The 271,877-nt window shown below is 32.8% G+C and overlaps 23 protein-coding genes, 2 long non-coding RNA genes, 2 other non-coding genes and 4 pseudogenes across 39 annotated transcripts; 9 read left to right on the plus strand and 22 right to left on the minus strand.

The window, feature by feature from the left end:
- Nucleotides 1-18,901: 18,901 nt before the first annotated feature.
- LOC11436745 (uncharacterized) lies at nt 18,902-24,418 on the minus strand. The gene is made up of 11 exons (XM_024769478.2): nt 24,142-24,418; nt 23,131-23,226; nt 21,839-21,923; nt 21,214-21,335; nt 21,075-21,099; nt 20,893-20,976; nt 20,746-20,775; nt 20,542-20,647; nt 19,931-19,995; nt 19,792-19,843; nt 18,902-19,432 (listed from the first exon to the last, which is right to left on the minus strand). Exons 1-9 carry the CDS (start codon nt 24,229-24,231, stop codon nt 19,932-19,934), a joined length of 702 nt encoding a protein of 233 aa, XP_024625246.1. The 5' UTR covers nt 24,232-24,418; the 3' UTR covers nt 18,902-19,432; nt 19,792-19,843; nt 19,931.
- A 1,976-nt stretch (nt 24,419-26,394) lies between these two features.
- LOC11442373 (U11/U12 small nuclear ribonucleoprotein 35 kDa protein) lies at nt 26,395-30,528 on the minus strand. 4 transcript variants are annotated; one of them, XM_039828132.1, is made up of 9 exons: nt 30,325-30,528; nt 30,144-30,241; nt 29,983-30,034; nt 29,306-29,376; nt 28,902-28,992; nt 28,742-28,817; nt 27,957-28,035; nt 27,418-27,755; nt 26,395-27,381 (listed from the first exon to the last, which is right to left on the minus strand). In XM_039828132.1, exons 1-9 carry the CDS (start codon nt 30,467-30,469, stop codon nt 26,667-26,669), a joined length of 1,665 nt encoding a protein of 554 aa, XP_039684066.1. In that variant the 5' UTR covers nt 30,470-30,528; the 3' UTR covers nt 26,395-26,666. The 4 variants fall into 4 exon arrangements, with proteins under 4 accessions (XP_039684066.1, XP_039684067.1, XP_039684065.1 ...); XM_039828133.1 differs by having other exon boundaries at nt 26,395-26,820; nt 27,199-27,755; XM_039828131.1 differs by having other exon boundaries at nt 26,395-26,820; nt 26,857-27,755.
- Nucleotides 30,529-31,618: 1,090 nt separating this feature from the next.
- Nucleotides 31,619-33,676, minus strand: LOC11442374 (pentatricopeptide repeat-containing protein At1g62910). The gene has a single exon (XM_003624291.4). It carries the CDS (start codon nt 33,447-33,449, stop codon nt 31,713-31,715), a length of 1,737 nt encoding a protein of 578 aa, XP_003624339.1. The 5' UTR covers nt 33,450-33,676; the 3' UTR covers nt 31,619-31,712.
- Nucleotides 33,677-41,584: 7,908 nt separating this feature from the next.
- Nucleotides 41,585-43,717, plus strand: LOC11442581 (uncharacterized). Its single transcript, XM_003624293.4, has one exon. The coding sequence runs from the start codon at nt 41,994-41,996 to the stop codon at nt 42,759-42,761; it is 768 nt and encodes a 255-aa protein (XP_003624341.1). The 5' UTR covers nt 41,585-41,993; the 3' UTR covers nt 42,762-43,717.
- Nucleotides 43,718-62,635: 18,918 nt separating this feature from the next.
- On the plus strand, nt 62,636-67,921 carry LOC11438404 (uncharacterized). Its single transcript, XM_003624297.4, has 5 exons — nt 62,636-63,437; nt 63,541-63,596; nt 63,707-65,488; nt 66,839-66,950; nt 67,041-67,921. The coding sequence occupies exons 1-5, from the start codon at nt 63,290-63,292 to the stop codon at nt 67,775-67,777; spliced, it is 2,835 nt and encodes a 944-aa protein (XP_003624345.1). The 5' UTR covers nt 62,636-63,289; the 3' UTR covers nt 67,778-67,921.
- A 458-nt stretch (nt 67,922-68,379) lies between these two features.
- Nucleotides 68,380-69,408, minus strand: LOC11433741 (uncharacterized). The gene has a single exon (XM_003624298.4). The coding sequence runs from the start codon at nt 69,278-69,280 to the stop codon at nt 68,717-68,719; it is 564 nt and encodes a 187-aa protein (XP_003624346.3). The 5' UTR covers nt 69,281-69,408; the 3' UTR covers nt 68,380-68,716.
- A 2,898-nt stretch (nt 69,409-72,306) lies between these two features.
- LOC11433742 (chloroplastic group IIB intron splicing facilitator CRS2-B, chloroplastic) lies at nt 72,307-75,074 on the minus strand. Its single transcript, XM_003624299.4, has 9 exons — nt 74,951-75,074; nt 74,638-74,866; nt 74,320-74,404; nt 74,145-74,212; nt 73,925-73,975; nt 73,760-73,833; nt 73,046-73,104; nt 72,879-72,955; nt 72,307-72,644 (listed from the first exon to the last, which is right to left on the minus strand). Exons 2-9 carry the CDS (start codon nt 74,860-74,862, stop codon nt 72,528-72,530), a joined length of 756 nt encoding a protein of 251 aa, XP_003624347.1. The 5' UTR covers nt 74,863-74,866; nt 74,951-75,074; the 3' UTR covers nt 72,307-72,527.
- A 59-nt stretch (nt 75,075-75,133) lies between these two features.
- TRNAD-GUC (transfer RNA aspartic acid (anticodon GUC)) lies at nt 75,134-75,205 on the plus strand. The gene has a single exon. It is a non-coding gene; the product is annotated as a tRNA-Asp (tRNA).
- A 2,911-nt stretch (nt 75,206-78,116) lies between these two features.
- On the minus strand, nt 78,117-78,927 carry LOC112416772 (zinc finger protein 6). The gene has a single exon (XM_024771371.2). The coding sequence runs from the start codon at nt 78,767-78,769 to the stop codon at nt 78,233-78,235; it is 537 nt and encodes a 178-aa protein (XP_024627139.1). The 5' UTR covers nt 78,770-78,927; the 3' UTR covers nt 78,117-78,232.
- A 5,274-nt stretch (nt 78,928-84,201) lies between these two features.
- LOC11437466 (plastidic glucose transporter 4) lies at nt 84,202-90,408 on the plus strand. 2 transcript variants are annotated; one of them, XM_013593973.3, is made up of 13 exons: nt 84,202-84,635; nt 85,380-85,494; nt 85,902-85,969; nt 86,508-86,640; nt 86,723-86,822; nt 86,922-87,034; nt 87,447-87,540; nt 88,196-88,349; nt 89,123-89,269; nt 89,354-89,427; nt 89,622-89,710; nt 89,808-89,922; nt 90,215-90,408. In XM_013593973.3, the coding sequence occupies exons 1-13, from the start codon at nt 84,500-84,502 to the stop codon at nt 90,287-90,289; spliced, it is 1,413 nt and encodes a 470-aa protein (XP_013449427.1). In that variant the 5' UTR covers nt 84,202-84,499; the 3' UTR covers nt 90,290-90,408. The 2 variants fall into 2 exon arrangements, with proteins under 2 accessions (XP_013449427.1, XP_003624350.1); XM_003624302.4 differs by having other exon boundaries at nt 84,209-84,635; nt 90,088-90,404.
- Nucleotides 90,409-90,648: 240 nt separating this feature from the next.
- Nucleotides 90,649-92,847, minus strand: LOC112416691 (LEAF RUST 10 DISEASE-RESISTANCE LOCUS RECEPTOR-LIKE PROTEIN KINASE-like 2.4; annotated as a pseudogene).
- LOC11427474 (receptor-like kinase TMK4) lies at nt 91,649-94,119 on the minus strand. The gene is made up of 2 exons (XM_024770605.2): nt 92,811-94,119; nt 91,649-91,764 (listed from the first exon to the last, which is right to left on the minus strand). Exon 1 carries the CDS (start codon nt 94,117-94,119, stop codon nt 93,064-93,066), a length of 1,056 nt encoding a protein of 351 aa, XP_024626373.1. The 3' UTR covers nt 91,649-91,764; nt 92,811-93,063.
- A 5,031-nt stretch (nt 94,120-99,150) lies between these two features.
- On the minus strand, nt 99,151-102,906 carry LOC11436746 (receptor-like kinase TMK4). The gene is made up of 2 exons (XM_003624305.4): nt 101,317-102,906; nt 99,151-100,421 (listed from the first exon to the last, which is right to left on the minus strand). The coding sequence occupies exons 1-2, from the start codon at nt 102,758-102,760 to the stop codon at nt 99,277-99,279; spliced, it is 2,589 nt and encodes an 862-aa protein (XP_003624353.1). The 5' UTR covers nt 102,761-102,906; the 3' UTR covers nt 99,151-99,276.
- A 6,136-nt stretch (nt 102,907-109,042) lies between these two features.
- LOC11440006 (LEAF RUST 10 DISEASE-RESISTANCE LOCUS RECEPTOR-LIKE PROTEIN KINASE-like 2.5) lies at nt 109,043-132,078 on the plus strand (annotated as a pseudogene). Its single transcript, XR_003007102.2, has 2 exons — nt 109,043-110,460; nt 130,807-132,078. The product of XR_003007102.2 is annotated as an LEAF RUST 10 DISEASE-RESISTANCE proteinUS RECEPTOR-LIKE PROTEIN KINASE-like 2.5 (transcript).
- Nucleotides 132,079-134,164: 2,086 nt separating this feature from the next.
- On the minus strand, nt 134,165-142,015 carry LOC11429097 (LEAF RUST 10 DISEASE-RESISTANCE LOCUS RECEPTOR-LIKE PROTEIN KINASE-like 2.4). The gene is made up of 3 exons (XM_003624311.4): nt 141,218-142,015; nt 135,523-135,555; nt 134,165-135,402 (listed from the first exon to the last, which is right to left on the minus strand). Exons 1-3 carry the CDS (start codon nt 141,975-141,977, stop codon nt 134,240-134,242), a joined length of 1,956 nt encoding a protein of 651 aa, XP_003624359.3. The 5' UTR covers nt 141,978-142,015; the 3' UTR covers nt 134,165-134,239.
- Nucleotides 141,618-142,605, plus strand: LOC112416526 (uncharacterized). The gene is made up of 2 exons (XR_003007104.2): nt 141,618-141,709; nt 141,902-142,605. It is a non-coding gene; the product is annotated as an uncharacterized lncRNA (long non-coding RNA).
- A 1,010-nt stretch (nt 142,606-143,615) lies between these two features.
- On the minus strand, nt 143,616-144,826 carry LOC11438527 (PR5-like receptor kinase; annotated as a pseudogene).
- Nucleotides 144,827-153,122: 8,296 nt separating this feature from the next.
- On the minus strand, nt 153,123-165,453 carry LOC11438961 (uncharacterized). The gene is made up of 7 exons (XM_039827988.1): nt 164,619-165,453; nt 164,185-164,217; nt 162,907-164,056; nt 158,120-158,516; nt 155,524-156,340; nt 154,581-154,613; nt 153,123-154,454 (listed from the first exon to the last, which is right to left on the minus strand). Exons 1-7 carry the CDS (start codon nt 165,427-165,429, stop codon nt 153,250-153,252), a joined length of 4,446 nt encoding a protein of 1,481 aa, XP_039683922.1. The 5' UTR covers nt 165,430-165,453; the 3' UTR covers nt 153,123-153,249.
- Nucleotides 165,454-166,324: 871 nt separating this feature from the next.
- On the minus strand, nt 166,325-169,285 carry LOC11440978 (LEAF RUST 10 DISEASE-RESISTANCE LOCUS RECEPTOR-LIKE PROTEIN KINASE-like 2.4). The gene is made up of 3 exons (XM_003624319.4): nt 168,440-169,285; nt 167,779-167,811; nt 166,325-167,656 (listed from the first exon to the last, which is right to left on the minus strand). The coding sequence occupies exons 1-3, from the start codon at nt 169,257-169,259 to the stop codon at nt 166,494-166,496; spliced, it is 2,016 nt and encodes a 671-aa protein (XP_003624367.3). The 5' UTR covers nt 169,260-169,285; the 3' UTR covers nt 166,325-166,493.
- Nucleotides 169,286-172,777: 3,492 nt separating this feature from the next.
- Nucleotides 172,778-175,351, minus strand: LOC11436762 (LEAF RUST 10 DISEASE-RESISTANCE LOCUS RECEPTOR-LIKE PROTEIN KINASE-like 2.1; annotated as a pseudogene).
- A 1,113-nt stretch (nt 175,352-176,464) lies between these two features.
- LOC11442395 (LEAF RUST 10 DISEASE-RESISTANCE LOCUS RECEPTOR-LIKE PROTEIN KINASE-like 2.4) lies at nt 176,465-180,138 on the minus strand. Of its 2 annotated transcripts, none has more exons than XM_039827278.1 (3): nt 179,295-180,138; nt 177,850-177,877; nt 176,465-177,710 (listed from the first exon to the last, which is right to left on the minus strand). In XM_039827278.1, exons 1-3 carry the CDS (start codon nt 180,088-180,090, stop codon nt 176,507-176,509), a joined length of 2,028 nt encoding a protein of 675 aa, XP_039683212.1. In that variant the 5' UTR covers nt 180,091-180,138; the 3' UTR covers nt 176,465-176,506. The 2 variants fall into 2 exon arrangements, with proteins under 2 accessions (XP_039683212.1, XP_024627079.2); XM_024771311.2 differs by having other exon boundaries at nt 176,465-177,708; nt 177,845-177,877.
- A 4,734-nt stretch (nt 180,139-184,872) lies between these two features.
- LOC11442396 (uncharacterized) lies at nt 184,873-185,875 on the minus strand. Its single transcript, XM_003624324.4, has one exon. The coding sequence runs from the start codon at nt 185,634-185,636 to the stop codon at nt 185,163-185,165; it is 474 nt and encodes a 157-aa protein (XP_003624372.1). The 5' UTR covers nt 185,637-185,875; the 3' UTR covers nt 184,873-185,162.
- A 1,294-nt stretch (nt 185,876-187,169) lies between these two features.
- LOC11435688 (uncharacterized) lies at nt 187,170-211,494 on the minus strand. Its single transcript, XM_039827989.1, has 13 exons — nt 211,130-211,494; nt 210,256-210,989; nt 209,574-209,774; nt 209,011-209,260; nt 205,916-207,207; nt 205,683-205,791; nt 199,812-200,645; nt 194,290-194,970; nt 192,095-193,015; nt 189,344-190,120; nt 188,929-188,958; nt 188,513-188,848; nt 187,170-188,403 (listed from the first exon to the last, which is right to left on the minus strand). Exons 1-13 carry the CDS (start codon nt 211,215-211,217, stop codon nt 187,472-187,474), a joined length of 7,185 nt encoding a protein of 2,394 aa, XP_039683923.1. The 5' UTR covers nt 211,218-211,494; the 3' UTR covers nt 187,170-187,471.
- LOC11435689 (pentatricopeptide repeat-containing protein At2g37320-like) lies at nt 203,051-207,496 on the minus strand. Of its 2 annotated transcripts, XM_039828219.1 has the most exons (3): nt 205,240-207,496; nt 204,877-204,913; nt 203,052-204,768 (listed from the first exon to the last, which is right to left on the minus strand). In XM_039828219.1, the coding sequence occupies exon 1, from the start codon at nt 207,368-207,370 to the stop codon at nt 205,844-205,846; it is 1,527 nt and encodes a 508-aa protein (XP_039684153.1). In that variant the 5' UTR covers nt 207,371-207,496; the 3' UTR covers nt 203,052-204,768; nt 204,877-204,913; nt 205,240-205,843. The 2 variants fall into 2 exon arrangements, with proteins under 2 accessions (XP_024627078.2, XP_039684153.1); XM_024771310.2 differs by having other exon boundaries at nt 203,051-204,913.
- Nucleotides 211,495-215,387: 3,893 nt separating the features above from the next.
- Nucleotides 215,388-215,461, minus strand: TRNAV-CAC (transfer RNA valine (anticodon CAC)). Its single transcript has one exon. It is a non-coding gene; the product is annotated as a tRNA-Val (tRNA).
- An 18,179-nt stretch (nt 215,462-233,640) lies between these two features.
- On the minus strand, nt 233,641-245,088 carry LOC11436763 (RAB11-binding protein RELCH). 2 transcript variants are annotated; one of them, XM_024769883.2, is made up of 20 exons: nt 244,643-245,085; nt 243,437-243,586; nt 242,091-242,272; nt 240,741-240,848; nt 239,125-239,295; nt 238,507-239,043; nt 238,050-238,124; nt 237,849-237,977; nt 237,699-237,773; nt 237,402-237,611; nt 237,042-237,194; nt 236,735-236,949; nt 236,399-236,516; nt 236,170-236,302; nt 235,905-236,106; nt 235,719-235,824; nt 235,502-235,642; nt 235,282-235,405; nt 235,019-235,135; nt 233,641-234,352 (listed from the first exon to the last, which is right to left on the minus strand). In XM_024769883.2, exons 1-20 carry the CDS (start codon nt 244,839-244,841, stop codon nt 233,976-233,978), a joined length of 3,522 nt encoding a protein of 1,173 aa, XP_024625651.2. In that variant the 5' UTR covers nt 244,842-245,085; the 3' UTR covers nt 233,641-233,975. The 2 variants fall into 2 exon arrangements, with proteins under 2 accessions (XP_024625651.2, XP_039683383.1); XM_039827449.1 differs by lacking the exon at nt 233,641-234,352 and having other exon boundaries at nt 235,096-235,162; nt 235,243-235,405; nt 244,643-245,088.
- A 4,167-nt stretch (nt 245,089-249,255) lies between these two features.
- LOC11437208 (protein PLASTID MOVEMENT IMPAIRED 15) lies at nt 249,256-251,970 on the plus strand. 2 transcript variants are annotated; one of them, XM_003624340.4, is made up of 3 exons: nt 249,256-249,411; nt 249,567-249,719; nt 249,962-251,970. In XM_003624340.4, exons 2-3 carry the CDS (start codon nt 249,579-249,581, stop codon nt 251,711-251,713), a joined length of 1,893 nt encoding a protein of 630 aa, XP_003624388.2. In that variant the 5' UTR covers nt 249,256-249,411; nt 249,567-249,578; the 3' UTR covers nt 251,714-251,970. The 2 variants fall into 2 exon arrangements, with proteins under 2 accessions (XP_003624388.2, XP_024625443.1); XM_024769675.2 differs by lacking the exon at nt 249,256-249,411 and having other exon boundaries at nt 249,435-249,719.
- Nucleotides 251,971-254,490: 2,520 nt separating this feature from the next.
- LOC11436764 (lipid phosphate phosphatase 2) lies at nt 254,491-259,817 on the plus strand. Of its 4 annotated transcripts, none has more exons than XM_024769468.2 (10): nt 254,491-254,577; nt 254,728-254,826; nt 256,020-256,109; nt 257,640-257,864; nt 257,954-258,041; nt 258,148-258,257; nt 258,348-258,438; nt 258,605-258,793; nt 258,909-258,968; nt 259,412-259,817. In XM_024769468.2, exons 2-10 carry the CDS (start codon nt 254,785-254,787, stop codon nt 259,633-259,635), a joined length of 1,119 nt encoding a protein of 372 aa, XP_024625236.1. In that variant the 5' UTR covers nt 254,491-254,577; nt 254,728-254,784; the 3' UTR covers nt 259,636-259,817. The 4 variants fall into 4 exon arrangements, with proteins under 4 accessions (XP_024625236.1, XP_013449431.1, XP_013449432.1 ...); XM_013593977.3 differs by having other exon boundaries at nt 254,525-254,644; XM_013593978.3 differs by lacking the exon at nt 256,020-256,109 and having other exon boundaries at nt 254,525-254,644.
- A 2,939-nt stretch (nt 259,818-262,756) lies between these two features.
- On the minus strand, nt 262,757-264,521 carry LOC112416798 (uncharacterized). Its single transcript, XR_005643216.1, has 2 exons — nt 264,368-264,521; nt 262,757-263,280 (listed from the first exon to the last, which is right to left on the minus strand). It is a non-coding gene; the product is annotated as an uncharacterized lncRNA (long non-coding RNA).
- Nucleotides 264,522-265,511: 990 nt separating this feature from the next.
- On the plus strand, nt 265,512-269,208 carry LOC11435690 (putative pentatricopeptide repeat-containing protein At3g15130). Its single transcript, XM_039827990.1, has 6 exons — nt 265,512-267,101; nt 267,606-267,680; nt 268,034-268,110; nt 268,392-268,426; nt 268,515-268,614; nt 269,067-269,208. Exons 1-6 carry the CDS (start codon nt 265,512-265,514, stop codon nt 269,206-269,208), a joined length of 2,019 nt encoding a protein of 672 aa, XP_039683924.1.
- A 165-nt stretch (nt 269,209-269,373) lies between these two features.
- Nucleotides 269,374-270,074, minus strand: LOC120576794 (uncharacterized). Its single transcript, XM_039827264.1, has one exon. It carries the CDS (start codon nt 269,969-269,971, stop codon nt 269,579-269,581), a length of 393 nt encoding a protein of 130 aa, XP_039683198.1. The 5' UTR covers nt 269,972-270,074; the 3' UTR covers nt 269,374-269,578.
- Nucleotides 270,075-271,877: the final 1,803 nt, after the last annotated feature.

Below are 271,877 nucleotides of genomic sequence, written 5' to 3' on the forward strand. Positions count from 1 at the left end.
AAGACTTGAGAAACCCAAAAAGCACTTCCACGACTTCACATTTACATGTAACTTGGTGCCGTGGAAGCCTTTGAGGGTTACTCAATGCTTACTCCTTTTATTTTAATTTCCTTACACAACACCGCTCACTTACTTACAATTAGAAAGAATGGAACTCTTATTTATAGTATACTAATGTCATATGAATTTATTCTCTAGGATCCTACAATTAATTGAAATATGACAGCTAACAACATATCCAAATCTATTTTCCTTCCAGGAACTGGTCATTGATTCGCAGAATTTCAGATAAAAAATACTTTATTGATTGAAGATAAATTAGTACTTATTCCCAATTATTAACATATAGCAAGATATGAAAATCAAAACTAAAAATAAGTATATTAGTTGGCTAGAAACAATCTACCTATTGAGTCTTGCCAATAAACAGTTTACTTTACCTAGCTAGTTATAATTAACACATACCCTCATTGATCAATTACTGTTACCAACATAGTCATCCTTAATTCTCCTCATACATTTTGGCTTCAATACTTCTAATTATACTCATTACTTATCTTTGTCTATGGTATTGTATAAATGTATACTCTTCCAAGAAATTTCTCCTTTTATATGTAAATTGCAATTAAAAAAAAAATCATTTCGGAGAAAATTATAATTAACAACTAAAAGTAAAGATGAAGAAATAAATTCATCAAGTTCTTTATCGCTAAGGAGCCGTGATAATATTGCTAGGTGATTTGAGGTCAGCGACACAAGGGTTGGAATTATCTATTGAGGAAATCATGAGTTCAACTTTCCTCGGTATCAATAAACATTGGTTGTTAGTAAATTATTTTAGGTAGAAAGGAAGTGGAAGAGAGGTGAATTCTTATTTCGTATTTGAGTTGTTTGGTTTAATTATTTGAAGAAAGTGGAGGGAGAAAAATCTCTTATGCTAAAAGTGAAGGATAGTTATACTAAAATGGAGGGAATAATTATTTCTTGTTTATACTAAAATGTCATTTTACTTAATTTAATATTAAATATTAGAATGATGGAAAATATAGTTTTACATTTTCCCTCCATTAAAATCTAGTTCATCACTTCATCAAATCAAACATAAAACATTTTAAAATTTCTTCCTTTTGATTGGGAGTTTAAGAGAAGAAGGGAGGGAAGAGCTTTGAGAAAAAGTAAGGAGGAGACAAAGATGGGAAGAAAAAGAATGATAGTCCTGTATGAGGAACTTATTTTTCTTCTTCTTTGTACTATTAAATTACGTTAATGTAGAGTAACTCAAAAATAATACTAGATGGGAGCTTTGAAGGGCTTAAAAATATTCAATTTGTTTTCATCTTGTTATAATAATCTTAAAATTAAAATTACGTTAATCATAGACAATTTCATATCATAAATAAGTTGAGGTTTCTATAACTTTGAGTGCGTTTGTTTCAGCTTTAAAAAAAAAAAGATTTTGAGTTAAAAGAATCTAGAGATTTTTTAAAAAAATCTAAAGCTATTTTTGTTTGTTTACTATAATAAAAATCATTATTTTTTTAGAATTGAAGTTCTTACACTTGAGTTCCTTATGTTTAAAAAAAAATCGATTTTGGAAAAGCTACCTAAAATAGCTTTTTATTTTGAGGCTAAAAATGATTTTTTTAACAAAATGGATTTCTTAAAAATCTAAAACAAACACTATAAAAATAAAAAAAATGAATTTTTTAGATAAAAAATAGATTTTTTTTTTTCCAAAACAAACGGGCCCTTTATCTCTCATCTCTTTGATCTCCTCCAAAGCTTTTCCATTCTCTCTGCTCCATACTCTTAAACGGAGTTTTTAATTAGGTGATTTAGAGATGGGTGGGACATAGTTGAGAGGGGATCATGAGTTCAACACGTCTTACTAACTAACAAAATAACAATTACATTTTGACATAATATATTAGGACATGAACTTAAGCTTATGGTTAGAGGTTCAATCATTAACCCTTGCGTATAAAAAAAAAAAACCATTGAGTTGGAAGAATGCATCTTACGTGTCCAAAATGTTTTAAAACCTGTCGAAAGATGACACACGGTCCCATCCCGTTCGTTAAGCAACCTACGAACTCGATGAACGCACAACAACAAAATGCACAACATGTCCTAGGATCTCTGATTTGGTCCTTCTTGTTATAATCAAAACCAGTCGGTATTTGTTTACCAAAAACACCGGTAAACATGCATGTTCTTAGGGAATAAAATATGTGTGTAGATTTTATGGCTAAGGAATGATTACATGCAAGGTATTCTGCTCTCTGGAACTGCCCTCCGCTTAATATGGAATCTCTTATCCTGAGAGTAAAGCTTGAAACTTAATTTCATCTTTCCCTCTTTCTTTCTTTTTCTTTTTGTCTCGTTACATTATAATACTGTAAAAAAAAAAATTATAATCAAAACATCAATACTGAATTCCATTAAGAGAATTTTAACAAATTAAAATCATTATTGTAAAGAAAAAACAATCATTATCTTTTTTTCTTTAACCTTATTTCTTCAGGAAAACAAAAATAAATTATTATAAACATAATTATTCCATCCACCTTGAGCATGTTGCTTTAAAATATAAGTTTCATAAGCTACTAATTAATTAAGATTCGGTGGAGAACAGATTGTGTTTCCATTTTATGTGTTAAAAGGATCTCTCTATTCTATTTTACTAAATTCAGTCCATGGATTCAATATGACTGCCAAAAATGATGTTGGTGCGTTGACATTCTTGCACACAAAACAGCATCATATCGCATATCGACTGCTTTGGAGATGCATGCGACTCTTTCCATGCAGAATAAGCTATCCAATCGTGCCATATGATTGAATAATTGGATCAAATATACATATTGACAGTGTCAATCTCCCACTTAAGAAAGTCTCATATAGTCACGTATTAAGTAATTGTCTTTTCAACTATAAAATAGAGATGAAAAACAAAATTCAAAACCAAAATCAATGAACTTATTTAGTATTGTAACACGTGTTTTTTAGAGCAACTTGGTTTTTTCTTAGTTGCCTATGAAAACTGTGTAATTTATTCATCAATCAATAAAAATTAGTCACATAAGTAAATACATAAATAGGGTAAAAACTAGTTTATGAAGACTACTTGTATTGGTTAATTTTTATCGACGGTTAAATAAATCACCTTCAATTCATCAAGGCAACCTAGACTTCACCTTGTAACTTTTTAAACTACCCAAAATTCTATACTTTATGAATTATGCAAGGTAGGTTAAGATGGTTGGAAATCACAACTCATCCCACCAAAAAAAAGTGGGCTAAATAGGTCAACCCACATGTCCAACTCACTTTGCCAGAAAAATCCCTACATAAAATCATTTTTAAATGGATGCTACATCCACACATCTAAGGACGGAGGTAGAAATTAAGTTTAGGGGACCAAAATTGAGTGTATAACTTAGTAAAGAAAAGGTAACTTTTACTTAGGTAAAATATAACAAATTAAAAAAAAAATCATAAGATATATTCAAAATGAATATTGCCAAACAAAAAGAACTAACTTTTACTTCTGAAGTTATATTTGTCTTTGCTAGGTAGATTTAAAATTATATCAATCATCATATTTTAGGTAAAATTTTCAACAATCACATTTTCAATATACACAATCATGCAATCTTTGAGAAAATCTTCTTCCACCATGTTTCATAGCCTTGTTTTTAAAATTTTCATTGTTGAAAATACACGTTATTTGGTTGTTGTTAACAACGGAAGAGCTAACGCAAGTCGTAATGCTTTGTCAATCAATGGATAAAATTTGATTTTTTGGTCTCAACTAATTTTTGACATAAATCACCATTAGTGGACAACATCTGAAAATCGACATATTTAAATATGATTAAGTTCATTAACACAATGAGAAATAGTATTTGAACAACCATTTTTTGACAACTTTTGTGACAACTTTCTTTTTCATACTCACATTATATTTTTACTTTCTCTCTCTATTGCTTTGATTTTTGTGTCAATCACTCATTTTCTTTGTAAAATTTTGATTGTTGCAAAAATTATCATATAAAATGATGTTCAAATAACACAACTCTATAAACAATACTAAATAGATCTAACTAATAACCTCCAAAAATATTAAGGCAATACATCATGGCTCACATCACAATATTTGTTCCAACCACGAATGCTTTATAAGCTCCAAAGCTTATGATTAAGTTTAGCACCTTTTTTTTTTTTTTTTTTTCTTCTTTTCAATAAATAGTAGATGAGGTGCAATAGAAAGACTTCTCATTATTTTAGTTTCTTCACACACACAAAAAAAAAAAAAAAAAAAGACTTCTCATGAGATCACATATCTACCGGTTTATTTTTTAGATAGTTTTATTAACAACTTTAGGAACTTGTGAAACTTGCATTTTTGGATGGTTTTATGGATGGCTTAAACTTAGAGACTTTAAAACTTATGATTTTGTGCATTAATTTTTGTATTTTGATGCTAGATTGAGCATAATGTATTATTATGGTACTTTGGTATAATTTGTCTTTGTAATTAAGTCATATTGGTACTATTGAACTATTTATAATATTATATTAGCTTATATATGTCATGCATATAATAAATTTTATTTTCCCCTTAAAAATTACTCTATTCCTGGAAGACCGAAGATCCCACACACATGAATGCAATAAATCGTGCTGTAGAAAATGTGAAACAGGCTCGATATTACAAATCTCATTCAAAGGACCGGATATACAATTATTAGAAATGTATATCTATTATCTATGTCTCCGTAAACTTAATTTAATTGACAGAATATTGTATGAAATATGCATGAGTCGGGTTCGAACCTCAAACACTTTAATTATTCACTTTAAAAAAGTGAAATGAATATCTATCATTTACACCCTAAAAGTGTAAGTTGGTCGAATGATTTCGTTTGTAGACCTATGTTAACACGCCCGTTTAATTGATACCTAGAATTAATGTAAGTTGTAGTTATCAAACCAATACTCAACATTTCTTTAATGAATTTTCAATCAATTTACAACACCATACAGAACATTTTACAAAACCATAAAAAACATATAGAGAGTATCCTATAAGGATGCACATTATATATATTTCATATGTTTGTACACTCCATTAATTGATAAAATAAATAGGAACCTTTTGAGCGTACATGTAAGAGCAAGTCTTCTATCCCCAAATCAAAAATATAAGGGCACACTCATATAGAATGGAAATATTTAGAAGAGAATAAAATTAAATGATGTTGATTGATATGAATAAATTATTTTTGTTTTAATATTTTATTTCATTTATGTGAGTGTATCCAAATATTTTTTATTTGAGATTGTGCTCATAGAAGATTTGCTCTACATGTATGCACATGGTATTTTTTAAAAAAATCCAACTTTTCAGTTTTTGTAGAAGTACTTATTATATACAGGGTCGTCCCCGATAATTCAAGAGGTTTCGTTATAATCTTAACAATTTTTTATTTAAAAAATTGAAAAAAAAATATATATATATATATACCACTTATAGTGACAAACAACTAAGTTGTAGTTAAATATATGAATAATGATTCAAATATGACTTTTACTTACACACAAATAGACATTTATTCATGGACAATGCATAATTGACAATAAATTACTCTCTCTTGGATTTTAACCTAAGGAAAAAGGACATTTACCGACGGATTATAACCATAGGTACAAGTATTTTTTTCCTTTTTAAACTTTGAGCCCAGTCTAAGTTTGAGACCTTGTGCCAAGGGCCGTGTTGCATTTGCACAGGGCCGGCTCTGAATATATGAAGTATTGTAATCCTCAAATAGGATCACGTAGAAGACTCAAGAGTCTTAACATCAATTACTGTGATGATTTCAAAATTTAAACTTGTGATCTCATAATAAACCGAAAGAATCTCATGCCATCTTTCAACTCTAAATTACAGGATTATTGCTTGAAAATTCAATGAATTTCAAAAAAAAAATTATTGAGGTGTGGAAAATATACTGACATCTCAATAAATAACATTATTATGATAAATTGTTAATGATGCATGATCCTTTATACAATATAGTTGAAAACATGTGGAGAAGATTGAGTGCATATCAAGCATACTTGGTGTGTGGAGAGGATTCAAACATTAAATTGAACAAAATTAAGATAGGATTAAAGCCTTCGGAAACCCAAGAAGCACTTCCACGACTTCACATTTACATGTAACTTGATGCCGTGGAAGCCTTTGAGGGTTACTGAATGCTTAGTCCTTTTAATTTCCTTACACTCACTTTACAATTACAAACAAAGGAACACCTATTTATAGTATACTCATGACAGATGAATTTATTCTCTAGGATTCTACGATTAATTAAAATATGACAGCTAACATTTATTTTCCTTCTAGCTAGGAACCAGTAATTGATTCGTAAAGTTTTAGATAAAGGCACTTTAATATTGATTAAAGATAAATTAGAATTTATTCCCAATTAACTTGCATGCAGCCTCTAGTGTTGAGTGCTCTATGTGTGCGCACAAAAAAGAAATCTTGACAGTCCTATCGAGATAATGAATTTTATGTATTAGAAGGATCTCTCTATTTTTCTAAATTATGTCCATGGATTCAATGTGACTGCCAAAAATGATGTTATTGTTAGTGCGTTGACATTCTTCTGATACTCAAAAACGTGCCATTTTCTCATAAAAACAGCATCATATTGCATATCAATGTCTTTGGAAATGCATGCGACTCTTTCCATGCAGAATAAGTTATCCATCCAAAGCGCCACATACACATATATTCTACTACCAATCTTGCCATATAATTGAATCAGCTATACATATTGAGAATAATGTCTTGACTTTAATCCTACTTAAAGTCAATCCTAATCAAGCAACAGTGTCCAAAAAGATTTGGCCCTTTGTATTTATTCATTCATTCTACTCATTCCGTCCCTATATGTAAGCACCCTTTGCATCTAATAAAAGGGTGCTTAGATATAGGGACGGAGAGAGTATATACATTCTTACTGTTTCTATATATACAGTGACAAAGATTAGCCGTATCACAATAAAGTATGGAAAAAAAAGTAAACCCAGACAAAGAGAACCGAATAAATAATGTTGGAGCAAATATGATATGACCAAATATTCGTTTTACCTCTATCTCATAGCAAGGGACAACCATGCAAGTGTATAAATATAAGCCTAACTATATATTTCATTGCTAACATATGATGAGAAATACATAAACTAAGATTGTTTGAGGAAAACTTCATGTTCCCTCAAAGGCTTCCAGTATTCATTCATATATAATTTACTTGAATGCTGGAAGGTTTTGAAGGAAACTTGATAGCTTCTTCTATGTGAATATGATTCAATATTCAAAACCATTCTCTCAAAATTTATGCATTCATAGAAGAACCTCTTTGGCTATAATTAGAATGAAGTGTATGAGGAGCTGAATATTGAGCAAGAAACCTATCAATTTTTCATAATAATTTAGATTTTATCTATCAATGTATTGGTACTTTGAGACCAACACTGGTGGCTGTTTCATACAAATTTAGATTTGATCTATCATAGATACTTTTCCATTTCCTCCTCACTCAAAAACAAGTCTTGAAGTAAGTAAAAATATGCATGAATAGTCCGACTCATGAGCCTGTTTCATAACTACTAGAAATCTTTCCCTTCTTGAACGATTTGGCAACCAAAATATTTTGGTCACTTTGGCTACATAATTAGAGACTGGAATGTTGAGCACCGTAACCAAAATATTTTCCGTGGCTAAATCTGTCACAAACTTTTTATTTTGAGACCGATTTGGAGACCGATCGAGTATTAGTGTTCGAAAAGTTTTTAATTCAAATAATCACCTTTTTTTGGGAAAAAAAAATGTTTATTGTGTTTACCTCTTTTTGGTGTGTATGAAATATTTTGAAAGATTAAAATACAATTTACAATTATTTTCACCTCACCTTAGACCGTTAATGAAAAAATAAGTCGTTTTGGCCCACTGCAAATTTGGTCCCCAAAGTATATTGCAACTTTCTGTCGCCATCTTTGATAGCGAATTCAATCACTAAAACCAGACCTCTACCACAGTTGCTAAATAGGTGTCGTTGATTACATCGCTAATAACTAACGACTATCATATTAGCAAGTGAAAAAGTGGTCTCCAATTTGGTCGCTAAATGGATTAGCGACCGATGGTGTTACGGAGACTGTCACTAACGGCAAAATTTCCAATAATATTGACCAGATTCAACACTATGTTACATATGCTATTATTAAAAAAATGTGAGAAATTGTCACTCCACTTCCAACAACTCTGTCCTGGTGATAGAATGGGTAACTTATTTGGCGAAAGGAATTGAGATTGGAGGTTATGGAGAGACTTATAGTCTTTGTATAGTAGGGTCATTCAAAATATGGGAGAACCGTGGTGTAATTACTGTGAGCAATATGGGATGAGTCATTATGTGTTGAGAGATTTCCCCATAGATGTTAAAGTTTGTTACCGCCTTTTAGAAGTAGGGCATCATGCATGCAAGTTTCTTTTTGTATGATTTAGAGCAATGAAACTGGATTCCCTCCAACTACAATGATTCAACCAGCCAGTAGCACGTGTAAGAACTGACTTAGTGAACCATTTCATATCATGGAAAGATACCAAATGTTCTGTTGCACCTTGACAAGCTGTCAAAAGAATATAACAAAATGATTTACTTTGACAATAGTATCAAAGATCATGGATGCATGCCAAAAAGAATTTCTTCAAGCATGGTATACATTTAGAATGTCAAATGCCTAAAATATTAAATCATGATGAAAGAATATTTTAGGCAATTTTATATACAGATCCATAGAATCAACCAAAGTCACATCTTCTGATATATCTTTTTGAGATTAATAGTGTTGGCTCTAGACATGCAGAATAAGTCGTCTTTAGTTTTATGTGCTCGCACAAGTCTTGAAACCTTTCTTCCTTTTTCTTCAAGAATTTGGTTGACATGATGAAACTTTTAGTTTACAACAAATGAATTTATAGAACCAAAGTTGAGTGGTTTGATAACCTACCTTCTCACACTAATTTATATTTTATTATTGATCTATAATTTTTTAACACGTTAAATTTCTTTCCTATCATTTTCTAAATAAAGTAAAATAATGATAACCTCTCTATACTTCTAAGTTGATGAAGTACCGATATCTGATATGTATTCTGCACTAATACATTTTCGATACACCCCAATACGTACCGGGAGAGTATTTGGTGATTAAATTTTATTTTTAAAAATCAATTGCTTGATACATTCCCGATACTTTTGGGACACACGAGCGATACGGCAGAGGAAACCGATATGTGTGTTATGCTAAATTTTTCTATCCAGACACGCGAGGCATACCGTCGACGGCGATACATGTGGGATACTAGATTTTTCTATTATTTTGTTTTCCGTTTTTTCTTTAAAAAAAAAAAAGTAGGAAGCATGATTTTTCTAATTTATTTTTTTTCTTTAAAAAATAAGAAAAATATATTTAATAAGTAATTTAGGTGTTCTTTTTGGATGTAGTTTAACAATAATGATGTTCACTTTTTGGGATATACTCCATTCATAATCAAATATAAGCAAAAGGGGTAGTTGAAAAATCAATGTATCTTGTTGAAAAATTAGTCCACATACATCAACTTTTCACCTATCTTTTTTGTTTTTATTTCATTCTTCACGGAGTATGTAATTGACTGAGTAATGATGTTCTCTTATTAAGATATAAGTAATTGATTAATTGTCACTTTCTTTATCATCAAAATTATTTACATTTATATATTTTGCATTTAGATATTTAATTTTAAATTTAGTTTTTTATTAAAGTATTCAGGTCATATCGTATCTTGAATTTTTAAAAATTTCCGCATCTGTATCGAATCCATGTTTTATCAAGTATTTGGGCTTCATGGATGATAAATCATGTATGCTCTTTTTTCTTAACGTTCACATGAAAGAAAAAAAAAAATGTCAAGTGGCTAGAATTCACTCTTTAAGGGGAATATCTGAAATGTCCAGAATTCGAACTCCGACCCCTGCCAACTGGTATAAATACACCGGTATACATATATCTCTAGAAAAAAAATGTATACATATAGAATTATGCTATTTAATAATTTTTTATCCAATACATATTTCACATAACTCACTATTGGGTGAAAAATTTAAAATTACTCCTACAATCCATCAACATAGTTTTAGATTATTATTTTTTTAAAGAAACAATTAGATTCATTTCAATCAAGGATCAAATACACGACAATACATCAATATAGAGGTGAAAGCTAATATGGGGCTTCTTGAACTAATTCATGAGTTATCCTATTAATTTGCCTCCGACTTAACTTGGCATGAGAGTTTTGAAAATTAATCTGAAACAACCACTTACGGGCTTGCATAATACAACCAAATTCACCATTATTGTCTACGCAAGTCCTAAAAGAATCAACAGCCTTCTTTGAATCTAAGACAAAATCAACATTATCAAACTCAAAGGTTCGCCACCCATATATTCAAGAGTTGTATGCAACTCTTCTGCTTCTCCCACGTCTGACATCATAAAGTGGGGAAAACCAAGCAGTCTTTGCAAGCACAAACCCTCCTACATCATCTCTTAGACACATACGTAGTCCTAAATGCATACTGTAGAGGGAAATTAGATAACTGTAGAGGGAAATTAGGATCTGGGAATACTTGAAAGAGGAAGAAATGCAGCACATTAAATAAAGTAAGCAAAAATTATATTGAAATTAAAACCAACACTTATAAGTGTACAAACAAGAAAACCATGTGTTTAATTATACTCTCACACTGATTTCATTTCTCCAAAATGAATGCTAGACATAATTAAGGATCAAAGCTTTCAGTAACCCATCAACGGATCCCACGATTTTTTCACATCACTGGTCAAAGTTATGATTAATCTAACCATAACATGTGATTCCATGGAAGCCTTTGAGGGTTACTGAAGGCCTTCTCCTACACAAGCCATGCTATGATTTTATTATGAATATGAATGCCTATTTATACACAAAGATTCAATCAATTAGAGAATATTGATTTATTCTCACATGTATCCCACCATTATTATAAAATTTTGACAGCAAACAACATGCATGATTCGCATTCTTTCTATGATATGATGAGAGTTTGATTCACCAAATTTTAGATAAGTTTACTTTATGGATCAGGAGTTAGAATTTATTCCTTCTGAACTTTGCTTGTTTCAGTGCCTCTATGATAGAGCTAGTGCTTTCTATTTTGACAAAAATAAATTGACTATTGAATCGGTGCAACTAGGCAATATTGTTTTACAATAGTTTTGACAAGATATGGAATAATTGATTGCAATAAGATTTGTCAAACTATGGAAGAGCATGGCTTCTTACAAAGTTGATTTAAGATGGACCTCTCAGATATGGTTTAAAGGTGTGTACTCTTATAATTTTAATCAAAAATAAATTTTATTAAAATATGGGGTCTTAATATAGAAAAGGTTAAATTATATTTGGGGTCCTTTAAATTTAGGGTTTGTAGTAGATAAGTCTTTTAAGTTTATAAACGTTTTCTCAAACTTAAAGGACTTATGTGTGACAAAAATAACTTAAATAACTAATCTGTTACAAACCTCAAACTTAAAGGACCTCCGATATAATTTAACCTATAGAAAAATGAAAAATTTAGAGTTCTATTCGCGTCTCTTACATATCAATGTGATGAAGTTTATCAACGGAGGACATTCTACTCATTGATTTAAATGTCATACATATTTGAGAAATTCAATTGTCGAAAATGTGATTTTTTTTTTCTTGATAAACACCAAAAATGCGATTGGTTTGCGGCTTTCATGTTATTTATGACTCTTTGGTCTTTACCCTTTTGTGAAAAGAAAAAAAAAGAGTTATTAATGAAATGCTCAAAGTATGCTCTCTCAAGCACGAATTGTTCATGAGAATTGAGTTCCATCAAAGATGAATTATTCAAAAGAATTTGAGTTTGATTTTTGGGAACCTGGCGCAAATGAATGGTTTGTATTCGTTTTGAGATTAAAAAAAATATATTCTACAATTTCAAACCAACAATAATTATAGATTGTCATAAGAACTACTTTAATGATTGACTCAGAACGGTATACCGTATAACGACATGGCAACTCAGTGCAAAAGTAATATTGTTACTAGTGGGATAGTACTTATAGTATTACAACCGGGCTATCATTTTTTTTAAATCCATACTTTAGGGAGGCCCATCTGCATTGAGCTGTTTGCACCCCAAGGTCCGACCCTGATTATATTTCATATGTTGTACACTCCGTTTGATAAAATAAATAGGAAACTTTTGAGCATTCATGTATGAGCAAATCTTCTATCCCCAAGTCAAAAATATAAGGGCACACTCACTTAAAATGAAAAAAAAATATTTGAATAAAATAAATGATGTTTATTGATATGTATACATTATTTTAATTTTAATTTTTTTCATTTTATGTGGGTGTGCTCAAATGTTTTTTATTTGAGATTGCTAACATGGTATTGGAAAAAAATAACAAACTTTGCCTTTTTTTAAGAGTAGTTTTTTATTAAAATAAAATAAAAATATAGTATATCGAGCATTGTGATCCTCAATCTTCAAGTAGGATCACGTAGAAGGTTCAAGAATCTTAACGCCGATTACATGACAATTTTTAAGATTTAAACTCGTGATCTCATAATAAACCAAAAGAAACTCATGTCATCTTCTAACTCTAAGTTACAAAAATATTGCTTAAAAATTCGATGAATTTCACAAAAAATAATGTTGAGGTGTGGAAAATAAACTGACATCTTAATAAATAACATTATTATGATTAATTGCTAATCATAATCTTTATACATTATAGTTGAAAATATGTGTGAGAAGATTGAGTGTATGTCAAGCATATTTGGTGTGGAGAGGATGCATAGGATTAAAGCCTTCGGAAACCCAAAAACACTTCCACGACTTCACATTTACATGTAACTTGGTGCCGTGGAAGCCTTTGAGGGTTACTGAATGCTTACTCCTTTTAACTTTATTTTCTTACACAAAGCCACTCACTTACAATTACAAACAAAGTAACACCTATTTATAGTATACTCATGACAGATGAATTTATTCTCTAGGATTCTACGATTAATTAAAATATGACAGCTAACATTTATTTTCCTTCTAGCTAGGAACCAGTAATTGATTCGTAAAGTTTTATATAAAGGAACTTTATTATTGGTTAAAGATAAATTAGAATTTATTCCCAAATAACTTGCATGCAGTCTAGTGTTGAGTGCTCTATGTGTGCGCACAATAGGGATGGCAATGGGTATCCAATGAGTAGGGTACTACAATGTCCGTCCCCATATCCGCATTTATAAAAAATACTCGTACTCATGCCCGTATTCTCGTGGGCAACAACTTTAGTCTCCTTTCCCATACCCAATGGGTACTTAAGTGTCCATACCCACACCCATTACCCGCACTTTAACTATGAAAAAACAAAAAAAAAACATCACAAATGAAATAAAACTACGATCTCAATTTTTCAAAATTAACTCATAAAATAATATGAACCGTGGTATTTAGTTAAATAGAAAACATCCGAAATATTCCTAAAAAATTATACACCGGCATGATGAAGTTGTTATTGTATTAAGCAATTGTTTGGTTTAAGTTTAGGTTTAGGCTTAAATAGCTAAATAAATTAATTAATTATACATAAAAAATAAATAAATAATTTATGATATTATATAAATATGTATATGCGGGTCTGGGCAGTATAGTACCCTTACCCGTGCCCATACCCATTTAATTTTGTGGGTATTACCCGTACCCGTGCCCAGATCCATAAAAGCGAGGTTTTACCCTACTCATTGTGGGTATTTTTTGCGGGTATCCATTGGGTCTGGGTCCAATTGTCATCCCTAGCTCACAAAAAAGAAATCTTGATAGTCCTATCGAGATATAGCAAGATATGAAAATCAAAACTAAAAATAAATATATTACTAATTTGCTGGAAACAACCCACCTATTGAGGTAGTGTTTGACCTGACTTAATTTTAACTTATCTTCTTCTTTAAAGAAGAAGTTGGGCCAAACACATTTCATTTTAAACTTCTAATAAAAAGAAGTGACTTAATATTAAAGAAGAAAAACATAAAAAGAAGAAGTCAACAAATTGAACTTTAGGTAAACTTAAGTGCCTTGCCATTTTCCAACTCCTGTTTCGAATTCCACCAGGAACATATTTTCTATCTTTCTTTTGTTATTTCTTTGAGTTTGACATTCAAAGCTTGTTTATTTTTTTTAGAGGACTCTTAAAACTTGTTACAGCTTTTTTTTTTTTTGCTTCACAGTTCCAATTCGTCAACTCTATTTTTATAATGACAGGCAATATAATTATCCTTTTTTTTTTTCTTATTTAAGAGTTGTAGTGTTTATGACATCTCAAACAATAAATTTTTAATTTAAATATATAATTTTGGCATGATATTTGTTTATAAATCATAAAAGAATTTATAATCTAAAATAAAATTTTAATGCATAGATATAAATTATCATAAATACTAATGTTCCTATCACAAATCAATTTCTTGAAATTTTTTAATATATCATTTTGTAAAAAAAAAAAAAAAAAGTACATAAGTTACCAAACAAACTTTAGTTTAAAATAAAAAACTAAAGTTTCCAAACAACTTTTACTTCATTTTTAAAATTCTTAATATTACCTTTGTTTTTAAAGTTGCTTCTAACCATAAAAAGGTTGGGCGAAACATACCCTGAGTCTTGTCAATAAAAAATTTACTTTACACTTTCATAATTAACATCCCCCACTCAACTCTGGGTTATTGTTAGCACTTACCACTCTTGATTCCTCATAGTCTTGCCACTGAAACCCCCACACAAGGGTTGGAATGATACATTGAGAGGAGATCATGAGTTCAACTCCTAACAACTAACAACATTTGTCGTTAACAAGTTATTTATCACTGGTCGAAAGTTATTATTTTATATTTGAGTTGTTTGATTTAATTATATGGAGTGGCTAAACCAATTTTAGCTTCCCCAAAAGTGTAAAGGGAAAAGAATAATTATTTCATATTTATACTCGAATATCATTTTATTTAATGTAATATTAAAAAAAAATAATGGATGTAATTTTTAAATATTTTAAAATTTCTCTCTTGGTCTCCCCTTTCATCCATTAAAATAACTCTCCTCCCGTATGTTTAACCAATAGATTTTATGTCCGTTTTGATTGAAAGTTCAACGGAGACGAGCGGAAAGGTCTTTGGGAAAAAGTAAGGAGAAGAGAGAGGGGAAAAGAAAGAATGGTAGACCCCTAACTTGTATAAAGGATTCATTTTTCTTCATGCTACAAAATTTCTTAAATGTGGAAGAACTCAAAAATTATGTTAGATGAGAGTATTGGAGGGCTTAAAAATATTCAGTTCCTTTTCATTGTATTTTAACATTTTCAAAACTAAAAATATTTTAATCATAGACATTATCATATCATTTCATTGTCTTAAAGGAAGCTAAAGAGTGTTAAGACGGTTGTAAGTGATTTGAGGTGGGGGGATAGAGGTTGTTGGAGTGATGAGGTGATCATAGAGATGTAAATGGATATCTACCGATGTGGATAGTGTGATATTTGTGTCCGTTTTGTTGGATAAATATGAAATATGTACATTATCCATGTTTGCAGGTTTATGCATATATCTATGGATAACATTTATAAAAACAAAAGTTCATCACATGCATTTTCTTTTCTTTTTAGCAAAACATAATATTCATGCATTACAATAACAACAAAAACAAAGATCATTGACTCAACAAAAACATAAATAAAGTTCCTTATATTTAATAAAAATAAAAAGTTCTTTGATTTAACAAAAGTATAAATAAAGTTCATCATATTCAACAAAAACAAAACTTCTTGCTTCAACAATCCCGACTACTTTCACTTTCTTTTAAATAAGAGTTTTAAAAAATTAAAATCACAATTGTAAAAGAAAAAAAATATATTATCTTGTTTTCTTCAGAAAAAAAATACAAAGTAAAAATCAAATAAAATATTATAAATTTATAATCACCACTATTCCATCCACCTTGAGCATGTTGCTTTAAAATATAAGTTTCATAAAGCTACTAATTAATTAAGATTCGGTGGAGAACAGATAGTGTTTGCATTTTATGTGTTAGAAGGATCTCTCTATTTTACTAAATTCTATCCATGGATTCAATGTGACTGCCAAAAATGATGTTATTGTTAGTGCGTTGACATTCTTCTGATACTCAAAAACGTGCCATTTTCTCATAAAAACATCATATTGCATATCAACGTCGACTTTGGAAATGCATGCGACTCTTTCCATGCAGAATAAGTTATCCATCCAAAGCGCCACATACACATATATTCTACTACCAATCTTGCCATATAATTGAATCAACTATACATATTGACTTTAATCCCACTTAAAAAAAATTCTCATATAGTCATATTATATTACTTCCTCCGTCCCTAATTATAAGACCCTTTTGAGAATTTTTTTTGTCCCTTTTTATAAGACCCCTTTGTTATTTCCAACTACATTAATTATTTCTTTACATACATGCCCCTATTTATTATACATCTTTTTCTTCAATCAACAATAAATAACATGTTGAAAACATAAACTAACCTTCTTTCTTAAAGGATAAAATTGTAAAAACAATAGTGATTACAAACAACTTTAATACAGACATCCACTATCTTAATTCCCGTGATTTTGGCAAAAGGGTCTTATATATAGGGACGGAGGGAGTATTATATAGTAATTGACTTTAATCCCATTGAAAAACAAAATTTAAAACCAAAATCGATGAAATTTTATGTTATTGTGATTTGGTTTTTTCTTGGTTGTCTATGAAAAACTGTGGTAAATTTACCCATTGAAAATTAGCCACATTAGTAAATATGCAAGTAGAGTAAAAACTAGCTTGTGGATACAACTTATATATTTACTCAAATGGTTAATTATTCTTGATTATTGAGTAAATTACCTATAACTCTTCAAAGACAACATAGACTTCACTTTATAACTTCTTTTTTTGTCAAAATTTTATAACTTTTTAAATTACACATCCATAATATTATCGTCCCTTTTATAGATTATGTAAGGTAAGGTCAAACCATAAAAAAAAGTGGGATAAATAGGTCAACCCACTTTTTTTATGGGAAATAGGTCAACCGGCATATCCAACCTATTTTGGCAACAATTCGTCAAAGACATTGTAGACTTCACCTACAATTCTTTGATGACAACATGGATTTCATCTTATAACTTTTTAAATTACGTGTCCACAATTCTTGACCTTTTTAAGGAGTATGTAAGGGAGGTCAAGATGGATTGGAGGGTTAGAAATCTCAACTCATCCCACTAAAAAAAGTGGGCTAAATACGTCAAACCACATATCCAACCTATTTTGACAATAATTCATCAAAGACAACATAGACTTCACCTATTATTCTTCGAAAACAGCATAGACTTCGTCTTTTTAACTTTTAAAATTAAATACCCACAATTCTCGACCCGTTCATAGATTATGTAAGCAAGTAGAGATGGATTGGAGGATTGGAAATCTCAACTCATCTCAAAAAAAAAAAAAAAAACGGAGACTACATCCAACCTATTTTCCAAAAAATCCCTACATAAAAAGCATTCTTAAATGGATGCTACATCCACACATCACTCATTTTTACCTTTTCAGCTGGGGCATTCCGCACTACATTCATTAACTTAACACCTATCCAACTGATAATCTCAATCATTTTAGATCAATAAAATATTAATGTCTCACAAAATTTGTTTGAACATTGAATACTTTATAAGCTCCAAAGCTTAGAGTTAAGCCTAGCCTCTTTTATTTTGGCCAATACTTTTCCACCCTATAAGTTTCTCGTGTGTCCTATTCAAATTTTAAAATCCGAAATATTTCAACGTATTTTTGCCATTCGAATTATATAATCCAAACAACATAAGACATGCGAGAAACTTATAGAGCGAAAAAAGAAGCAGTCTTTTATTTTTGTTTCATAGATAGTAAATGAGATGCAACAAAAAGACTTCTCATAAGATCACCCATTATAGCACTATTTTCCACCAAACACTCTTAGCCAAAGTTCTTATAGGATTTGGTGCATTGTAGATGTTAAGGCTGTTTTATTTTATTTTTTGAGGGAATGTTAAGGCTGTTTTATATTGTTAGATTATATCAGTGTACCTATTAATCAGCTGCCTTCGGTATTTTCTATCTCTAAATCAACAGAGCCAAGTTTCAAGCAAAACTACTTTTGATTAATATTCAATCCTAATCAAGCAACAGTGTCCAAAAAGATTTGGCCCTTTGTATTTATTCCTTCATTATATATACATTCTTACTCTTTCTATATATACAGTGACAAAGATTAGCCGTATCGCAATAAAGTATGGAAGAAAGAAAAAAAAAAGTAAACCCAGACAAAGAGAACCGAATAACTAATGTTGGAGCAAATATGATATGACCAAATATTCGTTTTACCCCTATCTTATAGCAAGGGACAACCATGCATGTGTATAAATATAAGCCTAACTATATATTCCTTTGCTAAAATATGATGAGAAATACATAAACTAAGATTGTTTGAGGAACTTTTCATGTTCCCTCAAAGGCTTCCAGTATTCGGTCATATAATTACTTGAATGCTGGAAGGTTTTGTAGGAACTTGATAGCTTCTTCTATGTGAATATGATTCAATATTCAAAACCATTCTATCAAAATTTATGCATTCATAGAAGAACCTTTTTGGCTATATATTGAGCAAGAAACCTATCAATTTTTCATAAAAATTTAGATTTTATCTATCAGTGTATTGGTCCAGAGACCAACTCTGGCGGCTGTCGTTCTTACGTCTCCGACATATCAATACATCATTGCCTGTCGCTGCAACTTTATGAATATTGCATATTACGATTTAGGACGACTCATCCATCCCTTACCTCTCTCTTTTCTTTCAATAACACTCAAACAAGGTCATAGATTCTCTTCCATTTCCTCCTCACTCTGAAACAAGTCTTGAAGTACTCCGTTGTATTTCACTACGTAAAAGTCAGCATCAATAATCTAATTCATGAGCCTGTTTCATATACAAAAGCAATCATATACTGAGCAACCCAAAATATAGGCTGCAAAGAATGATGATATGGGAGTAACATGGAGAGAGCAAACTCCCAGCAATTGAAAAAAAAATGTATGTCTAAAACAAAAAATCAGTATATGAAGCATCCAAAATAGAACAGAGTCGATATCTTGCCAGCAACAAACAGCTTGGATACCAATTTCTCAATCTGTAAATGTAAATCAGAGAAGATATTAAGAATAAATATTTATTTTGCGTTTTTTTCTTATAAAATTATGGTACTTGTATTCAAATTGTTAATATACTGCAACTATTATGAAATGAATATACCAAAAAACGTCAATTTGTCATCAATAATAACTGGACAGTTAAATGCTCTTAGTAAAAGATTAATATGAACATTGTAAAAGAGAAAATTGAGCTCTCGGATTTCATGTAAGAAATTTGATTATTGGAGAAGGCGATTATGATGAGATGTAAAATGAGCTTTGATTCAGTATTGAAATTTTCCAGTGTGCATAATGTGATAATATTTAGATTTAGATAGGAGAAAAAGGAAGCACTCACTTTTCAGACTACAAATGTCAACGCCTTTACATTCTTTAAACTGAATGGTTATCTGTGATCAATCAAGACATTTTCAACCCAAGTGGTTATGGAAAGATTTGTATAAAAATAATGTAATAGAAATTGTATATTTAGTTACCTCATGATAATATGACCAGTCCAAGGTACAAAGATGCGCAAAGAAATGCGAACGATATCATTCCCCTGAAAGTGGAATACATTATAGAAAGGAATGTCAATGATAAATAGTTAAAAACAAAAATAGTGCATGCTAACTATCTCACTTTTCCCCCCTATTGTTATACTATTACTGTTATCGTATTTTCTTTCGTGTCCAATGTTGCACACGACAAGCATCATTAATTACCTCCTTTTTCCTTCTTAATTATCCACTGTCCTGTTTATTTTGTGAATTCGCTTCCTGTAAACCCTCTCTTCCCATCAAATAAGAAAGTGGATAATTCGTAAGAACAAAATTAGCAATTAATGATGCCTACAGTAATTTTGCAGGGGTTAGAAAAACTGTACTATTATAACAATCTCAATAATCTATTTTTGTAAAGAAATTTCAAAATTTTCAGTAAACAACAGGGTGACAAAATTAAAACGAGCATAAAAAATAGTGGGCTTTATTTATTATAGGATAACTTGTATTAAAAAAATTTCAAATTTCAATCCTATAAAACCGGTAACTGTTGGCCCAAAAGGACTTTTCTGTATTGAAGTATGATTCGATAAGGAAAAACTCACCAAATAACTCCCCACCCAAAACCATTACAAGGGCAAGGGCAGACTTCTGCAAACTTCTCAGCATCACTAGAGTTGACTCTTCTAGATATTAAATCATCGTAAATATCTACATCATACAAAATTCAATCATATGATATAAGTGGTGTCAATAGAGTTGTTATCCAAATTGAAAATGAAACATATAAAAAGTGGTTGAAAGCATACCATAAACTGAAAACAAACTGTTCATAACTCCTGAAAATCAAACCATAATTAGTTATCCATACATTTCAAAGAAATGACACAAATACCAACCAGGGACAGGTTCAAAATATTTGAAGGAAACAACACGTGAAGAGGACAGGAACATACCGATGAAGAGAATGACATAGCGAAGGATATGGACTTTCGTTTTCTCTTGCAGAAGCCAAATCGCAGCAATAAAAATAATAAATCCTGAAATTCATTGATCAAGAAGCATAATGTGAGAAACCATAATGGTATCGTCTTTCCTTTTTGACTTTTTTATTTCAGAAGATTGTAAAATTGCTAACCAATACAGAGTCCCCGGAGTGTCCACTTTTTGGATAAAGGTATGTTAGTGATACATAGAAAAAGGGAGAAAAGTCAGGAACAAATATCTTCAAAAGATTTGATACAAACAATTTCATTTCTGCATGTATAATATCTTACATTTTTAGCAACAAAGAGCACAATAACCAGAGCAGCAAGAAAGCAACCAGCAGCAATCCTTGCAGTAAGAATATTTGTAGAAGCAAGAATCAAAGCCATTCCCCAAAATGATGAACCAAGATCTAGAAAAAAACCAATCAGAGAAATGGTAAATACAATTGAAAAGTGCTCTTATCAAACTCAAATCATATGCTTGCTTTTAAGGTTATTCAAGGTTTATAGCATTGACATATATATAAACCTCGTTATTGGCGGGAACTTAGGATGTACGCAATTTGACATCAAAAGACTTATGCATAAAGCCTTGTTTCAAAATTGGCTTCAAGAGATTTAGGCTCTATTTGGTAAAAAGTATCGGATAAGTTAGCAGATAACGGATAAGCTGATAGATTGAATTTTAAGTGTTTGGTAAAATTAACGGGTGAATTGATAAATATAAATATAATGAGATAAACAGTTATTTTTAATTAATACTCAAATCTTACAATTAAGATAATGAGGATAAAAATGAGAGAAATATGATATATTATGAGCTCTAACACTACTTGAAGTGGCATTTGAAAAAATGTTAGTCTAACTTAAAGTTAATATGTCAACTGAAAACTATGGGAGAAAAGTGCATTACATCCCGCAGGCAAGATCAACCAATATACGCCACCACGCGTCTGTGTTACCCCTCCCTCGTTTGCATGAACCTGAATTCCCTCCACCTATTGGCATCAAACTAACAATGATTCAGCATGCATAGGAAAGAAATAAGGACAAAAAAACTTACAGCAGAATCAAACATATGAAACTTTTCAGTTTTAATAAAATAAGGCTGATGAGGCCCGCCCAGCAGCAGAAAACCACATAATGCTAACACGTACCAGAATGTATTGGTAAGAATATATTACACAACTTCACTTTATTGCCATTAAAAATAACTTCACTTAATTGAAACATGCATCACTGATGCATTTGGAATTCAGGATTCAGAAGTATTGGCTTGATATGAATAAGTTATTCAACATCTTGACTTACAACAACTAAAATAACAAAACTTTTCCTTAAATCTATGAATCCATAATTTGTAAGCTGGATAGTGAAATTGATATTTCTGTAATTACCACAAATAAATTAAAAATACAGAGATTATTTTTAAGACACAAGATTCTTGCATTTTTACAAGGCATAGTTCCTAACAGTACGAAGGCAAGACAATCTTAAAAGAACTTGTAGTACTGTCATGGAATAAAAACGGGTTTCTTTTGTGTTTTTTCCCCTTTATGTGTTCATATAATTCATTTTGATCTCAAGGAACAACATTAAGAAAATCAGAAATGTGCTCTCCTGTCCCTAGTTGTCAAATCAAAACTTCCAATAGCTTCAAAAGAGCATAAGTCATTACATCCAAGAATACTTCTATAACCCCTGCCTTTCAAAGTTTGCGTCTTGCTTGACACAAATGTATAGCAGACAATCACTAAGATCATTAAGGCAAAACCCTGGTACTCTCCATCATAAGAAACTCGTCGGTTAGCTAACTTTACAACCTTAAATCAGACCATGCCCTGCTTATAATTATTAGTTCGGGAAGTAAAAATCCGTCACCCATGTATAAAACGCAACAAAATAAAATAGATCAATAGACGAGCTTTGAAAGCTTTTTCCATTCTTACTAAGTTGCTAGTGAACAATGGTTGGTTACATATTTGCTTATAAATAACAGCAATAAGAGCCATTTTGGTCCAAGAAATTCTGAGTTTTTGAAATCTGATTTTGAAAGCCATTACATGTATATATATCAGTATATTCGTGTTCTTCAGGGCATAGAATACTAGATAAAACTTGTAACGTTGTAGAGAAAAAAAATCATCAAAAGTTGTCAACTTGTATTCAGCAAATAGCATTAACCTCCTACATTTACAGTTTTACCTTGCCACAAGTGAGCAAACAGGCGATTGCATGACTCGCTTCGTGAAGAAACACAGTGATGAGCTTAAAAGGTGTAAGCAGAAAAGTCCTCCATAGCTGTAATGACCACAACAAAGTATTAGCATAACAAGATCAGTTGTTACAGCCACTGAGAAACATGACATTGTACCCAAAAACAAAAAACCTACATGACATAAATATCTAAGGTTATTAAGTCTAGATAAATATCTGCAACCTCACTGTTTTAACAACAATCCAAATTCAATGTAGCATATAAACGTATAATATATAATATAATAAAGACTAAGGACCTTGTTTTGAAAAATTCAATTGTCAAATGTGAAGTCAACCCAGTTGTTGAGTTCACACATCCAGGTAGTATTTAGTATTTATTCTGATTAGGTCACCCAATTGATCTATCTACCAAACTTTGATCCAGTCACAACTAATCTGAGATTTAATTCATACAATAATGAAAATTAATTCATAAACCTCTAACTCTAAGCTATTCAATCGCGTGGCACTCTCATGACTGCACACATTCACGCAATTATTGACTGCATGACTATCTGATCAAGATTGACTGCATGACTATCTGATCAAGACGAGACGGTCCAATCTCAAACAAATTTTAATTTTCTTCAAAAACTAAAATTACCAAGTTTAAGATCTGGACCGTCTGATCTTGACCAAACAGCCATGCAATCACTGACTGCACGAATGCGTGCAGTCAATGACTGCATAGAATCTCGGTCCTTGATTCTAATTGCAAATGAGCAATCAAAATTCACAGCAAACCAAAAAAATAACATAGCAACATCAATTTTGACAGTCCAAATTCATAAGCTATTTTCTACTATCATGAAGTTATAAATGAAATAAAAATAAAGTAAAGCATTATAACAGCATAAAATACACCCATCAATTATAAAATCAACAATTAAAGTAACATATAAACTAAATTCTCAACAATTAAGAAAAATGGGTTTAGAGAGAGAGAGAGGGTGGTACCAAGAGGATGACAACGGTGTAGACACCAACAAAAGCAATGAAGAGTTTCTGGTCGTGATCACAACAGTTCTTAAGCTCCCAGTTTGGCATTGTTACTCTCACTTAAACTGAACAAACAAATTCAACCTTTGAAGAACAAATGAAGAATGATGTTTTTTTTTTTGTGTGTTGGTTAAATAAAAGGGAGCGGTTTTTTTGGTTTAGGGTGGGTGGAAAAGGTGAGAGAAAGTTGTAAGAAAAGAAAGAAAAATAAAATTGGTAATAAGAAAAGGAAAATATATTTTGTTTCTGCAACTAGATCCAGTCAAAAAATTTCTTATACTGTATGGATTGGGTAAGGCTTTGTCATCAACGCGTAGTAATAAAGTCAAATCAAACTAGCCAATCAACATGTTTTTCAGTTCCACAAGTATCGATAAAAAGTTAAGAATTTCACACAAAATTAATTGGATGAGAAATGAAATTTGTACAACCATTTATAATACTCCCTCCGTCCCAAATTGTATGTCGCTTTGGAAAAAAAATTTGTCCCAAATTATAAGTCGCTTTACAATACCAATGAAATATTAATGTTACTTTTCCTATTATATCCTTAACTATTAATTACTCCCTCTTCTTTCAATTATTTCATTTATCTTTTCCATACCATTTATTAAGGATAATTTTGTAAAACAACTCATAATTTCTCTTCCCCACACAATATTAATTACATTTCTTAATACGTGTGAAATGACCAAAACGTCATACAATTTGGGACGGAGGGAGTAACTTTTAGACAATTTTAAATCTTATTACTCCCTCCGTCCCTTAATAAATGACCTAGTTGACAATATACATTATTGACTTGACATACTTTGACCATACTTTTCTACTAATTTACAAAGATAAATAATATCATGTAAGATGTTGTTGGATTCGTCTCGATGAATATTTTTAAAATATTAAATTTTTATAATTTTTTTTAGTATAGAATTGAAGATATCAAAGATAAAACATATGCATTGGTACGTGTGTCAGAGTCAACTAGGTCACTTATTTAGGGACGGAGGGAGTAGTACGCATGAGAGTCACAAATGATATTTAATTAAACTAGTCAAATCAAACTAGCCAAATAATTTATGAGCCAGCCAGAGCCACAAATGACGAATCTTTCAGTTTAATCATAAATTTTAACTTTAAATTCAACTATGGTGTTAAAAATATTCGTCATTTATGGCTCTAACTGGCTCAAGGATTAGGTTATGGAGTTGTATATAAAGGATATTCCGTTCACACTAATAAAAGTTATGAAAAGATTTATGTTGATTGAATCGGACAAATGTATTTTGATTAAAAAAATGATATTTTGAGACATTAAATTTGATAATGGCGTAGTTTCAATATATGGTTAGAATGAATATAACAGTATGCATTAGTTTTTTAACCATTTAAGAAACACAATTAATCACAATTTTAAATATCATTAAGTTTTTGCCTATTGAAAGAAAAAGAAAAAACAATATAAAGAGAGTGTCGTTTATAGATTGAATACATTTTTGAGAGTTTTTACATATTGAAAGTTGAAAGGAAAAAAATTCTCAAAGTAGGAAAAATCTCCTGTATATTTATCGATAATTTTTTAGACAACCATAATTTTACAAACATAAAAGGTATTGGCACAAAAACCAAAATAAAAGAGAGAGAAAGTAAAAGCATAATGTAAGTATGAGATAGAAAGTTGTCACAAAAATTGTAAAAAAATTATTATACAAATATCATTTCTCATTTTTTTAACCACATTTATCTTTTACATTAAAAATAAATTATCAATGCTTATTTCTTTAAACATAAGTTTTTTTAATAAATTGTATTAACCTATCAAAATTGTGTCTTATCTTTAAAAATTCTCTATATGCACATATCCATGTCGTATCACACTCATTTTCATAACTTCATTGATAATCTATCCTATGGTCCAAAGTTTACGCCGATTTGGCAAATTGGTCTGACATTTTTTTTCTTCTAACGCTTTTATTCGTCTTTCCTTTCATCCCCTTTACTATTATAAGAAATGATATTTGTACATCAACTTGTGATAACTTTTAGACAACTCTTGTGCTCATGTAATGTTCTTATTCTCTTTTTTCTTTTTTCTCTTTCTATTGTTTTTAACCAATAAGAAAAGAGAAAATGAAAGTTATCACAAAAGTTGTCATCAAACGATTGTACAAATATCATTAATCTACTTTTCATCTAGTGAAAATAATGTAAAAATAGAAAAGAAACAAAAATGATTATGCTTTGCATAATATAGCTCAAGGAACCTGACAATTCAAAATATGGTTACAGTATACTGCTGCCTATGACTTGTCTAACTACAACACAGATGTTTGGTATAAAGATCAGGTGCTCTTCATATAAAACCGCACTCAAATATAAAAACAAAAACCTATGCATAAACTTGCATGCATCGTCATCATGTTCAACTTGAAATCTTTCGGATGGTCAGAAAGGTACAATAGAGGAGTGATAATGTGTTGTAGACCTTAGTCCTCATCAGGAGAATACCGACTAAATTTTTCCCACCTACGAGAGGATTCGTCTCTTTCTTTTCTTTTACGTGAATGTTTATCTGATTTGGTTGAACTCCTATTACTATGTTCTCTCTCAGTTGAGCTCCGGTCTTGGTAACGATCACTCCTCTCTGAAGAGCACTTGACACGGTAATGGTCACTCCTCTCTGAAGGGCTCTTGTCATGGTCATAATCACGATCAGCCTTCTCAGCTGAGCTCCTCTTCTTATAACGATCACTCCTCTCTGAAGTGCTCTTGTCATGGAAACGGTCACTTCTCTCTGAAGAGCTCCTGTCATGGTAACGATCATGATCAGCCTTCTCAACTGAGCTCCTCTCCTGGTAACGACCACTCCTCTCTGAGGAGCTCCTGTCATGGTAACGGTCACTCCTCTCTGAAGAGCTCCTATCATGGTAACGGTTATGATCAGCCTTCTCAGCTGAGCTCCTCTTATGGTAACGGTCACTCCTCTCTGAAGAGCACTTGACACGGTAACGGTCACTCCTCTCTGAAGGGCTCTTGTCATGGTCATAATCACGATCAGCCTTCTCAGCTGAGCTCCTCTTCTCATAACAATCACTCCTCTCTGAAGTGCTCTTGTCATGGTAACGGTCACTTCTCTCTGAAGAGCTCCTGTCATGGTAACGATCATGATCAGCCTTCTCAACTGAGCTCCTCTCCTGGTAACTATCACTCCTCTCTGAGGAGCTCCTGTCATGGTAACGGTCACTCCTCTCTGAAGAGCTCCTGTCATGGTAACGGTTATGATCAGCCTTCTCAGCTGAGCTCCTCTTATGGTAACGGTCACTCCTCTCTGAAGAGCTCCTGTCATGGTAACGGTCACGATCAGTCCTCTTCAACGAGCTCCGGTCATGGTAATGATCACTCCTCTCCGAAGAACTCCTTCCACGTGAGTAGTCTCCTCGGTGACTTGAACTTATTTTGTAGTGCTCTTCCTCCATCTTAGACTTTTTTGTCATGTTCCTTTCACTAGAACCTCTTCTATCAGAGTCTTCATCCTTGTCTGAGAGGTTGGTGTCTCTTCTAGGAGGGGATGGAACCTGTACAATGTATGAAAAAATTTAAATAAAAAAATTACAAGAAAATTGTAAATTCAAATATCATGGTCTAAACACATGCCATTACCAACCGCTAACAATGTTAGACCATATACAAAATCATATATTGTATTGTTATCTTAAATATTCAATCTGGAACTAAAAAAAATGCCTGCTTAATGTCAAAAGGAAAAATAACAATACCTGAAAACGTGACATGTAACTTCCCTCAGGTGGAGGTGGGATACCAAGCTTCTTCAACTCCTCATAAGGAATTGGTTTCCTGGTTAAATAGTAGAGAAAATACATAATCAACAAAACTGTAACACTCTGTAAGTCCATGACTCACAAGTCAAATGGAGATATGGCATTTATTGCAAAGGCGACAATAAAAAAACTAGTTTTAACCCTTTTTCACAGAGTTTAAAGGGTATACGCTGTCAAGGTAAAACTGTTTTCACTGACATTCAATGAGAGACTAGACTACCATTCTTCAATGTCAACAATCAATTTCAAAATAACCATACATGAGTGGAGTGATGTGGCCGTGGATTGTAAAACATGTAAAACTGTTTTTACATTGATAATGCATATCCTTTAAATCCTTTCACAAAACCTCTTCAATAAAGAATTATAATACGAATAAGTTTTTACAGTTCTTAAATTCATAGCTTCCACCATATTGAGACATCAAATCATCCTAGGGCACTGTAACCTTCAATACACTTATTGTAGTTATATAAGCCATTTTTTTCATCAGTTCCTCCATTTCAATATCCACTCATCTTATCATTCTTCCCTTTTACATTTCAGTCACTATTGACCAATTCATTAAAGATCAACTAGGCAAAAATGAGTATTCATTTCAAATTTACCACACTAGAGGGCATCAGAAGTCTTTAAAAATTAGGCTATCGGATAAATAATAAATAAGGGAAGCTATAGAAATAGGGGGTAATATAGTTGCATATGAGACAAAGGAAACATACAAGGGTGCACGAAATGGTTTTTCCCTTCCACCAAAACGAAGTTGTCCTGATTCCTTATTACCACTAAGACCACCACCTGCAATAGAAAACAGAAACTAATCAGGTGACTCAGGCTGAATGGTTATAATTGTAACATCAAGAATGAGTCACTTCAACTAACCTAATCTTCTAGGAATCCATCCAGGCATCAGCTGCTGTCTATTATAATCAACTATGATTTCACAATCATCAACAATCAAATGGTGAGCATCCTACAAACAATAAAGTTCGATAAATATTAGCAACATTACCATTTCATTAAAAAGACATGTATTACAAGCCAACATGAATTAATTTGCCTGTGGCTGTAAATTCATTTGGATTTTGTCAAAAGTGAAGTTGCGGCTGTAAATTCATTTCGATTTTGTCAAAAGTGAAGTATTTGAATGATATAGATGATTGGTGTCTTCAAGTAGAATTGTGTGTTAGCATAAAGGCTTGTTGGTGTTTTAAAATTTCATGTAATTAAGCTTGATTCTTTTATTTAAGATAAAAATTAAACAAAGTTGAAACAAATTGCATCACCATATATGCTCGCCGCATCTCTCTTTCAGTTTCGAATTCAACAAAAGCATAACCACGAGAAGCTCCAGTCACTACAAATAAATAAATCAAACATAAAAAATTGAATCCCATAGCTTCATAAAAACACATATCATTCATAATAACAAACACGCAAAATTTCCAAGCCATTAGCACTTGGCAGATGTTTAACACAAAAACATAGGTATACAGTATGTTGTATTGATAGCAGGAGTGATATATCAGTTGGAAAATAAACACTTGCAAAGAAGATGTCAATAAGGATCCTTTTTCAGTTCATGGATGAACCATTTAATTCTCATACTACATGTACACATTTACAGGCAACATATTATTTCTCTAGCAGGGAAAACAAATTATACGATAGAAACAATAAATAATTCCTAGGAGAAGTACATATTTCATAGTTCTCAAAATGGCTTAAAGATAAGAGATGAAGAAGAGAACATATTCTTCAATGAAATGTTATTTTTCAAAAACACAATCAAGTTCAGAGAATCATGCAAGCACTCAATTGTATCGATCCGCAAGTTCAACCATTAAATGTTTAGCAAAAACACACTGTTTGAAGATGTATAATAGTAAGGGGGGAAATAACTGACAAAATCTGAAATAATAGACTGTTAAAAAATTAAGATAGACCAAAGAAATTTATTTACCAATGTCCCTCACCAAGCGCAAGTTCTTCACCTGACCAAACTCACTCATAACCTGAAAAGATAAAACCCACACATCACAAAAATCAAGATACTAAAGAACATAATGAAGCAAAAAAAGAAGTGGTGAGCATAGCTTAGTTGGTACGGACAATTCATACTACCTTTCGGAGAGTTTCTTCAGTGGTGAGTCGAGAAAGACGACCCACAAAAAGGGTACAATAAGGGTCGCCAGTGGCCTTAGGATCACCAAATGGGTCATCTACAAAATTAAATTTTAGAAATTAAAAATGGATGAAAATTGAAAGAAAAAAAATGGAGAATAGAATAGAATATAATACTGACAGAGGCCAATAGAGGAACAAAGTTGAGCACGAAAAATGGCATTATCGTGAGGAACAATATCGGTGCCATCAATGCTTCCAGCTTGAATGGGATGATAAGCATTCGAATAGAAAACAGAGTTCAAGTTTCTCGACCTTGCATTCATTGTTAGGTTTCTGGTCTAACTTGAATTTGGCCTTTTTGTGTTGGTAAAAGTTTCTACCCAAAAGTTGTTTTATACTTAACGACGATAAATCTGAATACCACCAAACATATTTAAATCATAAATAGTCTCGTCATTGAATACCACAAAATTTTTGTATGATAAAAAAATCTTTTAAACTATCTTATAATTTTAATCCAATACACCCACTAAGATTTGAGATTCGATTGTTATAAGTTTGTTTTAAGATTTCAAATTATCAGAAATTTATGCACTTTATAATATTTAATATTATTTGAGTAGAATACTTTGATTTTAATATAACACCATTCTTATTTTTATGTAGCCGTTCCTTCGGCGTGGTTTGTTTGAGGATTTGTTGGGTGCGGCTCTCCTCCGCTTCGTTCTAGGATCCCATGTAGTGTTTCTGCTAAGTTGGAATCTCGTTCTGTTTCCCTCTTTCTTGTCTTTTGACACGGCGTTCTTCCTCGCTTGGTTTTTCTTTATTGTGTATATTTGTCTTGTATTTTATTTTTCGTTTTTATCTTACTCTGATTTTACAAGCGTATTTCAAAGTGGGAAATAGTCTACCTTCGTTTTACTGGTCACGGAAGTAAACGTCTCGACGTATTATCGTTCGCAGTCTCAGATCGAAGATTTTCTATCTACATCAAAATCTCAATTCCGACAACTTTACTATACATTTCCGTGTATTTCCCATAAATCATTTTTTATGTCAAAAATCAATGTCATTTTTCTAACAAAGGATAAAATACATTTTTTCCTTTTAAAATTTATTATTTACTTACTTTGTTCAAAAAAAAATATTACTATTTACAAAGGATAAAGGACTTGAATAATCAAGTGGATTGGATGTTATTTAATATATGTTATTCCTTCCATCCAGTTTCATTAAAAAATTCATCATATCTACACCTCCAAATTGTCAAACAAGTAACTATGAGAATAGTGTCTTTGCCTGAGTTAATAATGTTTAGGGTGATCCAATCTCAATAGTAGCTCCATATCTATCACAAGAGCTTTGTGACTCTCACATAATTAGTGTTGAGTCTATGTCTAGATATATTAAAGATATTCAAATAGTCTAACAGAAATGGAATTTGCCACAAATTAAAACTGAGACAAGAAGGCTGAGGAAATCATCATGTTAAATATTATAGAAAAAATGTCAACCATAAAACTCAAAATTGTTACAACAAAAAATGAATTTGTATTCCATAATTAGTTAACTTCTGTTAATCTCCTGAGGCTCCTGAACTCTACGAGTCTTTTCCAGTAAGTCGTGTGCTATTTCTAACTTGCCACACTTTTGAAACTCATGCTCAAATGTGTCTCTAGCATAAGCTGATAAACGAACACCCTTTTCGAGCATTGCTTTTACTTTCTCGTACGCATCACCTAGTTGACCTTCCTTACACAACTTCAACAACTTCTGATTCTCCAATTTTCTTTCCAATTTATGACACAAATCCAACTGATCATGTTCTCTCAAAAGACTATCTACCAAATTGTAAGTATGAAAATGTGGAATCCATCCTAAGCCTAACATTTCCATCAACAATTCATAAGCGACTTTCCAATTCTTACACGCACATTGAGCATGGATCAGGGCAATGTAAGTTATACTATCCGGAAAGCATCTATTCTTGTTCATGATTTCAAACACACCATTAGCATTGTCTAAATCTCCCAATTTACACAACATGGATATAACAGAATTGTAAACAACTAACTTAGGCTTTAAGCCGATCTCCAACATTCTCCCAAACAATTTACCGGCTTCCTCTACTCTACGATGATCACACAATGCCTTGATGACAATTGAGTATCCCTCTTGAACGCAAGTTAGTTTCTTTTCCTCAACAATCCTCAACACTTTAACAGCTTCTTCGGTATTACCTAAGCGACAAAGCTCTGACATAAGCCTAAACACAACAAAAGTACTGGGCAACAAACCAGAATTTACAACTGCGGAAAACACTTCAACAGCTGGCTGAATTGCAGCCCTATTTCCTCCCATGTTAGGAACTAAAATGCTATACGGTCTACGAGTCTTCGTCACTTTTACTTTCTCAACGGACCCTTCTTTTGCACTCATCAAACAAAGATCCCCGATAAGAACATTCATAGCAGAACGAGTTGGATGCACACCAACCCTATCCATTTTTCGAAAAATCTCAAGAGCTGCCTCAAATCTACCCAGTCTACACAAACCAACAATCATATTACTACAAGAATAAGTATCAGGAGATTCAATCTTATCGAAAATCGATAGTGCAAGCTCAATCATCTCTTCCGACGACTGTTTCTTACACAACACATAAAGTACATTGTTACAAACAAGATTATCAGGTTTACACCCAAACACACTTTCCATTTCATCAAACAATGACAACACTTCATTTATCCTCCCTTCTCTACCCAAAAACCTAATACAAATCGACAACGCCTTACTCGAAACTTGACCCTTATGAGCAACAATTGTCATCAACAAACACTTAATATCATCAAAAAGTTTCCTTCTACCAAAGAAATCAACCATGTACTCAATCACAGAGTCATCAAATTGAAAATCCATTTTTGTCCCTGCCCATGAGAAAAATTTCAATGTTTTGGTTCTACCCAAGTGATTGTAACTCATCAAGACACGAAGTACAAGGTCAGAGGTTAACTCTGCTTTGTAACAATCCAAAACATTGTCAATGGCAGTGTCTGTGTCAGTGGGGCAAGAAACAAGGTCGGTTAGCAATGTGTAAAGGGTTGTTTTGGGTGAAAGGTTCGAAATTGAAGGTTTTGAGGAAGTGGGTCGAGGTGATTTTGAAGAAGGGGATTTAGGGTTTATGAGATTAGGGTTTGTTTTGTTCTTTTTGGAAGATGAAGAATAATAAAGATGAAGAAGAGAGGAAAGAGAAGGTTTGAAAACATGGGAAAAAACAGCATTTTTTGTTCTACAAAGAATCATTCGAATTTTCCGAAGACAACCTGCGATTCCTTGTCGTGTCTCTGTTCGATTCTTTTCTTAGGAAACTGGAGAAGGTTGAATTTTGTTTTGTTTTTCTTTTGTTTGGGTTAAGAGAAAAACGGTGAAAATGAATTATGGAAAGGAGAATTTGAGAGGTTTTCATTGTTTGGACTTGATGAGAAATAATGAAAGTGGGGAAGGAATGAGAAGGAAGAGAAAGGAAAAAGAAAATTATACTCTTGGGTATTTGTGGATATCCACGATAGACACGGGATGGATAGCTTAATGAATATAGATTACGATAAAATAAATAGGTATTTTAAATATTTGTTAGTTGATTTTTTTGACAAAAAATATTTGTTAGTTGATGAATATGGAGCCTAAGCCCTAAGGTAATGTTCGCATATGTGTTGTACTTGTAAATAAATTAATAAAATTATTAAAATATTATACTGTTTGGACATAAATATTATGTACCACGCTGAAAGAAACTTTAAATCTAATTTTATTATTTGTGCTTATTCCAAGTGAAAGAAGTCCTTATTCACCATAAGTAATTTGAGGTCATTTTATTGGTTGTGTAATGCAAACAATGTGAAATCTATATTTCTCATCGGTTTCTCATAAATCATAATATAAGGTCATTTTATTAGCAGTGTAATGGAACCGACTTGAAATATATATTTATCATTTGTGTACTCAATGTGGAAGATACCAACATACTATAACAATATTAAACACATCATACGTGGAACCCATGTGAAATGTACTTCCTGTGGTAAGAAAGGAGAAACAAATGTATGATTTGGTGAATTTGCTCAAATAAAGAATAGCATTGAAAATCAAATAGGGGTTCAAACTCAAGTCTATATGAACATGACATCACATCTTGTAGAATTCTAACTAGTAATAAATAATTTTGCACAACAATTTCAGTTTTTTTTGTTAGGTAGTCTAGTGGCTAGAAATTCACTTTTAAAGTGAATAAGTGGGGTGTCAGGGGTTCGAACCCCAGCCCCTGCATATAATAATGCAATGTCCCTGCCAACTGAGCTATGCTCACGGGAACACAATTTTAGTTTTTTATTTTTAAAAAAAACAAACACACACGCAACTTTAAATTGAAAAAAAAAAATGCAATGCATATGTATGTATTTGGAATCCTTCAAAAAAAAAGTATGTATTTGGAAAGGAAAAAAACAAGTAAACACGTGTTATTTATGTTCATTCAAATAGGTGGAACATGCTAAAACATAGTAAGAGGAACAATAGAGACATTTTCGTGATTTCTAGAACAAAAATGGGTTAGAGGAAAAATTTCTTAATTGGAATAAGCACTTGCACTACCAATATGAAAATTCCACGAAAAAATAAAATATTAAATAAAAACAACAAAATACTTGGCCAACTTAATTCACCGTGAATTAAGAGCAACCAACAAGACCATTTCAGCCTTCAAGAACTCAATTCGTTCTTAGCTAAATTTTCGAAAGTTTGTTACATTTAATAACTAAAATAGTAGTCACTTATGATCTAATTCAATCAATTACTTTATTATAAATTTTGTTTTGTTAAGAAAAGGAGAGTTGTAAGAAGTGTTATTAGCTTGTTATAGCTTGTTACAAGTTACAACAAACCTATATAATATAGCATTAACATTGATAAAAATCTCATATATATATCTCGTCATGTCTTCTCTAATTGTTTCAAGAAGATTAAAAGAGAGAAAAAGTGTTGCTGTTTAGAGTGAAGCTAGAAAAACAAGTTTGAACCATTATGACAAGAAATAATGGTTCAAACTTGTTTCTTGTCATTATATATATACTAAGTATGCTATTATATAGAGATTTAATGACAGCTATATACCAAGTAAACGAGATTTAACAATATATACTAATTAAGTTGGTTCTACTTCATGTTAGTTGTCAAACATTTGCTTGCTTATGTTCTTGGAGTTGTTGCTTTGAAACTGACATTAAACTTGGTAGTGAATAAGTATGTATTCAGTTCAGTTCTTATCGCAATAATGGAATTACTCTCTTTTGTCTTGTTACATGTATATAGTGGCAAGACAAAAAATGGTAATTTTAAGATTGCAATGAACACTCATCTGAATACCTTCTAATTCACTTCTAAGTTTGTTCGCCAACCAATAACTTCAATAACATAAGCAAGTCAATGACGGTCAACTGATATTAACAAGTGCCCTTGGACACTATTTAAGGATTCTAAAAAAAAGAAATTATTGTATAAAAACGTCAAAAAAATTGATTTTCAATGCATTGATTACACATATTTTCATAAAAAAAATTACCATTAAAATGTCACTCGTTAACGTTTTCCTAAAAACAGAATTAAAAATACGTCAATATATTGTTAAAGTATTATACTGTTTGGACATAATATTACACACGTGAAAGAAACTCTAATCTTTCATTATTTGTGCTTATTCCAAGTGAAAGAAGTCCCCGTTCACCATAAGTAATCTATATTGGTCGTGCAATGGAACCGACGTGAAATATATATTTATCATTTGTGTACTCGGATGTGGAAGATACCAACGTATTATAACAATATTAAACATCATACGTGGAACTGATGTGAAATGTACTTTCTGTAGTAACGAAAGGAGGAACAAATGTATGATTTGGTGAAGTTACCAAAATAAAGAATGTCATTCAAAATCAAGTAGGTGTTCAAACTCAAGTCTGTATGACCAACTTGAGCTTCAAGTTGAGAGCAAGAATTGTCGTGAATGGATGCCATAAAAAATATATTTTTTAACAAAACTGTCTCACTAGTGGTGAAGATGACACCCATTAAAGAAGTCGTTGTTCTAGCTACAAAACTAGACTTGGAGGTTTGTTGGTATTCCCCTCCTTAATAGTTTGTACACTATTGTCAAGTCATCACAAAAAATTTCAATGCATGGAAATGGGAGGCTACAAATTCGACTTAAAATATGTGCAGTGAGAGTTACAAAGTTCTCTTGTAAATCTAACTATTGATTATTCTTTATCTCTCTTAAAGGGTCTAAGTCACATTCTTCTTCTATAAGTGGGAAGATTTGTGAAGAATTTCATTATCTCAACCAATAGTGATAGTGAGAAAGAGAGTTCTAGCAGTCCTCTTTGAGAGAAATATAGTTTTGTTTTCATCATATTTTGGCGAGAGTTAAAGGATATAGTATATAATTCAAGTTGAGTGAGATTGAAAGATATTCTCTTGTATCTCAAGCGGTGACGGATCCACAAATTTTAATTAGTGGGGACAATATCATATATAAATTATTTATACCAAACCAGATAAAGACACGTAGACATTTATAAATTATATTTCTTTACGTGTATTCTTATTTTATAATTGTTGTATGATTTTTCATTTACACTAAAAAATCATTCAACAATTCATTTTTATATGATATCCTCTACACTCTTATTTGCTTATCTAACCCAAACATGATATCTGTACCACTAACTACAACCCTACACACTATTAATATTAGTATCATATGGATGATACATATGCTTTTTCTTTCTGAAATTTCTTTCACATTCTGTAAAGCTTTGATCTTCTTTTCATAGGTATGGACATTTGGGCATGAATAATGTCACATCGCAAAGGCTTTAATCAATTACAGTATCAGTCCCTCCATCCATGTACATGTATTGCTGTTCATTAATCATCCAGCAAAGCAACACAAGCATGAATTGTTGTATTGTCACTTTATATGGCTTACGTGTGATGGAAGCCACTTGCAAAACATTCTAAGGCAGACACCAATCTTTTGTCACATACCTTGTGGGGTAAGGTTTCTTTAATTTATAGTGTAAAATACAATATTGAACAAATAGTAATTGATATAAATAGAGGTGAGAGTAGATTAAGTCGACGTAGATTTTGTAAGGTTTAAGTCTGACATGATATTATAAATGATAACTTGAATATTTGATGGTATGTTTTCTTAACTTATATGAAAATGTTAGGAGAAAGACAAATTTATTTGTTAATCACCATGTACGCCTCATTTTACGGTCATTCTTTGAGTGTAAAAATGTGCTTGTAGAAAAATATGTATGTAGAGTAGCCCATAACATCATAGTCTATTCTAGTTGGTTTATAGTCTATTCATAGAAATGTCATACAAAACCATATGAGTGGCAAACAAAACCAGCCTAAGCTAGATAACCCATTAAAAAAAAGTCAAAGTAATTAAGAAATGCCATATGATAGAAATGCCACTTATAGATACTCTCAACTAATTAAGGATCATGGAATTTTGTTACCATGATTATAATATAACAAGGAGTACCTAATAATCCTTTTATAGTCCTCTCTTTTTAATTTTCAACTACCCCTAATTTATTGTTATTAATGAATCTGGTCGATGATCAAATTTCTTTTATCAAAATGAGAGAAATAAGTGCTAAATAAGTAATGAATTGAAGAAAATATGTCACCCTAAGACATTGATCAAAATTGATATCAGTCAGCTATCAAATTCAATACATTGAAATTGGTATATGAGATTTATTAATAACGTTATACCATTCTCAAAAGCAATTAGTTATGAATGTTTATGAGTGGGATCAATAGGGGAGGTGAAGTGCATTGAGATTACTTGTACCATAGTATTAGCTAGGTAGATGTGAAAAGTCAAGTTTTTGGTGATCACTTGTCTAAACTTGATTGAAATTTGAAAGCACGTACAATTGAAAAAATGGCACCTTAATAAGGACAGACAGAGAAAAAGACTTACCTAAAATAGTAGACTCTATTGGTGAAAATGAAATTACACTATGGGCAAGGACACCAGCCAGAAGAGTAAAGAAAAGCATATGGGTTTAATTTTCACCAATAGAAGTAATGATGAATGATTATAATTTTTTTTTTTTATCAATAATAATGTTGATATTAATTAATTAATATAATTATAGGGTGCAGGGTTTGATCTCCGTCCCATCTTCGCACTATATCGATAAGACTTTCGCCCCAATCCCCACCCGGATGTAGGAAAATTCACCATTAATGAATCTTTAAATGAAACAGTTTCGGAGAGATTCTCATCTACAAATGCAAATTGATGCCTTTATAAAAAAGAATGTATATGTGTGTATACACACATTAATGTAATAGAGGCACAATGAAGTCCACCAAGACCAAACTGCATGAATATAATATAATTACCCAATTTAAATTGGTTGTTGAACAATGTTTTTAGCATTACTCTACGGCAAAAAAAAAAAATATATGTTTTTAACATTATTGAATTAAATGTTGAAGTATATTATTTGAACCACTATTTTGTGAACAATTTATGAAACAGTCAAATATATATAAAGAATGTAGATGCTAACACGAAAATCAAATCAATAAAGAGAAATTAAAAATATAATAAAAGTATAAAAAAGAATTATTACAAAAATTATTATAAAATAGTTATACAAATATATTTCTCTTGAAAATTTGTACCCAAATGTGTGTTTCATAATTCATTCACGAGTTACGTAAAAAACCAAAAATCATTTATTCATGATTCAATATTATTTTTTCTAGGGTTAAATATGTTTTTAGTCCCTATAAATATACCAACTTTTCGTTTTAGTCCCTCTAAAAATTTTCTTCAACTATTAGTCCCTATAAATTTTTCAATCACTACATTTGGTCCCTATTTTAAAGTTAATTTTTGTATTTTTTTTTTAATGATAATGTGCAGAAATGTGTACAATATTGTAAAAAAAATTCCCCAAAAAAATTAGATTTTTTTAAAATAAGATAAATTAATTATGAATTTTTAACCGTCAAAAATATAAAAAAAAATCATATTAAATTCATGTTTTGTTAAAAAAATCTATTTTTTTAGAGAGATTCTTATAATATTATGAATTTTTCTGCAAAATTTTATTCAAAAATATGAATTATACATATGAGTTTACTTTAAAAGAGGGATCAAAAGTGAAGATGGAAAATTTTTAAAGGACTAAAAGTTGAAGGAAAATTTTAGAAGGACTAAAACGAAATATTGGTATATTTATAGGACTAAAAACATATTTAACCTTTTTTTTTATATATCAATTTCTCTTAAGTATTAATGAACCTTAAAAGTTCAATTTTAGATCCATGTACATACGTTTAGTTTGAACATTAGATCAATGTACATACGTTTAGTTTGAACATATTCGATTCCCTCTAGTGGTTGACTTGAGATTTTGGAGTGTGCTCCTCTTAAAGTCTTAAGTTGGATTTCCTCTAATGCCAATTTCGGTGGACAAGTCAATATAGAGCAATCTTTGACTTAGAACGGGACCCCGCAAGTAGATTGTGAAATTGATCCTCTCGAATTAGTCGGTATTTAGATCGGATACCGAGTTTGAAAAAAAGAACAGATTCAACTCAAATTTTATAAGAATCAAAGTTTGAATCATGTCGTAGATGATAATCTTGCTGATAAATATCCGAAGATTTTGTTGATAGATAACATGTAATTTACATTCTCAATGCTCAACTTCTATAATTTATAAAAGATAAACAATTGAACAAAAATTCATCAATTAAAATATAAAAAATGAGAGGAAGAGGGAGTGGTACTGCCGTACTTGTTAACACGACGTAATGGTGTTTTAGTATTCGGATTCGGCATCATATTGTACTCTATTTCTTCTTGTTAGATATCATCACCAAATGGATTGGAGCCAATTTAAGCAACTAATTAATTTGGATTCTTTAACTCTGCCTCCCACAAATAATGCCAATCAGATTTAAACAATGGACTTTGTTTTTTCTTTTTTAAATAAAAGAAGATAAACAATGGACATCTTTTCTTGAAGAAAAAAAAATAGACATTTTGTTACATTTTATAGTTAATTTCTTTTTATTTGCAATAATAATTTTACTTTAAATGAAAATATTACTTTACTTTTAGAGTTTATAATAAGTTTTATTAGGAGACAAATAAACAATATTGTTTACTAGTTAGCTATAGTGTCGTTGTCTTTTATTCTTTTGACAATAGGAAAACGATATTCATTCATTCAAATTGATAGAATACATCATATACAATAACATGATCAACATTGTTAAAAGCGTAAAGAATGAATCTTGCGAACAAACATACAACACCCAAGTTAATAGCATACAACGGCAAAATACTTATAAATAACATGATAAATATAAATCACTCGAATATTCATGTTTCCATATATGCAATGTTGACGCCAAATCATTGATTGAAAGTGATTGAGTGAAGCTGTTTTTTCAATAGAAATCAAACGAACACCGCAATAAGACGTGAAATCAAACAACACAGCACAAAACGAGCGTCATTGTCTTTTATTAGTTGCCAAGAATTTGATTATATCTCATCATTTATGATCAAAACTACATTGATAAATGAAATGAGTTAAATTTGTTTTCGTAAAAAACGCATCATTATAGATTTGCTCCTAATAATACGAATGAATGTGAGATTGTGAGTCACTCAATTTTTTGGTAAATAAAAAAGGTCAATTCTATGGTACACTCAAATATTTGAGTGTATTGGTACACCAAATCATTGAATTAATAGTTAAATGTATTAGTTTTTGAAGAGAAAAATTGCTTTCTATCACCTATAATTATAATAATTAAATCTTATTTACCAAAAACGTCGACGGAATAAAATTTAATTTTTATGAATTTTTAGTACTCGAAATAGAGAATTTTGATTATTTTTTACAATAAAATGTAAAAAAATTAGTATGACTTTTATAAATAATAAAATAATATTTTTTCTTATGAAATGATATTTTCTAAAATACAAATATCATGAAATAGCTCTTTATTTCATAAAAATAATAGTTAATTTATAGATTTTTAAAATAAAAGTGCCGATACACCTTAATTTTACTGGTGCACCGTAGAAGTTCGAAAAAAAAATACATGTTGCCTGCATAATCAAATTAGCAAGTCCATCATTGAGAGAAGTACAAGCTGTATTATATTTGGCATCATTTAGGGTATCTTTGTTTGTACATGCAACTAGCCAAAACTTGCATTATTTATCTACTACTCATTGGAAGTTAATTTCGTATATTATACATATTTTAAAAAGTGGTTAACTTAACCACCTCAACCCAAAGCCGGCATAATCTATCAAACTATATCTCTCCAACACTCTCTCCACGTCTCTTTATAATATCTCTATCAACAAAAACACCTTTTGATTTTCCATCAAACAAACAAACCCAGTAAGGCATATCCTTTTCCCACACCTATTTCTCCACTTTTTGGACCACATAACCCTTCATTTCTTATACCTTTAATAATTCTTTATTTTCTTTTTCTTGTAACATAATTCAAAACCTTATAAGGGACATTGATATATACTTCTTTTATTGCTTTTTATGGTTAGTTAGGTTTGAATCAATCAATTTGACTTGTCTACTACTAACTTTTTGCCTCATTTATAACTTCTTCTGTTCTGTCCTTTTTCTCTCATCAAAAATCCTTTCCTTGTAAGAATTTCCTTTTTCCATTTTCAATTTCCTTGAAATCTTGAATGAAATAATGGCACTTGAACTTTGCTCAGAAAATTGTGGTCCAAGAATTTCATTCTCACATGATTTTTCACAATCTGATTTCATACCTGTTGAGCAACACCCCATTAGATCAAAATCTTCTGGGTTGAATTCAAGTATTGATTTTGATTTCAATGTTAGTGAAAGTCTCAACCTTGAAGAATCATCTTCAGCAGCAGAGCTTTTCTCAGATGGAAGAATTCTTCCAGCTGAAATCAAGAAAAAACAAGTTCCTTTGAAGCAAAGTTTAACTACTCAATCACCATCACCAAACCCTTCATTGAATCCTTCATATTCAACTTGCAACAATGAGTCTAATGGTAAAAACTTGAGAAAAGAAAGCACTAAAGAAAGCAAGTATTTGAATGATGAAGTGTGTGAGAAACAAAGTTCAAATTCCAAGTCATTTTGGAGCTTCAAGAGAAGTAGTAGTTGTGGAAGTGGATATGGAAGAAGTTTGTGTCCTTTACCACTTTTATCTAGAAGCAATTCAACTGGATCTTCTACCTCAAGTGTTAACAACAAGAGGAATTCTTTGTCAAAAGAGGGTATTAGTACTGTTAAATCAAATTCACAGAAACTTTCTTCAACAAGGCTTTCTAACTCATCTGGTTCAAACAGTTATCTTAAACCTCCATTGAATAAGAGTTATGGATCTCATGGTCATTCTGTTAGAGTTAATCCTGTTTTGAATGTTCCTCCTGCTAACCTATTTGGTTTGAGTTCAATCTTCTCCAGCAAGAGCAAGAAAAAGTAGCATTATTTTGCATTACTATATATTTTTGTGAACGGATATCTCTGCATGCAACTGTAGAGACTAATTCATCAAGTCAAATAAGACCGCAACGTATGACAAAACTTATTTTACTTTATTGCATGTGAGTTTGACTTCTCTAGAGTGATTGGTTAGTAGAGTTAAGAAATCAAGGTTGATATGTTAATCATCCATAATTATGTTTGTGCATATAATATATGAACCATTGATTTGTTTATCTATTATTGATATTACTCACTTTAGACTAGCCTTATCCTATATTTGCATATCAATGGGGTGTGTCAATTTTTTTTTCTTTGAACTTGTTGGGTTTAACATGCGGAGTAAACCATCAAATTGGTCTTTAGATCATTCTTAAATTAATCCTGAACTTTATTAATATTTCAAATTAGTTATTATTTTGTCAAAAGTTTTACAATTTGATCTTTTGTTATGTGACAAAAATATAAAGATAGAGACCTAATTGAGAAATTTTTGACAAATTAAAATAGAGACTAATTTAAAATATAAATAGACTTGGGAACTAATTTGAGAATGATTTTAAAGATATAGACCAATTTGATAGTTTACTCTTAACATGTGATTAGGAAAATAGAGATAGAGGTTAAATTTTGGAAAGGTGAGTGGTTTGCATCAAGAAGGTTAAAGTGATAAAGAAGAGATGTGTGTGAAGGTGATACTTGATAGACAAGAATGGCATAATGCAGGATTGGAAGCACATGCTTTGATATGAGGACACAAATTGACAGGTAGATGTTGTTTTCATGGCGGTCCCTTCCTTTCCTTGTGTTTGGTTTTTCTGCTTTTGATATTTGGTCTACGTGTAAATATTTTGATTTTTAATTAGTCTTTTTTTTTTTTTTATCTCTCTTACTCTACACATGTATTATTTTGGATTTCTTTTAAGAGGCTTAATGAAAAAGTTGATTGTGCAATTATATAAGGTTTGGTTTTTTTCATTATTGACATAGATTGATTAACGATATTAAATGTTTATTTTTTATTAAGTAATGCAGAAATTCACCGAAGAATAAGTGAAGAATTATAGGTTCGAACATAAGTTCTTTCATATTGCGCGTCCCTATCAATTGAACCATGTCTGCAGAGATTTGAACGGTGTCCCGTAATTCTTTAACTTTGTGGCTTTATTAGATAGATTAGATAAACTTTTTGAAGCATACCCTTTTCTCCTGGAGGTGTTGGTCCAAATGTACTAATTCTTATAAAATCGTGGTTGGCCTAACACAACCTCACAAAACCAGTTTGTGATGTGAGGATTGCCCCCACTTATAAACACATTGTCAGGCCATCACATATCTTATGTGGGACTCTTAACACACCCCCTCACGAACAACACTATTGGGTTTGATTCGTGGATATAAATGGTGGGTGGCCCGATAGTGAAAACCTGATAGTAGGTGGCCCAATGGATCTTGTAGCGGCTCTTATACCATCTTAGAAATTGTGGTTAGGCCTAACACAACTTCACAAAACCGGCTTGTCAGGTGAGGATTGCCCCCACTTATAAAAACATTGTCAGGCCATCACTTATCCCTCTTAACACTGATGATAGTGGCCGAGGTCTCCGAGTTGCTCAATTTATCGAAACATATCTTTCGATGGTTTTTTCTTTCACAGATAACTAATAGAAAGTTATCTTCCAATTAGTGTTTTGAGGGGTTTTTGCAGCAATGCAATACAAAGGGCATGTAAAACAATCATTCCGCACCACCATAAAGAACTCTTAAAAGTGGATTTCACCTGTAGACACTTGGTTGTAATTTTTGTTTAGTATCAGTAGGAACTAAACTAAGTGTCAATTTTTATACCATAACTTTTGGGAGGATTTTAAATATGAAAATTGAAAAGCTTTGTCAATTTTTGTTTCTGTTAATCGGTGGATGTTGTTGTATGTCAACTTCAGACAACATTGTCAACTTACCAATAACTATGGGAAGTACTGCAACTGAAAAGTCCTTTGAAAATGGAATGGCTGCATATGCATAATATTCTAATTAGGGGTTAGCGCACAAGTTATTGAGCTAGATTTTTGTACAAATAGACTTGATTTGGTCCAAAAATAGGGTTCAAGTCTAGATTATTAGTACATGTTATAAGCAACTTTTGACTTTGGTGGTTTTCACTATAACTTTTTTAACTAAATAAACTTTTAAAACCCTTTAATATTATCTATTTAAAAAAAAAAAATATGACCTAACTTATTAGTCGACTTGATATACTCTCATTTCTAATTCTAATTTTCAACATGAATGGTGACTTACTACGAAGTGTCAAAGCAATAACTAAGGATGTAGCCCAGATAAGGTAAAATGCAAAAGGAGATTATGGAAAGTTTAAGTATGAACTACGAATCATGATGCTAATGTGGGGTAGCTGTTTTTGCAATGAAATTAACCACGAAAACGGAGAGGTTAAATGGAAAAGCATGTTACCAATAAAATCATTTTAATCTTGACCATTATTATTTAACCGTTCTTAAAAAGCAAAAGCAAATCATGAATAATGATAGAGCATTAATACAAGTTTTATGTTGATGCATGTATCTTAGAGTAATCAATTCTACTAAAAAACAACTAAATATGTGAGAATAAATTATACACCTTCAAAATCGTTGATTTTGCTTCCTCTAAATATAGAACCAAACATACATAAAGATAGTTTAGTTTAACACAAAATCGATACACTCGAAAACAATAATTGAAACTTATGTATCGAACATATGGGCTCTTTATACATAAGTACCAAGTCTTGCCCAACAATGATGATAACTTTGTATGGAAATATTGTTCAATTAGAGCATGTTAGAGAATAAATTCCTTGTAATATGAAATCACAATCATACAAAAAGATATAATGAGAATAAAAAGAAGAGAGAGGTGGAGTTTTAGTTGTCTAAATTAAAATTGGAGTGTCAATTGAAATCTCCACTAGAGGAGATTTGTTCCCATGATATAATTACATAATGAGAAATGATATTTCAACAATTATTTTATGATAATTTTTATGATAATTTTCTCTCTTATATTTACATTATGTTTTTATATTTTCTCTCCATTGTTTTTTTTTTTTGTGTCAAGACCTACATTTCTTTGTAAATTTTGGTTGTTCCATAAGTTGTCACATAAAGTGGTTGTTCAAATAACATTCATCTTTCTAAAATTATGAAAAACGCAATTTTTAAATAATAAAAAAAATATATTTATCAAAATTTCCATGGGGTGTCAAATGAATGTATCCAATTAGTGGGTGTTCGTGAAACATTAACGATGTCACAAGGTCGCCTGAGCTCCACCGTATTGGTCATTAGCCGTCCACCATCAACCACCACCATAAAAAAGAATGAGTGTTTGATGGATAAGGTGTCAAATGGTTGTGCCTAATAAACGGATGTTCATATAACACTATTTATAATTATTGTCTTCAAAAATTTTGGAAAAATACAATTTAGTTATGAGTCTTGCTAACTAGTGCTCTCAGGGCATTGGTTAGGTAATTTATTAATAGAAATTTTATCTTGGAAATATAAGATGTTATTTTTTATTAAGTAATAATTACACAATTTTTTCTTAAAAACTTATTTATTTTGGATGTTTAACCAATATCTTTGGGACACTAGTTAGTCTTCTCCTTTATTTATAAGTATAAAAATATGAAATTAAATACTTGATATTTGTTTTGCATAGTTGGTAAAGATATTGGCTTCATATCCTACTTCACCTAAGTTCAAACCTTAAATTTAACAAAACTTGATATTCAAATTTTAATTTTCTGCATTTTTATTTTAAAAGATTTTATTATAAAATTGATTTTAAACCTTTAAATATGTTGGACCGGTCCTACGTGCTATAACAAAAAAAACATTAATTATATTTTTGAGAAGTGACTTAGCTAAAGGGCAAAACAGTAGGACATGATGGCCCTAACAGCAATTTATCTCTATTCCAACTAATAATTTTTGGGTGGACACAAGAATTTGGATCCTTTATTTGGTCACACACACAAAAAAGTGAACATGTTATAATCATTTAAAAATTAATGATTATTTATTTGTTATTTTTTCTAATTTTATCTTTTTATGTGTGTGTGACCAAATAGAAGATGTAAATCTTTATGTCCACCAAGAATTGCTCGTATTCCAACTCCAACCTCTTGAGGCAAACAGTCCACATTTTATGGTTTCCCAACTCCAAGACCAACCATGTGAAGTAATGTCACTAACTACTTTTTCTAAAATGTTTTCATGATTGTACTTCAGAATAACAATATTGTTCTTAAATAAGTGTTTTTTTTATGCATGAATGAACGCGTTAGTTTGCAAAATTTCTACGATTTAGTTGAAAAATTAAAATAATTCGAGACATAATTAGAAGATAAAAATATGTTTTTAGTCCATACAAATATAATAAATTTGGGTTTTGATCTTTGGTAAAAAAAAAAATGAAAAACGTCCTTACACTTTTCTTGCTGATTTGTCCCATTTCAGCCCATGTGGCTTATGCCGACTATGCAAACATATACATATGGCATCTAGGTGGCAACAATTTAATTTTCACTAATTAAAAATCATTTTAAAAAATTCAGAAAATATATTTTTGAAATTAAAAAAACATTTATTTTTAATATAATAAAAACAGGATATCCTTCAATTTCACGCTCTTCTTATTCTTCACAGATCCTCTTCTTCTTCATTGTTTCATTCAATGCTTCATCAATTTCTTCAAATCAAAATTCTGGAAAATTAAATTCATCTTCGAGCAACATCTTCATCTTCATCAATTCATCCAAATCCAAATTGAAATTCTGGTAACTGGTGTGGGTCGAAAATCCAGATCGAAATTCATCCAAATCTTCTATTTTGATATTTGTTTCTGCTTCTCGGTGTGTTTTTCTTGTTTCCTCTTCAATACACTATTTGGTTTTCTAATCAATTTGGATTGTGATGCTTGTTATTGAGTTCGATCTTCAAATTCATCCCCCAATTCATTTCTCAGATATGTAATTACTACCCTTTACACACCATTCATCTTTCGCACAACCACACCTAGATTCAATTCGATCAAATGGTTTATGGAAATTGGGTCTTGAAAAAAGTTACTGCACCAAGATCTGGATCTTTTCTGTATTTTTCCTCAACCATGAAGGTCACTCCGACCTTACTGCTGTTGTGGTGTTGTGTTTTGTTCGCTTTTATTTAGGTTTGTGAAGATAAGTTTATGAGCTTGGTTTCAGCTTGATTCATCTTGATCTTTTATGCTTTGATTATGAATTTAGATTTGGGAGGAAGAAGAATGATACGAAGAAGGAGGATGAATGGGAGGAAAAAGAATGATATGAGTTTGTAAACTAATGTTTCACAACGGCAATGAGAATGATAGGAAGTGATTAATTTCTAAAAAAATTATGTTTGTTTGACTAAGATTATATAGTTTATGAAAATGATGAAGAAAGAGCGGAGGGAAGAAGATGATAGTAAGAGAAGATGAACAGGAGGAAATAATTTTATTAAATTTCAAAAATATAGTTTTTGATTTTTTAAAATGTTTTTTAATTAGGTAAAATTAAATAATTGCCACCCTAATGCCACATGTACAGGTTTGCAGAGTTAGCATATGCCACATAGGCAAAAATGAGACAAATCAGCAAGAAAGTGGGTTTGGGGACTATTTTAAAAAATAAAAAAAATTGCAATAACGATTTTCAATTTTTTTTTTACTAAGGACCAAAACCCAAACTCGTTATATTTGCAGGGACCAAAAACATATTTTAGCTTAATTAGAATGCTACAAAACTTTATAATTTTACTCTATGTATTTTTATAGAGGTGTTCATATAAAAACCAACTCAAAATTCGATTTCTAGATTGAGATTTTCATTGTTTTATTTTTTTGAGTTTTTGCTGTTTTAAAAATTCATAATTGATCTGTCTTTTATCAGAAAATTCTAATTTTATGTTGAAAGTCATATTTTAATGTTCTAAATATCTTGCTAAAAATTATGGAAAAATTCAACATCTATATCATTTTTATGAACTTTATGTCTATATAGAAAACCATGAGGTCAAAAATAGGAAAATCTCAAATTACATGAGCAGGCTCTGTACTTTTTTTATTACAATATTATTTTTTAAACTTCGTATATATTACAAAGTCAAATTTAATAATTAACCCTTACTTTGTATCTCTAAAAAAAATAGAAAAATTATTTGGACATAGTAGAACTTTGGTATTTTTCCCATTGAAACTTCACTGGCCACCTCCCTCGCATCTTCATGTGTTTCCCAACCACTCTCAAATTTACTCATTCGCTCATATTCATGTTATCAATTACGTTGTTGTTTTGTTGATGGTGCTGAATCCATATGAGAAAATAAAAAGGGAAAATAAGTTGTTGGGGATTTTTTTTTTCTTTGGGAGATTAGAGGGAGGATATCAATTTAGCTTCACAAATGAAATCAAGAATATAGATTTAGTGTAGGGCTAGAAATGAGTCGAGTCGAGTCGAACTCATCTGAGCTCTACTCAACTTGATAAGAATTGGTTCAGCTCAAAATTTGACTCGAGTTTGAACCAAACTTTTTTTTTTTAAGTTTAAACTCGGCTCGTTTAATATTCACAAAAGACCAATGCTATATATAGCGAAGAAAAACATAGTGAGCAGACCACGAATGAAATACAACCATTGGTTTATTGGTTGTTTGACTGAATGCATGGATTGATGGAAGTAAAAGGGACCTACTGCAAATGCTTGTTAGGTGTCGTCACGATATATATCATTTTCCTTCGCAAAAAGTTCGGTTCGACTAGTTAGGTTCAATTAATTTCAACCTAATAATTTTTTAGTCTCAAAATTAAAAAAAAAAAGTTTACTAGAGACTCAATTGCCCATATCAACATTTTGATCAACACTATGGCCCAATACTTAAAAACAAACAATTTAAACAAATAAGTTGATAGAGGGACAACACATAAATTCATTGTAGTGAAACTGGGTCTCCACCACTACCTTGAAGAGTGTCATATATGCAATATATATTTATAGGCAAAGCTTGCCCTCTATTGTTTATCCACTTCCGATGTGAGACTTATATGAAAACAAAGGAATGCTACTTTGATACTAGCAAGTTTTGATTTTTTTTTCTTCTTCTCACAAGCCAAGTATAACAAATCTCCACTTTATATATCTAGATAGCATCACGGTTGAAAAGTAAAAACAATTAGAAAACTGAACATAAAATCTTGAACATGGTATGACAATAAGTAAAACAAGTATGAATGGAAGCAACTGTGACAATTTGATATAAGCTGCAAATTTGTGGCATATTAATCAACAATTGGGGGAAAGTAATATGATACTGGATTGCATTTTTCTTATGAATGTAAATATGTAATGAATGACCGAGAATAATGGTCTTGCCTTGTTTATCAATTTTATATTTTTACTAGTTCTTGAAATTTACCATTGATACAGTACGAACAGTATCTTATAATCTCTTAAAATTATAAATATGTAAATGTCAAATGAAGGGAGTGCCAATTGATATATGTATATACATCGAGTTGGTTTATGAACCAAACAAATTGAGCTAAACATAGTTCAAGTTCAACTAATTTATTTAACGAACTTAATATTGAGTTTAAGTTCGACTCATTTGGTTCATGTGTCAAGTTCAACGAATTAATTATCGAATCGAATCTCAAACTATTTTTGAGTTGATTCGGTTCATTGTCAGCTCTAATTTAGTGTATGCGTTTCAAGAATGTTGATGTTGATGCAATGGTGTTTATGATGGAGGAAATTTATTTTTAAGTGTTTTTAATAAATTAATTAAATTAATATTTCAGTAAATCAAGTAGAAACGATGTGGCTAATGGATGAGATGGAACGGGTCTCTTCTAGCTTAACCAAGGTCCTGGGTTCGAATCCAGCCTTGGGCATGCAGCAGTGTTAAAACTCTTAGGGAGAGCCTGCCGCCCATTTAGGTCCCACAATGCTCGAGGGATTAGTCTCCGCAGTTGCGCGCGGAGGATACCCGGTTTACACCAAAAAAAAAAACGATGTGGCTAATGACATTGCCAAGTCTGGAGTGTCAAGCAGGTGCCACGTCACTTATGAGCGAACCACGTCATTTAAAGTGGAGTGGGACCAAAAAAATTTGTTGATTTTTTAAGTGGGGGACCAAACAATTGGTTTCAATTGAAGACTTAATGCACAACAACAACGCTTGCAAAATTTTCAACGTATATGACATTTCTAACAATATACGAAGCATTGACTATGGTTTAAATTTTTCCAAATATCATTCCAAAGTTGTTGTCTGGTTTTGAACTTGTAAATCACATGGGGAAGTTGTGCAGCTTTATTTTTTAACGTGAAAGTAAGAGAGAAGATGAGATTGTGAGAGTAAAGATAGGAGTGTGAGAGTGAAAATGGATAGAGGTTTGATTTGGAGTTCGATGGAGAAACAAGAAGGGGCCTTGTGTTGTCAGGAGTGATTTCCTCTTCTTCTTCTTTTTTTTTTTTTTATATAAAAAATGTTATTTTTACATTGGCGAACGCATGGAGGTGAAGCATTGTTAAAATTAGTCACAACGTGTTCCAAAACTGAGAGGCCTTATATTTAAATCCAAGTCGAGGGTAGAAAAAGTACAATCTAATCACTATGTGCCTTTTGAGTGCCCAAGACGTACATGATGGTCGGATCAGGCAAGTGTATCAAATCGTTTACCAGGTAATAAAGTGATAAGTAGAGTATCGTATCCACATGGATTGTCGTTTTGTCCAAACAATTTGTTTTACTTATTTTGAACAATAAAATAAATAAAAGAGTTGAGGGTTAGAGTGCAATTTTTATCTGTTTGCAACAGAGTCAGTTACTTGTTTTGGTTGTAGAAATGTAAGCAACGGTTAGGATTCTTCGAACCCTCTTATTCATTTGTTGGAATTAAATAACATTTATGTCGTGTTTAGAGTTATTCTAAGTAGACAATATAAGTAATGAGTTCGTTGTGACGTTCTAACCTAACCGGTTCGTCAAGTTGCACCTGTTGATCGCACAATGATCCTTACATGTGGGGCCTTACTCTCTTAGTTGATTTCGGTCTATCCCTCCAATGTTGAGTTGCACCTACTGGTCGCACGGTGATGGGTCTTACTCCCTCAAAGGTAATTGAAACATAGACTTAAGTTGGAGTTTCTAAATTTCCAAAGGTATGATGGCCAGTGTTCCTGAAAGGTTTTCCCATCTATGAATCTTAGGAGTACATAACACACTCTCCCTCTTAGTAGTTCTACAAACAGGCAGCCCTATCAACGTCTACCTTACCAAGGTTTGAGGAGAATGGAGTTGCTGAGCCGATTTAAGTCTTGAAATCACTTGTTTCCTTAATTAATAACTAGTTACAACCTATGTTCAATAAATTTTACTCAATATTAGTAATATTACCTCTTAAGTACTTACTACTAGGGTCAACTCGCTTTCGAGATCTTTCGTCTAGTTACTAACTAATTACTTCCTATATAGACAAATATAAATATCAATATTAGGTCATGTCACTAACTAAGTCCCTAAAGCAGGGTTGCACTCCAGAGCCGACGAATCTTCCGCACACAGTAAAACTGATTAGCGAACAAAAAATAACTAAGTAAATGACATTAAATTAAATAATTATCCAATAAAATAAATAAGGCTAAACTCCACTTTTCGGCCCCTAAGTTTCAAAATGTTACGATTTTGGCCCCCTATTAACAAAAATGGCAAAAGTGACCCCTATGTTTAGGGAAATATGCTCTTTTGACCCTCTAACATAAGGAAAATATGCTTTTTGACCCCTTATCTTTACAAAAAGTTGCGATTATGGCCCCTTTTTTGGAACACGTGGCGTCTTCTCAGCAATTTTAGGATGAAAGGGGCCAAAATTGCCATTTTTTTTAATAGGGGGCCAAAATCGCAACATTTTGAAACATAGAGTGCGAAAAATGCAGTTTAGCCAATAAATAAACGTTCATCTTAGGAGGGTGTATTGGATTGGGATTTGGAAGGATTTTAAAAGACTTTTTGGTTATAGAAAAATCTTGAGGTATTCAATCAAGATTTTAAAAGATTAGAAATAATTCCAGTTGTATTCAATTAGGATTTTAATGATTTTTTAAAGAGTCAAACAAAATCTGGTGGTATTCAATCAAGATTTTTTACAACTTAAAAATTGTCTCTTGGTATTAAAAAATGTATTGATTTTAATGGATTACTTGGTAGAATGGATTTTGTGAAACTTTTTGGTTAAAAATTTTAAAACTAACAATCTCATACAAAAACATGAGATTTCTTGAGACTCTTTTTACTCATATGTTCTTTCATTGTTTCTCCCACTTCACTCATCAACATGTGTTATTGTTGATATCCTCCTTTATTTTTATTTTTGTTTTTCTTTTCTTTTTTCAGAATTTCATTTTTTTTACTCAAGGTCACGTTTACATGTTCATCAGGACATTTCCTTCCTTAAAAAAAAATGTTTATCAATGCGTATTTTTAAAGATCATATTTATATCCTTACACTTTTATACATTTTCAGTACGTTTTTATACATTTTCCTATTCTTACATGTTTATATTATTATCAGTACTTTTTTTTTAAGAATAACTTTTGATCTTATTAAGTAATTATTATTATTATATTAGCAGTCAATCTTAATAATAATAAAAAACGATATATATATCTCGTTAGTTGTTAAAAAAAGTTATTTCAAATTTGAAGTTTTTAATTGCGTTAAAAATATTATCAATTTATTGTTCAAATGGAACAACATGTATAAGAAGAAGATAATTTAGATGTGAAAAAATATTACTTAAGAAGACATGAAACTAGAACCACTTTATTATTGAAAAATTAAAAAATTGTATTGATTTTATTTTTTATCATGCAAACCTTTGATTTTTTTTATTATCTTTAGTCATCCACTCTTGTAATTTTGTATTTTTGTGGTTATTTGATAGAGTCATTTCAAATCTTACGAATTCTCATAAAATACTTTCAAATCTTAAAAAATCTTTGAGTTAAAATCCTTCGAAATCTTAAAAGTCTTTTTATAAAAATCTTGAAAGTTATATATTCCTACACAATCTTTTAAAATCTTCAAAACTTTCTTTGGCCAAAATAGTATTTTAAAATCTCAATCCAATACATCCCCCTTAGAACCCACCCTCACACCTAACATGGGCTTGAGTCCAATTCTCATATTACAATTTTTAACCCAACTCTAATACCATGTAAAATATGTTTGAATCTCATCCCAAAAACTAGTTTAAAAGATGGGCACTCAAACATATTTATATACTCAACAGTCAACGGTCCGAAATAATATCAGATTAAAAATGAACTACAAACCACTTCAAAACCAACTTCAATGATACAAATATAAAATAATCTGCCTAAAAACCAATACAAAATAATCGGTTATTTTCATAATGTATGTTGATAAGTTTTGTATTAATATAACGTCTTATGGAGAAAATCTTTCATGGACACAATCACAAATATCAGGGCACACCCTCACATGAAATGAATTTTTTTTTTATAAGAAAAAAGTATTTAATCATATCAATTGATATGATCTAATTTCAATTTTTTTTTTATGATTTTGTGTATGCTCAAATACATTTATTTGGGCTTGTGCTCAAACAAGTATATTTCTGTCTTATGATACTCAACTACGGCTTCTATTTAGATATGTTATACTATCAACATCTGACCATATATGCTCAACAAATTCCATTCACGTTAGCTAATTATTTCTCTTGGCTTGATGGATTGGTATCTCTAAACACGAAAATAACAAAATCTGATGTCAATTTCCTCTAAGATTTGTTCATAGTTGTGGACAATCTATTTCTAACTAATCACACTGAGTAAAATCTTTAGTAGTATACGCAAGCTAGTAGTTGGGGAAAAATTCTTTGGGTATACGTACTACTCCTATAGAAATGCAACCACGTTAAAGAGCCAACACTGGTCCCTTCACTTTCTCATTCTCACACTGTCACAAACACTCCCCCCTCCTCGGTTCATGTGGGAATATAGTTCTTTTCACTATTTATTGATATTCACATTTTTTTTTTACCTTGGTTACTGTTTTAGTCATTTTCAATCAGGAATATAGGTGATGTCCACCCTCGGTTCATGTGGGCACATAGTTCTTTTGACTCTATATTAAGAAAATTGTATTGTATATATATTCATCTTCTCACAATATTTGATACAGTTGACCTTATTACGCATGTCAATGCATAATTTTGAACTTAAATATCTTGAATAAATATTAGAAAAATTATGAAAATTTGATATTTTGAAAATAGTCATCGAGACGAATCTAACGACATCTTATATGATATTATTTATCTTTGTATATTAATAGAAAAATACGGTCAAAGTAAGTTAGGTCAAAATTGTACATTTTCAAATGAATTATCTATTACGAGACGGAGGGAGTATATATTTTAGAGCATTTATAAGTTAGCATCGCTTTATATTTTTTTTTTAGAAGTTAAATTAGCTCACCTATATTAATGTCGGAGAGAGTCGAAACTGAGACATTGAGGAGAAACACACTCCCAGATCCCAAACCAAAATCACCATGTCAACCAAAGTGTTTTTTTTATTCTCCTTATTAAACTAATCTTATAGATTAGGATCCACTAGGTTGAATTAAATATGAAAAACTAATTTGGAAAATATGAAGAAAAAAGAAGAGAGTTTTGGAATTAAAAATAGAGAAAGCTTCATAGAAATTAGAAAACATTGATCAGATGCTCTTCCCCAATCTTACACATAGTAACATGAATCATTATTCTACAATCAATCAAAAAATTGATAAGAAAACAAGGAAGTGACTGGTTTAACTGAAAAGATGGAGCAAATGGCCCCTCCCATCATGCATGCATTATCAAACTTTTTTCTTGATGCAAACCAAACAAGTAAATTTGGCATGTAATAATAATAACCAGAAAGAAAGGAAAAAGTTTTGCATGATTAATTTCCTTTTGCAAGCATTGTTCCATTCAGTTCTAATCCAACTACACTAGTGAATTTTGCTGTTTTCATGCAATAGAAAAGGTAATTACATAATCAACCCTAGTGGGGCTCACATGCCCTTGAAAGCGCGTGAGTTCAAGGCACCGTCCATTTATTTCTATCGAGTGTTGAATTGAATAGCAGACAAACGTGGACACAACGTTACACAAAAACCCGAACCTCCTTTTCCGTTTCTTGTCTCCATAGTATAAAAGTAAAAGGGTAAAATAGTCATTTTAATTTATGAATGTATAACGAATAATCATGATAGTCATTTATTAAAATTCCATAACATTTTTTTATTATACACCGCTCGTTTGACATCGTCACTAACGTTAAAAAGTTCGGTTAATATTGTCATATATGTAACTCAATGTGTTTATTTAGTGTCATATCAATTCCTATAAATATTTACTAACTACTCTCTTTGTCCCTCAATACATGACTTATTTGACAATATACATTATTGACTTAATATAATTTGACCATATTTTTCTACTAATTCACAAAGATATATCATGTAAGATGTTGTTGGATTGGTCTCGATGAATATTTTTAAAATATTAAATTTTCATAACTTTTTTAGTAGATAATTGAAGATATCAAAGATAAAACATATGTATTAGTATGTGTGTCGGAGTCAACTAGGTTATCTAATATGGGACCGAGGGAGTAACATATAAATCCCTATAAGAAAATGGTTACAATCAACATTAAAAAATTATTTTAACGTCAAAGACTATATTGACTAACAAAGTGTAAAACTAAAAACCATTATTTTAGAACTTGATACATTGAAATATTATTGTAACTACTCGTTACAAATTCTTAACTATTTGCTCAAAAATAAAATGATATTAAAGTAATTTAATACATCTAAAAGTTTTTGGTGAAATTTGGTTCTCGATCGATAAAAAGTAATTTTGAATAAAATATGTTAAATATAAAATTATTTATATTTAAATATATAAAAGTGAGTTGAATAAAAAATGAGGTTAAAAATCAATTATTTGTTCAAAAGTTCCAAATTATAATTTTTTTTTAGGGAAGTTCCAGATTATAATTCAAAGTTGATTATAATCAATTCTCTATTTTCGTAAAAAATAAAATCAATTTTATACTCTTAAAATTAATTTCACCTCCTCCGTAAGTTCAACAAAAACACACTAAGATTGCAGTTAAATCACAATTAAATGTACTCATTCCGATCATATTTATAAGTAAAAATCAAATTTTTAGATTTATTAAATAACTAATGTATCTGAACTATATAATAATAAATGATATACTTCAATTAATATAGTAGTACAAGTTTAGATCAATGTGTGTATAATTACATACTTCAAATAATATAAAACTTATCATAAAAGTTTGTGCAATCAATGTATTGAAAATTGAAAACTTTAACATTTTAAAAAAATATTTACTTAATTTAGAATGTTTAAAGAGTGCAACGGAAGCACTCGTTAACAAGATCCTTACTTATTTTACATCTTTTTCCACGATCAACAATAAATATTATACTGAGAGCGTAAACTAATTATCTCTTTTGAATGACAAATTTATAAAAACAATGTTACTTCTCTGGGTTTTTTTATATGACACTCTAAAAAAAAAATATGTTTTGTTACTTTACAAACTAATGAAATATTAATGTTTTTTTTCTTCAACCATACATACCTTTTATTAAGGGGAGCCAAGGCATGACAGTAAAATTGATACCACATGATTGAAATGTTCGGTCACAAGTTCAAGTTCTAAAGATAGACTTTTGTGTAAACAATATGGTAAGACTACATTTAATACATTAGAAATGGCGGGGCCCTATGGCATTTTTATACATACTGTAACGCCCTACTTCTATTAAAGCGATAAAACACGCGAATAATATAAATATTCAAGAAATAGACGTCATATCATCAATTCAAAATCCAAAATAACATGCATGTATAAAAATTCTTAACAGTCGCAGCGGATATAAATCATACACCTCAAAAGTATGCATGTCATGATATCAAAATATATCAACATAAAAATTCTCAAAATCCCGACAATTGGGTAAATCTCCACAACATAAATAAATCCAAAACGAACAATCTAGAACAGACATCCTAGATCAGAGCCTATCCTACAACTCTAAGAAACCGATATCGGCGATAGCTCCCGATATCCAAACAAGCACCAAGCAACTCACCGAAGCAACTAATCATGCACTTCGTCTACCCATCCATACAGACAGGTAGGCGGTCAAAACTACTGGGGTAAGCTTTACATCGATCGTAATCAATAAAATAAATTTGAGCATATATGAATTAAATCAAATTCTAAGTACTTAACATAAACAGTTAATTCAATATAAACATTCACATAACCATTTCAAATATCACGATCAAGTACTCACCAAGCATACTTATCATCAACATCAACATTCACATGTAATAATTATAACTCATGTCAACTATGCAATGCGCCTATTTCCGACACGTACATGCATGAGGTACCAAACAACAACAAGATGTCAGCCGCACATCTTATGTAAGAGTACACATCCTCTTACAACAACTATGTAAAAGTACACCTCCTTTTACATTACTCATATAACTCGATATGACTATGATGAATGGACATAAGCAAAGACTAAATAATGCAAACTACTCAACATATACAATACACCAACACAATGTAAAAGTACACCTCCAATTACATTGTTCAACTTCAACAACAATTGTATTATCAAGTATTTACCTCCACACAATCAACATGTCAATATTCAATTAAGAGTCATCACCAAAATATCACAATTCATCAGCATGTATTCATTAATCAACTTCAACTATATTCTATAGTTCATCAACTTTGTACAATTTATCACCATCCAAGTAAAAGAGAAAATACAACACCTTGTGATAAACGTCACATCTAACACTTACCATTTACTCACATATCTTCATTCAAACATATAAAACTAATCACAAAGGAATGTAAGGTAATTGGCCTTAAAGAATCATTTTCGACAAAATTCTATCAAGTGGCAAAACGACCAACATTGATAATTTCCAAAATAAGGTAACTTATTCAAGTTTGAAAACTCACAAATCAATCCTAATCAATCATGTAGTCATGAGCTTAAGCCACTTACAAGCTATTAGACATTAGTTCAAGGTATATCTTAAGTTCGTATGAGAAAACCTCAAGTTCACATTTTCCACATTCCAACCCGAAATTCAAGTTTAACATGATTAAGATGTTTGACTAACTTTAAAAGTCATGTCTAAGTCTATATGAATTGTAGACCCAACTTGTAATCTCATTTAGTTCACAAAAGTTCATTTCGACAAAAATCCGAAATTCTCAAAAATTCAAGTTTCAACCCAAAATGGAAAATCTCAAATTTGAATGAGTAAAACATGTTCCAGTAGGTTTAGGAGTTCAGATAGTGGTTAAACAAGTTGAAAGAGGCATTTTACAAAGCTCGGATTGAGCCCCTAAAGCCCGGAACGAAAGTCAAAGGTTGTTGAAACTGGGCAAGTTCGCTTAAGCGAACAAGTTCCAGAAGCTACATCAAAAGTTCGCTTGTTGTTCGCTTCCGGTTCACTTAAGCGACCCAGTCACAGAACCTACTGTGATTGTTCGCTTACGCGTTCGCTTAAGCGGACAGTCATAATTCTGCATAAAAATATTACGGGTTTCAACGCTTTTTCACCCAAAAATCCCAATTTTGATATCTTAATGCCCAAATATGTTTCCAAAGTTTGTTTACATGTCAAAACAACTAAAAGGGTTCTCAAGAACACATCAAACATGAAAACAATTGCCATTTGAACATAATTCACCAAATCAACCCATTTGTACAAAAACAACAACAACAATAACTTATTTCTCATCATCAAATCATGACTCATGAACACCCAAGCCATGAATCATCAACAACAATATCTCATAACAACAACAACATCAATTAAACATGATTCTCATCACAATTCAACAACAACATAGCACAATTCAACAATTTGAGCATCATTCACAATATATCATTTTCACATACTATGAACATGCAATTTCACCAACAACAATTCAATTATCACCAATTTCATGTATTCAAACATATCTTCATAATTAGAGCACGAATTTCAACAACTATGAACAAATAATCACTTATTCAATTAAGCACTTAATCATGCAATTAATGAAAATTACAACTAATTGATTATTGTTGAATTCTAACCCCCTTACCTTAGTTAGCAAAAATCCTAGCCCAAGCTTCAATTTAGCTCTTAGAATGTCCACCACCTCTTAGGTCTTCAAGTCTCCTCTCTTCTAACTCTTTTCCTCTTCTCTTGCACTTTCTCTCTCCATCTCTCTCCAAACATCTTATGAAATGAAAAATGAATGCTATTTTCTCTTAAGACAAGGTTTATATAGGCTATTCTCAAATGGGCTTAACCCTAATGCCTTAGTGGGCTTAACCCACTCAATCACAATTCTAAAATGTTTCTACACACTTAACGGTAAAATACTAACAACGGTCACTTACCGGCTCACAACTATCTACCACACTAGTAACTTAGTAAAAATAATGGTTCTCACTTGAAACACTACATTAATCCTACCAAAAATTACTCATTTACCCTTACTCACAAAATGACCAAAATACCCCTGAGTCTAAAATGACTAAATTACCCTTCTAACACGAAAACCCATTAAAATGCACCCAACGATAAAAAATCACACACAAGCACATAAAACACATATTAAAACAATTAAAAATAAATCTAGCGAAAATCGGGTTGTTACACATACCCCTTACTATTTTTATTATTCTCCTTCCAATTATTTTAATATCGCTTTCTTGTGTAATTAATGAAGGATGATTTTATAAAATAATTCATAATTTACTTTTTCAATAAAAAAAAATTAACAATAAATTACACAATTTGTATTTTAATTTTAATTTTAGGGAACACTTTCGTTTTTTTTATATTTTTCTTCCCAATTTAATCATTTTTTTCTTTTTGATTTAGTCATTTATGTTATAAAATGTCAACGTTGTTGTCTTTTTTTTATCAAAACAAAATAAAAAATTGCATAAAAAACAACTTTTGAAAAATTTATCAAACACGTAAATAAACCCAAATTTCATTGAAAAAATCCTATTAAAAAAATAACAATATTGACATTTTATAATGAGAAATGCTAGCAACACTCTCTTTTAAACACTCTCTTATTGGTTTAAATCATTGTGAGTCTACACTTTGAAAATTGAACGCACACAAAATGGTGGGACATACCTTGATTTCATCCAATAAAAGAGTGAGTGTTAGAGAGACTGTTGAAAAGTGAGTGTTGCTAGCATTCCTCTTTTATACTCCCTCCATTCTTTTCTTTTGATGTTTTAGCTCTTGATGCAAGTTTTAAGGAGTAATTAAAGTATATAAACATTTGTGTGTTTTTTTTACTTAAATGTCCTTATTTATCATTAAATTCACATGTGATAAGCCAAAAGTCACAACTACTTTAATACTCCCTCCGTCCCAAATTGTATGTCGCTTTAGGAAAAATATTTGTCCCAAATTATATGTCGCTTTACAATATCAATGCAACATTAATGTTACTTTTCCTATTATAACCTTAGCTATTTATTACTCTCTTTTCTTTCAATTCTTTAATTTATCTTTCCCATGTTATTTGTTAAGGACAATTTTGTAAAACAACTTATAATATCTCTTTTCTACACAATATTAATTGCATTTCTTAATATGTGTGAAATGTCCAAAACGTCATACAATTTGGGACGGAGGGAGTAGTTTATAGTGTTTTCCAACAAGGGTAAACTTAAGAAAACAATAATAAATTCACTAAAACATCAAAAGTTTTGGAATATAGTTGAAGTTCTAAAACATCAAAAGAAAAGGAACGGAGGGTGTAATATATAGGATTAACTCGAAAAAAGACAAAGATAAAGAACAAAATTGTTACTTAAATATAACCTAAAAAATTAAACCGGGACAAAAAAAGATAAACGATAAAAATGTTACTTAAAGACTAATTGTGTAATTTTGTTTGTTTTTTTTTAATATGTAAAATCAGAAGACAACCAATAATATATATAAAAATATCCTTTAAAAAAAAAGGTTAAAATATGGTTTTGGCCCCTGTAAATATGTCTCTTTTTGGTTTTAGTCCCTGTAATTTTTTTTTGTTGTTTTTGGTCCCTGCAAAATATTTTGTTTTTGAAAATAGTCTCTACAGAATATTTTCAAAAACAAAATATTTTGCAGGGACCTTTTTCAAAATCAAAAGATTTTGCAGGGACTATTTCTCTAATAAATGGGTTCAGTCATCATGTGCCACGTGTACAAATTATCACAAAAGTGGAGCCAGGGACCAAAACTAAAATGAGACATATTTGCAGGGACCAAAAACAACAAATTTCTTTTACAGAGACTAAAATCAAAACGAGACATATTTGCAGGGACTAAAACCATATTTTAAGCTAAAAAAAAATACTAAGGGAATATACATCATGAGAGAATAAGAAATAGTAGTAAAAAATCTGACTAAACAGAATCTCTACGATTTGACTAAGGAAGGACATGTATAATGTATATTTGTCATGAACATCGTAAGTAAGTGTTGATTATTTTAATTTTTTAGTTTTGCTCAATTTTTTTTTTAATAATTCAGCTAGTATGAATGCACAAATGCAACTATAAATCTTTTGAGAGAGTTATGTTTTCTATTATAATCTCAAGATTAATCTTTATGATTACGTGAAGATTATAGTACTACTTATGAACATGAATCTTGATGAAGTATATTATACATCAACACAAAGAATGTACTTATATAAATATTTTGTGTGTTGACCAATAATACATAGATGACCAGATGAGCGAAGTTTATGTACTTTTTGTCTCTTTCATTCATCTTATCCTACTCACTTCTCTGTCACTCTCTACAACCTGCACGCGCCACAAAAAGCAGAAGAAGAAGAAGAAAGAAAGAGTGAAAAAGCTGTCGTGAGAACATTTTTTTGCAGTATCATAAGTTGCTTTCATGCTCAGTGCTGTCGTGAGTAGCACCAGAGGTTTTTGCAGGGTTTGTTTTGGATTACATTATTGTACCTTGTTACCTTAAAGAACTAGTTTTTGGGATTCTTTTCTGTCATTATGGTTTACATTTCTGGAACAAAAAGATGGTTTTTTTAGGAGGTTGGTGAGGTAATGTGAATTGCAAAGTTTTCAGGGAGTAAAAGGGTTATCAAAAAATTGTTTTTTTTTTTTTTTTTTTTTGTTATGGGGTTTAGGGTTTTTTGGTTTTGTACAATGTAGAGTGAAATTCATTGTTAAGGAAGTTATTTTTATCTTTTTGGTTTTTTGGAGAGGTTTTTTGTTTTTGGGGTGTGTTGTTGGAAAGTTTTGTGAAAATGAGTGAATCTTCTTCTGTGAAGAATTTGGCTATTACGGATAAGGTTCAAAAACCTGGTGGTTGTGTTGGTATTTTCTTTCAGCTTATTGATTGGAAGAAGAGACTTGTTAAGAAAAAGCTCTTCTCAAAGAAACTTTTGACACCTGGTTAGTCACTTTGTAATTTTATCTATTTTCATATAATAAGATGATTTGGCATGAAAAATTATACCAAGCATTGTTTTGATCTTTGTTGATGTGTGTATTTCAGGTCGTGCTAAAAAGTTTAGGGGAGATGAAAAAATGCCAAATTCCAAACTTCACTTGGTAAGGCTTTATTATGGTTTTGGTTTATTGTGTTGATTTCTAATTTGGCGTTCTTTGATGTTTAGTACTTAATCTTTTTGTTGGATATTGTGGATGTGTTTCAATTGTAGATTGCTAATGAGAATAGTGGAGGTTTTCCAAAAGGTGGGAGTCATGGTGTGGATGTAGAACGAAAGAGTGAAATGCGAGTTCCGAGTTTGGTAGCTAGGTTGATGGGTTTAGATTCTATACCAGCTGCTCAGCGAGAGAAATCGAAGAAAGCTTTGTGTCCTGATTATAGTTTTAGTGACGGGGAAGAGTGTTTGAGTAATCATTGTGAGTTGGATAGGAAAGGTAAAGATTTGGAAATGAGAGTTGTAAAGCATGATTCAAGACCTCAGAAGCTTCAGAAAACTGGAGTGTGTGAGAGAAAGGCCGTGACTAGGTTTGGAGCCGAGGCCCTTCATATTAAGAGTGTTTTGTCGCGAGCGAAAAAGCATAACCACCAGCATCATCCAAAGCTTGCTTCTCCTTTGAAGAGTCGTCCTAGAATTACTTCTGGAAAAAGTGCTTCTCGAAGCTCTAGGTTAATGGGAGCTGCTGCTAAGATTTTGGAACCCGGACTGCAGGCAAGTAGAGGTAAAGGCACTCTGACGTATCATGCTTCCGCTTGTCCTCTCAAGGGTGGCATTGTAAAAGGTGGTGTAGGAAATGCGATAATGCCAAATCATTCCTGTTACGTTTCCAGCGCATCCAAAACTTCAGTGGGGCAGACTTCTTGCAAGAATTGTGGCAATTTGCTTGGTGTAATTGACTGCAAGGCCGAGGTTAGGGGACCACCTGATGTTCCTCCACCTACTGTTTCAGCTGTGATCACTGCTACTTCGATGTTATCGTCGTGTAAGAAGGGAATGCCGATTACTCCCTTTCATGGACAAGGAAGAGATATTGTACTTCTGAGAAGTCAGGAAAAATTCGCATCTCATGTTACGGATGGGGAGGAGGAAAATTATGCACAACAGTCATGGAATGAACCGACTACCATAAGAATTCCAATGCCCCGCGAAGGTCCGGCTCAACGGAGTTCGAATTCATCATGCCGACCAATAAGGGCCCAAGAGGATGATGCATCTTCTTTTGCCTACAAACGCAAAGCACAAGAATCGAAATTAAGCAGTGAAAGCTCTTCATCTGGATCTACAATGTGTAGTATGCAAGTAAAAAGAGTATCATCGTGTGCAAACACTACAAGTGGGACTAAAGACTTTGTTGCTTTGAATAGAAGCATCAGTGGTCAAACGAGGATGAGGTCGCCTACTAAAGTTGACAGTTCCAAATTTGACTTAGAGAAAAAACCTTGTAATAGACAACGTCTTGAGTCTTTGTCTCATGTAAGGACATTAGAGAGGAAAAGGACACCAAATGTCACACGACTCGAAGGCATGACTGCTGCAAATTCAGTTGGTCTGAAACAGAGAAATGTTCGTCGTGAGGCAACCGGTGGAAAACGGAGCGACTTTAACTCTTCGTCGTTGAACAGTTCCAATATAAAAAATAAAGGTCAAGGAGAACCAGTTAAGGCGAGCCACAATATGAGCAATGATGCAGCTTCATTCACATTTAGTTCCCCTTTGAAGCAAAAGACGGTAATACATGTTGAAGATGAAGAGACAAACAGAAACAATGAGAGGAAGGCATACTTTCAAAGACCTGCACCATTGAAAGTTGATAATTTAGGTGCCTTTCTTGAACAAAAGCTGAAGGAATTAACCTCTCAAGAAAATGAGTTGGCTACAACTGGTGTACCTCAAAAATCAAGTGCCGTGATTCTTCAAGAGCTGATATCTGCTCTAAGTTCGGAGAATTTGATCTGTCATGATGGCCACGTCCATAATGAAGATGCTAGTTTCCTTGTACGTATTCTTCATCACTACCACCTTAGTGTGCCAAAATTTAGAATATTTTCTGCTTTTGTTATTAGTTAGCTGTTTGGCAATTTTCAGTTCCTCGTTTTTGTTGAAAACTTGTAGTGCAGTACTTGAGTCGTCTAAGTTTTATGTTTTAAGTAATGCTGGATATACTGCGATCAGAAATGCTTCTCTGCCTGATTTTTCTGCTCTTCTTTATGTGAACTTTGCTTTTGCTACTGTTTATATTTCACACTTTATACATTTTCATCAAAGTATCATCTGGCATCATGCTATCCCCCTAAATTATATATTATTTAGACTTCATCCTGTTGTTTTACCTAATAGATTTCAATGAAATGTTCAGCTGATTAGAAGACATCCATGTCGCAGTAGGTTATACACACATTGAAAGTTTTATTTCCCTGCATTCTAGTTGAGTTGAAACCACATGTCTATGACTCATAGATGAATATACTACTAAATGCTATGCCTACCCTACCCATAATATAATGGGAGTCAAATATTGGACTATGATGAACTCAAATACTGGTCTAAACAATCATGCACATATATAATTCATAGTTGTTTGGCGATTTTGTTCATTTATAATTTGCCTAAAGAACAAAAAATTGGTCATATCATGGCACATGTCAAACTTTGTTGAAACTCACTGATCCACACTTAATATTGGCCGTACTTTGATTCCGAAAAGAGAGATGTAATTTTGTGATTAATTGCTTAAATATAAAACACCACAATCTGATATTTATATACATCAAGGTAATAATTTCTGAATGCAATTTAATGGAAGAGTAATTAGGCTAATTTGATTCCGTAAGATACATTGAATCTATTCTTCCTCCATTAAATCAATCTAATCCTAGCTCAACTGGCAAAAATGCCGAAATTTCTAGTCCGGACACCGTGACCGGGGCTTGAACCCTGACTTCTCCACTTGTGTGTCTGAATTTCCAATGACTATTGTCATTTCATCTATCTACCAAAAAAAAAAAAATCATTCTACGCTGCTTGGAAAGTGTGATAATTATTACGTAATAAAGAGATTTTATTTCAAGCACTTTGACCGGCTGCTTGGAAAGTGTGATAATTATTACGTAATAAAGAGATTTTATTTCCAGCACTTTGACTGCATAGGAAGAGGCCTATTTGCCTCAATAAACAGAATATTATTTCCTGAAACCAGTGCAGTTATTTAAAGCAACTTGAGCTTTGATAGTTTGAGAATAAATCTGTTAACTAATTGTAGTATTGCATCAAGATTTACAATGATTTGTGGAATGATAGAATGTGACTATTATACCTGACATTATCTTTGGTTTCTTTTCTTATTAGTGTGGAGCAAAACGAGAAAGGTTGTTAGGAACCTCTTGCAATGATAATCATCTCAGTCCTGGATCTGTTTTGGAAGCTTCATTTTCTTCTAGTAGTCTAGATGATAGCTCAGGTAAATTGGAACTTGAAAAATTTGTGATCATGTAAAATTGATTCATAATTTCAATTTATTTAACCCCTGTGATTGTTGATTGAATTCCAGGGCGTGGTTTTCACCCTGATTCCATGAATTTCTCATACAGTCTGCCGGAACCATCAGAACATGATGATGAACTTTTAGATTCTGCTGCATCCTTTAATAAAGGAAGTATAGGCAAAATACTAGCTGTTATCGGCAGCGAAATTCCTATGGCATTACAATGTTTATATTCTTTTGGAACACAATGTACAAGAAGCAAACTCAACAATATGAAGGATACTCTCTTGAATGCTGAATTAGTGCTTCGAATTGCAAATGACCACGTCGAGGAAGAAACACCGCAGCTTCTAATTTATCGGTTTCTTCTTAACGAATTGGACGCTGTGTCAGATGATGCTATGTGGACCGATTTTAATTGTTTTGTGGGTTGTGAGGATTCCAAATCAAGAAAGATGATCAACGGATTTGTCTTTGATTGTGTTATGGAATATCTAGAATCAAATTGTTGGCAATATTTTTACACCGGATTCAAGGCCTGGACGAAGCTGCCATTATGCGTAAAAGCTGAGACATTGGCTCAAGAGGTCAAACGAGAGGTTAATAAGTGGGTGTGTATGGTTGGGATGGTTCCGGACGAAATAATCGAATGGGAGATGAGTCATTCCCTTGGGAAATGGAATGACTTTGACATTGAAGCATTTGAGGCTGGTGGTGATATTGATGGAGACATACTTCATAGTTTGGTTGATGAAGTTGTTCAAGAACTTGTTGGTTTCAAGAATAATTCTTATTGCTTATAAAACAATTGTGTATAAATGGGATTATGGTATCTCTAATGGAGGCTTCTTTAGGCTCTTTGATTTAGTGGACAAATAAAGTCCCTGTGACAATGCTGCTGTTTTGATATATTATTATTAGAATTGTTACTGTTATATATGTTTTTATCTGTGCAAATTAGCCAACAAGTAATCATTAGTATGTTTGTGGTTTCAGAATTTGCTTATTTTTTACAGTTTAAGAAAGAAGATCATTAAAATGAATTCCACCTTGAAATCTCATTCTAAACAATAATTCTTGAACAATGACAAGCATGGTCCATATACTTCACTCATGTCATTCAAATTTTGATAAAACTTAAACTTTCATGCTTAATTGAATTCCACAAAATTGAACAAACTGATTGGAATCAAGTGATTAATGCGCTTCATTAAATAACAAATCAAATGAGAACACTCATTGATTGAAACCAAGTGATTAGACCAAGTGATAAGTGTGGAATGCTGACCAGTGCCTCAATGACAATGAGTGTAATGCCTCAATGACAAAGAGAATTAGACCAAGTGATTAATGCACTTTAATCCAACCTATCCAAAACAACTAAATAAGAGTCTCCACCAATCAATGAAGAAATAAAAAAAAATCATTTATTTTCATTCAAAATACAACAAACAATTTCCTTCCCAATCAACAGAGGAAAATAGTGCTAGTACTAGAATATGAAAATTCTTCATCTTCTTCTTCTTCATTCTTATTACAGTAATGTTGCAGTAACCAACACTCAAATCACACAAAGCTCTACAAATACTACTGCAAATCCAGTAATCCTCCTTTCCCAATTTTTTTTTTTTAATTGCAAACCAAAACCAGAAAAAGATGAAAATATAAAAATAGCTGAAGCCATAAAATCAAAGCCTCTCAAAACTAAATAAATTGAACAAATCAATCAAATTTGAATGAACTCAAAGCTCTCTACATCTTAAAACAGTTTTGCTATTCTTCCCCACAACTCTACTATTCCTACCCTCACCATTGATAGCATTTGCAGTAGCTGAAGAAAAACTTCTAAGCTCATCAAAATTAGCATAACTTTTCCTTGCCATAAGAATTCCACCACCCTTTCTCTTCTCTGCAGCAGCATTTGCTGATCTACTATTCCCTCTAGAACTTGACAAAACACCACCACCACCAACACAACCTTTGTTCTTGTTCTTCAAAGGAGGTGTCAAAGTAGTAGTACTAGGTTGTGGTATATTCGTCGGTTTACGATTCTCTTTTCGTAACATTGAAGAGAAATCTGGAACAGATTGAGCTATTAGAGAAGACCCTTTTCTCCCAGAAGAAACAACACTAGCATGAAATTTGACTTGTTTTGTTGGTGGAGTTGGAATTTTTGTTTCAACTTGTATCTCATTTTCTTGTTGTTGTTGTTGTTGATATTGTTGTAGTCTTAGGTAGTTGTTTTGAAGCTTTGTTTCTCTTAATTTAGCGTATGCGTTGTATCTTGGTCCTCTCTCCATATCCATGATGATGTTGTTGTGAAGATGGAGGTGAGAAGAGAAAATGGGGGGTATGGTTTGGAATAGGATGATGAAAGTGAAGAATAGAGCCGTTACGATATCTTTCTCTTCTACTTTTAACCACTTTTTCAACTAAAATAAAACAAAAATAGATTAGGGTATTTCAGACTGCAACGGTCTAATTAATGAAAGAGAAGATAGAAGATTCTTTTAATTGTGTAGGGTACTGTATTGACATTTACTAACTTTTCTCTATTTTGCACGTCGAATTTTATATTCACTCTGTGATGGATTATCTCATTAACTTTTTTTTACTCAAACTCATTTTTTTTATTTAGGACACTTTCTCATAAACAAAAGTTTTAGAAATTGAAGATATAATTATTTTTATTTATTGAAGTAATAACTTGTGAAAATAGAAAACATAATTAAACTTTGCCTTCCAACCAACAATACTCTATGATGAATTGAAAAATCAGAGTTTATAAAATAATTAATAACAAAGTTTAGAGTATTTAAATAAAATGGGTCAACAAACTTTTCAAGCTAGGCATCTCAATCTTTGTAATTTAAGGGTCTGTTTGGTTAACCTCAAAAAAGAGCTTTTAGCTTATAGCTTATAAGCTCGTTTGACAAAAAAAACTCTGTTTGGTAACACTTTTTCACCATGAGCTTATAGCTTATTTCACGAGCTTATAAGCTATTTTTCAGAAGCTATTCCAAGTAGCGTTTGAGCTTATAGCTTATAGCTTCTCACTTTTTCCTCCAATTTTACCCTTATTATTTCATTTAAATTGTATTTTTATCCATTATAATTTTTATAATAAGCTACGTAATAAAGACTACTATCCCTTTATTCCAATTTTTGTATATATATCAGCTGACCTTTTTTTTTTTGAAAAAATATATACCTTCGTTTTTTTTTTTACGAAACAAAATACTATTATTCTATTAGTGTTACTTTTTTTTTTTTGAGGTAAGTGTTATTTTCTTTATTCTCTATTATTAATATTACTCTATTAGTGCTACCTTTTTTTTTTGTTTTTGAGGTAAATGTTATTTTTTTTTATAAAGTGGAAACAATTAAAAGATAATAAATATAAGATAAAATTTAATTTAATTTATAATACATAGGATATATTAAATTAATAAATTTAAAGTATTTTTTTTAAAGAAAAATTAGTTTACAAAATTACAAATACTTAAATTAATGATATAATTTTTATTATGAATTAAGAATATCATTTATGTCATTTTACATTTATTAGCTAGTTGAACCGCTATTTTTATCAAACACTTCAGTTAACTTATCAGCTAAAAGCTATCAACTAGCTTATCAACTATCTGCTATTTTTACCAAACAGAGCCTAACTAGGCTTCAACACATTTGCTGAAGCTAACATCATAAGTGGGGTATACTACACATCTACTTGACACCACACTTATACGCTCTTTAGACCAAGCACCATACCAAACCAATGCTAACTAATCAACATCAAGAGACACCAAAAACTATGGCATAAAAAATTATAATTTTAAATTACAAAATCAAACTTGTTTGAATTTGAGAATTGCTGTTGACACATTACCTTTGGTTGAGAAACACTAGTAATTTATCCAAATGCTCCTCGGCAGTTAACTACGAATTATGAAATCGACTGCAGTTAACTGCTGAGGAAAACTGAAAACTTCTGCAGTTAACTGTCGAGGAAACCTCAAACCTTTTTTTTTTTTGACAAAAACTATAAATTGTCATTAATAATATTTATTGATTTTGAATGTTTCAATCATTATTTTGGTACGTTTCAAACAATTGCAGTATTATACTTATGTGTATATATCTTATTAAGAATAGCCTTTAAATCAGTGTAAAAATTAAGCATGAATATTGTTTTGCACATTACTTAAATAAAAATAATAATAATAAATCGTTAAAATAATTGTGCACAACAATTTTTTTTTAAGGTATAATATGTTGTTATATTTTCTACATTAAAATAATTGTGCACAAAGATTTTTTTTTATTTAAGTAATTTGCAAAACAATATTCAAATGATTAATTTTTACACTTATTGAAATGTTTTTTGAGGACTTAAATGCTCTTTTTATTTATAATGTTTTTTTGTTGCATTTTTTTATTGAATCATCATTTTAGGTCCATTAATTACCGATTGCAGATATTATTCATCTATCATATTTTTTCATTTATGGCAACAAAATCATATGAATGAAATCATAAAAATAATTATGTTTAATTCCTTAAAAGAATTAAATAATTAAATTTAATTAAGGAAAATTTAGGTGTATTTCCTTATTTAATTTCAAGTTTGAAATTCCTCGGCAGTTAACTGCTGCCGAAGGGCATTTAGATAAAATACTCGTATGGCACAACCTTATCAAATGTGTAAACAACAATTTCCTTTTTAATTTTGATAGGCGGTAAAATGATTATATTTATTTGTACAAAACAAGGATTATATTTATGGGTGCTATCAAATCCAATCTAACTGATGCCCCCATTAACAAACATTGATCAACAACAGAGCTCTATGAAGCTCACGTTGTAAAATGTAAGTTTTAAGTTTGGAAAATGTTACATGAACACTCTTTAATCATACACCCTATTGTATACCCCATGCATTAAGGATATTTTGGTAAATTCATCTCACAACCATACTTTCTCTTTCATCTCCTCTCCCTTTTCCTTGCCACATGTCAGGATTTTGTGTAGATGTAAGAGGTGTATTGCCACATAAGGGTGTACATGTATCACCACTCTTTTAAGTTTTGCTTTAGACAACACAAACGCGATTTGTGCAATTCAACAATAAAGATCACATGTACAATTTATATGAATTTTTAGTTTGTCTGGTATCACAATATTCTGTAGTTACCAAATTGACAGTTAGTATAGACTATCCTCCTCATTCAAGTCAAGAATTTAAATTTAGATTTAAAATAAAGATGTACAAAAGTGATGCGGTAATTGAATTTCTCAAAGAGAAGGATTATGAGATGCAATGAGCAAAAAGTTGCCTTCCAAAGTATGGTACCAATTTCGTAGATTAGTTTTAACTGCTTAATTTTCTCACTATGAAGTAATGATATGCTAGAGCCATGTGAGGGAGAGTGGGCAATTGCACGAATAACATATTAAAGCCATCTTTTTTAGGTGAAAATGCTAACATACACAATGTGGTAACCATGGATTTCATCTATAATAACAAAAAACTATTGGTACATTTGAGAGAAATTAAACTTTATTGTACTTGTATTTTTGCCCTAAATTGAATCTATTGACATGATGGTTAAACCCATTGAGCACTAAGGTCTTAACAGCTTGAACTCCTTGCTCCAATGACTCATCAACCTGCCATTAAAAAAATAAAAACAAAACAGTATTGGCACTTTAGTCAAATTTGTTACTATCTATTAACTGTAATTAAGTTTAAAAAGAAACTAAATCCTAAATTGCTCTTATCTATGGATAACATAACACATGTAGACCGTGAAGCATTTCACAACTAGAATAAGCAGAAAAGTTCTATGCAATGATAGAAGAACTAAACTAATTTACACTTGATAGAAGACTAGAAGGTATAACCTGCTTTCTTTCCACTGAACTGAACTTTTGTAGAAGAAATGCTCTTAAATCCATAGTTCCAGGAGGGTTTCCAATTCCTACAAAGTAAGAATGCAATTTTGAAATATACTCTGATAAACAACTAAGGCTATACCAGCTTATAAAGTGACATTAGACAAAGAACTAACCGATTGCAAGTCGAGGAAAATCACGGGAACCATCCAAATGGCCAATCACATTTTTCAATCTGTAACAATATTAACACCAGTTATAGACTTCATAATTTCCCAGTATAAGAGGAGAGGACTTATATAGCAAAATGTAATGTCAGGTTTTAGATAAGTCAAGAAAACAAGGTTTGCAATATTGAGTTTTAGCTCCTAAATAAGTCAAGAAAAAAAAAGGATTGCAATATAGAGATGCCCGTCTCTGTATTATCCATAAAATCATAGAAGTTGCGACATAATTCAGACAAATCTCCATCACTAAAATGTATAGAAAAATAGTTGAGAGCAAATATTATACATGTTACCCATGGCAAGATTCATGTAACTATCCAGGTTTACAGATTAATGAGCCATGTTTAGAACATAATAAGAGTCAATCAAGTTAAATTCAGACAAGAGAATTCTACTTTGGAGCTGTAGCAACTACTACTAGTGGTAAAGCTATCCCTACATAATACCACCTCCTCATTGTTAAGAGTTAAAAAGAATTTCAATGGCCTTTGTATCCGCCTTATATGACACCACCAACACATCCTAGAAGCCCAACCCTTACTATACATATCTTAATTCAGTGATGTCTTAAATCAATAAGATACTTAAAAAATTCTGAAGTAAAAAGTTCTGATACTTAAAAAATCTTAATAACCATGTTATTAGAAATACAACAAGCATTACCCATTGTGATGCCCATGTCCACCTTTAGGTTGAAGCTTTAAAACACCATTTGGAAGGCTAGTTTCATCATAAACCTACATAAAAATTTCCACAAACTTAAAGCCAAAGAAAAATCCATAAATTTCTAAACTGTAACAAAACAGGATCAAAGTAAGAAATACGTACAACTAGAATATGGCGCAAAGGCACTCGATAATATGCAGCAAGTGGCCCAACCTTTAAGAATATTAAAAATGAGATAATTCAATAACAGAAAGATAACATTCAAAGTGACAAATCACAATAAGCACAAATGGGCATACACAGATAACTATAACAGCACCGAATTCAGTGTGTGTGTATTAATCATGAAAAATCTAGCTATTACATACAACGAAAAACTAACCGATTCCCCACTAAAATTCATGTATGTTTGAGGTTTCGCCAACAAAACTGGTACTTCTCCTATAGAACCTGTACATATCAAATAATTAAATATAAATAAATGCTGCAATTAACCATTGGAAGGTTCAATAGTAAATAAAATAAAATAAAAAAATCAATGGTAGGAGATGATGCACCTATTCCAATCAAGGCTTTTGACTGTATTGTATTCATCAGAATACCTTCTGATTGAGAAAGACTATCAATTATTTCAAATCCAACCTAACAAATACAAAGAGATATGATTAGAATCACTACAAACAGAAGAACATTGATTCAAACACTTCAAATCAACCAAAATTGATTTTACCTCCAGAGTCACTTCTAACTTGAAGCTATAGATTGAAGCTTTTGATTTTAAAATTGATTTTTAACCAGAATCAATTCATTCAAAATCAATATTTATCAGCGCAGAACCAAACAGAACTAAAAAAGTGAATGCTAATAAGAATTACATTGTGTCTGGTGCCATGGTATTTATTTCCAGGGTTACCCAAGCCAACAACAAGCCAAGGAGTGTATTCCATTTTATTATCTCCATTGTTATTTGCCTGTGGAACCGAACAACGAACAGAAAATGATGATGTTTTAACTGCAAATTTTGTTGTGTAACGAATATGTTGAAGGTTCTTGTTGGGATAAGTTAAAGATAAGGTTGGAGAAGATGCAAGATGCAACATTTATCTGTTAAGAAATAAAATATAGAAATGATTAAGAAACACATAAATTCATATAATTGAGAACAAAACATCATTAAGAAACACTTACAGAGCATTAACCAAAAAAGTGAACAAAAACACAATCTTCTGAATAGTAGCCGAGTGTCTGGAGAAGAGAAAGCGAAGAGGTTTATTTTGTTTCAATAAAAAAAGATTGGAGATTTTTCTCTGGTTTTGTGTGTAACGAGCTATTCATGTTTATTAAATTAATTGTTCAAATTGATAACACCAAGTCGTTGTAGTATAGTGGTAAGTATTCCCGCCTGTCACGCGGGTGACCCGGGTTCGATCCTCGGCAGCGGCGTTTTTTTTATTTTTTTTATTTTTTTTTTTATTTCTTGATTTTTTGCACGTGCAGTATTATTCATTCAATAGGCAGCGCAGCGCAGGTCGAGCAAAAACTAAAGTAATTTTGCTATCAAACAAAACCATCTCTTTGTCATCGCAAAAAATAATTAAACCATCAAATTAATCTTAAAAAGCATACAAACCTTAGGGAGACTAGATCGAAATTCAAGGGAGTACAAAGTACAAAAACAATCTTACTTAAAAAACACATATGAAGGAAAAAAGAGTGCAAAGATAAACAAGCAACAAATCAACAAAATATGTACTCAGCTAAACTAAAAATATTAAAATGTTAGATACATGATTGATTTTTATATACTTTAAATTAAACCGACAAATTTCATATATTATGGAGACTACTTAAAATTTTATAGTCATACTTCAAGAATTACATTGACATTTTTAAAGGAAAATCTAACACCAAATCTTGAACACTATCATAGATATGTATACTTTTTTTTTTTATGGGAAATGACTTTAATTTTTTTTGTCAAAAACCAGCAAATATGATCGGATGACTTTAATCCAACCCCTCCATGATTTCCGTCAATAAAAGAGAGGATAATTGACTATTTGTATGACTATCCTCTAATATATTTTACTATACATATGTACTGAAATTTGCGAGTAAAAAAGTTTGTGACATTTACAATCATCAATTTTCATGCAGCAAATTTTATTTTTTGGAAATAATACAACAAATTTTATGTCACGTGAAATATATGTAAATTTAGATGATGATATATGTCACGAGAGTATCACAACTAGCAAATTACATGTATTGATAGTAGAACCCCTTCTACTTTCATCTATTCATGTATTTAGTCAATTAACAAATCCAAAAGCTACAATTATCTTTTGGATTTAGGGGTTTTTGTTTGATCATGTTGGTATCTCGTCTTCAAGAAAGCAGTACAAGAAATTGGAATGTTTAGATTATCTGAGGAGATTTTAGCATCATGTACAGTAACCGAAGATCAAACAAAGAAGAACTAGTCGAAAAATGCATAAATTGTGAACAGAAAATAAATTAAGAATCAATATTGTGTGTATTATATTTTGATCTAATCGTAGCCATTGAATTAATTGAAAGGGTGATATGCTTGCGGTAGAGACAGCGGTAGATAATAAGGCTGCCGAGGATCCAAACACTGAATACCATGAATGACTCTGTAAATTTAGGACCAGGATTTGGTGCTTTAAAAAAAACACACAATTTGGTGCTGTAATCAATCACAGCCTCTGATATAAGAACACTCGGTTCAGATTAGACATCACCTTAACACAGTTAAATGATCTGAACCGTTGATCTAAATCTGATGGCCCTGATCTATTACAGCATCCTGCTGATTCAAGTCGGTAAATTGGACCTAAGAGACAAAATGTACGCAAAATTCTGCCAATATATTATGGACAATTAGGCTATTTAGACGACCTTTTTTTGAGGGATTTATGACTCTATTTTATTTTTTTGAAGAATAGGGGCTTATTTTTAAAATTTTCCCTTTTTACCTTTAAAGTGGTTCGGTTGTAACTTCTCAATGATTTTTTTTTATTTTTTTTTTATAAGCCTTTGGGACAATATCTTTTAAATGTTATTTTATAGATTTAAAGATCAAATAAGAAGGTTAAAAGAACGGTTTTTTTGTTCAACTAATCTAACTGCGAGAATTTATCTATTAAGAAGAATAAGTAAGATGTCTGAGTTTAAACCTCACCATCTTATACAATATATTATGTTGAATCTGACTTCAAATTGTGATGCTGTAAAAGCTCAAAATCATACCGCGATTTTCCTGGTAGAATGGATGGTTTATGCTGAAGGTAAATCGTGGTGCGATTTTGTGCAGGCGTGATGCGATTTCTGGATAAGGTTGTCGTACCTTGGGTCGTATGAAATAATTGTGGCGCGATTTTCTCAGGCGCGGCACAATTTTGTCTTTCATTGTGTACTATATAAACATTTCAGTTCATTTTCTAGAGAGAGCTTCAAGAGAGGAAAACTTTGGAAATCAAAGGAGATAACTTTAGGGTTAAGGGTCTTTGATTATGGTTCTTTTGGGTTGGAAAACATCGTAAACACCTTGGGTGAGTGAAAATCATCGAGTGTCTTGTTCATTGGTGAGATTGGGAAAATAGGTAGAAATTAGGTTTGTTCTTTGTGAGCTTATTGAAGCTAGTTTCTTGTAACTCATTTGTATCTCTTTGTAAGAACTCATTGACAGTGGAGAGAAATTGGGAAAATAGGTAGAAATTAGGTTTGTTCTCTGTGAGCTTATTGAAGCTAGTTCTTGTAACTCATTTGTATCTCTTTGTAAGAACTCATTGACAGTGGATTGGAGAGATCAATCTCTCTCCCCAGAGTAGGTCAAGTTGGACCGAACTGGATAAACATTTCTTGGTGTGTTTGTTTCTCTTCTTTCTTTATCTTTTGCTTGTGCTTTTCACTTTGATTCCTAGATTAGATCTAGGTGTTGTTATTATTGTTGCTGCTTATGATTACATTGATATTAATTACTATTTTTATTTGCTCCACACATCTTATTTTCATTGGCGTGAGTTTTGAGTCCAAATTCACAACATATTATAATACATTATCTTTATCATATGAGTTATGCTCACATGACAACAACCACCTTTATTTTTAACCTTTGTTTTACTTCAAGTTCCTTAAAACAATATAATATACTGCTCAATTTATTTCTACTCCCGCCCAACAAACACACGTCCCTTGAGAATAGATTTCCCTTAAAACTCGTGTTTTCTTGAACGAGAGACAATATGCATCTTTAAACATTTTATTTTTCCCATTTTAATATTTAAAGTCCCTCTAATCTTTTATTTATTTTTTGACTGCACAATTATAATTGAAGTATTTTTTAAAGCAATTGCAATTAAAGTTAAACACTAGGCTAGCACAATAAAATTTACTAGTACATTAAACAAAAAAAAATTACTAGTACATTAATTGTAGTGGTAATTGTTATAGTCCAAGATGCAAATTTAAACCAAACCCTTGTTCACTACAATCACCACCGTTGAATCCACCAAATTTAGAACTATGGCGAGGAGCACTACCATCAAACGCAGCTGTGGGAGCTAAAAAAACTCCCGAACCTGCTGCATGGGTGGTGCATAGCCACGCTGATGAACGTGTCTGAGACGGTGGAGCATTGGCGAGGAAATGATTTTGTTGTGGCAGCCACTGCGGTGATGAGATGAATCTGTTATGGAAATGTGAAGGAACAAAGGCACGAGCTGCTTGCATTTGAGCACGTTTCAAAAGTTGCCTCTCTTTCTTGTGTGCATTTTGGTGTCCTCCTAAGGCTTGTGAATTTGCAAATTCTCTACAACAATATTGACACTCGTATAATTTTCTCCCATTCAAAGGCTCAGATGATTCTGATTGTGTTGGAGATTGGTTCAAACAAGCTTCTTGGATGTTGATGCCAAAAAGCTTTAGGGTATTGGTAGAGGTGGGGGTAGCAATGGAATTTTCATGGTAATCAACATATGCCATGAGTGATATATGTGTGAGATAGAAGCACCAAAATATGTGATGTGTGTGTGTGAGCTACAAAATATGTATGTGAAGGGTTTATATGAGAGAGTAGAAATTTATGCATAAGCTTGGGAAAAGGGATGTAGCATATATAATACTATAATTTGTAACACACATGGATCGAATTAATTAGTAGATGATGCTAAGGGGTAGATTAGTTTGTTTGTTGTGAAAATTTCAACGGAAAAGAGACAACAATCGAATCAAGAGCTAAAAGCATGGTGTGTTTGGTGGGAATATATTATAACTAAGGTGTTATTTAAGGGAGCTTCTATGGTGCAGTTAGGAAACTGACTTTTTTGAAAAAGTTAATTATGATCTTAATGTTTGATTCATTTTTAAATTGTTAATTACGGATTAATGATCAATAGTAATTCATCGAGTAATGCTTGCAACATCTTGGACTTACAGATACTATTTTATCGTTGGCATCTTTAACATGCAAATAGAGTTGATGATATTATGTGATAGTCTTAAGTGTTACACTTAAAACAAGGTATGATAAAATTAGATTAAGTGTAGTCTTGTTAATTTAATGAATTGATGATACTATGGGACTGAACTTTTGATGTCACTGTACAAACAATGGAGTGTTACTCACTATATTTTTGATGGTATAGTATTAACTTCACCAAAAAAGTCATTTTCATGACTTCATCATAAAATTTTCCGTTATTTAAACATCAAAATGGAGACATGCATTTATTTATCTACATTTTCTTTTGTTTTATATTTTTTTTTCAATTTACTCGTATTTTAAAAATAAGCACAAAAATCAAATGACACCGGATTTGACATCATTACTTGTAGAAAATCCATTTCTCTAATTTTAATTCATATGTATAGTAAACAAAAAGTGTGACATTATACGCATGACATGATAAATAATATTTCGCAAGTTATAAATTATATGATTAATTAAGTTTTTAGTTCCTATAAATATTCACAGTCTTATTTTTAGTCCCTACAAAATAAAATTACACTTTTTAGTCCCTGTGATATTTTTCTTAAGCATTTTAGGGACCAAAAATGTTGATGAAAATTTTTGACAGAGACTAAAAATATTAATAGAAAATGTTTATAGGAACAATATTTATAGAGACTAAAAGATATAATTTTATTTTGTAGGGACAAAAACAAAATTCTCTATATTTATAGAGATTATTTACTTAATTAACCCTAAATTATATATTCATATTTCGAAATCGTAGAGGAGCAATGCTTTTCTGGACATCATATCATAAACAGTACAAAACTTTTAAGCGTGAAGAAATATATATTTTTTTTAGAGAAAATTTAGTACAATTTCTTAGATGCTTTTCGTATGGTTCTTAACTAAATTTACCATGATTTTCTCAAATTCATAATTTTTTCAAAGTTTATTATATCCAAAAAATATTCATTTTTAGTTAAGAACGAAAAGTACCTGAGGAATTATACCTAAGTTTTCTCCATTTTTTGTGTTTTTGTTTTCTTGTGTTTTTAGTAGAATGAAGATGCTCAATTATTTGCCGCAAATTTTAATAATTTATAGAAAGCCACAGGAATCCCATAAAATAAAATTTATTTTAAAGCATACGTGTATAGAGTGATGGTGGTTTGGACATAAAAAACAAAAGGGTATATGCTTTTTGGCTTTAAATGCTTGCATATTTGTAATCTAGTGGATCTGACTACTTTTGGCATGGATTTTGGTGTGATTAATTAATTTAAAAATATACAAGAGTTTGTCATTTAAAATCAATTTTTGATTCTTTTTTTATGTGATCTTATCCTATATTGAATCATTTAAAAAAAATTAATAATTATAATAGTTTTTTTCTTCTTAAGTTTCCTTGGGATATTTGTAATCTAGCTTGAACTCAAGTGGGATTATATTGTTGTTGTTACACACAAGCATGTACAAAGTAGATTTTTTAGGAAATATGTACAGAGTATTAGTACTATACAAAAAGGAAATATGTACATACAACTAAGTACTTAGAGAGAAGGGACTAAAGAAATGGTGTGATTAAGTGGAATAAAGGTCCACAATGCTAGTTCTTCAAACATGTTTGCGTGATTGACGTTGTGTTAGTCATTAATTATTTTGACAAATCTATAAGAATCTTACTAACTTCCACTTCTTGGTTCAATGTATGATGATATCATATTAGGACTCCACCTCTTTATATTTTTGGTCAAAGAAAGAGGATCAAATACCCTCACGTTCTTACTCGATCCAATGGTTGATAGAATGATACAAGTGATTAAATGTGTGTTTAGAAGGACGTAGTATTTTTTAAAACTGCAGCAAGAAATCACGTTACCTTAAAAATTATGAGACAAAACTTCTCTATTTTCACGAAAATTGCTCATTTAGACGTAAGTTTGGTTTTCCCACCACGAAACCAATTAGATCATAACTTTTTCTTTGGATTGAAAAAAAGTGCTTTATCAATTTAATTTTGAATGATGCAACTTAGTTACATATACGATGTTTTTGGATTTAATTCTGTTACTTAAGTGTTCCTAGTATACACCTATGTATATTAGCAACAAAACGAAAAAAAGTACACACCTATGTATCAAGTAAATAAATGTTGTCGATAACATGTAATTTTGGAGAAAACAAAAATTGAATATTAAAGAACTTTTTTTCAAATCTCCTAAACATCTCTTAGCCCTCCAAAATTTTCTTTACCCTTAATTTATATGTCTGGTGGATATCTTGCGGAACGTTAGGGAGATAACTCCACGATGGTTAGGGAGATAACTCCCGGATGTTAGAATGATAGAGAGAAAAAGATTAGTAGAAACGAAATGTAAATAAATGTAGTAAGGTTGACCTCATAATTCTCTAAAATCTTGCGTTTAGGCAATGGGTGAAAGTACACATAATCATTAGGTAACAACACATGTATAACATAAAATAGGTAATTTGATTGGGCGATTTTTTTTTTTTATCATAATCATTCCAACAAATAAAGCAAATCTTCACTCTACAACGATTAATTAAGAGTAAGAGATAAAACTTTTTTTTTTTTTTGGTCTAGGAGCCTAGTGGCTGGAGCTCACATAATGAGACCATATGAAACAACACATGTATAACATAAAATTAAAACAATGTTTGTACCAAAAAAAAAATTAAAACAATGTCTTAACAGTTTCCTTCTAGTTCTAGACTTCTAGTAGTATGAAGAGAACATAACAAATTAACTTGAATCGCTTCAAACATTCAAGAAGAAAATTTTGGTAAAAAAGAAAATGATATATCAAGGAGCAATACCTAAATAATTTTCAAAATAGAAAGTGAGAGGAAATCAGCTACTATTTCTACCATTAATGATACCATGGAACCAATAATTTGGACTTGGATAACAAAGCCTTCTCAAATTCAACAATATCTTCCTCAGAAAAATGAACAATGTCAAATAAACTGATCAATCATGTATATATTAATGATCTAATCTAATTAACAACATGATGAAACTATATAAATAAGAAAATCACTGAAAGATTTGAAAATGAACCTGTGAATGACATTGAGCAGGAAATAAAGGTTGCGATCAAGTGGCTCATGGCACATACAAGTATTGAAGACCAAAATTTTACACCACTGACACTACAATATTTAACACCATAATTTTATCAACAGAGGCATAAGTCATAACCATGTGTTTCATAGGTTCATAATCTAAACAAATGACCATATCCTTATCAGAACATCCACTAAATTTTGTACATAATAAGACTGTATAATGGAAACTGTCTCCCCTAGTTCACAACAAACCATAATAACCAATCACTTCAACACTCTCCTCCATTTCACACAACAATTGTTCTCTATGCATAATAAAATAGTTAAGCAGCTACTACAAATCACTTTCATAACCAACAATAAATTAATAAGGACACAATGACTTAAACTTGAATGCTTTTGGTTTGATTGTAACCTTGTTTTAATTTTATGTTACATGTGTGTGCTGAAACTGTTTGAATTATATAATTTGAACTGTTTGTTAAAGATTTGACAAATATAATCCGAAGTGTGTGTTGGTTACCAAAACATTCAAACATTAATTCCGATAAATCACATTAAACGGTACATGTTCAATAGCGAAAGATTAAAATATCAATATACAACAATGTGACATGAAAATATAAAAATATGTAAACGAAACCCTATTTTTTGGAGTGGCAAATGTTAGCCTCAATCGATGTTGCCATGACAATCTCCTGGAGACTTAGAATATAGATTTGTGTATTTCCCACCACTATCGCTGCATTCAAAGCTATGCTTCTAACATTTGCATTATCCTGCTTGATTAGAACCGCTCTTTGTGGGTCTCGGTGGATTGCTCTCTACATAAGGCAATACCATGGGATAGACCCTGTAGAACTGGAAAATATAATCAGGATTGATTTTTCAGTTAATCTCCACATAGAGCATAAAAATAACATTCACATTTCTAATTAGCATTTCAATACCATGTTTTCACTAATTCAAACCGTAAACTACATTCACGTTCAACTTGATCAAAAACTACAAAATTTCTAAACTACATCGACGTTCACATTCTATTTCATCAATAACTTAAAAGCCATGACCTTCAACAACATCATAATGAAAAGAAGGTAAAACTTACACCATACGGTCACTAATATAAGCCAAAAAAATAACTTTTTAGATTAATTGAATAAACAATTAATATATTTAGTCTATAATATTGACCATATATAATTTATTCAAACTTGAAAAGTTTTTTTTTAATAATGTGACTAGAGGTTGTACTTGTTACTAAAATGAAGAAATGTGATAACACATACAATCCTTCTTCTACTCAGGTTAGATGAAAAGAAGCGTGTTTGAATATTTCAAGAATTGAGGTTTTGTGTTTTTTTTTTTCTTCCAACAAATACACATATGAGAGCACTAGCCCATGTTGTTATACTAATCTGAGGCTGATCGGATCGTAACTTATGAAATATAACAAACACAAGTTAGGTTCAGATATGTTTGGTTCGTAACTCCCTAAACAAACATGTTGCATTAATCTATTTTTCATTAGTTTTTATTTTGTTTTAATACTACTTATTAGTTTAATTTAATCCATTTTCTATATTTCATTTATTTATTTAATTTTTTTTTGGTGGCCGAGGTTCGAACCTCGAACCTTGTATATATTATATATTGTTCATACCAATTGAACTAAACTCACAAGAACACTATTTCATTTATTTAAAACATAATCGATCATTATCATTCAATAATATTAATTTTTAATATTTATTTCAATAAAAAACTTCTCAATCTATAATTTAAACATCCAAAAACCAATCTAAATTAAATCACGTTAAATTGATTAGTCATATCAAAGTTTTATCAAAAACACAAATAAACTTACCAACAAGGTTTTAGTTTTTACCGTGGTAAGTACCACCGTGTTATCTTTTTTCTAGCTTACGTTTGTCAAAATTTTGGCAGTGTCAGAGTTTTACCTAGCTAGATTCACTTCCCGATTTGGTCGGTTACTGTGTTTTTTCGTTCTAACAGTCAACCCCAATTGAGAGTATTTCATCCCAATTTTATTTTTTCTTTATCGCAAAAAATTTACGTTCTTTGACTTTTGGGTATTGGAGTTTTAGTTAAGATATGCAATTAGTGTCAACTTTTGACTTTGGTGAAATCAAAACCAGAAGAGAGCAATGAGTAGCTGCTGTGGTTTGAGGTCTGGTTCACCCATCATGGAAACTGAGTTGACTAGTAGTAGTAGAGGAAGGGGTTTTGGTAGCATTTTTGGTTCCACTGTTAAGCCTAGACCAACCAGGTTTCAAACTTCTGGTTTGTGTTCTGTTTCTTTTCTGATATAAATGTCGACTTTGATTTGTTTCGTTTGTTAGTTATATGGTTGATTCGTCGTTTAGTTCATGCCCTGTTGACTTTTTCTCATGGCTAGATTTATTAATGTTTTTTTTCTTCTTGTATTGAGTTTATGAATTATCGATTTTATAGTAAAATGTTGTTACATTACATTTACAGATACGTCCAATTATATTTAATGTCTTAGGCAATGTTTGTACAGCAATGTATGGTGAAATATAATTGAACATTGTGTCAAATTGATTAACATAATGTTTGTGTCTCCTTGTAAAAGTAAATGTGCATTCATTTTTGTGTCTGTTAGGGTTGTTGACATCGGTGTCTGTTAAGATTATGTACTCTTTAAGAAGAGAAGTATCGTTAACACTGTCCCAACATTCACTTGCAATAATTCTTTCTTTTATTTAGTGACTTTGCGTAGGTCAAATCGTGTGGATTTCATTCCCTATTTAGTTGGACCTATTTTCAAAACGGTGGAATCCACGTGAATTTTATGGTACTATTGAGCGAGTGTTAATAAGGGCATTAGAGTGTGTTGTTAAAACTTTTCCTCTAAAAACAATCTACTAGTGTAAATGTTTAAGTCAATTTTATTTATCTTTTACAACTGCCTCTTTTTTAATATACATTGATGATGTTAATTTCATATGTATGTTACACATGTGTTTGTTTCCCTGAAATGATACTGAAAACATTGCATTGCAGATGAAGATGTTGAGGATCTTCTGCCCAATAAATCTCCAGGCAGACCTTCTGGAACTGTTTTTCCCTATGTCGGTGTTGCTTGCCTTGGAGCCTTTTTATTTGGTTATCATCTTGGGTACGGATTTCATCTTCGTTGAGTATGAAGATCAATGGACTTATAATGCAGACATTCAATATTTCTTCTTCTTGAGAAATGTTTCATATTACGAATGACAATATAATGAGACGAAGCAAATAAATCTTGTCTACTGAATTTATCTCCAACCGCACCATGTTTTCTGCCACATCTCAGTTTTATGTTTTTGTTCAATTTTTTTTTGTTTTTGTTTTGGAAGAGTAATTCTTGCATTTCGTGTATATAACCATCATAATAAATAGCACACTTCCTTTTTCTTTAAACTTCCATTGAACTTAATTGAATAACATAAGCCATTTCTTTATGTTTTATGTTGAATTTCATCTATTATACTACTGATTTTCATTCTTAGGTGGGAAACTCTGATAATGCCCTGTTTGGTGTAGGGTGGTAAATGGTGCTCTTGAGTACCTTGCCAAGGATCTCAGAATCGCTCAAAACACAGTGCTACAAGGTTTTTTTCTTCTATTTTATTTTGGTTGTTTTTAGTTGAAAAACTTGCTAATAAGTTTAATCTGCCTGATTGATTTTATCAGCAATGAAATTCTAGATTGTTTTGCAAATACTCCATCTTCTTCTGATTTCATGTTCTGTTCTTTATTTTGTTGCATGCAACGAGTAAATTTTTGGCATACTTGTGAACATATTTTAAACTTGTTATTGTTACTTTTATATCAAGTAAGAACAAACTTTAGTGTCTTAACAGTAAAATCTGTTTGTTTTTTGAATATGCTCATTTTTTTATAGGCGAATATGCTCCATTTGTTATCTTATGATTTTCATGAGTTAAATCCATCAACATGATGTGTTAGAATCCAAAGGATTCGAGGAAAATGAGTGAAAAGAGCTTTGAAAGCTTGAGTGAGAGTAAAATTCATAAGGAACTATTTTGATAGAAGATAGTCAGATGTGTACATAATTGTCCAATTTATAGAGCACAGTTGCATTCCTATCTAACCGACTCAAACTAACAAAACAAGATCCTGTAACAGGATGGATTGTCAGCACGTTACTTGCAGGTGCTACTGTCGGTTCGTTTACTGGTGGAGCATTGGCTGACAAATTTGGTCGAACCAGGACTTTTCAGTTGGATGCAATCCCTCTAGCAATTGGAGGATTTCTTTGGTTTGTCTATTGTCCCTAATACGAGGATTGATCTTTAATGTATATTTGATACCGGATGTTTTAAATTTTAATTCATCTGCAGTGCTACGGCTCAGAGTGTTCAGACAATGATCGTTGGCCGCTCGTTAGCTGGTATAGGAATCGGTATTGCATCTGCTATTGTACCACTATACATATCTGAGGTGGTGCCTTTATAAATTATTTTAACAGTTATGATCGTTTTTACATATGGTATATGGATCTCAGGGTCATGGTGACTTCTGATTTCTTTTAATCGACAGATTTCTCCAACCGAAATTCGTGGTGCACTTGGATCTGTTAATCAGCTTTTTATATGTATTGGGATTCTTGCTGCACTTGTTGCTGGTTTGCCTCTGGAGGGAAATCCTACGTGGTATGTAGTATTGAAATGCTTCATCTCTTGTCACCTGTTTATTTCTTCCTAGGTCAAATGTCAACTAGAGAGCATTTACATTTGAGATGGAAATGACTATATTCAGTGTACAGTTTTAGAAGCTAGAAAACTACTTCTATTATAAGGCATTCCAAGAGAAAGAAAATGAAGATATGTGCCATTCATGAATGACAAATAAATCAAGAGGCAATCAAAAATGTCTAGTCCTTTTTGAAGAGAGTTTTGTACATCAATTCCTTCCTTAATAGAATTCCAATAGAATTTTAATAGACATCCCTATACTTTTCTGAAGTATCAGCTGAATGAATTTTACTCGGAGGATCTAGAATCAATTAGCACTTGTTGTGAATTGTAAGTTAGTCTCATGTCTAATCTTCATTTCGTTTTTCAGGTGGAGGACAATGTTTGGAATTGCAATAGTTCCATCTATTCTATTAGCACTTGGAATGGCAATTTGTCCGGAGAGTCCTCGGTGGCTTTATCAGGTTGTCCTGCAACCCTATTCTGTCATTTGTCAAGGAAAATACAGTTAGATGTCATGCCAAGTAAACCAGCTATTACAAAACAAACAGCGCAAAATTTATCCCCTCGAGAGCTTACTTTCTTATATAAAATACTACTGTTAGACAACCAAGTGATTAGGCTCCGGTAGTTAACTGGCTTCAGTTAAAGTCGAATTAATCAGGAGCACCCAAGTCCGAACCGTGGCTTGAATAATCTTTAATCATACTTTACTTACCTCGCGACTAAACTCCAGACTACTAGGGCTCATTTTCCCTAGGAGCCGGATGGTTAAGACAAAAAGATACTACTTGCAGACTCATAATAACTTTTCTGTACATATTAATTTCACATACCTATCAATTGGATTCTAGTCTCCTATGGTGACAACTTTCCAAATAAACAATTAGATTTTATAAATAAAATTTAAATCTTTAAAGACACTAGTATTGACGTCCTTAAAGATTTTATATGGGTAGAAATTTTAGATTTACAGTTGCCATTTTGTGTAACCTGAATGCAACGAAACATACATTTATGTGTATATGATGCCTTATTTCCTTCGAAGCAAATTGTTATGTTAGAAGTTTATTGCAATTTCATTAGTTTTCTAAGAAAATTACATTGTTTGTTTTACAGCAAGGGAAAATCTCTGAAGCTGAAAAGGCTATTAAAACATTATATGGAAAAGAAATAGTTGCTTCGGTTATGCAGGACTTGACAGCAGCAAGTCAAGGTTCTTCTGAACCTGAAGCAGGATGGTCCGAACTGTTCAGTAGCCGATATCAGAAAGGTAATGCAAAAATTGAAGTTAAGACTGATTTCAGGTTTGATTATCAAATGTTGAAAAGGTTTGTTGTGTATTTAAGTTTAATTTTAGCAACAGATAACTGATACTAATTATATCTTCGTCAGTTAATTTTACAAGTTTGTTACTAACTTACTACAGATGCTAACCTTCAGCTTCTGAAAATTTGGTTATAATTATAGGCTTAATTGCACTTTTGGCCCACCATCTTTCCAAAAGATGCGATTTTGGCCCCCTAACTAATTAAAATACAAAACAGCCCCCTATGTATTGGATCTTTGGCAGTTTTGGCCCCCAATGCCAATTTTGACTCGGTCAACGCACACGTGGACGCCACATCTATTTTTTCATTATTTAAAAATGTTTTTTTTTTTATTTTTGTAATTATTTTTTTTAATCATTTAAAAAAGTATATTTTTAAATTAATTTTTTTTTATTTTTCAAATTAAATTAATTTTTTTTTTTAAAATATTTATTTATTTTAAATTGCCACATCAGCGAAAACCAAGTCAAAATGGGTCTTGGGGGCCAAATTTGCCAAAGATCCAATACATAGGGGGCTGTTTTGTATTTTAATTAGTTAGGGGGTCAAAATCCCAACTTTTGGAAAGATAGGGGGCCAAAAGTGCAATTAAGCCATAATTATATTTACTTAGTTTTCTTATTTTGATTCACTGCTCAACTTCATTTTGTTTGCTGTGAAGTTGATTGATGCCTACTTAACTGATGTAGCACTTCTATACAATATTCTCTCACAGTTGTCAGCATTGGCGCATCACTATTCCTGCTGCAGCAATTTGCTGGAATAAATGCTGTGGTTTATTATTCAACTTCGGTCTTTCGCAGTGCTGGAATTTCTTCAGATGTTGCAGCAAGTGCTCTCGTTGGTGCATCAAATGTTTTTGGTTAGTATTTTTCATTCCAAAACTATACTTATGCCATTTGCAGAAAGATTTCATTTTTCATGACTGTTGTTGATTTTGGTGCAGGCACTGTTATTGCTTCCTCCTTGATGGATAGAAAAGGAAGAAAAAGTCTCCTTATTACAAGCTTTAGTGGGATGGTAACAACAATTCTTAAGTCTTACAAATCATTGATTCGCTCATTCTCAGTTGATGTGGAACTCTAACTAGTCACACTTGAATTCTCGCAATTTCTATTTTACTTTCTGTTTGGCTAAACTAATGCATATATTCATTCCAACAAAATGGCCTAATTTCCTCTCACATGTAATTTAACATTTTCTGTGTTTTCCAGGCTGCTTCTATGTTGCTTCTTTCTGTGTCGTTTAGTTGGAAAGTCCTTGCACCATACTCAGGCTCCCTTGCGGTCCTCGGGACTGTCCTGTAAGTCATTTAGTTTTTGTCAACAAAATTGATTCCATTTTTTATTTTCATTTCACATTTGACTTTGGTGGCCATGGCATATATGAATTTCAAACAGCTATGTATTATCATTCTCTCTTGGTGCCGGTCCTGTGCCTGCCCTTCTTCTACCGGAGATATTTGCATCTAGAATCAGAGCAAAAGCAATTTCTTTGTCATTAGGCACACATTGGGTAAGTGATTTCATTTTGGAATCTAATATTTACACAATATTCTTTCATCTTGCTGTAAATTTTGAAGCTTCTTGGACCCGTTGTGATTATTCATAATTGATTTTGCTGGCTTTCCTGAAAATTATATTAATGATAAAATGTGGAAATTTGTATTTTTGTTATCAGATTTCCAACTTTGTGATAGGGCTCTATTTCTTGAGTGTTGTTAACAAGATTGGTATCAGCAGTGTATACTTGGGGTTCTCAACTGTGTGTCTTCTTGCGGTCTTATACATAGCTGCTAATGTTGTAGAAACGAAGGGTCGCTCGTTGGAAGAAATTGAACGTGCTCTTACTCCTACAACTTAGAACTTTTGTACCACAATAAAAGTACTGTTTTACCTATTTTCCTCTTGAAGAAGTAAGTATCACCAGTATTTTTATCTTTTATACCCATTTATTAAATTTACTTTATAAATTCTCAAAGTCCTTATAGTTTACAAGTTATTAAGTAGACGCCATTAAATTTTGAACTGTTGAATATAAATAAGATCTTCAAAGTCATCAGTAGCTAGAAACTTGCAACTATAAATATATTTTAGAAACTTGCAACTATAAATATATATTTTTTGACAAAATGCAACTATAAATATATATATGGACATGTTTTGAGGTTCAACCAAAGGATATGGAAAATTTTACTCAAATACCAACAATGTAAAATTACATGACAATCACAATTTCACTTTTATCTTTTCTGAATTTGTCTATAACATATTGCTGGAAGACACATATGAAGTTTGTACTGATGGAATTTTAGGAGAATATAAGAAAGGCTTTGGAGGATATGGCACTGACTGAAGTGGTCCTTGTAGCATTTCTGTTACTTTACTCATTGATGGTCTATCGGATGGGTTTGTTTGAATGCACCATAAACTCACCATAGTAATCTTTCTCACCATATCATTTTCTTCCTCTGAATTTTCTAAATAATTCACAAGGTTATTATTACCTTGTTCAAGATCCTTATAAATCCAGTCAGGAAAGTACATTTCAGAAGTACATGACCCTCCAGTGTCATAATTCTTTCTTCCTCCAATCATTTCTAGAATTAACATCCCATAACTGTATACATCAGACTTGTGAGAAACTCCACCATATGTTCGACTAAACACTTCTGGTGCTATGTATCCTATGGTTCCTCTTGTGCCAAGTATAGACACAATACTGTCATTCTTTTGGCATATTTTAGCAAAAATCCTTGAATGTTTTGTGGTTTGATATCAAGATGCAAAATCCTTGAATTACATCCTTGATGCAAGTATTCTAGTCCTTGAGCAATGCCGATTGCAATTTGGTACAATGCGTTCCAATCTAAACTACAAATAGCATCAGGCAACCCACTTTTGAGGATGAATTTATCTAATGATCCTCTGGACATGAATTCATATATTAGTGCTCTTTTGTTCTCATAGCAAAAACCCAAAAGTGAAACGATGTTCACATGTGATGTTCTACTAATGCTTGCAACTTCATTTGTGAATTCTTCTCTATTTCCCTTTGACTCGTTTATTACTTTCACCGCCACTTCACGACCATCAGGTAAGTTTGCTTTGTAAACCATACCATATCCTCCTTGACCCAATCTGTCTCGAAATGAGTTTGTCATTCTTTTCACTTCTGAATACCCATACTGCTTAATTGGCACTGACAAGTTATAACTTTATATAAAATCCTCTACACTGTGGTCAGTAGATTTTATTGTTTTCTTGAAGATCCACCTATATACTAAAATATGATACCTCTTATGTTTACAAATAATCAGCACAAGTATGACAAATCCAACACTTAACACCGATGCCCCTGCATGTTTGTAGAAGATTGAAGGATAATTATAAACAATAGTTATGTGCTTTATTATCACAAAAGTAAAAGGAGTACTTAAATTGTCAAATCTAAATATAACATTATTTATCTATTTCATCGAGTAATTTTTTAAATATATGGTTCAATCTAAAAAAGTTAATTTTTTATCGAAAACCTTTGTTTGGGTGGTGGACAGGGTTCGAACCCCAAACCTTGCATATATTATGTATATTGTCCTTATCAACTGAGCCATGCTCAGACTTATCAAAACCTTATAATTCATAGGAAAAATGACTCAAAATAATACTTTCTAAAGATTATTTTAGTTGAGGTTCAAACTCTTTATTTATCGATTTCACCTTAATTGAAACTCATTAGTCTCTTTTATCTTTATTTAATTTTCTCAAATTAAAAACGAAATTGTATACTTTTTCTTTTGAAAAGGGTGACCTTGACGCAACTCGTAAAATTGTTATCATATGACTAAATGGTCACATGTTCAAGTCTTGGAAAATGATGGGACCCTTCCTGGGTCCCGCATATATATGAAACTAATGATAATATTCTTACATTTTAAATTAAGTTTACTTGTTTATATTCAAGATGAGAAGGTGAATTAAAAAATATAACTTTTTTTTATATTCAAAATAAGATGGAATAGATAACAAGATTTGTACATGGCCAAAATTCACAAAACAAAACAATTATTTTAAAACAAAATTTGAAGGGTTAATGATGCTTTACCCCCTGTAATATAGGCCATTTCCAGGTTTATTCCCTGTAAAATATATTTTTTGATTTACCCCCTTTAAAAGTTTTTTTCTTTCCAGAATACCCCTTTAATAGGCCATAGAAAAACCAAAATTTTTGTAAAAAAAAAAAAAAAATTCGTTTTTGTATGGCTTATTAGGGGGGTATTCTGGAAAAAGAATATTTTACAGGGGTAAATAAAAAAAATATTTTACAAGGGGTAAATCCGGAAATGACTTATATTACAGGGTGTAAAACACTATTAACCCAAATTTGAAATATATAATACATACCTGCAATCCAAACAGGTCTATGTGTTGGTCTAGACATATTTAAGCCAAGCAAAGCATTGTCTGTGGTATTTAACTTGACCTTGGATGGAAATTTGGGAACTTGTTCAGTCAGATTATTATCAGAAACGTCAAGAAGCTGAAGTTGAGGCAAAGTTGTAAAGACTGTGTGGTATTGAATGTGTCAAATTATTACCAGCAAGAGTCAATTTGACTAAACTTGTTAAATTGGAAAATGCAGGAGAAATAATTCCCCCTAAACCAAGATACCCGCCGGTACAAGCATTGTTCCCTTTAATTGACAAAAAATAAGGATACTCAAAAGCTTCAAAAATTTCAAATAAATTCGTAACCTGTGGATCACATGGTCCTGCATCGCTTCTACAAAAATTATTTCCATCCCAAGTTGCCTTAACACCTTTGTGAAACTCAGGTATTGGTCCTTCAAGCTAGATAGAGAGAGCAATGAAGGTGGCACCAAACCAATTAAGGAATTTGACTCAAGTTGTAAATCAAACAAATGAGTGCAATTGGACATGTTGGGTATTGAACCTGTGAATGTGTTGTTCTGAAGCCACGCCTGAGACAAATTACTCATGGATGATATAACGTCAATTCTACCCGAAAACCCACTGTATTCCCCTTGGTCATTGAACCGCAAATACTTTACTTTAGATTTCCCAAGAGACACTGGCAGAGTTCCGGTGAGGTTGTTGTGAGAAACAACAAAGGTATGCAAATCTGGAAATGAACCGAACTCTACCAACTGGATGTCACCTTCCATATTTGTGGCTTCTAGATCGAGGTATTGCAGATACTCACACCCCTCAAAATGAGGCCTAGGAAACATCCAGGATCGGATATTCAAGTTATTGCTAAGGTTGAAGGTTTGTATATTTGAGCTTGTAAGGCAACCGGTAGTGATTTCGGTGAAGTTATTGTGACCAAGGTGCACGGTTTCAAGTGAGTCGAGGTGACACAAATCAGGCAAAGTACCGGTGAGTGAGTTGTTGTGGAGGTCGATGTGGGTTAGATAAGAGAGAGAGTTGAGGTTGGAAGGGAGTGTACCAGTGAGTGAACTTGATGGAAGCGTGATGTTTCGAATTCGATGAGACTGATCACAAACAATGCCGTTCCATCTGCAGTAGTGAGTGTTGTTAGACCAGTTAGAGGGAGTTGGGGTTAGTGCTTTCAAAAGTTTGGACATGTAATTGTAATCTGCATTTTCGTCTCCATTAATATCAATAGCAGTAATGGAAATGATTAACAAAAGGATGGATAACAAAACATATCCATGGGTTGATATCTTCATGCTTAATGTAATTTATAAGTATTAGTTACCAGCAGCAGAGGAAGTAATGTATATTTTATAGCATAAAGAAAGAAGTGTTAAATATGTGTTTTTTGTCCCTCGAAAATATATCAACTTTTTGTTTTAGTCTCTATAAAATTTTCAATCACTACTTTTGGTCCATATTTTTAAGTTAATTTTTGTATTTTTTAATGAAATTGTGCAGAAATATGTAAAATATTGTAAAAAAATTTAGAATTTTTTAACAAAACTCAAATTAAATATGAATTTTAAACCGTAAAAAATATAAAAATTCATATATTGGTAAAAAATTCTAATTATTTTTGGGAGATTATTATAATATTATGAACTTTTCTGAATTTTTTTATTCAAAAATAAGAATTTTACATATGAGTTTACTTTAAAGGAGGGACCAAAAGTGAAGATGAAATTTTTTTGAAGGACTAAAGTTGAAATTTTTTAGAGGGGCTAAAACTAAAAATTTACATATTTATAGGGACAAAAACATATCTAACCCAAAAACGAAAGAGTAAGTGATGATATATGGATAAATGATGATGCATGAGTCCTTAGACTAGATAGGGGAAATAAGAATACTTTCCCAAAGTTGAATTGAATTCATTCATTCAACGAAGAATTTTTTTTTTTTAAGAAGCTAAAATAACCCCTCAAATTGACATCAAAGAGAATTAAACCTGAGATCTTGAGGAGTTGAATTGAATGTTTTCTGAGATCTTGAGGATGTCAAATTGAAAGGAAACATTATGGCTTTCTTTCTCCACTGTAATTACAACTAAAAATGATATTAAATAAAAACTCAAATTTATATAATTACAAGAAAGAAAGCCATAATGTTTCCTTTCAAAAGAAAGCCGCCATGTTTTAATTGGATTTTTTTAAAAATAATGTTTTAATTGTAATTGTTTACAAAAAAGCGATCATCATATGAATCACGTTACAAAAGTGCCCTTCATCAATCCTTGTTAGTCTTTTTTTTTATAAATAAAGATTCAATTCAATTCAAGTCGGTCTTTCACAATTTTCTACTTCAATTTAGTCTCAAACAAAAAAATATTACTGAAATTAGTTTCTGACATTTTCATATTAGAAACAAGTTAGTATTATATTTTAACAAGTTAAAGATTAATTTCTCTTTCGTATAAAATCCTATAGATTAATTTACATATTCTTTTTTTGTCAGGGATTGATTAAAATAAAAATTGCGAAGGGCAAAATGAGTTTGCCACTCTGTGTTTTAGGATTCTTAATCTTACTTTTGTTTAGACACTACCAGAAAATATGTGATATGCTACCCCAAATTTGTAGCTAATTTCCCACTTTAACTAGGAATATGCTACGAAATAACTATTGAATCACCCGTAGCATGGATTTAGAGACAAATTTGCTAGGAATTATTCCTAACAAATTCGTAGCGAATAGAAAACATTACATATAGTTAATGAGGACTAAAGTAGTACATTTGAAATATAAATTCCGAAGCAACATAGCTATGACTTATCATAGCAATATCGCAACAAATCTGTAGCAGGACCACTGAGGACTTTACACAGCAATTTTGTACCGAATCTGCATTAAAATAGCTAAAATTTGACTTCAAATTTTGATTAGATCCTAGCAATTAGAAGGTTTTTGCCTAATTTTTTTAAAGGAATTAATATATTTAAACATATATTGACCACGATCTAAGAAACCAAAGCTTACAATACATAGTTTCAATAATAAGTATAACAAACCAAAATCTCATATTCTGCGGCAATAACAATAACATGTGCCTAATTAAACTTCATATTTAACTAAAAAAAAAACAAGATAACAATATAAATTATACTGCTAACATCAAATTAAGTTCATAGCAATATTAATCTATGTGTCCAATTAAGTTCATTAAATAAGCACAAAAGCTAAGAACAACATCTTCATTCAACAGAAGGTAAATAAAGGTTACCTTCTGCCTCTAATTCTACATATACCAAGATATTGTCAGAATTTTTAATGATTTACACTCAAGTATAAAATCATTCTTTCTAATAGAGAGATAGAATATTCACCTTATAACCAAGCTTATTATTGTCAATACTCCAGAGCAGTAGGTTTGATTCAACCTATATGCTCTGCAAAAATAAAACATAAACAACACAACAAACTGTCGGGTTCGATTATAGCATAACAATACACCAGAACAGCAGTACATCAACAACTTAACATTAGAATATGCAACTAAATTACATCAGAATTCAGAACAGAGGGATTTACAACTTAAACAACAGCACAACTGTTATACCTTTAACCATTACCCAAGCACAACGGATGATCATTCCATTCCAAGATACCGAAGGTAAATCGTCCAATCTGCCACTAAAAAACCATTTCCGAGTTGCCAATAATTAACCTCTGCAATGTATTGGGAAAATTCTGTACTTTCAAAACAAGTCCATCTCATTCCCTAACCTTGAATCAAACACTGCTATAGTATTAAAAATAATGGATTGAATTGGACTTTAAAAGAGCTCAGCTACATGCAAATGTTCTTCAAAAATCAAATTTGGTTAGATAGAAGTACCTGTGAACTTGCATAACTTCCATAAGTGTCGCCAGGTCCTAAATCACTTGAGCCTCCATAGCCACTTGAATATGAATGTCCGCGTCCATGTCTTTTTCCATCCCTACTGTCATAGTTAAGAACATCTGGACCATCTACTGGAGCAGGAATATATGGTAGAACTGGAAGGAATCCAGGGACAGAACCCTCTCTATCAAAAAGGTTTGCTCTCATCGTGTAAGAACTTGCACAAGTTCATCTTTATTACACAAAGGCAACATTCCAAACAAAGTGAGAAAAAAAATACCCTTACCTGCACCATTTCATCATCATCAGAAGCAATTTTAGGAAGATTTTCCTTTGACAGTATGCGAATATTGGATCTTGTAAGCCTTCTCATCTCAGTAATAATAGATCCTCCTTTACCAATAAGGCAGCCAATCATATTTGCTGCCACAATAACGGCTTTTCCCATGCTATGGCCTATCTTCGTTAACTCTTCCTACATTAGCAGACATTATGGAAGTTAAGATAAGCACAAATTAATGTCCAATTATGGAAGAAACTCCAACAGATTTTATTTACCATTAATTAATCTCAAACTTGTTTAAAAACAATTGTACCTGCAAAAGCTGAACCACCTCAATAGAAAGGCCTGCAACAAGATCTCTTGGTGAAACCATAGCCTAACCATGATGTAAAGAAGACAGGTCAGTGTCCACATTCAAATCATGAAGGAAATATCACCATTAAGGTTATCAAAATAGCTTATACATAAGCACTCATATCTAAGGATCGGGTTTGGGTCACATACATCCCAGTCTAACCTTAGAATACTCAGGTCTGAAAACCGAGTAATAGATCCAAAACAGAGTAATTGCAGAAAAATCAAACAACAGCTAAGAATACTACACATGTTAAATTGAAAAATTCAAAACCATAAATTGAGTTGATTAATCACAAAAGAGTCTAAACCATGACATCATGTTCATATCACATTATGCAATTAAATCATCACAACATATTCAACAAAGTAGAAATCAGTTACTACCATCATATCATATCATATCATATTATGCAATTAAATCATGGACCGATAGTTTCAGATGCATATCAAAAATGTTAACAAAACTTAACTAATTTCAATGAAATAATTTCCTGTACAATATTAAATTAATAGAAATGATGGCTTGAATAAAGTGATTATTTTTTTATAACATCAAAATTATCAAACATGGTTAATAGGATGTTAATATCGATGTTTTTATTTTACAGTATCAATGTTTTTCTTTTAGGGTAGAATCAATGTTCTTTTATGCACAACGAAGAAAATGAGATGTGAAAACATCATTATAGTTGAAAATGTTTTACTTTCTTTTGAGTTAAAGGTTATCTTATTAGATCAACTAAATCTCAACTTAGAATACATCTTCTACAATTAATCATTCAGCCTATTTTTCTATCTACCTTCTTTTTTCAATGTGTGTAAGGAAGAATAAACATTATTATCTCCAAGAATGTGATCCACCATTCTAAATTCAATCATGACTACAAAACATTATTGAGTCAAAAGAAAAGGCCGTGTTATCATTGTTATCCTCTTTCCACAAATGAAGGTTGTCACCTGATTAGTTATTATAGGAGCACCAAAATATAATATAAAAATAAGACATTTTTTTATATTATATTTATAATGGAAGGAATCTTATAATGCACTAGTATTTTTCATTCCTAAAATTCATTATAATGCAATTTGTACAAACATTACGTTTTTCTTGACTCATGTTTGATTCTAGTGCAGATATTGTTGTTGCTTCCTTACATAAAAGGCTTAAATCAAGGTGTTTGAGTCTTTTATTATGATTCTTTATGTAAAAAATCACTACCTTATTTTTATGAAACTCATTTCACATTTGATTTAGGTAGCGCATGAGTTTGAAGCTGTTAGGTTTTAACCTTCTGTTAACTTTTTCCTTGTTTTTAGCTAGTTGGTTAGACAGTTAGCAGTTACTTGTGATGCAAGTTATAGCTGAAACAATTGTGTATATATACTTGGTTCCTCAATCAATAAAGCCAATGCATTCACTTTCTTAAATTCTCTTAATCACTTTTCTCTCTTTCTTATTCTCTAAAACTGTTTCTTATTCTTCAAGTCACACAAAACACATAAACCCTAGATCAATTTGTTCACCAACAACACCAGTCATGTGTCTGCCCTTCTTCTACCAAATATCTATGAAAAATTATTGTTACCATCCCACTAAAGTTTTGATAAGGAGACTTTTCCTTCCTTTATGTCCATCAAGGAGAAGAAGGGACAGTCATATGAGAATATATTATGAAGACTGAAAAATTTGGGGTGTTGCATGCCACTTAAAACAAATCGAAGAAAAATATACCACATTAAGTTTTGGATATATTGAATCAAAGTCATTAATAGCTAGAATTTACCAACTAAATATAGAAACAGGTTTTGAAGTTCAACCAAAGGATATGCAAAGTTGTATTTAAAAACCAACAATATATAGTTACATTACAATCACATTTTCACTTTTGTCTTTGCTGAACTTATCTGGTTTTATGGAACCATTCTTCAATTAGGATGCTGAGTTTGTCTCTAACAAATTGCTGGAAGACAAATATGAAGTTTGCAATGATGACAATGCAGGAGAATATAAGAAAGGCTTTGGAGGATATGGCACCGACTGAAGTGGTCCTTGTAGCATTTCTAATACTTTACTCATTGATGGTCTATCGGCTGGATTTGTTTGAATGCACCATAGACTCACCATAGTAATCATTCTTACCATATCATTTTCTTCCTTTGAGTTTGCTAAACAATTAGCAAGGTTATTAGCTTGCTCAAGATCCTTATAAATCCAATCTGGAAAACACATTTCAGAAGTACATGACCCTCCAGTGTCATAATTCTTTCTTCCCCCAACCATTTCTAGAATTAACATACCATAACTATATACATCAGACTTATGAGAAACTCCACCATATGTTCGGCTGAATACTTCTGGTGCTATATATCCTATAGTTCCTCTTGTGCCAAGTAAAGACACAATACTATCATTCCTTTGGCATACTTTAGCTAGTCCAAAATCAGAGATTTTGGGGCAAAAATTTTCATCCAAAAGAATGTTTTGTGGTTTGATATCAAGATGCAAAATTCTTGAAATACATCCTTGATGCAAGTATTCTAGTCCTCGAGCAATTCCGATTGCAATTTGGTACAATGTCTTCCAATCCAAACTACAAATAGCATCATGAAATCCACTTTTAAGAATGAACTTATCCAATGATCCTTTGGGCAAGAACTCATATATTAGTGCTCTTTTGTTCTCATAACAAAATCCCAAAAGTGAGACAATGTTCACATGTGATGTTCTACTAATGCTAGCAACTTCATTTATGAAATCTTCTCCATTTCCCTTAGACTCATTTATAATTTTCACTGCTACTTGACGACCATCAGGTAAGTTTGCTTTGTAAACAACACCATATCCTCCTTGACCTAATTTATCTCGAAACGAGTTTGTCATTTTTTTCACTTCTGCATATCTATATTGCTTTATTGGCACAGACAAATTATAACTCTGTATAAAATCCTCCACATTGTTGTCAATAGATTTTGTTGTTTTCCTCAAGATCCATCTTTTTACTAAAATAAGATATCTCTCTCGTTTACAAAGAATCACAATTAGTATTACGAACCCAGCGCTAAGCAAGGATGCCCCTGCACCACAAGAAAAAGCGAAGGATAATTATGAACAATAATTTTTTTTTTTTTTATCACAAACGGAAAAACAGTAAGTTAGTAAAGATAAAATAACTAACTTAAATTTTCTAATCTAAATATAACATTATTTATATCTATTTATGTGGTAATTTGAAGTTCGGGTGCTAAAATTGTTCTAGCCAGTGATAGAACTCGAGTACTCCTAATTGACTCGACCGTAAGTCTAATCACTTAGTTAAGTAAGGATGAAAAACAAATAAGCTTATATTTTCTATAGGATGAATATAGTTCGGGATGGTAGGGGAATGGATTCTCTGCGGTGACTGCAGAGTCCAGTGAAATCTCAGCCTTTGAAAAAAAAATTAATGCTTAAAAATATAAATGTTGAAAACTTGAAATGATCTGGAGAGATAATACATTTGATGGTGTAGATTTCCACACTGGAGAAAACTGGAGAAAAACACACAGGAGGAGATCCACTCCCGGATAGTAGAACTCGAGTACTCCTAATTGACTCGACCGTAAGTCTAACCACTTAGTTAAGTAAGGATGAGAAACAAATGAGCTTAGTTAAGTCTATTATATTTTAACTATTTATTACTCTTCCTTCTTTTAAATTATCTTTCCTATATCATTTATTAAGGAAAATTTTATAAAACAATTCATAATATCTCTTTCCCACACAAAATTAATTATATTTCTTAATAGATATGAAATGCCTAAAATATCATATAATTTGGGATGGATAGAGTAAATTTTAATGGAATATTTTGATCCAACCGTTACCATCTAAATCTAAATCCAAATCTACCAAGTAGATTCATCTTTGCCACCCTAATATGAAAGAAGACAATATATTAAAATATATATAATAATCGGTATGTATACATACCAACAATCCAAGCAGGTGCAATTGTTGTCTTAGATGAGCCTCCATCACGAGAAGCAGTTGTGTTTTCTCCTCCACCTAATTGTTGGGAAATATTTTTCCCAAGCAAAGGATTGCCAGTTGTAATTAAGTTAACATTTGAAGAAAATTTGGGAACTTGTCCAGTCAAATTATTATCAGAAACATCAAGAAGTTGAAGTTGTGACAAAGTTGTAAGACTATGTGGTATTGAACCCGTTAAATTATTGCTACGAAGAGTCAAGTTCACTAAACTTGATAAACCAGAAAACGCTGGAGAGATTGTTCCGCCTGCTTGGATACCGTCCAAATAAAAGGCCACAATCTTCCCTTTTGAACACTTTAAATATTCGTCTCCTGAACAAGCATCGTTTTTGTTCCCTTCAGAATTTGACACAAAAGCAGGATACCCAACAGCTCCAAGAATCTCCAGCAAAATTGTAACTTGGGGATCACAAGGTCCAACATCATTTCGACAAAACTTATTTCCTTCCCAACTTGCATTAACACCCTCGTGAAACACAGGTATCGGTCCTTGAAGAAAATTGATGTCCAAAGAGATGTTCTTCAAGCTAGAGAGAGTGCATAGCGAATGTGGAACCAAACCAACTAATTGATTGGAATGAAGCTGAAGATCAAACAAATTAGTGGAACTAGACATGTTAGGAATTGGACCTGCGAACATGTTGTTGTTAAGCCACGCCTGAGACAAGAACCTCATAGATGATATAACATCAATTGTACCGGTAAACCCACTAAACGCCCCTTGGTTATTGAGTCGCAAATACCTTATTGAAGATTCCCCAAGAGAAGGGGGAAGAGTTCCACTTAAGTTGTTGTGAGAAAGAAAAACAGTATGCAAACGCGGAAACCATTTGAACATATCTGATGGTAATGAAGCTATGAGATTTGTTGCTTCGAGATCGAGGGTATGTATCAACGAGGACACGGATAATTCTTCAGGAAATAACCATGGCTTGAGATTCAAGTTATTGCTAAGGTTGAGGGTTGTTAGATCTAGTAGGGTTCCAAAGCAAAAATCTGGGATTGAAGTAAAGTTATTGTAACCAAGGTTCACGGTTTGGAGCACGTTTAGGAAAGCCAAATCAGGCAAAGGACCGTTGAGTGAGTTGTTATGAAGATCGATGTCCGTGAGATTATTGAGAGAGTTGAAATTCTCAGGGATTATCCCTGTGAGAGAACTTGATGGAAGCTTGATGGCGGTGACAACTTGATTAGATTGGTCACACCTGATGCCATTCCATTTGCAGTAGTGAATGTTGCCAGACCAGCCTTTGGGAGTTGGGGTCAGTGCTTTCATAAGTTGGGACATGTAATCTGCATCTTTCTCTCCATTAGTTATAGTAACCGTTACAATGATGAGGATGGAAAAATAGTACAAAACTGATTGTTGGGGCAATGTTTTCATGCTTATTTAGTCACTAACAGTGCACTAAATTTTGTATATTGATCGAGTCTCCTCAGGCTAGAAGAAGGAATAACACTCCCTATCACAGTTGAATTCAATTACTATACACGTTTTCATTAAAAAACATTGTGCACTCATGAGTCATGTCAGCCTAATTGTCGTCAAACATGGTGAGCCATCCGTGTTTTTTCATTAGAAAATGAATTGAAAAATATAAAGAACGTGTTCGCGGTCTTCTAATTACAAAGTGGACAAAGAAAGCGACACTTGTTTTAGCTTTAACATTATTAACTACAAAAAATAAGATAATCCGTTAAAAAGGAATACAATAAAATAAACATTGATTAAAAGTACTCTCCATGATCAACGGATCGGGTCTAGTGAATCTCTCCCATTAGGATCCTCACAATTTCTCCAATTTAGAGAGATAAAAATAGATGAATATACCTTTTCGTTCTTGAATTTATATAAATCGATCAATTTGTTCTCTAAATTAACTGAGATAGTTAGAACGTCTTTGAATTTTATAATGTTCAATCAATTTAGTTATTCTGTCAAGTCTCGCTGTTAACGATGCTGATGTGGAGTTCCAAGTCAGCTTTCATGTGCATGGACGAATTTGATAAAACTTTTGATTTTTTTGAAAAATGAAAGACATTACAAATTGTTACACTGTCAAATTGATCTCTGCATTATTTTTAAAGTCAACCTGACCCCTGAATTATGTCACTCATTATCAAATCGATCCTTGAATTATTCCAAGAACGAATCTGGATTAAACCATTAATCACAAAGCAAACAACACTTTGAAAGAGATTCATGTGTTTACCGTCAAAGAGAACAACATCAAGAATAGATCACGAGTCACTCGAATGACAATGCCTCTAGATGAATAGAGCTTCACCTAGAGAGCTAGCTGATTTAAATGAAGGCTTTGGAGCGATAGAGAGGGTGCAATTTTAGGTTTAAAAAAACTAGGGTTTGTAAAAATGTGAATTAGGTTAACAAATGAAAATGCTTTTTGGCCTCCTTGCCTCTGCATGAGCCTTTTCGCTAATATGCTCAGGAAGTCAGGGTTCCTTGCTTGCGGAGATCCTTTTTAGATTGAGGGAGTATGAAACCAAGCCCGATGTCATCTCCCATTAAGTTAAGCAATTTCGAAATTCATTCAAGTATTGCTTTTAGAGTAATGAAGCTGAATGATAAATTGAGAAGATCTAGGAAGAACTAATGTATTGTTTCCCAATATTTTCACAACAATCAACGACGTGTGTTGGTTCTTGCATGATGCGAAGTGTGATGAGGCTGAACATGACATATTTCCTTTAGGTTGGGAGATGCAAAGTGTGATGAGGCTAGGCATACCATATTCCCTTCGGGTTGCACGACGCGCATCTTAAAGTGCACATTGCAAGTTGGTCCGCAACTGATCATGCATTTTTTAACTTTTTGTTTAATTTCTTCTCATCAAAACGTTTGTAAGGACTATACACCAAGAATTAACACATGATAAAACTTGTAAAAAAAAATATAGTACGGTCAGAATGTTGTCTAATATGAGTGGTTTATTATTATTACTATTTTTTTTTTTTATGGTTTCACTGCTCTTTTTCCAATATTGTTATTTGATGACTTTCTATGAATCATATACAAAACTCTACAAAAATACAAATAAACTTCATAGTTAAACTCTAAAACGATGATAAAAACTATGTGGGATTTCCTGTCATAAAAAATACCAAAGGAGTTTTCTAAAGAAAAAAAAATCTCAAAAGATTGTTATTTTAAGAACTCTATTTTTCATAACTTTGAAAAGAAAAAATAAAATTAAAGGATACTAACTAATTTTGTTAAAGAGTTAAGAGAATTATTTTGTTAAAGAGTGTAAATGTTTTTTGTCGCTAATACATGAGATCAGAGGAAGAAATGTATTGTAAGTCTGTATCTAAACTGCTTCACATGCCGATCATTTATTTATTTGAATAGTTAAAGTTGAAATATTATGTACTACTTGCTTTGTTTGTCGTCTGTAATTAGATCGAGATTATCAACTATACTTTTTTAAATAATTAATTAAAGTTGAAACATCATGTGTTACTTAGTTGACGGCAATTAGATCGCGTTCACAAGCAATTTTATAAACAAGTCCGTGACATGTGGTCAAATATTCCTTCCTCTAGTAGTTTAGGGAATTCATGCATCATTAATCAAAATCATATACACAACTTACTCTGCATCGCATCATTAAGCATGAAGAAGAAGATATCAATATCATTTCAACTATGTCTTTTGTTTTCCATTCTCTTTCTTGTCACTACTATGAATGGAATGGCATCGTGGGTCTTTGCATGAACTGAGCAAGATTATTAACAAAGAATGCAATGTCAGATTGTGTCATGGACAAGTATTGGAGATTGCCTATAGTGTTGTGATAAATTTGTAGCGCCAGTGCTTTGAAAACCATCATCTTTGGTTAATGAAATGGTCATTGATAATGGAGTGATCGAGGACTGTTTTAGCATCCGTGTTTTCTGTTCTTTCAAGCATCTTAAAAGTATGCATCTCATTGTTTTACTTAATCTTACTTCCTTCATGACAATTTTGTTTCCTCTATCCACACATGCATCCTCACCTTAGATTGTGTTTATAGATCTACCGTTATATATATTTTTTTTTACAAATCCCATCTTGCTCACTCTCATGCCTTAATATGCAATCAACCAACTCACCACAAAAAAAAAAAAAAAATGCATCCATCAACGTGTGCCGCATAACTATTTTATAGTTAAGCTTCAAGATTTTTTTTTTTTAACAAAATGAAGTCAAGCTTTTTATGCAAGACCTGTTTTGCACCAATAAATAATTTTAGAGTTATCCTAACGTTTATCCTAAGAGCTCATGTTAAAGAATCCAGAAGATAAATATTCTTTTATGTTTTGTGCATTCGATTTAGGAGAAATTGCATCTACCTCCCTTAAAGTCTTTTCAAATGACACAACATCCCTTCTAATCTTAAAATTGGCACCAACCTCCCCTTAGTTCTATTTAAATAATCAAAAACCTCCCTCTTCGTCTAACACTGTTTGTTTTCTCTGTTAAGGTAAAAAAAAAAGATATTTCATTGTTGAAGCCATTCTTATGTGACATTGACAACACCTATTAGTAAAATCGCAATAGCCAAATTAGTCATTCTAAATTTCAGTATAGATCAATTATGTTAAGTCCTCCATTGAGTGACCTAGTTTCTTGTTCTACACATTGTCACCTCCATTTGTGATCCCTCATTTAAAACATATTTACCAAACAAATTAATTGGAACATAAAATATGTTTTCAACTTTAAACTTGCAAATGGAGAAAATGATAAGGGATATTGAACAAAAAGAAGTACCCTAGTGTCAAGAATGAAAAACATCTTTAAAGAGATTTCAAGTTTGGTGAGTTTATTTTCTCGTAGAAAGTTGATGTAAGTGTAAAAAATAGTTAGTATAAAGTCCCAAACAAGTTGAAGGCAAATTACACACTCACTTGCGGCAAAATTTATTATTGGTCATCATTGAAGAATTTGATCGAATACTTTAATTGGCTGCAATAATTAGGTTGCTATGAAAATATATAAGATTTCTAGAAGGATTTGTTTGGAACTAAACATAATAGTTAACCGAGTTAACTTAAGGAGAGGTTATTGATTATTTGAAACTAGAGGCGAGGTGTGTGACATTTAACTAAAACTTAGGGGAGGTGATTGCAATTTTCTCTTCAATTTATTACAATTTTAAAAATTAAATTTATTACACTAATTCCAATATTTTGACTGATCATCTCGGGCACAAAGTTACAGCTTTTCATAATTTTATTAAATGTAGTATATTTAAGAAACATTGTTTAATTCCATTATTCCCACGTGCAACTACTTTTAAACGCGCAACTTATTCAATTATATTTAATGTTTTTTTTGCTTAAATAGTTTAGTGGCTAGAAATTCACATAGATAGTAAAGCAATACCTTCAATGTCATCTTCCTTTGTAACAACGAACTCAAGATTGACAATTCATTTAAACTTTACCTTCTAGATTGTTGAGTATAATGCACAATTTTGGATTAGAATACAAAGAATTATGGATTTTGAAGTAGAATACGAAGAACAAGAGTGAATTTGGGGAACATTGAGGGATTTCAATTTCAAATGAGAGAGAGATGATTTAGAACGAGAGTTATCGATGAATTTTAACTTTGTGAAATAATGATACGTGTAAAATACAAAAATAAAAAGTAGAAAGAAAAAAAACAAATCATTTAAACTTTCCATCAGCAGAGTGTCATGTTATTTTTCTTACAAAAAATTTCAACACACACCTTTAGTCTCTGCTAAAACTATTTTTTTTTTTTGTACAGGCCAAATTTGTTGAAGTAACTTTAAACTTTTAAATGATTCTTTTAGATATATTATAGCATTATAAAAAACTCTTTTAATTTTTTTTAAGGAATGCTTGGAATGATGTCTCTAACCAATGCGAATAAGGATGGCTGTTGAGAATAAGTAATATGTAATTCATTTTTTTTAAGAAGAGAAACTAACCCATATCGAAATTGGATGTGTAATATAGACTTACGTAGAGTCAGTTAGAAGCTATAATAGTTTTTTGAGAGAGAAGCTATAATAGTTTGTTGAGCGTACAAACTTATTCTATAAAATGATTGTGTGTAATCAAGTGAGTAAGTCGATCAATAAAAGTTTTTGATTTCTAATTCTCTCTTTGTTTTTTTAATTAGTTACATTGGGAAAACTCAAATCCCATTCCTTTATCATTTGTTCCAACAATTTCCAAATTAAAACCAATTATAATCCTATCATTAGAATTAATTAATTTATTGTTTGACAAAATGCAACAAATATACAAGGGATCATTAGCAAATGATACCAAAAACATGAAACCATTAGATAACGAAATTAACTGCGCTTTAGGTGAATCTACAAACAACTGAACAAGGGTGAACCGCTAATTATATAGGAATTTTTTTTATAGGCACCCTTTCGGTGGTACTTGGGACATGTCATATAAGTCATTTAAATTTAGCAGTAAAACTAATTCCTTTTTTTATTTTCATTTCACATTTGATTATGGTATATGCATATCAAGCAATCTTGCTGTAACTTTTTTAAACTTCATAGTTCACAATACATTAGCTTTGTAGCTATATTATATTGAGTTTGTTGGTTTGCTAGAAAGTTATGCAAATGATGAAATGTAGAAATTTGGATCTTTGTAGCTATATTTTTTGTTGGTTAACATGACTTTTTTTATTAATAATTAAAGTTGAAACATGTGCTACTCCGCTTATCAACTACTCTTTTCGTTCCAATTTAACTGAGTCTTTTGCTCATTTTACACTTATTAAGAAAAAAATATTAGTGAAGGAGAAAGAAAAACGGTTTTAAACACTCTTGTCAAGTATTAGTGCATTTACCATTATCATTAATGCAAAGTAGAATATATTGAGTCTGAGTGATGAAAGTAGTACTTCTTCCGTCCCAAATTGTAAGCAAAATTAAAATCGCACTTATTAAGAAAACTAAAACATAAAAAATTGGAGTATACTCCCTCCATTTTTTAATATAAGCAAATTTTGACTTTTAGGTTCATTCAATCAATGATGTATGTGGTTTATATTATAAACCACATACATCATTGATTGAATGAACCTAAAAGTTAAAATTTGCTTATATTAAAAAACGGAGGGAGTAGTTTTTTGCGTTTTCTTTAGAATAAATTTTATAGGAAGATGTAAAAACAACTTTCATTGACAATTGGTTATGGGAAAAAGGGGAGAAAAAGAAAATTGAATGTAAGTTTTTTTTGAAAAAGATGATTTTCTTAAAAAAAGACAAGATTAAATATAGGAAATTTTTTTTGTCTTTTTTACTTACATTTTGGGACAAAGAAATTGAGTTTTTTTGTTTACATTTTAGGAGAGAGGGAGTATTAATAAGAGGTATAATTGAAAAAAAAAATTAATATTATATTAAAAAATAAAATGAGTTATTTTAGAACAATATTTTTTTTACAAAAGATTCACGATGCAAGAAGTATAACCTTTAAATAATTAAAGTTGAAACATGTGTTACTTGCTTTTTTTATTTAATTTTAATTTGAATATTTGTTTAATAAAAACTCGGTGGCGCGCACTACTTCGTTGACGGCTGAGATTATCACGCGTACACGCAATTTTGTTATAAACAAGTCGATTACATTATTACATTCATTCAATTCCATTATTCAACTGTGGTCAAATATTCCTTCCTCATGAAGATATTAGTATCACTCCAACTATGTCTTTTGTTTTCCCTTCTCTTTGTTGTGACTATTAATGCACAAGACGAGGCAAATTATATGTCCCAACTTTTGAAAGCATTGACCCCAACTCCTTCTGGCTGGTCTAACAACACTCATCACTGCAATTGGACTGGCATCGTCTGCCAATCTAGTCAAGTTGTGGCCATCAAGCTCACTCAGTGGTACACTCCCTAATCTCACCTATATTGATCTCCACAACAACTCACTCACCGGTTCTTTACCTTCTATGTTTGCTCTCTTTTCGCTCGAAACCATTTACCTTGGTCACAATAACTTCACCTCCATTCCAGGTCATTGCTTTCAATTGTTACTAGGGATGCAAACTCTCAACCTTAGTAATAACTTGAATCTCAAGCCATGGTTATTTCCTGAGGCTGAGGATTTAGGTTATTCTGAGTTGATGCACACCCTTGATCTTGAAGCTACAAATATCTTAGGTCCATTGCCATCAGACGTGTTCGATTGGTTTCCAAGATTGCATACTGTTTCTCTCTCTCACAACAACATCCGTGGAACACTTCCCCTGTCTCTTGGAAAATCTGTAGTAAGGTATTTACGACTCAACAAACCAAGACAGATTGAATGGGTTTACGGGTACAATTGAAGTGATATCGTCTATGAGATTTTTGTCTCAAGCGTGGCTTAACAACAACGCGTTCACTGGTACAATTCCTAACATGTCAAATTCCACTCATTTGTTTGATCTCCAACTTCACTCAAATGGTTTAATAGGTTTGGTTCCATCTTCGTTGTTCTCTCTCCCTAGCTTGACCAACATCTCTTTGGACAACAATAATCTTGAAGGACCAATACCTATGTTTCACAAGCGTGTTAAGGCAACTTGGGAATCAAATAACTTTTGTCGTAGCAATGTTGGACCTTGTGATCCCCAGGTTATGGTTATGCTTGAAATTTTTGCAGCTCTTGGGCATCCTGAATTTTCCAGAATTAAAGGGAATGATGTTTGTACCGACGGGGTATTCCTTAGGTGTCGAAGAGGGAAGATTGTGAGCGTTGATTTTAGGGGTCAATATTTAAATGGAGCTATCTCTCCAGCATTTTCTAATTTAACAAGTTTAGTGAACTTGACTTTAACTAACAATAATTTTACGGGTTCCATACCAAAGAGTCTTACGACTTTACCTCAACTTCAGTTACTTGACGTTTCTCGTAATAATCTATCTGGACAAATTCCTAAATTTTCATCCAAGGTCAAGTTGATTACCAGAGGAAATGCTTTTCTTGGGCTAAATGTTTCTCGACAAGGTGAAGGAGAAAAAGCAGCTGCTTCTCGTAATGGAGGACCATCTAAAACAAAAGTACTTATACCTCTTTGGATTGTAGGTATGTATGTTTACCCATTATATATTTCAATTTCAATATTGTTTTGTTTTTATTGTGATGTTGCTCATTAATTAATTCGGTCATGTGCAAATATATATAAGTTAGGATCCATTGATACCAAGTGTAAGTAAAAAAACTTACATCAAATCTCAACTGTTTAATTTATTTGATCGTATGGTTTAAATAATATCAACATAAGAAACAAATAAAATATAATACAGTTGATCTCGTTTGAGAACTCCTTCTGTCAACAAGGATTGCGCAGAGATAACCAACACTGATCATCAAGCAATCCTCAATTTTGATTTTCTATTGTAATATCATGAGTGTCCAATTCATTATTCTTTGAGATTTAGACCAACACCCATTTATATATATGAGTTAGGATTCTGTTAAACTTTAACAAGCTAATCATTTTTGTAGATAATTACGACTTTCACAATGTGCATGTTTTAAAATGATGTTAGAATTGCTGGTTGAAGCCATTCTTCTATGAATAAGATTAACATAACACATTAAGAATCAACTTTGGTTGGTACGATGATTTTGGGCCTCAGAGTGTGCTCCTTCTCATGGTCTATGCTTCGATTCTCCCTGATGCAATTTGAATGAGTTAATTTCGTTTCTTAAAAACAAAAACATAACACATTAAGCTTCACAATTTAGTGCTTAAACATTTAATTGTTGTCGAATTTTGTAGATTTAAAGTCGAACAAAAAATTAACACAAACTTGTAGATTTAGGCTATGTTTGGTTTCAGAGAAACTATAAGGAAAGAAAGAGGAAGGAGAGAAAGGTTGAAGAATATTCTCTTTTCCATGGTTTGGTTTGCCAACAATAAAGTAAGGAAAGAAAGTTTTATGCTGGGACCCACTCAAAATGCAATAACCCCTAAACTGGACCGAAGAATGGAGGAAGGTTTGCTTTTTGGATGAAATGACATAAATGCCCAACCAATTTCAGAAAATAACAACAACTTGACGGTTTTTTTTCAATTTAAATCGGGACACTAAACTCTTATTTAAACCTATGATACTCTTTTTTAAACAAAAATAAAATGTGATACTCTTTTATGCTTAACTTACATTATAATTGAATGTGTATTTTAATATTAATCAAATTATTATTTTAATATTTTTCTCTAATCGCATTTTATTTTTGTTTGAGGTAGCTTTGTCATTTTCTTGTTACATAACTTTCTTTCCTCTCACTTTCTCACCACTTTCGCTCCTAACAAACAACTAAAAAAATCATCTCACTCTCCATTCACTTTCTCTTCACTTTCATTCCTTTAGGGTGTGTTTGGATGGAGGTTTAGGAGGGGAAGGGAGGAGAGGGTCACTTTTAATTTTAAATAACGGACATTATGAAATGTTTTTTAAAAAGTTAACATATTTGTTATCATGGTTTTTGGGTGCCAAGCCATTAATTGGACTTGAACCTTTTGACCGTTGATATTCTCTATTTTTTCTTGGGAAGGGCAAAATTGAGAAAAACCCTTAGATTCTAAGTTCGGGGGTCGTTTCCGCTACGGGAAGGTGTTAGGCACCCGGAGCGATTATGGTATTCCATAAGAACCGCTCTCCTAATTTATTTCTACGCTTTAGTTTTATTGCTTATTTTTGTAAAAAGGAGGGCATGATTAGTGAAGAATGGGGGTGAGAAGAAGTAGAATTTAATTTTATTTCGGCTTGGATGAGTTTTGACTCATTGCCTACGTACCCTTTTAAGGGATCAAAACCGGCGTAGTTCTTGCTAAAAAAGACTTGTTTTTCTTTTGTTTTAATTGCTTGATTTTAAGTTTTGAAAAAAAGGTTTTGAAGAAGGAGATTGGGAGGCTTCATGAGCATTAGATTTAGCAAAAAAAGTGAGGTTTGATTAGTGATTAGAAAGAAAGTCTAAATGATTAAGATGAATTGAATTTTTCTTAAGAAAAAAGAAAGGAAAAAATGAAGTGTTGACTTCATACTTATTATGAAAATTTTTGAAGTGAAGTTCAATTGTTTTTTTTTTTAAAAAAGATGGATTTTCCCTAAGTGTTCAAACCTAAGCGCTTATCTAACCATACAATCCTATGCATACATCTAAGGTGAGTGTGTGCGTGTCGGTGCGTCATAGTGTCCATAGTCCATATTACAAAAATTGCCTAAATACATTCTATGGCCCCTTTGCCAAGCTACAAACCAATGATAACAAATTACATCTCTAAAACGAATTAAAACTTGCAAAAATAAACGCTAGGCTAAAGAAGGTGGAGGGAATGCTAAATGAGATGCATGAAACATGGAAATAAGCTTGTTAGTGAAAAGAAAAAACATAACAAGTACTAAGAAATAAAAGCATGCAAGATGGCACAAAAAGTTAACAAAATGACATTAAACCCTAAAAACTTAGGTATGAAACCTAAAGCATTCTTGGCCTCTAATTCTCATGCTTTAACAAATTTTGAAAGCGTTTTCTTTATCTCAAGTTATAGCATGGAATTATTGGAAACATGCAAGCATGGTTTCATGCCATATTTTCTAGAATAAACTTGGCATTTTATATCTTTCAAAATATGCATATATTGTTCATAAAATCAAGAACTTATGAACCAAATCAAAACAGCAAATCAACATGAAATTATAGGCACAAGTCTCTCATATTAACACATCAAGTAGCTTTTATCACATATTCTCACATCAAGGACAAATGTGTGAAGAAGAATCCATAACAAATAATTCAAAGAGAATTAAAATGCTATGAATTAATTATACAAAAATTTCATAGATCCTTAATGTGCAAAAATGTCATAAAAACACTAAGAAAATATCAAGAAACATGTATGAATTTTTCTAGGAATTTTATCACAACTTTAATCAAGACATAGGTGCAGGTAGCAAAGAAAAACAGTGCAAATAGCAGAAAAAACAAAAAAACGTAAAAGAAAACTAAGCCCAAACCAAAGCCCAATCACTAAAAGATCCGGATGCACAGGGAGCGTTAGATTGATCTGAAGGCTGAGAATGAGAGAGTAAAACCGAAAATAAACCGGACCGGTTCAAGTCTCTATATATAGGGGTGAAATCCGGTTTTTTTCATTTTGATACTCCTCTTTCTCTTTCTTCTCTCTTTTTAGAGAGAGAAGCTCCAACTTCTCTCTAACTTTCCGGTCACCTTCTCCGGTTGGCATGGCTTTTCCGGCGCGGCGGACGGCGGTGGCGCCTCCGCGCCGGAGTTCGAAACTGCTCCGATTCAAATTTTTTTCACGTTTTTAAACATCCTTTTTTATGTATTACTCGAATCCAAGCTTAGATTTTTCAAAAGAGCTTTGAATCGGAGTAGATCTAAACTTGAACCTTGATGAAAAAAACTTAAGAAAACAGAAGGGAAAAGAGGGAGAACGACGGCGGTTACCTCACGATTGCGGTGACTCTTGGCTTGGCGTCGTTGCTTCGTGTTCTTCGCGTTCTTCACGTTCTTGTTGCTCCGCGTGTTTGCTCGCGTCCTTGCTTGCTTGTTGCTTGCTTGCGTGCGCGCTGCTTGCTTGCGTGCGCGTTGCTTGCGTGCTTGCTTCTGTACAGATCCGGTTTTCCCCTTCTTCTTCTCGGATTCGCACGCCTTTCGTGATCGTGCTTGAGTCCGGTGACGGATTCGCACTCGTATTGCGAAAGGAACAAATCGATGATGATGATTCTCTGACGAATCTCCTGAGATTTGCAGAAATTTCAATGAATTTTGATGATTTTGTTATGAATTTGTGTGTTAGGGTTTGATGAATTTCTGTGTTCTTGGTGGTTCTGTTTTCTTTGATCTAACAGAATGGAGAGAGAAAGTTTTGATCTGTTTGTGATGTGGCACCGTGTGTGTGGATCTGTGTGGCACTGTACACCTTTTATAGCTTGACATGTGTGCATTGGAACCAATGGGAAACTGACATGTGGCATTGTATGAGAGTGGCACGGCTTGGACAAAAAAAAGAAATTTGGACCTTTCTGCAAAAAATAAAACTTCAAGGACTAAACTGCAAATAATCCAAAAAGGACTGAAATGTAAAAAAAAGAAAATTCTGGACTAAAAATGCAATTTTGGGACCTCAATTGAGGGACCAAAATGCAATTAAAAATGAAATTGAATAAAAAACGTAATTTGACCAAACGTAAAGCGAAACAAAAATAAAACTGACAAAACGGACTAAAACGAACCAATGACCTAAATGAGGTACTTCAAAGTAACCTCCCCATGCCAAAATTTTGTGTGAAATGACCAAAATGCCCCTAGGGCTAAAAATGACCTAAACTGACTCAAACAGACTTGACACTGACTCAGATGCAAGTTTGAAATGAATTTAACAAGATTTACTGATGAAATGTTAAAAATCAATCTGAAAAGACTCAGAGACAGTCGCAAGGATGAAAATGGGTCCCACTGCAGGAAATGACCAAAATACCCTTCTGTACGACTTTTTGCAAATTTTGAAATAAACTGTAGAAGAAAGCAATGTAATGATTCAGAGACACTTTTAAATGACTTACAAGACAAGTAAAGACATTTCGAAAGGTTTTATGCAAGAAAAACATAGGTAAAATTGTGATTGAAAATACTGCGAGGCAGAGACAATTTGAACTGTGCAGTTGAAATTTGATAATTGACAAAGTTTGAAATGAAATTGGGCCCAGTATTTTTAGGTCCAAAAACAGGGTATAACAGCTGCCCCTATTTAAGTTTCTTTGTCTGGAGAGTCAAGAGACGGAGTCTTTGGCTTGACAGGACGAAGATACTTAAATATTAGCATTTGCACTGTGTTTGGACGTAAAAATACGCCTACCCATTTTCAAATAATATGCATGCCATGCATCATTTGGATTATGAATGCAAGACCTCATGGGGATTGGAATTAACAAAATATGTCGTATCCATTGCGGGATTGGTAGACATTGACAAAGATAGTGAATAGCAGAGTAACGGGAAACTAGAAATAAGTTGGACAGGTACAAGCTGTTCTTGGATTCAAACTAGCCACTTGACCGGGGATGAAACAAACAGACAACTGCGAGTTGTTCTTATGGATTCGAACTGGTCACCTCACAGGGGATAGAGGTTACTGGACAAACATGAGTTGTTCTTATGGATTCGAACTGGTAACTCACTTGGGGATATTGGAAAGTGCGAGTTGTTCTTATGGATTCGAACTGGTGACCCGACTGGGGAAAAGAGAAAATTGGCAAGTACGAGTTGTTCTTACGGATTCGAACTAGTTACTCGACTGAAAGCAAGGCAAATAGACAGGTGCGAGCTTGTTCTTGGATGCGAACTGGTTACTCCACCGGACAGAAACAGATAGACAGGTACAAGCTGCTCTTGGATCGAGCTAGCCACTTGACCAAACGGAAACATATCGACAGGTACGAGCTGCTCTTGGATTGAGCTGGGCACTCGACCGATAACATAAGCAAATTGATAGGTACAAGCTGTTCTTGGACTTGAACTAGCCACTTGACCAAACAGAAACATATTCACTGGGGATTGGTTTTGTTCTGACAAAATATAGATTGAGATTGACTTGACGTCGATTCGAATTGAAAGGTAGAAATTGACCGATATTATTGGCTCACAAGGTTTTGACAGAGAACCTGACATGAGTTTTGAATTGAGACTGATGTTGACATTGGAAATGCAATATGCATGGATGATATAACAGTTTCATTAAATGCATGGGCACGTAATATGCATGATTACGCATGTATGAATGCTTGTAATGCATGACTGTTGGCATTTTGTAGGCACGACTTCACGGGGAAGACAAGACATCAGAGTATTGGGCACGTAGTAGCTCGTGCTATATTACACCTTCTTGGAAATCCTCTTTGGAGATGGCGTCGTTGGGAGACGTATCGGAACCATGGCTGAGGGCAGGTAGGTAAACAACTTGCTTGGGGATAGAATCTTGGAAGACTTTACTGGGGAAAACGCCGTTGTGCTGGGCATGTTGTGGACATCGCATCTGTGGTCAATGCTTTTTGCATGTTATTTTTTCAATTCTCAATCATCATCATTTTTTTTGCATCCCATTTTTGCCTGGATCGCCCTTTCGGGTTTTCGATCCACCGGGGAAATAAATTCTCTTCAATGCCCCATTTTTGCCTGAACTGCCCTTTCGGGTTGTCAATCCAGCGGGGTGCTCATTTTTGCCTAAGCCGCCCTTTCGGGTTTTCAACTTAGCGAGCCTATTCATTTTCATGCATTTTCATTCTGTTTTTTCATTCTTGCCATTGACCACAGACTATCCTGAAGGAGAACCTGCTTGTAACATATATTGAAATAGACATCAACATACTCTCGCTCATGCATGTTTCATTTGAATGTACCCTGTTGCTCAGGTTTGCTTTTCAAAATAGACAAAAAGTTTTCAATTTTCAAAAATGTTTGTTTCAAGTATTGTCATTATCAAAATAGAAGGAAAATGATTTGTATATAGCTTTGAAAGTAGAAGAAAATAGAGTTTTCAAACAAAAGCAAAGGCTCAACTTGATGTATAAAAGTGGTGGTCAGCCGAAGGCGTGACTCCACGGATTTACAAAGCTTGGAAAATGGTAATTTTATTGGTTGGTGGTACATTGAACACAGTGATCATTACATTTCCTGGAAACTTTGAATTCGCAAGCGTAGGAGCTTTCGATGAAGATAGTCATTAACAGCTGCAGATGCCCCAAGGGGACGGTGGTTGGCCAGATATAGTTACTTGCCTTTTGTTTCAATCTCATTTTTGCATGAACCGCCCTTCCGGGTTTTCGGCTCATCGAGACGCTCATTCTTGCCTGAGTTGTGTACAATCTCAGCGAGCTTTTCATATTTGTTTTTTGTCCCTTATTTTTGCCTGGACCGCCCTTTCGGGTTTTCGATCCACCGGGAAGCGAATTTTTGCCTAGGCCGCCCTTTCGGGTTTTCGACCTACCACGCTGTTCTTTTCATATTTCTAGGCAAAGTATTTCTTGACTATATCGGCATTCACTGGATTTGGAAGTTCTACACCATCCATGTGTGTAAGGATTAAAGCACCACCGGAGAAGGCCTTTTTGACAACATAAGGACCTTCATAGTTAGGCGTCCACTTGCCCCTTGGGTCGGGTTGCTGGCTTATCCTCCTTCTCAATACAAGTTCCCCTACCTTGAATTCTCGAGGATGGACTTTCTTGTCAAAGGCAGTCTTCATTCTTGCTTGATATGACTGTCCACGAGCCATGGCATCCATACGTTTTTCCTCAATCAAATTCAACTGATCATACCGGCTTTGGCACCATTCAGCCTCAGATAACTTTGCTTCCATAATCACACGGAGAGATGGGATCTCCACTTCCAAAGGAAGAACTGCTTCCATACCATATACAAGAGAGAAAGGGGTTGCCCCGGTTGAACTGCGCACAGTAGTACGGTAGCCATGCAGAGCATAGGGTAACATCTCATGCCAGTCCTTGTAAGTGGTTACCATCTTCTGGACAATTCTCTTGATATTCTTGTTGGCGGCCTCAACTGCACCATTCATCTGAGGTCTATAAGGAGAAGAGTTATGATGCTCAATTTTGAATTCTTCACAAAGAGCTTGCACCACATTGTTGTTCAGGTTGGTACCATTGTCGGTAATGATCTTGCTGGGAACACCATATCGACAGATGATGTTGTTCTTGATGAACTTAGCTACCACTTGCTTGGTCACATTGGTATAAGATGCTGCTTCAACCCATTTGGTAAAGTAGTCAATTGCCACTAAGATGAAACGATGACCATTTGAAGCCTTCGGTTCAATTCTTCCAATCATGTCGATGCCCCACATTGAGAACGGCCATGGGGATGACATAACATTGAGGGCGTGCGGAGGCACATGAATCTTATCAGCATAGATTTGACATTTGTGACATTTTCTGGCGTACTGGTAGCAATCATGCTCCATAGTCATCCAGTAGTAACCTGCCCGTAGCAACTTTCTTGACATAGTATGCCCTGTAGCATGGGTCCCGAAGGTACCGTCATGTACATCATGCATTAACTGCTCCGCCTCATGTTCATCAACACATCTTAACAATACCATGTCATAGTTCCTCTTGTACAAAATATCTCCATCTAACAGGAATCTACCGGCCAATCTTCTCAAGGTCTTCTTGTCTTGTTTGGAAGCACCCGGCGGATACTCACGGCTCAGCAAGAACTGTTTGATGTCGTAGTACCAAGGTCTATAGTCAACCACATTTTCACCAGCCTGATCGATCACATCCCCAATAGCAAACACATGCGAAGGCCTTTCAAGGCGCTGCACTTTGATTAATGGCACATCATTCCAATGGTTTACTCGAAACATGGAAGATAGAGTGGCAAGAGCATCAGCCATTTGGTTCTCATCACGAGGAATATGGTGCAGCTCAACCTTTGTAAAATATGTCAGAAGACGTCTCGCATAATCACGATAAGGAATCAACTTAGCATGGTGGGTCTCCCATTCACCCTTTATCTGATTGATGACGAGCGCAGAATCTCCATAGATGTCGAGGTGTTTGATTCTCATGTCAATTGCTTCCTCGATCCCGAAGATACATGCTTCATACTCAGCCATGTTGTTGGTACATTCGAACAGAATTCTGGCGGTAAAGGGAATGTGATGCCCTTGCGGGGATACAATGACTGCCCCAATTCCTTTGCCATAAGCATTGACAGCACCATCAAAGACTAAACCCCACCTGCTATTGGGATCTGGACCTTCATTAACCAACGGTTCGTCGCAGTCTTTGGATTTCAAATACATGATCTCTTCATCAGGGAAATCGAATTCAATTGGTTGGTAATCATCAAGAGGTTGATAAGCAAGGTGATCGGCAAGAATGCTGCCTTTGATTGCCTTTTGAGTTTTGAACACAATATCGTATTCAGACAAAAGCATCTGCCAGCGTGCGATCTTCCCAGTAACGGCCGCTTTCTCAAAGATATACTTTATCGGATCCATTCTGGATATCAACCAAGTTGTATGATTCACCAAATAATGACGCAGGCGTTTGGCAGCCCAAGCTAGAGCACAACAAGTCTTTTCAAGCATTGTATACCGAGTTTCACAATCGGTGAACTTCTTGCTTAGATAGTAGATAGCATGCTCTTTCTTTCCGGTTTCATCTTGTTGACCAAGTACACATCCCATGGATTCATCAAATACTGCCAAATACATAATCAAAGGCCTTCCTTCCACGGGTGGGACAAGGATAGGTGGTTCCAGCAGGTAATTCTTGATGCTATCAAAAGCTTCTTGGCATTCATCATTCCATACAACAGGCTGGTTCTTTCTAAGTAGTTTGAAGATCGGCCCGCAGGTTGCAGTCATATGAGATATGAATCGGGAGATGTAATTCAAACGTCCCAAGAAACCTCTGACTTGCTTCTCTGTTTGTGGAGCTGGCATTTCTCGGATGGCCCGGACTTTATCAGGATCGACTTCAATGCCCTTTTGGCTGACAATGAAGCCTAATAACTTTCCGGACCTGACACCGAATGTACATTTGTTGGGATTCAATCGCAGCTTGTATTTTCTCAACCTTTCAAACATCTTTGTTAAATATTCAACATGCTGCTCCTCATCTGCTGACTTCACAATCATGTCATCCACATATACCTCAACTTCTTTGTGAATCATGTCATGAAACAGAGTGGTCATTCCCCTTTGGTAGGTAGCACCAGCATTGATTAGGCCGAACGACATCACCTTGTAGCAGAAAGTACCCCATGGAGTGATAAAAGATGTCTTTTCTCTATCTTCAGGAGACATTTTGATCTGATTATAACCGGAGAAACCGTCCATGAAGGAGAACACCTTAGACTGAGCAGTGTTATCAACAAGCACATCAATATGAGGTAACGGAAAGTTGTCTTTTGGACTGGCTTTGTTCAAGTCTCTGAAGTCAACACACATCCGGACTTTACCATCCTTCTTCGGCACAGGCACAATATTAGCAACCCATTCAGGGTACTCAACTGTCATGAGGAAACCCGCATCAATTTGCTTTTGTACTTCACTCTTAATCTTGAGAGCCATATCAGGATGAGTCCTTCTCAATTTCTGCCTGACGGGAGGACATTCAGGCTTGGTAGGGATCCGATGCTCTACGATCATAGGGTCTAGACCTGGCATATCTTCATAGGACCATGCAAAAATATCCGGATATTCCCGGAGGAGTTGGATGATCTTCTGTTTAACCCCTTCCTCTAGAGTAGCACCAATCTTGATTTCTCGCTTGTTTTCCTCGGTACCTATGTTGATAAGCTCAATCTCTTCTTGGTGAGGCTGAATGGCTTTCTTTTCTTGCTCAAGTAACCGAGTGATCTCATACGGTATGTCATCACCTTCCTCATCTTCGGCTTCATACACAGGGGATTCAAAATTTGGAGGAACCGTAGGATTACTGTGTTCAACGGGTTTATTATGGTTCAACCTGCATATAATGATTGGATGATTTTAGAAAGAGTTTTTTTTTTTTTCATGCAGATTTTTGAAATTAATAAGAAAATACAGACGTTTTGGTTTTTTCTGGCATTACCATTGTTTCCAAGGGAAAAAGCACTAAAAAAATAGTCGTGGAAGAAACGACAAAATTTTATTAATCAACGGCAATGCCGAAACAAACATGCCCTTACAGAAAAAATCACTCTCGCTTTGGGCAGAGCGAGAGGATTGTTATTTTTGAAAACAAAGCACTAAAGCAACAAGACACATTACTCAGAAACATGCATGATTGAAGGAATGTCAATGGCATCCCAATTCGTCGCAATGCCTCCTGGTGTAACAAATACAGGCCTGAGACCAGATCCAGTGGCTTCTTCAGAGATAGCATTAACAAACCCTGCACTGTGGAAGACTCCCGAGGAAACCCTTGATGACGGGGAGAACCCGAGACCTTCTTTACGCTTGTTCTCACAGAGCTGTATCACCTTGCCCCAGCCGGCAGTCTGACCTTCTTGGATGGCTCTCTGAGCATCTTTCAATGAAGCCATAGCAGCCCCAGCTTCCTTAGGCTCTGCACCTTCAATGGTCAAACCTTGGAAAGCAGTCCCTTCAGCAGACCCTGCTTCAACACAAGAAAAAGAAGACAACTGGCTGACTAAGTATGCTTCTTCACCATGGATTGTAACGAGTTTTCCATTCTTCACAAATTTCAACTTCTGATGTAAGGTGGAAGTAACCGCACCTGCATCGTGTATCCACGGTCTTCCCAGCAGGCAACTGTAGGATGCATTAATGTCCATCACTTGGAAGGTAACCAAGAAATTCTCAGGGCCAATAGTGATCGGCAAGTCTATCTCTCCCAGCACATTCTTTCGAGATCCATCAAAAGCTTTGACCAAGAAAGTACTTCTCCTCAAAGGGGTCCCACGGTAGCTCAACTGATCTAGAGTTGTCTTGGGCATTACATTGAGAGAGGAACCGGTATCTACCAACACATTTGATATCATGTCTGATTTACAATTCACCGAGATGTGCAAAGCCAGATTGTGACTTTTTCCCACTTCCGGCAACTCTTCTTCACTGAACCAGAGGTTGTTACAAGCAGTGATATTTCCCACTATGCCACCAAACCGATCTACCGTAACTTCGTGGTCAACATATGCCTGCTCCAGCACTTTCAACAAAGTATTCCTGTGAGCCTCAGAGCTCAAGAGTAGCGACAAGACAGATATCTTGGAAGGAGTTTGCAGCAATTGATCAACGATCTTGTAGTCGCTCCTCTTTATTATTCTCAGAATCTCATCTAAATTCGAATCCTCTATAGATTTGCCTGGCTGATTCACATCTGTAGCAATGGGTGAAACAACGGTTGGGGTTGCTTCTTCAACTGGTGGAGTGATTGGCGTAGCTACTTTCTTCTGAAATAAAGGCGGACGAACCTTCCCGCTTCTCAGCGCTGCAGAAGTTCCTTCGGCGATATTGCTTACTGTGGCAAAGGAGGCTAGAGGTACCTCTACTCCATTTTCTATCATAGTAGCATTGTATTTGTATGGCACTGCCTTGTCCGAAACATAAGGAATTGGTCCTGGCAACCTTATCACCAAAGGCTCAGCATTCTTCTTCAAAGGTACACTCTTGACAGGCGGATCGTGAAAAACTGGCACGACCACGCAAACATCACTGACAGTCAGAAGATTATCATTCATCAAACTTTGGATGTCGTCTTGAACAGCATGGCAACCCGAAGGATCACGGAGGCATCCTAGACACTTGGCATGATCATGGCTGAACAGAGAAGCTTTGCACAGCTTGATGTGCAGAGGCACCAGAGGAGTGGCAACATTGCGGACATCAAGTCTAGGAGCTTCCTCACACACTTCGATCATATTCACAGCGGCATGATTTGGAAGAGGATTGTCAAGGACATGTGGAACATTATTCTCAAAAGTCAGCTTTCCCTGATCAATGAGCTTCTTCACGATATACTTCAAAGCATAACACCCCTCGACATCATGACCTAAAGCACCTTGATGAAAGTCACATTTGAGATCAGACCTGAACCTTGGAGGCAACGGATCAGGTGGGGGCTTACCCTGTCTAGTTGTACAATGTCCTCTCTGGAGTAAAGTTGGAAGCAACTCAGCATACAACATTGGTATAGGAGGAAAAGTTGGTCTAGTATACTGCTGCTGCTGCTGTTGTTGTTGTTGTTGAACCGGCAACTGTTGTTTCATCTGTTGGGCAATTGCATTGACGGGCACTTGAGGCTGGCCCGGTGGCAAAGGGTACTGATGATAAAACGGTGGGAAGAACGGATGTTGAGAATACGGCATATATGGGTATGACGGAGGCATTTGAGCTGCATTGATAGGAGCAACGGTAGCCATAGATTGACCGGCTCCAGCTGACACCATCCCCACTTCCGTTTCTTTCTTCTTGTGGTGTCCATTACCATATCTCTTCGATGCACTCGTAGAAGATTCAGCTTTCTCAAACACAATGATCCCATCCCTGACTGCTTCCTCAAGACGGGTTCCCATAGTGACCATCTCCGAAAAGTTGTTCGGGGCGGCGATGATCATCCTCTCAACATAATCTTTCTTCAAGGTCTTTAAGAATGTCTGGGTCATTTCTTCTTCATCTAAAGCAGGAGTGATACGGGCAGCTGCCCCTCTCCATCTTTGTGCATATTCACGGAAACTCTCCTCCTTTTTCTGAGATAGGGACCTGAGGAACTCCCTATTCGGCTTCAAACGAGTGTTAAACCCGTAGTGGCTCTTGAAAGCAGTGGCCAGCTCATCAAAAGTATGGACATCGTCTTTGCTCAGACTAGTATACCACTCTGCAGCATCTTCCATCAGACTGTCTTGGAAGTAATGGATCATAAGGGAATCATTGTCCTTGTAGTTGCCCATCTTCCGGACGTATTTGACAATATGATTTTGAGGACAAGTCAGCCCGTTATACTTGTCGAACTACGGGACTTTGAACTTTTTTGGAATATCTACCTTCGATACCAAGCAGAGATCCTGGGTTTTAATGGAGTCTCCATTTCCCCTGTTGGCCTTAATTTCCCGTCGGAGCTCTTTGGCAAGTTCTTCCATTCTCTCTTCCATAGTTCCGGTTGCGGCAATACTCCCGTGGTGCGCATTAGCATGGACAAATAGAGGCACCGCATTCACAATGGGCTCGGTAACAGTTGTTGCAGCTTGAGTCAAGGCGGTACTAACAGGAGTTAAGTTTGCCCCTGGGATTGGGCCATTGTTGGTAGTACCAGAGGTCCCTGCCCCTGTATTAGCAGTATAGTACAGCGGAAGCCCGTAAGGATACCCGGATGGCATGATAGAGCGGGGATCAGTTGTTACGGTAGGAGTCACATTTGCAGCTGTAGAAACCACAGGAACTGGTTGTTCCTGAGCAGCCAACAGAGCAGTCATAGCATCATGAGCTTTGGCCAACTCCTCCCTTAAAGATGCCAATTCGGTACGAAGCTGTGTGTTCTCTTCTTCCATAGCCCTTTTCTTTCTTCTGTATTCTCTGGTTCGATCAATTCTATCAGGTTCGTAAATTCTCTGAGCACGAGCCACTTTTCACACTGCGGCAGAGAAACCAGGAGCTAGTGAGCACTTGGAAGCCTTTGTGACCAATGCATGATGCATATGATGCATGATGTGCAAATGCAAATGCAAAAGACTCATTTTTCATCGAAGGATTTTTAAACAAATTAGAAATTTTGCAAATAAACAAAATTACACAACATTTTCAACAAGGTAAACAAATGAAGCTCTCAAGCATAGGAAGTAGTCGGAAGATCATCGGACTCGGAATCTGAATCACAGTATCTATCAAAGAAGTCTCGTCGTCCTCGAGCTCTCTTGGAGTCCCTCATAAGCAGCTCATCTTTCTCTTCCAATTCCCTCCGGGCCTTAGCTAGCTCTTTCTTCAACATTAGATTCTCATGAGTCTTCTGCTCATCTCTACCATCCAAAGTCATGATTAGATTCTCGGCTTGATTGTACCGAGCTTTCCACACTTGCTTCTCACGACTCTCCATAGCTAGATGCTCCTGATACATATCCTGAGTCGCGGGGAGTAAAGGTAGAGGCATAGATGGAGTAGACGAAGACACGTATCTCATAGCTGGATAAGGCATACCAATCTCCTCAGCTCGATCTATCACCCACTGAGTATAGGCCTCATGAGCAACACCGGATCTCACACCTAGATGCTTCACACTCTTCCTTCGAACCTTGGACCAAGCATCCATGAAAGCTTTCCTTTGTCCGGTAGGAGCATTCGCATAGAAGAAGAACTCTGGAGATGTAGCAAGATTAATGGGCTTCGACTTCATAGGGAAACCAAACTGTCTCATAGCAAGCTCGGGATTGTAGTTGATTCCTCCACGGGTACCAAGAAGAGGTACATTGAGAAAGTCTCCACAACCCATAATGATTTCCTTCACTTGAGCGGCAGGAGTGAGCCAGACGACCTCATTAGGAGTGAGGGCCATAATCCGCTGCGAGTAGGACCAGTTCTCCGAGTTATCATGGAAGGAACTCGGAAGGTGCGAAATAAACCACCTATACAAAAGAGATATGCAGCAAAGAATATACCCACGGCCCTTGAGAGTCCTGTCATGAATGGCGTGGTAGGTATCCGCTAGCAAAGTAGGAACCGGGTTCTTGGAATGGAAGATCTCGATAGCATTCATGTCCACGAAGTTGTCGAGGTTCGGAAAGAGAAAGAGCCCGTAGATAAGCAAAGCAAGAATAGCCTCGAGTGTATCCTGACGAGTAGTACTGAGATTAGCTTGATCAAGAAGATACTTCGAAGTAAACCCCCGGATGTGAGACTTGGTAATAAGATGGTTGGAGACGTCGGAAGTCTTGAGGTAGAGATCCTTAGCAATAACCAGAGGAGTAAAAGAAGTCCCGGGACCGGTGAAAGGTGCCTTCTCGGCTATAGGTAAACCCACTAGATTGGAGTAAGCCTCGAGAGTAGGAACCAACTGGAAGTCCGGGAAAGTGAAGCAACGGAAGCTCGGATCATAAAATTGCACCAGAGTGTGCACTAGCTTCTCGTCCACATCGGTTCGGAGCAAAGTAAGCAATCCCCCATACCGGAGTCGGAACCCTGTTTGACTCTTGACCTTGAGTGCCAACTCTCTCAAACTAACCAAATCCACTTCCTTGAACTTGTAGCACTTAGTCTTCTTCATACCTGTGATTATTTACAAAAATTTCCATTTGTTTAAACCCTTCGATGAATGCATGAAAAATGTTTATGCATGAATGCATGTATGCATGATTGTGTTGTTAAAGAACAAAGTGGGTTGAGTTTCAAAGTAACGGGGCCACGGATGGACACGGCGTCCGGTGAACTAAGGCTTTGGATAGTAGTAACCAAGGTTCTAACACAGTTCCCAAACTGCAACCTCTCTCACATATATCATGGTAGTACAGGACGACACCCGTTCCATGATTATTTGTGAGAAGGTCTAGTTTGAGTGTAGTATCGCGTGACGACTAAAGTTTGAGACAACACTCAATTTAGCCACCGCACTACGTCCTAAAAAGGCTAGGATGGGTTTGGTAACTACGGTTCATAGCTTCGTCGAACAATTGAAAGTGAAGTGCCTAAGCATGACAACACACGCCGACAATATCACCTTCAAAATGCCTCAGCTATGTGAGATTGATCGCATAATCCAATACACGAGGCAACCCCCGGATCGAATTGTCGATTATATCTCTACCTAAACATAAGTTCACTCAGCCCGGGTATAGGACTTTTGATATTCTCACCCCACACGTCGAATGAAAATAAACAAGTATTCACATATGTAAGCAATAAAACAAAGCGTAAATATAAACTAAGGAAAACTAGGCGCAACCCGCTAAAAAGAGTCCCCAGTGAAGTCGCCATTTCTGTTATCATGGTTTTTGGGTGCCAAGCCATTAATTGGACTTGAACCTTTTGACCGTTGATATTCTCTATTTTTTCTTGGGAAGGGCAAAATTGAGAAAAACCCTTAGATTCTAAGTTCGGGGGTCGTTTCCGCTACGGGAAGGTGTTAGGCACCCGGAGCGATTATGGTATTCCATAAGAACCGCTCTCCTAATTTATTTCTACGCTTTAGTTTTATTGCTTATTTTTGTAAAAAGGAGGGCATGATTAGTGAAGAATGGGGGTGAGAAGAAGTAGAATTTAATTTTATTTCGGCTTGGATGAGTTTTGACTCATTGCCTACGTACCCTTTTAAGGGATCAAAACCGGCGTAGTTCTTGCTAAAAAAGACTTGTTTTTCTTTTGTTTTAATTGCTTGATTTTAAGTTTTGAAAAAAAGGTTTTGAAGAAGGAGATTGGGAGGCTTCATGAGCATTAGATTTAGCAAAAAAGTGAGGTTTGATTAGTGATTAGAAAGAAAGTCTAAATGATTAAGATGAATTGAATTTTTCTTAAGAAAAAAGAAAGGAAAAAATGAAGTGTTGACTTCATACTTATTATGAAAATTTTTGAAGTGAAGTTCAATTGTTTTTTTTTTTTAAAAAAGATGGATTTTCCCTAAGTGTTCAAACCTAAGCGCTTATCTAACCATACAATCCTATGCATACATCTAAGGTGAGTGTGTGCGTGTCGGTGCGTCATAGTGTCCATAGTCCATATTACAAAAATTGCCTAAATACATTCTATGGCCCCTTTGCCAAGCTACAAACCAATGATAACAAATTACATCTCTAAAACGAATTAAAACTTGCAAAAATAAACGCTAGGCTAAAGAAGGTGGAGGGAATGCTAAATGAGATGCATGAAACATGGAAATAAGCTTGTTAGTGAAAAGAAAAAACATAACAAGTACTAAGAAATAAAAGCATGCAAGATGGCACAAAAAGTTAACAAAATGACATTAAACCCTAAAAACTTAGGTATGAAACCTAAAGCATTCTTGGCCTCTAATTCTCATGCTTTAACAAATTTTGAAAGCGTTTTCTTTATCTCAAGTTATAGCATGGAATTATTGGAAACATGCAAGCATGGTTTCATGCCATATTTTCTAGAATAAACTTGGCATTTTATATCTTTCAAAATATGCATATATTGTTCATAAAATCAAGAACTTATGAACCAAATCAAAACAGCAAATCAACATGAAATTATAGGCACAAGTCTCTCATATTAACACATCAAGTAGCTTTTATCACATATTCTCACATCAAGGACAAATGTGTGAAGAAGAATCCATAACAAATAATTCAAAGAGAATTAAAATGCTATGAATTAATTATACAAAAATTTCATAGATCCTTAATGTGCAAAAATGTCATAAAAACACTAAGAAAATATCAAGAAACATGTATGAATTTTTCTAGGAATTTTATCACAACTTTAATCAAGACATAGGTGCAGGTAGCAAAGAAAAACAGTGCAAATAGCAGAAAAAACAAAAAACGTAAAAGAAAACTAAGCCCAAACCAAAGCCCAATCACTAAAAGATCCGGATGCACAGGGAGCGTTAGATTGATCTGAAGGCTGAGAATGAGAGAGTAAAACCGAAAATAAACCGGACCGGTTCAAGTCTCTATATATAGGGGTGAAATCCGGTTTTTTTCATTTTGATACTCCTCTTTCTCTTTCTTCTCTCTTTTTAGAGAGAGAAGCTCCAACTTCTCTCTAACTTTCCGGTCACCTTCTCCGGTTGGCATGGCTTTTCCGGCGCGGCGGACGGCGGTGGCGCCTCCGCGCCGGAGTTCGAAACTGCTCCGATTCAAATTTTTTTCACGTTTTTAAACATCCTTTTTTATGTATTACTCGAATCCGAGCTTAGATTTTTCAAAAGAGCTTTGAATCGGAGTAGATCTAAACTTGAACCTTGATGAAAAAAACTTAAGAAAACGGAAGGGAAAAGAGGGAGAACGACGGCGGTTACCTCACGATTGCGGTGACTCTTGGCTTGGCGTCGTTGCTTCGTGTTCTTCGCGTTCTTCACGTTCTTGTTGCTCCGCGTGTTTGCTCGCGTCCTTGCTTGCTTGTTGCTTGCTTGCGTGCGCGCTGCTTGCTTGCGTGCGCGTTGCTTGCGTGCTTGCTTCTGTACAGATCCGGTTTTCCCCTTCTTCTTCTCGGATTCGCACGCCTTTCGTGATCGTGCTTGAGTCCGGTGACGGATTCGCACTCGTATTGCGAAAGGAACAAATCGATGATGATGATTCTCTGACGAATCTCCTGAGATTTGCAGAAATTTCAATGAATTTTGATGATTTTGTTATGAATTTGTGTGTTAGGGTTTGATGAATTTCTGTGTTCTTGGTGGTTCTGTTTTCTTTGATCTAACAGAATGGAGAGAGAAAGTTTTGATCTGTTTGTGATGTGGCACCGTGTGTGTGGATCTGTGTGGCACTGTACACCTTTTATAGCTTGACATGTGTGCATTGGAACCAATGGGAAACTGACATGTGGCATTGTATGAGAGTGGCACGGCTTGGACAAAAAAAAGAAATTTGGACCTTTCTGCAAAAAATAAAACTTCAAGGACTAAACTGCAAATAATCCAAAAAGGACTGAAATGTAAAAAAAAGAAAATTCTGGACTAAAAATGCAATTTTGGGACCTCAATTGAGGGACCAAAATGCAATTAAAAATGAAATTGAATAAAAAACGTAATTTGACCAAACGTAAAGCGAAACAAAAATAAAACTGACAAAACGGACTAAAACGAACCAATGACCTAAATGAGGTACTTCAAAGTAACCTCCCCATGCCAAAATTTTGTGTGAAATGACCAAAATGCCCCTAGGGCTAAAAATGACCTAAACTGACTCAAACAGACTTGACACTGACTCAGATGCAAGTTTGAAATGAATTTAACAAGATTTACTGATGAAATGTTAAAAATCAATCTGAAAAGACTCAGAGACAGTCGCAAGGATGAAAATGGGTCCCACTGCAGGAAATGACCAAAATACCCTTCTGTACGACTTTTTGCAAATTTTGAAATAAACTGTAGAAGAAAGCAATGTAATGATTCAGAGACACTTTTAAATGACTTACAAGACAAGTAAAGACATTTCGAAAGGTTTTATGCAAGAAAAACATAGGTAAAATTGTGATTGAAAATACTGCGAGGCAGAGACAATTTGAACTGTGCAGTTGAAATTTGATAATTGACAAAGTTTGAAATGAAATTGGGCCCAGTATTTTTAGGTCCAAAAACAGGGTATAACAATATTAACATGATAAACAATTATATAATACTTCAATCACACTTAATATTTTTTTAAAAAAAGCATGTTATATGGTCCGTAATTTAAAAAAGAAAAGTAAACTCTCCCCTCGCTTCCCCTCCTAAACCCTCAATCCAAACACACCCGTTTAACAATTTTTTCTCTTACTTTCTTTCCTTTTATATCCAAACATAGCCTTAAAGTCGAACTAAAAATCAACACTAACACTTGGTTATTGACTTATTTCTAGTCCTATTGTTAGTTTATGTTTTATAAATTACAAGTACTTCCCGTCTTGGTTAGTTTGGTAGTTGGTTGGTAATTCTGTTACTACATCTGTCTTTAATTTATCCTTTGTACATATGAATAGTTCCATCCCATGAGTACAAAGAGCACAAGCTCACTCTGTCTTTCTATACATTCGATTATGGAGCAATTTTTGGTTAGACTTCACTCCAAATTTTAAAGGCCCTTTTTTCTTCTTCTAGAAATTGGAAGTGTTTGAAAGTTTACGTAATGGAATAGATAGGTAATATTATTATTTTAGATTTCACAATTTAGGTTACTCATGTTATATTTAATAGCATACTAAACTACTTTTGCTTATATGATAATAGGATATAATAATTATTGTTTATACTTATCATTCACTTTTTTGTTCACATATTGCAGGGGCATTCTTGTTTAGTGTTGGATTTGTAATATTTATTGTAGTTATTTGTAAATATAAGAGGTATCCAATTTTGGAAAAGATGCGGATCTTCAACAAAACAAAAAAATCTATTGACTACAATGTGGAGGCTTTCATGCAAAGTTATAATTTGTCGGTGCCAATCAAACAATATGGATATGCAGAAGTGAAAAGAATGACAAACTCATTTCGAGATAAATTAGGTTAAGGAGGATATGGTGTCGTGTACAAAGCAAGTTTACCTGATGGTTGTCAAGTGGCGGTTAAAGTAATAAACGAATCTAAGGGAGATGGAGAAGAATTCATAAATGAAGTTGCTAGCATTAGTAGAACATCACATGTGAACATTGTCTCACTTTTGGGTTTCTGTTATGAGAACAAAAGAGCACTAATATATGAATTCATGCCAAATGGTTCACTAGACAAGTTCATCTTTAAAAGTGGATTTCCTAGTGCACTTTGTAATTTGGATTGGAACACGTTGTACCGAATTGCAATAGGCATAGCTAGAGGACTCGAATACTTGCAACAAGGATGTATTTCAAGGATTTTGCATCTTGATATAAAACCCAAAACATTCTTTTGGATGAAGATTTTTGCCCAAAAATCTCTGATTTTGGACTAGCTCAAATATGCCAAAGGAAGGATAGTATTGTGTCCATACTTGGCACAAGGGGAACTATAGGATACATAGCTCCTGAAGTATTTAGCAGAGTGTTTGGTGGAGTTTCTCACAAGTCTGATGTATATGGTATGTTAATTTTAGAAATGATTGGTGGAAGAAAGAACTATGACACAGGAGGGTCGTGTACTTCTGAAATGTACTTTCCAGATTGGATTTATAATGATCTTGAGCTAAGTAATAACTTTGTGAATGGTTTAGCAAACTCCGAGGAAGAAACTGATATGGTAAGAAAGTTAACTATGGTTAGTCTATGGTGCATTCAAACGAACCCATTAGATAGACCATCGATGAGTAAAGTATTAGAAATGCTACAAGGACCACTTGATTCAGTGCCATACCCTCCAAAGCCTATTCTATATTCTCCTAAAATGCCATCATTACAAAGTTCATATGCGTCTTCCAGCAATTTGTTAGAGAAAAATTCAATAACATTACTGAAGAATGATATTAGTGAAAATGTGACTGTATTGTAATTATCTTGTTGGTATAACTTGAGTACAACATTGCGAATCCTTTTGTTGAACAACAAAACTATTCATATATATTTAGTAGGTAAATTTTTAACTACTAATCATGACTTTGAAGATATTTATAGATTCAACAATTAAAAAAAAATCGTTGTCTATTTCTTAGAGACAAGAGAATAAGTGAATTGATGTTTTGTTCATCATTAAAAGGTATATTTATACAATGAATTGTTGCAAAGAAATAATGGCTTGTGTAGTTATATAGAATTTTTTTATATAGGCACCCTTACGGTACTGGTCCTTGGGACATGTCATATAAGTCATTTAAATTTAGCAGTAAAACTAATTCCGTTTTTTATTTTCATTTCACATTTGATTATGGTATATGCATATCAAGCAATCTTGCTGTAACTTTTTTAAACTTCATAGTTCACAATACATTAGCTTTGTAGCTATATTATAGTATTGAGTTTGTTGGTTTGCTAGAAAGTTATGCAAATGATGAAATGTAGAAATTTGGATCTTCGTTATTAGATTACCAACTTTGTGATAGGGATCTATTTCTTCAAATATTTACATTTTAACATATATTGTAAAAAAATTAGCAAAAAAAAAAAAGAGTTCTGAAGATATTTAAAAAAAAAAAAAGTTCTTCCTTTAATCATTTCTAGAACTAAATATCATCATAACTTTATAACATTCCTATTGCGCCAAGTATAGACACAATACTAACATTACTTTAGCATATTTTATCTAGTCCAAAATTTGAGATTTTTGGACAATTCTTAAAATACAATGATCCTTTGGACATGAATTCTAGTAATTCTATCTAGCTACTCCATTTATGAAATCTTGTCCTTCTTCCTTTCAATCATTTATTATTTTCACAACTACTTGACGACAATCAGGTAAGCTTTATTTGTACATAACATCAAATCCTCCTTTACCTAATTTCTCTTGAAAGGAAATTAGCATATCGATATATATTGCTTATTTGGCATTGACACAATTATATTTTCAATGAAATCCTGCACTTTAAAACAAGCTTACCTGAGAGGAAAAAATATTTGAACTAAATTATTTAGTTGTTAATATGTATAATATACCATAATACTAACAATTAGAACATGACCAATTTAATGAACAACATTAAAACAATACAATACAAGATTGAAACACACACACACATGAAAAGAAGTTGCATTTTCTCCTCCTCCTACTAATTGTTCATAAATATTTCGGCCAAGTAAATCATATTTCCTTTTGTAATTACCTTGACCTTGGATGAAAATTTCGGAATTTGTCCTGATATATTATTGAAAGAAACATCAAGAAATATTGAACCACTAAAACCATTCCCAACAAGAGTTAAGTTCACTAAATTAGACAAATTAAAAAATGCAGAGGTTGTTCCTGTTAAAACCCAATACGGACTCGCCAAATCAACACTCACAATTTGTCCTATTTGACACTTAATCACCACCTTCTCTAGGAGTATATAATTATTTGTGTTAAAATGAGTTGCTTAAAAGATCAAACAAATTATTGAAATGATTAAATCTTAAATAACCAACTAACCGTAACACTAATTAATACATGAACTGCTCATAATTGATTATACACAAACAAAATACGATTATTAAGACTAATCATTTTTGTGAGTATTAATTCCATGTATGTTTGGAAATCACCTAAAAAATGTTTGAGTTAAAAGAGATGGTTCAAAACTATTTTGAACCAACTTATTAAGTTGTAAGAGAGTTTGATCTTGAAAATGAACCCGTCTAATTAAACCGGATTGGACCAAAAAAATCGGCCGAGTCACCGGTTTTAGCCGGTTTTTAACGAATCTTACCGGTTTACGCCGGTTTAATTACATGGACGATCCGATAAAAGGCTCGAACCGTCACACACTCCAGTTTAAATTAATCTCAATGACATCACTGCACACAAAAATAAATCATTGATAATAAATCTTATTAGTCACGGCTTCTTTATCGAGAAAGAAGCTAGCACACAACAAATTTTCAAATAAGTTACTGCATAATATGGACATTGCAAATCTTACTAAAAAGCAGTGAAAATATGCATATTTTCATGAGATGTAAGATCTTTATCATCATTGAAAAAACTGTATAAAATTGGTTTTGAAACTCAAAACAACGAATACCAAAGCTGTATGCCAGAACCATTATTTGACAGGTTACAATTATTTAATTTTGGAAATTATTGAACTAACAATTTAATTCAAAGATAGAACAATTAATTTGATAGAGTAATAGAATTTGTCTCATACGAATCGGATGAAGATATATGCGGCATTTGTAGCGGTGTCCTTTCAGGAGAAAATAAGACAGGCTTTGGAGGATATGACACCGAGGAAAGTGGTCCTTGCAACATTTCTATTACTTTATTCATCGGTGGCCTGTCTAATGGTTTGGTTTGAATACACCATAGACTCACCAAAGTAATCTTTCTAACCATATCATTTTCTTCCTCTGACGATGTCATACAGTTAAAAAGGTTATTATTACCTTGCTCAAGATCCTTATAAATCCAATCTGGAAAATACATTTCCGGAGTACACGACCCTCCAGTGTCATAGTTCTTCCTTCCTCCGATCATTTCAAGAATCAACATGCCATAACTATATACATCAGATTTGTAAGAAACTCCACCAAATGATCTATTAAATGCTTCTGGTGCCATATATCCTATTGTTCCTCTTGCCCCTAATATTGACACAATACTATCCTTCTTTTGGCATATTTTCGCTAGTCCAAAATCAGAGATTTTTGGGCAAAAATCATCATCCAAAAGAATGTTTTGAGGTTTTATATCAAGATGCAGAATCCTTGAACTGCATCCTTGGTGCAAGTACTCTAGACCTCTAGCAATGCCAATTGCTATTTGGAACAAAGTGTTCCAATCAAAATCACAAATAGCGTTAGGAAATTCACTTTTATAGATGAACTTATCCAATGATCCATTGGGCATGAATTCATATATTAGTGCTCTTTTGTCCACCTCATAACAAAAGCCTAAAAGGGACACAATGTTCATGTGTGATGTTCGACTAATGCTAGCAACTTCATTTATGAATTCTTCTCCATTTCCTTTGGATTCATTTATTACTTTCACCGCCACTTGACGACCATCAATTAAACTTGCTTTGTAAACAACACCATATCCTCCTTGGCCTAATTTATCCCGAAATGAGTTTGTGATCCTTTTTACTTCTGTATATCTATACCTTCTTGGCATCGATAAATTATAACTCTGCATGAATATCTCCACATTGTTGTCCACAAGTTTCTTTCTTTTCCAGAAAATGATCTTATGTTGTGTACCTATACCCCTTTTAAGGTGATAACTAACCAAAATAATTAAGAGCATTGTTACTCCAAATGCAACAAGCGAAGCACCTGAATTTATACAAAGAATAAATACATAACTTTTATCAGATTTTTTATAAAGTAAACGCCACCTCAGGGTGGGATGAGAAACACTGATCTTAGAAAGGGAAATTTGTTTATTTTTATTACCTATCACAATAAATCTCCACTTCCGTTTTGAACCTACAAATCAAAAATTCAAATTAGATAGAACATATTGTAAGCATGCATCTCTCTTGGAGAGAATTAATGGTCATTTCTTTTCTCGTTGCTTTGTATTTGCCTGCAGCAATGAAGAGAAATGGAGTCTGAAAATACGTGCATGCTGCTAATTTAGGGGTCTAAAAGTTTGGGTCACAATCCACATGTTAAAAGGGCTTAAAAAACTGATTGTTCAATAGGTCTTTTGACACACAATGAAAGTAAGGGTTAGCAAGCGCTAAACCTAAAAGATAAACAGATAGGTTGCAAGCGACAAACCTATCAAATAAGGGTTTCCGAAATCCACCAGAATTGAGAGAAAAGTCTTGAATATTTTTATTGAATGAAAAAGTTCCTCTTAGGTTGCATAAGTTTTGTTTAAATATTGGGCGTTTATTTTGGGGAACACAAATTATCTCAGGAATAACATACTCGGAAATGAAAATATAAAAATTTGATTCTTGGGTATTTGTTAAAAAAAGTGTTTAGCAAATAACTTGACATTCCTGGAAATATTGGAAGTTACAGATTTTTTTTTTCTTTTTTAAAATATATGCATAATATCATGGGAATGCACATTCCCACCTCTTTTCTTGGGAATAAGAGAAATTATGGGAAGTTACTTCATTTCCAGGAACCTTTAAACCCAGAAATATTTTTTCTCAACCTCATAACAAACATGTGTTTCTTTCCCATCATTTACGCGTATCGTTTTTGGTTCTTAAATATTTGTTCAAACAATTATTTTGATGAATTGAAATTAAATAGTTATTTTGGTGTATTAATTGTTGTTAGAACTGTGGTTGGACGGGTTGAATGACTTATATTGAAATACATAATTTGAAGTGATCTGAACATTCGTAATGCATTTTATATTCTTTTCCTAATCTCTAAATTACGTGAATTGATCTTTTTTTTCTGTTTTTCTTTTATTGTTTCTTTCTATGCATATAAAATTGTTCACAATAATAGTGATAATAGTTAAATATGTTACTGAATTTCAAATGCATGTGAATTAACAAAAAAACCCGTGCATCTCCCTAACCATGTATTTCCGAGAATGTCATTCTTAACCTTGAAACAAACACTGTAAAATAGAAAATTTTAGAATATGCTAAAATATTAAAAGGTAGTTTCGGGCCTTCACCTTCAGACAACCTCGAGTGACTAAATTTACTCCTACATCATGGCAAGGCCATGTGTTTTGCTTGTGAGGTCCAGGGCTTTCCGAAAAGGTATAATTTGGATCATTTCGAATGACTAAATTTACCCCTACATTATCTTTTAAAAAAAAAATCATTACCCACTTATTTTAGATAAATATATGTATTTCGGTCATTTTTTTGAAACTGTAAAATAAGTGATCAAGGACTTGTATTTTTTAGGGTAATAAAGTAGTCGAAGTGGTTAATGAATTTCATGTAAAAAAGGTGGTTAACAACATACAATTTTGTGATTAATGAAGTTACAAAGTGGTTAATGGCACAACTCAAATTTTGTGTTACAAAAATCCTCCTCTATAAATAAAAAAGCATTTTTTTTTTCAATAATAAGACTAGTGACAACAACAACACCATTCATTCTAAATTTCGAACTCCACACGTCCCACTTACTCACATTAAAAGGAGAATTTTTAGCTACAATGCTATTTGTAAAAAAAAAAAAAAAAAATTAAAATGAATCACCTTTATAATTTTCAATGTAATATTGATTATCTTTCTAATTATATCATCTAATTAATAGTACTCCCATTTAGGGGTGTTCAAACCGATAAAAGACAAAACCACAAATCAATAAAAAAAAAAAAAAAAAAAAAAGAGTTTCTATGGTGCAGTCAGGAAACTGACTTTTTTGAAAAAGTTAATTTTGATTTTATTGTTTGATTCATTTTTAAATTATTGATTATTGATTAATGATCAATAGTAATTCATCTAGTAATGCTTGCAACATCTTGGACTTACATGTATTATTTTATCGTTGGAATCTTTAACATGCAAATAAAGTTGATGATATTATGTGATAGTCTTAAGTGTTACACTTTATAGGGTGTTATACTTATAACAAGGTAGGATAAAATTAGATTAAGTGTAGTCTTGTTAATCTGATGAATTGATGATACTATGAAGACTGAACTTTTGATGTCATTGTATAAATTAAACAGTGGGGTGTTACTCATTACATTTTTGATGTTATAGTGTTAACTTCACCAAAAAAATTATTCTTATGACTTCACCATAGAATTTTCCTAAAAAGAAAAATACACCGTGAAAAAACCATTTTTTAGACGTGTTTGGGTGTTTGTGAAAATCGCTTCGATCGCGGTTTTGACCACTTTTTCATAACCAAACAACATAAGTAAATTTTAATACTTGTATAACTTTTTGTTAGTATTATATATTACGTTAACCTGTTGTTTGTGGTTTTTTTTAAGCTTAAATGTGAAAATAGTCCCTACAAATATCTGATATTTTGATTTTAATTCCTGTAATTGGTTTTAGTCCCTGCAAATATAAAAAAATTGATTTTGGTCCTTGGTATTTTGTTTTTGTCCTTGTAAAATTGATTCATATTGGATTTGGTCCTTGTAATATGTAGAATATTTGATTTTAGTACCTCAAAATGAGGACTAAAATGAATATTATAGGGACCAATTTTAATATGAAATGATTTTACAAGGATTAAAACAAAATACCAAAGACCAAAATCAAATATTTTATATTTGCAGGGACTAAAACCAAAAAAAATATTTTTAGAGAGACTAAAATCAAAACGCTAGAAATTTGCAAGGACCATTTCTATATTTAAGCCTTTTTTTAAATTATTTTAAATAATAATTATTTGTTTAATTTAATTTATACTAGTGTATTTACCCGGCGTTGTCTGGGTCAGACATTTTCAAGAAGATAAAAAAATTATATGTATGATATCCGCAAATAAAATTTATCATGGATTGGTATAGGATGAATATCTTCATAAATACACACAAATATAATAAAATATACTATATTATAAATACTCATAAATTTATTGATGCACGTAGAGATAAAATTATTGGATTTAGTAAATATATTAACACATATAGAATAAAATTAACTTTTAGGAATTTGTGTTATTTCTGTTGAGATATTTTTGTTACATAAAATATTAGAAATTCAATGAAAAAGTTAAATAAAATATTTAATAGATAAGATCAAAAGTTTGTTGAGATATTTATGCCAAATCAAATATTGATTTAAAAAAATAGAAAAATAATAAAAATATTGCAAATAAATGTGAAAGTGACACGTGGCATAAAAAACCTTACTTAATGTATATACTATTGATTGATGATTTAATAGTTGAAGGGTATCGTATGTAATTTGTTGAGATATTTCTGTTATATAAAATATTAGGAATTCAATAAGAAAGTTAAGTATTGTTAAAAAAAATAAGAAAGTTAAGTAAAATATTTAATAGATAAGATCAAAAGTTTGTTGAGATATTTATGAAAAATCAAATATTGCTTTTAAAAAATAGAAAAATAATAAAAATATTGCGAATAAACGTGAAAGTGACACTTGGCATAAAAAATCTTACTTATTATATATATACTATTGAATGATTGATGATTTATATAGTTGAAGGGTATCGTATGTAATTTGTTGAGATATTTCTGTTACATAAAATATTAGGAATTCTTAAGTAAAATATTTAATAGATAAGATCAAAAGCTTTTTGAGATATTTATGTCAAATCAATATTGGTTTTAAAAAAATAATAAAAATATTGCAAATAAACTATATACTATTGATTTTTACGTTCTAATGCATAAGTTTCAAAAATAATTGATCATTTTTATTATTTAATATTAATTTTTTAATATATTTTAGAGTTTATTTAATATATGTCCTCGGTGTACAATTATTTTACACATATATCTAATGATGTGTTGCCACGTCAATTAAATAATATAACTTATGTATTTTCATATATTCATCGGTTAACGCGACAACACATCGTTAAATACATATGTATAAAATTGTATATTGACATTGACATGATATACTGATTAAACTCTACATTTTATGTTATATTTTACGTAATACATTATTTTATGTATATTTTAACAAAATCTGATCAAAATTAAACTTCATTTAAATCGATCAGTTTTTTTTCTTTCAAATAATCATCCAAACCACATATGATTTTATTTTAGATTTAATATATATTTTTGTTTTAAAACGGACCTAATTCGCACATGTTCTCACATAACTTCAACTTTACTTTTTGGTCAAGAAATAACTTCAACTTTACATTTATTATAACATGAATACACCTACTTAATAAGTGTAATTATTAATCCACCAAAAAAATATTTCCTCCGTTTCGGATTAACTAAGCCAAAACCTCATTTCAAACGTATTAAGAAAAATGTAAATGAAGGAGAGATAAAAATAGTTTTAAGTACATTTGTTAAGTATTGGTGCATTCTCCAATATCATAAATGTAAAATGGAATATATTGAATTGAAAATGATGAAAGTAGTATTAATTAGAGTTATAAATGGAAAAAAGTAATTAATATTGTATTGAAAAGTGAAATGACTCAGTTATTTTAGGATACTTTTTTTTTTTTTTGCAAATGACTCAGTTATTATGGGACGGAGAGAGTAATAGTGATTAGTAAGTACTACCTCCGTCCCTAATTATAAGACCCTTTTGAAGAAAAAAAATTGTCCTTTTTTATAAGACCCCTTTTGCTATTTCCAACTACATTAATTATTTCTTTACATACATATCCCTATTTATTATACATCTTTTTCTTCAATTAGCAATAAATAACGTATGGAAAATATAAACTAACTCTCTCTCTTAAAGATAAAATTATAAAAACAATAGTGATTACAAATAACTTTAATACAAATATTCACTTTCTTAATTCCCGTAATTTTAACAAAAAGGTCTTATATATAGAGACGAAGGTATAGTACTCCCTCCGTCCCAAATTGTATGACGTTTTGGACATTTCACACGTATTAAGAAATGTAATTAATTTTGTGTGGAAAAGAGATATTATGAGTTGTTTTACAAAATTGTCCTTAATAAATGATATGAGAAAGATAAATGAATGATTTGGGAGTAGAGAAGGCAATAAATAGTGAAGGATATAATAAGAAAAGTAACATTAATGATTCATTGATATTGTAAAACGACATACAATTTGGGAAGAAAAAAAATTCCAAAGTGACATATAATTTAGGACGGAGGGAGTAGTATATTATTCATACACGTTCCTTACTACAATTTTCTTATGGTCAATGAACCATTTTCTATTCCATCATTTCTTCTCAATTTCATAACATAGGAGTACCATTTTCTCAACAAAAAAAATATAAAATTAAACATGTGTACACGTACTGTGTTCAGGTCTTTAGACTAATTAAACTATTAAAGTCCTCCAATGTCATAATAGAATATTAATTTGTAAGCTAAGGATTGCTTTATTTATAAACATACATGTGTTCATATATCTCATTAGTCCTCTAATGTGGGACTGTTAGTGTTTATGAATAAGGACTAAGTAAACTATAATGTAAAAAAATAATAAGTTCGTATTAGATTACCATTAATAAAATAAAGCAATTTGCAAACATCTTTAGACATACCTGATGGAGATTTTTGAGACTGTCCATTAGAGCAAGGTTGGTCTCCACAGTAACAGGTTGTTTGCCTTGAAGTCCAGTTATAACCACAAAATCCACCTGATTTTTGACACTTCTCACAATCTTGAATACCAGCTATCCATCTCACCACAAATTCACCTCCGATTGCACTTCGTATTCTAGTCAAATCACCAACAGCAATCAACGAATTCAAGACTGGAACAACCATACTTTCTCGGCATGAAAAAGCTTGAGGATCAAGATTATACCCAAACCAAGTATAAACAAATTCATCAGAATATCCATTTGAAGGACATAGAAAGCGCCCGTTCAAAGGGAAAGTAATTGAAGGTGGACAACCATAGAAGAGTGTAAGATTATTGTAGTCAGGACCATAAACAAAGAGGTCGGGGTCTAATGTTGTGTTGACAAGTTTTGTTGGACATAGTCCTTGCAAATAGTCCTCTTTGGTGATTCTCAAAGTATGTTCATCAGGTTTGGCTTCTAAAACATTATACTTGACTTCATTGATTGTTATGTAGCTGGTATTGTTTGTGCAATTGAGATTCAACAAAGGGTGGCCACACTCTTTTGGTCGATCCTCTCCCCAGAAAGGAAAACCAATTTGTTTTATATTTCCACAATTAAACAGATTCTCACAACCTTCATTTGTGCTCAAACATAAAGGTATCTGAATCAGTTTCAAAAGGATTATGAACTGAAGAAAATGGAGGATAGGGTTGATATTATACATGGAAGCCATGCTGAGAGATCAATGAACTAAAAGGAACTGGTTTATGTATTGACCAAAAGGAGTGATGGAGCAGAGGTTTCTTTCTTGTGGAACAAAGTGGGAGTGAATAATAATAGGATTGGCGTTCTAGAGATAGACATAAAATCTTGATTTAGTCAGCTTAAAATTAATTTGATTTTAACTCCCCTTTCACTTTCATGTTTATATTATGAAAAATCAATTTCATATTTCAATGCATCATAATTTCCATACTTTGTGAAGTTTCTAGGAAGCTATAAAATGTAGAGTTTGATACATTAACTTATGAGTGTTATGCTTTCTATTGAAGTAGAGGATTGTTTTCATTTGCCTAGAAACATGTCCTACATGATCTTCAATATTTTTAGGAAAGGAAATTGTTGTACTCATAAAATTGCTAATACTGGTTTATTTGTTATTAGTTTCACTCGGTAGGGCAATCTTCCAAATGTTATTACGAAGGATTTTCATAGAAATAAGTTAGGATTACCTAAACATAGATTTTACTAATTTGATGTTGAATGATGTTTTACTTTGCACTTTTTTCCCCTTCTCCTATGTTTTATTTATTTGGATTTTTTTTGGGGAAGGTTTCTAATGAAGTAGAGATTAGCATTCACCTTGTGTATTGCTTTGGGTTTGGTTTAGTTCATCTAAGTTTGTGCATTTTTTACTTTTATTAATGATTTTTTTAGAGTGCAGATAATTAATAAGTGAGGTTTTGGGGTGCTAACATATAGTTGGGATGGCATAGCTATCATTTGTTGTTTCACTTTATTGCTTTAAAAAAAAGTTCCACAACCAACAATAGATTGTTACAAGTGGTAGAGTATTTCAACCCATTAAAAAAGTAGTCAAGGGTTTGATCTCCAACTCTTACATATAGAGAAATTCGGTTGGAAGAGGAAATCTTTCTTTGTGTACTCCACAAGTTCCCAAACAAAATTATCCACGTTAAATATTGGTGAAAACTTCACACATATAACAACCATAAACAAAAAAGTTCAACAAATTATTATGTGCTATGCTAACAAGTGATAATTGGCATTCAGAGCAGTACTAATAATTTGAGTCTTTTATAAACTAGTGTTGCGTTAGACACTGATACAAACACCGACATAAAGGCATAACGGACACATGTCGACACCAGTACAAATTTCAAGAAACATGAATAGTTGAACCTAATCACATGTGTCCTATCCGTGTTAGACATCGGACAGACCTAACTGTAACGGTAGTGTTGCTACTACATATATAGGTGACTACAGGTTTTAAGAGAGGTTAAACCATTTTGTTGTTCTTGCTAGAAATAATGTCCGAATGGAATATGCAGGAAGCTGTTATTATAGGAGCACCAATGGATTAGAGTATAAAAAAATCATTAAGGTCTCATTTTGGGTGATCAATTGGCATAGTCTCTTATAGGGGAAAGAAGGCCTCCTTAGGAAAGAATAGACAAAATCTTCCTAAAAAGAAGCGAGGATATGCATGTTTTCATGAGATGTAAGATCTTTAAAATGATTGATTAAACTATATAAAACTGGTTTTGAAGCTCAAAACATGAGTCACAAAGGTGTATGCCAGACCCAGTTTTGACAAGTTACAATTATTTCATTTTGGTACCTACTGAACTAATAATTTGATTTAGAGATGGACCATTTAGTTTGATATTGTAATTGAATTTGTCTCATCCCAGTCGGTTGAAGATATATGTGACATTTGTACTGGTGGCCTTTCAAGAGAAAATAAGACGGGCTTTGGAGGATATGGCACTGATGAAAGTGGTCCTTGCAACATTTCTATTACTTTATTCATCGGTGGTCTGTCCGATGGATTCGTTTGAATGCACCATAGACTTACCATAGTAATCTTTCTAACCATGTCATTTTCTTCTTCGGAGATTGTCAAACAATTTAAAAGAGGTTCATTACCTTGCTCAAGATCCTTATAAATCCAATCTGGAAAGTACATTTCAGAAGCACATGAACCTCCTGTGTCGTAGTTCTTCCTACCTCCGATAATTTCTAGAATCAGCATGCCATAACTATACACATCAGACTTGTGAGAAACTCCACCAAAGGCTCTAATGAATATTTCTGGTGCCATATATCCTATAGTTCCTCTTGCCCCTAGCATTGACACAGTACTATCCTTCTTTCGGCATATTTTTGCTAGTCCAAAATCAGATATTTTTGGACAAAAATCTTCATCCAAAAGAATGTTTTGGGGTTTGATATCAAGATGCAGAATCCTCGAACTACATCCTTGATGCAAATACTCTAAACCTCTAGCAATGCCAACTGCAATTTGGAACAAAGTGTTCCAATCAAAATCATATATAGCATTAGGAAATTGGCTTCTATAGATAAACTTACCCAATGATCCTTTGGACATGAATTCATATATCAATGCTCTTTTGTTCACCTCATAGCAAAAGCCTAAAAGTGATACAATGTTGATGTGTGATGTTCTACTAATGCTAGAAACTTCATTTATGAATTCTTCTCCATTTCCCTTAGTTTCATTTATTACTTTCACCGCCACATGACGACCATCACTTAAACATGCTTTGTACACAACACCATATCCTCCTTGACCTAATTTATCTCTCGAAATGAGTTTGTGATCCTTTTTACTTCTGTGTAACTATATCTTGGCATTGATAACTTATAACTTTGCATGAAAACCTCCACATTGTGGTCAACCAGTTTTCTTCTTTTTCTGAAAATATTAAGTGGAATAAGGCTTTCTTGCTTGAAAATACTCATTTGTTGTCTGCCTTTACTCTTTTTAAAGAGACAGCTAATCATAATGATTATGAACACGTTACTCCAAATCCAGCAACTGAAGCACCTGAATTTATGCAAAGAAGATAAATAATTTTCATAAGCCCCTATAATGCGGGATGATAAACACTGATAGTAGAAAGTGATATTGTTAATTATTCTTACCTATTACAAGCCCCCGGTTCCGTTTTGAACCTACAATTCAAAAATTAAATTAGATAGAACTTATAATAATCACGCTCATGCATTATCTGGAAGAGAAATAGTCATTTCTTTTCTTATTGCTTTGTATTTTTGCAGTAGAAATGAAGAGAAATTGCCTTCAAGTTTGTTTGCATGAATCATGATGCTATAGTGCACGCTTTGATGAAGAACATTTTTCGATTTTTTTTTTGGAGTAAAAACAATGTTGAGCAATAGACACTCATGTTAATTTTGATGGAGAGAACAGAGTTAGCAATGCACCTTGAAGAGATTATGGGCCTTTTTGAAACACTTTTTAAAAACACTTTTCTAGTTTTTAAAAATTAAAAAATTAAAAACTTGTTTGATTACCTATTTTTAAAATATAATTTTTGAAAAGTGTTTTGGGAACTTAAAAAGGGAAAGAGGTAAAATGGGTTTTGCTTTTCTATTTTGGTTTTTTCTAGATTACCTTTGAAGAATGGTGGATAATTTACCCACTAACCAATGAAAATGAGCAATTTATTGGTGGGGTCAAGATAGTTCATGGATACCACTTAAAAATGTGCTTATGTGGCTAATGTGTATTGGTTGGGGTAAATTACCCACCATTCTTCCATAAGTACCCTAGTTCTCACCTTCTATTTTTAGTTTTGAATTTTTAAAATAGAGAAGAAAAAAAAGAAGAAAAGGGAAAACACGGAGAAGTTGCTGTTTTCTCAAGACTGGTGCTAGTCACACCCCAAAAAAAACAAGTTACACCCCAGAATGACTAATATACCCTTTAATTAAAATAAAAAATTCAAATTAACTAAATTTACATTAACGTAAATTGAACATAAATAAACTTAATTTACATTAACCTAAATTGAACATAAGTAAACTTAATTTACATTAACCTAAATTGAACATAAGTAAACTTAATTTACATTAACCTAGATTGAACGTAAGTAAACTGAATTTACAAACTGAATTTACATTAACTAGATTGAACGTAAGTAAACTGAATTTACATTAACCTAGATTGAACATAAGGAAACTTAATTTACATTAACCTAGATTGAACATAAGTAAACTTAATTTACATTAACCTAGATTGAACGTAAGTAAACTGAATTTGCATTAACCTAGATTGAACGTAAGTAAACTGAATTTACACTAACCTCTTATATACATACGTAAACTAAATTTACATTAACCTAAATTGAACATCAGTAAACTTAATTTACATTAACCTAGATTGAACGTAAGTAAACTGAATTTACACTAACCTAAATTGAACATACGTAAACTTGAATTTACATTAACCTACATACATAAACTACACTAACCCCTTTTATATACATACACGTAAACTTAATTTACACTAACCTCTCACTTAAAATCAAATTGACAGGCATATCTCATACCAAAACAAACAATAAACAAATAAAAACTCATCGAAAATGAAATTCATGAAATTCACTAACCTTTATGAATATAGTACAGATCAATAACAAAGATGTTGATTCAGATATTGGTTGCACATATATGGTGATTTGTGGATGAAAGGGGGTAAGGGTTCAGAATGATCATAAAAGATGGGTTTTTAAAAATTTACATGAAGAGGGCAATTTTGGTATTATTGTAAAATTTTAAATAAATTTGGGTGTAACTTGTTTTTTTTGGGGTGTGACTAGCACCAGTCTTTTCTCAATGGCATAGTTGTAAATAGGTTTGAAGTATAGGGGTATTTTCATTTTTTTATCAAAAAAATTTGGATCAGAAAATTTCTTCCTCATTTGACAAAACACGACCGTGAGAACACATAGAAACGAAAATGGCGATCTCCACCGCGATTCTTCCACGATCTCCGCCGTAATTCTTCTTCGATCTCCGCCGTGCTTTTTTCAGGTTACATCTCAAACCTTGTTCTGTTCTTCGATCTGAATTTGACTACTAAATTTATAGCGATTTTTCACTTGATTTTGTGTTTATTGGCGTTTAGATCTCTGATTTTCAATTAGGTTAATTTGTAAATTTGATATTGTGGTAGAATTTGAATACAAAGCACACTATAATATACTCTAGAAGCTTTGAATGCTGGAATTCGATACATGTAGACAAATTATGAATGTTCAAATTTTGTGATGTTTTTTTTATATGTTGTTGTGTTTGATAAACTTTGATTTACCTTGTTGCTTATATGTTGTTGCTATATGTTCATGATGACTCTGCTCTAGAACTGTGTTAGGATCATGGAAGAGTGTTATTTGAGCTAATATTTTATTTTGTGTCACTTTACATGCTATCTTGGAAGCTCAATTTGTGATCTACGATATGGTTTTTTTGTTTAGAATTATTTTTACTGTGTGAGTGAGTTTCAACTGTAATAAGATGCAAGTACAATGGTTGTGAATGTTGTTTCTGATTGTGTTTAGCTGATTATGATTATGAAAATGAGTTGAAAACAACTCATGAAAATTGTCATAGCTGGTTTCATAAATTCTGCCATAGAAGGAGTGAGTTTTTTTATAGTTTCACTAAACAGGTTGTTCAAGAATTTCAAGTAGTATGAAGAATTTCAAGGATTTTATGAATGCGAGGATTCCATGTTCGACTATGGCAGTTTCTATGATGCATTACATTTACTTTAATGTCTTTGCTTTCTATCCTTAACTACCAAAATATGCCTATTTTCTTCCATGGATAATAATTTATGCTCTCTACTTTTGCATGGATGTTTTTGTGGCATTTGTCTATTATGGATATTGATTTAATAGATGTTTTATATGTCACTTAACTAAGTTTATAAAGACATGTGATTATTTCATGGATAATAATTTGTGATGTTTCTAAAAAAAATTATGTGATATGTGGCTTTATTGTTCTTAGCATCACTTTTTTATAAAAAGAAAATGAAATAATACATTTTGAAATAAGGGTTAGGCCGACCCATCGAACTGTGTAGCCCACTACTAATTGGGCTGAACTCAATTTTGACAGTCCATGAATAAAGTGGGCCGACCCCCTTCAACCTATTTATTTATATGTGTGAATTCTGCTCTTCTCCCAACAGAAACGTTCGCGCCCAACTGAACTTCCCAAAATACCCATGCGTGAGTTAAGTCACGCATCTTATAGTTGACCCCATTAAGTGGGAAAAGGCATTTATTTTGCTGTTCTATACTCAAATTCTTGTATGAATACATGAAGAAAAACAACACCCGCCTCTATATTAATGTCGGATTTAAGTTGTTGGGTGGTTTGTTCTATTCTACCTGGTTTGTGAGTAAGTAAGTATTCTAGCTTAGACCGGGATTGCGTTCTAATCTGCATAGATACCATTTGCGTATAACTTCTCAATTGAGACTGTGATGTATGGAGGAATTTATGGTGCTCACGCATAGGGGTGGCAAAAATACCCATGCCCATGGATACCCGTGGGTAAAATCCATCACGGGCACGGACGGGTAGCTAAACGGGTATCCATGGGTATAATTAACGGGTATTTGACTACCCATTATTATATGAATACGGACACGGATTTGATGGTACCCATACCCACGGGTACCCATACCCAATAATAAATTAACTTAATTACTAAAATATCCTTATATATCTTATTATTAACCTATTTTTAATTTTTTTTAATTTATATTATTAAGTTGACAGATTAATTTATATTAACCTATTTGGATATTTTGATGTTTTTATTTTACTTCATGAATTTGTATGAATTATGTAAGAATTATGAATTTCCTATGGATTATGATTTATGAAATTTTGAATAGATTATGTATGGATGTTTAAAAGTAGTTGAAGTTTTTTGTTAATTAAAAAAAGTTATTCTTTGTTCCAAAAACTAAATAAATTCAAAAATCCATGGGTACCCACGAATACCCATGGATACTTCAATACCCACGGGTACCCACATAATGGGTACCCATGTGGGTACGGGGCGGGCATGGGTATCATGTTTATCCAACGGGGCGGGCACGGGTATCATACTATCCGTGAGTCACGCAGCGTTAGTTAAGTTGTGCAAATTTTAGCATTTGCGTTACTTATCTAACACAAAGGTATTTTCAGTATTTCAGTTGGGCGCGAGCAAACCTTGTTGAGAGAAGGGCAGAATTCTATATGTGCTGACTCACTGGATCAAGGCAGGCTAGGCCGAGTCGACTCATTTGACAGCTCTATTTTTTATGTCAAATAATTACTTTTTTTTTTTAGCAAATGTCGAATAATTACTTAACTCTACTGGTAAACAACACATTACGACCCGTAAGTTGCAATATTCGAACTTAATTGTAGAAACAAACATAAACAAGAGTTTGAGAAAGTGATATTATAAACTTACTTGAGGATGAGACTATCGGTGAATTGCATGTTGTTGCATGAAGTCCATCCTTGGAGAAACATCTAAATTCAGTTCTTCCATCGTTCCCACAAACTCCACTAGAATCAACGCAACTCTGGCACTCTCCATAGTTTCCGGTCCATATTAATCAAATGGTATAATTGAAAAAATATTATTAACATGTGATATTCATTTCATTTGCTCTATAATCAAATTCACTTGTCATTAATGGTAAATTACCACCCAATTTATCATGGAGTAACGTAGACCTCACCAACGTAATAAATAAAAACGATTGGTTTTGATGTCGAATAACTACTCACCTCTACTATTTTCTTTGTTTTAAAATGAGTGTCACTCTAAAAATAAAATAAAAGGGCAACCCGGTGCACTAGAGCTCCCGCATATGCAAGGTCCGGGAAGGGGTCCCACCATTTATTGTATTGTACGCAGCCTTACTCTGTTTTACACAAGAGGTTGTTTCCAGGACTTGAACTCGTGACCTTTCAGCCTAAAAAAAAGTTTCAAAAAAAAAATGTTACTTTCAATTTTCACAATATCAGTTACATCTTTCCAATTATACTCTTATATACACTACTATATAAATAGTATGTTTACTTTGTATTTATGATAGTAAAAAAAACACCAATATAGTTGATAGAGATAGTTTGTCAAAAAAAAATTATTTAAATCAGTTAATGCCCTGCACATGCTTTTTCATCATTATCACATTCTCTTCCCCAAAAAAATATTGTTGCCCAGACAGATTGATTCACTTGCATCTAGTGAGAAAGAAAGGAAACCATGTCCAAATATTAATTGATCATGCTCAGCTGGTCACTATTAAACTTGTTCCACTGGATTCTTCAACTCTCTTCTTCACAAGCTCTCGACAAAGACTGCCCCCTCCTGCCGTTGAGAACCGTCACCGGAAACGGAAAGTGTGTTTTAACTTTTATGAATAAGAGAGCAACATATATCACCTAAAATGAATCAAAACCACCGATCAAATAATACACCTCTTCTCAAAAGGGTTTAGTTGCTATACTTTACCCAATTCGCCCAGATTTATCAAGAAGGGGATAAATCTTTTCATTTTGCAATTGATAAAACAAAAAACTCCAATATGCTATCAAATGGCAAATTGATAGATCAATTTGAATTATGATGGTGTTTGGTTCGGGTGAAGTTCACAGTTGGTGTTGAACGCTGTGGTCAAGGGAGGCGGAGGAGAAAGTTGGAGGAGAGTTTTGTGGCTGCCAACGATGAATGATTTAAAGGATAAAGTATTGGATTGTTGCTTGGGTTTTCAATTGAGATCAAAGTTCATGGAAGTTGTTTGGAGGAGTGTTTAAGATGCAGAAAATAAAATTAAAAAATATATAAATAAGTGTTAACTTAGAGAACCGGTAAACCAGTAACCCATTTTGAAAAAGTGGTGACGTGACCGAATGAGGGAGTGAGTTTCCAATAGCAATAGGGACAGTCAAAGTGACTGTGCATAGCATTCCTCTTCATCAAATGTAGACAATGTATGAATATTGTTGGTACATCAAATTATCATAGTGTTGCAATTCATACTCCAATAACAATTGCTTTTTTGACATAGAAAAATTTTCTATTGACACAAGTAAAATACTAAAATGCCCCAACGACAATTCACAACCGCTCAATGATACGTCGGCAGTTAATAACCGCTAACACCAACGGCAATTAACTGCCGTTGAGAACTGCATCTTAAAAACGCAGAAACTGCATAACCATAAACACATTCACTCCAAATTCAAAAACATCCCAAGTTCAAAAACATACCAAATTCACCCAAACCTTCATTTGCACGAAAATCATCCAATTTGCTTCAAGTAAATCACAAGTAAGTACCTTTCTTCCTATTTACATGCAATGTAGGTTGTTTAGGGTGTTATTTTCATAATTTTAGCAAATTGTTTAGGGTTTAGGTTAGGTTTAAAAATTGCAAATTATTATAGAATTAGATGTTGTAATTGATTGTTTATGCTGGCATTGTTGTTTAGGGTAGGTTTAGGTGCAATGTAGTTGAATTTGATGTTGAATTAACACTAATTGTGCTAGTATTTTGAAATGCACATAAGGTGTTTGATGAAATGCCTAAGTGAGAAAACCTTGCTTTTTTGTGAATTTTTTTCTTCAAATATGTTCAATTTGATAATGTATGTATGTTATAATGATTATAAGTTTGCATTTTTGTTTTTTTTTTTTGGCAAGTTTGATTAGTTTGGACATAATGATAAAATAACCGTATATTTGTGTAATGCATATATGTTATGATGTTTATAAGTTTGTTTTTTTGGGATTTTTTGGCAAGTTTGATGAATGACATAATGTGGTATCTTACATAAAGTTGGATGAATATGTTAAATTAAATTTTATGAATGCCTAAGTTTAATTTATCATATATGCATAAGTTTAATTTGTGATAATGTAAGGGTTAGAACATTGCTCCATAATTTTGGCATAATGATAACCATAATGTAGAATAACCATAATGTGATAATGTAGTTAGATTAGGTTTGATGAATGCATAAGTTAGATTGGGTTAGAACCATTGTTCCACATATTTATGTTTTTTTAAATTTGTTTTGTACAGATATGGCTAGGGATACGGATGAGCAGCAACGTGTTATTAGAGAGGATAGGATGCGGAAAGGTAAAGCGGCGAGTACCGCTAGCGCTCGGAGAGAAAAGGGGGATCAAAACCCGTATGTCCCTAAGACTCGGAAGCGCAGGGACCCGAGGATAGATGGAGAGGGCTCACAAGCACAGGTGGATTACTCCTCCCAGGTGGTTGATCCGACACCAGCGCATGATTATGTTGGGTATGCAGATGAGGCTTTTGCTGGATATGATCGGATGAAGGAGGATAGGATATTTTATCAGCCGCATGACGAGGCAGAGGATGAGGAGGTGGGAGATGATGAGGGGGTGCCAGAGGATGTTGTGGCAGGGAGAGGAGCATGCCAGGGAGATGCCTGACACACTGACGATCATCCGGGATGTGGTGCAAATTGCTGACGATATTGTGGCTAGCCAAGCCGAGATGACTAAAGAGGAGATCGTCTAGGATTTGATGCGGATAGCTAGTACTAGTCGCCCTGCCCTTACTTATCAGATTTCCAGGCGGCGCAGGGGTAGAGGCAGGGTAGGCAGCAGGGCTGATTATTATTAGGCTTTTTTATGTATTTTTTTGACTATGATGATGATGATGTATTATTATGACATTTTCATATTTCTATGACATTTACGTACGTTTGTTTTATATTATTTCTTGCGTTTTAATTTTACCATTTTCCTATTAAATATTAGATGAATATGTTTAGGTATCAATTGGTTATTAGATGAACATTTTAGATGAATTTTCAATTGGTTATTGGATGAAAATCTTAGATGAATTTGTTTAGATGTCAAAGGATTTGGTTTGGTTAGGAAAGACACTGGAAAATGGAAAATGTGGCTCTGGAAAATGATCAACACGTAGCGGTTGTTAACAACCGCTAGACTCCAACGGGAGTTAACTGCCGGCGCATGTCCTAACGGTTGTTAACAACCGTTGGGGACATTTATGTATTTTACTTGTGTCAATTGGAACTTTTCAATATCAGAAAAACAATTTTCTACTCCAATTAAGTCTAAAAGAGAACCCAAACCAAAGTCCTGAATTTTTGAGTTAGTACTTTGTGCTAGAAACTAAACATATAGCATTGAAAATATCTTAAAATTTTTTATGCAAAACATGACGAAGTTTTTCATTGACTCCCATAAAGTGTTTGACGGCTTTAGAAGTAGAAATTTAGTGTCTAAGGCCTAATATAGTAACTTAAAAATGCTCATTATACAATTTCATATAATGCTCATTCACACAAATATAGTGACCAAAAATTATAATAGTATCCCAGTAGAAATAAATAAATAAAAATTAAGAGTTTGGGAGGACCGTGGTCTCTATTGGTTCCTCTTCTAGTTCTGTCTCTGTTGTAATTGAATTTGTCTCTTGCCAATCTGATGAAGACATATTTGAGAGTTGTAGTGGTGGCCTTTTAGGAGAAAATAAGACAGGTTTTGGAGGAAATGTGACCGATGAAAGCGGTCCTTGTAGCATTTCAATTACTTTATTCATTGGTGGTCTATCTAATGGATTTGTTTGAATGCACCATAGGCTCACCATAGTAATCTTTTTAACCATATCATTTTCTTCCTCTGAAATTGTCAAAGAATTTAAAAGATCATTACCTTGCTCAAGATCCTTATAAATCCAGTCTGGAAAGTACATTTCAGAAGTACACGACCCTCCAGTTTGATAGTTCTTTCTTCCTCCAATCATTTCAAGAATCAACATACCATAACTGTATACATCAGATTTGTAAGAAACACCACCAAATGCTCTGCTAAATACTTCTGGCGCCATATATCCTATAGTTCCTCTTGTCCCCGGTATTGACACAATACTATCATTCATTTGACATATTTTTGCTAGTCCAAAATCAGAGATTTTTGGGCAAAAGTTTTCGTCCAAAAGAATGTTTTGAGGTTTGATATCAAGATGCAGTATCCTTGAACTACATCCTTGATGCAAGTACTCTAAACCTCTAGCAATGCCGATAGCAATTTGGAACAAAGTGTTCGAATCAAAATCACAAACAGCGTCAGGAAATCCACTTTTATAGATGAATTTGTCTAGTGATCCTTTGGGCATGAACTCATATATTAGTGCTCTTTTATTTGCCTCGTAACAATAACCTAAAAGTGACACAATGTTCATGTGTGATGTTCTACTGATGCTAGCAACTTCATTTATGAACTCTTCCCCATTTCCTTTTGACTCGTTTATTACTTTCACTGCCACTTGACGACCATCCGTTAAACTTGCTTTGTACACAACACCATATCCTCCGTGGCCTAATTTATCACGGAATGAGTTTGTGATCCTTTTTACTTCTGCATAACTGTATCTTCTCGCAATAGATAAATTGTAACTTTGCATGAAAACCTCCACATTGTTGTCGACATGTTTTCTTCTTTTCCTGAAAATAGTCATTTGCGGTCTACGTATACCCTTTTTAAAGTAACAACTGATGAAAATAATAAAGAACATTGTTACTCCAAATCCAGCAACTGAAGCACCTGAATTTATGCAAAACATATAAATAATTTTTATCAGTTCTTTTATAATACAATTAACGTACCTGAAAGTGGGATGAGAATTGAGAAACACAGATTATAGAAAGTGATATCGTTTATTATACTTACCAATCACAATTAACCTCCTGTCCCGTTTTGACCCTACATTTCAAAAATCAAATTAGATAGAACTTATACATTCATTGTTTAGTAGAGAAATGCACATTTATTCTCTCATTGCTTTGCATTTTTTAGCAGCAAAGAAGACAAATAGCCTCCAAAAATCTTATACATGCCACTATTGTAGGCTTTGATGAAGAGCAAATTTTGGATGTTTTTGGGGTAAAAGCAATGTTGAACAACAAATTCATGTTGATTTTGATAGGGAAAACAGAAAAGAAAGACCGCAGGCTTTGGACAAATGCACAATCTATAGAAACATATAACTACTTTGTTCCTCTAACAGAGAAGAAAAACTCTAGTCTTTGGACAATGCACAACCTGTTGAAACATATACTTTGAATCTATGTTATTGTCATTTCTAAAGTGACACTCAATCAATATAAGTTTTATTTTCGATGACTCTTCCAATTTATCTAGAACAAGCTCACATAAGAATACGTTGAAAATACACTTACTTTTTATGAGATTAGCACAACTATTTCACTTGACTATATTTTCTAATAAGTGAGGAGTTAGTTATTTGTGCTTATTATCAAAACCAGAGCTAGTATGACTCATTTTTATATATGTGTGTCCAAATCAATTTTATTTGATGTTGTGATCGAGCAATTGCTCCCGATCATAAGGACCAAAAAAAAAGTCTAATTACTACTTAACTCTACGCTTAAGCCATTGAGCAGTGCTATATCTCGCTATACAAAAGATTCGCGAAAGCCATGAAAACATGGGTGTCAATATGTAAGAACAAAATAAAGAAACTTTCAGGATGATACCTTTCACTATACATTAAGCAATTTCCTAACACATTAGGGGATAAGTTGCAATATTACAGCTTAGTTGTAGAAACAAAAATATATAGGAGTTTGAGAAAGTGATAATATTTACATACTTGAGGATAAGGGCAATGGTGAACTGCATGTAGTGGTAGAAGTTCCATTCTTACAGAAACATTTGAATCCAATTCCTCCATCGTTGCCACACACTCCACCGGAATCAACACACTTCTGACACTCACTATAATTTCCCGTCCATTTCAACTCAAAACCCTTTTCTAATGCTTGGTTTACATCATTAACCGTTGCAATTTTCGCAGCTTGGGTGTCCAAAATCGGAATCTCAACAACACTCCTCGGTAAACTTGTATTGTAATTGTATAACAAAGTTACTTTAGACGAAGTATTACCATAACGTTGAAAGAAAGTGTTGTTGAATGTGCTGTTCTTATGATTGTCACTCAAGGCACATATATTACTCCAGTAATCATCTCTTGCAACTCTAAGTCTCAGTGTTGCATTGTTCCATTCAAGAATACGATATTTCACGAAATTGATCGTTATCTTCGGGACTTTTCCTTCGCATGTAAGCTTCATATTAGGATCGGAAACACCACAATAATTTCCTCTATTTTCTCCCCAGAATGGATATTCAAGATTTGTGATGTTGCTTTCACAGTTAAAAGTTTTGCTACAGTTTGTGTATTGGTTATTATCAACACAAAGACACTTTGGAATATTGATGATTGAGATCATCAATATTATGGAGTAAAAGAAAATAACAATGGAAGAAGAATGATGAATCAAAGGTTTCATTCTTGGGCTAGAACAAAGAAGTATGTGGTGGAACAAAGTGTGAGTGATAAGATTGGTTTTGGTGTGATAAAAATATAGAATTGACTTAGTCAACTTAAAATTAATGATAGAGTTGATTCATTCAACTCTTCACCTTTCACTTTCAACTTTAGTTAAATGCGTGATAATTTCAACACTTTCTTCTCTGATTTTTCTACGAAACCGAATAGAAACTTCAATGTAGTATTGAAGTCAATGATGATGTTAACTCTCTTCACATTGTCATGTGTTACATTTAATTGTTACAATCTAGTAATTGAAGAAACAAAAATAAAAGAAATTGATTAACTCTTTTTACCCCATAAAGGAAGGAAAAGACTAACGGGTGCTTCAGTACCGGTGGTTCGATGCTGGTTAAAGATACTAAAAAACAAAATTATATAATAGTTATATGGTAGGGACAATGCATAATATATATATATAAGATTTAAAGTTTAAAAAAAAAAACAAGCTAACACCTCAAATGTACCTTATCAAATAATTATTCATCATTATCATCAAATTAAAGTAGACAATATTGACTTCAAAATAATATACAAATAATAATTAGAATATATTTGTCTCTTTCTTTACCTTTGTGGTCCTTTAGTTACGTTTGTAGGCCTTAAGGCCTCCACGTTAGCTTATTTGTGTGGTTTTGATTGGTGTGGTTTTGGTCTTAGCTTTGTGTTTTGGTGGAAGTATGCAATCTTTCTTAGAAAGTGGTCAACTCTTTTTCACGTAGTTGAGTCCGGACTTCTTAAGATATGTGTTTGTTTTAAGTTTACCAAATTTATTTTTGGGAATAACATTTCTTGGAATATAAAGATAGGAATTTTATTTCAAGGTATTTAAAAAAAAGATGTTTGTTTAACATTATAATATACCTGGGAATCATAAAAATAGGATTTATAATAGACAATTACTCATGGATTTAAAAAATTTCTATTCCAGGAACGTTTTATACCTTGTAATAAAATTTAGTAAACTTGTAACAAATATAAGCATTTGTATTTCTATCGTTTTATTTTCAGGAATCTATGAATATAACTTGAAACAAACGCATGGTAACCGAAAGAGTTGACCAAATAAATGTAAAAGAGTTGACCACTCATAATTTGCTTATAGTATCCTTTAAAAAAAACAAATGTAAAGAATAATAATTATACTACACCGAAAATTGGATAAAATAAAACTTCTTTTAGGGATTCTTCTAAAAAAAAAAGCTTATTTTCGTGTAATTTTCCAAATGTGACACTCATAATTAATGAAATAGAGAGTAAATAATATAATTCTTTTGGTACAAAAAGAGCAAATATGGGGCATTTCGCCGGTTTAAGAGATATGATGTTGGAAATTCAAGGGTAATTATATTGGAAAATTGGTACAACACAACTGTCAATTTGTGGTTAAACAAATGACTCCAAAATTGTATAGCTAATGTGCCGCCCGGATCTTGTGCTCTACTATTTCCATCGTAGGTGGAGCCAGGATTATTTTTTTTTAAACAAGTTTTTTTTTTTTTTTTAAACCAGTTATGGTAGAATATATTATATCATTAAAGATGATTCATCTCGTATAGGGTGTGCAAAAGAGAACCATCCATAAAAAAAATACAGCTAAATGTCTGTGCCATAAGTGGGCACTCCTGAATAAAAACAAAGCAACACAAGGCTAAAATAAAACACCCATACAAGGTAAATGGTGCCGCCACCGGTCGTGGTAACTAAAAGCATAAGTAGGCTTGTTTGCCTTTAACCAAGAAAAAGACAACAATTTAATATTATCTACTAAATAATCCAAAGTATCAATCTTCTGGTTAAAAATCATGTTCTTTCTTTCCTTCCAGATAACCCAGACAGTAGCCATTCAGATTACCGTTAGAAAAGAGTGAATAGCTCGCGGAAACCCCGCCGAATGAAAAAACTGATGAAGATGATCGGAGATAGACACTGGAGCAATAAAAGAAATGTCTAGCCACACCACTCCAAAATGAGGACAATGAAATGGGAGATGATCCACTGTCTCGGGAGAATCACAACCAGCAATGCAAGATATGTCGTCGAGAGGAATGATGCGCCGACGGAAGAGGTTATCTTTAGTTGGCATTCGATTGCGGAGAAGTCGCCAAACAAAGATAGAAACCTTAAGCAGAGCTTCCTTCACCCACACATCGTCAAACCGACCACGTTCGGAAGGCACACCTGGCGTCGTGAGATAAGCATAAGTACCCTTCACGGAGTAGCCATGTAAAGGATCCAGCATCGACCGCCACCTGTCAATAGTACGGTCTTGCAAAACAACATTATGCAACAGAGATGCACACTAATATCAGGGGAATCGAATACAAAGAATATAATTTGATTAAAACAATAACTGTTTAAATATAAAAGGTATATATGAAATCCTAAACTAATATTTTTTTGTTTGTTAAAGAAATTTATAACTATATTTAGTATGAGAGACATTAATCAATAAATATATTTAAGATACAAAAAAATAGGAGTGCATATGTTCTAGGGTTAAATATGTTTTTAGATCTTACAAAATCATACACTTAAAATGTAATAGGGACTAAACTTAAAATCTCATAATTTTGTAAAAACTAAAAACATATTTAACCATATATTGTGTACGCAACTTTGAAATTTATTTCAAAAAGAGAATTTGGAAATGAAAAGTGTATTTCTAAGGACACACAAAAATGACAATCGACTAACCAAACAAATGAGCTCAAGTGGTTAACGAGTTCCACCAAAGGATAAATTATTCAGGAGAACCTGAGTTTGATTCTTGATTGGAACAAATTTTATCTAATCTTTATTTACTTCCTAATCAAACACTAGATTACCATGACCCATTTACCATGAGAACTGGAGGATTAACACAAAAAAATAAATGAGATATATCATTATGATTAATTTTATTTAAAATGTGTTGTATAAATGACCGTATTGATATATTTGACGAAATATGACATAATTTAAAATAATATGAAATATAAAATTAATGATGCTTGTTGCCAACTAATCTAGTAACATGGTAAAAAAATAAACATTTTGCTGGCAAAAAAAATAAACATTTTAATTAGATTAATTGGGGAGACCAAGGCCTAATTGTACTTAATGAAACATTTTCAATATTTTTTTTGATGAAACATTTTAATGTACTTTAGTTGTAGCGGCGTATAAACAAAAATATTGAAAATGTGGGGGGATCACGGCCTCTATTAGGGCCCCCAATACCTCAGCCACTATAGCTGACTATATCATAGATGGAAATTGGTATTTTTCTATTATTATGTAGAAAAAATTTCGTCACACGTGTGAACTCACCAAGAACATGATTATTTCAACTTTGTTCAATTCCAGACACTAGAGTTTGAGATCACTCCAAATCTAAAATTCTGATATTAAAGATATTTAGCAGATAAGGCCTCTTAATTAGAGTTTCTTGGGGCAAATTCGTTTCTAAACAATTTGACATGCAGTGCGGAATGGACATTGATTTAGATATACCCACGGAAATTTACAGTGGTATTGGGTTGTTGGTAAAATCTCAAATACTTCATCCGTCTCAAAATATAAGCAAATTTTATTTTGTAGGTTCATTTAATTAATGATGTATGTAGTTCATAGTATTGATTATATACCTCATTAATTGAAGACTATTATTTTTCCCATCCTATGGCCTTCTCGCACGCCCTATGTAAATTATGAAAATGTCTTTTGGATTATAAAATCTGGAACATGAATGCATGTTCTGGAATATAAAATCCGGACAACTGCGAAGTATAAAAGGAACTTCACCCTCCATTTTTACAGTTTCACTTTCACCATTCACTCTCTTTCTCTCTCTACATTATCCCAAAATCCGAACATCACAAATCTTGTCCAAATTTGAAGTTTTGTAGCTCAAAAGCACCGCATTTCAACCCTTGTCAAACATCATGGAAGGTAAGTTCGATTTCTGTACATTTGCATGGTTAATTTGATAGTTATTTTTTTTGGAATTCTGGTTGGATGCAATCCGGATTTGTTTTTCCGGACTAGATTGTTAATGTTCGGAGTTCGAAATTCGGACAAACCCAGAACGGTTTTTTGCTTCTGTTTTGTGCTGTTTGATTGTGTTGTTTGATTGTGATGTTTGATTACCCTAATTTGAATGTTACAGAAGGTTCAACATCTAATACTCAGCGCGTAAGGGATGCAGGGCATGCTTCCCATAGGAGAGCGCGTAGGCAACAGCTGGAGGATGAAGGCGGTGTTCCTCCGAGGCGCTGGGGTGCTAGAGGACGTCGTGCTGATGTCGAGCCTGATGTCGAGCATCAGCCGGAGAAGCAAGAGTATATGGATTTGCAGCAAAAGCAGCCTGAATGTATAAAAAAAATCGACACTTATTCGAAATGTTACGAAACTTTGCACATCATCTATATGTATTTTTATAGAGGTGTCTATAAAGTTTCGTAGCATTTCGACTAAGTCTCGATTTATTTTTATTTTTCGACCGAACCGTGCAAAATCACAATTTTTTCAAGTGTGAGTCCGAAAAAGTGTCCTAGAGGTTAAACTTCTTCACGCTTTTTTGCACTCATGTTTAGAACAAAAAAATAACATCTCCCACAAAAAATTTGAATTTTTTGACAAGGAACGGATTAAATATGAATTTTTAACGCGTCTAAAATTAAAGACACGGAAACATCAAAACATCAACCTAAAAATTGAATTTTGAGCTGTTTTTTTTGCAGACACCTGTATAAAAATACATATAAAGGATCTTCAAATTTTCTTAGTATTTCGAGTTATCCTCAATTTATTTTGAATTTTTTACTGAAACGCGTAAAATTGCAATATTTTTTCAACTGCGCATCCAGAAAAGTTATATAGAGGTTGAATTTTTTTCATTATTTTTTGTTCACATATTAAGAACATAGAAAAAACATTTCCTGCAAAAAATTAGAATTTTTCGACAACGGATGGATTAAATATGAATTTTTAATGCGTCAATAATTCAAGAAACCAAAACATCAATACGTCGACCTAGAAATTGAATTTTGATATGGTTTTTTTTGCAGAAAACTCTAAAAAAACATATATAGAGGGTCTGTAAAGTTTTGTAGAATTCTGAATAAGTTTCGATTTATTTTTGTTTTTTCGACTGAAACGCGTAAAATCACAATAAAAAGCAGCAAAGCTAGCGGCAGTTAACTGTCGGCGCATATGCCAGAGGCAGTTAACTACCGCTGGGGGTAATTTGATCATTTACTTGTGTCAATAGAAAATATTCAATATCAAAAAAGCAATTCTCATCAAACTTAGGAACCAAAACAGCATTTAAACTTTAAATATAGAGTAGTATTATTTGAACAACTCTTTTAAACTCTTTTAGTACAACTTTTGTATTAAATATGAATTAAGCGTAATTAAGATATGAGCAATGCTATTTGGCTCGACAACTTTTTCGTGGGATACACGCAAATCTATTATTAGCCAATCAGATAATGCTAACTATAAAAAGTCAAAGTGCTGGCCGGAAATCATGGTGCATGTGGAATAAACCAACAGTGATGATGCATTCGGCCATTCTCGTCTCTTACCGCAAAGCATTTTTCTTAAGATATTTATAGGCAATTTCTATGGTACACTCGATAATTTTGAGTGTACCGATACACCCGTGTATTTAAATGAATAGTTTAATGATTTATTATAATAATTATATTATATTTTTCAAAAGTGTCGGCAAAGCAAAATTCAAATTTTTTTAATTTTTATTACTCATAATAGTGAATATTGATTATTTTTTTCAATAAAATGTTAAAAAATTTAGTATAATTCTTTATAAAAAATAAAATGATGTTTTTTCTTATGGGATAATATTTTCTAAAAAATTATCTTTAACTTATAGATTTATAAAATAGTGTACTGGTACACCTTAATTGAAGGGTGTACCGTAGAAACTCATATTATTATATGATTATTTAATGTATTAGTTCTTCAAAAACAATTTCAATATCAATATATATACTTAACTCTCCCAAACTCTTCTCTCTAAACACGTTGAAACTCCAAAATACCTTGCGAGTTTAATCAAAAGTTTAGAGCAACCATAATTGCATCTGCACATAAAAACACTGAAAAAAAATGAGTATTAGAAGAAATTAACCATAAAATATTCTCTTCAATTTTTTTTTAAAGATTTTAGTCTTTGGTGTTTAGAGAGCGTGGGTTCAAATATTTTCCATGCATGATTTGGTGTTTTAAGTTTACGGTTCAAATATCAGGAACATGTTTGCATCGTAGGCTGCAATTTTTTCAAAAAACTGAGTTTCAAGGTGTTTTCTGCAGATTTATCTTTGAATTAAGGAAGCTTTAAATCAAATGATACATTTCCAATTGGTGCAAGTTTCAATGCTCATGAAACACTATCACAAGTGCATGTTTAGACAAGTATGGTGCATGACTTGAATTCACAACAGAAATAATAAGATTGATATATAAAAAATAAAAACAGTAAGTGGCCAGTTTAGAGTCAATAATTAAGCCACTACGATCCCTATAATTTGTACAAAATGGACTTTCAAGTTCAACAAATTAATTCCATATTTGTATGCCAGAAATAGTTACACAAGTTAATTAGTCCATTTGATTTATTGAAAGAACAATTATTTTGATTCTGTTATTGATATTGTCTCATACAGATCAGATGAAGACATGTCTGACACTTGTAATTGTGGCCTTTCAGGTGAATATAAGACGGGCTTTGGAGGATATGATATTGTTGAAAGTGGTCCTTGCAACATTTCTATTACTTTATTCATCGGTGGTCTATCTGATAGTTTAGTTTGAATGCGCCACAGACTCACCAAAGTAATCTTTCTGACCATATCATTTTCTTCCTCCGAGACTGTCGAACAATTTAAAAGAGTATTACCTTGCTCAAGATCCTTATAAATCCAATCTGGAAAGTACATTTCAGAAGTACATGACCCGCCAGTGTCGTAGTTCTTCCTTCCTCCGATCATTTCAAGAATCAACATGCCATAACTATATACATCAGATTTGTAAGAAACTCCACCAAATGATCTATTAAATGCTTCTGGTGCCATATATCCTATTGTTCCTCTTGCCCCTAATATTGACACAATACTATCCTTCTTTTGGCATATTTTCGCTAGTCCAAAATCAGAGATTTTTGGGCAAAAATCATCATCCAAAAGAATGTTTTGAGGTTTTATATCAAGATGCAGAATCCTTGAACTGCATCCTTGGTGCAAGTACTCTAGACCTCTAGCAATGCCAATTGCTATTTGGAACAAAGTGTTCCAATCAAAATCACAAATAGCGTTAGGAAATTCACTTTTATAGATGAACTTATCCAATGATCCATTGGGCATGAATTCATATATTAGTGCTCTTTTGTCCACCTCATAACAAAAGCCTAAAAGGGACACAATGTTCATGTGTGATGTTCGACTAATGCTAGCAACTTCATTTATGAATTCTTCTCCATTTCCTTTGGATTCATTTATTACTTTCACCGCCACTTGACGACCATCAATTAAACTTGCTTTGTAAACAACACCATATCCTCCTTGGCCTAATTTAACTCGGAAAGAGTTTGTTATCCTTTTTATTTCTTTATAACTATATCTTCTTGGCATAGATGAATTATAACTTTGCATGAAAACTTCTACATTGTGGTCAACAACTTTTCTTCTTTTCCTGAAAATACTCATATTCGGTCTCCCATTACCCTTATTAAAGTAACAACTGATCATAATAATAATTGTTACTCCAAATCCAGCAACAATAGCACCTGAATTTATGCAAAGGAACATATAAATAGTTTTCATCAAATTGTATCTAGAAAAGAAATTAATAGTACCTCTCAATGTGGGATGAGAAACACTTATCATAGAAAGTGATATTGTTGGTCCTTCTTACCTATCACAGTACGACTCCTGTTTCGTTCTGTACCTACAATTCAAAAATCAAATTAGATAGAACTTATTATAATTAATAATCATGCTCATGCATTGTCTCTAAGAGAAATGGTCATTTATTTTCTCATGTGTAGTTTGTAGCAGTAATGAGGAGAAATGGCCTCATGAAAATTTTCTGTGTACTCCTATTTAGGCTTTGATGAATAACAATTTTGAAATTTTTGCTGGGAGAAAAACAATTTTGAACAACACACTCATGTTGATTTTGATGGGGGAAAACGGAGAAAAAAGACTGCAGCCGTTGGAAAAATGCACAACCTATAGCTAACATATGATTCAGCGTATCATGCAAATTAATTTAGGAGGTAAGTTGCAATTTACAACTTAGTTAGAAACAAACATTTATAGGAGTTTGAGAAAGTACAGTATACATACTATTGTTCGAGGTTAAGACCTTTTGTGAAGCACATGAAGTTGTATGCGATCCATCTTTGCAGAAACATCTAAATTCATTTCCTCCATCATTGCTGCCACACACACCATCAGAATCAACGCACTTTTGACACTCTCCATAATTTCCCGTCCATTTCAAATCAAAACCGCCTTGTAATGCTTTGTTTATATCATTGAGCGTTGCAATTTGTCTGACTTGGACTGCCAAAATTGGAAACTCAACAATAACACTCGGAGTACATGTGAGTGAGGCGGAAGCAGGATCCACAATTGTGTAGGAAACTTTAGTATTACCACAGGTAGTACTAAAAATATTTGTTATACTTGTTTCACAATTGTATAACAGACTTACATTATACGAAACATCACCATCACGTTGAAACATAGTGTTATCGAATGTGCTGTTCTTAGGATTGCTACTCACATTCACAGCACAAATACCACTCCAGCAATCTTCTCTGGCGACTGTGAGTTTTTGTATTGTATCGTTCCAATCAAGAATGCGGTATTTGACGTCGTTGATATTTATCTTTGGAACACTTTCTTCGCATGTAAGATCCATATTAGGATCGGAAGAAACACCACCACAATATTTATCTCTATTTTCTCCCCAGAATGGATACTTGATGTTCGCGATGCTGCTTCCGCAGTTAAAAGCATTGTTGCAGTTTGTGTATTGGTCATCATAATCGCACAAACAAGTTGGGATATTGATGATTGAGATTATCAAAAGGGTGAAGGAGAAAAAGGAAATAATAATGGAAGAAGATGGATGATGAAGCATAGGTTTCATTCTTTCTTGCACTAGACCAAAGAAGTAATAGTGGACCAAATGTAATTAATAAGATAAGATTGGTTTGGGTTAGATAAACTTAACATCTTGATTTAGTCAGCTTAAAATTAATAATTATAGTGAGAGTTGATTCAACTCTACTTTCACGTTTCAATGTATCTGAACTTTCACACTTTGTGAAGTTTCTAGGAAACTACAATGTAGAATTCAATGCATTAATTTAGTGTTGTAGTCAAGAATGATGATGCTTAACTCTATTCGTCTTTTATAATAGGAATCTCTAACAAAAACCACAAGTGTTAATATTTTTTTTTTTTAAAAAAACATCGAAGTGATATGCATAATTAATTTAATATATTACTACGTAAATTTTGTTATTTCTCTACCCACTTATACCCATTTTTTCACCACCTCCAGATTGTGTTAACATTTTATAACAGATTGTTGTCAGCATTAACTATAGTCACCGTATAAATTTGAAATTTGGCCTGTTACATCTGCACATGAAAGAAAAGAAAAACGAGAATTACAAGAAATTACGCAACAGGTGGCCATCTTACGTTCACCTCTATTTTTTGTGATTTTAGTGGTTGGTGATATTACGCAACCGGTGGCCATCTTACGCAACAGGTTTAAATATTTTCCATACATGATTTGGTGTTTTATGTTTATGGTGTTACAGGTTTGCATCGCAGGCTGCCACTGTTTCAAAAATCTGAGTTTCACAGTGTGTTTTGCAGATCATCTTTGAGTTCAAGAAGCGTTAAATCAAAAGATACATTTACAATTGATTCCTTCTGTATGAGATAAATTAGAAGTGAAAAGCATCATAAGTGCAAGCTTCAATGCTCATGAAACACTATCATAAGTGGAAAGTTTAGGAAAGTATGGTGCATGACTTGAATTCACAACAGAAATAATAAGATTGATATATAAAGAAACAAAAACAGTAAGTGGCCAGTTTAGTACCAATAATTTAGCCACTAAAATCACTATAATTTGTACAAAAATGGATTTTGAAGTTCAACAAATTAATTGATCCATTTGATTTATAGATAGAACAGTTATTTTGACACTGTAACTGAATTTGTCTCATATAAATCAGATGAAGACATATATGACAATTGTAGTGGTGGCCTTTCCGGAGAAAATAAGACCGGCTTTGGAGGATATGACACTGATGACAGCGGTCCTTGCAACATTTCTATTACTTTATTCATTGGTGGTCTATCTGATGGATTCGTTTGAATGCACCATAGACTCACCATAGTAATCTTTCTAACCATATCATTTTCTTCCGTTGAGATTGTCAACCCATTTAAAACAGTATGGTTACCTTGCTCAAGATCCTTATAAATCCAGTCTGGAAAGTACATTTCAGAAGTACATGACCCGCCAGTGTCGTAGTTCTTCCTTCCTCCAATCATTTCAAGAATCAACATGCCATAACTATATACATCAGATTTGTAAGAAACACCACCAAATGCTCTACTAAATACTTCTGGCGCCATATATCCTATAGTTCCTCGTGTCCCCAATATTGACACAATACTGTCCTTCCTTTGACATATTTTAGCAAGTCCAAAATCAGATATTTTTGGACAAAAGTCTTCATCCAAAAGAATGTTTTGAGGTTTGATATCAAGATGTAGTATCCTTGAACTACATCCTTGATGCAAGTACTCGAGACCTCTAGCAATGCCGATAGCAACTTGGAACAAAGTGTTCCAATCAAAATCACAAACAGCGTCAGGAAATCCACTCTTATAGATGAACTTATCCAGGGATCCTTTGGGCATGTATTCATATATTAGCGCTCTTTTATTCACCTCATAACAAAAACCTAAGAGTGACACAATGTTCAGGTGTGATGTTCTACTGATGCTAGCAACTTCATTTATGAACTCTTCCCCATTTCCTTTTGACTCGTTTATTACTTTCACTGCCACTTGACGACCATCCGTTAAACTTGCTTTGTACACAACACCATATCCTCCATGGCCTAATTTATCTCGAAATGAGTTTGTGATCCTTTTTACTTCTGTATAACTGTATCTTCTCGCAATCGATAAATTGTAACTTTGCATGAAAACCTCGACATTGCTGTCAACATGTTTTCTTCTTTTCCTGAAAATTGTCATTTCCTGTCTACGTATACCCTTTTTAAAGTAACAACTAATCATAATAATAAAAAACATTGTTACTCCAAATCCAGCAACTGACGCGCCTGAATTTATGCAAAGAACAGATAAATAATTTTTATCAGTTCCTTTATAAAACAATTAACCCCTCTTGAAAGTGGGATGTGAAACACAAATTATAGAAAGTGGTATTGTTTATTATTCTTACCAATCACAATAAACCTCCTGTTCCGTTTTGACCCTACAATTCAAAAATCAAATTAGATAGAACTTATACATGCATTGTCTAGAAGAGAAATGCTCATTTATTCTCTCATTGCTTTGCATTTTGTAGCAGCAAAGAAGAGAAATAGCTTCCAAGAATCTTCTATATGCCACTATTATTGTAGGCTTTGATGAAGAACAAAATTTGGACGTTTTTGGGGTAAAAGCAATGTTGAACAACACATTCATGTTGGTTTTGATAGGAAAAACAGAAAAGAAAGACTGCAGCCTTTGGACAATGCACAAACCTATAGAAACATATAGCCTTTGGACAATGCACAAAGCTATTCAACCTATTATTATTGAGATATTGTTCAGAAATTTTTGTTCGCTTCAGTTAAAAAAATATTGCATTTGATGTTGTTATAATAATATTGTTAAACTTGTTCACATCTTTTACTCACATTGTTTTACATTTTTTTATATTGAACGCTATCTAGATATGATAAAATCCACATGTTATTTTTAAAAGAAAATAGGGCACTAAATTTATACTTCACACACGACACAACACTCAAAATATCAAGGTCGATCATGACTTATTGGTAGAAACAAATATAAATAAGAAAGAACAAGGGTTTGAGAAAGTGAAATTATTGGCATACTTGAGGTTGTGGCCTTTTCTGAATTGCATGAAGTTGTATTCGACCCATCCTTACAGAAACATCTGAATTGAGTTCCTCCATCATTCCCACAAACACCACCAGAATCAATGCACCTCTGACACTCTCCATAATTGCCTGTCCATCTCAACTCAAAACCGTTTTTTAATGCTTGGTTAAGACCATTACTATTTACAACATGCGCAGCTTGGGTTCCTAAAATCGGAATCACAATAATAAAACTCGAAACACATGGTAAAGCTGAATCTGCATCCGCAACAGTGTACAAAACATCAGTATATTCACCACATGTAATACCATAAACCATACTCTGTTGATTCTCAACGCAACCGTATAACAGAGTTACTTGAGAAGAACCATCACGTTGAAACAGAGTGTTACCGAATGTGCTGTTTTTAGGATTTTCACCCACATTCATAATATTGTCACGCACATTTACAGCACAAATACCACTCCAGTAATCGTCTCTGGCAACTCTGAGTCTCTGTGTTGTATTGTCCCATTCAAGAATACGGTATTTGACCAAATTAATTGTTATCTTAGGGACACTTCCTTCGCATACGAGCTCCATCTTAGGATCACCAGAAACACCACAATACTTTTCTCTGTTTCCTCCCCAGTACGGATACTTGAGGTTTGAGATGCTGCTACTTTCGCAGGTAAAAGCGTTGTTGCAGTTAGTGTGTTGGATATTATTGTTGTCACAAAGACATGTTGGAATTTTGGTGATTGAGATCATCAAAACTGCTAACGAGAAAAAGAAAATAATAATGGAAGATGAATGGTGCAGCAGTGGTTTCATTCTTGAGCTATAGAATCAAAAAAAAAAAAAATAGTCGAAACAATTCAGAATAAAATAGGATAGGTTTTGGTGACATAAAGATAAACAATTTATTTAGTCAACTTAAAATTAATAATAGGAGTTGATTTAGTCAACTTAAAATATGATAATTTCCACACTTTGTGATGTTTCTACGAAACTAGATCGATACAATACAACTACAATAGAATTTAATATCAAGATCTTAGTTTTAGTCGTAGTTTGAAGTCAACAATAGTATACTCCCTTGAAGTCAACAATGATATACTCCCCCAATACCTAATTATAAAACAATTTAAAAAATAAAATAAAAAGTGTTTGTCCTTAAACATAAGATCATCTATAAATTTTTAGATGTACTACCTCCATTCTTATATATAAGACTCATTTGCTAAAAACACAAGAATTAAGAAAATTAGTTTTAGCATTAAATTTGTCAACAAAGTAAATTCTCTTGACAAAATTATTAACCATGAGTAGAGAATCCATCTAAAAAATTATGTTACTAGAGCTCAAGAAATTAACTAGCAATATCTATTATGATGTGAAGGGTCTCGAGTTTCGCCTCCTGATAAAGAGGATGTGATCTATCCTTGTACAACCGTAAGTATTATGCCGGTTTTATCAAAAATAAAATGTATCGAACCACATAGACCGCGCGTAGTTCAGACATCGCTCAAATCCATCGAATTTCTAAACCAAGTTTGTAAAAGTAATTTTGGTATTGTGAACACAAGTAAAATATAACAAGATAGAGAAAGTTGTGCTGAGATTAGGTTTCAATAGTTTTTCATCAAATGTTTCATCTTAATCGATCATATACTTTTTATGTTTCAGATAAAACCCACTTATCCCCCAGCATAGGTTTCCATTTTAGGACAACAACGTAAGTTCCATTGGACCTACCGACTTTCGATGTTCGATGGAAAAATAGTCGATTGGCATAGGATTAAATACTTATACATGAATATAGGCATAACCGTTATTTCTAGAGTGATAGTATACATATACATGATTTAAACGATGTCCCTTAGATAATAAGGCATGTTACTGCTCAAACTAAATCAAAATTTCATTTGTGGAGTGTTCGCCAACAAAAGCTTTAAGAACAAAGTTAAACTAAAGATTATATTGAATGGATGAATCATATATAACTAGCCATGTTAAGATTACTGCATAGAATCCAAGCTATTTACATCTAATCCCAACACAAAATATAGTTTAGTTACCCATGGAGAACATAAATAACAAGAAAATGACTACATCTCTATTTAGAGTTTATGCAAGTGTAAGTTCGCTAGTCGTAATGATGCTAGCTTAGCGAATCGAGCTTTCTTCATTGGAGGGAAAAACCAGTTGTCTTCTAATATTTCTTGAAACCGTCTTAGTTTTCTTAGGGACCAAATCTCGCCTACCAAATCGCCTTTGGCAAATCTCCATTAAACTCTGTGTTTTGGCTCGCTTTCATGTCGCTTAGCTGCCTAGCAAATCGAGTTTGTCCCAAATGTCTTTGTGATGATCTAGATTGGATTCCAGTGTGTATACCTGTATCACTTTGTTTCGCATTGATGTATTCGTGTCCAAAACCTACAAAAAGGTGTGGGAAACTGACATAATAGCTTCCTGACATAGTTTTGCAATATAAACTGTATTTATATATAATTGGGGGGTTTTGATAAATAAATGCAATTTGGCACTTATCATCTACGCAACAAAACAAGAGTGAATTCTATTGGAGAAGCCACAAATGAACTCAGTGTGAAAATCTCTAATCAATCCTCCGCAAGTAGAAATTCCCAAAGAAATTTTATAAGAACAGTCAATATTAACCTCAATATTTTTTCTCGAGCGATGAGGTAATTGAGAGTCCACATTTATGTTCGAATATTGATGGAATGAAATTAGCTTGGTAAGTTACCAAATGAAGAAGTTGATATATTACCTATCAATGAATTCCTATAAACACTTGGTTATTTATATCTTTCCAAAGCTCACAAACAGTAACTCTAAAGAAAATTTGCAATTGTCGTGTATCGTACCAATATCAAGGGTTGTGACGTTTAAGTTAGACCATTTATACAGCTCAAGATTGGAGAACTTACTCCAAGCGTTCTGTGAAAAAAGACCATTTCAAAATATTTTTCCTTTTTCACATTCTCTTGAAACATGCATAACAATTTCGGAGTAGTCAACACATCTAGGACATAGGTTTTCTCTACTCACGCCTATGTGATTCCTTTCATCGTTGGTCACAATTTTATCACGAGTTATTTTCCATAAGAAAGCTTTGTACTTGATTGGACCTTGCCAAAATCATGTGTTGAAAAATATCATGATTTATTGGGAATAAGTGATGTTTACCATGCATTATAAGATATGCAGATTTGAAAGATAAATTCCCACTGCAGTAAGACTTCAACAAGGGAAATCATATTTTCCATGAAAGGGAGGCTTGATCATTGTAATTTTCGCACAAATTGCTAGAGGAACAAGTTGATTGGGCACTTCCAAGTTCCACTGTCCATCCACATTATAATGCATCTTGAATATTATAACCAAGCACTTCAAAACACAAAATAGATAAATAGGAGGAGTTGGATCACCTTGTTGAAGCCTTGTCATAGAAGAGAAAGGGACATAGGGGGCTCAAGAACTCAAAAAAATATTATTACAAGAAATTAGGCACCATGTGGCTGTCAATCCGCGGTGGTTGTTAAAAAACCACCCCACATTAAAGGTGGTGAGCTCATCACTCTTGGTAACCTGCATAACAGGTTCCTCTTTATTTATTTTTAGATTCTAGTGTTTGGTGTTTAGAGGCCGTGGGTTTAAATATATTCCATACGTGATTTGGGGCACGTTTAGATTGGCTTATTTTTTAAAGGATGAAAAATGATTTATGCAAATAAATAAGCTTTTGTTGTAGTTCATAAATTCTCACAACGAAAATGGTTTCTTCATAGGTTGTTTTTTCATAAACTACATTGACAAGCTAATGAATAATACATACAAATTTATTTATTTGTACAAGTTATTTTGCATATAAGTCAATCCAAACTGGCCCTTGGTGTTTGATGTTTACGGTGTTATAGAAACATCACTATCGGGAACAGGTTTGCATCGCAAGCTACCACGTTTCAAAAATCTGAGTTTCATATTTTCTGCAAATTATCTTTAAATTCAGAAACTGTTAGATCAAATGATACACTTACAACAGATTCCATCTGTATGAAATAGATTAGAATCTGGGAAAAGCATCATCATAAGGGAAAGTTTTAATGCTCATGAAATACAGTCATAAAGGAAAGTTTAATTTAGACTAGTATGGTGCATGACTAGAATTCAAAACAGAAAAAAATAATATTGTATAAAAAACAAAAACAGCAAGTGGCCATTTTAGTGCCAATAAATTAATATATAAGATTTGAATAACACTACATTCACTATAAGATTTTGAACTTCAACAAATTAATAAATCCTTTTTATTCATAGAAAAACAATTATTTTGATACTGTAATTGAATTTGTCTCGTACAAATCGGATGAAGAAATATCTAACACTTGTAGTGGTGGCCTTTATGGTGAATGTAAGAAGGGATTTGGAGGATATGACACCGATGAAAGTGGTCCTTGCAACATTTCTATTACTTTATTCATCGGTGGTCTGTCTAATGGTTTAGTTTGAATGCACCAAACACTCACCAAAGTGATCTTTCTAATCATATCATTTTCTTCCTCTGAGATTGTCAAACAATTTAAAAGAGTGTTATTTTGCTCAAGATTCTTATAAATCCAATCTGGAAAGTACATTTCAGAAGTGCATGACCCTCCAGTGTCATAGTTCTTTCTTCCTCCAATCATTTCAAGAATCAACATTCCATAACTATATACATCAGATTTGTAAGAAACTCCGCCAAATGCTCTGCTAAATACTTCTGGTGCCATATATCCTATAGTTCCTCTTGTACCTAATATTGACACAATACTATCCTTCTTTTGGCATATTTTCGCTAGTCCAAAATCAGAGATTTTTGGGCAAAAATCTTCATCCAAAAGAATGTTTTGAGGTTTGGTATCAAGATACAGAATCCTTGAGCTAGATGCAAGTACTCTAGACCTCTAGCGATGCCAATTGCAATTTGGAACAAAGTGTTCCAATTAAAATCACAAATAGCATTAGGAAATTCACTTTTGTAGATGAAACTATCCAATGATCCTTTGGACATGAATTCATATATTAGTGCTCTTTTGTTCACCTCATAACAAAAGCCTAAAAGGGATACAATGTTCATGTGTAATGTTCGACTAATGCTAGCAACTTCATTTATGAATTCTTCTCCATTTCCCTTTGACTCATTTAGTACTTTCACCGCCACATGACGACCATCAATTAAACTTGCTTTGTACACAACACCATATCCTCCTTGGCCTAATTTATCTCGGAAAGAGTTTGTTATCCTTTTTACTTCTGTATAACTATATCTTCTTGGGATAGATGAATTATAATTTCGCATGAAAACCTCTACATTGTGGTTAACAACTTTTCTTCTTTTCCTGAAAAAACTCATTTTCTGTCTACCAATACCCTTTTTAAGGTAACTACTGATCATAATAATAAAGAGCATTGTTACTCCAAATCCAGCAACTACAACACCTGAATTTATGCAAAGAACATGCAAGTAATTTTCATCAATTTTTTTTTCTGTAAAAGAAGTTGATTCTACCTCTAATTGTGGGATTGGAAACACTTCTCATAGAAAGTGATATTGTTCATCATTCTTACCTATCACAATAAGACTCCAGTTTCGTTTCGTACCTACAATTCAAAAATCAAATTAGATAAAACTTACCATAATTAATAATCATGCTCATGCATTGTCTCTAAGAGAACTGGTCGTTAACTTCTTATTTCCTTGTATTTTGTAGCAGCAATGAAGAGAAATGGCCTCTGAAAATTTTCTACAGGCTCCTATATAGACTTTGATGAATAATAATTTTGGATTTTTCTTGGGATAAAATAATGTTGAACTATACATTCATGTTGATTTTGATGGGGAAAACAGAGAAGAAAGACTGCGGCCTTTGAAAAAATGCACAACCTATAGCAAACATATGATTCAGCGTACTTATAAAGACCAAAACATGATGTCTAACTACTGAACTCTACTCATATTAGGCACATTAATTTAGAAGGTATGTTGCAATTTACAACTTAGTTAGAAACAAACATATATATGAGTTTGAGGAAGTAAAATATACATACTATTGATTGAGGTTAAGACTTTTTGTGAAGCACATGAAGTTGTATGAGATCCATCTTTGCAGAAACATCTAAATTCATTTCCTCCATCATTGCTGCCACATACACCATCAGAATCAACACACTTTTGACACTCCATAATTTCCCGTCCATTTCAAATCAAAGCCGTCTTGTAATGCTTGGTTTATATCATTGAGATTTCCGATTTGTGCAGCTTGAGTTACCGAAATTGGAATCTCAACAATAACACTTGGAGTACATCAGAGTGATACTGAACGAGGATCCGAGATGGTGTACACAACTTCAATATTACCTCTGCAGGTAGTACTAAAAACCACATTCGGTATACTTGTATCACAATTGTATAACAGGTTTACTTGAGAAGAAACAACACCATCACGTTGAAACATAGTGCTATCAAAAGTTCTGTTCTTGGGATTTCCACTCACATTGACAGCACAAATACCACTCCAGTAATCGTCTCTGGCGATCGTGAGTTTCTGTATTATATCATTCCAATCATGAATACGGTATTTGGCGTCATTGATGGTTATCTTTGGAACACTTTCTTCGCATGTAAGCTCCATATTAGGATCAGAAGAAACACCACCACAATATTTTTTCCTATTTTCTCCCCAGAATGGATACTTGATGTTCGTGATGCTGCTTCCGCAGTTAAAAGCGTTGTTACAGTTTGTGTATTGGTCGTCATCATCACACATACACGTTGGAATATTGATGATTGAGATCAACAAAAGGGTGAAGGAGAATAAGGAAATAATAATGGAAGAAGATGGATGATGAAGTAGAGGGTTTCATTCTTTCTTGCGCTAGACCAAAGAAGTAATAGTGGAACAAGTGTAAATAATAAGATAAGATTGATTTGGGTTAGATAAACTTAACATCTTGATTTAGTCAGCTTAAAATTATAATGAGAGTTGATTCAACTCTACTTTCACTTTCATGTTTCTTTCTTTTTATGAAAATCCACTTTCATGTTTCAATGCATCATAATTTTCTACACTTTGTGAAGTTTCTAGGAAACTACATGTAGAATTCAATACATTAAGTTACTGTTGTAGTAAAAAATTATGATACTTAATACTCCATCTATCTTTTACTATAGGAGTCTGTAACAAAAACAATGAGTATTAAATTTCATTTTTGAAGTGATGTAAATAATACTAATTTTAATATATTGGTACGTAAACTTTGTTATTTCTTTACCAACCAATGCCCATTTTTTCACCACCTCCAAATTGTGTTAACATTTTATGCAGATTTTTGTTGGCATTCACTTTAGTCACCGTATTTGTTTGTAATTTGGCGTATTACATCTGCGCATGAAAAAAAAAGTATTGCAAGAAATTCGGCAACAGGTGGCCTTCAATCCGTGGTGGTTGATCAAAAACCACCCCACATTAAAAGTTGCGGTTGAGCTGTTCACTCTTGGTAACCATCACAGGTTCACTTCTATTTATTTTTAGATTTGTTTTTGGTGTTTATAGACTGTGAGTTTAAATATTTTCGATACATGATTTGGTGTTTTATGTTTATGATGTTACAGAAACACCACTATCAGGAACAGGTTTGCATCGCATGCTGCCACTGTTTCAAAAATCTGAGTTTCACAGTTTTTATGCAGATTATCTTTGAGTTCGGGTAGCGTTAAATCAAATGATACATTTACAATTGATTCCTTCTGTGTAAACTAAATTAGAAGCTGGGAAAAGCATCATAAGTGCAAGTTTAGACAAGTATGGTGCATGACTTGAATTCACAACAGAAATAATAAGATTGATGTAAAAAATAAAAACAGTAAGTGGCCAGTTTAGTGACAGTAAATTAGTCACTACGATAACTATAATTCGTGCAAAATGGATTTTGAAGTTCAACAAACTAATACCATATTTGTATGCCAGAAATAGTTACACAAATTAATTAGTCCATTGAATTTATAGAAATAACAATTATTTTGATACTGTAACTGAATTTGTCTCGTACAAATCGGATGAAGACATATCTGACACTTGTAGTTCTGGCCTTTCGGGTGAATATAAGACAGGCTTTGGAGGATATGATACCGATGAAAGTGGTCCTTGCAACATTTCTATTACTTTATTCATCGGTGGTCTATCTGATGGTTTAGTTTGAATGCACCATAGACTCACCAAAGTAATCTTTCTGATCATATCATTTTCTTCCTCCGAGATTGTTGAACAATTTAAAAGAGTATTCCCTTGCTCAAGATCCTTATAAATCCAATCTGGAAAGTACATTTCAGAAGTACATGACCCTCCCGTGTCGTAGTTCTTCCTTCCTCCGATCATTTCAAGAATCAACATGCCATAACTATATACATCAGATCTGTACGAAACTCCACCAAACGCTCTACTAAATATTTCTGGTGCCATGTATCCTATAGTTCCTCTTGCCCCTAATATTGACACAATACTATCCTTCCTTTGGCATATTTTAGCTAGTCCAAAATCTGAGATTTTTGGACAAAAATCTTCATCCAAAAGAATGTTTTGAGGTTTTATATCAAGATGTAGAATCCTTGAACTACATCCTTGATGCAAGTACTCTAGACCTTTAGCAATGCCAATTGCAATTCGAAACAAAGTGTTCCAATCAAAATCACAAATGGCATTAGGAAATTCACTTTTGTAGATGAACTTATCCAATGATCCTTTGGGCATGAATTCATATATTAGCGCTCTTTTGTTCTCTTCGTAACAATATCCTAAAAGCGACACAATGTTCATATGTGATGTCCTACTAATGCTAGCAACTTCATTTATGAATTCTTCTCCATTTCCCTTTGTCTCGCTTATTACTTTCACTGCCACTTGACGACTATTATATAAACTTGCTTTGTAGACAACACCATACCCTCCTTGGCCTAACTTTTCTCGAAAATAGTTTGTGATCATTTTCACTTCTGCATAACTATATCTTCTTGGCATGGATAAATTATGACTGCGCATGAAAACCTCCACATTGTTGTCAACAAGTTCTGTTCTTTCTCTCAAGATAGTTTGTGGGATAAGACTTGATTGTTGTTGTTGTCTGAGAATAATCATTTGTTGTCTACCTGTACCTCTTTTAAGGCGACGACTAATCATGATAATAATGAACACGGTTACTCCAAATCCAGCAATGGAAGCACCTGAATTTATGCAAAGAACAAATAAATAATTTTCATATCTTGTTTATGTAGGAAAAAATAATTTATGTCGTCAGGATAATATGGAATGAGACACGCTGATATTAGAAAGTGTAACCAAATTGTTTATTATTCTTACCTATTATCACTGGCCCCCAATTCCGCTTTGAACCTACAATTCAAAAACCAAATTAGATAGAACTTATAATAATCACGCTCATGCATTATCTTGAAGAGAAATAGGCATTTATTTTCTTATTGCTTTGTATTTTTGCAGCAGAAATGAAGGGAAATTGCCTTCCAATTTTGAGCAACACGCTCGGCTCATGTTGATTTTGATGGAGAAAATAGAGTGAGCAATCGACCTTTGAACACAAAAAAGCTAGTTTATAGCTTGTTGGACTAGCTTATAAGCTTGTTTTGATAAAATGAGACGTGTTTGGTAAAAAGCTTTTATCACTAGCTTATAGCGTTTTTTAAGAAGCTAATCCAAATAGCTTTTTAGCTTATAGCTTGTAGCTTTTTATACTTTCTTCCCATTTTAACCTTTTCTTAATTTTATTTTATTTTATTATAATAAAAAAAAAACTACCCACTATCATCTTCAACTAACCATGTTTACCATGTATGACTTTTTAAATTTTCTTGTCCACTTTTTTGTTTTTTTTTTACTTTGCTCATAATTCATATAATATATAATTTTATATAAAATTTATAATAGTGAAGCAAGTTTAGTTAAATAAAATTCATAAAAATAAAATATAAATTGTTAAATAAAAAAATTCGATTGAATTCATAAATACATTTATTATTTTGGAGATGAAAATAATTTGAAATATATTTAAATATTTAAAAATAAATGTGTTAAGTAATAAAAATTATATATATGATATTAAAAAAAATTAAACAAGCATGTCCTTTTATGTCATTTTATATTTATAGTCACTTCAACAGCTAATTTTACCCAACACTTTTAATTTTAATCAGCTAACTTTTCAGCTATAAGCTATCAACTATCAGCCATCAGCTATCAGCTAGCTTATCAGCTATCAGCTAGCTTATAGTTTTTTTTTACCAAACACACCCTATCTTTTCCGTTCCATTTTTTCTTCTTTTCCCTTTCATTTATTTTCCACTTTTCATTCATTTTACATTTGTGTAATTTTATATGAGATGTGTTATTTAAAGAACCATTTAATTAACAACTTATTTGACAACTATTGATTTACAAAGAAAAAGTAAATATTGAACCCTCATTTAGTTTTGGTAGTAATTGTTATCTATTAAAAGTATAGAATGAACCCTCATTCAATCTTCTTGTCACTTTATTTACTCCTTGACCAATATAATATTTCCTTGATTTTATAGAACTAGTGTTGCTTTATCATAATTTTTATAGAACATATACCTTAAAAAACATCTACTGATAATAAATTTTCCTTAGAAGAAAAAAATCTACCTGGTAAAATCTGATTGTAAAAAAGTTGAAACACTTATTGGATCAGGATGATCTCTAAACTCTATTATTACTATAACTAGTTATAGAAACTAACTTAGGAGTTAATTGTATAAGAAAGTGAACTACATACTTGAGGTTGGGGCCTTCCGTGAACCACATATATCTGTATAAGCTCCATCATTGCAGAAACATCTGAATTCAGTTCCATTGTTGCCACACGCACCACCAGAATCAACACACCTCTGGCAATCTGCATAATTTCCCATCCACCTCAAATCAAAACCGCCTTGTAATGCTTCGTTTATATCATCAAGATTTGTAATTCTTGTTACCGAAATTGGAATCGCAATAATAACACTCAGATTGCATGTGAGTGAGAGCGAACGAGGATCCGAAAGGGTGTACACAACTTCAATATTACCTCCGCAGTTGGCACTATAAACCACATTCAATACAGTTGTATCACAATTGTATAACAGATTTAGTTGAGAAGAAACACTACCATAAGGTTGAAACTGGTCAGCGCTCTCAAATGTGCTGTTATTAGGCTTGTCACTCACACTCACACTCACAGTACAAATACCACCCCAGTAATCGTCTCTAGCGACTGTGAGTTTCTGTGTTGTATTGTCCCATTCAAGAATACGGTATTTGACGTCATTGATGGTTATCTTTGGAACACTTTCTTCGCATGTAAGCTCCATATTAGGATCAGAAACACTACCACAACGCTCTTCTCTGTTATTTCCCCAGAATGGATACTTGAGGTTTGTGATGCTGCTACTTCCGCATTCAAAAGCTTCGTTGCAGTCTGTGTAATCATTGCACATACACGTTGGAATATTGATGATGAAGATCATCAAAATGGTGAAGGAGAAAAATGAAATAATAATGGAAGAAGATGGATAATGAAGCAGAGGTTTCATTTTTGCCACTAGACCAAAGATGAAATAGTGGGACAAGTGTGAATAATATGATTGATTTTGGTGAGATAAAGATAAATAATCATTTTGTCAGCTTAAAATTTAGAATATTCAACTCCCATTTCACTTTCATTTTAATTCAATTCAATGCATGATTATTTTCGATTTCTTTGAAGTTTCTGCGAGACTGGATCGAAGCTACTGCCAATGTAGAATTTAATACACGAAGAACTTTGTTTTAGTCGTTGTATTGCCAATGTAGAATTTATATTAATTATTTATTGGGTCATGCTGATGTGTGTTCTTATAACGCATGTTAAATATTAAATTCCTTGCCATTAATGATAAGAATTAATTAAAAAAAATTAATATTAAACTTTGACTGATGCTAGTCACACAAAAAAAAAACAAATTACATCCAAATTTATTTAAAATTTTACAATAATACCAAAATTGTCCTCTTCATGTAAATTTTTAAAAATTCATCTTTTATGATCATTCTGAACCCTTACTCCCTTTCATCCACAAATCACCATAGATGTGCAACCAATATCTGAATCAACATCTTTGTTATTGATCTGTACTATATTCATAAAGGTTAGTGAATTTCATAAATTTCATTTTCGATGAGTTTCTATTTGTTTATTGTTTGTTTTGATATGAGATATGCCTGTCAATTTGATTTTAAGTGGGAGGTTAGTGTAAATTAAGTTTACGTGTATGTATATAAAAGGGGTTAGTGTAGTTTACGTATGTAGGTTAATGTAAATTCAAGTTTACGTATGTTCAATTTAGGTTAGTGTAAATTCAGTTTACATGTAAATTAAGTTTATTTATGTTCAATTTAGGTTAATGTAAATTTAGTTTACGTATGTATATAAGAGGTTAGTGTAAATTCAGTTTACTTACGTTCAATCTAGGTTAATGTAAATTAAGTTTACTTATGTTCAATCTAGGTTAATGTAAATTCAGTTTAATTACGTTCAATCTAGGTTAATGTAAATTAAGTTTGTAAATTCAGTTTACTTACGTTCAATCTAGGTTAATGTAAATTAAGTTTACTTATGTTCAATTTAGGTTAATGTAAATTAATTTTACTTATGTTCAATTTACGTTAATGTAAATTTAGTTGATTTGAAATTTTTATTTTAGTTAAAGGGTATATTAGTCATTCTGGGGTGTAACTTGTTTTTTTGGGGTGTGACTAGCACCAGTCTTAAACTTTTTGAACAATAAATTAACACAATTTTCGATACATAATTTCTATTAGTAAATTTTTTAACATTAAACACAATTTAGTATTTCCCTTATTTATTTACCAATAGTATGTTAGTACTTATTTATTTTACATATTTTTTCAATCAACAATATTAATAAATATCTTGAAGATATAAACTACTCCTAATTCTCTATCTTAAAATATATAATCGTAATAACTAACGGTCATTACAAACAAATTTAATCTTAGCAATAAGCAACCGAAGACTTCTTACTTTTCATTTTTCTTGTGCTTCGTGTTTTAATCTTGATTTATGATCAAGACTTGAAAATTGAACTATTGTGAATAAATTACACTTAACTGCTTGCTTTAACCAAAAGTTTAGAGCAACTGATTTTATTTTTTTGTATCTTTTTCTTTGATTGTGATTTATTTTTTTAAAGGATTCTTTGTTTGTGATTATATTGTCGGGAAGCATAGCATAGTCCAAACCTAACTCTTTTAGCAAGCATAGAATAGTCCAAACTTGACTAGACTCCTAAATTTTGATTATAAAATCAAGAATAATGTGGTACCAAATGATAGTATAATCAAGAATAGGTCAGACGCATTGTAAAAAAATAAATAAAAATATATTAGTCAGATATTTTGTAAAAAAAAAAATTAGGTATCAATATCTTAAATTGACTTCCTCTAAAAAAAATCATAGATTAACAATAAATCAACATTAAGAGTACTTATTCAAAATTGTCTATGTGTTTTGACATTTGTGTCTAATCTTATTATTTTATCATTATTGTAAAGTAGTATCAGAAAGAGTATGGAAAGAGAGAAGTTGATGAGAAAGAGAGTAGATTTCACATATAGTGTTTGGTACTAAAAAGAAAGGAGAGGAATAGAGGAGAAGAAAATGAAGAAAACCTAACGTTTTTGAATTAAAACTAATCGAAAGGACCAAAATGTGTAACGGAGAAAAGTTATGGGACCAAAATAAATCAAATTTTACTTGAGGGTCCAAAACGATACTACCTGAATAATTAAGGTACTAAAAATGCAATTTAGCCATTAATTAAATAAATAGTGGCCGCATATCAAGAGGCATATCAAAACCAGGGAGAAATATGGAAAAGAAGAAAAAATTGCAGCTCCCCTCCATTTCTTCGTACATGCAAAGAGAAATGCAAAAGGCATGGGTCCCACCTAATTTTATCTCTCTTCTTAGTCTCTCTTCTCAACCAAACACAAGAGATTGGTTATCTCTCCCCAACTTCTCTCTCCCCTCTTTCTCTCTTTCTTATTTCTACTCTACCAAACACAGTGTAAGTCTTAATAAGTTAAGAGAGTTAAGCATGTGAAAAATGATTCATTATAAACTCAATGATTCATGTTCCTTGGATCCACTCTCCCTCCCACATCAAGGAGGATCATAGCAAATTTCTAATAAAAATCATAAAATTTTGAAAAATGCTAACAATTGTTTTTATAGCATTGTTTAACGAACTAAAAAAGATAACTTTTGATTAGAAAATGATATAATTATTATTTATACAATTCTTTAACTTATTATATCAATATATGATTTATTATTATGTATTTCTTAAATAATAACTTTAGTACACATGTTAGCATGACTCACTTATAATGAGTTACATATCTATTATATTTTCAATTTATAGTTCATTCCTATGTCACACTTGAATTTCAACATACACCATCTCCTTTCTAATAATATTAGAACTTAAAAAGAATAATTCACATAGTCAAAATTATATGGAGTGCTGTTTTATAGAGGAGAAAGACCAACTAGTTATATTATAGTTATAGTTTAGTACAAATACTCCCCATTTATTATTCACATAAGGGGGGAAAGATTTCGGTTCTGTAAGACAAGAAAAGTACACCCTTATTTCGGTCATAACAATAAATGTATAGCTAAGCCACAAACGGGGAAAAGTACATTTGATCTTAGTTATGATAAATCATCCCACATTACCCAGCCCTAAGCATAAAGTGTATTAAAATCTAAAATGTCTATTTGAGAGAAATTTATATTCAATAATGCACGTAGTAGGCCTGCATTTTTACACCTTATAAATAAATAGGGAATTAGAGAGCACCACAGTGATGTGCACTTCTTGAGAGGACTTGTACAAGACAATGCAAACAAAACAACCGAACGATTTGGTCATACATACAACTAGATTACTTGAAATCTTAAACAGATACTGAACCAGTGAACCCTCTATTGCGAAGATTGTCATTATCCTAAGCAACGGTTCTGACCTTAGTCAACAAAAGCAATGCTACCTTACAATTAATAAATGATTGAAGCTTTGTTTTCTTTGGTTCCAATCATGGTTCTATAACATACCGTAAGAGTGTAAACATTCCTAAGTACGGATTAATTTCATAATCTCTGAGCAATTTGTTCAGCCACTTGATCCAAGTTTAATGTGACATCACTCTTTTTTAAGTCGAGTGATTAAACTATGAGAGGAAGGCACAAATAAAAGAAGCACATTAAAAAAAAGATGTATAGAGGAAAACATAAACTTGTGGGTTGCTTAAGTGTATGTTTACTTCCACTTTTAAAGGGAACATAATTGATTTTGAAGTTGTATAATTAATTTTGACATGTTGGCTTGTTGCAAAGTAGAATTGATTTTGTCTCTTGAATTGATTCTCATTAAAGCTAGGATTTGTAGCCTTTGGTTATAAAATTGATTTTCACGCAAATTTATAGTTCAACGGTATTTAAACACAAATCACTTCTAGTAAAAATATTCAAACACAAATCACTTATAATAAAAATGACTTTTAACCAAAATCAATTCTACAGAATTAATTCTATCAAAATCGATTATTTCCACCACACAACCAAACACAGACCAAGTATGTTAAATCTAATAACTGGTGTGTCAGTACAAAACTAGAACTTTGAATAATAATAGTATAATGATTTTTTCTAGATTACCTTCGAAGAATGGTGGGTAATTTACCCACCAACTAATGAAAATGAGCAATTTGTTGGTGGGATCAAGATAGTTCATGGATACCACTTAAAAATGTGCTTATGTGACTAATGTATATTGGTTGGAGTAAATTACCACCATTCTTCCATGGGTATCCTAGTTGTCACCTGGTATAATACTACGAAAAAGAATAATAATACTACGAAAAAGTTATCTTAGAAGGCAAATGGAGACAATCTTTGTAACAAGGCATCATCGATTCCTACACAGCAGCAATTCCAATAAAAAGAAAAAATATACACGATAAGGAAAATGTTAACCATTGTCCTTAAATAAGGAGATAAAAATAAAAATATAATATTAAAAAATGATGAAAAGTGATAAATTTAACTTTTTAAAAATCAAAATGTTGTTGAAACCAATGCAAACTCATACTGTATTTAACTTTTTGGCTTCTTTAATCAATGCCTTGTGAGCATTGCGGACAATGGTTAGCAAACCCATATTCTAATTATAATTATACCAACTATTCTATTTATCAATCACTTCATTAATCAATCAGTGCATTTCTTCTATTCATTAATAATTCTTCTATTTAACCAAATATTTTGACTCCATTAAGAGTAATTAACCATCAAACGCACAAAATTCAGCAAACGACGTCGTACATTATTAAAGCGCCCATTTCCGCCAAACGTTAGTTTCGTTAACTTTTTACCAGAAACATTTCCGCGCACGTTAGCAGCAAAAACTAAACGTGATTATTTATTCATTTGGCTACAACTAAACGTGATTATTAATAATTTTTTACTATTACTATCTCCAAAAAAAAAAAAAAAATCTGAATTCAACCGTACAGTAACAGTAGAGAGAAACTGTAACCGTTACTCAGGAATAGTGAACAATACCGGCCGCCATGCTCTTCTCAGTAACCTGTAACGAAACGCTGATGACACCGGCCGGAGAGCCGCGACGGCAGAAGATCGACGGAACGGAGATCCAGTTCGGAATCGGACAGCGACGGTGGAGCAATCTTTCTGATCGTAATTCTGCTGCTGTTGCTGCTGTTGGGAGATATTCTTCTCGTCTTGTAGCATCGTCGGCGGAGACGGAAGTGACGGCGGAGATGGAGAGGAGACGAATAGGTCTTTAAGCTTGTGGCGAACTTTGACTTCATCGGAGGAAGGAGGAGGTGGATCTAGGGGAGGAGGATGGAAACGGCGGCGGTCGTGCGGACGAGTGAGGAACATGCGGAGGGTTTTGCGGCGGCGGAGGTGGATGACGGGACTGGTGGTGGGACTGCGTGTGGGGCTGTTGGCGATGGCGCATTGTGTAGCTAAGAGCTTGAATTTGTGCATTTAGGGATAGAATTAAATGAATTTGGGGTTTTTTGTTTTATTTGTGAAGAGAGATGAAGGTTAGATCTGAGAAGGATAGTGTTTGGAATTAGAAAGTAGAATGAGAATAGAATGATTGGGTTGAGTATTATCGGGGGAATATTAAAGCTGTCTTTTCTTCTCTTGCCCCTATCTCCTACTCTAATCCTACTACTTACTACATACTACTAGGAGTACATCACATAATGGAAGGAATTATATTTAGGCTATGTTTGGCGAGAAACATTTTTCAGCTTATAACTTACTCACTCCGAGGTCACATATATCAATTATTCAATAAATTTAAAAAATAATTTTTTTTTCTTATAATAGTGACAGAAGGAAGTAGTGTTTTTTTGGTAAAATTGATTTGTGTAATAATCGTCATATTCTTATGAGTTTATAATTTATTCTTATTGACTTGTAGTGTTTTTTTATAAGATAACTTAACTGGCTTATAGTTTATCATTTTTCATCTTTATTTTACCTTTGCTTAATTGGAGAAAAAAAATTAAATATTAATGAAATAATTTTTTTGGTCTTTCATATTTATAAGTTAGTTCAACGGTTAATTTTATCAAACACTACAAATTCAAAATAGTTAACTTATCTGTTATCAGCTATAAGTTAGCAAACTCAATTATCGGGATAAGTGAGCTAATGCTCCATATAACAAGGATATTTTATTTGATGTATTTGTATTAATTATATATATTTTTTAAAGACTATTTTGGAAAGAAAGCGGATATACCATGTCGATTTTTCCGATTACCGCACCGACCGAGAACAATACTCGTTTTTAAACTGTATATTATTCACAGAGATTTTGTATCTTATTAAAGTGTTGTTTCAGATTTAGAAACTGAGACGAAGACAACTAATGACGTCGAAAGTTGTGGGGTTTGACATTTTAGAAGCATCTCTTCATTGGGTTAGGTTGATAGTTTGGATATTAGTAGACAAAATGTATATATAGTGTTCTTATTTTGTTTGGGTTCTATTTATAAAGTGTTGACCTACGATGATTTAAACCAATAAGAGAGTAAGTATTAAAGATAGTGTTCAAAAGCAAGTGTCGTTAGCATTCCTCAAACATGAGCTGAATAATCATATTAACAGCTATTTCAACTAACAGATTTATATAATCATTCTTTCTACTAACAAAATTATATAATCATATTAACAACTATTTCAACTAATTATGATCAGCAAAGAGCCTCTGTGTTGTTTAGTAATAATTAGTACAACTGCTGAATAACATGGCCTAAATATTCACCACTTGATGTATGTGGATATGTATCATTTACAGTATCTTACAAAATTCACCCGCCAAAGTATATCTGAATCCTGAACAACAACTCTGGCCATTCACTTGTGTGGTTAACCTCTTCATCTTAGCATTCCCCTATTCTGAAATAAGATAATGAAAATTCAGCAGCTGTATGTACTCACTCAATTTATTATTTTCCTATAGTCCTTTCATTTAAATCCTAACTTATGTATATGTTATACACATAACAAAAAAGTAACAATTAAATTACTATGTATATATATTTCAAATACATCAAACAAACTAAAATATTGGAATATTTACACTGAAAGTTTATATTATTTCTAACTCTGAGACAGCTACTAATAGTAATACTATTATCATACATGCAAAAAATAATACTGTAAAAACACATAAGCTTTTAGAAGAAAAGATATTTGAAGGCCAAAATGACTTCTGAACTAGCTCATTGAAACCAGTAGAGTAGTTTTACATTTTACCATCTAAAATCTAAGTCCTCGCCAAAAGAAAAATGAAATCTTAGAACCTATGAAGAAGTAGATGTAGAAGAGCCGCTAACCCATTTTTCAGCAACAGAATCTGGTGAAGTTGGGTAAGGACCCTTCTTCAGAAGTACAAGCTCATCTGTTCTGACAACAACATCCAATACTTTTGATTCCTGTGTTTCAGGTTCATCACTCTTGATTGCTCGCAATACCTCCACAATCTCATCCATTGAAGGTCGCAGGTCTCTTTGTTGCTGCAAACACCTAAATGCCAATTCAGCCACTGCTGTTGTCATCCTCTTCACAGAATTGTCCTTTTCATATCCAAGATTAGGATCAACCAAATCATACAATTCTTGGCTCTGAATTTTATTGACGGCCATGTTAGCTAAGTTCACATCGTTGCGATGCCTGGTAATATCCACGGCTTGTAATGATGATATAAGCTCGACCAAGACTACGCCGAAGCTATAAACATCACTTTTGTCTGTGAGTTGGTAACACTGATAGTACTCAGGATCAACATAACCAGGTGTTCCTTGTGGAGCTGTTGATACATGTGTGACATCGTTCGGAAACAACCTTGAAAGACCGAAATCAGCAACCTTAACATGGAATTTTTCGTCTAGGAGAATGTTATTCGATTTAACATCACGGTGCATGACATCCGATGCATGGAGATAGGCTAGTGCCTCAGCTGTTTCTAATGCAATGTCCAATCTTACAGACCAAGGAAGCAAACAGGAGCTTGATCGGTCCCCATGAAGATGATCAGCTACTGTTCCATTTGATATGTATTCATAAACAAGGAGAAGCTCTCTGCTATGTTTGGAGGTGCATCCATAGAGTGTCACCAGGTTCTTATGCCTTAAGCGTGCTAGAATCTCAACTTCATTCATGAATTGCGCCACACGTTTAAAATTGCTTTCGTAATGGCGTTTAACTGCAACCACGCGTCCATCTTTGAGATCACCTGATCAACAATCAGAGGATATATAGTTTATAAGAAAACTAGAAAACTAAGGGAAATCAATTCTGTGAGAAAATGTATATTGGAAAGTGGAAATTATATTGTTAATTACCTTTGTAAACAGTGCCGAAACCTCCCTCTCCAAGTTCTTTAGAAGTGTGGAAATTGTTAGTAGCTTCTTCTAGTTCTTCATAGGTAAATACCTGGACACCAAAGTAGAAACTCTTTGGCATTGTGCTGGTTTTGGAAGAGGGGTAAGAAGGAATACTCTGAGACGAATTAGTGGTGGAGGTTAGAGTGCCGGTGTTTGTGCCTGAGGTAGTGCTTGAAGGAGGCATGTACAGGTCATTGCTTATTGGTTTCTTGGCATTTTTCCTCCTTCGCCGCACCACAAAGCATGCAACAAAGCCAAGAAGGCAAAGAGCTGCAACTCCTCCAACTACGCCACCTGAAGATAATGCTAGACATTAGTAAAATTTTACTTCTAAGATCTAAATTCAACCCATCTATTAGCAAAATGGAAATTACCTATTAGACCGCCATTGGTAGAGCTATTACCTGCAACATAAAAAAATGATGTCAGAACAAAGAATATGACATGGATAGAAAAGGGATGGAAAAAAATTAGCGGGCAAGTCTCATGTTCTGTTGTTCCAATAACAATAAAACATCTTAAGTTTTTGTTATTCCAATTAATCATCGTTAATATTCTGGTTTTAAATTGCAGTATACTACAAGATAAAGATTTTAGAGGTCTCAGCACCGACACCATGAGTGGTTGCTTAAGGTATATTTATCTGCAATTTTTGCCATATAAAAATCGCAATGCAATCACAGCTACAACCACAATTTAAATCATGCTTAAAGTCATTAGTTCTACATGAAATAAGAATCATCAACAAACACCAAACACAATAGTTAACCAAAAGAAAAGCTAAAATACCTGAAGGACACAACCCATTACCACAAATACAAATATGTTCGTTTTCATCAGAATCAAACCCACATTGTTGGCCACCAGAACTAATACACTCAAGACAATCATTCTCAAAAGGGTTGTTATAATTCACATTAAACCCTTCCATCAAAACCTCCCTAAGCAAAGAACGATTACCAGCAAACCTATTAGCTTGCTCTTCAAGAATTGGCACCCCAACACCATAATCACATTGAACAAACTTAAGAACTGGGTCTAAAGGAAATGGACCAATCAAAGTATATGAATTGTTCTTATATCCATTACTATCACAGTAAAACAAATTATGTGGCTTTTCGGTGAATAATGAAGTGGGTTGGCACCCATAAAACAAAGTAATTTTACTGTTTCCCAAACCGTTGCTAAAGCTAGTTCCACCAAAAGTTGAGTTAACATAATGATGGGTGCATGTTTCATTCCAAAGGTCTAATCTTGCTAAGGTGAGAGAATGAGTTACCGAGTTGACTTGAAGAACTCGGTAACTAACTGAGGAAATGTTCAACTCTGGAACATTGTTTTTGCAGTTCAGGTGAAACTGTGGTGGCCCACAGTAGGAAGGACGGTCGCCACCGGTGAAAGGGTAGGAAAGTTTGGTTATGTGGCCACAGTTGAAGGTGGTGTTGTTGCAGCTAGAGAGTGATGCATGAGAGGGTAAAGATGTCGTATGACGGAGATAGAAGATGAAGAAGATGATGAAGGTGATGATGGGAGAAGAGAGGGACAAGGACAACATAATTTTGTTTCCTTAATTTGGTTTTGTTGAAATTTGCAAGCATAGAAGAGTTGTTTTGTTACTTGTTGGGTTAGTATTATAATGAGATAATAATTATCTAATAGTTTGGACTGAAGAAAAAAAATAAAGAACAGAAAACATGAAGATGAGTTTTGTTGACTTGGACTTTGATGTCATGTGAACAATATATAATCTATAAACTGAGATTTTTTAAGCATTATTTAGCAGCCAAGTGAGCCTTTTTCTATTCATTTTTTGTCCTGTTTGTATTATTTTAAAACAATTGGCTGGTGGTATAGTAATATAGTATGTGGAATTGAAAGGTATAGTATTTTATGGTCAAGCAACAGTTTCTTATTTGGTTGAATGGAGGCTGTTCAAAATCTAGAACTATATGGTTGAAAGGTATTGGTCAATATAGAACACATGGTTTGGAAGTTTTTGCAGGTTCAGATGGTGGAAGTGTCTGCTTGATTTTTTATTTGTATTTTTCTGGAGAGAAAGGGAAGAGGGGTTAGTTGGACTTGGTTATATTAGTTAAATTGAACAGATACATGTAGTGACATCATTTGACAGGAATAGTGGAACATGTTCAATGACAGTGGCAATTGAGTTTAGTTTTAGAGATTGAATATTTGGAGAATTAATATATATGTCATCAATTCTAAAGTTTCATTTTCAGAAAGAAAAAAAATAAATAGAGTAGCAGAAATGGAAAAAAAATCCAGTATGGTTGTATCTTCCAATTTATTCATCTGTCAAAATTTTCATCCAATTCAAATTGTCTCTTACATTTGCTAAAAAGATAATGAACTTTCATGCCTAGTAATGTTTATGCAAGAATTTTTATACCTTGAGACTCTACCCTTTCTTTGCAGGAGGACTTTGTTGAGAGCATAAGAAATGGTTTGTGTTTATAAATGAGAGTCATCTCTCAACTTAAAAGTTAGTTTTGTAGGGTTAAATTAGTTCTAAAGCAAATTTTAAGATGGTATCAAAGTCTATCCAAGATCTATTTTCCCATCCACTATCAAGCTACGCAAGTCACGCTACAAATATCCAGTCTTAGGTGTGTGAGATGAAATACGGCCTAATGATATGTTTATGAGTGGAAGATCTCTCACCTCACAAACTAGTTTTGTAAAGTTGAGTTAAATCCAACCCAAATTCTAAGAGTGTGTTTGGATGGGGGAATGTTTTGAGGGAATGTAATGTTATGAGGGAATTCAAATACTTTGAGGTGAATTCCATTGTTTGAATGGGGAATGTAATGTAATGTTGAGGAAATGTAATGTTATGAGGGAATTCAAATACTTTGAGGTAAATTGTCTAGAATTTTAAATTCTTAAATTTTCAAATTACCTTATCCAAACACACTCCAAGAGTTTTGATGATAAACTTGATTTCCTTACTGCCCTAGTTTGTGTGGGTTTTCTTATAAAATACATAACTATATACTAAACTAATTGAAGTGGCCAAATATCCACCTTTGGAAAAATAGGTTCAAGATGGACAAATCAACATAATTAGTTTACTCTATAAAAATCATTTTAATTTTCACCAAACGAATAAAGCTACAAAGGCAAAAAGAAACCCAATGCTATCAAAATATCTTGTGATAAAAAAGAGGTTATTAAGAGTTAAGACCAACAACTTAATCAAGGTGTCAAAGACTATCAAAATCGTAGAGACACCTACAAGACCAAAAATAGAATTCCTTTCAGAAGTCTTTAACAAGATCATCAAGAGACTCACATCTACTAATGCAATAAATTCTGCATTTTGAAGGGGACATGCAAATCCAAAGTCAGAAAGGAGGAATTATTTGCAGATATTTGATGAAAAAACGAAAAGAATCTAAATGAAAACAAGTCCTTATTAGGATTATAATTAGAAAATCTAAGAGCTTGACGAGCTTCCAAGATGAAAAGACATTATTGAATGCAAAAACATGACACAACAGTGGAACCTACAATGGTGTTCACCTGAGCTACATGAATGTGGAAAGGATCCATCCTTGCAAAAGCAAGTGAATTCCCTTGAACTTGACTCATAACCACAGTGTCCACCAGAACTTTGACACTCATGGCACAAACTATTATTTGCATTCCACTCCACCCCAAAACCATTATCAATAACATCCTTCAAATTTTCCACACTTGAATTTGTTGCGACCCTTTCAGCCTCTGACTCCAAAAATGGAACAACCACTCTAGATTTGCATGTTCTCAGTGTCTCACTAAACGAATCCAAACTCTCGGCATTATCAGCAACGCTCTCCAACATAAAATAATTAACCATTTGAGTTCCATTTATACTACAGTTAAACTGCGGGGAAAAGCTATCTGGCATAAGAAATGGGGTGTGAGGACAATCATAGTAGAGTGTCAAATTATGAGAATCCGAACCATAATCGAAGAAAGTGCAATCTAATGTTGTGTTTTTAAGGCTGGTGGGACAAACATTGTTCCAATAATCAGTTCTAACAACTTTGAGTCTATGATCTGAATCACTGACTTCAAGAATTTTATAATTTTGTGACATAATGGTAATGCTTGCTAATTCATCTTTGCATTGTAGCTCAAAAGAAGGGTGGCCACAATATTGTGGTCTACTTGATCCCCAGAAAGGATACCTCAAGTTTTTTAGGTTTGCACAGTCAAATAAAGAACTGCATTTATTGTACTGCTGCAAATTATCAGCACAAGATGATGTTGGGATTTTGATTAGGATTATGGTTGTGATCAAGAATGAGAAGATGCTTGGATGAAGAAGTTGCATCTTTAGTAAAAATGGATTTGTGGAGAAACAAAGGATTTGGACACTGAAATAGGATTTTGCCAAGTTGATGTGAGTTTGATGAGTTTTAAAGTATACTAGTAGTATTGAATTGATGCAAATGAAAATTTAGGTCACCTATAGTACTAATAATATTTGTATTTTCTGTTGGAAATTAGTATTACTTTACCTAACACTAGTAGAAATGAGAGAAACTGTAAGAATTGATGCTTGGAGTCAAACAATAAATCAGTTTTCAAATTACTATGTCTAACTACTCTAAACTACTCAAGCCTACCAAATACTTATGTGATTCATGAATTAATCAAAAGTCAAAAGTGGTGGGACAGTGACACGTTTCAACTTTTAACCAATAATAAAAAAATAAAAGTAAAAAGTAATCCCTATAAAAAAATGTAATAAGTATCAAAACATTGATAAAAGTCCCAAGTTTAATAAGATATGGCATGAAAATGTGTTTATAAGTGAGGACAATCTTCATTAAGATTGAGTTAAACTCAACCCAAAGTTCTAAAATGGTATCACAAATCTATCTAAAATCGTATGATATCTTGTCAGCACTATCGAATCATTCAGATCACGATTGATACGTCCAATTATGACTGTGTGGAGGTTGCCAACGATTTTAATTCAGCAAAGGAGACTCTTTGACACGGTCATATCATATGGATGGTGCCAAAATTAGGCCACATAATAATCCAAATTAAAGAATATTGCTAGAGTTGGACCAATTAAAACTCTAGGATTTTCAAAGATGTGACAACGTAATAGTTTGGTGAAAATCATGTAGGAAATGGTCAAGAGGAGAAATTGTACGTAACCGAAAAAGTCAAGCAACTTAGTTCTGAAGGTAACAAGCAATCTCCGACACATTCTTCTTCAGGGGCCATGGTGAAGAATCAGTAAGATGAAAATTACCATACTTAGAGTCTTTTAATCTAATTTTTTTAATTATATTATAAATTATAAGAATTATCTATATTTTAAGCCTATGAAAAGTTGTTTTTTGACAGCAAAAGTTAATATTTTTTAGTGATTGTACCAAAAGTTAATTTTAGTAGTAATTGTTATCTATTGATAGTAAAGAATGAACCTTCATTCAATTTTTTTGTCACTTTACTCCTTAACCCCCCAAACCAATATAACATTCCCTTGATTTTATAGTATTTGTTTTCATCATAATTTTATAGAATAGATATCTTAAGAAACATCTACTGATAAAATTTTCCTCAGAAGAAAAAAATCTACCTGGTAAAATCTGATTGTAAAAAAGTTGAAACACTTATTGGATCAGGATGATCTCTAAATTACTCTATTATTACTATAACTAGTTGTAGAAACTAACTTAGGAGTTAATTGTATAAGAAAGTGAACTACATACTTGAGGTTGGGGCCTTCCGTGAACCACATATATCTGTATAAGCTCCATCATTGCAGAAACATCTGAATTCAGTTCCATTGTTGCCACACGCACCACCAGAATCAACACACCTCTGGCAATCTGCATAATTTCCCATCCACCTCAAATCAAAACCGCCTTGTAATGCTTCGTTTATATCATCAAGATTTGTAATTCTTGTTACCGAAATTGGAATCGCAATAATAACACTCAGATTGCATGTGAGTGAGAGCGAACGAGGATCCGAAAGGGTGTACACAACTTCAATATTACCTCCGCAGTTGGCACTATAAACCACATTCAATACAGTTGTATCACAATTGTATAACAGATTTAGTTGAGAAGAAACACTACCATAAGGTTGAAACTGGTCAGCGCTCTCAAATGTGCTGTTATTAGGCTTGTCACTCACACTCACACTCACAGTACAAATACCACCCCAGTAATCGTCTCTAGCGACTGTGAGTTTCTGTGTTGTATTGTCCCATTCAAGAATACGGTATTTGACGTCATTGATGGTTATCTTTGGAACACTTTCTTCGCATGTAAGCTCCATATTAGGATCAGAAACACTACCACAACGCTCTTCTCTGTTATTTCCCCAGAATGGATACTTGAGGTTTGTGATGCTGCTACTTCCGCATTCAAAAGCTTCGTTGCAGTCTGTGTAATCATTGCACATACACGTTGGAATATTGATGATGAAGATCATCAAAAGCATCACGGAGAAAAAGAGAAAAGAAGATGGATGAAGAAGAGGTTTCATTCTTGCAGCCGAAGAAAGAAAGTTAGAATAGGTTTAGTTGGAAAGAGGAATAGCACTAAAAGGGATATAAATCAATGTCTGAAATAAACAAAACTACGCGTAGTTGATTATATTCAATAATAACTTAGTCGTGTTTCACTTTCAATGGGTGGAAATTTTAAATTTCTATGAGATTTTTTTGTTTATTTGTTGATGTTTCTAGGAAGCTTGAGGGTAACGGCAAATGCAGAATTAATTACCTCAGCTAACCGTAGTCGTATAATGTAATGTTGTATACGCACCACTAGACCACTATTATATATATTTCAAAGTTCCATGCTTCCAGAAAGGAAGTAGTAGTCATTTGTTGACCACCTTTATATTAGTCTCTTCATAAATAAATTGATTAAGGGCATGGAATACGTGTTTACTTGCTCTATTATCTTATCAAGTCTTTATATATATATATAACATAATCAGGATTAAACTAAATATAGTTGTACTTGGGTGGATTTATTTTATTTGAGTGCTTCATATTTTATGTAATAACATATAGTTTTGTTAGATTCCTACTTATCAAATCAAATACAAGACAAAAAGAAAAATCAAATACAGACAATTGTTAAAAAAAGACAAGTGTGAAAAGGTGCGCAGACAAATGTAATTCCGAAACTTCACATGATTTTTGGGAAAAAAATATCTCTCTATTGTATATTTTCATTTCATAAAATAAACGTGTACAATGGAAATAAAATAACAATAAATGTAGGAACTGAAGTGCAAGGATAACATTGGAAAATAAGTCGGTGAGGGAGGATGCCGACTCTCAACCATGAAACATTCTTAAGAGTTTCACCTTAGAAACCTCCCATAAAAAAGCAAACTTATAAATCAATGGGTTCTCTCATTTTATAAAATAGAATTGATTGTACATTTAATCGCCCTATTTTATGACGTTCACGAAAAAATACCCCTTTTATAATTGAACTTTTCCTTGAGTATCACATTTGTTCCAATTTTGGTTCAACTTAGATTTTTTGCCCCAAAAGCAATGATGTGGCCAATTACACAAAGGTAAAAGTTATGAATCCTAATTGCCAAATCTCTTGAGTCTGAAAACTATTCAAAACAAAACGAAGAAAAAAGAAAGTAAAAAAAAAAAAGAAAAAAACAGAGCTGATAGAGTTGATACTTGATGGAGAAGTCTTATTATATGTTTGAAATAGCTTTTGTTTTCAGTTTTTAAAATATATATATATATAAGTTATTTTCTCATAATAGTTATCCTTTTATATGTTTTAGTTTTAGTCTTTAAAATTAAAAAATTTAAAACAGTTTCCAAAACTGTAATTTTAAAAAATAGTTTAGCAAAAAAGTTTTTAATTTTCAAGTTTTTAAAAAGTAAAAAAGAGTTTTTGGGAAGAAAAAAAAAACTTAGTTGATAAATATAAGTTTAATTACCTTTTTAGTCCTCTAACTATTTAATTGGTATCAGATTGGTCCTCTAACTAAAAATTGATTTATTTCGAACCACTAAGTTTCTCACCGTTACTACATTTAGTCATTTCTGTTAGTTTTATTCATATAAACGTTAGGGTTTGTGTTACGTGGATACCTGACCTCCTATTTCACACATACATATGAACCATAACAGTTACCAATAATATCAGTCACTATTTAATCATAATACCTTAACAAGGCATATGACCAAAATGATACTAATAAATAAAGTTAGAGGATCCACATGACACAAACCATAACGTTTATTTGAATAAAACTAATAGAAAGGACTAAATGTAGTAACGATGAGAAATTTAAAGGACCGAAATAAATCAATTTTTAGTTAGAGGACCAATCCGATACCAATTAAATAGTTAGAGAACCAAAAAGGTAATTTAGCCATAAATATAATAAAGCGTTGCAACTCATTAATCATACATTCAACATAATTAACCACAATTTTAAACGTCATTAACAATTATTTTCTTGTGTTGCACGCACACATATACTAATCATTCAAATTATGTTCAAATATGCATGATATTTTTCTTTTAAATATATATACATGATATTTTTTTAAATATACATAAAATTTATGATTAATGAGTTCAAAATTATGGCTAATTGTATTGAGTTGATAGTTAATAAATTGTAACACCTTATTATATTCATTAATCATCTACTGAATTGTGTTAATTACATATTTGAACTGGATTATCCGTCTAATTTATTTATGTCAATTTTGTGACAAAATATCACTTCTCATTTTAGGAGGGTGTATTGAATCATGATTCTAAGAGATTTTAAAAGACTTTTTTATCATGAAAAAGTCATGTGGTATTCAATCAAGACTCTTTTCAATTTAAAAAAAGTCTTGTGTTATTCAATCAAAATTCTTTGTCATTTAAAAAAACTTGTGTGGTATTCTATCAAGACTCTTAATCACTTAAAAAAAGTCTAGTGGTATTCAAAATCATTCAAATTTCGAAGGATTGTTTAATAAATCAGATTTTGATGGATTTTCTAGTTAAATTTTGGCATGAAAACATGATATTTCTTAGGATTGTTTTTTTCTTTTAAGATTTTACTATCTCTTCTTCTCTCTCCTCCCTTCTCTCTTACTCTCTCTTCCCCCATAAAATCATTTCAAATCCTTTAAAATCTTATGAATTAAATTCATTGAAATCCTTAATAGTCTTTTAAAATCATTAAAGTCATCTGCAAAGTCTTTTTTAAACAAAAATTGTCCTTTAAAATTATAATCCAATACACCCTCCTTAAAATCTAGTCCATGTAGGTGGTCTACCCTAAAACTCCATATAAACACAAAATGTGATTAATTCCTAAATTTCAATCTGAAACAAAAAAACAATAAATCATCACTTATTTATTTTTCATTCACTAAATGTGGAGAAAAAAAAGTTAAAGGACAACACCAACTATTTTCTAGTATTTTTCAATTGACAGGAAGAGCTAATTTTCAACAAAATGTAAATTGCGAGGATGGCCACTAAGACAATACAGCAAGAGCTAGGACTACTTCAAGCAAAATAGCAGTATGAGACGAATTCAAATTTGATGAGATCATAATATGGAACCCCATTTGATAGTTAAATAAAAGAAGGAAAAGCACACAAATATATTTAATCCAAAATAGATATGCAAGCAAACTAATCTTATTGACTACATACTTTCTTTAACCATGAAAAGGAAATATATTTTCAGGAAAAACAACAAAACACAAATTTTCAATTTTATTGACTGCAACTAAAAATCTAGCAGTAATTAATGAAACATGTATTCAAAGTAATACTTTGGATTCATGCCGTGAAAGGAGGGCAGAGTAAATTCAAGTCTAGCATCTAGAGAATGAGATCTTTTATATAGAGTGTGACCATGTATGCATTTGACCAGAAAAATTATTCAATATATAAAAGTTCTATTCTATGGACCACCTTGAAAAATTGTTCAAAACATCAATATAGATGGATGACACCGCAGTAGAAACTCATAACCCTTTCCATTCTCACACCTTCTCACGACTGAGACAGTGACTTGATTGATGTTGGTTTGACAAAAACAAGAGAAAAAAGTACGAAGTATGATTTGAGTTGTGAAACACCTATATTTATTTTCTCTTATTTTTATCAGATTGACACGATCATGTCATTGTCTCGTACGTTACAACAAAAAAGGACTGTGAATTTCTACTTCTAATATCCAACTTAAATTGATGCACAATCACTCACACATCCATAAATTAAAAATGAATAATATCCAGAAAGGACCAAAAATCATATAGTAATACATAGAGTATGGGATCATTAGAAATGGATGAAAATTGAATATGTTATTAAAAAAAGAAGACTAAGAAGCTAACTAATTAGGTTTCTTTCATACAATTTAAGACTTCGCAAGCATTATAATTAGTCAAGATGACTTTTTTCATAAATGATGTACGCATTTTATCACTTTAACATCAATGACACTTTCAAAATTTTGAGGAAATAGGTTACCCCATAAGAAATAGAATTTTCAACCACGTAATTAACGGGCACATATACCATTCATTTCTCATGTTTGATAGAAAAATGAGGTTCTACAAGACAATTGTGGAATGCCTTCATTTCTCATCTCATGCTTGGGAGGGCAAGTGTGAAAAAACAAATATTTTCTATTCCATCTATTTCCTCGCAATTATATCTCAGCATAATTTCATTTTCTCTAAAAATTTCTAAACATATACAGCCTAACTGTGTTCAGATCTTTTGACTAACTCAACTACTAAACTCCTCCTGATGTCATTGAAACAAAAGGAGAATGCCTATAGTTTCAAAGCTACACAAAAGCCAAAATCTAAAGGGATAACATTAAGTTGTACTTTGAATTACCCAACTGATAAACAACTTTAGGTTGGCATTAAGTCAATCTCAATAAACAAAACAAGTGGATTTGTCACTAAATAATAATAGTTACTGTTTACGAATAAGGACTAAATAAAAGGATCAGGATTTCCATCAGTTGGGAAGTCCGGCATACTGTCGCACATTGCAGAGCATCCGATCAAGATCAAATGGCACAAATTTCAATCATCTTTTCTTACTCTAATTATGCAGTTGAAATATGAGCCATTCGATCTTTAATCAGACACTTTTCTTACTCTATAATGTAATGCAAGTTAATTAATTGTTCATGTAGATAATCATTTTATAGAGAACAGAAAATGCAAATAGCATTTAGCAAAAATCTTTAGACATACCTGAAGATGGAGATTCTTGAGATTGTGGAGGTTCATTAGAACAAGGTTGGTCTCCACAGTAACAGGTTGTTTGCCTTGAAGTCCAGTTATAACCACAAAATCCACCTGATTTTTGACACTTCTCACAATCTTGAATACCAGCTATCCATCTCACCACAAATTCACCTCCGATTGCACTTCGTATTCTAGTCAAATCACCAACAGCAATCAACGAATTCAAGACTGGAACAACCATACTTTCTCGGCATGAAAAAGCTTGAGGATCAAGATTATACCCAAACCAAGTATAAACAAATTCATCAGAATATCCATTTGAAGGACATAGAAAGCGCCCGTTCAAAGGGAAAGTAATTGAAGGTGGACAACCATAGAAGAGTGTAAGATTATTGTAGTCAGGACCATAAACAAAGAGGTCGGGGTCTAATGTTGTGTTGACAAGTTTTGTTGGACATAGTCCTTGCAAATAGTCCTCTTTGGTGATTCTCAAAGTATGTTCATCAGGTTTGGCTTCTAAAACATTATACTTGACTTCATTGATTGTTATGTAGCTGGTATTGTTTGTGCAATTGAGATTCAACAAAGGGTGGCCACACTCTTTTGGTCGATCCTCTCCCCAGAAAGGAAAACCAATTTGTTTTATATTTCCACAATTAAACAGATTCTCACAACCTTCATTTGTGCTCAAACATAAAGGTATCTGAATCAGTTTCAAAAGGATTATGAACTGAAGAAAATGGAGGATAATAAACAAGGAAGGCATTCTGAGAGAGCATAGAACTAAAATTCCTGCAACAACAACGTTGTATATGCAAGTATAAGACTCAAATGAAGGATCTAATACAAAATGTAAACAACATGCATTTAAGAAAATTCACGGTGATTGTGACCTGTAGAAAATATTCGGTGATGTGGTTGACTTATGCAGAGTATTTAATTAATTAGAATAACATCAGCTAGTTTCCATAGATAATTAATTTTTTTAGTGTGGGAGTTGCCCCCTTTATATGTGGAAAGCAACCCTTTCTTTCCAAGCTATTAATGACAACTAATTACCAAAACAAATCTTTAATCTCAAGAGTGTAGAAAGGACAAGGATCAATAGGGAGAAACTTTCTCCACTCTATAAGTATACTTATGAACAAATTATGTTGTCTGAAAGTACACTTTCAGAATCGTGTATTGTTTTACAAAATGTGAGGAGTTTGAATAGTAGCCCTCTGATCAATGTCAATCTCTCCGATGTGTGCAGTTCTTTACATCTGAGGTTGTTTTGTTCCGGACCAACTTATAACTTGTGGGCCTGAAGATCCGTTAGACATCCTATTATCCATTGAGTATTACTTTTCCCATCCTATAGGATTCTCGCGCACCATGTGTTTTTTTTCAAAAATACCCTTAAGTAGGAGCGGATTTATTTGGGGGCAGGAGACATGATTCTACAGTGGAAAGGGTACCATGAATTGCTCTTGGTCACCGGTTCAACACTCTACCATTTGTTTTTTACTTGTTTAATCTTCTATTATTGCATATTGTATTTAAAAAATAAAACATTTCGAGGGGATTCAAACCCACTTCCTTGCTCTTTTAAAACATTTTATACCACTTGGTCAGCTATTAATTATTAATAATACTTGAAACCAGTTAATATATATTCCATAAAAGTTTGGCATCCCCAACAAATTAACTCAAGATCTGCCACTGCCCTTGAGGTTTCCGGATTTCATAATCTGGAATGGTGTTTTCGTTTGTTATAGGGTGAAAAATGGAGTTACGGATTTTTCTGGATCTTGTAATTTGGAAACTTCAAAAAATAGGGTGTGTTACATGATGTTTCCGGATTACATAATCCGGAAACCCCCCAAACACCCTTTTTTAAGGTAAAATAGTTCGGATTATATAATCTGAACTGGATCAGCATAAATCCTAAACATATTTTTAACATGTATAGCTATTTTAGGGACAATATTAATCTTCCTAACTCTTATCCTTTTGTTTTGGGTCATTGTTACATGTTCTTAGTCAAAAATCGGGTTTCGGACTACTTGATCGGATTGCTCTGAAACTTCCGCAAAAAATCAGAAAAAATTCAAGGACCATGACTCCCTTAGAAGGAACTTCTTATGGGACTCCACCCCTCAAAATCCAAAATTCCATTATTTAGACCCATTTTTCATTTTTTTTAATTATTCATATTCTCAGAAAAATCTGAAAAAATTTGCACTAGTTTTATATGATTTTTAGAATGTTTTGGTGGTAATTTTATATATTTATGATTTTATTTGACAGGTTTTTAGCATTTTTTACTTAGTTTTTTTGTTGTTTTTAAAAGCAAAACTCAAAACTGCTGAAATATGAGAGATTCTGATGGTTGATTATACATAAGAATTGTCCGGATTATAAAATCCGAAATAGTAAACATGATTCCGGATTATGAAAGCCGGAAACCTCAAGGGCATTTTTGAAAAAAAATGGAGGGCGCGTGAGAATCCTATAGGATGGAAAAAGTAATACTCTTCTCCTTTTGGGCACACTACAAGTAAGGAAACACCACTCAAACTCAATTGTTACAAGGTTATGCCTTTATAATTGTGAGGGCAGGCTACTGTAAAAATGACTAAAATCTCTCAAAAGCAAATAGGGAAGATGCTAGAGGTCTATTTAGGGGATTTGACATTTTAAATTAGGGTTAATAGTGCTTTTCATCCCTGTAATAGATGTCATTTTTGGTTTTCACCTCTATAAAATTTTCGATTTGATTTGCACCCTCGTAAAAAATTTATTTTCCGAAAAACACCCTTAATAGGTCATTCAAAAACCAAAATTTCTTGAAAAAAAAATATTTGAAAATGGCCTATTAGGGGTGTTTTCTGGAAAAGAAAAAAAAAATTACGAGGGTGCAAATCAAACCGAAAATTTTATAAGAGCGAAAACCAAAAATGACATATATTACAGAGGTGAAAAACACTATTAACCCTTAAAATTATCTCACGAGTCTCAACATGCATGTTGTGGTATCTTGTTGAGGTTTACCGATAATTGAGGAAGTGTCATATGTGTGTGAATCTAAATATATGATGGGACCACAACAAGTGTATCAGATCATAGTAAACAATAAAATGGTAAATACCTAATATAGTTTTCAGTGATCAAGAGTCAAGTACCAATTTACAAAATCAACTAATTAGTGAACTCACAAGTAAAATAAAAATTAAGAACAAAAGGAATACAATGTTCGTTTATATGAAAGAAAAAATGGATTTGGCTCCTCTAAAGTGAGTTTTTAGTAAAGTTAGGAAATCAATGTTTCATATTGTAATCACCAATGATTTGTTATGCATGTGCTCAATGGTTAAGATTACCCACTTTACTCTCTAAAGTAAATTGCTCATTTTAGAGGAGTCTTGTCAAAAGAATATTAAGAACAAAACCAAATCAGGTAATCAATTCAGTTACTGAAAAGTGAAAACACCAGGGCTAAGCTTCTTTTGAATTCATGCACGGTCACTGGTAGTCAAGCATCTGCTAATCCTCTCTATGCCGTTCATCAAGATATTCTGTCAAGATTTTGGAACTGTCTAGAAATATATTTGACTAGCTTTGATAAACGGAATAAAAGCATAACTCATAATATCCCGGATGCTAGACCGCCAACCTATGGACCTCAACATGGCCGTCCAGCGGTGAACCGCCAACCTATGCTAGACTGCTATCCTGTGTGTGTGATACATGTCAGATACTGACATTTGTACGACATGTGTCAAACACCTCAAGTGTCTAAAAACAATTCTTCATCTTAACACACATCTGACACTCATTGAACACAACTATGTACTATTTTAATTAGTGGACAACTGATAAGTTCTCACATGTATGCTCATCTTCCAGCATACACAGATCTTCTTCTTTCTTTCCTGGTTTCCCTTTTCAATCTCCTATTTCATCTATTATGTTCTTTGTCTTCATTAAGTCTTGTTGGTCATCTTGATTCACAATTTAGATATTTATCCACGATTCTCATATTTAATCTTCTTAATTAATATATTTGGACATCAACATTGTCCAATTGTTGGTGTTCGTGTTGTATTTGGTGTCCCTGTCATGTATGTGTAAGTGCTTTCTAAAAAATTAATCATTCAAGCATTCCTAAGGCCTATAACCTTTATCTGTGCAGCCTGAAATTCAAAGAAAACCAAAAGCAAGAATTGTAACAATTATCTACTAATCAACCACAGCACTCAAGAGTTAAAGAATGTGACACATAATGTATAGCAATTGGTATCACCAACTCTTTTTAGAAAAAATTGACACTTCCGCTCTTGAGTTTGTGTTCCGCTCAGTCAACACAATGTGTTTTCCACACTCCAAAACAAAATATGTTGTTTTTTTTATCTCAGTCATTCGTGCACAAAACTTAATCAACAAAAGAATCCAGAGGGTCTAACACAAACTAAAATATGATTGAGGTAGAGGGTATTTAAGAATATAGAGAATTAAGTCCATACTCAAGAATGAATGATCATAAGTATGAAGCAGTTGAAAGTCTCCTGAAAAACTGAAAGTATATTTATGTCCCAACTACCAATTTATAATTAACTAACATACTCCAACAACTTGCTGCACAACTTTAGGCTTGGACCTAGCTAGGACAAGAAAAAGTCAGTAGACAGAAGCTGAGTTTGTTTGCATGGCCAATTAAATAAAACTAAAACTAGACTTTCTATTGCCTGCCACTGATTTAATCTTAAACAAACTAAATCACTACATCCAGATAGCTAATTGGACATTGTTAATTGTGTGCCAGTAATCTAGTCTTCCGTTGTATTTTTAATATCCCATGAGTGCACTTGCTTATTTTATTGCCGCCTTCGTTTTCATGATGGTGCCTGTTAATTACCTTGCCTCTCTATTCTCATGACCACCCCGTTATTTTTTATCATACATTCCCAAAATCTTGCCACTGTGCTCCAAGTCCAACGAATACATCGTTAACACAAGACTAACGTACAATGATCTATAAAGCAAATAAAGTAGCTCCCTACAGTAAAAATTTAGATCGTTTACCTACCTATCTTTTGGGGTAGACTCTCTCCTTGCATGCATACCTGTTTTGTCAATCAGCAAAAACAAATTTCACTTTGTCGAGCAGTTACTGTTATTCAAAAATTAATCACTAATGAAATAAACAAATAAATAAATAGAAGACAAAGCTTTCAGATATTCTAAAAATAGAGCAAACAAAAAATGCTTGAAGGGTAAAGGTAGGTACTGGATAACAACTAGGAACGTAATAACAAAAAAGATTAGAACATGTTCAAATTTAACATGTCAAATCCAGAAATTATTGGGAAATCCATATAAGCAACATAGTTATTATAATCAATTACATCTCATTTCAGTATGATTTAACTGTATAGAACTGCTAACCTACCTATACCCGGTGAAGAAAGGCTTTTGACTTATAGATTAACCAAACCTTGAGTACCATCAGTGATGAAATTGTAAAGCAAACCTCCAGCGATGTTTACTGAGCTGGAATTTTCTTAAACAACGTGAAATTAGTCTACAGGTGGATTATTTCATCCTGTATATGGCATTCAATGTATTCCCATTCATGCCAGCCTCAAGGCGACACTAGTTGATGTCAGTGTGTATCGACGATGTCTTTTCCCTTTTGTTTTTTGGCAACATGATAATTGTCGGTCATTAAGGATGAATGAATAGATAGAAGTCAAATGGGAGAGATTTTACTTAGTTAATGGAACAGAATCCATATCATGTTTTTTTAAGTTTCTCTCCCAGTCACTCCACAGAAAGATGTCTATTATTCTGCAGTAATTATGGTCTTAACAAGGACAAGGAGCATTAGCACACTTTCAAGAAATTTTGCAAAGTACATATTGCTTGCATTGCTTCTAGAATTTCCTGTCATCCACGAAAGATGTTTCACTGACCAGAAAGCATTTTTTCTCTGTTTCTGCCCCTGCCAAAAATGTAAGTCAATGCTGAAATGCTGGAAAGCGCTGACATTGAAATCATTGTGAAATCCAAATATTTTCCTCCTCAGAAATCTGAAACTGAAGGCTTAAACCACTCATGTGGTCTACCAGACTATCCATTATCAAAAGAATGCCATTCATTCTGCTGTTTGACTTGTCTTGTGATTCAAATCTATGGACTTTGTTTTTAACTTCAATCCAACTGCAACCAGGATTTGGTTTTAGACCTTTGTCTTTCATCAATTGTCGCACTCTTGCAACTTGATTCCACCAACCAACACTAGCATACAGATTTGCCAGCTGTAGAAGTGTCGATGAGCAACCTGGTTCCAACGATAACCTGCTCTCGGCTGCTCGGATGCCAATCCAAACATTTCCATGAAGTCTAGAGGAAGAAAGTAGGGAACCCCATATCACAGCGTTAGGACAAACAGGCATATTTTGGATGAAATCAAGAGCCTCAAGAAGCAAACCGGCCCGACCAAGAAGATCTACAATACAAGAATAATGATCTAATTCTGGCTGCAAACCATGATCAACCATGGAACTAAAGTAAACTTGACCTTCTTTAACAAGACCTCCATGCCGACACGAGGATAAGATGCCAAGGAAAGTCACAGCATCTGGATTAACACCTTGTTTTATCATCTCATCAAAGAGACTAAATGCCTCTTCTGCAAGCCCATGATGCGCATACCCAACAATCATAGAATTCCACGTCACAACATCCTTACTCACCATGTTTTCAAATATGTACAAAGCATCAACAATTACCCCACATTTGGAATACATAGCAATAAGAGCATTTTCAACATGAAGATAACAATGAAAACCCATTTGAATTATCTGACAATGAACACCTCTCCCATGTCCAAGTGCTCCACTACCCATACAAGCACTAAGCAGACTCGTATAAGTAAAATAATTTGGCTTCAATTCCAAACCCCTCATCCGACGAAAAAGCTCCAAACACATATCAACACGCCATTCCTGCGCAAACCCAGCAATAATCGCAGTCCATGAAACCACATTTCTCACAGACATTTCATCAAACACACGGTAAGCATCACCCAACAAACCACATCTACTATACAAACTTATCAAAGAGCTTCCAACATAAACATTAGCAATAAACCCAATTCTTATTGCCAAACAATGATACTGAATACCGCCATAAAAATCACGCTTCGACCCACATAAACTCAAAGCATGAGACAAAAAACACACATCAATTCCCAATCCTTGTTCCATTTCTAGAACAGAGGATTCAAGAATGGTTTCAGTAACAGTTTTCAAATTGCTACCAAGAGGATTTGTTGTAGTGTTTTCTAGAATGTCTTCAACTAGCCTAAGATGACTTCGACGATTTTCGATATCAGTGACGGTTTTTTTGGGGGAAACTAATTTAAGGATTCTAAGAGCGTTAGTTAAGTCTTTGTTTGTATTTTTGGGTCCTAATCTGTAGAAAGAGAAAGGCCTAAAGATTTGATTTTTGTGATGAAATGTTGGTAACATGTTCCTTGCAAGGAACGAGAGTGTTGTGGACATTTTAAAGGTATCCATACATCATGCATGCGTGAAATGAAATTTGAGACAGACACAAGACTTTAGACTTCAAGTTGCATGGATTACACAAAAAGTTAGAATTGCATGAATTGAGAACATAGAAAATGCATAGTAAAATAATGGGTTTAGTTAATGAATGTACCTAGGATCTTTAAGCATTCTGATTCGAGAAATTATAGATTAAAAAAGTCAATCATTTCAATTTTTAATATATTAAATACTAAAATTTTCGTATAAATTTATTAATTAAAATTCTTAATGAGTGCTCTGGGAGCCTTCGTTAACATTTCTCTTATGTAATTTTATACTAACATACGAATAATTTAATTAATATAATGTGTCAATGTACATTCACTTTATATATAGGCATCTGCAGCAGAGACTCAAATGGGGCTTTTGTGTTAGCTTGGACTGACTGCTTCTCTCCTACTATTGATGTTGACATCGGGGAGGCTCTCGGGCTATTACATATGGAATGAGGGAAGGACCTACATTTGGTGAATATGGATTTCAAGGTGGATTCCTAAACGGTAGCGGATAACATTTACAGGACGCAATCTGGTGTATCGGAATTTAGTGTGTTAATTAGTAAATGTATACACCTTTTAGGCACCGATCCTATGAACTCTTATGTGAAGTTCATTAGGAGACAAGCAAACGGAGTTGCTCATAGCTTATCTAAGGCGGCTTTGTCGGAAGCTAATTTTCGTATTCATTATAACATCTCATCATGTATTGAAACTTGATTATTAATGAAATGCATTAAGTTTGTTTATCTTAAAAAAATAGACAATTAATTATGTACTGACGCATGAATTAATGAATATAAAAAGAGTTTAATTTATATACAACGTTGGTATATACACAAGTTTTCCACGTGTAATCAATAATGTATTGTCACATCATTTAATTAGTTAAAAACATATGACACCATATTATTATATATATGTGTAAAAAAAAATTATATACTGACACTTCGACGGTATGTACAAATTAATCTCCTTCCATAAAAGAATCTATTTGGACCATTCCAAGATAAAATATTTTCAAAGAGTTTCGTTGGTGTAGTATGAAGGCGAAAATAGAGGATCAAATATTTTTTTTGAATAAATCAAATTAATTCACCGAAATTGTTATCGGAGAGATCAAGTTTGAAAAGTTTCAAATATTTTCAAAAATAAAGGATCAAATATTTATCTCATTTAGACTAGTATTATGTACATTGTACAATGATATATTTTTTGTTGCAAGTCACAAGAAAGAGGGCACAATATTAAGTAATCAATTTAAAACATAATGAATTGTGCTATAAGGATCAAGGACTATTACTAGAAGAATATCAAAGTCTCGTTCACACATCACACTCTTTGAGCCATTCATATAATGTAAGTGACAGAACATACATATATACTATGATTTATGAAATGGATCCAGTGGGAGATAAAATAAAAAAAAAGTGTTGCCAAAATGAGCACTCTTACCAAATAAAGAAAGGAATAATACTTGACAAAAAAAAGAGGAATAACACAAAGTATGTGGACGTACTGAATCATGTCCGGCCCATGTGTAGCACATCAAACTTGGTACAAATACTACACATATGGTCAACAAAAGACAAAGAGGTAGGACACAAAATCATAAACTAACGTCATTGACAATGTCATGTATCTTTTTCTCCAAAACTTCAGAACAAATCTGTCCCATAGTGTGATAGAAAGACAAGAGTTCTGATAATTGTTCCATTGACATTTTTCCCATCACGCTTCTTGCCATTTTTTCTCTTTCCTCATTCTGCCTCAGTCTCTCTATGTATGATCCAGCATTCCTAACTGTTGCACCCATTTGCTTTAACCTTTTCTCTTGTTGCACACTCAAGGCTGTATTTGACTGCAAATTCAATACACATAAATATTTCAATACATTAAAGGATTTATGTGAAATATAATCGATGGAGGTACTAAAATCGGTCAGAAAATCTAGAGGGGACAAAATAGCAAAACTCTAACTATAGAGACTAAAAGTGTAATTAAGCAAAAAAAAGACTATCGCATTCATATGATGCAGCACGTCATGAATTAACTTATGAATACAGACACCAGACACTGACTCGACACTGACTCGTTCGGACACTAGACAAATATTCTGTCGGTGCTACATAAAAAGTAACTTGAACAACTGAGATATTGTGATAGTGCATTACCTCTAGAAACTCTGCCCCTTCTTGAAGCTCAGATTCTTTGGTGGAGCTCATACCAAGGCCATGATTGTAGAGGTCTTTTGCAAGTGAGAAACTACGCACTATACTTTTCCTTTTGTTTTCCATTTCCTTATTAAGTTTTAGAGGCTTTTGCACAGAGGTATTCAGCCTCTTCTGATAAGCAACAACTGCCTTTACAAATTCCTGCAGTTTTTCATGAATTTTGAAATGTTAATTTACTTAACTAGTCAATAATAATGTATTGGCATCAAAATATAATTTGAAAGAATAAATCATCAATTTCTTTTCAAAATTTAAACCATTTCTCCTACATTGTCCCTCCTATAAATGAAAATAGTACTATAGTGAAGGAAAAAAAATCAATTAAGGCTATATTAGAATGCTACTAAACTTTGCAGATACGTTTATGTTAGAAGACTCTACCAAAAAAAATCAAATCAAAACACAATCTCTAATACAATACTATTTTTTGCAAATTTCCATGTTTTGGTGAAAACATCAAGCCCGTTCTTTGACTGTGGTTCCAGTAGGACTATAAAGAAACGTGTGACAAAGTGTTAGATACGAGCTACTTGTTATTTTTATTTACTCGCAAGACGAAGTAAAATTAATATAGTGAAAGTTCAGAAACTAAATTGATAGTTTATTTTGAGTTTCGAATTACCTGATAAGCAAAGGGGCATCCCGGATAATCAAATTCATCTGAATCAGCTTTCCTCATCCGCTCGGGATGAAACTGCAATCCCATAATAAACTTACCCTCTTCTGGATTATAAGCATCAGGGTCATAAAACCCTTCAATCAAACCATCAGGAGCAAAAGCCATTGGAACAAAACGCTGTGCAAGTCTCTTAACACCTTGATGATGATAGCTATTAACCAAAATGTCCATTTTATCATCTTCCAAAGAATCCTTAAACCAATGATGCAAAGGTGTATTTTCAACAACTTTTACCTCATGTCTATGACCATCATAATCATCATAGTTAATATGCATCACCATTTCACTCTCTTCTAAACCCTTGTTTGAAAGCTCTTTTCCTATATCTTGATATAAAGTACCTCCACATGCCACATTTAGGAGTTGTGACCCTCTACAAATTCCCAAGTAAGGAATATTTCTTTCAAGACAAAGTTTGGCTAGTGCTAATTCAATTGAATCTTTTTCTTTGTCAATTGATGTGTCACTCACATGTAGTCTTCTTATTTCTTCTAATTCCTCTTGAGAAAGACATGATGTGTCTTCCTCGTACCATGATGGATCAATGTCTTCTCCTTCACATAGAAGCACACCATGGATTGGTTCAAAGCTATCTAACAACATGTGGACCCCGGAAACACGTGGAACTATGACGGGTACCGCGCCATAACCGACTATAAGATCAAGGTGATATTCACCTAAAAACAATAATCATGTAATAGTTAATAACAAGATAAAAAAGAGTTTGAGAGTTTGATATAAAGAAAATTTCCTTATAAAATTCATATTGAATGATTGATAAAAGATGGTAAACAAATACATGAGAAATGAAACTTACCAACAAAATCAACGAACTTGTTCTTGCGAAGGGTTCGTCTAGAAACTATTAGAACACGAGGGAGAATGCCAGATAGGTCAGAAGACATTGTACGTGATTGAATTTGATTATGGAGGAAAACCAAGTTATGAAGAAATGTTCGTATAATAAAAATGTGGAAGAAAATTTGATATTGTATTGTGTATGTTATTCTAATGAAACTATCTTCTCTATGATATTTATAGGATTAAAATTTGGATAAGGATTAGGGATTCGTTAGAGATGAGATCCATTGTTTTGTGAGCTCACATTAATATAGGGAATGGATGTTACTGAAATTACACGTCATTTGAATATTTTTTGCCATCTCTTTGTAGTTGGTTAGTATTATCAAACGTTATCAAAATGTGCATTATAGTTTCATACAGCTGGTTATGAATTTAATGAAAAATATTTTTATTATATGGTGTACTGTGCAATTTTTTAAATTATCATTGCTTTTTTTACGCAATAATCAACGTGAATTTATATTTTTAACAAATTTGCATTTTACTTGTTTGTTGAGAAAGGGAAAAAAAAAATGGACACTGATTTAAACGTGACACAAGGCACGGTCAAAGTCCAACGGAGACAACAACGTTGGAGACGAAGAAGAAACAGAAAAACAAGGTAACGTTGTGGTGGCGCCGCGTATGCATGCTTCAACTTTCTCACGTTTTATTTTATTTATTTATAGTCAAAAACCCAAAAAAGTAAACACTTTCAAAAGTCTTTCTAGGTAAATAGTGAGTCAAAGCACAACAAAGAAACACTAAATGGAAACAAGCTACTACTAATTAAGGAGTAATCCTTACCAAAAAAAACTAATTAAGGAGTAATCAGTCATTGGATAATAAAAGAGCAAAGCTTGACCTTGACCAAAAGAAAAACAAGGTTTGGTTTGGTGGGAGGGTTAGAATTTCTTCTCTATTTCTTTGATTTGGAGAGAGAAAAATATCTAATGGGATAAGATATTGATCATATGTTGTTTTTAAATTAGTAAGTTAGTGACTTGGATTAAGACACAAAAAGAGATATGTGAAAATATTAGTAATATTTTCCTTTCTCATTCTGACAAATATTACCTACAAAGATGTGAGCAAATAAAGAATTGAAGAGAATAGAGATGTGAAATTTTGTCATGATCATTGCAAAACAGCACATTTATCTTGTAATGGCTAGATCGCCTAAAGAAAGTTTATATGTGTGTGTAGAAAAGGTGATAAACATTATTATAAACTCTCTCACATAAGTGGAAATATCAAATTCAAACCTAGAACAACACGAAAGATATTCAGTTTAACAATATTGCTACTACTTATAGACGAAGTGATAAACACTTATAAACTCACAAACTAGTGGTCGAAAATGCCAAATTTAAACCTAGAACAACACAATTATATTCAGTTTAACAATGATGGTACTACCGATTGTGTTAGGCCTTATGAGTTGGGTAAAGAAAGATTTGACCTTAAAACAAAAATGATTCCAATTTTATTAAGTACCTAACATATGACAACAAAACGGGTAATTCCGACTTTATTTTCAGAGGTGAAACCAATGATATATTCAAACAAATAATAAAAGAACAAGAAGTGCTATAATTTAAAAGTTACAACTAACAGATAAAAAAAAAGACACCAAAACAAAACGCCATCAAACCAAAAAGTAAAAACTGAAAAATCAAATTGCAGATAGATCCACTCCTAAACATCTAAAAGGTTGAGTGTTTCATTAATAAAAATTGTATGATAACCATTAAGCTTTGCACTTGATCCATGACCATATCAAAAGTTTGGCCATTTTCATATGTGTACATGTTACACGGTCTTGTTGACTGAACACCACATAATTACACCGGTTCCAAATAGATCAAATATATGTCATCCAAATCACATGAAATCATTCATTAATTTTTTTATCATGAGAAACCAGTCCTATAAACTGAACCGTATGACAAAAACAATTATTTGACATTACACTACTAAAGCCTAACAAAAAAAAAAAACTTTCGACCATAAATTTTTGGAAGCAAGACAATAAAAAATAAATTATTAGCTGATTCATTCAAATTACATTCGACGACATACGAATGTGATGCTAAATTATTTATCCTTCTACAAATTAAATTATCTTCAATTGGAATATGAGTGAGTAGTAACCTCCAAACTAACAACGATATCTTCGTTAAAACTAAATTGTTCCATGTAATATTATAACAATTAAATGTGAATATGTTATTTCTTCAAAATTATATATTAATCGATAAGCTTTTTTAATTGAAAATAAACCATCGAAACTAGGATCTCAAATCCATATTTCCTCCACTTATCCTCTAAGAAATATTAGACAATAAAACTAAACACTCCTCCACCAACTCGATCTCAATCTCTAACAAACAAATTTCTTCTCCGCTCCAACAACCTCTCTCAACACTACTACATAATATCATATTCCTCACAAAACATTTTTTTATCCAAACGCTAGATTAAACAACCCACCTAAATGAAATGGATACATGCAAATTGCAAAGCAAACAGTTTGGATTAGAATGGCATATACCAATTGTTTGGTGCATCACTTATCGTTTTGTCTGCTGGTTCTAACAAAATACCCTCAAGTCTTTGCATTGTTTATTTCTGTTTCAACAATAGTATATTTTATTTATCAAACTTTGAGGAAAAAAAAATGTATATTTTATGAACACATTACCACACTACGTTGACCATTGCATACTTTTTTTTTTTTGACAAACGACCATTGCATACTTAATACTAATGAAAAACCGATAATAAAACACACGTTGCTCAACTATTCCAAATTAATGCAATTCAGAATAAAGGATATGCTTTGCTTCGTCACTGCCTATGCACTAAGTTAATCCTATAAGTAATTAATTTCTTAAAGAATTTTCTAGTTAAAGATACGAATAATTAATGACAATAAACTTGTCAAAAAAAAAAAAAGACAATATACCAACTTTTTTTTTTTTTGACAAATATACCAACTTATTAAAATATATTTTTATGACAAATTAAATTATTTTAAGGCTTTCATGACAAATGTTAGTAATTGTTATGTTAACTTTTTTTTTCTTGTGTCGGATTTGAACCATAGACATTTAACATTTTAACTTTTGAGGCGGTCATTCTTCTCCATAACAAAAGTTTTAGAGGTAATGTGACAATGGAGATTGATATATCAAAGACTTTGACACTCTTAACCGGAAGTTTCTTCTGAAGGTGCTAAATTCATTTGGCTTCAGCAACAAGTTTTGTCGGTGGATAAATGCAGTTCTCGATTTTGCTTATTTGTAACAAGCAAAGAGGATATTTTCCTTGCAAGAGGGGGTGAGGAAGGAAACCCCCTTTATCCGTTGCTATTTTGCATAGTTGAAGATGTTCTCAATAAAAATTTAACCAAACCTTGATTTCTACCATTTCCCTTTCTCTCAAGAGAGTTACAAAAGTGAACAAGTTATTCCCAATTGTTCACCAAAAGTAATCCCTAATTTATTTCGTTTTCCTCTCTCAATCCCTGAATGACTTTCACTCAGGAACTCACTATAGAAAGTTTCAATCGTTTCCCTAATAATTCATAACCACGCAAGGTATTCAAAATGTGTTTCCCAACCCTTGAACCTCGCCAAAACGCTCACGACACAAAAACTCTAATCTACTTTCAAGGGCCCTCGTTTCTGGCTCAGTTAGATTGTGTTCCAGCAACTCTGTTGTTATAGAAAAATAGGCATGATTCTAATCAAACTTCTAGTCCATAAACCATAATTCAAATAACAGTAAGCAGAAAGTGACATGATACAATCTTTACTGCATGATTCGAATCACGCATGAACCTATTTCGAATGGCATGCTCCAAAAGTTTAAAAACAATTATTTTAACTTCTTAAGGCACATTCTCCATAATAATTAATGATAGTATAGAGAATAGATAAACAACTAAATAAAAAATAACAAAAATCATTTGTTGTTTTGTTAGGTGAAAAAACTCCTAAAAGGAAAACTAAAAAGGAACTAAGGAAGATTTTAATTATTGTAGAAAAAAACTTATTAAATACTCTGCTAATTGAGTCATATTATCTTAATCAAATGAACTGTCAAAAACTTATAAAATAACCACCAAGTAAAGCTTACAAAACAGAAGAAGAAGAAGAAAAAAAAAAAAGCAGTGTTCAATTTATTTGCTCATAGTTTTTCGAGTATTTTCTGAACTAAAATAAAAATGTCTGAGCCCAGGTTCGAACTGGGGACCTTTAGTGTGTGAGACTAACGTGATAACCAACTACACCACCCAGACAATTGATGGTATAGACTTGATTCCAACGAATTTATAATGAATTCGATAATTATCATACAACATGGTTTTGATTATTTTCCACTCCTTGTGAAACTTCACTATTTTCCGGGAGATTATTTTATTCTGTCAAAAGAAAAGGTATTTCGTCATTAAAATATTAAATTTTACAGTTTTTTTTAACAGGATTAAATTCTACAACTTAAAAATCACTAGAAAAGTGAATTCAATGATAAAACTATCAACATAATTTCTCTATGTTAAATTTTTACGTAAGATAATAGAAATTCTTTTATTTAAAAAAATAAATTATGTGTTATTTTTAATTTTTCAATACGACGTTTTCTTTTATTTCAAATTTTACTCACAATAAAATAGTGTGTACCATCAGAGGTTGTCTTTTCTACCATATAGCAAGTTTACGGATAGTTCAATGGGAGGAGATTCTATTAGGTAACATTTTCCTAAAGTAAAATTTCATCCACTCATTTTCTTTTGACAATTGCACTTTTATTTATTGCCTTAAATATGCCTTTAGTTCCTGCACTTTCATCAGATTTTGTCATTGGTTCCTACACTTTTTTTTGTTTGGAATTGATCCCTGCACTTTGTAAAAATATTGGTATTGATCCCTCTGTTAACCTTCTGTTAAAAAAAAAACACAAAACTATTGGTATTGGTCCCTGCACTTTGTAAAAATATTGATATTGGTGCCACGTGGTGTGAAATGATTGGGCCACATGGCACTCCGTTAGTTTTGTGTTTTTTTTTTAACAGAAAGTTAGCAGAGGGACCAATACCAATATTTTTACAAAGTGCAGGGACCAATGCCAAACAAAAAAAAGTGCAGGGACCAATGCTAAAATTTGATGAAAGTGCAGGGACCAATGACACATTTAAACCTTATTTATTAAAAGATATAATTAGTAAAGATGGATTTGGACACCGGACTCTCTCCGGTAAATAGTTATACGGAAGAGGATCTTTTTCTGATGACCAATTTCTAAAGGATTTTAATTTTTTGTCTTTTCTTTTTGTTTCGAGCTTGACCCCTTTCTACTAAAAAACTAGTTAGTTTACTTTGACTTTTGTTGATTTTGGTGATGAGAGAGAATGATTGGTTAGGAGAGATATAGAGACAAAGTCACATATGTCACCAAAATTCAAAATCACCCAAGTGAAATCCCTTTTTACCATATGAGACATTATTTATAAATTGTTGATTTCATCCAATTTTTTGGTTCGGTGTATTTATAAAGTGTTGCCTAAGGTTTTAGCAAACATGTTGGAATAGGATAATTGTAAGGTGATTTCACAAAGTCAATCAAAGTTAGTTAAAGGGAGACAAATTATGGACAATATCTTAATTGCAAATGAGGTAGTTGATGAGGCGAATAAACCTAAGAAATATTTGACTATGTTTAAGGCTTATGACTTAGCGGAGTGGGAGTTTCTTGATTATGTTATAAAATTAAATTTTCAGTTAAATGGTGGAGTTGGATTACGAAGGTGGAGTTTCTTGGGTGGTGGAGGCATCCAATGTGCTTCATCGTAAAATTGGTAAAACTTCATTTAATTATCTTGATCTCCCAATTTATGGTAATCCTAGAAGACTTCCTTTTTGGATTCCACTAGTTGATAGAATAAAGAAGTGCTTATTTGGTTGGAAGTTCCATAATCTATCCATGGATGATTGTCTAGTTCTTCTAAAATATGACTTGGTGTTCAATCCAATTAATTTTCGTTTCTTATTCAACTTCTTCAATTATTATTTCTTTAATCAAATCTCTCTTTAAAATCATTTATCTTGGGTGGTGGTAAGGCTCTTAAGGTTCATAGGTTCGGGTTATAGAGAATTGAAGGTGAAACCAGATCAAAATTAAACCCTAATTCATCACCAAACAACAATCACATATAAAGTATATATCAAGACTTAATTTGTTCGAGAAAATTAATATCACTCTGAATATAGATAAATATAATAACACCATCACTTTATTATTATTTATTATTGTAGTACATATCACAAGTTCAAAGCTACACCATCACATATATATCGTACACACAATATATATAGTGATCAAGCTTTTTTATTTAAGAAATACAATACCTTATGGATGGTTTTAGTTTATTTGAACTTAACAATTATTCGGGATGACAACATTACAAGCACTAGCAACCTCTCTAGCTCTAGGAGAGTTAACATATTGACTGTAATCTGGGTCTCTGATGTATTCACAGAAGCATGGGGTTTGCTCCCTCAATTTGGAGCAACATTCAGCTGAAGGTGTAGAATTGAAAATAATTGCCCCAGCACATGGGAGCAATTCATTTGGGTCACAATTCTGAGCCTCAGCAATGGTAGCCACTTCAACCATAAGCACTACCATAAGCATCAATGCACACACAACCTTCATGTTCATCATTTTCACTACTTGATTTCTAATTAGCAAGTAATTGGACAAATTTTAGAGTGAAGTATACTTGATTATGGCTATGTATTTATAAGCATGGAAAATTACAATGGCTATATGGTTTGTTAATTGCGCCTTAAATGAATTATTTAGCCGGTCATCTGTCAATACGTACACTTTTTTTTTATTTTTAATATTTTTAATCATTTAATAAGAAAATTTATAAAAAAATAAAATAAAAAAAATAAAAACTGATATTTTGAAAATATCTTTCAAGAAAAATTACACAACTTCTTATATGTTTTTTTTGGCTAAAGTGCACTTTTACCCCCCCTAACTTTCAAAAACTTACAATTTTGACCCCCTAAGTACAAAAACTACAATTTTGGCCCCCTAAGATTTAGCCCCATTGCAAATTTGATCCTTTTGGTCAATTTTGACATAGTCAACGCATGCGTGGCATGCCACGTGTGTAAATAATAAATTACAAAAAAAATAAAATGTCATAAAATCATTTTATAAATTAAATAAATAAAAAAAGATATTAAATTATAAAAAAAAAAAAATCAGAAAAAAATTAAAATTAAAAGGAAGGGAAATGAAAAAGGAAGCAAGGTGATGAACTCTCGCCGGATCTTATCTCCGGAAAGAGTCTCCCCCCTTGGAAGACGTCGCCGCCGTTCCCAATGACAACCCCTCCTGATACAACTTCGCCACCGTCAAGATCTTGTAGCTTTCGTGCACCTTCCTTGGACGGGCAAAAGTTATGGTGCATAAGTTATTTCCTTATGCACCGTGCATAAACACATCACAACCATCAGATTTCTTTTATTTTGAATAAAAATGGTTTTGGTTCACTTTGGGGGTGTAGGAAGCAATTATGTTGAGATTTATGCACGGTGCATAAGGATTTCCTTATGCACCATAACCACTCCCCCTTGGACGACGGCCGCATTCTCGTCGATTATAACATCCGGAACAAATCCACTCTCCACCTTGCTCTTCGTCTTCGTGGTGGAGCTAAGAAGCGTAAGAAGACCTTCACCAAAATTTCTCACAATCGGGTCAACATGAATCTGGGTCGGGTCGGTTTCTGGAACTGAAGCTGAAACTTTTGCTGCTGAAGAAGTGGATGATGTTGATGGAGAAGATGAAGATGGTGTTGTTGAACGTTTAGAATTTGATGAACGTTTTGTAACTTTTCTTGTTCCAACACCAACTGGTATGTTCCTTAAAGCACCACCTTTTGCCCAATATCTTTTGCAATGTTCTTGTTCTGGAAAATTTGATTTCATGGGTTGAAATGTTGTTGGGTCTTGCATTTTTATGTCACTAAAAGGTAACAACTTGAATAAAAATAAAACTAAAAAGTAACAACTTTGATTAGAAAATGAATACAATTTTGTGCCTTTTGAATTAATTTTTTTTTTGAAGATTGTTACGAAGACATGAAAATTGAAGATTAAAGGTTTTTTATTCTGGGTTTGGATTGGAAGAGATGACAAATGATGAATGTGTATTATTTTGGATTTTATTTTAAATTTTTTCTGATTTTTTATATTATTTAATATCTTTTTATATTTATTTAATTTATAAAATGATTTTATTATTTTTAATTTTTTTAATTCATTATTTACACGCGTGGCATGCCATGCAAGCGTTGACTAGGTCAAAATTCCCAAAAGGATCAAATTTGCAATGAGGTTAAATTTTAGGGGACTAAAATTATAGTTTTTGTACGTAAAGGGTCAAAATTGCAAATTTTTGAAAGTTAGAGAGGGGAAAGTGCACTTTAGCCTTTTTTTTTTACAAAGACAACATCTTATATGTTATTATTTGTGTTTATATATTAGTAGAAAAAGTTAGTCAAAATATATAATATGAATAATATATTTCATTCTATATTAGTTGTTTAGGACGAAAGGAGTACTTTTTAAAAACAAAACTAGTGTACCTTCCTTCTTCATATGTAATATCATAGGTTAATCATCTCAGTTAACCGAGATGTACTCTCTCCGTCCTTTTTTATAAATATCCTTTGACATTTTTCACATATGTTAAACAAAATTGGTAGTGTAATCAGTGTTTGCATCTTATATATTATTTTTACTAAATTAACCTTTGCGTATAGATAGATGTATTTACAATTGACTTTTCATATTTAAAAACAAAGTACTACTATTGATTGAGACTCTCTCTCTCTCTCACACTCATTATAAGGTTAATCTTTCTTCTCACGGGTGCTAGATTTGAATAGAGTACCACAACGTTGAAAAGTGATCTATCTACCAAATCGGCGATTCAGAAAACTGACTTTAAAAGATTAATCTTTGCCTATATATATTTGAATGGACCAATGATTGTCCCTTCATCACATAAATTTCATCTCTAGATCATCAATTCAAAATGAGAAGTTCAAAACCTGCCAAACTTGTATTTATATTATAATTATTTTAAAAACATATATACTTTTTTTTATGAAATGTTAACTAAAAACATGTGAAACCCAATGCATTTCCATTTCTTGAAAATGAAAAAAAATTGGCACAAGGTTTTGGTTCCATCCCCCTTTTTTTTTTTGTACTCTTTTTATTTGAAATGAATTAATGCACTTGCATCATTATCTAGAAAAAGAAATTTTAATAAAAAAATTAATTCAACATTTTTTTTTAGTTTTCATTAGAGTTAATCTTATTCGAGTTATAGCGAACACTGAAGATAGATACTTCTCTAAGCTGGGATTATAAATAATTTTAAATAATAAATTATCATAAATAAAAGTTGATATCATTTTTGCTTAAACAAATAAATTTATAATAATTATAAATATTTTCATTTAGATAACTTTATTTTACTTATAGCCTAACTATAAATACTTGTAAAAAAAAATACTTTAGGACCCAACAGGACAATCTTGTTAACTATCATATATAATTTTTAAAATAATTATAATATTAACTTAGTTAGTAAGGACATTGTATAATATAGGCAGGCGTCGATGTTCGAACTCCATACATCTCATTTATTCATTTTTAAAATGAATTTTTAACCATTAGATTACTTAATAAAAAAAAATTGATATTAATATATCTTTTAGGGTTAAATATATTTTTGGTCCCTATAAATATACCAACTTTATGTTTTAGACCCTCTAAAAAATTTCTTTGATTTTTAGTTCCTCATAAGTTTTCCATCATCACTTTTGGTCCTTCCTTTTGAGTAAACTCATATGTATAATTCATATTTTTTAATAAAAAATTTCAGAAAATATTATAAGAAACTATCCAAAAAAAATAGAATTTTTGAACAAAACATGAATTAAATACGAATTTTTATATTTTTGGTGGTTAAAGTTTCATATTTAATTCATATTTTGTTGAAAAATTCTAATTTTTTTAGAGATTTTTACTATATTTTACACAATTTAGTTAAAAAATACAGTTGCTATACATAAATTGACTTAATAATAGAGACTAAAAATGGTGATTAAATTTTTATAAGGATTAAAAGTCAAAGAAAATTTTGGAAAAATTAAAATAAAAAATTGATATATTTATAAAAATGAAATACATGTTTGACGGTATTTTTTATATCATGTTGGTTTTAGCACGTTTGTTTGACAATTTGTAAAATAGTATAGCTATAATATAGCTACTTTTAATCGTACATGAATTTACGGTATTAGCTTAGCTATTACTACTCCTACATGGTCGTAGACTATACCATACGATCGCTGTTATAAATAAAAATTAAAATTTTAGATTAATTCAATTAATGATGTTTATGATATTTATCATAAATCACATATATTATTTAATGAATAATTTTTTTTACAAAATTTAATGAATAAATCTAAAAGTTGATTTTTTTTTTTAAAATAATGACCAAGTGGTGTATATTGGTAGAGAGTCATCTGGGGCCCACAGTACTTTGAGTTTGGTTTGAGTTTACTTGTAGCTCTTGAAAATACAGAGCAAAATAAAAGAATTCTCTTTAAATTAGGATAGTATCCGTAAATCGCACGGCTAAGTTTATATGAGATTAATTATTATAAAATATGAGATATATTATTAAAATCATAGGTGATTCATCCCGTACAAAGTGTGCCGAAAGTTAACCCCTAAAAAATTACAAGGTTATGATGGAGCGGGTGCCTACAACAAATGACACCGGCTTCTTGAAGAACAATAAATTACATAGTAACACTCATACAAAGGAGCGGGTGGCGCCACCATTCATGGTAGCTAAAAATGAACAAAGCATTATTAGATTTCAGCCAAAGGAACGAATTCAGCTTAACTTTATCAATGAGAGCAACAGGATCAGAAGCCACGTAGTTGAAAATACGGTCATTCCTCTCTTTCCAGATTACCCACACACAAGCAAGCCAAATTACTTTGAAGAATGGATAAGAAGATCGAGGCATACCTGCCATATGAGTAAACTGAATAAAATGTTCACCAATCTCACCGACGACAACATGAGAAATGTCGAGCCATTGCCACAACATATTCCAAATGGTACCATAGATATCGCATGCAAGAAAAAGGTGATCTGCCGTCGATGTAAGATTTTTACATGTCATAAAACCATTTACACGTAAGTATAATAGGATCGTTTTTGCAAGGGGTTGCGCATTTCATAAGCATTTTCACAATATTTGTCACATTAAGTGTTTGGGTATAAATTGTTTGTTTGTGTGAAACTATTTTCCTATTCGACATAAAAGTAAAACGAGAAGAGATAGGGCTATTTCGCTTGCGGTCAGAAACATCAACCAAGCGTAACACCTGCAATCTCTCGATCGATTAACGGATTCTAGCTTTTTAAACGATATTAACACAATCATTTGACAATATCATTTGTGTCCAAATGATATCGTTATTTTTAAGAGGTCGTTTAAACATCGATTCTCCAAACATTTAAACAATAAAAAAGTCGATTGAATAGTTTAATCGACGATTTCCCAAAAGCATTAAGTTCTAGATTAAAAGTGATTATCAAATACTAACATCCATGTCTAGATTGATAACTTAAGATAGATTGTTATTCTAGTTCTAGATTCAAAAGTATGTGTCCATATCATTTTGAATCTCAATAAAACAATAAAAGCAAGAATAACAACAATATTGAATAAATAGCTAGAACCATATATTAAATGATCAAAAGATTACATAATAGCCTGTTCGAATACCTCAAAACCACAAGAGTAGATGTAGCTAGATATGTTTATGATAGCTTTGTAAAGGATTAAGAAAAGATGAAGATTCCATGACAAGATCCATGATGTCTCAACAAATCTTGGCTTGAATCTACTCCTAACTACCTTGCTTTGTGTTTCTCTCTCTAGAAAAGCCCTAGTCTCTCTCTAAAAACCAGAAAAATGTAATGGAATAATGTGGAAAGGGAAGAGAAAACTATTTAATTATATGGGCAAAATCCGTGACATTTCGCTTGCGCGAGATGCATCTCGCTTGAGCGAAGCACCTAAAAATTCCACTCTGGCCAGTGAAGATATGCCACGTGGACCTTATCCTCTGAAGCTGCTAAAACTCGCTTAAGCGAACTGGAAGCGAGCTTGAAAGCGAATCCTGGAAGTGCTCTCTAGACAAATTTCGCTTAAGCGAAGTGGCTTCTACTTATGAACTTTGCTTGAGCGACTGGAAAGCGAGATTGGAAGCGAAACTGACTGTTGCTCCCTGGAACTTTCTCGCGTAAGCGAGTTGATCTCGCGTACGCGAGATGTCTCTTCACTAGCAGGGAAGTGGAAGCGAGTTGGCTGCGAGATGAGGAGTTGCTCCCTGGAACTTTCTCGCGTAAGCAAGATGATCTCGCGTAAGTGAGTTCTGCTTGGCTTGGAATATTGTTTCTTGGTCCTTGCTTGCCATTCCTGCACCAGTTGAGTAGAGTAAAACATTTAAAGCATAAATGGTAAGATCACAACAATTGATTGCTTTTCCTTAGATAACTTGCATAACAAGTCACTGTAATGCATATTTTAACACATGAAATATATTACTTTTGAGCACTTATCACGTCTCGGACATGCCGCATCCACCAACGCACATAATGTCGATAAGTTGTAGCACTCGCCGACGCGCGAAGTTAGCCTTAGTAGGCAATTGATCTCGAAGTAGTCGCCAAGCAAAATTTTTAAACCTTGGAAGGAACATACTTGTGCCACACTTGATGACTGCGGCTTCTAACCAAAGACTCGTCAAATGCCGTAAGAAAATGATAAGTCCCACACGCTAAATAGCCTTGAATAAATGGTATTTATAGTTATAGCTTTTAATTTTCTTTGTTTTTAAATGTGGTACATTGATTTTACACAACTTGCGAGACAAATATATCTAACTTTTATGCGTTAATAAAATACTATTTTCGTCTTAAATAATAGTCGTTTAAGATTTTTTAAAAATAATTAGTTGTGTTGATTTTAATGGTAAAATTAATTTTCATTTACTAAAATATATTTATTAATAGTAGTTAGTAGAGTAGTTAAATTAGATAAATTTCAATAAATAAGAATAAAATTGTAGAAAAAGAATATAAATGCTACATTGATATTTTAAGGTGATAATTATTTTGAGACAAAAAAAAATATATATTAAAGAGACAATTATTTTAAGACAAATGAAATATATAAATAACATTAATTAACGGTTGTATTTATAAAGTATATATTCTTGTTGTTGTAACACGTAAAGAGTTATTCAATAAAAATCATATCCACGCAGTATTAACTATATAATAATTCATGGTTTTTTATTTGAGCATTTTCTTCCGTTTGAAGGTTTTGGGGGGTTTTTCCAACAAGTTTCATTTGACTTTTAATATTATTTGGATTTCAACTCATTTTACTATATGGAAGGACCACAGTATGAGGCATTTTCACAATAAATTTGAACTGCTATCTATCTTGGAAAAGATTAAACTTCAACTCTTTTGGTGGTTTAAATTTCATTATGATGTTTTGGATTTTAAGTATTCGGAGGTCAAAATCTTTTATTATGTTTTCATATTGTAACATAATTTTATTCTTCTTAGCTATTTTGTGGTTGCATGTGGATCCTCTTATTGTAATTTTTGAATACTTAAGCTTCCTTTGGTATACCTTGTGCTAGAGGAGCCTGTGTTAGTTTTTATAATATTTTGTTTAGTTTCTTAGATAAAAAACTATATAATAATTCATAAATTTTATTAGTATCAATTATGTGGACCTATAAACAAAAAAAAAAATAACTATTTAGAGTTGGAAAACAATAAAAATGAATTAAAAAATAAAATAATTAAAATATATACACTTAATCATAATAATTTTTTTTATTTATCTATAGCAAATTATTCATCCGTGTTTTTTTATATTTATTAATGACAAGTAATATGGGTTCTATCTTTACATAAAAAAATAATTTTTAGAAATGTATATTATTATTTTATAAGAAAAGAATACATATTATTTTAAAATAAAATGTCTTTTCTTAAAAACAATCAAAACACATTCCTATTGTAATCTATGTATGAAAATTGATGAATCTTCTATGCATTTGTTCCTCCGTTGTCCCTTTGCAGTGGAGCTTTGGTCTTGGATTGGGGGTAAGCTGAATTGTTCACTTGATCTTGTTTCCGTTGTTTCCCTTCTTGTGTGCATCTCTTTCCGTTATTCTTCTCAGGCCGCGGACATCTATGTGGCTGTCGTGGTTCACACTTTACATATCAGATGGAACCTTCAAAGTTTTATATTTTATCTGAGAACACAAGGTTTGAATATATTCTATACTTTAAAGATGATTTCTATCACAAGTTTATTTCATACTTCATAGTTAGTACACATAAAAAACAGGAGTTACTTATTAGCGGCAAGCACTTTAAAACTACACCAGGAAAGTTCAATATGCCTGTCCCTTCTGATAAGTGCAGGATCAAGCTTCTACACATTATTATTTGCGAAAACAATCAACCTTTTCCATCCAAGGTAGTAGTGCCAGAACTAAACAAGTTTATAATCAAAATTAGTGAAAAATCACTGTTAACATAGAGGAAAACAATCATAGTGAAAAATTAACAAACACACAGTAACACAAACATTTCATATTTCGACTTGATACAAAACTGATCCTAATATTATCAATCATTTTACTTGGAGGCTTTCCAATTAACAAACAAACACAGTGAACAAAGTAGCATATTTTACTAGCATATGAATATAATCCAGAAGTGAACAAAGTCATAAAACCATCACATATTCACAATTTAGTACAGTTTCACACATAATATAAAAATTCAAAGGAATTCTAAGAATTCAAATACCATGATCATTGTACATCCATAGTTCCTCTCCCCCCACCAACACTCTCTTTCATATATACTTTTTTAGATTCTCATGTGTGCACAAGTCCCTCATCTAACAAGAGTTCAACAGTTTGGTTCAGTTTTTGGTTTTTTTGCTCACCCCTATAGATAAAAGTATGCGTTTCTTGGTTTTTAAGGGAGCAGCTGTTTGTTTTGAATATTTAACTCACAGGTTGCCCTTATTCTTTATGTATATTCCAGTCTCATTATTTTGTGTTGGTTTTTGCTGCTAGTTTTTATAGGGGTTTTTAAAGGTAATTTTGAGAGGATCATGGGTGAACCCCTAATATTAAGGACCAGGGACTCCCTTTTAGTTGTGGGGTTTTTGTTGTTTCTAAGGTGATCCGCCTATATATTGAGTCTTGTTCGTTTTGTTTGTGGCTTCATTCCGCGGATTTTGTGTGTGTGTCTTGCACAAACTTATCGAGAATGATATTTGATGTTTAATAAAAAAAGATAAACAAACAAAAAATTGATTATGTTTTTCATAAAATCTCTAAATTATTAAATGTTAAAATCATTTTTTTAATCTATAAAATACGAGCCATTATTGAATTTACATTTAATAAAAATAAATTTTATGATGTTCTAGTGCTTTTATACTACAATGAATCTATTAATTCGACACAATATAACTACCCTTCTTATGAGATTTTCTTTTTTAGGTACTCTTTTGGTAATTCATTGAAAAATTATTCCCGAATTATGAAAGTTAATGACTAACCAAAACACTCCATCCTAATCATTTGTGACCTCAACTTAATTTAACCATTTTGTGTCTTATATAACCAAAAAAAATCCATTTAAAGGCGAGACAAAATGTCTGTCAAAAGATTCAGATGGTTTTGTACCAAAAATATTATTTTATATAGTTTCGTTTTGACAAAAATAAAAGATATTCATTCATTAAATTAAAATTAATAGAGTACATCGATACAATACACATCCAAAGTTGTTAGAGACTCCTCCCTAAAAACTTCTAGTGCTTGCCTTCCTTTTATCCGCTTCGTTCTTAATCCAAAATTATGAATGAGAGGGATTGCATTTATAGGTATAACACTCAAAATAAAGTTGTCTAAAATTTTTATTCCAGCGTTAAAATTTCATATTGGATGCATTAAATTACAACACAATTGCTGTCAGAATGCAAACATAACATAGACATATCTCATACTGTTACAATAAGTACAAACTGATGCATACATGATACATGATTTTGGTGAAAATACATGTACTAACTAATGAGTACATCATAAACAAGAACATAGTCAGTGTATAACATCACGGCAACTAGTACATAAACTAATAAATGAAACACGTCAGCATAATCATTCAGTTGTTTTCTCCTTACCCTTGTCACAAGCCTTAGTCACCTCACCTGTGTATCTGTAATAAAATAAAAAGGGATTGGGATGAGACGTAATATCTCAAGTGAGCTCCACCTATCAAGGGTAATAGTGATCATTGGGAAAACTAAGATCATAGTTTGTAAATTATCATGGTTCATATCATGTTTCATGCTAATTAATTAAATATGTTAGCATGTATCACACAATAATATCTATGTTGATTTTATGGAATGATTGGGCGGAATAATCCTGAACATCCCTCTAACTATTCTACTAAAATGCTCACCAATCAGGTTAAAATCGGAACTTCTATTATCGTCGTGCAAGATTTCCATATCGAAAGAATACTTATCCAATACTAATGCGGAATCTCGAAGTCCAATTCTGATGTGGAACATCGATCGACACAATTTAGCATATAAATGAATTCTTATAAACATATTATTCTTATCATCATATACCCACAATTCATAGTTTAGTGATATTCCGGTATTGCCAAAGCCATATCTCATTCACTCTCACATTAATATACTATCACTCTAGAACCCGAAACATTCACTTACACAACACATAACAGGTTTTTACAGCATTTTTCACTTGGTAACCGGTTGTACATGTGTAACCGGTTACCTAAGTTGTTGGAGAGTGTGAAACCGGTTGCGCCAATTGTGTAACCAGTTACACAACATAGAAAATCAGTTTTTCTCCCGACAAACTTTGTGTAATATATCGAATGCAAGCTTGTAAAAGTGGCCATGTGATAAGTAACGATAGTATTCCCTCTGTTTCTAAATATAAGCAAATTTGACTTTTTAGGTTCATTCATTTAATGATGTATGTGGTCCACATACATAATTAAATAAATGAACCTAAAAAGTCAATTTTACTTATATTTAGAAACGGATGAAGTACATCATAAACAAGATGCATTATTGGGAAACTAAACATACATAAATTAAGCCTAACGTACATGTTAGTTTTCTCACATACACGTAATCATACACTACCCAATGGTGGGTTCTAGCTAAGGAACTCGTCTAAGAATAATCTGGCAACTTTGTAAGCTTCCAAACCAAACTCTAGGACCCAAGCTTCTGCATTAACCTAACTTTTATTTTCTTGCATCTAATCATCAAAATAGAGAGTGACTGAGTGAGGCTCGACCAAAAGAGGAGAAAAGGGAAAGGATTAAGTTTGCATTAGGGCTTGAATGCTCCAAATATATACAATAAAAACAACTTATTTGCATGCATTGAATCTTGCACACCTTATTTTATTGTGATTTAAAGCATGTTGACTGAACTCCATAAGCTAACTTTAATTTGAGTTAGGATCAGGGACGGATCCGCCATAAGACATGGTGTGGTTGTTGCCACACCAGATTATTTCTCAATTTTTTTTCTTCATATATTTGACTTAAATAATAATAAAATATAATTAAGTCGTTTAAATATCACAGTTCCTTTCTTGGCCTAGCAGTATGTGTTTTATGGATGATTTATGTGTTGTGTTCAACTCCCGGTGGGTCCGTAACACCATGGTAAAATGCTCTCATCCAAACCATTTTGTTGTAGTGTTTAAGGTGTCAATATTTTACTTTGTTAATATATATAGTTGTTTTGGAAATTTTATCACACCAATATCAAATGTCTGAGTTCGCCCCTGATAAGGATCCTTTTCTTTTATCATAAATCATGATAAATGAATGATGTTATAGATACAAAAAGTAGATGAGATGTGTTCTACTGAGTACAACCATCATTAATTATTTTATAATTGTTTTCAAACTTTTTATATTTTCTCTTTGCAAATTGAATAAATAGAGATAATTTTAAATGTAGAGATCCGTCTCTCTTATTGTTGTGAGCATCTCATATGCAATTGTTGTGTGCATATAATTGTGAAGGAAGACTAATATTCCAAAGAACTAAAATCTGTTTAAGAAATTTTTGACTAATTAACCGATTTACGAAAACAAATACTCCCTCCGTTTTTAAATATAAGTAAATTTTACTTTTTATGTTCATTCAATTAATTATGTATGCCACATACATCATTAATTGAATAAACCTAAAAATTTTAGAGTAGATTGTGTTCCACACAAAATTATCTACTTTTCTAATTTTGTGTGCATCAGAAGTTAATTAATTTCAGTTAGCCTATAGCATAGTGAAAACCACTTTATAACTTAACAAAAAAAAAAAATCCGCTTTATAATAAATATCTTCGCTTATTTACCACACTCACTAAAACCTATTTTAATTTGTTTCGAAACTTCTAAAAATATTTTCACATTTTAATCAACTTTTTTTTAGGTTTTATTAATTTAAAAGCTTAAAAGGCACATACAAAATCATAAAATAAAATAAAAATTAAAAAATGTGATTTTTCTATGAAATAATCGGTAGCAAAATTGTAAAAGAAATTCGGTAGCATAGTGGCTCTAAAATTCTTCAACACAAACTTATTAAAATATATCAGAGTTAATTTGTAGGAGCAAATTAATATCACTCTGAATATAGATAATATAATAACACCATCACTTATTATTCATCATTGTTAAGTACAAATCACAGGTTCAAAGCTACAATACATCAGATATATATTGTACACACAATATATATAGTGATCAAGCTTTTTAATCTTAATAACTTAATTATCCAAAGATAATTATACTAACTTACAAACTTAAAAGGACATAATACCTCATGGATGGTCATATATAGAAAATGATGGTTTTAGTTTACTTGAACTTAACAATTTGGGATGACAACATTGCAAGCACTAGCAACCCTTTTAGAACCAGGAGAGTTAACATATTGCCTCAAATTAGGGTTTTTGATGTATCCACATAAGCATGGCCTTTGCTCCCTCAATTTGGAGCAACAATTAGTTGAAGGTGGTGCATTTGAAGTAATTGCCCCAAGACAAGGACTCAATTCAATTGGGCTACAATTCGCAGCCTCCGCAATGGTAGCCACTTCAACAATAAGCACTACCATAATCATCAATGCACACACAACCTTCATCTTCATCATTTTCACTACTTCTCTAATTAGCTAGTAATTGGACAAATTTTAGAGTGGAGTATACTTGATTAATTGGCTATGTATTTATAAGCATGGAAAGTTATAATGGCTATGTGGGTTGTTTTTGTTTATATGAGTGGAGAGTACTAGTAGTGGGTTTGGTTAGGTGCTCAACTCAATGAATATTAATTGCGCCTTAATTTGAGTGGTAAATGTGTCATTGATATTGTCCCTACACCAGGAAATGGGCGTTGAGATGCATTAATACAACTTCTATTTTTAACGGTACTCCTACTTCATCCGTTCTAAAATGAATTATTTAGTCGACATCAGTCAATACACATTTATAAATAAAAGGACACTTGAAATTTCATTGAGAAAAATCACACAACAATATATGTTATCATTTGTCTTTTTGTACTAGAAGAAAATATAATTAAAATATGTTATTTGAATAGTATACTTCATTTCTACATCACTCATTTAAGACGGAGGGGGTAATTTTTAAAAATAAAACTAGCATACCTTCCTTCTTTATACGCAACATCATATGTTAATCATTTGAGTTAGTTAAGATGTACTTCCTCCGTCATTTTTTATAAACATCCTTTTATATTTTTCACATATGTTAAAAAAAGTTGGTGGTGTAATGAATGTGTATATTTTATGTAATACTTTTACTAAATTACTTTTGTGTATAGATATATGTATTTACAATTGACTTAGGGTTCATGTTTAAAAAAAACAATAAATACATCTAATAACTTGAAAGATAACTTATATTTAAGGGTAATTGTTTTCTCTCAATAAGTGTTTATAATTAGTAACGGAAAGAGTATTTTGGAGATTAATATTTCTTCCTTTCGGGTGCTAGATTTGAACGGAGTATCATGAAGTTAAAAGTGATCTTTCAATCTCGGACTCTTTTGTACGAAGAAACTTCGATTGAGAGCGGATAATTTATTAGATGTACTTCACATATTTTTCAACGAAGATTAGTCATTGCTAAATAGAAGTGTAAACTTGGTTAAAATGAAAATTCTAAGGATTTTTATATAATTTCAAAGTCTCGGTCTTCTTTCCAACTTTTTATAATTATGGAAATTCATTCCCATTTCTGGTGTCATATAATTAAGGACAAAATCATTAATTTGAGTCACCGTAAGATTAACTTAGTTGGTATAGACAATGTAGAACATATGTAAGGTTGGGAGTTGAATTACGACCACCACAAAAAAAAAAAAAAAAAAAACATTAATTTGAGTCATTACTCGAAATATTTGTACAAGGTCAATTCAAGAAAATAAATCTGACGCATTCTAATATGACTATGGACTGCTATATCTGACTAGCTCCAAAATACATGCAACAGTCCTCTAAAAAAAATAGAGAAAGATGAAAAAAAAATTTAATTATTCATTGAATTAAGTAAATCAACCGTCAATATGAAAAACGATTTTCTTTGCTAAAGTATACATACTATGAGACAAGCATAATAATGTTGGGAATAGGCCAGGCTAGACTTTGATAGGCCTGAGCCTGACCTACGAAAAAATTTACAGGCTTGAGCTTAGCCTATGACCTTTCATAGGCCTATTTTTTTTGTCTGACCTGGCCTATTTAAAAGTCTGGCCTGGCCTGAAAACCTATTTACAGGCCTACTTACTATTAAAGTCATTAAACATTCCATTTTATCTACTTTTGAATAGGCTTAATAGGCCTCAAAGCCTATTTCAGTGTAAGACTTGTTTATCACTACTATAAGACCTTAAAAGCCTTTAAAGCCTATTTAAAAAGTCCACTATGAAACCTAATATGCATAAACTGACCGACCTATTAAGCTTCATAGGCTTTTTTAATAGCCTAAGCCTGACCTATTTACTTAAATAAGCTTTTTAAAAAGCCTAAGAAGAAGGTTATTATTTTAAAGTTATTAATTTAAGAATATTTTTAAGTGATTGAAAAATATACTAGTATTATTTTTTCTATAATACGGTGACTAGTATTAATTCCATAACCAAAAAAGTCACTCATCGTGAGAGAACCGAGAAGAAGGTTATTACCGATTTTACCGAAAGACTTTTTCTTACAACATTACCGAAAACAGTTAAAATAAAAAGGTTTTACGTATCAACAAGAATTTTTTTCACTAATGTGGTGACTAGTTTTACTTTTAGAATTCCTTAAAATCAAAACGGTTAAATATGAATGACCAGAAAACAAGCTAATTTCACGGTTTTACTTAAAAATTCTTGTTACGTGAATTTCAGTTTGGCTTCCACTAAAAGAAAAAGAAGGTTGTACCAACAAAATGCATACAAGTGTATCAACTGGTTTATAATTTATTCCAACTCTAATTGGATTGATTCGATTCAGATCCGCCACCTACTTTTTAAATATTTGAATTGAAACAATTTTCTCAAACTTGATTGATTTGTATCAAAACTAATCATATCATCATCTCTTCTTGCTCCGGGTGGCAATCCTCGTAAGAGGCAATTAGTTACTTGGAGTCAAAAAAGTTGGTAAATTTACGAGTCAAATAAGTAGTACTTTTTAAAATTTTCAGAGACAACTCTTATATAATTTTTTATTGGTACAAAGTGTCCATTATTAAAAGTAACTATTTGTCTTTCTTTAGATTGTTGTTGTTTTTTTTTTTTTTTTTCCTTTCTTTACATATTTCAGACGCTTCTTTTAGGCGACCAAAATCTCCATGGTTAAGTGGTCTGTGGAGTGTAAGCTGAAATGTAGAGGTGATTTTGGGGTAAGGGATATGCGTCTATTTTAACTTGGCCCTTTTGGACAAATGGATGAGGATGCTTGTTTTAGGAGGTCGAGCTTTGTAAAATCTGCCAATTTTGATTTCGTTGATAGGCTTCAGTCAATTAGGAAAGAGGAGTGTTATTTGAACAATCATTTTTGTTGACAACTTGTGAAATAACCTAAATATACAACGAAATACGAGTATTGGCACAAAAACCAAATCAATAGAGAGAAAAAGTAAAAACAAAATGTGAGTATGAGAGTGAAAATTGTCACAAAAGTTGTCAAACATATACTATGGAGTAAAACACAAAGCATAGAGCAGGTGATAGTTAAATGAACAATTCACGTATACTATGTACTCTGGACTCAGAATCTCCTTTCTGTCCCCAACACAGAGCCAATTAGATCTCAACCACCAAAAACACAACAAAAACTGCAATGACCTATTTATCTTTATTTTCATATTCTATTTCTATCTCAAAAACAACACTAAAAGAAATCCAATTAGTATCACACGTCTTGCTTGCTGTACATATGGTAAACAGTGACATCCACCTGATGAAACAGCTTAAGCACAAAATTGCTAATGGGTAAATGCATTTTATTGGTTTTGACCATCCTCTTGGGTTTTTGCTTTACCACGAAGCATATCACTGAAATTTCCCAGCATGATGCGTCTGAATCTAGTGTCCTCTGCTGGTGGAGTGGCAGCCTTGGGGGACACAGCTGCATCTGTTGGTGGTTCAGTGGATTCTTTCTTTCCGAGCAACCCACCCTCACCAAAGAAGTTGCTAACTGATGATGGAAGCCCAAGATGGGCACCCATTACCTTGCTAATAGTATCGAAAGTTCCTCCTGATCTTTCCTTCATAATAATTTCAAGGGCTTCTTTGTGAGCTGGATCCAGTGCATCCAAGTCTTTCAAGAGGTTCTGTATAGCAGGGAGGAAGAAGTCCCGAACACTATTTGCAGGAAGATCTACAATGAAGAAAAAAAATAAAAATACTTGAGGGAAGAAAGAAATTTCATGAATCAGTAACATAAAGTCTCCTTGAAATTAAAAATACTTTTACAAACAATGTTGCAATGGTAGACTCTAGAGTACTGGTGGTGAATAAAATAAATTTGAAATTTGAAATTACAAATGATTTGTCATCATGGGAATGAAGAAGAGGACATATGCAGATTTTGATTAACAATGATCCAAAAAGGATAGAAAAATGGATAAAAAGTGATAACATTTACTTTGTGGAGGATGCCTTATGATTTCTTTTAGTAACATAAACATCCTATCTAATAATATTTTCTATTAAAAAAAGGGAAGTGACTTCAACAAGTGAAAAAGCGTGGTTTGAAATTCAACTAATTAGATTAAACACAACACATTCCGCTAAAATGATCTATACATTACATGTACCAATTGGGATATGGAAAAACTACCAAATAGGTAGCCCCATGTCCAGATTACATAGCTACATCAATAAAAAATCTGAATCCTATGACAACAGGACATAGGACGATGACAGTTATCATTAACAAGTTCAAAGCATTAATGCCATCAATCAAACCTTGACTTGAACACCATAGAAATATCTCAAAAGAATTTGAACACGCCAGATTAATATGTTTTTTAAATGAGCAAACCTGTAGCATCCAGAGCACGGATTGCCTCACAGAATGCATCAGCTCTCTCTCGTCGACGCATTAAATCTTTTGCCACATTTGGCATTGCTGTAAGTTGGAAAATCTTGGACAAAAGATGTATGTGAAGTTAAAGAAACAAAAACACTATTTCAGAAATCTTGAAAGCCAACATAACATGCAAATGACTAAAAAAATGGACAAAAAAACGTCAGGACATAAATTACTTCTCGAAACATTTTTTCCAGAAATAAGGTTAAGGATATAATCTCTAAGTCTTTCTATTGTATGTGGTACGGCAATCACCAACGCACGAATAACAGCAATAGTAGCTTCATGGGAACCATCTTCAAGAAAAGCGTCCATTTGAACACGTATCTTATCAACAATCTGGAAGATAAGATCAGGAATTTGAAATGAAAATTGGCATTAACATCGTAAGTCGTAGCTTCAACAAAAACCAGGGAGAATACTAGTAGCAGTTACCATCTCATTTTTGAAGTGCTGAGCCACTGCACCAAATGCATCTATGCTAGCATACTTTACATTCAGGTTTTGATCAGATCCAAGAGTAACTAGAGCAGGCAAAACATGAGTTGAAGCAGCCTTTGCATCAATATATGGAACCTAATAATTAGCAAGCTGTCTTAGTTTAGGCATTTGCATGAGATGCATCTAGAAACTAAGCAAACAGCACTCTTACAATAATTTTCAGCAGCTGGGCGGCAGTTATTTTCATGCTCATGTTAGAGCTGACCACCATTTCCCATAATATATTAAATACCATGCCATGGTTTTCTTCGTATGTGCTGCATTATAAAGAAAGCTCATAATGAATATTGGACAAAAATACATTGAATTTTAAAAATGTTTGTGGTGATAATCTGACCAAATGAAGCGGATAGCATTAATAATCTCAGGAGTGTGCTTGGTTGATCGATTTTCCATGGAGTTATCTTCTAGTAGCAGCTTCCTTAAATATCCTGCTAACTGTTCATGTTTTCCAGGAGCACCCAGAACACCAGCCAACAGAAGCGGTAAGACACACATTGTAGAAAGCCTATCGGCAATGGCAGATCTTGGCCTCAAACCTACAAGTGAAAGGTCAGATATGAAGCAATTATGTAAAAAAATCACAGGGGAAAAAATGTTACCTTTAATTCTTGAATGAATGGCAGTAGGAAAAAAAGTCAAATCTGCATCATCCCTTACTGCAATTAAAAATACTGGTAGCATTATGCATGTCACGTAGGACTCCCCAAAACATTCAGAAACGGATAACAGAAACTGCATTTACGTAGGTTATATCAGCAAAAACTCAGAAAAAACTTTGGTTAGAAGGCATACAAATGTTTTGAAAACTGTAAAGGGAAGACAAGCGACCTTCGAAACTCGGCTCCGTAAATTATCTTCTTTCTGTGGCAACAAGCTGGCCAGCTGAATCAAATTTGGAAAACACTCAACATGCATCCACTCAAATGCATCCCATTCAACTTGACCCCTAGTAAAATCGAAACCATTAAAGATCAGCAGCAGCTTTGATGGAGTGGTCGTGCATGGTTAGTCTTTTAGTCTATGCAAAATGCATGAATGCACACACATTATTACAACATGAATCAACAAGTCTCAGGAGGAAGGATGTGATGTTGCATTACAACATTGTCTCTTCTAAATATCCCAATTGCATTATTCAAAATCAGCTGTTCTTGCTAAGCTTACCTAGCATACAATTCAAGCAATGGGATAGATAACACAGTTGGTGCAGTTTCTGTGGTGGACAAGAAGGGGCATGTGTCAAATGCTTTTTGGTGCACGAAAGGGAGCAATTTCATCAGCATTTTCAACAAAACGTCTACGTTCCAGCGCTCTCTTTCACCCAATACACGGAGATGTGACTCTATAGACCCTTCAACCCCAGAAAGAGGCGGACAACGCTGCGGATTGATGCAAAAAATCCCACTCAAAAATAATTTCAATAAATAATGAAACTGTAAGTCTGAAAGGTAGAGTACAAAGAAAAACATACCAGAGCTGAGTTTAAAATATGAGAAAGTAAAACTCTCAAAACATGATCTAAATTGTTTCCCCACTCTATAACTGCAGGAACCAATTCCTTGAGAGCAGTTTCCACCACCACTCCAGTCGGGTCACATACTAATTGGAACATCAGCTCCTCCACCTAGCAATAAGAGGTGAAAAAAATAATTGGAGCAAATCTTAATTTTCATTATTATTTTCATTTGAAAGTTATCATATTATGGTAAGGTAAAAGGTTCCATTCCCTAGACCATGTTTTGTTAGCCTGTTCTATAGCTTACATTGTAGCAAAGTCTCAAGTCAGAAACCTTCTCCATGATTGCCTCGAAGCAAATATAGTGAGGCTGACCTTGAAATATTTATCCACGTTTGGGAAAAGTGGAAGCAGCATAGCTAGATTTCGAGCTGCACCCTCTCGAACAACACTGGCAGAGTCTTCTATTAGTTGCTGTACAATTGATAAAATAAGAGAATCGCGAATCTCAGGCCGTACGAATTCTGCAAGCTCTCCACATGACTGAGCCACGAGCAACCTACGCTCCTCGTACATGTGACTGATCTAATAATCGCAAAACCAACAAACTAAAAACCTGGTCCAAGTTTTATAAAGGTAAAAAGCAAGTTGAAATGTGAAGCAAAAATATACTTGTTCCCAGCACTGTGGAAGCAATTCTGTTTCTGTTCTCATCTCTCCAACATTCTTTGCAAGGCTGACACATGCCTGAAAGGATGACAGGTAAATTTAAATTGTATTCAAACGTTCGCAAGAAGAAATCAAGAAAACAGCACAACATACATCCATTATTATTCGTCTCTGCTGCTCATCTGGACGTTTGATTAAATTAAACAATGTGTGGGTCAAAGAATCTCGAGTGCTACTGTCTGGGTGGCGCTCAATAGCACACATTATTAGAGGAAGGAGCTCCTACAAACAAACAAAGTTATGCAACATTCATGGGACAGAGAACAAATGAAACATATTTATAGAAAAGCAGACCTCACGATGATTGATCAAGACATAAGGAACGATTTTAGGCAAAGCATCTGCAAGTATCTGAACTGTTCCTAATCCCTGTCAAAATATGAACATATATAAGAACAAAATATCACAGTTAAATCATATGGACAGAGACAAACCAATTTAGACAACATTTAGCCATCTCAACAGTGCATCATTTTTTCTTCAGATGAAAAGGGTAGAGATTTTTCATCTCTATATTTTTCAAAAGTGCTACATAACAGGTAATGAAAATTAGGAACAGTACTTCCAGTTCACCATTCTTAACACTAAATCAAGCCTTGACCAAAACAACTCCCAATTGTTCAGTCTCAACAAAATTTTAAAAAAAGTAAACCGTATCATATGAAACCAACAAGTAATAATGTCTACAGATATCAGAAGCCAAGAGTACTACGAACTTGCTGTTTTCTCGTATAATTAATTTGTCACTTACAATGTCTGATTTTTCATGTAACCCAGTGTCCACTTCTTGTTGACCAACATTTGTTTCGGAGTCATTTTTTATATTTTCGAAAGCACTGTTTATATTTGCAGGATTAACTAATTTAGGCAAGGTATCTTCATTGTTATTTGCATTCTCATTCAAAGGTTGAGCAGCTGATGATTGAGCATCTTCATTGGGTACAGCACCAACCACCGCATCACCAGGATTTGAGATTGAACCTTGGTCTTCATGAATCTCAATAACTTTATCATCTGTCTGTAAATTTTCCATTTCAGAACTGACAAAATTTCCAGGTTCATGAGCTCTTGCATTCTTTTCCTTCAGCGATTCAATTTCCACCAGCAATTTCTTAATTTCTTCCTCGTACTTCTCTAAAGACTGAGACTGAACATTATTAACTTCCTTGCCAGCCAGATTATTTCCTGAGAAAGAACCTTCAATATGCATTTTCAGTGAAGTGATCTCAGCTCTGCAATCATTGAGCTCTTTCCTTTGGTGCTCCAAGGATTGTTTTAAAACTAGCACCTGAAAGTTACAACTGATATATCACAATTTTGTAAATTCAAATGTTGTTTTACGGAATCATTTAAACTAAAAATAAACTACCTGGTTCTCTTTGTCTCTAATATCTTTCTGCATTGCCTCCAAAGATTTAGTTAAGGTTCCAATTTGAGCATCAGCCAAATCTTTGTTCTTCAATAAGGTTTCCTTTTCTTGATTAAGCTTCTTATTCAATTTCAGCAATTTTTCATTCTCTCGAAGTAAAGAAAATTTTTCCTGCATTTTCATGCGAATTTCAGTAGAAATAGTAACGTGAACAGAATATCATATGATTAGCTTGAATCTATCCAAAAAATTTAGAAGAACAATTAACAGTGAGTCCAAAACAACAAATGCATCTGAAATATATATATCAAAATTCACTTATTAAATAAACTTAATTGCATATGAAAAAATACAGCTTCTTCAATTTATGTAGAAATAGTTTTATTAGGGAAATGAACATCTGAAATATGAGTGTTGAAGTTATAGATTATAGATAAAAAATTGCAATGAATTATAAACAACAACCAAGCCTTTTCCCACTAAGTGGGGTCGGCTACATGGATCAAATTACGTCATAGTATTCTATCATAAGCCATATTTGGATCCAACTCATTGACCCTTAAATCCTTTCTAATGGTTTCTCTAATTTTCCTAGGTCTCCCTCTACCTGTTTTAAACTGACTCTCTTCCATTTGATCAACTCTTCTTACGACGGCATCTAACGATGAATTATAAACGTTAGAATATTATTGATGATAACTAGATAATAGCTTTATACAAACTCGATACAAAAGACTAAGCAGTAATATCTATTTATAGAGATACATAGGCTCGACCCTAAATAAATAGAGAAATCATGAAACAATCATAATAATCAAGTAAAAAAATTAATCCTTTGAGATACTCTAAGATTATAAACTGATCATAGGAAATAAACTACGATGCTCCAATCTAATGTCAAAGAAATTATAAGGTATTTCCTTATATTATAACAATGAGGATGAGAATTGAGAAACCCTTAAAATTGGAAAGCAAATATAAACTGAAAATTACAACAGAAGCTTGGGGAAAGCACTAAACAACATAATAGCACAGATTGAAATGAAGGGGGTCCAAGTTCCAATAGGTTTGCACATTTCATCAAGCATAATAGTAGACAACATCAAGAATAGACAAAGTATAGGTATCTCAGAAGAAGAATGAGGAGTCAGATATGAAGAGCAATTAAGGATTTTAGGGAGATATCTGGAAATTGGTTTTAGGATTAGGATACCATATCACGAGAGAGGGGGGATTGTTTTTGCTGTGTAGAAAAGGGATGGGATGACTTAGCTTGTGTCTCCCAATTCTAACATTTATATAAGATTAAGGCTTGTACACGCAGGCCAAACCAACATACTATTCCTAACCTGAGTAGATAAGGCCATGGACTAATATGCATGCAGATACTCAAACAAAATACTTAAGAAAAAAAATTAACACTACCAGAAGAAAAAAGTACATATGAAATATATGAATGTTAAATGAAAGACATAAAACCCACAAAATGGTAAGCAGAAGAAGTTGATTGGTGGAAAGATATTAGAAGCCAATTTGTCAGAACAGTTTTTGGGGGTACAATATAGTATGCTAGGTGGTACACAATGAACAGCTTGCTTATATAATGAAGAAATCACCTCTGCCGCCTCAGAAGTTGATGAAAGATATTGATAATAATAATGCCGCAAGGCATCAGGTACAGATGCAGGTGTGTTGTGCCAAATGTCCAAGTTCTGGTCTGTAACCTACAAGAATAGTTTTAGTGAATAATAACAAATCACTAAAATTAAGCACTGAATTGGAAGGGAAAAAATAATGTTAAATATTGACTTTGAAAGCATTTATGCTTGTTCATACAGGGGAAGAAAAAAAAAAAAAAAAAAGATCTATCAGATTGTATCTTGACTGTCAATGATTTCCTTATTAAATTATAAACCATCAACTCAGTCCCTTATGTCTTACTCTCTTTTGTAGTTCATGTGCAATCCCTTTCTCCTTTTGGTCATCTTTTGATATCTGATGTCACGGGAGTCTCAACTCCCCAATTAATAACAACAACAACAACAACCAAGCCTTATCCCACTAAGTGGGGTCGGCTACATGGATCAAATGACGCCATAGTGTTCTATCATAAACCAAATATGGATCCAATTCATTGACCTCTAAATCCTTTCTAATGGTTTCTCTAATAGTTTTCCTAGGTCTTCCTCTACCTCTTCTAACTTGACTCTCCTCCATTTGATCTACTCTTCTTATGACGGCATCTACGGGTCTTCTCTCTACATACCCAAACCATCTAAGCCTATTTTCTACCAACTTTTCTACTATATGTGCTACCCAACTCCATAATTAATAAAGGTATACAAAAATAGTAGTAATAAGTAATCCTGAAGTATATGAAAATCAATCATGTTAGTCCCTTAAGTGCATGAAAACTCGTTACATTAGTCTCTAGCATCTTAATAACAGGGACTAATAACAAGACAAATTTTCATATACTTCAATGACTAAGTAGGAGAAGAGGTGACATTAAGGTGCCTCAATATCAAAGGTACTAGCCCAAAACCTACGGCACCTTACATATCTCAACTCAACAGTGCCAATGCAACACCATCTGACAACCTAAAACCCAATTATCCCTCCAAGAATAGAAAATTAAAAAGTGAAATAGCATAAAATCATCCCTACATTCCATAGCATGACTATATTTTTTATTGGTTCCTAATCCATCCGAATAAAGTACAAGAAGATACTACAGTGTACAGTCACTGTTTTCTAATTGCTTATTGAAACAGGTAATGGACAAAATAATTCAGAACTAAAAGAGATACATGGAAAATTACATCTTAAAATTGAACTTTTACTTTCTTAGAAATCACAAGTCTACCCCACCGCTGCCCCACACACACCCCTCCCCCCAAAAAAAAAATTCATAAGAGAAATAAAATCAGAAAGTCGCAGAAAAATAGGCAATACAGAATACTAACCTCTTCATAAAATGTCATTGCAGTAAGACGGTAACCAGCTAAAAGTAAATATTCCTTTACAGCACAGTTCAGATCTTGACGTTCAGTATCCTTTAACGGACCCAAATCGGTGAAGGAAGTGTTCTTTTGCTGTTGAATTTGTTGCCCATCATTCACTGAAACATCACCACTTAACTGTGTAGCTGCATTCAAAAAGAAGTATTCCATAAAGCAATGACAACTGGAGAACATCCCAAGTATTCTAAGTCATTATTTTTTATATACACAAGAAAAAACTTCTCAAGAGAAAAATGAAGAGCATAAAGCCAAATTGCTTTACAATGAGTGAAGGATCATTTTCAACAAATCTTTTAGCCCAGGATTAACGAAGGCCAACTTCTAGATAGTTTTAAGTGAAAATATTATAAATGTTCAGGTAGGGTGTCTAGACTCTTGACTTAGATGCTAACTTACAAGGATTGAAAGGGATTTTCCAACAACAAAAATGTTAAGGTTAACAATATTTAAAAGGTCAAATGCATCTAAAGGTCCTTTAAGTTTTTCGTTTCCCCCAAAGTGGTCCTTTAAGTTTCAAAAGTCCCAAACAAGTCCTTTTAGTTTTTGAATCGTTTCAAACAAGTCCTATTGTAGATAGAATAGTTGGTAATTGCTTCCTTGAACTCATCTTTGGTACCAAATTTGGCTCCTAACACCCACTTAAAATTAGTCATCTTTTTAGGCATGGCAAATGGTGGATAATGCTCTTTGTTGCTATCATCTGAATCATCATCATCATCCTCTAAAAGGACTTGTTTGAAACGATTCAAAAACTAAAAGGACTTGTTTGGGACTTTTGAAACTTAAAGGACCACTTTGGAAAAAATGCAAAACTTAAAGGACCTTTAGATGCATTTGACCTATTTAAAATTATGGAAGGCCTACAGGAATTCGATTTTTTAAGTAGGTTGTTTGAAGCAAGGAAGTTGCCTACTTTGTTTAAGGAAAAGGATTTGCTGTTTTTTTAGTATAAGATTATCCATGGGGAAGTCGTCGTGTTTCCCTTTTCTGTTTTGTCCTTGGATTGTTTCCTTGTAGAGGTTTTATCTTTTTATTTTTCTTCAACTCCGTTTGTGTTTTGATGGATAACACAATACCTAATCATCTCTCCAGTTACCTCTTTCCTATCTAATAGTATCTATTCTTCTAGCTAATGGGAAATGAAAAAAGCTGAACATATCATTCTTCATCAGCATAATTCTGTATAATTATGTAAAAAATGTATGACATTGAAGGCCTAATAGATATCACATAATATAAAAGATACAAAGGTCAAAATGTCCTGAGAATTAAAAAAAAAAAAAAATTACCACTTTGTTCATTACTGTTCTCTGTTTTCTTCTGCAATTCACTCTTGAGTTTTGAGATGTCTTCTTGGGCCAAACGCAGTTCATAATCACTAATAGCTAACTTTTCCGTTGCCACTTCTTTCTCTTCAAACAAACTTTGAGGATCTGCCACTGCATTTCAAAATAAAAAAAATGGTGAAGAAAAATTAGCATCATATAAGGTACGGGATTACATCAATCTGTGCCGATTATCTAAAAAAAGAATATCAATCTACACCTAAATATCATATCTGCTCTTATCAGTCAGGTTAGATTACAAGTACTTGAGAACTGTGTTCTCAAATAGCGGATATAGTAAGTCTATAGCATAGTGGAGTTCGAACAAATTACTATTGGTCTGTGATACGCTGACGCTACTTAGTACAATGTGTTGTCAAATAGCAGCTACAACAGCGCTATATAACAAATTACTGTTGTTCTGTGATCCGTTATTTAGTACAAAGTGTTGTCAAATATCAGAGTACAATGTAAGTATGGCAGACTACACCTAGAGTAGGTACACTTCTATGTAACTAACTGTTACTAACTAGAGTTAGTTACAGTTGCATATACTCCCTCCGGTCACTATTATAAAAAGAAATATTCTCTTTTCAGGTTCATTGAATCGTTGATGTATCTGGTTTATAGTATAGTCAAGATACATCAGATATTGAATGAATCTGAACAAGGAATCTTTGCTTATAACAGTGACCAGATAGAGTAACTTCTCGGAGTTAGTTACAGCTAGTTAGATTTCTAGCAATCTATAAATAGGATCGATGCACATTGTAATTAGTGAGAACTCATACATCAAAGATCAAGCACAAAGTGCTCTCAGAGTTCTCTGAACGATCTATAAACTATATGTTCAACTTCTAACATCAAATAGCAGCTATGGCAGTACTATAGCGTAGCAGAATTTGAACAATCTGCTAAATTTTTGTGATCCACAGTTAACAACACTGCTTACAAATCACTTCATTTTACCTTTTCGCATTCCGAATTGAACTCCTCAATTAACAAATAAGCACATAATATCATACAATCCAATCCAAATTCAAAGATCTTATCAGTCAAATACACAGTAAATTAATACTAAAAATAACTAATAAGCATGATTCGTATTCATTTCTATCAAATTATCCAGCGTTGACTGAAACAATGAAAAATTTAATGGTGAATCGTTACCTCGGAGAGAATTGAGGCGAGAGATTTGATCGGCGGGAAAGAGAGATTGATCGGAGAAATACTGTTTAAGTCGAATAGCTTGATCGTCGTGACCATCGTCGAGAAGCTCGTGAAGAAGTTCAAATGCTGTGAGAACGTAATTCTCTTCTAACAGAAAGTTCACAACGCAATTGCAAAGGGATGATCTATCTACGTTCATGTTTTCTGTTAGAAATCCTCAGATCAAAACCCTAATGGAGTTTCTGATCTGAGGTCATTGAATTCAAGAGTGATGAATGAAGTTGCAATTTCAAATGTGCGTTGTTGTTCATGTGTGCTGGTTAGTTAGGTGACATTTCACGTGTTCAGTTTTATTTTTTAGTTTATTTATTTTCGTTTTTATGGAATTTGATTGATGAATTGCGTCGGAATGAAGACTCCGCAAGAAATGGTGAGAAAACAAACAAGATTTGTTTAGGGATTTGGACACTTTCCAAAAGGGAGTTATATGTGACTTGATCCACTTTTACACAATCAACTTTTTACCGTTGATTTAGGGGTGGTGTGTTAATTTGGAAACTTATAATTTTTGAGTGATGACATGTGTTTACGCATGTGAGAGATCGGGGTGGCCGAGCAAATCGTATATCGTTGCAATTGTATACTATCAACAATTTTGATAGTTGATTTGAGATTGTTCGATTCAAGTGACTTAATCAGCAATTTTTTTTAAAAGATCTTGATTATTGATTTAAATCAGATGATTGAAATCTAAATTGTGTCGTGCAACATAGAGAGTTAGAGTATCTTGGCTCTTGTTCACTATTGTACTCTTCAATCATCAATAAAAAGATATATATTGCTTCCTATGACTTAGATAACACAACATAGTCAAAAAATAGTGTTGTTGAAGATATATTGGGTTCTATGTTGACACACTTTTCCATAGGCAGACCAAAGAGTTGTTGGCCAAGAGGTTTTAAGTTAGAGAACCACTACATTAGCTAGTCACAATTTAATACTTAAAGGTACATAGTTTCAATAGAGGATACTTATAATTTTCTCCGACATAAAATAAAACGGATTAAAGAGTTAAAGATTCACCTTTTATCCCATTTATATGTATCACCATCAATTAACTCGTCAATCATTGTTTTATTTGACAAGTTCCCCACAAGCCAATGAATCTTTGGATGTGGATGATCATGGATCCAATCAACACTAAGAATCTTGACAAAATTCCCCCTATTAATCGCAATAGACTTTTGTGTGCATTTGTTGGCATTTTGTTTTGACAACTATAACATTTGTCCTAGGACAATACTTACTTTTGAAGATCCTCACCATTAGTTATTTTTCGTCATTTAGAATCACCATTTATCATTTGTTGCTCCCAACCTCTCCTAACTCATCCAATGCACGTTTTCTATCTATTTCTTTGAACCCCGCAAATTTTTTTTGATAAAACACCTTCAATAGAATTACAACATCCTTCCTGGAGTTTATTAGCCCATGATTTAGTTTCGATTTGTTTGAGTCGGTGCCTTGATTATTGTTTCTTTTTCCGCTTGAGAGGGACATTTTTCCTTCAACCTTTTGATTTTCTTCCAAAACCTATATTGGACAAATGAGAGTGTATCGTTTTCGGACATCCCAAAGATCACAAAAAACTTAAGATCTATAGAATGAGTTGTACGCTCTTTACATTAATCTTTTGGCATATAATTTATTGCTCAATGATATGAACATTTGGATAATATGACACCTTAACTTTGGTTTGAGGCTGCTTCATTGGTATTTAGAATTGATGGAGTTGTATCGACTTATTTCAAGTTGGCTCTGACAAAGAGAAGATTGCCGTTTGCAAATAAAATGTGAGTGATTTTTTGTGACCTTCCTTGCAACTTGTATCCCATGGATATTTGTTTCCTTTTCCTCTTTAAGGAGCAGTAATGACAACACATTTGTGCAAATGACGAAGATGTAGGAAAAAATGAGGTCATTTTTCTTAACCCATTCTCTATAGTAAAATCTTTGCTAAACTGATCGTGGAAATGCATCCCAAAATTGATTTAGTCAAAGTGGAATTGAACCCCATGAATAGAAGCATAGATCGTACAAAAAATCATTTAATACAATCGTAAGCCTTTGCCATATCTAGTTTCATTATCATCATTCCCTTCTTTCACTTAGTCTTCTTCTACCAATGAAAATACTCGATAGCTATCAATGTATTATAGTGATTAGCCTATCTTGACAAAAGCACTCCATTCTTTACTCATGCAATGATGGGTTTAATGCAGTTGACAATTGGTTTTCTAACAATTTTTGTCACTATATTGTAGAAGCTTATATCGAATAACTCTTTTAGTGAGGAAGTATTCTTGCTCTTGGGAATCAAAACTATGAAGATTTTGTTGCTGTTGACGACTTATCATCATTAATGATCTCTAGTTCGAAGGACTTGCCTTCATTGCTAATTATGTACCGATATTTATAAGAAAACATAAAGTTAAAAGTCTATTTAGGTCACATTTCTTCAAGGGGTGCACTTGGTTAAGAACCTATCTAATCTCCTAATATATAAGTTGCAATCAAGTTAGAATATTTGTTCCTATGCCAATTTAAATCTTGGTCGTTAATGACGATAGTAATTTTCTTAATGATAGAATGATGATTTCTAAATAAAAAAGAGTTTGTAATCAATTTTTTTCTTTTAAAAAGTTTGTCAGTAAAATTTGCATCATGAAAAAACTGGACCATAATTGCCTGCAATGAACTTTTGACTCGATGACACAATCAATACATTTGTGGTTCATATTGTTCAATCTAAACTGTTCGATTTTGATCAAATAGTCACAAGTGTGCTTACCGTGTCATTCGATTTAAAAAAAACTAGGTTCACTAATGTGGCACCTAAAAATCAAACAAGGTCTCTAATGGGAACCCAAACACACTAGTGATTGTAATTTGTAAAAATCCCCCTTCAAAAGCATATATTTGGCCACACTGGTTGTTTGTTGTTACACATACAGAAGTAGATGGTTTTGCATTTGGAGATGTGGTCGATAATTGGGCCAAATATTTCGTGTGGCAAAGAAATTGCTTTATATTAGTGACAACTTAGGAAATGTCACGGTTAATTGAAACCATAGCCTAGAAGTTATAACATTCTTCTTCAACCGTTGTCGCCTTGTTGAGCTTCAATGCGATGCAATCATTATCATTGCATGTTACCATCGCAAGCTGATAAAGTCTACCTTTTCCCACTGCAGAAAATTCATTGAATATACTCCCCCGTCCCTAAATAAGTGACATATTTCACCATTTCACACAGATTAAGAAAAGTGTAAAGATGAAAGAAAGAGAGTGATACTTTTACTGAGTTGCCCTTGTCATTATTTTGAAACTTTTTCACTTTTAAAAAATGATTACTTTCTTTGTTTCACTATAAACTTTAACATGAGGACCACAAAAAGTATATATAAGGGGTAAATCTGTCAAATTTTGCTTAGAAATCTGAGAAGGTCAAGTATTGTGGGACAGATATTTTTTACAAATAGGTCACTTATTCAGGGACGAAGGGAGTACAATACATAAAACCAATATTCTTAAGAAAATGATAACGAATATCCTCGAACACTTTTAAAGATTATAAATGGTAAATTTTTGAGATGGTTTATGTATTTAGTGCATTGAGAATTGAAATGTTTAACTTTTTTTTTAAAGAATAATGACTTAATCTAGAATGTTTAAAGAGTATTTTCATGAACACTTTATTAGCAAGACACTTATTTTTACATACAAGTGTCCAACCAATGGTCTATAAATAAATTAAGGTTAAATAAGATTTTAATCTATGTAATTATATCTTATTTTGTTTTAGTCCTTTATAAATTGTTTCTTCAATCAATGATCCTTCAACATTTTTTATCCTTGATTTGTAGTTAGTTAACTCATGTGTATATTTCAAATTTTTGACCGGTATTTTTGCAAGTATCTTTAGAATAATATAACAATCTTTCCCACAAAAACGTAAAATACTACATAAACTTTGACTTAAAAGTAGAGACAAATTGTTTTTTTAAAGGAGCAAAGACAAAAATATTGACGAAAAATATTTGAAGGACATTGTTTGAATGTTTTTTAGCGGGACTAAATAAAAAATATTTTTAAGACTAAATTTTTTATTAATCCAATATATAAATATTTAAATATAGATTTGGTTCTAAAAAAAATATTCATTTGTTTTTCATCTCTGTAAATATACTACTTTTTGTTTTAATCCTTAGCAAAATCTATTCATAATAAAATTAGTCATTTTAATATGTAGATAATTTAATTTTAATCCTTTAAAATAAAAACTAAAATGAATATTTCAAGGATCACAATTTTAAGTTGATGTCAAATAACATTTATAAATTTTATTTTATTAAAGAAACATTAGCTGTCCCTTGTCACAAGTTACACTATTATCTCTTTCAAAAAAATAAGTTACACTATTATCTTGAAGCAGACAAAGAAGTGAATTTAAAACCAAAAGTGGTCCTAAGCAAAAATTGAAAGATGAAAAAATTGGGACCTAAATATATATATAAAGATAAAATCTATACAGAAAATTAGATAGTGACAGGTAGTGATGTGTCCAAAACCAGTCACAACCAGTCATTGATACTCCCTCCCTCTTCTTGTTACATCCCTTCTTGTTAAGACATTTGAACTTTGAATTCTCAACCACATATTTTTATTTTTCATGTAACTATTCTCCAATCACAGTCTCAACCTCTCAGGTATGGTATTTACTTCCTCTATAATGTTATCACTGTTACAATATTTCAAAATAGCCAGACAACAATGATTAGCTTTATGCTAATACAAGGTGATTGTTTATAGGATAAAGGAGAAGTGATAATTTACTTATAGTTATTTGAATTTATTCCTTCAGTTTTGACAAAAGATGGATGATACTAAAGTTGGTATGAGAAGAGTTAGATCAGTTAAAGATGTTATTAGTCTATATGATGATAGGAATCATAGGACTGCTGATAGTTCTTCATTGAAGAAAACTCAGATAGACTTCGAGGCGGATTTCTCAGCGGTAAGTTCAGATTTTTTTCCACAAGCTTTCTAGAATAGATTATAAAAACAACTTATAGCTCATGTGGAATCGAATTTTGACTTTGTTCTAGAAATAGGTTATAGATCATAAGTGCTTAATTAAGTTGTTTATCCAAACAGAGTCATCTAATATTGTATATGCATTATTATTGAGGCATTCTTTTGTTAACTTTTTCAGTTTTTTTCTTTTTCTTTTTCTTTGTATTCTCACATATTCTTCAGAACCCTACTTCAAGAACAAGAGAACTACACCAAGCTAGACGAGACATTGGAAGGTACAAAGAGAGTAGATGGACAGCAGAATCTGCAAAATCTCAAGCAGAATCTGAGCTTTCAAATGCTAAAAAGACAATGAAAAATCTCTCTTCTATGATTGAGGAATCAAGTTACAAGGCTAAGGCGAAAATGAAGGACATAGAAACACTAGAGAAGAAGGGAAAAGGTCAACATGGTGTTATGGTTGTAAGGAGGAATGAGAATTATGAGTATGCACAAGTGATGAGAGAATTGGAATATCTCAAAAAGGAATTGTTTAAGCTAAAGCTTGACGTGGCTTCTGTTTTGCAAGAGAAATCGCGGGCCGAGAAAGAAATCGAAGCATCAAGCTCAAAGATGATTGATTGTTCAAAAAAAGAAGAAGTACTTAGAAAGGAGATTGAAGAAGCCAATGAAGAACAAGTACTTGCTGAATTGGCCAGGATTGAGGCTTTGAAAGAGTTGGAGGATATTAGAGTTCAAAGAGAAAGAGAAGCAAATGAGTTTTCATTCAAATTGGAAAACACAAGAAAAACGTTAAAGGAGGCCACGGAAGAGATAGACATATCAAAGGAACTTGAAATGAAACTAGCTATGACAGTTTCAGATGTTGATCTGTTGCAGATTCAGTTGAGTTTGGTCAAAGAAATGGAGAAAAGGGTTCAAGGAGATGAAAGTGTGAAACTATTGGAAGGAAGTTTAAGAAAAGGTGACGAATCAGGAGACTCTACCGAGTTACAAACTGTAAAGGAGGAACTTGAGGCCGCAACGAAAGAATTAGCTTTGATTAGAGATGAAGGTTTTCAGTTTATGGCTTCTATGGATGTTATAAGAAATGAGCTGAAGCATGTAACTAAGGAAATAGCTCGCTTGAAGAAAAACGATTCATCGGTTCAAAATCTCAATTCAAAGGTTCTAAGAACAAAATCTAAGCTAGAAGCTGCATCTGCTGCAGAGGAAAAAGCAAGATCATTAGTAGTTAGTCTATCTCATTCTCTTGAGACTCTGAAGAAAGAAACAGATGAAGCTAAAACGGAAAAAGAGCTCATATCTCAAGATATTATAACAACTAAGTTGGAAATTGAAAAAACCGAGTTTGAGATTGATACGAGTGAGGAAAAATTGCAAGGCGTTATGAAAGAGTTGGAAGAAGCAAAAACAACTGAAGCTTTAGCTTTGGAGAAGCTTAAAACACTTTCTGAGACTACCATGAAAGAAAGAGCTTTAACAGCAAAACATAGTTCATCGATTACTATCTCCAAATTTGAATACGAGTATCTAACTAATCATGCAGCTGCAGCAGAAGAACTTGCTGATAAAAAAGTTGCGGCAGCTGAGGCATGGATTGAAGCGCTCAAGGCGAGTGAGAAGGAAATACTAATGGAAACAAAAATAGTTCAAAGAGAACTCAAAGAAAACATTTTGAAGGAAGAGAGGGAGGTTTACATCAAAGAGAAGATGGCTGCAAGAAGAGTTAGTAGTGAGGAGTTTGATAGAACAAGAAAACGCGAAAAGGGTTCGTCGCAGAGAGCTATTTCTAGAAAGAGTATTAAATCAAATGGAAGTATGACTCCTGCTAAAAGAATCAAGTTTCAGAAGTCTGCTGCTTCACCCGCAACTCGGCACATTAGTCCTTTCACTCTTAAGAAGAGAAAGAAAGTTATCCCGAATTTGGCAAAGTTATTCAGTAGCAAGAAAAACACTATGCCTAAAGAGTAAATTCAACGTCATTGTTTTAAATTCCGGTCTACAATCGCATGCACAATTAGATATAAAATTAGTTATGTCACTACCAGCTGATATAACTAACTTTATATCTAATATGCAAGGTGAAGGATTTTCAAGCCTTGGCAAATAGAACTTCATCATTGCTAAATTTTAATAGCAGGGTAAAGAGTGAGGCAAACATATCTATTTGTAACTGAAGTATAACTCTCACTACAGAATTCAAGTTATTTTTTCTCTTTTCTCTTCCATTTTTATACAGTAACATTTTCTATTGGCTTTAGTGTTTTTCATTATTGTTACATCCGTAAGAGTTTTATATCTTCTTTTAACTTGAAAAATAATTGGCTTTCTACACTTGTATTGTATGCTTGCAAAATTGATTTTAAAAGATGATGTAAGACATTGGCTTACTACATCATGTTACATTTTTGCTATAAATACACCTTATATTCTTTTGAACTATATAAAATGATTGATAATTGATGTGTGGTGCCATTTAGAATGCAAGGCACTCTTAGCACGAGATAATGAGAACCACTTACATAAAAATTGATACCATGTGCAGATAAGGACTTTATTACTTGTTTCAAAGGAAAAAAAGTTGTTTGATTTGTTCTATAAATGAGAAATTTCGTGGAAGTGGAGACAATGAGGCTCCTTCATCAAGGAAATTGTTGATCTAATGCAATGACAAACAAACATATATCCTTCCAATTTATAAGCATAAATAAACATGATTACCACATGTGGCACGAACTTCTGGATACAAATATAAATAAATTATTTAAATTAGAGATTTTACTGATGCTTTTTAAAAAAATATCGACTAACAATCATATAAAATTTAGACATAGTAACAGACAATCATATAAAATTGAGAGATAGAAACTAGAAAGAATAGTCCCGTGAACATAGCTCAGTTGGTGGACAATGCATTATTATATGCAGGGGACGAGATTCGAACTCCGGACACCCCACTTATTTACTTTATAAGGTGAATTCTGTAACAAAAAAAAAAAGAAACTAGAAAGAATAAAAGATTTAAACTGAAAATAAGATCGTATAGTTAGTTAAATTGAGACGATAAGATAGTGAGAAAAAATTAGTAAAAATAATGAAATTAAAATTGTTTAAACTTAGTTTTTTTTTTATTTATTATTTAAAATAAACAAACTTGAAAATGAGTATGTGCATTGATTTGCAAAGATATCAGGCCTTTTCTGAATCCTTTTTTTTTTTTCCTTTTTCCTTTTTTCTACTCAAATTGCAAAGTTAAGCTAACTTCAAGGTGTGATATAAAAAAAAGGTTAAAATATGCATTTCATCCCTGCAAATATAGTCCATTTGAAATTTCATCCCTAAATTTACTAATCCTCCCATTCTTTCCATGCAATTGTTAATCACTTGAAATTTGGTCCTAATTACATTTTTTTGCTGAGGTGGCATGTCATTACACGCATGGCAGCGATGTGGCGGACGCTGAGTGGGTTATGACAGTGATGACTAGGCAAAAGCCATCAGAAATGACCATGTTACCCTTATTGGAACCAGAACAAAGCAAAATTACTATAATACCCCCGTCTCCTTCTTCCTTCTCCAAGACATATGTTCAATCTCTTTTCTTCTTCTTTCTCCATAAACGGCCTAAAAAACGCAAGTCCAAACACCAGTCGAGTAATCCAAAACGAAATTTCTGCCACATCGATGACACAAACAGATCTAACAACCATATATAAGTTCGTCGATGGATTTGAGTTTGACGGTGGCGCCGACGAGTGTGTCGCAGTCAGAGACTTTGTTGAGCTTCAATATGTTGACTCGTTTATCCTAATTCCACATTCCCATTCACAAGCATCGATTCGTGCTTCCAATTTGCGCTTGTATCAATGAATTTTTTATTCCGATTCATGTACTTGCTTACAGGTGAGATGGAGAAAGCATTGGGGTCGTCTGTTTGTATCAGGAAAATAAAAAAAAGGAAGTCAAACCAGCGTTTTTGATTCCCCTTTTCAATGAAGTGGTTCTGCAGGACGACAATGGGGATGGTGGTGGTTGCAGGATGTAGGCGCGGCAACAAGAGGGTCTTTGAAGGGAGATGGGTTTTCATATGGGTTGACGAAGCGGATTTGAGATGCTATAAAAAGGGTCGGCGACAATAACGCTAGTTATGATTCGATGACGAAGAAGGAAGAAGGTGATGGTGTAGGAAATTGGTTCGATCCATTAAGGAAGAAGGAAGAAGAAGATTTAAGCGGAGGAAGAAGATGATTTCAGAGGAGGAAGAAGAAGGGAAATAACGTCTTTTCCATGCTGGTTTGATTCATTAAGGGCAATTTTGTCTATTCATGCCATTTTGTTTGAGTCAGCAGTGTTATGGAACAGTCAACAGCTGACACGTTGCTAATTACCCTCCACCTCAGCAAAAAAATGTGATTAGGACCAAATTTCAAGTGATTAACAATTGCAGGGAAAAAATGGAAGGATTAGTAAGTTTAGGGATGAAATTTCAAATGACCTATATTTGCAGGGATGAAATGCATATTTTAGCCTAAAAAAAAGGAGTGGCATTATGGCACAACAATCGACCATGCCCTTTTCTCCCCCAATAATTAATATATATATTTTTTTTTTATAATTCTTTAGCTCAAGTTGTTAATGAATTTCAACACAATTTATATAGAAGAATTAGAGTTTTAATTCATTAAAAGAAACAATATTTTATTTTACAATAAGAGTATTAAAAAATGTTGTATGAAAAGGGTCTTTTTCTTACTACTTTCGTTTTTTGTTTTGATTGAATCATACGAAAAACAGGAAATACAATCATAATTCATAATAATGTGATTCCATTTCAGGTAAACACAACACAACTGCCTATCATCCTGTCCCCTCTCTCTAAATTCTTAATCTATTATAATACTGGTACTATATTTTATTTATTTTGTGTTGATAAATAAATTGAAATTGAGATCCCTTTTATTTATTTTACCTCTTTCCATTTTCAGGTCTCATTTTCAATCTCTTTGAATGGTTTTCTTTGCTGCTTCAAACTTCTTCTAACTATGGCTTGGTGGAATTTCTTAAGACCCTTCTCTCGTTTTCAGGTCAGTGAGCTCACATCTCTATGCATTTCTATACTTTCTTCATCAAAATATACCAACCTCCTCATGTATATTAATCAATCCTCTCAAGATTCTCCCATGCCAATTTTTGTGTTTGCTCTGCTTGGATGGTGAGGTTGGTCCTCCAAATCAGACTGTCCTAGTGTCAGATACCGAGTTGTTCATATTTGGCGTCCAACTACTATCCCAACCAAATTAACTCCGGTTCACCAAAAAGTTAATATTGCGAAAAATTATGAGTCAAATTATTAAGAAATATTTAGAGACCAATTAAGAACTTTACGGTGTTTAACAAACTATGTAACTAAACTTAAACAATTTAGTGGAAAAAGGCTTGATTGTGGTTATAGTATAATCCATAGATTTTGATGTGCATCTTTAGTTACTATTTATATGGTCTAGTTACTGTTATACCCATGATTCATGTTTATAGTAATGTTTGTTTGCCTTGCCGAATCATGTTTTAGAAATTGGTATGCTTATCTGTTCAATAGAAGAACGAGCTGGTGCATCAGACTGTTTTGATATCATATCTTGCTGCTTTTGTAGTTGACACGAGAATCAGCACAATGTTGTCCTTTTTCTGGCTAAATTTTGTTCCCTACATATATAATACATTTGCGTGCCTTTAGTTCGTTGTGTTATGATCCTTTCCTGATAGGAGGAATTTAAGTTAATTGAGGTATGATGTTTTCGGAGTCATGTAGTTCATCATTTACTTTTCTAGAAGGTGATTTGATTAATGAATTCTTGGCTTGAGCTTATAACTCTTTTGAGCTTATCTATCTTTTTGTGAGAATTGTGATTCATGTAAACTGATGCATTATGCTTCGCTTGACCGTTTTTCCCTTTAGGATAGTGACTTCATTTTGTCATTAAACATACACATACTAAGTAAAAAGTTATAGCCAGATATGCTGGAATTCCATGTGAATAAATAGAATTCAGATTTCAGGAATGTTTAAGAATCTTATGTGTTACACAAAGGATTTTTATATTTTGCTGCATTGTTCAGCTTTCATATATATATATATATATATATATATATATATATCCCTTGTGGTAATAAAAACAAGAAAAGATAGAACTAATAATGAGGTATTTTCATGAAGTTTTAAGAATCTGGGTATTTTCATGAAGTTTGTCCCTGAAAGTGTTTTTTTGAGATTACCTAGGATATATGGAGGAGTCTGGGGTTCTCTGCTATGACTGGTGCTCATTTTTCATCCGTTAGTTTTCCATTGATAGACACAAAAAATGAAGAGGTATACAATTTAATTAACATTTTCAATATCGTCTCAGACCAAATATATATGAGTATAACACTCTAACTTGATTCTAGTATTTTCTTAAAGAGGTAGTTGTGGAAGAGGGATTGATATTCATTTGTGAATAAGACTATGTATTCTCCTATATCTGTATAATAACTAGAATTCGCCAAACTCTTATCTATACTGCTTTCTGTCAGTCATCAGTTTAAAATATGTTGCATATTTCCAGCTTGTAGTTGATTCAGATTGTTTGCTATGTTTTTTAAGATCCTTGCTAGAAAGATAGGACTTATGCAGCTTATGAAATTATTCTTGACTTTTATTAGTGAAGAAATTCCCCATCTAACTCCAGTACTCCACCATATTGCCTTCTCTGTGGATTTAGACCAGTTTCCTAGTGCACTTTCACCTTTAAATATTCCAATTCTAATTCACAGATTTTGAGGGAATATGTCTACAAGTGTGTCAATTGCATTATCCTTGTATTGTATCAGTATATGAAACGTGTCTACATGGTTGATAATTGCATTATCGTTGTAGCAGTATATGACGATAGATTATATACAGCATGTTACCAACAATTCAAATTTTGCAGAAAAATGCTCTTATTTTATTTTATTATTTGCTTTGTTATATTGAAATGATGGACATGGTGCTTATCAGAGATTGAAATATGATCCGAGTTAAAAGAGAAAACTCCTCACAGCTAGAGGATGTCTTCTCTGCTAACGGTCTAATACTAGGACTACTGAATAGAAATTATCAATGGAATGCATCCTAACTCCTTACAAAATGGTGATGAAGTTATAGAAGAAAACAATGATAAACCTCATAGGAAGGAACCCTGCACCCTTTTTTCAGACTTTCCCAACCAAAAAGGCCTCACAATTCTGGCCTACGTCTATTAATCCCACCTCTTGAATATATAGAAATGACTATCTCTTTCTCTCCACTCATAAAATGCCATTCTCTTTTATGCCCCTAGCAGTTTTCCTCCATCCCAGACTCCAATCTGTCGCAAAATCAGAATATTATACCATTTATTCTGTTTCCTTTGTTATTACCCCCTCTGTCCCAAAATAAGTGTCGTTTAAGATTGTTTCTCAAAGATTAAGAAAAACAATGAACTAATAAATAAATGTTACATTTTTACAAAAATGCCCCCATTAGCTATTGGTTATTATCAATTATCGTAAATGCATAGTGAGATTTGACAACTAGAAAGTAGTGTACACAATATTAGTTAGGGGTAAATTTGAAATAAATTAATTAATATTGCATTAAAATAGTAAAATGACTCTTATTTTGGGACAAGTTGTTTTTTGTTGAAGTGACACTTATTTTGTACGGAGATAGTATATTTTTAGAAAGTCTTTTATTGTTAATAACTTTTAATTATGTTATGAATTCTGTAATTAATGTAGGATTCTAATTCTTTGCATATTAAAGAGAGAAAAACTCTCTATCAAACTTATTTCACTATTACCAGCAACTGATCTCAACTGTGGTTTTTCTGAGATCTAGGAATTCAGACAGATGGAAGCCCAGCTTGGTGCACACACTATGAGATCTCATGGATATGCAGTTGCTAAAACACATTTACATGATTGGATCATTCTATTGCTCCTTGTATTTATTGAAATCATGTTATACTTGATCTATCCATTCTATCGCTTTGTTGGGAAGGATATGATGTCTGATCTCAAATATCCACTGAAGAGTAATACAGTTCCTGTCTGGGCCGTTCCTGTAAGTTCGCTGATTAAGATATAACACATGTAAATGTATCTTTCTTCCTGAATAATTACTCTAACATTGTCTTTTACTATCATGGTTAGATGCTTGCAGTTGTATTGCCTATCGTGATCTTTCTTGTTGTTTATATCCGAAGGAGAGACATCTATGATCTTCATCATGCCGTACTGGGTATTAACTTTTAAAACCCTTTATTTGTTTGATTTCTAAGAAACAAACTCTATTTGCTAAACTGGAACAGTTAAAGTGGATGACAAGAATTTATTTTCTGGTATAGGTCTACTGTTCTCCATTTTAGTAACGGCAGTGATAACTGATGCAATAAAAGATGCAGTAGGGCGACCTCGACCAGACTTCTTCTGGCGATGTTTTCCAGATGGAAAGGATGTATGTCTTCCTTGAATTTTATTTAGTTCATGTTTGTTTGATAGATTCCCTGGTCAAAGGCATATTTAATTGTTAATGACTTCTTTTTAGGTTTATGATAAATTGGGAGATGTCATTTGTCATGGTGACGAGAGTGTCATAAAGGAAGGACATAAGAGTTTCCCAAGCGGCCATACTTCATGTATGTAGCATTTACTACTTATGACTGGTTTTGCCATGCTCATAACTTAGTGTAATTAAGTTTCACGAGAAATGGATGGTTGAATTAATAAACTCATGCAAAGCATGTTTACTTGAATTTCACTTTATTCACTGTTTGTTTAAGCAATTCCAATTTACATATGCAGGGTCATTTGCTGGTCTAGGTTTTTTATCATTGTACTTAGCTGGAAAACTAAAGGCATTTGATCGCAAAGGTCACGTTGCAAAACTTTGCATTATTTTTCTACCACTACTTGCTGCATCACTTGTTGGCATCTCTCGAGTTGATGACTACTGGCACCACTGGACGGACGTGTTTGCTGGAGGTCTTATAGGTTAGTCCATTTATCACATCTCAATTAGTTGCAAATTAACTTAGTCAAACCGGAAATAGATAAAACTACTTTTAGTGTTTGTTGGTACATGACTATGTGAGATTTCTTCTTTCAGGGCTTGTAGTAGCTACTTTTTGCTATTTGCAGTTTTTTCCTCCTCCTTATCATCATGAAGGTATGCCTCTGTGCAGATTCTTTTAGATAATATTGCATAATGTATTGGAAAATGTTTGTTTTCAAGTCTTTCTATATGCATTATTACTATACTCCATTTACATGTGCTTTGAACTTTTCACCTCATTATACACCTTTTTCTAGAGGTTTTGGCTCTTGACACTAATTCAAAACCAATTGCATACCTAGATACGGCAGACATTAATTCAAAGATTTTTATATATCTGTATTATATGATAATGGGGAGAAATAAGCACTATAGATATGTTTCATATTTGACATAATTCATGGTTCAAGTTCATCGAAAGTTATGGTGAATAATCACGACTTAAAACAATTTCCTGTAAAAAAAGACCAAGTTGATGAATTTAATTCTGTTATGAACTATGGTGACAAGTTGACAACCATCTGATGTTGTAGATAATATATTGTTATTCTCTGCAGGTTGGGGTCCTTATGCTTATTTCAGGACGTTGGAAGAAACTAGAGGTATGACACAAGCTCCTAATGCTCAAAATGGTAATCAAGCACAATTGGCCCAATTAACAGAAGCTCAAGTTGAGAACCAGGAGGGACAAAGTCACCATGGGTGCATGGGGTTAACTTTAACAGGAAATGGGAATCCAACTTCAACATTAGAAGATGAACTTGAATCAGGGAGAAGATAAATTTTGTATATGTTAAGGTCTTGCTCTTTGTAAATCATATCCTAGTATGTTTTCTACACGGTTGTCACTACTAACTTTGAAGCATGCTTATTTTTGTCTATAAGAGTCAAATTTGGAACAAGCTTTGTTATAAGATTCCTCTATTAATCTACTTGATAGCTGATTTAGTGGCTGTTTGTTTTCGTGGTGGATCAGATGTTGAACGCCCGTCAAAGTGGAAGTTACAACTTGTAGCTTTTATCAAATTACGGTAAAATTACATCAGTGCGTGATTTGAATTGTACAAAAGCTTAACCAAGCATAAGCTTATTCAAACACAATTTCATCATGAAAAATAAAATGAAAATACAATGTTACCAAAAAATTTGAAGCTGATATTTTTAAGTGAATTGAATTTTGGTAAAATGACAATGCCTTTTTTTTTAAAAAAAAAAAACAGATATAGGCATGTAAAAGAATCTCATTATGCTTTTTTATTTTATTTTCAACGAACGCAAATTTATAAGAATTTGTATTTTTGCATATATTAGATAGTTTATTAGAAGATTTCATACTGGGTCAATGCTCAATCCTATCATACTCTTCGTCCACCTCTGGTACCAGTAGTACGCATTCAACCTGCACATCACAATGGCTACAGCCATAGGATCCTTGTGATCTCAAACGCCTCCCAGCACTCAATAGTCTCCCAACGGTCACCGATTTCCTCCATTGAAAATGGTCGTTTGTAACGGTTTTACCGAACTCCCCAATGAAGATCTCCTCAGCCATATAAATATACCCCTTCACTACAAAGCAATGTACATTAATCTCTACTTAAAAACCTCTCACTCTTGCTCTGTTAGTATTGACTTGAGCGTCAGATTGTATGCACTTTGCAGGTATACCCAATTTCCAACTCGGAGATTGTTATTCAAGCTTGACCGACCATTCTTGATCATTTCCAATTAGAAGAGAAGCAAGCAGATTTATAAATAAAACTATAACAAATGTTTGCTAAAATAAAATGAAGCTATTGCAAGGGTGTAAAATTATTGAGTTTTTTTATGTGGTACCGGTTGTTCTGATAAAATATCAGCATCAGGTTCAAGGTTCATGGATTAAATCAAATCAAATAAACCATATCATCTCATATTGTACAAATGTGCCGCTGGACAATCAATTTTCCACAATTCAACAACAAAAGCAAAAAACAAAAGCATAATAAGACAATGTTTGGGAAACAATGAAAAAACTACAATCATAACTGAAAAACAATGGTTTTGTTAGTATCAGAAAAACTCTTCCTAGATTTTGCAGACTTACGTGTCTGATAATCAAAACTGTAACCAATTCCTTGACCAAAACCATATCCAATACCCAATCCACAACCCATTCCAAGACCAAAAACGAGGTTAAGATGATTGAAGGGCCCACCTCCTCCTCCATATCCAAACCCACCAAGCAAACCGAAACCTATTCCAGCACCGCATCCAAAGCCAGCTCCGAAGCCAGGACCCAATAATGATGTTTGAGGTTTTTGGGGTTTAGTTCCGAGGATTTTGGTGATTGAGAATTGGTTTTGTTGGTTGTTGTTGGGATTCCATGGCCACGATGAATCAGTGGTGGATTTGGATTCCATTGCTTCGTGAATGGTTACGAATGGCCAAGACGAAGGAAAAAAAAAATGGTGCTCACTTGATGTTTCCGCCAAGGGATAGGGTTTATAATTTGTGTTTTGGGTGTTTATTTATCACTTTCCTCTACTCTAAAATGTAATATCCCTCATTATGTATAATTAATCATTAATAAAAAATCAATTTAGTTTTTTTTTTTTTTTTTAAGGAATCAAGGGTTAATGTATGATTACCTAATGTAGACGAGTTTCAATTTTCGCGTGTATTATTTTCTTTTCATGTGGAAAGGTTTTGTAATTATGATTTTACGTATGGATAATTCTCAATTTAGAATAAGGTTATTTGAAAATAACTCTGACTCTAACTGTGTAACTAAGTTGTTGTTGTGACGAACTCAACCAACATTTTTTGTTTATGTGGTACGCTAACTAATTTTTTTAATTGATAGAAGCAAGATCAGAGTCTTTCTTTCCCAAACCTTAGTCATCACCACACCTATCTTCTTTTTATTTATAAAAGAGGGGTGATGTATGGTCAATTTTGATCAAAATCACCTCTCTTAATTGTTTTTCCTTCTTTTTTTAGTTAAATAAATGATTTTCATATATTTTCAGTATTTATTCGTTTGCTTTAGTGATTTCGTCATCTTCGCACGACTCTGTTTGTTTTGATTTTCCGTCTTAGTGTAGTATTTATTTGATTCAGATTGAAAGATTAGCTTTGAATAAGTGTATATACAATCAATGATTTTGATGTCGTCAATGTTGCAGATCTGAAGGCATAAGTATTCATGAACGAAACATTTTACCCTTAATGAAACCAGACAATAGCGAAATGACAAAATTACCCAAGCCTTCTTTAAAAAGCATAAACCTAGAAATCCTTCATCTTCAACCTAAACACAAACCCATAAGAAAACTAAAAAAACAAGTCCAAACAATGATTGTTTAGAAAGATTGATAAATTCAATGACGAAAACTCAAATGACGTATATTTGCGGTGATAAATTACAAACATAAGCTTAAATTATTTTACCTCAGAAGTTTAGTATGTAATCAAGTATCTTGTAACACTTTTTAGTGAAAAAAAAAAAGTATTTTGTAACACTTTCCTCAAAAGCAAAATACTCGGGGTTGATCCTCTCCAACTCCATATATCTTAGCTTGTAACACTCTTTTCCAATATTCACAAATGAGTGTCACAAATTTCTAAAATCAATTTCACAACGTCAAATTTAATTATCATATATGGATATGCTATTGCTAGTTAACTTTTGAAAAGAAATTAAACAAGGTACTCAATTTTTTTCTTCTCAAAAATAGTAACTTTTGTTTTTTTGTTTTAAAAGAAAAATTGAAGGTGAAGTAGTATGCAAAATACATAATATGCATCAATTTAATATGTCGCATAGTCAAATACCAAACCCGTAGGCTTAATACAAACATTGATCAACATAGTTAAACATTTTAAATCCAGAATCTTCAAAATACTTAATATGCATCAACTTAATCTTCAAAATACATAATATGCATCAACTTAATACATGTCACATAGTAGTCAAACTCGTAGGCTTATTACAAACACTGTGATCAACATAGTTAAATATTTTACAGTGATCCATAGAAGTTAAGATCTCATGATATCCAAAAGTGACTTTAGTCAAACATGGCTACTCAAAGAGAGAAGAGTTTCAAGAGTATAAAATACACACAGTCCAACTGAAAATAATACTCTTAAAATAAGTCATCATACAAACGAGTTAATCACCATTCCTGGGTACTCGAGAGGTAGAAGCTTCATTGATCACATCTGGATGTAAAGCTCTCCAAATCCTCTCCATTGGTAGACCCACCAACTCGAAAGTAAGGTACTCCACCTTCGTGCTCACAAGCAAGCCATCGACCTCATTTGTAGTGCGAACAAGGCCGGTGTAAACCAGAGTCTCACCTTTCAGCTCTCAAATTGCCTTACACTGACCATCCTCAAGAAACTCTATCTTGCTGTGGCTAATAGGACCTTCTGGCAACATCTGCAGCAAACATCAAACATTTATACGTACACAAATTTTCCATGTAATTCAGAATAGGAGACAAAAATATCTTATACATAAACTTCATAAGATTCACACAACACATGTATAAGTTTGTCTTTTGACCTACACGATCATTCACAAATATACGAAACTTTCGCGTTTATATTTTCCTACTTTCATATGAGCAAACAAACACATAACTCGTTCATTATCTTTAAAATTTAGTAGTAATAATTGGTCTTACCTCAAAGCTTTTCAAATTCACTTGACAAATTACTTTACTCGGCTTCAATATCACCTCTTATCAAAATAACAATCTTCATAATTCTCTAAAGCTAACAGTGGGGTTGGTTTACTTTATTGATCCAAGTAGCTAGACATTGTTCATCAACTTTTGTAGATGGTATGCATGTAAATTTATAAGATTTAAGTTTTAAATTATTTTTACCTGTCTCTTTACCTAGTCATTACAGTCCCTCAAATATGTTTTTTTTTATTTAATTATTTTGGTCCTCATATGTGTCTTCTCTAGTTAATTTCAACATCTATAATTAAACAATTTTGATCTTTACTTTCAAATCAAATGGATGAGATCAAAAACCGTGTGACGTAGTTACTGTACCAAATCCGAATCCGAAATATTAACAATCTTTGATATATATAGTGAAGGTTTGGAGAAAATATTAAAAAATAAAAAACAAAGTAGCGGTTGAAATTAGAAAACAAGAGAAAAGACAAGAGAAAAGTCTTAAACTAATGGATAAGAAAACAAATAAAAGTATATTTTTTTCCAAGAAAAATAGGAAAGGAAAAACAAAGTGAGCAGAGCAGTAGTATGGAAGCTAGTGTAGCATTTTTACTTTTTACGAGAGGATCCATATAGTAAACTAAGAAGAAGAAAAAAGTGGGAAAAAAAGAGAGGAAAAGAAAGAAACATAAACAATAAACTTTAAGGAAGGGAACTATAAAAAAGAAAGTAAAAAAGAAAAAGACCGAAAGGAATGGGACATGAACATGAAATGAAAAGGAAAACTATGAAAGGATCCAAATCAAAAAGGAAAAAAGAGTAAGAAAACAGACATACCTTTGGATCGGTTGTTGTTTATTGGTGTGAGAATGTTGAAAGGTAAAGGCCATATTTATAGCAAAACTAAGTCATAGTTTCATTTAGCTCAAAATATCTGAGGGACTTCCTTATTCTTTTTAATCTGATAAGAATTATAGTAAAATTTGAGTTGGTAAAGTATTAATTGGCTATCTTAATTTTTGAAGGGAATTGGTTATCTTAATGTTAAAGGTGGTTTTCTCACCTAAAAGTTATTTGTATGTATTTACATAAAACTTTTTAGACATGTTTTCAATCTAAACATTTTAAGTTAATTTTTAAAATATTTTTAAAATATTTATATGACATGGTTTAATTAAATGCATATGTAATAAATATATACAAATTAAATCAATATTTAAAATAATATTTTACGTAACTTTGCTTAATTTTTGTATTATCCCTTCAATTTATTGAAGAAGAGGTTTTAATAATCTAAGTTTTAGATGAAAGGTAAGTAAGTTTCATCAAGATTTCTCAATTCAAAAATTGAATTCAATTTATTTTAAATAATTCGTTCTTGTATGAAGTTTACTGATCACTTGAACACAATCAATTTGTTAACTTTGCTTAATATAATTAACTCTACAAACCAACTTAGGTTAGTCCAGTGGTATTGGTTTGGGACCTGGGAGTGTGCTCATCGTCAAGGTCTTAGACTTGATTCTCTTTGGTGCCAATTTAAGTGGGTTAGTTTAGTTTTTTTTAAAAAAAAAATTAACTCTACAACATTATAATTTAATTTTTTTATTGTCGCATGATTAAACCAATACGAGAGTATTTTGAAAGTTCTAATGGTAAAATAACTAAGGAATCTCTTGATATGATAAAACCTAAGTTCGAACCGTAATTTCTCTCTTCTCTTCGCATAATATGTGTAAGCTTTGTCATTAAACTCATTAAAATAAACATAAAAAATCATTAAATTTATGTAGAAAAAATCAATATATTCTACTTCATTGTTTGATCTCAAATATAAATTACACTCTCTAATTTTGAAATATTAGTATTATTTTCACCAAAACACTACTCTTTTTTCAAGAAGTTTTTACTTTTTTTTTTTTTGGTACACTATCAGTGTCACACCCATTTTGTAATCATGTTTTCTTTTATGAAAGAAATGATGGCCAAACGTGAAGAGTTATACATAAATCTATTACGAAGTTATGCACAAGACTCAAACTTTCTAAAGGGAACAGCAATTCATGCGTATTTCATCAAAGGGCATATCCCATTTACACTTTTTCTTCAAAACCATTTACTTAACATGTATATTAAATGTAAAGATCTTACTTCTGCACTCCAACTGTTCGATGAAATGCCTGAAAGAAATGTCGTGTCGTGGTCTTCTGTAATGACGGGTTGCGTCCATAATGGCGGTGCTTCCGATGCTCTTTCGTTATTTAGTTGTATGCACCGTGAGGGATTCGTGAAACCGAATGAGTTTACGTTTGTTAGTGCTCTTCAAGCTTGTTCGTTAAGCGAAAATGTGACGCAGGCTTATCAGATTTATTCGTTAGTGGTGAGGTCGGGACTGGAGTGTAATGTCTTCTTGCTTAACGCGTTTTTGACTGCATTAGTCAGGAATGGTAAATTGACAGAGGCTTTGCAAATATTTGAGACAAGTCCTATTAGGGATACTGTAACATGGAATACTATGATGGGGGGTTACTTGGAGTTTTCATCTGAACAGATTCCAGTATTTTGGAGATACATGAATCGTGAGGGTGTAAAGCCGGATGAGTTCACTTTTGCTAGTGCCTTGACGGGGTTGGCTACGATCTCCTCTCTTAAAATGGGAATGCAAGTTCATGCACAACTTGTTAGGAGTGGTTATGGGGATGACATTTGTGTAGGGAATTCTTTAGTTGACATGTATTTAAAAAATCAAAAGTTGGAGGAGGGTTTCAAAGCATTTGATGAGATTCCTCATAAAGATGTATGCTCTTGGACTCAAATGGCTGATGGGTGTTTACAGTGGGGGGAGCCAAGGATGGCACTTGCAGTCATTGCAAAAATGAAAAAAATGGGCGTCAAGCCAAATAAATTTACCTTGGCAACTGCTCTAAATGCTTGTGCCTGTTTAGCTTCAATGGAGGAAGGGAAACAATTTCATGGGTTGAGGATCAAACTTGGAAGTGACGTTGATGTTTGTGTTGATAATGCTCTTCTTGACATGTATGCAAAATGTGGATGCATGGATAGTGCATGGACTGTTTTTCGATCCACGAATTCTCGTTCAGTTGTCTCATGGACAACAATGATAATGGCATGTGCTCAAAATGGCCAACCCGGAGAAGCTCTTCAAATTTTTGATGAAATGAAGGAAACGAGTGTAGAACCAAATTACATCACCTTCATTTGTGTTCTTTATGCATGCAGTCAAGGCGGGTTTGTTGATGAAGGTTGGAAGTATCTTTCGTCCATGGATAAAGACTATGGAATCATTCCTGGAGAAGATCACTACATTTGTATGGTGAGTATCCTAGGCCGGGCTGGACTTATCAAAGAAGCTAAGGAGTTAATCTTAAGAATGCCATTTCACCCTGGTGTTCGGGTTTGGCAAACATTGCTTAGTGCTTGTCAGATTCACGGGGATGTAGAGACTGGGAAACTTGCAGCAGAACATGCTATAAAACATGACAAAAATGACCCGTCATCTTATGTATTATTGTCCAACATGTTGGCTGAAACGAGCAATTGGGATTGTGTGGTGAGTCTGAGAGAGCTAATGGAGACAAGGAATGTAAAGAAAGTACCAGGATCCAGTTGGATTTAAATATCAGGAAAACATGGTTGAAGGTGAAGTTGGTTTAGAAGATTATTTCTCCTTCCTTTTGGTGTTTGTGATCTATCCAATGAGCTTAAATATGGAGCTGAGATATATACATATACATGCCTCTTCTTCTGAATGTAGTATGGGCATTGAACAAATATAAGCTCAATTTTGTTAGGATGTTTTCACCTTTTGGATGTTATTTTGTCCATCTTAATTTTTATAGCAATTTTTATTTTCTGTATCATAAGAATTTCATCATTCTTGATAGTTAGGTTAGATTGGACATTCTAATGGTCAATTCTGGCGTGTATTAATGAGTTATAAGGACTCAGGTTCTCTACGGTCAGAGTCAAAACACACAATCACTCAGTCAAGGGGTCTGGACCGTTTAATGAAGATCAGACAACTTGTATTCTAAATAAACCATATTGGATTTAGAATGCATCAGGGATTGCTGCTTATGCTTTGCAGGAATGTGAGAATTTGAAGAAAGAAGCTTTGGGTTCAAATTTGGTAATGTACATTTGTTTTAGGGCATTTGGTAACTAACATGTTTTGTGTCATTTGATTTATTTTTTTTAGTTCAAGATTTAAAGCCTTAGTGTTGGGACCGAATGTTAAATCACTGTTACTAAAATTATCCTTGTTCAGTCCAAGATTTGTAACTGATTTTTGTTCATGATTCCTGAGAATGAATTATGAAGTGAATAAAAGCTTTGTACTAATGCAAACTACCACATGTAAAGCACAAGATTTGGGGATGCTTTACTTTTGTGCGGACATTTTCTTTTCTTTCAGAGAATGGTGTGTGAATTCATTTGAACTTTGCTGTCTTGTTAACTCCTATGTATGGTATATTGTTCAAGGGATGCTTGATGAAGAAGGTTTACATGTATAGGCTTTCTCGTTATGGATACATGGTGAAAATGATCTGGCTCTCTATGTAGCTAGAGTCTCTCCGCAACTCTTTCTTCAATGGGAAAATACATGTGGTGGCATATGCAGCGGTTTCATTTTTTGTTTCTTTTTCTACGTGTGTTCTCCTTTTTTATCTTATTTATCGTGATCCCAACTTGCCGGGCACCCTTGAGGTACATGATGGAACTGGTGACTTAAGAGAACTAGAAATATATATGATGATACTCCAACAAAAGTCATAATCGAGACCATTGGCGATGTAGACGCCTATCAACTTAATGATGCTAAGCCCAAACGTTATAGCAGGTATGAATATGAGATAATTCATGCTTTTGAAGTTTGTTTGTTGTGGATTGTTTTTGTTCTTATGATAAATTATTTTGGTTGCCTCTAAATTTGCAATTGTTAACTGATGTTTTTGTATTATAGCTGCAAATTATGCTTGCTTTTCATTTCGTTTGCGGTATGCTGCGGTTGGTATCACAGAGGAAGAAAGGCAAATGAGATGTGAAGAGAGATTATCTACATGGTAAAGACTCTTATTCGTGATCCACACATGATACATGACCATTTGATCCACTGCTATTGATAAAGCCAAAAATGCAGTCCGATCTCAACACATTTTGTATGGCAGCAACCTATTAAGTTATTAACTACCCTGAAATGACTTTTTGAATCCAGAGCGAATTGAAATTTTATCACAGTTGATTTTCCGTGTTAAAGATCGTATTATACTACATTTAGTTTTGCTGCTCAGAGAGACTAATCAACCACAATGCAATATTTGAGACCCTCTCATATATCTTGCAAGTGGGTACCTCGTTTTTATCCTTGGATGCCATTCACTTACGTTAAAAGGATCAGTAAATTCTATTTGCTTCCTGGAAAATTTGGCGCTGAGACATTTGCTTTGCACTGAATTGGATTCTGATTCCTGACCTTTGATACCACTACTCGTTCTTATTTTTATTTTTCCCTCAGTTTGAAGGACTTCAAACAATTTATTGATGCAATGGAAGCAGTTAAGGATAAAAGGGTTGTGGTTGCAGTGGCATCTCACGTGCACATAGATGTGGCTAACAAGGAACTTTCCAGCTTTTATCATGTAAAGAAATCACTTTAGATTCAGGATGCACTTCTCATAAGTTTGTCCTGCCCAATACCCCCACCTTAATATTTTAGGATTGCAGAATGTTATTCTGATCCTTAGCCATGTTTAAACACAATTATTTGTTGTGTTAAAGCTTATTAAGTAAATAAAGAGAAATAAGAAAAAGTGCTACTTTTATTTTCACAAAGAAATACTAAGAACTATTCATGCTCAATACTAAAAAAATGTTACAATTGATTTTTTTTTTTCATTAAAAGAAAAAGAAGATACAATTGAATCGATTCCTTAACAGATCCTCCGTTCAAAAATAAATAACAATTCTCAACACTTCATGATGAAGAATCAGGTAGAATTTTTACAATAAATTTTAGAAAACAAAATACTACATGGAATATAGTTCATGTGAAGCCACCAAGGTCTTAGAAATCTCAAATATAAGCCTAGCCTCAAATGCATCACCAGAATAACCTTTAGAATTAGACACTTGACGAGCCTTTGGAATCCGTTTCATACCAAACTTGTTATCAGTATTAAAGGCCCCTCCTACATTACCAGCCAACTTCAACATAAAGTTCATATACGTATTCTTGACTTTTGTCAACAATTTCAATGGTGATCTTATCATCCATCTTAGCTTTGGGCTTGTTCTGATCTTCCAATCCCTACGTGGACTTCTCATCCTTATGATTTGCATCTTCTTCCGTCGGCCGGCGGTTGTTGTGCCGTAGTCGAGACGCCGATAGCCCCGTCTGCTTAAGTACCTTGTTATTTCCATGTTTTGAATTGCTTGAACTTGGAAGTGGTAGTGTAGTGATGAATGAGAGGATGAAGTTTGGGATGGTTTTCTCACTTTGTGGGAATGAATAGAGATTGTTGCTTGAATTGACTATGCTATGCTTACTGGATTATATATAAGAGTAAAATAAATCAATATACCACGTTTAATTTTATTTTTTTCGTGAATTTATACCACGTTTAATTTACTCAAAACATAGGAAGCAGATACATAACGTAGTTGTGCATTAAAAAAGGATATATAAATGGCTGCTTTTGACAAGTAAAGTCAACAAACAACACTTTGACACATAATATGTGTGAATGAACAAATATGATGACCAAGACCAACCGTACTTTCATTCCTTCCTTGAAATAGCACGTGGGAAAAGTATTCTCTCTTTAAGAGGAGTGTTATTTGAACAACCATTTTGTAGGATAATTTGTGGGACAACCAAAATATAGAAAGAAATGTGAGTCTTGGCACAAAAACCAAAACAATAGAGAGAGAAAATGAAAATATGATGTGAGTATGAGAAAGAAAGTTGTCACAAAATGAATATTCAAATATCATTTCTCCTCTCTTTAATTAACATCAATAAGATACAACAAATGAATTTCCCTTCGTTTCTTCTAGGTGCTTTGAGTTTCTATCTTTTATATTTAATTTTTGAATAATGGATTGATTGAGTTTAAAGTTTACCATAAGACTATGAGTATACTTGACATAATCAAATAGGGGGTGTTTATGAGTTGAGTCGCCTGACTCAACCTAAAAAGTAGGATTTAATTGATCGATCAATACAATATATTTTAAAAGCTTGCACTTTTGTCCCCTCAAAATTACTCATCCTTTCGGTTTGTATCTTTCGAACGACGTTTTTTTTTATGTTTAAAACGCTTTGGTAGATAACTATTGAACATTATTTTCCAAAATTTGTAAGCAATTATGGGAGGCCAAAAGAGCATACTTCTACATTTTGATTAGTGTCAAGTCAATTACATTGGATTAGATCTCGAGCCAACGAGGTTGCAAGCTTCTGAAACCCCCCCATAATCCGATTCTTTGTAAGAAGATAAGGGGTTCTTCGTTTTTGTCATGCACATTATGCTTTTGTAAGTAGATCTGGTGCCCACCTAACCTAAATCTTTTGGGTTGTAGCTTCGGCAACATGGCCGATAAGGGGTGGATCTTGCCTCCCTCACCCATGCCCTTGACTCCATGCCAAAAAAAATATTCATGTCATGGTTAGAATTCACATACCCGTTTTCGAAGTGGTCAATTTTCCCACCCCACACATGAGATGATCTATTGGACGCGATACTGTGTTCAATTCCAAGCAAAATAGAGCCATCACTGCCAAATGCCATAAACACTCAACCAAGTGATGCTTTGTGTCAAAGTAAATGCCCTTAAATATATTTATCCATTGTAACCTTTCAAATTTATATTTTGAAAATTATTCTTTTTTTTTTTATTTTAAAAAACTCGGTATCCGATCCAAGAATCGACTAATCCGAGGGGACCAATCCCACCGCCCACTTGCGAGGGTCCCGCTTAAAGCCAGAGTAAGCGTTGTATGGACTTATCTATTGGCACCAGAGGAAATCAATCCTGAGACCTCTCGAGGAGCAAACTCCAAGATCCCAAACCAACCACTAGGCCAACCCCAAATGGGTTGAAAATTACTCTTAAATCAATGATACAAAGTTTCTACTCAAAACCTTATCACATCATTCATACACTCTATTGCCACACTTATCTATTGATAGTTGAGGAGGTAATGTGATGTGACTCTAAATCCATTCCCGTGATGTTTTTACACGTTTCATTTTTTTCTTTTCTTTTCTGTCTACATGAATAATCCGCATATTGGTTGTATGGAGTTTTATTACTATATCAAACC

This window comes from Medicago truncatula, chromosome 7 (assembly GCF_003473485.1).
Source record: "Medicago truncatula cultivar Jemalong A17 chromosome 7, MtrunA17r5.0-ANR, whole genome shotgun sequence".
Lineage (NCBI taxonomy): Eukaryota > Viridiplantae > Streptophyta > Magnoliopsida > Fabales > Fabaceae > Medicago > Medicago truncatula.

Bases quoted from the DNA above. Each gene is read 5' to 3' on its own strand.
- LOC11436745 (XM_024769478.2), bottom strand. From the start codon at position 24,231: ATGCCAAACTGGGAGCTTAAGAACTGTTGTGATCACGACCAGAAACTC. The intron at 23,227-24,141 runs GTACCACCCTCT...TGGTCATTACAG, and splicing joins ACACCGTTGTCATCCTCTTG to CTATGGAGGACTTTTCTGCT. The intron at 21,336-21,838 runs GTAATGCACTTT...GTTTTTTTCTAG, and splicing joins GTTGATCTTGCCTGCGGGAT to ATCTTGGTTCATCATTTTGG.
- LOC11442373 (XM_003624290.4), bottom strand. From the start codon at position 30,469: ATGAATGCAAGGTCGAGAAACTTGAACTCTGTTTTCTATTCGAATGCT. The intron at 30,242-30,324 runs GTCAGTATTATA...TTAATTTTGTAG, and splicing joins TTGTTCCTCTATTGGCCTCT to ATGACCCATTTGGTGATCCT. The intron at 29,377-29,982 runs GTAAATAAATTT...ATTTATTTGTAG, and splicing joins GCGCTTGGTGAGGGACATTG to TGACTGGAGCTTCTCGTGGT.
- LOC11442374 (XM_003624291.4), bottom strand. From the start codon at position 33,449: ATGATTCTTTGTAGAACAAAAAATGCTGTTTTTTCCCATGTTTTCAAA.
- LOC11442581 (XM_003624293.4), top strand. From the start codon at position 41,994: ATGGCACTTGAACTTTGCTCAGAAAATTGTGGTCCAAGAATTTCATTC.
- LOC11438404 (XM_003624297.4), top strand. From the start codon at position 63,290: ATGAGTGAATCTTCTTCTGTGAAGAATTTGGCTATTACGGATAAGGTT. The intron at 65,489-66,838 runs GTACGTATTCTT...TTTTCTTATTAG, and splicing joins ATGAAGATGCTAGTTTCCTT to TGTGGAGCAAAACGAGAAAG. The intron at 66,951-67,040 runs GTAAATTGGAAC...ATTGAATTCCAG, and splicing joins TAGTCTAGATGATAGCTCAG to GGCGTGGTTTTCACCCTGAT.
- LOC11433741 (XM_003624298.4), bottom strand. From the start codon at position 69,280: ATGGATATGGAGAGAGGACCAAGATACAACGCATACGCTAAATTAAGA.
- LOC11433742 (XM_003624299.4), bottom strand. From the start codon at position 74,862: ATGTTGCATCTTGCATCTTCTCCAACCTTATCTTTAACTTATCCCAAC. The intron at 74,405-74,637 runs GTAATTCTTATT...TGTATTTGTTAG, and splicing joins ACCATGGCACCAGACACAAT to GTTGGATTTGAAATAATTGA. The intron at 72,956-73,045 runs GTTAGTTCTTTG...CTTACTTTGTAG, and splicing joins TTTTCCTCGACTTGCAATCG to GAATTGGAAACCCTCCTGGA.
- LOC112416772 (XM_024771371.2), bottom strand. From the start codon at position 78,769: ATGGCATATGTTGATTACCATGAAAATTCCATTGCTACCCCCACCTCT.
- LOC11437466 (XM_003624302.4), top strand. From the start codon at position 84,500: ATGAGTAGCTGCTGTGGTTTGAGGTCTGGTTCACCCATCATGGAAACT. The intron at 84,636-85,379 runs GTTTGTGTTCTG...ATTGCATTGCAG, and splicing joins AACCAGGTTTCAAACTTCTG to ATGAAGATGTTGAGGATCTT. The intron at 88,350-89,122 runs GTAATGCAAAAA...ATTCTCTCACAG, and splicing joins CAGTAGCCGATATCAGAAAG to TTGTCAGCATTGGCGCATCA.
- LOC11427474 (XM_024770605.2), bottom strand. From the start codon at position 94,119: ATGAAGATATCAACCCATGGATATGTTTTGTTATCCATCCTTTTGTTA.
- LOC11436746 (XM_003624305.4), bottom strand. From the start codon at position 102,760: ATGAAAACATTGCCCCAACAATCAGTTTTGTACTATTTTTCCATCCTC. The intron at 100,422-101,316 runs GTATGTATACAT...CTTGTGGTGCAG, and splicing joins TGCACCTGCTTGGATTGTTG to GGGCATCCTTGCTTAGCGCT.
- LOC11429097 (XM_003624311.4), bottom strand. From the start codon at position 141,977: ATGGCTTCCATGTATAATATCAACCCTATCCTCCATTTTCTTCAGTTC. The intron at 135,556-141,217 runs GTATGTCTAAAG...TTTGATTTGTAG, and splicing joins GTCTCAAAAATCTCCATCAG to GTTCAAAACGGAAGTGGAGA. The intron at 135,403-135,522 runs GTAATAAAAATA...GTATAAATTCAG, and splicing joins GTGGAGATTTATTGTGATAG to GTGCTTCGCTTGTTGCATTT.
- LOC11438961 (XM_039827988.1), bottom strand. From the start codon at position 165,429: ATGAAACCTATGCTTCATCATCCATCTTCTTCCATTATTATTTCCTTT. The intron at 164,218-164,618 runs GTATGTATACTG...TTTGAATTGTAG, and splicing joins GGTCTTAACCTCGAACAATA to GTACAGAACGAAACAGGAGT. The intron at 156,341-158,119 runs GTAATCTGAATG...AGAGTTGAATGA, and splicing joins CTATTCACTCTTTTCTAACG to ATCAACTCTATCATTAATTT.
- LOC11440978 (XM_003624319.4), bottom strand. From the start codon at position 169,259: ATGAAACCACTGCTGCACCATTCATCTTCCATTATTATTTTCTTTTTC. The intron at 167,812-168,439 runs GTATGCCAATAA...TTTGAATTGTAG, and splicing joins AGAAAAGGCCACAACCTCAA to GGTCAAAACGGAACAGGAGG. The intron at 167,657-167,778 runs GTAAGAATAATA...GCATAAATTCAG, and splicing joins CAGGAGGTTTATTGTGATTG to GCGCGTCAGTTGCTGGATTT.
- LOC11442395 (XM_024771311.2), bottom strand. From the start codon at position 180,090: ATGAAACCTCTGCTTCATTATCCATCTTCTTCCATTATTATTTCATTT. The intron at 177,878-179,294 runs GTATGTAGTTCA...TTTGAATTGTAG, and splicing joins ACGGAAGGCCCCAACCTCAA to GTTCAAAGCGGAATTGGGGG. The intron at 177,709-177,844 runs GTAAGAATAATA...GCATAAATTCAG, and splicing joins TTGGGGGCCAGTGATAATAG to GTGCTTCCATTGCTGGATTT.
- LOC11442396 (XM_003624324.4), bottom strand. From the start codon at position 185,636: ATGCACAAATTCAAGCTCTTAGCTACACAATGCGCCATCGCCAACAGC.
- LOC11435689 (XM_024771310.2), bottom strand. From the start codon at position 207,370: ATGGATACCTTTAAAATGTCCACAACACTCTCGTTCCTTGCAAGGAAC.
- LOC11435688 (XM_039827989.1), bottom strand. From the start codon at position 211,217: ATGTCTTCTGACCTATCTGGCATTCTCCCTCGTGTTCTAATAGTTTCT. The intron at 194,971-199,811 runs GTATGTCTAAAG...ATGATTACACAG, and splicing joins TCAAGAATCTCCATCTTCAG to ACTGCAACGAAGCTTTTGAA. The intron at 190,121-192,094 runs GTGAACACCATT...AACCAAATTAAG, and splicing joins TCCACATTCATGTAGCTCAG to GAAACAAAATTATGTTGTCC.
- LOC11436763 (XM_024769883.2), bottom strand. From the start codon at position 244,841: ATGAACGTAGATAGATCATCCCTTTGCAATTGCGTTGTGAACTTTCTG. The intron at 237,612-237,698 runs GTATATTTTTGC...TGCGATTATTAG, and splicing joins TTCCACAGTGCTGGGAACAA to ATCAGTCACATGTACGAGGA. The intron at 235,406-235,501 runs GTAACTGCTACT...CTTATCTTCCAG, and splicing joins AGCACTTCAAAAATGAGATG to ATTGTTGATAAGATACGTGT.
- LOC11437208 (XM_003624340.4), top strand. From the start codon at position 249,579: ATGGATGATACTAAAGTTGGTATGAGAAGAGTTAGATCAGTTAAAGAT. The intron at 249,720-249,961 runs GTAAGTTCAGAT...CATATTCTTCAG, and splicing joins TCGAGGCGGATTTCTCAGCG to AACCCTACTTCAAGAACAAG.
- LOC11436764 (XM_024769468.2), top strand. From the start codon at position 254,785: ATGGCTTGGTGGAATTTCTTAAGACCCTTCTCTCGTTTTCAG. The intron at 254,827-256,019 runs GTCAGTGAGCTC...GAGATTACCTAG, and splicing joins GACCCTTCTCTCGTTTTCAG to GATATATGGAGGAGTCTGGG. The intron at 257,865-257,953 runs GTAAGTTCGCTG...TATCATGGTTAG, and splicing joins TTCCTGTCTGGGCCGTTCCT to ATGCTTGCAGTTGTATTGCC.
- LOC11435690 (XM_039827990.1), top strand. From the start codon at position 265,512: ATGGCCAAACGTGAAGAGTTATACATAAATCTATTACGAAGTTATGCA. The intron at 268,427-268,514 runs GTTTGTTGTGGA...TTTGTATTATAG, and splicing joins AATTCATGCTTTTGAAGTTT to CTGCAAATTATGCTTGCTTT. The intron at 268,615-269,066 runs GTAAAGACTCTT...TTTTTCCCTCAG, and splicing joins GAAGAGAGATTATCTACATG to TTTGAAGGACTTCAAACAAT.
- LOC120576794 (XM_039827264.1), bottom strand. From the start codon at position 269,971: ATGGAAATAACAAGGTACTTAAGCAGACGGGGCTATCGGCGTCTCGAC.